The sequence below is a fragment of the Rhinatrema bivittatum genome, chromosome 8 (assembly GCF_901001135.1).
Source record: "Rhinatrema bivittatum chromosome 8, aRhiBiv1.1, whole genome shotgun sequence".
NCBI lineage: Eukaryota > Metazoa > Chordata > Amphibia > Gymnophiona > Rhinatrematidae > Rhinatrema > Rhinatrema bivittatum.
Window position 1 is genome coordinate 74,910,399 of NC_042622.1, and position 229,524 is coordinate 75,139,922.

The 229,524-nt window shown below is 43.6% G+C and overlaps 1 protein-coding gene and 1 long non-coding RNA gene across 4 annotated transcripts; one reads left to right on the forward strand and one right to left on the reverse strand.

Annotated features, from left to right (window-relative positions):
* Positions 1-8,483: 8,483 nt before the first annotated feature.
* Positions 8,484-25,861, reverse strand: LOC115096398. The gene is made up of 3 exons (XR_003858061.1): positions 25,791-25,861; positions 10,032-10,223; positions 8,484-9,578 (listed from the first exon to the last, which is right to left on the reverse strand). It is a non-coding gene; the product is annotated as an uncharacterized LOC115096398 (long non-coding RNA).
* A 108-nt stretch (positions 25,862-25,969) lies between these two features.
* TRPC4AP (transient receptor potential cation channel subfamily C member 4 associated protein) lies at positions 25,970-182,050 on the forward strand. Of its 3 annotated transcripts, none has more exons than XM_029610934.1 (19): positions 25,970-26,186; positions 55,556-55,684; positions 69,260-69,376; positions 78,271-78,328; positions 78,945-79,000; positions 79,231-79,359; positions 86,910-87,111; positions 87,807-87,995; positions 124,027-124,169; positions 137,609-137,740; positions 139,498-139,556; positions 143,150-143,251; positions 145,714-145,797; positions 153,719-153,809; positions 161,242-161,382; positions 162,887-162,998; positions 163,491-163,603; positions 165,878-165,935; positions 176,961-182,050. In XM_029610934.1, exons 1-19 carry the CDS (start codon positions 26,067-26,069, stop codon positions 177,044-177,046), a joined length of 2,121 nt encoding a protein of 706 aa, XP_029466794.1. In that variant the 5' UTR covers positions 25,970-26,066; the 3' UTR covers positions 177,047-182,050. The 3 variants fall into 3 exon arrangements, with proteins under 3 accessions (XP_029466794.1, XP_029466792.1, XP_029466793.1); XM_029610932.1 differs by having other exon boundaries at positions 25,971-26,186; positions 165,878-166,084; XM_029610933.1 differs by lacking the exon at positions 78,945-79,000 and having other exon boundaries at positions 25,971-26,186; positions 78,271-78,321; positions 165,878-166,084.
* The last annotated feature ends 47,474 nt before the right edge of the window (positions 182,051-229,524 follow it).

Consider the following 229,524-nt stretch of genomic DNA (forward strand, 5'->3'; position numbering starts at 1 on the left):
AGAATGGGTGTTCCAGGGCGGGGCCAAGACTTAACATGTGTAACTCCGAATTTTATAACCGAAAACCACAGCGCGCTTACGCTAGACATCCGTGTAACTTTACAGCTGCTTCTAATGAGGAGCAAGTCCGTAGATCTCAAGTTTTAGGATTTATAGAACAGGAGGGCTTGCAGGATGAAGAACCAGAGAGGGCTGAAAGATTCACTATTAACTGGACAAACTGGTAAACTAATTGCAAAACTGGGAATGTGCCTCACGTGAGCATGTTTTAAAATTCACTGACATATGCGTATAAAAGCCGACAAGGTTCATGGAAGCTACAGCACACTAGCTGTGTGTTATGATTTGTGGGTTGGTGGACCCTTGGCCCCTGGTATGAGATGTTGCAACCTGTGGGGAGGAGCCCCACAGGTCAACACCAATGGGAGGTGAGGTCAGGCACTGCAGGGAGCTCTGGGCAAGACTGAGGGGAAGGTCCTGAGGAGTTAGGAGGGATTCCCCAGTAGTCGAGCGAGCTGCTGATAGAACCTTGACTGAGAGCCCTGGAGGAGAAGGCGTCAGGCAGGCCGTAGAGTGGGAGGCTGAGACTGGCGTGCAGGAGGAGTAGCAGAGACACCCCCCAGAGGGGCGGAGCTGCAGAGCGAGGGAGATGCAGCCAACCTGTGGAGCAGGGAAGCCCAAATCAGGTCTCCGATGATGAAGGTAGAAACCAAGGAGCGGGAAGCACAGCCCCGAGGAGCGCGGAAGTGTTGGTAGTCTCGTAGCACGAGAGCGCAATCCCAAGGAGCGGGGTGGCGCGGACAGTCACAGTAAAGCACAAGGGCACTGTCCCAAGGAGTGGGACGGTGCTGAGAGTCTCTTGAGAGGTAGGGAGGCGCAACCCCGAGGAGCGGGGAAGCACGAGAGTAAGTTCCAAGTGGTAAGAGCGTTTCAAGGGGCAGCCCCGAGGAGCGGGGATCCTTACAGAGTAGGACTTCCGGAGGCACAGGGCCAGCCCAAGGAGCGGAGAAGGCCAGGAGACAAGGTCTCCACGAGAGCGCCACTGGCCCCCGAGGAGCGGGTACCAGACAGAGTCCAAGGTCCAACTAGTCTAACAGCATAGCCACAGGAATACAGAACAGGAGCTAGTAGAGACGTACAGAACTTGTTGCCAAGTCGGCTAGCTGAGGGCGAAGGTGGAGCTTAAGTACCTTGATCCGATGACATCATCAAGCAGGGACGCCCCTGAGGTTCCCGCCGAAGAGGCTTCAAAGGAGGGCCCAGTGACGCGCGCACGCCTAGGAAGGCCCAGAGAGAACTTAGCTGGCAGTGGCATCCTGGCTGCCATGAGGAGCCATGAGGAACGCAGCAGTAGAGATTGGCCTGTGCCACAAGCGGACCTGGAGAGGGCTGGAGAATGGTGCTGGATGTAAGTAAGCGCGGTCGCAGCCATCTGCGACCAACGGGCATAACACTGTGTTTGAGTAATCTCATAAAATTAGGAGCATACTTATGTGTGGTTGGTATATTTTACAACATGCGCGCATAAGTGAATGCACAATTAAAAATTCTAGCGTATTCTCACTCGTGCGCACACACACGCGTTTTAAAATCTAACTCATAGTGAGCAATATTTAAAATGATCCCATGCCTCATGTACACTTTGAACTCTTCTGTTGATCCCTTTAGTTTCTTTCTAACCAGTTTCCTCATTCTTTCATAATCTCCTGTTTTGAAATTCAGGCAAACCATTGCAGTTTTGTCCTAGACTTTTTTATCCAATATGTATATCAAATTTGATTACTTGTGGTCACTGTTCTTAGCAGTACAGAACATAAGATTTGCTATACTGAGTCAGACCAAAAGGTCTATCAAGCTAGTATCCCGTTATCAACATGAACCAATCCCAAAAGATTGATAGATTTCATGCTGTTCATCCCACGGATAAGCAGTGGATTTTCCCAAGACTTTAATAATGGTTTATGGACTTTTCTTCCAGGAACTTGTAAAAATCTTTTTTAAACCAAGCACATTAACAGCTTTTGCCATATTTTCTGGCAACACATTCCAGAGTTTAATTATGCTCCTGTTTCTCTAAAATGTATTACATAGTAATTTTCTAAAGCAAATACAAGTGCACTCATTCTGTTTTAAAATTGCTTGCTTGATATGATTGAATGTATGCATGGTACAAGGCATTTTTACACGTGAAATCCCTTTGAAAATGTATTCCTGTATGTACAACTTTGATTTTTTTCCATCAAAAAATATATTTTAAAATTTCCAATCTTATTAATATGTTTAATGTAATATTTTCTCTCTCTCCTGGCTGCAGTTTTCTTTCATATACAGCTTTAAATTTGAAATCTTTAACTGTCAGGCATATGAAACGGTCAGATAATTTCAGTCAATTCAAAATTTCACAGTTTTTTATTCCTTAAAGTAATAGGAATTATCATATGCTATGGGATTTATGACAGCACTTTTTCAAGAAAATTCTTTCAAAATTTCTCTGCTTTGCTTTATCAATAGTATTTCTTAACAATTTGAAATTCAATGTTTTCAGTCTCTCAGACACTAGTAAACTCTCACATACACACTTTTTTCATCTTGGTGTTCTTTTTTTGAAAACTCTTTTTGTTGGGTTTTTTCATAATAAACAATCAACAGTAGGGTGCCCTGTGCAGTATTTGTTGCTGAACAAATGAACAGCACATTACAATAAGATCTGGTAATGTACAACATTAACAACTTTAGCCATGAGTGAGCTGGCAATAATGATAAATAGAATCAACAAATACCTACATAGTCTACTGTTTATCCCTTCCTCTTCCCACACTTTCTCCCTCTCCCCTTCTCCGCTTGGGTGAGTATTTTGGACTTCAAGCGTGTGACAGTCTGTAACAGAGCTTCTAAGCCATCAGTATCTTAGGTTGGAGGTATGCTAGAAAGGGTTCCCAAATTTTTTCGCTATCCAGCTGTGTGGAGGACTGTTGATGGTGGTAAGCGTACATTTCATGGGTGCATAGCCTAAGGAGCATTTTAAACCAAAGATCCCAGGACAGGGCTGAGTCATCTAACCACTTTGTGAGAATCGGTTTCTTCCCCACTATAGCTGCTTTGCCCAGGAAAGCTCTCAGTGGCCTGCGTTGAGGACCCGAGATCACGTCCCGTCCCAAAACCCCAAACAACCAGAGTCTCAGTGTCAATGGGAGGGCGCATTGCCAGATACGCATGCAGAAGGAATTGATTTCTGACCATAGGGATTGAACAGCAGAGCACTCCCAGAAAACATGAGTAGGAGCCCGGGAGGACCCCATATTTTTTGCACATGGAGGAATCGCACAGTTTTGATTTAAAAGCTTGAATAGGTGTTACAAAACCTTGCCATAAAAATTTGTATTGGGTCTCTTGCAAATCTTCATTAATGGAGATGTCTGGGATTTTAGAAAAACAGCGTAAAAAACTGTCATAGGAGAGGGTGAAGTCACTCCAGCTGGACCATTTTTGGTGTAGGAGCCATAGATGACTTTCCCCAACAGTCGGGATCAGTTCTTTGTAAAAGGTGGAGATACTGGGGCGCTTATTCGTTCTGTTAGTGAGAAGGTTCTGCAGCGCTGCAGTAACTGAGATCTCTTGCCAATTAGCTACACAGGATTGCATAAAGTGTTTAATCTGCAAAAAGGCATAAAAGTCTTTATTTGGGATATGGAATTGCTGTTGAAGTTCCGTGAAACTGTGTAAGACCCCAGTTAACAGAGTTATCAATTGATACAAAAATTTAAGACCCTCTGCATGCCAGTGGCGAAATGGGGTATCCCCTACCCTGGGGAGAAAGTAAGCCTTATTATGTATAAGTGTCAGGAGTGTAATCCCTGGTGGTTGTTGAAACCTTTTACATAATTTTTCCCAAGTTATCCTACATGTGGAAACTAAGAGATATGTCTTTAGCTGTGGGGGAATGTCAACTGTTTTTGCGTGTAGCAGAAAATTTAAGGATGGCACTCCATACCACAGCTTTAATACTGTGCTTGGGAGATAATAGGAGGAATCAAAGATCCAATCTCTGACGAAATGCAGATTACATGCTAGATTGTGGGTTCGAATGTTCGGGCATCCCACTCCACCTTGCTGTGCCAGAAGATATAACATTTTTAAGGGGATGCAAGCACGTTTGCCCCCCCACAGGAAATGGTGTAGTGCCTGTTCAAGTGTGTGTATGTCTGGAGAGGAGAGACAAATCGGAAGCATCTGAAGAACATAAAGCCACTTTGGCAAAACTATCATTTGGTATAGACGCACTTGGCCCCGCAAAGATAGTGGCAATCCCTTCCATTTGTTTAAAGTATCGATCGTATATTGCAATTGTGGATGGACATTGAGGTGATAAATACCATCTAAGTTGTTAGGTATCATAACCCCTAAGTATTTGAGAGCGTCAGGTGCCCACTTTAACGGGAAGGTACCTATCCAGCCCGTTTGGAGGTTTTTCCCTACATCCATTGCTTCAGATTTGTCTCTGTTGATTTTAAGACCAGCGAATATACCGAATTGTTCCTGCACTCATAACAGGTGTCCTAGGGAGGTTTGTGGATGGGTCAGGAACACCAGGATGTCGTCCGCAAAGGCCGCCACTTTGAAAGTCTGGCTCATTTTCTCAAACCCATGGATATCTTTGTGGGCCATAATTTTACATAACAGGGGGTCTATAGTAAGAATGTATAGGAGAGGGGACAACGGGCAACCCTGACATATACCCCTCTTTGAATATCCACCGGGTCTGACCTTGATCCATTCACCATAATCCAGGATTGTGGACTATTATATAATAGGTGTAAGTAGCTCACAAAGTCTCCTATCACCCCATAATGCGATAGCATGGAAAACATATATTGCCATGACACCGTATCAAAGACTTTTTCGCTATCGAAGCCTATGGCCAGCGCAGGCGTGTTTTGCTGTTGGCAGAACCGTATCGCCGATAGTATTTTGACTATATAGCTGGTGGCAGAGCGACCTTTAACAAAGCCCACTTGTTGGTCTGCTATCAAGTGTGGGATGACCAATGCGAAACTATCAGCTAATACTTTCACCAGTATCTTTAAATCACTATTCAACAAGGATATGGGCCTGTAAGATTCTGGCTTTAGGGGATCTTTTCCCGGTTTTGGCAAGACAATTATATTTGCACTAATAAAATCCGATGGGAAACTGTGTTTAACAAGGCCATCTACATAGAAGTTAGTCAAGGGAGCCGATACTTAAAGTTTTTTAATTTTATAGAAGTCATAAGAAAATCCATCTGGCCCCGGTGACTTGCCGGAGGCCATGGTACTTATAATTTTAGTACTTCGTAGGATTGGATGGGCCGGTTGAGAAATTCTCTTTGAGAGGTAGATAGGCTAGGGAGGTGCAGATCAGAGAAAAATTCTTGCTCCTCAGCCCCTGAGTGGGCGGGATCGGCTTTGTAAAGAGTGGCGTAAAAATTGCGGAATACTTCCCCAATGGATTTAACATTGGAGACTCTTTGCCCTTGTAATGTTGTCATAGCATGTATTGTAGACCATGATTTTGCCACCCGCACCAGATTAGCCAAGGGCCTTCCAACTTTGTTGCTATATTGGAAAAAGTTATGTTAGGCCACTTGTAAGGTTTTGCTTGCGCGTATGTGTAGTACCATGTTAAGCCGATTAAGTAGACTAAAGTAAGCCTTTTGATGTTCATCTGATGGGTTGGAGACGAAGGTCTTCCTGGCTTGTTTAGTTAAGCTAAGTGGAGAATGTCCTTATTAAGGCGTTTGTAGCGGGCGCTGGTAAATCCAATTATTTCGCCTTGTAAGACAGCCTTACCCGCCTCCCAAAACAACTGGGGATCTGTAGCATGTTGTGCATTATTCTTTGTGTAGTCTAGCCACTTATCCGTTAGAAACTTCTGAAACTCTTTATCCCCTTGAAGAGTATGTGGGAATCGCCACCATTTGGAGCCCACTGGTTTAGGTCCTAAGGTTAGGGACATTGAAATGGGGGAATGGTCAGATATTACTGGGGTTTCAATATCCATCCGAATCACTTGTGCTAAGGCCTCATTTGCTATTAGTATGTGGTCTATTCGGGAAAAAGATTGGTGCGGGTTGGAGTGAAAAGTGTATTCCCATTCTGTTGGGTGCATTAATCGCCAGACATCAGGTACTCCCGTCTGTTTACAAAACCCGTCCACTCCTTCCCCACTTTTCCCAAGACAGACCCCTCCTTGTGAGGATCTATCTAGCATGTTATTCAACACACAATTGAGGTCTCCTGCAATGATTAAAAGGCCCTCTCTGTGTGATAACACTACTTCAGCAAATTTTTGTAAATACCTCTGTGGGTTATCCGTAGGTGTATAAACATTGCTAATAGTAATTAATTGACCTTTCCACCGCCCAATCACCAACACGTAACGCCCCTCAGGGTCAGTAATAGAACGCTCTAACACAAATTCTGTAGATTTACTGATTAATATAGCTACGCCTGCCTTGCGGGGACAAGCTGCTGCATAAAAGCAGTCTTTTACGCAGTCCCGTCTCAGTTTTTGGCTTTCTGCAGTGGTTAAATGTGTTTCCTGAAGGCAAGCGATGTCCCCATGCAACCGTTTTAGATGAGATAGAATTTTTTTACGTTTAATGGGGGACCCCAAACCATATACATTCCAGGATATCAACTTAAGCATAAGTATGCAGTAGCGAGGTCAACATTTCCTGTGAAAACCAAAAGTGTTTTAGGGTAGAGGGTCCCAGCTGCCCCCTCCCCCATACTAGTTGGTGTAGCTTCAAGGTCCACATTTGCTAATCGCTGAAGCCGTGTACCCTGAGACCATCCCACTCACACCGCACCCATGCATTCCCCATCCACACAGCACACAATCCCCCCAGCCATATGTAACACCCAAGTTTATCCCCACCCCAAGCTTTTGAACCCCATATCTCTCCCCCCCTTCCCCCTCCCCAATTCCCCCCTGCTCGACAAGAGAACTAACACCGATCGGATACGGGTCTGCTTAGGATGTCCAGGTGCCACGGACTTCTGTAGGTCTGAGCCAATCCCCTTATATTATCAGTGCATGAGAGATCCCTGCAGAGTTACCGGCTTATAACCATTGCACACCCAATCTCACACCGTCTCATGTTCGGGTCTGAGGTATCTGTAACAAAAAGAATCAGTCTGTCAGAGTTTTCTAGGAACAGGATCCTAGCTAAAGCCCACTCCAGCTGGGCTAGCTGTGCCAGTGTTTTGTATGGGATTTTGTGAGAGCTATATGATGGCCAATCAAGGAGCAGAATCCTGACCGGCCTTCAATGCCCTCAAAAATTTCTGTGCTTTATCCAGAAGTTTAAAGATATGTGCTTTACCCTCACTCCATACTTTTAGCGTTGCCGGGTAAAGAAGGGCAAATTTCATCAGTTTTTCATATAGCTGTGAGCATATTGTGGAGAATCTTTTCCGCTGTTGCAAGACTTGGGCGGAGTAGTCTTGTGTGATCCACACTCTGTCCCTTATATTTTGCCTCCGAGTTACGTCGGTAAGCCAGCCAGACATGCTGTTTTATAGCGGAGTTTAATATTTTTGCAATGGCAATATGCGGGTGCACATCTGAGTCCCGTCGGATCCCCAATCTATGCGCTCTTTCGACTTTAAGGACGCCTTGCAGGTCTGGGAGGCCCACTGCTGCCGGTAACCAGCCCTCTAGAAACTCTCCAAGCCCCTTGGTCATCCACCACCTCAGGCAGACCCAGAAATCTTAAGTTGTCCTGGCGCAGGCGATTTTCTAGGTCATCCACTTTCTGTAAGCATTCTTTGAGGGCACTAACCTTCTCGGCATTTTCTGTCAGTTCTTCCTCCAACCCGACTATTCTCCCCTCCAGGACGTCGAGCTGCGGGTTAAGTTCCGCTAAAGAGGATTTCACCTCTTCTAGCTGGTGGGTGATCCCAGCCAGTTTGGTGTCGAGCGTAGCATCCAGCGTAGCCTGTAATATTTCTACAGTAAGTGGTGTTGCCGCCGGAGCTCCCGTCTCTCCCGGTCCTGCCGCCATTTTAGGATCTGCAGCCTTTGTTTTGTCTTTATCGCGTTTTCCCCCCCTAGAGGCCATCGGATGTGGGGATTTGTTCATAAAGTGCACTTTCGACATGAGCTGTGCATAAAGTGAGTCTTCACGCACCTGCTCGCCGAATCGGGGGGGATGATGCCGGTAGATTTATGTCCATGGCACCCGGAGCTCAGGGAGAACGCGTCCTCCCTAGCAAATCATCCCATGTGACCCCCAGTCTTGGTGTTCTAAAAGATGAGCTTATATGTCACTCTTCTTATGTTATTATAGAAAAGACACTGAAAATGGTTGACAATTTTTATGATTTATTCAGCTATGGGGTACTTTCCATATAATGATCTTGGATATTGTACTCAAATCACAAACCTCTGTACAAATATTTTGTAAATAAATCTTTTATTTACATTTTTATTCACACCTATGTAAGAATAGGTTACATTTTCTTCACAATCCTATTCAAAAATGTACTTTTAAATATTCACCTGTTCAGTCTTATCTTTCCTCAGGGCGAGTCTTGGGCATTTCAGAGCATGGTTTAAATGTTTCAGCATTTCTGATAAACAATACAAAACTGGAAAAACATCCAATCCCCTAACTCAGTGTACTTTTGTTATTCCACTTATTTTGCTTTCAATATTAGATATTCCTAACTGTTTTTCAAAACTTAAAGCCCATGCTTAGAGCACCTTCATAATATTTTTAGGAGGGGGTTGTTGGTTTCATATAACTGTGATTGCCCCACGGCAATATTAGATCATATATCTTATAATCATTAACCTCCTACCTTGTGAATTATTTAAGGGCACAGTTTCAAGTGAATGTCAGTGAAAATCAACTAGAAACTTAAATCTTTACTACAACTCCTGGACGATTGTTACCAAAATGACTTACTGCCCCAACGTGGCTGCATTTCACACAAGAGTGTGAAAGATAAAAAAGCATGGCTGGTTACGTTGGACATCAATGCACTGTATACTAATATACCACAAGACAGTGCATTACAAATTGTATGGCACACTTTGCAAAAGCGCTCAGTACCACAGTGGATAACATCAGAGCTGTTAATAGTTATGACAGAGACAGTGCTCTTCAATAATTATTTCTTATTTGTCAACAATTTTACCATCAAGCACATGGGATCCCCATGGGTGGCAAACTTGTATGTCGCTGATTTTGAGGAGCAATTCATCTATTCTTCAGATGTCATTGGCATAAGGCTATGGCAAGGGATGATAGCTGCAGGAAGGTACTGGAGACAAGAGGCTCTTGAGATCTGGCATGAAGGCTTGGCAGCACTGGTATACTGTTCCTCTTCAGAGGGTATGAAAGATTGAATCAGGGGCGGATTGGCCTATTAAGGCTTCGGCCATGTTCCGGTGGGCTGGTCAGGTCAGTCACAGGTCTTGTGTTGGTTGCAGTGGCCTTGTGTTGGTTGCAGTGGCTCCAGCTATCTGGCCCGATCCTTCTTAAAGAACAGCCTGGCAAGGGATTATGGTCCAAGGGAGTTTCCCTTTACCTGGAGAAAAAAAGCCAAATCCCAGAGGGAATAAGGAGGCACCAGGGTGGACAGGGAAGCCAAAGTTAACACAAGCTACATCAGAGCGCTGTAAAGACTGCTGAAGTAAGCATCCCTTTTCTGATATTTTATTTAAATAATAAAAATTGTGTAAGGAACCAAATGAAGTCCAGCCTCTCTTTTCTCCTGCAGCCCACTTCCTAAGTCCTGTCCGCTCACGCTAAAGCACATCTTGATACTAATAATTATTATAATAAAAGGTTTAGTGTAGTATAGCCCTGGGGAAGGCGGCTAGTGATTTGTAATGTTCAGGCTCGAGAGGACACAGCATTTGCAAGGGCAGTACTAAGTGGGCCATGGGCAGCCTCCCACCCAGTTCGGGAGTAGCTTTTATACATCCCATTGGTCCTGAGTCCATCTGGCTACATGCTAGGAAATGGAGAAATTACTTACCTGATAATTTCGTTTTCCTTAGTGTAGACAGATGAACTCAGCATCCCACCCACGGCTGCCGTTACTCATGGAATTCTCGGGTGACATCCCCAAGAGTGAGTGATTCACGGGTAAGCCATGCTTTCCTCCAACTAGGACACCCATTCTACCGGGTGTCGATGTTTCTTGGTTGAGGGCACTGGCGGTCTCCAGCTATAATCAATTCAACCAGTTCAAATTAATCAAGTTAACCAAGTTATAAAGTTAATCAAGTTATCCAAGTTATTCAAATTATTCAGTCATGCATATATCCACAATTGCTTTTCGAGGAGAATACTGAAGAGCTGCACTTCCTGCAGGGGTATATGTACTAGGGCTGACGTCAGATTGAAATCTGATCCGTCTCCAACTGCTATCAGGAGTACACTATACCCATTGGTCCTGAGTCCATCTGTCTACACTAAGGAAAACAAAATTATCAGGTAAGTAATTTCTCCATTGTTTGTTGCATGTTAGTGAATATTTTACTTTATGTAAATGTTTTTATATATGTGTAGTGGTTACATACTGAGTGTATTGGATCATGTGGGGTATGTTTTAAATAATAATAAATTTACCTGCAGCAATACAGCAACCTGCAAGAGAAGACACATGTATACAAAGAATAAAAATATTGTGGATACTTATCAAGCAACAGACAGGCAATGCAGGATCCCACCGTGGTGATAACCTGGAACTACACCACTGGAAAACTGAGCCTCCTCCACAATACAGTCCTATGAAGAAAGTGCAATGGACAACTCCTTAATGCCAGATAAGAAGACCATATCGAGGTCAACTCCATTTGTAACCAAATACCTTGGGCACCAGCACTACCATTCTAGTTTGCCATTGCAGCACTTTTGAAGTTCTGGGTGATGCTTGACAGAGAGTCTAGGAGCACTTTGGGATCAGGTTCTTCTCCAGTGTCCTAGAATTTTCAGTGTCTGACACACTGTTCACTTGGGAGAAGATCTGCCAGATGATGTTGGTGGTTCAGATGGTTGTTGTACATTAATAATCCAGCTTGGGTGCTGACAGATCAGATACCACAGGTATCTGATCTGTCTAAAGGTAGCTTTAGACAAGATTTTCACCTAGGATCTGGGAGATTCATCGGTGGTCAAGCATGGATACAGGAGAGTCATCAGTGATTAATCAATGTTTCAGCACTCACTCATGGACTGGTGTTGCTGCTACATCCTGGATGTCTAACATGGGCAGGCCTAAAGGAAAATAAGAAGTCCGGGAGAGTCATCAGTGGTCAGGTCTAGTCCAGAAAGGGTCAGGTACAGGAGAATCATTGATAGTTCAGTGTGGTGGCTGCCTTCTGGTGAATATTGTTTCCATCTATGGCCCCCACCTCTGCCTCTGGCCCTCTGTGCAGTGCATAGGGTTCTGCTGTGTTCTGTGGTTTCAGAGTTTGAGGATGAGCTCGCCTCCTAGGGGAACATGAGCTCAATTGCACGACTGACAGCCCAGGTCAGATCCCATACAGATGATGCAAGGCCTCATAGGACACTGACTACATCTTTGGATGAAGCTCTAATCCTATCCGACAATACACTGACAGCAGTGGTTGTTATGGGTTCAGACTGTGCTCACTGATATTCTACCCAGGGGCTCTGATCCGGGGGGGGAGGGGGCATTAATCTCACTGATGTCTATGCTGGGGGCTACCTGAGGGGCTTATCCCATATAAACACAAACAAATACTGGGATTATACCTGGGGGCTTAACCCAGGAGCTTATTCCCTACACAAGGAGCCACATACAAACTTTGATTCAGTATATCACAGTTCCAGGTATTTAGGAAAGTGATTTATTTGTGCAATCGGAAGATAGAACAATTAAAATCAGATTACACAGAAGAAGTAATGGTAGATACTAACAATTGAAACATAGATATAAGAAGCTTACGTTTCCAAAGGATCAACCTGTACCATCACGCCCAGGACGCTCTCTCCTCTCTTTTTCTTGCTGTCTCTCCTTATACACTACAAAATGCTTATGGAAGCAGTGGCATTCCCTCCCTCTGAGTTCTTATCAAATTTCAGGCACAGCTGTGTGGCCTTCACTTTCTCTCTCAGGCTTTAGTATAAGTTAATTGCTAGCTTTCTCATCATAGACTTAGTGAAATAACTAAATAAACAGACTCTTCCATGTTTATAAACATTTCATAGTGCAAGACAGCAAATAGGAGTTCACTCAGAGGTTGGCCTGTGGCCTTCAAACTAGTCTGTATCTGGGTGAAAACTCTGAATCCATACGGCCTAACCTCTATATACATCCTCAGCAAAAGTAACAAAAAATGACTCCAACAATGGTGCACTCCCTCATGGACTGCCTGGCCTCACTATGATGTAACATTTATTCCTGGGGAATTCTGCGCAAAATAATTTAAAATCGTGCGCACAAAAACTTAAAATTCTACAAACTTTTGTTATGGTTATTGATGTTTGGGTGGATCCTTGGACACTGTGGCAGCTGACCACGCCCACGTGGGGGCAGTCCCGTGAGGGACCACAGTGTCAGGCTAGACTCTGGACACACAAACACAGATTTGAATCTTTTATTAAACAGTTTTGGAAACCACCAGAGGTGGCAGTAGTGAGTAGCAGATGTTGAGCCCGGCTGGGCAGGTCTCTCACAGGACGCTGGAACAGCGAATCCTCTGCTAGGCTGTGCTGTAGTGGAAAGAGACTGAGAGTTATGAGTACACGATAAGAAGCGTTCAGAGTCCCAGGTAGAATTAGGAGAAGCTCCGAGACAGGGAGAGCAGGCCCTCGAGGAGCGAGTACTTGATCCCTTAGGGCAGACAGACTCAGTTGTATTGTACTCACGTAGCAGTAACAGAGATTCCACTAGATGAGAGGTCTGGCACCGGAACAGAGGGCAGGCCCTCGAGGAGCAAGTACCTGGTTCCAGTGAAGCAGTACTGTGGAATAGAAGTTAGTTGTACTCACAGATGGAAACTGTTAGTGAAGTCTTCCAAGTAGAAGGGTTTGAAGATGCAGGCAGCGACTCAGGGAACATGGGCCCTCGAGGAGCGAGTACCAGATCCCTGGAGGTAGAGAGACTTGTTGGTAAAGTACTCACACAGCGGTTCCACGTAAGAGATGGCACTGGCGCTGGAACGGAGGCAGGCCCTCGAGGAGCGAGTACCTGGTTCCAGGGAGACAGCTGTGAGGAGTAGATGATAGTAGTACTCACTGATGGTGTCTGTAGCGAATTCTTCCAAGTAGAAGAGGAGATAGATGCAGGCAGCGGGTCAGGGAACATGGGCCCTCGAGGAGCGAGTACCGGTTACCTGATAGCAACCTGAAAGAAGCAAAGAGGCCCCTGAGGACCGGGTACCCCGTTAGCAGAAAGAGTCCAATGGAAGTTGGAAGGCAGAGTAGCTGGGTATGGAGAGCAAATCCCATCCGTAAGATCACCCTTGCTAACTTAACGGCTAACAATAAACAGTAGGCTTAAATATCCGGGCAGCGTGACGTCATCACAGGGGGACGCCCCTGAGGAACGCGCCAATAAAGAAATAAGAATGAGGGCTGCGCGGCGCGCGCGCACTAAGGTACCTGAAGAGCATGGCGGGAGGCAGCGCCCAAGTCGGTCCGGGGTCGCCGGAGAGGATGGCAGACGGACATCGAGGCAGCCAGGCATCCATGAAGAGCAGGAAGAGTTGCAGAAAAGGAAAGGTAGGCAGAGTGAAGCTATCGGGCAGCGACGGTCGCAACACGAGGAGCGAGTACTGGTTTCCTGATAGCACCTGAAAGAAGCAGAAGAGGCCTCAGAGGAGCGGGTACCCCGTTAGCAAACCCGAAGGGTGTAAGAGTTCCAGATAGCGCTGGAGTGGCAGAGCAGCTTCGGTACGGAGAGCAAATCCCATCCGTAAGATCACCCTTGCTAACTTAACGGCTAACAATAAACAGTAGGCTTAAATATCCGGGCAGCATGACGTCAAATCAGGGGGACGCCCCTGAGGTTCGCGCCAACGTGGAAATATAGATGAGGGCGGCGTGCGCACCCTAAGGTTCCTTGGAGGAACATGGCGGGAGACAGCACCAAAGCCGGTCCAGGGACGCCGGAGAGGACGGCAAACAGACGCCGCGGCAGCCAGTAGTTCGAGGTGAGCGGGAGGAGCCGCAAGTAGTGAGAGGTAGGCGGGGCGAAGCCGTCGAAGACCGACGGTTGCAACAACTTTATATTGATCAAAATAACACAATTTACATGACAGGTTTTAAGTAATTAACAAAAAACAATTATATTTGAGGATTAATGCTTAAAGGCATATGTTGTGATTTGTAACGCTTTAACAAACTATACCAGGGGAGGTATCAGATAGAAGTGCTCACAGTCTCACAGGCTCTTGCCCTATACAGGGCTACAACCCTTCTCATGTATCGGCACTGTTAAATCACGTCATCTACCATTACCCCTTGGTAAGCCTGTTTTATTTGTGTTCTTTATAATAAATCACCAAAAACTTTTCTTAAAAAATTTTTCTTTTTTACCCGTGAAAACTAATCACCATTATATTGTTATGTGATCTCTCTATTCAATAAAATTATTTAGTACTGTAACTTAATAAAATTACTTATCTTCGCTTATTGTGTGCTCATTTGTTTGTTATCGGCTGGCTTCCTGCCCGACATTGTCAATGTTTCGGCGCAACAAGTGCGCCTGCTTCAGGGGCTTACTGCTCAATATTCTACAAAAAACACATTTTTGTTATTATCTTCTTATAAATACATTTCTTAAAGACTAAACACTCAATGGTACTCACTATTCACGTTAGCACTTTTTCACCCGCTCTCTCACAGCATTCAAATATGGCGCCTAATCACCTTCTCTATCTCAATGCCGGAAATACCTATGCTCTTTATTTCCTGTCAAGCATTGTTACAACATCTATCAGCTGATTTGTCTAGAACACTGACCAATCGACCTCCTTATTAAGCCCGTCTGGGGCTATTGTTTGTAGTTTAAAAATCCACTTTTGCTCATGTTGTAATAAACGTAAGTTTAAATTGCCTCCTCTTTCGTCCTGCTCCATCACCTCTAACACCGTACTTTTTAAATTCCAAAAATCATGTGATTTATCTACACAATGTTGCACCAGCGGGGCCTCTAATCTATTACGTTTCAATGCACTCTTATGCTCTATTAGGCGAGTTTTCAACTGTCTTGTGGTTTTGCCAATGTAAAAAAGACCACAAGGGCACCATATAGTATATACTACAAAACTAGAATTACAAGTTGACTTTTTTATAGGCTTAAACCTTTGAAGTTTATCTGAGGGGATATTGATGTTAGAATGAGCTAATGGGCACATCACGCACGACCCACATGCAGAATGTCCTTCTCGATTTACTTCATACTGTAGGGAACTCTGAAAATGAGATCTCACTACTTGATCTTTTATATTTGTTCCTCTTTGAAAAGCTATTAATGGTCGAGATCCAAAAACTGAGTGTACTTGGAGGACATTCCAGTGGCGTCTAATGCTACATGCTACCTCATTCGCCCCCTGAGAATATGGCAAAACACATGTTAAACTTGATGGAATTTTTCTCTGTTGTGATTGTAGTAGATTTTCTCTGCAATTCCAACGTGCTCTCTTGCAAGCTTGTCTTACAATTTTTAGCGGGTAACCCCGGTCTAAAAATCTCTGGCTCATTTCTTGTGATCTAACTTTATATTCTCCTATTGTTGAGCACAATTTTCTGAGCCTTAGAAATTGGCCAAACGGGATACTATTTTTTAAAGGAAACGGATGACAACTTGAATATTCCAACAATGTATTGCGATCAGTTGGCTTTTGATAAATCGTGAAAAAGAACTTATGTTCTTTAATTGAGATGTTTATATCCAGAAAAGAGACCGAATTCTGATGAAAAATATAAGTAAATTGTAAAGCTTGTTCACGAGCATTTAACCATTGAATAAACTCTTTAAATAGAGCTTCAGTGCCTCTCCACACTATGAAGATATCATCGATAAATCGACGCCATACCAAAATATTCTGTTGAAATGGAGAAATTGATAGCCACTGTGATTCAAAGTGTCCTACATAAAGACTCGCGACACTAGGGGCCATTGTGGCTCCCATCGCGGTACCTCCCACCTGTTGATAGTACACTTTATCAAAAACAAAAAAATTTTTTTTCAAAGCCAATGCTGCTAGTTCAACTATGAAAGTAACTGGTGGATGAATCTTTAAAGATTGTGTTGTTAACTGGGAATGAATCACTTGCAAAGCCCCTTCTTGGGGCACATTCGTATAAAGGGACACAATGTCAATTGTGGCTAAAGAAACTTCTTCAAAAGGGATATCTAAAGTTTCTAAATACTGTATTAAATCTCCAGAATCTCGAACATACGAGGGCAAGGAGGGTACAAGAGGACGTAGAAATGTATCCACATATTGAGAAAGTGGTTCAAGCAATGAACCTCGTGACGAAATAATAGGACGTCCCGGAGGGTTCTCTAAATTCTTATGAACCTTTGGGAGATGATAAAAGGTTGGCACCCTGGGATGTTCAACCTTTAAGAAACGAAACTCTCTTACAGTGATCCAACCTTGCGCTAAGGCGTCCTCCAAAAGGATGTCTATATGTTCTTTCAACTGCGGTGTAGGATTAGCATCTAACTGTTTATAAAACTGTTGATCTGATAATTGTCGTAGTGCCTCCATCCTATACAGATCTCTATTCATTATAACCACCGCTCCTCCTTTGTCCGCACTTTTTACTACTAACGTTGGATCCTCTCTGATTTCTTGTAATGCCCTATTTTCTTGCACGCTTAAATTAAAAAATCTTGATCTGGAATCATTCTGAATCTTATCTATGTCATTTTGCACCAATCTTGCGAAAGTATGTATAACTGGATCAATATTACCTGGAGGAACCTAGGTAGATTTTGGAAATACCACCGATTTATCTCGATCCTCTGGTGGTTTTTTGTCAAAAAATAAACGTAACCTTAAAATCCTTAAAAATTTTTGAAAGAATTTACTGGTTTCAAAATGGTCATACCGCACCGTTGGTACATATGTTAACCCTTTTTCTAATACTTGTACTTGAGTACGTGTTAGGGAACGGGAGGACAAGTTAATCACTGTGGATTCTCTGGTCTGGGTCGATTCTCCGATTTGTTCTTCCCCTGTGATCGTGTCCATCTTTTTTGTTGTCTTTGTCCCGGTGGGGGATCTTGAGTATGCTGTTGAAATCTGACTTTGCGATCTTGTCTTACCTCGGGAAAAGGGGTTGTTGTTGAAGAACCACTAGTTGTTGAAGGACCGCTAGTGCTGGGGGTCTTCTGACCACGAGTGGGTTCATCACCCGATGATTCATCAGAACTCAATTCAAATGTTTTTCTCTGATTGTAAGTTCTCTTAAGCTGTGGATTCATCCAATAGTATATTGAACCCTTCTTGTAATCTTGTTCATCCCTAACAAATTTGTTAGTTTTACCTTGTTTAACCTCTTCGGTTTTTTGTAGAATATTGAGCAGTAAGCCCCTGAAGCAGGCGCACTTGTTGCGCCGAAACATTGACAATGTCGGGCAGGAAGCCAGCCGATAACAAACAAATGAGCACACAATAAGCGAAGATAAGTAATTTTATTAAGTTACAGTACTAAATAATTTTATTGAATAGAGAGATCACATAACAATATAATGGTGATTAGTTTTCACGGGTAAAAAAGAAAAATTTTTTAAGAAAAGTTTTTGGTGATTTATTATAAAGAACACAAATAAAACAGGCTTACCAAGGGGTAATGGTAGATGACGTGATTTAACAGTGCCGATACATGAGAAGGGTTGTAGCCCTGTATAGGGCAAGAGCCTGTGAGACTGTGAGCACTTCTATCTGATACCTCCCCTGGTATAGTTTGTTAAAGCGTTACAAATCACAACATATGCCTTTAAGCATTAATCCTCAAATATAATTGTTTTTTGTTAGTTGATAAATTTTGAGGCAGTGAGCCGTTTTGTGTAAGGTTTTAAGTAATTACATTTTTTATTAATACAGAAAAAATTATTACTTAAAGAATTTTAAATATTTTGAGCAGAATTTCCCTGGAAATTCACTGTAAGAGTGTACCTTCCACTCACTCTCCCTACTCCCCTGGCCACTTTGCCGTCTCAGGCCCCAACTCCTCCACCTGCCAGTATCTCTCCCCTCTACCTCTAGGCTCAACCTTCCACTCTATCACCACTCCCAGAGTTTGACCCTGTTCTCAGTACTGCCCCTCACACAGGCTCCATCTGGCCTTCCCTCTCTCTAGTGCACATACAGACATCCTCATACAGGCTCCCTCACTCTTTCGCACACACCCATCCCCTCATACAGGGGCCCTCTCTCTTGCATACACACCCACACAAGCGCCCTTTCTCTTTCACTCATATACCCTCACACAAGCTATCTATGTCTCTCTCTCTCACACATACATAATCCCTTCACACAGGCTAGCATCCTCGCATACACATGATCCCTTTTTCATACACACCAGCTCCCAATCTCTCACACACATACACACTCCTTCACAATCTCCTCATATAGGCTCCCTCTCTCTGGTGCCCACACTCAAGTACCCCCCCCCCCCCCCCGCTCTCTCTCTCACACATCCCTGCTTACCCTCCCTGGTCTCTCTCACATCCCCCCTGCTCTCTCACCCCCCTCACCCTCTTACCCCTCTCCCCACTATCTCTCACACCCCTCTCCTCTCTCACACGCTCCTGAACATCCCCCTGCTCTCTCACCCCTCCCCTCACACACACCTTTCTACACACATTCATTCTCACCGGGTTCTCCCTATTCGCCGCGAGCGGAGCGCATCCCGTGGCAGCCTTCCTCTTTGCCGTGAACGATGCGCGCTCCGTTCACGGTGCGGCATGGCCTTCGTCTTCACCGCAAATGGTGCGCCAGGACCTTCCTCTTGATTGCGAACGGCGCGTGCTCCGTTGACGGCATCCCGGGGTCTCCTCTGCCATTTTGTGCGCAGAATTTGGCAATTCTGCACAGGAGGGGAATTCTGTGCAAATTCTGCTCTCCGCAGTAGCACAGAATTCCCCCAGGACTAAACATTTCTGTTCTTATTTGTTTCATCTCTGCATTGATAGCCATCCATCCCGCCATCATAGTGGTATTGATGAGTTCCTGTCTTGCAATCAGTTCTGCTGCAATCTGGTCTCCCATTGTTTACGATGATGGTTAGTACTACTCTTGATTGGACGTTTTCATGCTCTATAACTCCGCTATCTGCACTGGTGCCTGGTGTAGCTGGTACATCCTGGATTTCCAGCATGAATGTGTCCATTCACGAGAGAGGGAATTGTCTTCTTGTTATGGTTAATGGTGTTTGAGTGGATCCTTGGACACTGTAGCAGCTGACCACGCCCACGGGGGGCAGTCCCATGAGGGACCACAGTGTCAGGCTAAACTCCAGACAGACAAACACAGATTTGAATCTTTTATTAAACAGTTTATGGAACCACCAGAGGTGGCAGTAGTGAGTAGTGGTTGTAGAGCCCAGCTTGGCATGTCTCTCACAGAACGCTGGAACAGTGGATCCTCTGTAGAGCAGTGTAGAAGTAGCAGAGATTCCACTAGATGAGAGGTCTGGCACCGGAGCAGAGAGCAGGCCCTCGAGGAACGAGTACCTGATTCCGGCGAAGCAGTACTGTAGAGAAAGATGTTATCTGTACTCACTGATGGTGACTGTAAGTTAGTTCTTCCAAGTAGAAGGGTAGAAGTAGCAGGCAGCGACACAGGGAACATGGGCCCTCGAAGATGACAACAATTTCCGCCTAGTTTAGCCACATAGCAGCGTTGCAGCACTGTTCTGAATTGCAGCTTCTTAACTAAATTGCCCGACTAGATATATTGAGACACCGTGCATTTTAAGTAGCTGGCCTGCAACTTTGGAATTCCATCCTGGACTTTTTTAGACACCTAAATAGCAGGACGAATTTAAAAAGAGCTTAAAAACCTCTCTCTTTTAAGTGCGCTTTTAACATTCATGAGGCCAATTAATCTTGCCTTTCCTATATTGCTTTTTTGAATTGTGTCGAACTCCACTGTCCTCATTCCTTCCCTCTTTCTAGAGCTTTAAATTTGTTGCTCATTTTATTTAAGAATATATTGTCTCTTTTTTTTTAGGTTTCTCAAAGTCTTTTACCTTGTATTAAATTTAACTTTGTGATTTTATGCATGTTATATTTATTTATTTAAGGTTTTTATATACCGGCATTCATGATATAATCACATCATGCTGGTTTACAGTTAAACAGGGGTGCATAAAAATACAAACAGGAACTATAGTGCGGAAGAAAGCAGTTACAAAAAACAAGGATGATTAAACTGGGAGAGGAGGGAAATAAAAGAAAAGGTTAACAGCAGTTAAAATATTTACAGCGAACTGAAAATTGAGCTGGCTGTGTTATGGATATTGAAGTTGTGGGACATTAGTTGGAGTCCGGGAAAGCTTGTTTAAACAGCCAAGTCTTAAGTCTCTTCCTGAAGGTTGTAATCAAAGTAGTTTATATTGTAAACTACTTTGATTACATATAGTATAAAAATGGCATATAAAATATTTTAAATAAATAAATAAACCAACAGGCAACCCTACCAAAATCCGATTACAATAATCTAACATCCCGACAACCAGGGCAAATATTAGAATGTTAATTGTTGAGTTGCCTAAAAAAGGCTTCAGTTGTCAAATGTGCATATGCTGTAAATATGCTTTCTGACCTGTATGATGCACAAAAGACTCCATAGAAAAAGCTGATTCAAGAGTTATTTTATGTATTTATTTAAAAGTATTTTGTTGCCTGTGCCCTCCAATGTTTGGAGCGAGTTACAAGATCATTCATAATTAAATAGACATAAAAGAAGTTTTTACATTAGATAACTTAAAAATCAACAAATTATGAAAACAGTCAATGATAAAGAGAAATAGAAAAATATGAGTGAGGATTAATAAGGTTGTATTTCACATAATTCTGGAAAGGCATGCTTAAAAAATGGTGTTTTAGTACTTTTTAAAAATCCTTATTATTGCTTAGAAGTCTGAGAGCGGGGGGGGGGGGGGGGGGGGGGCAATGCGTTCCGTAAGATTGGGCCTGTGATAGAAAAGGCACGTTCATGGGTCATAACTAATCTGGTGGAGTTTAGAGATGGAACCTGTAGGAGAGGAGTTGATTTTTTGGCCTAAGATTTTGGCAAGAAATATAAAAATGAAAAGTGGCGGATAACCATGAATTATTGTTATTTTGGTTAAGGTTATATATTATAGTCAGGGTTTTATATTGGATTCATCATTTAATTGGTAATTAATGTAGTTATTTATTTATTTGCAGATTTTATATACCGACATTTGTTTAGTAACCTCACATCGATTCACAATTAACAGAAACATTGCAGCTGTGCCAAATAGAACGAACATGTGCAACAGTGCTTTACAATAAACATTTACAATAAACAATAAACTTTACAATAAACTTGTTAACGAACATATGCAATAGTGCTTTACAATAAACTTGTTAACTGGGGGGGAGGGGAGAGAACAGTGGAACAATGAAAGGGAAAAATAATATAGTGGTACAAAGCAAATTGTTATCTCACTGAATTTATAAGTCTATAAATAAATAGAATGAATTTTATAAAAACACAATTGGAAAAGAGAAAAGCTGGGTATGAGAGAAAGAAATGGGATAGAAGTCTTATATACAATTGATATACAATCGATACGAACAATTAAATAATAATTAAATAATTAATAGTTAAAGAACTGGAGAAATATGATCGAGTAATCTTTGGTTGGATAGTAAATGGGCTGCTGCATTTTGTACTAGCTGGAGTGGACATAATACTGATTGAGGTAAACCTAGATAAAGAGAGTTATATGAGTCTAGTCCTGTAAGTATCAAGGTCGGAAGTACTGTACAAAAAGACTTAATATGTTTGAGCAGCTGAAGTTTGTAGAATAAAGCTTAATATGTTTGAGCAGCTGAAGTTTGTAGAATAAAGCTTTAACAATGGATTTGACATGAATTGACATATTCAATTTGGGGTCTAGTATAATACAGAGATTGCGAACCTGTTTAGAAATGTTGATAGATTTGTTGTCAAAAAGAATAGAGTTAGGAATGTTTACAAATTGGGGATGTCCTAAAATCATTATTTCAGTTTACTCAAAGACTCCTGACTTTCAATGAAATAGTCACTACATGTTCGCCTAACATTGGTTGAATTGAAAGTGCTTGTGGTTTTTCAAAAACCCTTCCTACTCTTAAAATCTCCATCTTTGACTTATTCAAAACCAGCTGACTGCATTTCAAGCAAATGGCAATCTTATCCAAATAAAAATTTAACCTGCATACTGTGTCATCCAAACCATTCTTCACTGGGACCAGAATCTGAATGTCATCAGCAAACATATACCCCCAAAACTCATAAAAGCTCTACCAAAAGATGCAAAAAATATTAAAGAATAAGGGAGACAAACAATAACCTTGTGTTCATCACACTGTCTGCCTACTGCTGAAAGGGCAAAATGTAAATTCTTATCTTTGACCACAGTATTTGTCAGCTCTGCCAAAGTGTTTGCTTAGGGCTTCTCAGGGGGCTCATTTGGAATTTTTGGATGGATGAAAATTTAAGCAAGGTGCATTTCTAATTGTGCCTTGACAGCAGTAGCCCCACAGGTTCGGAAGAGTTTACCAGTTATGGCAAGAAGTGAGCCAAATTTAGGCCTGGATTTTCTAAAATCGCAGGCCTTAGTGAATCGCACGGTATCAGGGGGCGAAGTGGGGGGCAGGCCTGTGAAAGCCGGCAGCGATCGCACCACTGCGGTGCGATCGCTGCCGGCTTTCACAAACCAAGAGCACCACCGTGAAAGGTGGTGCTATTGGGTGCATCACTGGCGGCGATAAGGGGCCTTACCTTTTCGCCGTCAGCGATGTCTTCGCCGCGTCCGCCCCGGTGCTGCCCCAACTCCTCCCCTTCCGGTGCTGACTCCGCCCCGATCTAGCTATTGCACGCAAAAAGTCCCTTTTCGTGTGCGAAAGCTATAGAAAATGACCCCCTTAGGAAACTATTTAAAGATGTTTTGTTTCCTTTTTTGAATTCGGGTGAGAGGGCTGGATAGTAGGCTGAGGGATAGGATAGTTCAGAGAGCAGATTATGATTTATTGTTATGGGCTTTTTGTTTTGGAGGGTGGCAGCTAGAAAGAATGTATTATTTGTAGAATCTTAGGTTTTATTTTGTAAATGCTTTTATAGTATTTTACTCATTATGCAGTATATACATTTTTTAAATAAATTAATAATGATCACCTGGGAAAAAAGCATATTCATGCCAAATATTGATAAATCCTAACTCCATACTATCCTCCCTCTCCCTATCAGAGACACATTCTATCCCATACTCACCAGTTTCTCCACTGGCATCAGCTGTAGATCACATTGTGGGTTTCCTCCCAGCTAACGCTTGGACTTCTCCAACTTTACCACTTTTCCTTGACAGCCATCCTGTTGTCCTGCTAGCAATACTTGAGCCGATTCACAGTTCTGGTTACCACAGACAGGCTGATGACATCCTTGGCGATGCCTCCCCAAATCTTCCTCTTGTGCGAGGATGTTTTCGCTCTGTAGAGTGCACTGTATTTTTCGCATAAGAAGATCCTTCTCTTTCTTGGTGGAACATCACTTTAGCACCACTTCTTCTTCTGCTGTTGGCTGCTGGTCCCTGCCTTCTAATCACTCCCATTGGTAGTGTGGGTCCTTAATTCCCTGAGCACTATTCCCGCTCCCACTGCTGACACCTCCACTCCCCTTCTTTATTTCCCCCTTTAACTGTGCCCTCTGCCTGCTCTTCTCTCTGCCACCTGCCAGTTCCCACTCCCCCTGCCCAGTCCTTGCTTCGTATCTGCTCTCCTCTCCTTCTGCTCGCACATGCTCCTTTTCTCCTGCCCCATCTCCTCTGCCTGGTTACACTCTACCAACTCGTGTCCCTCATTCCTCCTATCCTCTCTGACACCACTCACCCACCTAGCATGCTCACCTGCTGCCTCACTCACACCATCTCTGTCTTGCTCCATTCCCTCCACAACTACCCACTTCGCTCTTTCTGCAACCTAAAAACACAAACAGGGACAATACCAAGACAGACAATCGCTGTCACTGAACAGATTCATTCTAAAAATTCACTCGAAAACAAACAAAAAAGCAAAACGATGGAAAAAACAGCAAAGTAACAACAAACAGGCAAAGATACCAATCAGGAATCAAAACTACCAACCAACAACCACCATTCCTATAAGAAGAAAACCTATAATGCCTAATTCAGAGCTCATGTATGCAGCATTGACAAAATGGCTCTGTAAGAAGCTCCCTTTTATTTCCCCTGCAAGGAGGTGTGTCCAGGAAATCTGATGGAAAGCAATGTACCACCATTCACACCAAAAGGTCACTTTACATCACATTTCTCAACCAACCAGGACCACTGCAACACTTTCCAGCTTAATACAGCTTTTGACAATATTTTGTATCATGGTTTTCTGCATTTTAGTTTTATAGAACTTTTTTGATTTACAATAGATTTTTAATTCTAGGTCCATTTGCATTCCATTAGCTTACTGCATCCCCCACAGGGTTGCGTGTCTTTACCATGCACAGTAAGTAACATGTAAGCTAAAACCTTACTACTGTTTTAACAGAGGTTTTATTACATAAAAACATGATGGCAGAAAAAGACCATATGGCCCATCTAACCTGCGCATTGGTCCAATTTATCTAGCCTTACACTTCCTCGGAAATTGCCTTTATTTATCCCATGCTTTCTTGAATTCAGAATCTGTTTTTGCTTCCACCATCACCACTGGAAGGCTGTTCCATGCATCCACTACCCTTTTTATAAAGAAATAGTTCCTAAGATTTCTCCTATTACATCTGTCCCTCTCTATCTACAAGATAAAAACTCCCTGCTACACCAGCCTGCTATGGGATTTTAAAAGGAAATTTTTGTGACTTTCCCTTTCCAAATCAGCTTGCAGGTCAATCTGAAAATTGTCCTCCTCAAAGATAAATCAAGGCAAAATCTCCTAGAAACTCATTCAGAGTATCATGATTTGCATGTATCTCCTGTACAGAATTTACACAATTGAAAAGGTGGAATCTGGTCGAGTCAGCATTTTTTCAGTGTGTAAGCATTATTATTTATTAGATTTAATATACTGCGTGAAAAAAAATGTATCCAGGTGATTTACAGAAACCCCCCCCCCCCACATATAAAATCAATTCAAAGTACAGACAAAGGCGTGCAATATGGATCCCTCATATTTTGTGATATTACTTTTTAAGTACCATGTAAATTGCATGGTAAAAAAAGTGTTCCAGATTTGTTCACAGAAAATCTGGTAACTTTATTTTGGGGAGAGATGTTATATATTAAATTTGGATGCACTTAGCTAGGGGCCAAATTGAAAATAAGCCTTGTTTTACCAAAATGTCCTTGAAACCAGAAGGTTTATAGTAAAACCATTTGCGCGATATCATCAGCACCTTAAGCCAGAAATAAGACTTCGTGTTATAGATTGTATTTATGTCTGCTCCCGGATTTCCAAATCGTGAATATTGTTAAGAGTAATTTTGACAGAAAGGTGCCAAACCTGTATTTAGGAATAAACTTCCATTAATAGACCCCCCCATGCTCCTATTTCCCTAATCACCTTCGTCCTTATAACGAAGACAGAGGTTGGAAACTCCACCCTTCGCTATTCTCCAACTCGTCATCTTCCAGGCCACGCCCTCGCTATCAGACCCAGCCCCATCCAACCCTCCCCTGCGCCCTGACCCCGCCTTCAGGCCCCGCCCTAACTCCTTTCTCTTTCTTTGATTCCGGGTGCAATCTGACTTCTTCCTTTCCCTACTGAGTGGTTCCGGTTCTGGTCTTGTGTCCGTTTCCTCCTTTCTCGCTACTTCCTGTTTGTCGGATCAGAGCAGCTATGGCGGCACTGTCCGGATTCGGTCTTTTTGAAGGCGGCCAAGGCCGCCGTCCGCGGAATATCCTATGTCAGATCCGGCAGGGACAGGTCACAGGCTGTGGCCTGACCCGGGCATCTCAGGTACGGTGAAAGGCCGAGAGGGACTGTTATTACGGCACTGGTAGGGAACTGTTAAAGATGGAGCGGGTTCTGGGGTGGCGATGGATTTCGTTGGTACTTCTGAGGCTTTGGGCTGGGTTGGTCTGTCATTCTCTGCTCTGATGCCGAGTGCAGACAAATAGACTTAGAAGGATTGATAATGATGATTCTTGCAAAATCTATTTAACTGGGTTTTCAGCCAAGGACCCTTTCACAGTAACTTTGGTGAGGCAGAATTGACTGATCTTTGATCTTCCAGACGCAGCTGTGGGGGCAAACTCCCTGGCAAGTTGCGGGGTAGAAAGGAGCAGAATCGTGGGGCACGGGCAGAGGGTGGGAGAGCTAGGAGCGGGAACCTGGAATAGGGAGTGTTGTGTGCACTGGGTGGAGATAAGACAGAAGCAGGGATTTGCGTTAGGGCATAAGAACATAAGTACTATGCTGGATCAGACCAATGGTCCATCAAGCCCAGCATCCTGTCTCTGACAGTGGTCAGTCTAGGTCAGTACCACTGTGCCTGTCTAGCTAATAAATGTTAATAGTCCTGGCCTTCAGAAACTTATCCAAACCTTATTTTAAACCAAGCTATATTATTAATGTTGATCACATCCACCCTCAGGAAGTGGCATAGTTTAATTGTGCACTGACTAAACAAAACTTTTTCAGATTTGTTTTAAATCTGCCACTAGTTGGTTTAACGGAGTTTCCTCCTGTCCACTATTTGAAAGGGAAAATATTTTTCCCTACTTGTTTCAAACCACTCATGGTCTTATACAACTTTATTATATCCCCTCTGTCATCTCTTCTCCAAGCTGAAGAACCCAGACTGGTTTAACCTCCCTTCACAAGGGAGCTGTTCAACCCTTTATCATTTTTGTTGCCTTTCTCTATCGCTTTTCTAGTTTTGCTATTTTTTTTAGATGAGTGAACCAGAACTGCACACTCATGGTGCCATAGATGAATTATGATATCCTTGCTATTATTCTCCATTTTTTTCTGAATAGTTCATAATATTCTATTTACTTTTTAAAATTGCTGCCAACATACTGAACTGAGGGTTTCAACGTCTTGGCCACAATGGCTCCAAGATCATTTTCCTAGTTGATGAGTCTCCATATGGAACCCAGCATTGTGTGTATATGGTTAGGGTATGAGAAGTGGGGTGCAGGGTTAGGCAAGAGCAGGATCCTTAGGGAGGGAATGAGCCTAGCACAGGATCTGGGGCAGGGAGTGAGTTTCTCCCAGAGGGTGAGACAGGAGCATTCTTCTGGAGCAGAGTGAGATAAAGCGTCTAGTTTCAGATGTTGCTTTACTCTAGGTTGTTATCAATTGTTTTCATGAGCCCTGGACATCAAATAAGAGCAACTAAAATTTTCTGTTCCGAAAAGTGATTTTATTCATAGGACTTTTTTGGGCATATAAATATCAGAACAGCTGTCAAGTTTTATGTATTAAAGAGGGTTTTTTTGGGGGGGATTTAGGATTAAATAATTGTGCCCCTTCACTTTTTAAATCGGATATTATTTTATGTCCTTACTGTATAGATAAACACCATGGTACGTGGTGCCATCCTGTTTTCAGTGTCCAACCATTACTGTTTTTTCAGTTACTTCCTTTCTGCCCCTTTACATAATTGGTTGACCTGCCTTATGACTTAATAGAAGAGAACTGTCTGGGTCTGCTAATCTGCCTATATTGTTGCTCTTTATGACTCAAATAGGAGCCTTAACTAGTATAGTGGTTAAGTATATAGGAGTAGCTGAATAGTACATTTTAAGACTATGAACAACTTTGCTTTTTTGGTTCTGTATTCCTGCCAGCATGGTTTAATGGTGACATGAAAGAAGCAGTTAAAGCCAAAAGGGCATCATTCAAAAAATGGAAAGCAGATCCAAATGAAGAAAATAGACAAGAGCATAAGCTCTGGTAAGTTTAAATACAATCATCAAACAAAGATGGGAAAAGGTTCAAATTATTGAGAAATTGGTTCCACAAACCTGATATAAAACATTGTTTGTGCAAAACGAGCTTGATGCGTCTTGCCTCACAATGGGCTGCAAGCATCTTTAGCATGCACTCATTCATATCATATATCAGTTTGTATATATTAAAAACTCTTTACTTGCTTAGTTAATTTATATCTATATGTACTCTATAAACGGATACTTATCTACAATGTAGATCTATAAGTAGTTTTATGAGTGGAATCTTGAAGTTTCACTGGTTCTTGAAGCACTCATTGAAGATAAGTATCTGATTATGGAATGTATATATAGATATAAACCAAATTGGCAGTGGAGATTTTCTTACAATCATAAACTGATATGATATGAATGCGTGCACATTGAAGATTCTCGCAGCCCATTGCAAGGCAAGGAGCATTAAGATTGGTTCCACAAATCTGATATTACAATTTTTGCACCAAACAATCTATCAATTGTTTGCATCTCTTTTTCCTTTTGATTGATGAGTGTATTATAGAGGTGGCTGCTTGTATATATTTTGCAAGTTTTAGATATAAAACAATATTAAGACCTGCCAAGAGAGAATTTTAGAAGAAGCTTGCCATGGAGGTAAAAATCAATAAGTAAACATTTTCAAGTACATTCAAAGTAAAAAGCCTGTGAAGGAGTCAGTTGGGCTACACGATGTCTGAGTAAAACATATGCTCAGGGTTGACAAGGGAAAAGGATAAGGACAGGACAAAGGCAGTCCAAGAAGGGCCACCAAAATGGTGTGGGGTCTGATTTGAGAGGCTTGAAGGATCTAAATATGAATGCCCAGGAAGAGAGGAGGTACAGGGGTAATATGATACAGACCTTCAAATACCTGAAAGGTTTTAATGATCTTTGATCCTTTTGCATTGTAAAGGAAACTGTAGAACTAGGAGTTATGAAATGAAACTCCAGAGGGGATAAACTCAGAACCAGCATCAGGAAATACTTCTTCACAGAGAGGGTGGTGGATTCCTGGAAAGCCCTTCCAGAAGAGGTGGTGAGGACCAAAAATGTAAAATTCAAAAGGGCATGGGATGAGATGAGCACTGTGGGTTGCTAAAGACTAGAGGTTGGGAATGAAGAAAAGGGTGCATGGGGATATCCTTCATGGAGCGGCAGTTACTACCCTGAACCAGTTAGCCTGATGATTGTTATGCAACTGCAGCATCACTCTCTGTTTCGATGGCAGGGATAAAAAGAGGAATTAGATTCAGATCACAATCAATGCTAGTCCCTGACTTTTACAATCTGGAATACTGATATGCAGAGATTAGGGATACAACACAGGACTGCTTCCACGGCCAAGTCCAAAAAGCAAAGCATTTTCAAGCAGCATTGCCTAAATTAACATGAAGGCTGCTCACCCTGTAAAAACAATTTTATAATGGGTTTGACGGGTGCTTGATTTAGATTGTACATATTGCTCCCCTTAACATAAGACTTGTGAGTAACCTGCACAGAACGGCAGTTATTACCATTATAAACTTTCTGGGCAGAGTGGATAGTCCATCTGGTCTTTTTCTGTTGTCATTTTCTTTTATGTTACTATGGAAATGGTAGAAAAACTGAATGAATTCTTTGCTTCAGTCTTTACTGAGGAAGATTTTGGGAACATATCTAAAAAGATGCTTAATAGTGATGATTCTAAGCAGCTAAAACAAATGACTGTGCTAATGGAGGATGTAATAAATCAAGAGTAACACATCACCAATACCTGATGGCATCCATCCACCCCAGAGTTCTAAAAGAACTGAAATATGAAATTGCAAACCTGTTGCTAGTAATCTGTAACCTATCATTTAATAAAGCAACCACAGTACCTGAAGACTGGAGAGTGGCCAATGTGATCACAATTTTTTAAAACTTTTTAACAGATTTTTAGGCATACAGAATATGAATACACAACTTCTCAAATCAAGCAGATATTGATACTGACAATACAGAGTCAAACAGGAATCACAGATCTTTGACACGGGTAAGGACATATCGCACAGGGCATATATATTTCAATACTTCTTTAAGCAGACATAGGGATAGGTTGAAAATAATACTGATGATATAAATCCCAGACCACATTATACTTAAAGGACTGCCCTTTAAACCATAATGGAGCCTCTCCAGGTCAGCCACAGTACGCACTTGGGCTCTCCAATGATCCATGTTTGGGCTAAACTTCCAGAAAGTAGTAGTGGTGAATCTAGCGGCCAGTAGCATCTGGATCATCAGCTTACGATATTTTTGTGGTATTAATGAACCATTCCACTGATCCAACAGACTCAACAAAGGTTTAATGTGCACTAGAATGCCTAATATATCAGCTATCTCCTGTGCCACCTGCAACCAAAATTGGCTCACAAATGGGCAGAACCACCTCATACAAATATAAGAACCCCTGTTCCCACACTCTCGCCAGCACAAAGGACTAGCTCCAGGAAGAAAGTTAGCATAGTATCCCAGTGTGCGGTACAGTCTTGTGTAGTAGTTCAACTATAGGTTCTGTTCTCTTTGTATAGATTGATATATGGTTTTTGGCACACCATGTGTTTCTGGGCTTTAGCATTGTTGTATGCCTAAATCTTCATTCCGTTTCTCGATCGGAGTGCAGTGGTTACTCCAAATTTCCCTGTAAAAATACCCTTTCCTAGCATATAGCCAGATGGACTCAGGACCAATGGGTATTGTGCTCTATTGGGAGACTGAGTCAGATTTCAAAGCTGACGACGGCCTACATATATCCGTGCAGCATGCTTAGCTCTTCAGTATTGCTCCATCTCCCATAGCAGATGCAGACACTATCCAAAAGAGAACAGTGTAACATTTACAAGAAAGAAGAAAGAAAATTTACCTTTAAGAAGAGAGCCCCGCTTCTCCTGCGGTGAAACCTAACTGTCCCTCCCACAGTTAAGACTTTCCTGAGGTCAATTCGATATCCCTCAGAGGTGAGCCTTAGTCCGCCGGCCGATTCCCTACATGGACGTAGCCCCCAGGGTGACTGAAAGGCAGCAGGTGCAGATTCGAGCATGGCGGTGAAGCTATTTCCCTCTCCCCCCGCAGCTGGAGACTGCCCGGCATGTGACCGGTAAGTGCCGAAACCAGGTAAGGTAACCTTTTCTTCTAAGTCTCCCGTCTCCAAGGCTCGAACAACAGTACCGACCTTCCTTCGAGGTTTAAATTGGGTTGAGCAGCCTACATCTTGCTAGGCCTCGATCTGGTGCAAGTGTCCACACACGTGGAGACCCTCCGGGGGGGGGGGGGGGGGGGGGGTCGCTGGGTTCGTTGGCTCCCATCTTACCCTCTCTCCATCGGTACACGTGGAGCAGGCCAGAAGCCCAAGGCGCCTAACTTGAGCGCGTCCGTAGGGATACACGCTTAACTGCATGCACAACTGTGCCACGCGCACAAAGCCCGCCACCTGCACGCACAGCTTGTGCGCACATGCTGCATATAACGTCTGCGCTCTTGACGCACACAACTCTCGCACGGATGAGTTTTTTAAGCCCTACATGCGCACAAACAAGGGCACCTCCATCCAAGAAGGCCAAGGGACCCTTCCTTTGCCCAGCCTGCCACCAGAGAGCTGCACAGCCTGATTTAGAATCCCTCCTATGCCAGCAGTGCGAACAGAACCAGGGAGAACCAAATCAAGACCTCCCACAGCCAGGAGTGGGATCCGGAACCACTGATGATGGCACCCCTGACCTAACTATGTCCAACTCTGTGCCCCCACAAGGAAGTTCCTCTGGGGCTTCCACTACAATCCCTCCTGGTATCAACATGGACCCAGGAATCTTCTCCTGGGTGGAATTTTTCAAAGGGCTGCAAACCTTAGTCCCGGCACAATCCGCCCCGCTTGTCCACTTGCCTCAAATTCTGCTGGAAGCACAAGCCCTTCCCAGCACCTCCCGAGGCTCTCGAGATATGCCTCTCCTAACCAAGAGCATCCCGGATGGGGATCCAGACACCTCAGATGAGGAAACCAACTCCCTGGAAGAAGGGGAAATCACCCCAGGGATGGAGCCATACAGGACCATGCTCCGATTCTTCCACAAGGACGAATTGCCAGCCCTCGTGTCCCAAACCATGAAGACACTGGGTCTCCCAAGCACGGAACCCACATTGGAACCGAAAAAGAATCCCATGTTGGTGTACCTCTATAAAGCCTCATGCTATTTTCCTATGTTGGAGCCCATCAAGCAACTGATTGACCTGAAATGGAATGCTCCAGAGGCCAGTTTTAAAGGGGGATGGGCACTAGAAGCCCTATATCCACTGGAGCCCATGGCCAAGGAGCTTCTACACTTCCATAAAGTGGATGCTATGATCTGTGCTGTCTCAAAACGCACCACGATCCCTGTGAAGGGAGGAGCGGCACTGAAGGACACCCAAGACAGAAGGCTGGAAGCCATCCTTAAGCAGTCCTTTGATGTTTCAGCAGTGACGCTAGACATTGCCTCCTGCTGCGCCTTGGTGGCACGTTCCTGTTTGATCCTCTCCAGAGATGCTACCACGCCCAGAGAAGCGATGGAACCTGCAGTCTCCTTTCTCACTGATGCTACCACAGACCTCATGCGCACATCATCCAGGGGTGTCGCCGCCGAATTGGCGGCCAGAAGACAATTATGGCTTCGAAATTGGTCGACTGACACGACTTCCACAGCGAACCTCACAAAAATGCCTTTTAAAGGATCTCTCCTGTTCTGGAGTGAACTGGAGAAGTTAGCCAACAAATGGGGCGAATCCCCAGTACACCGATTACCTGAAGACAGGAACAAAAGAACATATCAGCTCTCCTCCCCTAGAAGAACCAAGGGTAGAGGATTGCAGCGTTTTACAACCTTAAAGAACACACAGTCCCAAGCACCTCGTTCTTCAGGAAGGTCTCAGTCCTTTCAGATCAAGCACATTAAGAGAGGAGCAAGCTGAGGGGCAGGCTCCAGCCATACCCCACAATGAGAATATGCAGACCCATCCACAGGAAGAAGACATAGGGGGCAGACTTACCCTCTTTTTACCAAAGATGGGTCGAGGTAACATCGGACAAGGGGGTCCTAACTATCATTCGAGAGGGGTATTCCCTGGAATTCCAAAGTATCCCCCCAGACAAATTTATGAGTTCACCGTATCACTCCCACTCCAAGAGACTGGCAGTGGAATCCACACTAGCAAGACTACTCAGCCTGAAGGCAATAGCTCTGGTGCCCACGTCTCAACAAAATACTGGCCACTATTCCATCTATTTTATCGTTCCCAAGAAAGAAGGAACATTCTGGCCCATCCTGAACCTCAAGGCCGTCAATCGTTACCTGAAGGTACCACACTTCCGCATGGAAACTCTACGCTCCGTTATAATGGTGGTACAACCGGGAGAATTCTTAATCTCCCTGGACCTATCCGAAGCCTACCTTCATATCCCGGTCCATCAGGACCACCAGCTCTTCCTGCGCTTTGCGATACTGGGCAATCATTACCAATTTCGAGCGCTACCCTTCGGACTAGCTATCTCTCCCAGAACCTTCACCAAAATTATGGTGGTAGTAGCGGCAGAACTGAGGAAAGGAGGAGTCTTGGTACATCCTTACTTAGATGATTGGCTGATCAGGGCAAAGTCTCCGGAGGTGAGTCACCATGCGACCACCAGAGTCAAGAACCTATTACAAGAGCTCGGGTGGGTTGTGAACACAGCCAAGAGCTGCCTACAGCCCTCCCAGTCACTAGAATGCCTGGGAGTCCAGTTCGATACCAAGCAGGACAAGGTCTGCCTTCCCCCTCCAAGGAGAAGGAAACTGATGGGTTAATTGCAAAACCTGTTGAACTCTGCTTGCCCCAAGGTATGGGACTACCTTCAAGTCCTCGGCCTCATGACCTCAACTCTGGAAGTTGTTCCGTGGGCAAGGGTCCATATGCAACCACTACAATGCTCCCTATTGTCATGATGGAATCCAGTGTCCCAGAACTACTCAATTCCCCTCCAGCTACCGACAGAGGTTCGGCATCAGCTTCAATGGTGGCTACAGGAAGAACACCTAAGCAGAGGCGTAAATCGATCCACACTGAAGTGGATCTTGCTCACCACGGATGTGAGTCTGCGAGGGTGGGGAACCCACTGTCAGGAACTAACAGCCCAGGGACAATAGAACAAAGAAGAGGTGGAATGGAACATAAACTGCCTGGAAGCTCGAGCGGTCAGACTAGCCTGCCTGCGATTCAGCCACAGACTCCGAGGCGAGTCTGTCGGTCATGTCGGACAACACAACAGGGAGGAACCAAGAGCCAGCAGGTGACTCTGGAAATAGACCCTCTCATGGAGTAGGCAGAAACAAACCTGCAAGGGATTTCGGCCTCCCACATCATGGGAAAAGACAACATCTCAGCGGATTATCTCAGCAGAGTGTTATGAATCAGCTCCTGAGGAAGGGAGGAGTTAGCAATCTGTAATGAATCTTCTCCTGTGGAAGGAGGAGTTAGCAATCTGATATGCTCAGCTCCTGTAGAGGGAGTAGTAAACAATCTGTTAGGGTTTAGACTGGGGAGTAGCAATCTGTTATGAATCTGTTGCTGAAGACTCCTGATGGAGAAGGAGTAGCAATCAGTTACCAGCGGAGTGCTTGGAGAGGGCACTCAGCTGTAGGGGAATGTAGATAGGTGGATCCTTGGGCCGATGGCAGATGACTGCACACCCAGGAGGATCCTGAGAGGGACCACCGGCTAGGCTTGGGTACGGAGACAGACACAGATAATTCTTTTATTAGATAGAGTAGTAGAACCACCAGAGGTGGCAGTAGTGAGCTGATATGCCCGGCAGGGCTGAAGTCCCTAAGGTACTGGAACAGCGATCCCAGGGTTGCTGAGCTGTAGAGAAACTATAGATAGTGAGTAGACAGGTATGCTTGTGTTCATAGCCAGAACTGGATGACAAAACTCACATAAGGTCTTTAGGAAGCTCAGCAGCTGGAAAGGGTTAGGCCCTCGAGGAGCGAGTACCTGGTTCCAGGGAAAGCTTTGAGAGAGCGATGGTAACTCACAAATGTCTGTATCTGCAATAGCTTCCAGGCAGTAGAGAATCTTCAGAGTGTTCAGGAACATGGGTCCTTGAGGAGCGAATACCGTTTCCTATCTGCAATCTGAAATAAAGAAAAGAGAGCGAGGGCCCCCGAGGAGCGGGTACCTCTGGTAACCCCTGAGACCTTTTATATTGGAAGCGGATGACGTCATCTCAGGGGACGCCCCCGAGGTTCGCGCCCTTGCTGGTACATCAGTTGGAGTGCGCGCGTGCCCTATGTCATCAGGAACATGGCGGATCCACAGTGTTGTGCCGGTCCGGGGACGCCGGAGAGAGACGGCAAGAAGACGCCGCGGCAGCTAACCATCCATCAGACCCAGAGGGAGTCGCCATAGAAGTAAAGAGGGCGGAGTGAGGGCGTCGAGCAGCGACAGATGCAACTCAGAGAGAGCCTAGGCAGATGGACTCAACATCGGCCCACGACTGCTCCAGAAATAGAAAACCTCGGATATCAAATCTCGAGACTGTACAGGTAAGCCACAGCCTACCTCTATTTTAAGACACCCGCGTTACTTAGGTGTCTGCGTTTGTTTCAGTGCACCGGCGGTCTCCAGTGACAAAAAGTTCTAATATATATAATCCAAGTATACTCAAGGATAATAAAGTATTAAGCAACATATATCCACACTGGCTTTTCGAAGAGAATACTGAAGAGCTAAGCATGCTGCATGGATATATGTAGGCTGATGTCAGCTTTGAAATCTGACTCCATCTCCTATCTGCTATCAGGAGAGCACAATACCCATTGGTCCTGAGTCCATCTGTCTACACTAAGGAAAACGAAATTATCAGGTAAGTAATTTCTCCATTATACACCATTGCAATCCCCTGGATTACTCGGATATTTCTTTACCCTGGTTAGATGATATAGGGGCCTTCTATATTAAAAATGTTTTACAAGAGCACTCCACATTTGAAAAAAGGAAGCTCGCAAAATGTTATCAAGCTTAAATTGACTTTTAAACTTGAAAAATCCCATTGAAAACATCATCCTCCCACAGCTGAGAAATGAAAACCAAACCCTTGTCCAGCCAATCCTTAAACATAGGTGAAAAAGTGCAACTCGCCAAAACAGGATTTTCATATAGCGGTACAATGGATGAAAGGGTTTCTCTATCCATTCCTAAAAATTCTACACTTGATTCCAAACCAGCAAAGTATGGCCAAGAATTGGGCTAGACCTACAAATTTTACATCTCAAAGGTGAGGCAGAAGCAAGAAATGGAAGCATGGCAAGATTGACTAATTCAGCCTGTCCCTCTCCAGAGACAAAAAGACAACAAGATGGAATCGGTAAAAATGGACTTTATTGAACCTTGCCCAAGGTCAAGGTTCAATAAAGTCCATTTTTACCGATTCCACCTTGTCTTTTTGCTGCTAGCCATATTGGATCGGTTACCGGTTTGTTTTCTTGGACCTCTCCAGAGACAGCCAAGATATATCCCCCCCATTTAACCAGTCATGCATACCCACTAATCTAGCTGCCCAATAGTATATGAGTAAATTAGGAAGAGCCATTCACCCCTGCAGTTTGGGAAGCTACAACTTACCCAGTGTTATCCTCCCTCTCTGTTGCCTCCAGATAAACTTAGCAATCAATCTATGCACTTTTACAAATACCCTAGCAGGCACAGTACAAGGAAGGTGTTGGAACAAATACAATAACTTGGGTCGAACACTCATTTTAAGCAAATTGATTCTTCCCACCCATGAAACAGATAAGTTCTTAATCAGTCAAATCTTGCCTAATTGTATTCAGGACAAGGCTGTAATTTTTAAAATATAAATCTTTGATATTGTTAATGACAGAAATTCCCAAATACTTAAAACCATTCTCCACCTTTCGGAAGACAGAAAAACTGTCTGGAAATGGCATTTTAGACCTAAAAGGATATAGTTCTGACTTATCAAAATTAGTTTGTTACCTTGAAAGACCCCAAAATTCTGTGGAAGTGCCAACAGTGAAGGACCCGACACCCTTGGCACTGTGAGATATACCAGCACATCATCAGCATATAAAGACACTTTATGAACCCTTCCCTGCCCCAAATGAACATCTTGAATATCTGGGTTCAGCCAAATCGCCCTGGCCAAGGGTTCGATGGCCAAATTTAAAAAGGAGACAACGGGCAACCCTTCCTGGTTCCCCGTCCAATCTTAAAAAAGGAAGAAAGGTTACCATCAGTCTCGCTCTAGGCGTTTTATACATAGCCAGGAACCACTCTACAAACCTGTCTGGAATACCCACATGTTTCTTAGCGTCCAGTCAGATGAATCCAGAACAAGTGGGTTATGCACCTCTACCAGCAGATGGAGACGGAACAAACTGATGTCACAGTATACATACCCTTGCATTGACATCAGCCTGCTAGTATTCTTCATTTCCTGCAGATGGATGTGCATCTCCCTATTGGGATTGCTTCATTTTGAAAAAGGAGAATTAAGGATATTACATTAACCCTGCTCTCCTGCAGTGATACCAAAAGGTCCCTCCCACAGTTGAGAATTCCAGAGATGGTTTGGTAGCTGGTTTTTCAGCCGGTGTAGACTTAGCTGCTTAAGCGGCTGAAAAGCAGTGGGTGCAGGAAACTGAGTGCAGCGGTGACTATATTTGCCCTCTCCCCCCACAGCTATAGACCGTCTTTTTTTTACTCAGCCAGGTAAGGCTGAACGCAGGTTTAAAAAAAAAAATAGTAACATTTATTTTCTTTATGAATTTTTGAACACTTTGTTTTCCTTGTTTGCCTTTTTTTTCACTTTAATATATAGTGAAAAACAGGCAAACAAGAAAAAGTGTTCAAAAATTCATAAAAAAAATAAATGTTACTATTGCAGAACACTAATGAAAAAATAAAGCATGTTTTATTAATACATATACAATAAAATGAAATCAATATACAAAAATATCAAATTATCAAAAAACTCAGTGACTCAATTCTTAGTACAAAAATGTTTAAATGTCATAATAAATGAAAATTTGACTAAAAAGTCCTTAGCCAAACTTTTTGTGCTAGCCGATGCTGAACATAGTTATCTTGTCTCTTGAAAACCAATCCTTAACAAGCTTGTCACTGCAGCCAAAGCTAGTGCTTGTAGCACGCATAAGATGTCTTCCCTCTACTAGAAACCCTGACAAAGGCCGAATGTTTCACCCCATAACACAAAAATAAAAAGATAATGGCATTAGGGCAACAAAAAATTTGATTTTTGCAATCATTCCACCAGCAAAAATTGCATTAGGTTAAAATGAAATACCAATATGGTATAGAGACTTAAACAGCTGTTGGCTTGATGCAACAATGAAAGTGTCAGTCTTGCAAATGAGAATGTAGTCTTCATTTATAGCAATAGAAAGCACTTCAACTAGGAGCAACACTATTTTAACAGTAAATTGCAGAGATTGACATCCAAGAACCGTAGAAAAAATATTGCCTTCCAAAACAACTCTAACCTTTCCTTTCACCAAGATTCAGATAATTCCAAGAATATGAATATTTTAGTCACCTGTAATCGGGCCATTGGTCCGTTCTGCACGTGGTGGTTATTCAGCCATTGCTGATCTGCCTGCACAGTTTTCATGGTTTCCGACTGGCCATTACAAAAAATGTGCAGCTTTGCAGGATAAATCATTTAGAACCACATGTTTATCTGTGAAATTGTGTAATTTTATTATAATTGCCTGTGGCTGCCCCACTTGAGTTGGCGGAGAGGCCAGGGCATGATGCACTCTGTCCAATTTCAGCAATCCATCTCTCCCACTGAGGCCTAATAAACTCGGAAGCCATTTAGAAAAAAAGATAACAGCGTTGTTTGTGTCTGCCTTCTCAGGGACACCCAGGACCCAAATATTTCAGTGCTTTGAGCGATTCTCGAGGTCGTCAAGTTTTTCTAGGATGGCTGTATAATTTCTGCCGAGTTTGTTAACTTTAGCCATGGTCGAGGCAGTAGTCATCTCTAAATCAGCAATACGGCCACCTTGCACATTCATGTGCTCGGACTGCTCCTACATGCTACTCATTAAACTAGCCACTTTCTCGAGCACAATATTCTGTCAGGAATCTAGCTTATTCAAGATTCGCTCAGCAAAACTCTCTATCATATCGCAAAATTGCATTGATCCTACCTGTAGATCCGGGGTCACTACCAACATCTGCTCGTCCAAGGCTGAGTCGCCATCCGCCACGTCATCGACCTACAGCCTGTCGGCAGAACAGGCCCATGCCTTTTCCTTATTTGTATTTTTTGCATCCTTACTGGCCCGTAATGATGGAAGGGATTACTTTCCCTTTTCTTTTACAGGCGCATCTTCTATCCAGAATGTCGGATGCAGCAGAAAAACAGGCAAAATGGAAGGATTGCAGCGGGAGCTAAGTCAGAGCATGTCTAGCTGCCTCAGCATACCTGGAAGGCCGTGATCACAATTTTAAAAAAAGGGCTTTAGGTATGATCTGGGGAAGCTATAGACCAGCGAGTCTCTCACACCAATGCCAGGCAAAACAATAGAGGCTATTCTTAAAAACAAAATCACTACTGTACATGAATTAAGGTGCAAAAAATCAACATGGTTTTGTCAAAGAGAAGTCTTGCCTTATCTAGCTTACATATTGTTTTTGATGTTGTAAATAAGCATGTAGATAAAGGTGAGCCGGTTGATTATAGTGCATTTGGATTTTCAGAAGACATTTGACAACGTCCTCATGAGAGATTGCTTTGGAAATAAATTCATGAGTTAGGAGGCAGTGTCTTAGTGCGTATTGGTAACTGGCTGAGATAGGAAACAGAATAGAACTAAATGGTCAGTTTTCCAAATGGGGAAAGGTTGTTAGTGGAATACCACAAGGATCAGTACTGAGACCTATGCTGTTTAACATATTCGTAAATGATCTGGAAAAGGGAACAAATGAAGTTATCACATTTGCAGATGACACCAAATCATTCAAAGTTAAAACAGCAGCTATTTGTGAGGAACTGCAGAAGGACCTTGTGAGACTAAGAAATGTGGTATTTTATGGCAATTGAAATTTAATGTGGAATAGTGCCAAGTAAGATATAATTCCAACTTTAGTGCACAATGTTGGGTTCTGAATTGGGAGTTACTACCCAGGAAAATGACCTTGGAGTCCTTGTGGACAATACATTGAAATCCTCAGCTTTGTGTGCAACAGTAGTCAAAAAAGCAAATCAAATGTTGTGAATGATCCAAAAGGAATGGAGAATAAAATGGAAAATATCATATTGCCTCTATCAATCCATGGAATTACCCCCATTTTGTGTATTGTATGCTTTTCTGGTTGCCCCATCTCAAAAAAGACATGGTGTAACTAGGAAAGGTGCAGAAGAGGAACAAAAATGTCTGGAATGTTTCCCTATGACGAGAGGCTATGCAACCTAGGGCTCTTCAGCTTGGAAAAGAGATGGCTGAGAAGGGACATAATAAAAGCTTATAAAATCATGAGTGGGGTGGAATGGGTGAATAAAGTACAGTTTTTTTTTTTCCCTTTCAAATAATACTAAAAGGGTACTCTCAACAGATTTAAAACAAATTATAGAAAGTACAATTTCACTTAGCACACTACCAAGCTGTGGAATCTGTTGCCAGATGATATGGCCAAATGCGACTAGAATAGTGGGATTTAAGAGGTTTGGACTAGTACCTGAAGGAAAAGTCCATGAAACCTTGTTAGCCAGGTAGACTAAATAAAACTATTGCTATTCCTGGCAGTGAGTAAAAAGAAATAGGTCTACTTGAGATGTGCTGAGTACTTGTGACTCAGACTGGCCAATGTCTGAGACAGGATGCTGTAATAAATGGACGAGCATGGCATCTGTAGTATGCAAGAGTCAAAGGATCCCCTGGATCCTTTGCCCAAGTCTAAAGCTGTGCTGAGGTGTTCCGGTGTGAGCACTTAGTTACTAATGTGTCGATTTATAAGAATCGATCACACATTCATCTACTCTCCCCCTTTTCCTCTCCTATTAATATATTTCTATATAAATAGCAGTAATATTTGGAAAGAGTAATGATATAGAAAGCTGATTATATTTTCTCTTGGCAATAATAATAAGACAGATTTATAAAAGAATTCAAGTAGAAAAAGCATATAAAAGCAAAGCTAAATATGCATATATGTACGGATCGGTGGCAGTGTACTTTCTTGAAAAGACTGTCCAGACAGGCGAAGAAGTCACTGCACAAGGGCAGCGCTGGGAAGGCGTTCATGTACAGGCCTGTGTTCAGTTTAGCGGCATACTAGCTCTTCAATTTTCTGGTCTTTGTTACTGTCTTTTATGCTTACTGGGTGTGTCACTCACTCCTTAATACTGCCACCTTCACGTCACAAAATTCTTCGTTTTCTGTCCCTTTCATTAGTGGTGACACACAATGACATGCCTGCCTTTTCCTGCCTCTGCTTCTGCCTCCCTGTCTGTCTTTGTTTCACTTCCTGGCTTCACCATTTTATTCTTTTAAGTACACTCATTATTTTACTATTTACTCTATTTCCAATAATGTTTACGATTATGAGATTGTACAAACTTAGTTTTATTCTCCTGCCTTTGCTTATAGTCAGGTCAATCCAGTAATGAGCGGTAGGAAGAGCTGCGTTAGTGTCCGGCGCACCCGCGGTTGCCGCACGCACAGTGCAGCTCACCTACCGCTTGATCCGGTATGTAAATAGCTTGCTAATATAAACTGCCTCTAAGAAGCGTCCGAGAAGCGGTAGGCCCGCGCAACCCGTTTTACTGTATAGAGCGCTATACAGCGCCTATACAATACCCTGGGTGCGCGGGCCTAACGCTCCACGGACACGCTGGTATCTGTCCTTTCAAATGTCATTTGAAATGACAGGTACCAGGAAGTGGACAGTTCTCCGACGCTCGGGATTGTCAGCCCTCTCTCCCCTCCTCCCGAAGCAACAAAAGCGAAAAAAAAAAGTTGCACGGGAGAGAGGACGGGCAATCCTATGCTCGGGACTGCCAATCCCCTCTCCCCTCCTCCTGAGGCAAGACTCGAAAAGCAGCCTTGCTCCGGGAGGAGGGGAGAGAGGACTGGCAGTGTAAAGTGACGAAGCGACTTACTTTTTTTGCAGCCCCCCTTCGGAGATGGACATCGGCGAGGACGACCGCGGCTCCCTGCCTCCAGCTGCCCGCGAAGATAGACACCTGCACGGGCGAAAGCGGCCCCTGTTCGTGCAATTGGGCCGCTCAAGGCATGACGTCACATGCCGTGATGCCATTACTTTTATGTGCCTTTATGTAAACCGTTGTGACGGTACCCACCTTAATGATGGTATAGAAAAGGCTTTAAATAAATAAATAAATAAACGTCGTGACGTCATGTCTTGAGCGGCCCAATTGCACGAACAGGGGCCACTTTTGCCCGTGCAGGTGTCTATCTTCGCGGGCAGCTGGAGGCAGGGAGCCGCGGTCGTCCTCGCCGATGTCCGTCTCCGGAGGGGGGCTGCAAAAAAAGTAAGTCGCTTCGTCACTTTACACTGCCAGTCCCCTCTCCCCTCCTCCCGGAGCAAGGCTGCTTTTCGCGCCCGTCCTCTCTCCCCTCTCTGTCTTGCAACTTTTTTTTTTCGATTTTTTTTTTTTTTTTTTTCGCTTTTGTTGCTTCGGGAGGAGGGGAGAGGACTGGGGCTGCCCCGGAGACCAGCACCCATGGACGCGGCCAGGGCAGGTGAGCGGGGGCTGGGGGAAAGTTTGCCGCCTACCCTTACCCCTGCCTCTAACGCGGGGTAAGGGTAGGCGGTAAGTTAGGTTAAACGCGTGGCAAAACGGCAGGGTAAAAAAGCGATAGTCGGGGCACGCGGTACTGGATGGTAGGGAATAGCTAATTCGATCGTTTACATGCAATATACATGCCGCGTGCGGAAGGGGTTGCCCGGGGATTTAAGGACGCGGTAAGAGTAGGTTAAAGGGGATTGGGGATCGCAGGAAGAGTTAACGCGGCCGGAAAGTGAGTTGAAAGCGGGTTAGGAACGGGGAAACCGCGGACGCACTTTACAGGATTGACATGAGAAAGCTGACTAAATGCAGCGTAATTGTCTGTATCGTTTAAGGATGCATTCCTTGCCATGCTGTTTCAGAGTTACCAAACAGGACATCAGCACTAATTACTGTAACAGCAGGGATCAAGCAGAAACAATTCACAGCTTTTTAATATAGAAAGGCTTTTTTTTTTTTCTTTCAGTACTTGTCTCATAGGCCGATACAGTACAGTGCGCTCTGGCGGAGTGCACTGTTAACCCACGTTTGGATGTGCGTTTTCGACGTGCTGGCTTTACCCCTTATTCAGTAAGGGGTAATAGCGCGTCAAAAACGCGTGGCCAACCCCCCCAAAACTAATAGCGCTCGCAACATGCAAATTTATTTAACGCTTTTTTTTTTTTTTATACCGGTATTAGTGGACACAACATACCGGTTTACATTAGAACTGCAGGTAGAAAATACATCAAACAGGTACTGGATATGGGATAACAGAGTGTAGAGAGATGAGAGGCTGAAAACTGGCATAAGTACGCAACATCAAATGTAAATAACAGGAGAACTGTAAGAAACTTTTATACAAAATTTCTGGTCAAGTACTGATGCAGCATAGGGTCAACAGTGCAGGTGGGTCTAGTCTGGGTAAGCCTGCTTGACGAGCCAAGTCTTTAGTTTATTTTTGAATTTAATGGTGCATGGCTCAAGTCGGAGGTATTTGGGTAGTGAGTTCCAGAGGGTGGGGCCAGCAACAGAGAGGGCTCGATCCCTAGTGGATGTGAGGTATACCTTCTTGAGGGAAGGCACTTGGAGGGTTCCTTTGTGGGTTGCTCTGGTGGGGCGGTTAGAGAGTATAAAGTGGAACGGTTCATCTAGCCAGTTGGAGTTGTGTCTGTAGATGGATTTCTGAATAATGGTAAGGGTTTTATAGCGGATGCGTGAGGGGATCGGGAGCCAATGGAGGTCTTTAAAGATCGGGGTAATGTGGTCTGATTTGCGGGCATTTGTGATGATCCTTGCTACAGCATTCTGGAGTATCTGAAGTGGTTTAATGGTGGAGTAGGGAAGACCAAGGAGAAGGGAGTTGCAGTAGTCCATTTTAGAGGAGAGGGTAGCCTGAATGCGGAAATCATGGGTGTGGAGTAAAGGTTTTAGTTTTTTTAGGACATTGAGCTTAAATGCATGTTGATGGCCCTATTTGTTATTCCCGCGCAATTCACGAAGTAAAATGTGCAGCAAAGACGCACATTTTACTTTCAGAAATTAGCGCCTACCCAAAGGTAGGCGTTTAATTTCTGCCGGCACCGGGAAAGTGTACAGAAAAGCAGTAAAAACTGCTTTTCTGTACACCCTCTGACTTAACATCATGGCGATATTAAGTCGGAGGTCCCAAAGTAAAAAAAAAAATAATGAAAAAAAAATTTTTAAATCGGCCTGCAGCTCGCGGGTTGAAAACCGAACGCTCAGTTTTGCTAGCGTCCGGTTTCCGAACCCGTGGCTGTCAGCGGGTTTGAGAACCGACGCCGGCAAAATTGAGCGTCTGCTGTTAAACTCGCTGACAGCCGCTGCTCCTGTCAAAAAGAAGGCGCTAGGGACGTGCTAGTGTCCCTAGCGCCTCTTTTTACCGTGGGCCCTCATTTAAATACTGAATCACGTGCACAGGCACTCGCCTGCTCTCCTGCGACTTTTACTGAATTGGTCTGTCAGTGATTGCAAAGATCCCACAGTTTCTAATGCAGATAAGCTTTTTCCCTGTCTTTTCATTAGCTGTATGGTTGTGTGTGTGTGTGTGTGTGTGTGTGTAGATATATATATATGTAGTTCCTCTGTGTCCTTTATGCACCCCATAGCATCTTCTTAAAGAGACTCATGTGGCTACCTTTGTGCTTTCCTACTGCACCTGCTCCAATTCAAGCTTAATGACTACTTTGAACATCCTACTCTATTGCTTCTCACGTCTTCTGCTTAGAGCCTTGGATGCATAGCTGCGTTTAAAAAAGGTCTGGACAATTTCCTGGAGGAAAATTCCATAAACTGTTATTAACCAGCTAGCCCTGGGGAAAGCCACTGCTTATCCCTAGGCATAAGCTGAATGGAATCTGTCTGCTATTGGGAATCCTGCCAGGTACATGTGACCTGGGTTGGCCACAGTTGGAAACAGGATATGGAGTTGTTGGATACTTGGTCTGACCCAGTCTGGCAATTTCTTATGTTCTTATCCTTTCTGCTCCCTTTTTTCATGGAGAGGGTCCAGTTATGCCAGCTTTCCATATCATCATTGCTGCTCTCCAACATTGTAACTCTGTTATTTATTACCTACTTGACCAGCGATCAAAATCAAACTGGGAGATACCAACTACTGTGCTATCACCATTATGGCACCTATATGTTAGAATCATTTGGTTAGTCCATGACCATATGCAGCAGGAGCACGTGGTTGTGGGCATGCTCAGAAGTGGCGGTTACTCAAGTAGAAGGGAAAACCCAGCCTGGACTATATTGGCACAAAGCCAGATTTTTCTGTTATAGGTCTCAGGGAAGGAATAAAGGCTGAAGGGTGGGACTGAAGTTGTTCCCAGGGCAAGAGATGAGGGATGGAGGGTGAAGTAGGATTAGAACACAAGAGTGTGGTATGTGGGAATTTAGGGGTAGGGAATGGAATAGGAGGACCCTTGGCCAGGGATTTAAGATTGCATGTGAAGAGTGGAGTTAGATCCTGAGTTGAGAATCCATAGGCCACTTCTTTAGTGCACAGAACAAGAGCTTGGAAAGCACAGGGTGAGGTTGAAAGATCTGCAAAAAGAGAATAAGGCATTGGAATGGAAGCAAAGGTCTTTGGGGCACATTGGGCTCGAGTTGAATAGAGTTGGAGTATCCTAGAGCAGATAGTGAGTGCTAGGGGGAGAGGATAACAGGGAAGGTGCAGGATCTGGGGGTAGAGAATGGGTCTGGTGGAGCTGGAGGGTCCCAGTGTAGGTATCATTTGCTAGTAATACAAGAATGCTTTTGCTTGCTGCTTTTTTTTTTTTTTTTTTTTTTTTTACCCAGGGTAAAATGGTCATAACAGTAACAAAGTGAAATTGTTCTCCTAAAGTAACATCTTTCTTGTTTAACAGAGTTTACTTATTTCTGGCCTTTTACAAAACTGTATTATCTTTTACATGTTGCCTATTGTACAAAGTTCTAGGGAGCAGTCCCCCAGTTATTTTAGGCCTCAATGTAATAAGGTGCACTAGGCTCTGTCCATAAACTAGTGTATGGTTGTATGCATATTTTTGTGAATACATCTTAACTCCAACGCAGCAAGGAGTTTAGTTCACAAATTATTGCTCCTCTATGCAAATCCCCTGTTAATCAGGGAGTTAGCTGCCATTCCCCAAATTTAAGAGACCTGTGTAAGCTTTATTCATAACGTTGGAAATTTTTACTTCTGGTCAGAGGTGGATAAAGTTTCTAGGACTAGTATTTGTCTGTGAGGCTGTAACGAGTTTGTGTGTGGGCATCCTATACTACAGCAGTTCTCAACATGTGTCACTGTCTGCTGCCGGGCCCAGAAGGATACTGCACTCATGCTCTACCGGGTCTTGGCAGGAGATGTCTACCTCCTTCTCCACAGTAGTGTTGCCACCCCATTTCCATATCCCCCTTTGTTCTATCCTCCATGACCATGCTAGGATTGATTATTTATTTATTTATGTGTTTTTATATACCAAAGTTTAGCTAGATGCCTTCACTCCGGTTTACAGGTAAAACAACGTATTACAAGAGGAGTAACAACTGTTATAACAATATAACTGGTGCTACAATATATATGTGCAGGTTATGACTACATAATTTCACGGACAGTGAAATGCTAAGAGAAATTAGGGAAGCTAACCAAATTGGTAGTGCGATAATAATGGGAGACTTCAATTACCCCAATATTGACTGGGTAAATGTATCATCGGGACACGCTAGAGAGATAACGTTCCTGGATGGAACAAATGATAGCTTTATGGAGCAATTGGTTCAGGAACTGACGAGAGAGGGAGCAATTTTAGATCTAATTCTCAGTGGAGCACAGGACTTGGTGAGAGAGGTAACGGTGGTAGGGCCGCTTGGCCATAGTGATCATAATATGGTCAAATTTGAATTAATGACTGGAAGAGGAACAGTATGCAAATCCACGGCTCTCGTGCTAAACTTTCAAAAGGGAAACTTTGATAAAATGAGAAAAATTGTTAGAAAAAAACTGAAAGGAGCAGCTACAAAAGTAAAAAAATGTGCAAGAGGCGTGGTCATTGTTAAAAAAAAAAAAAACCCAAAAAAACCCAAAACCATCTAGAAGCACAGTCCAGATGTATTCCACATATTAAGAAAGGTGGAAAGAAGGCAAAACGATTACCGGCATGGTTAAAAGGGGAGGTGAAAGAAGCTATTTTAGCCAAAAGATCTTTATTAAAAAATTGGAAGAAGGATCCAACAGAAGAAAATAGGATAATACATAAACGTTGGCAAGTTAAATGTAAGACATTGATGAGACAGGCTAAGAGAGAATTTGAAAAGAAGTTGGCCGTAGAGGCAAAAACTCACAGTAAAAACTTTTAAAAATATATCCGAAGCAGAAAGCCTGTGAGGGAGTCAGTTGGACCGTTAGATGATCGAGGGGTTAAAGGGGCACTTAGAGAAGATAAGGCCATCGCGGAAAGATTAAATGATTTCTTTGCTTCGGTGTTTACTGAAGAAGATGTTGGGGAGGTACCCGTACTGGAGAAAGTTTTCATGGGCAATGATTCAGATGGACTGAATCAAATCATGGTGAACCTAGAAGATGTGGTAGACCTGATTGACAAACTGAATAGTAGTAAATCACCTGGACCGGATGGTATACACCCCAGAGTTCTGAAGGAACTAAAAATTGAAATTTCAGACCTGTTAGTAAAAATTTGTAACCTATCATTAAAATCATCCATTGTACCTGAAAACTGGAGGATAGCTAATGTAACCCCAATATTTAAAAAGGGCTCCAGGGGCGATCCGGAAAACTACAGACCGGTTAGCCTGACTTCAGTGCCAGGAAAAATAGTGGAAAGTGTTCTAAATATCAAAATCATAGAACATATAGAAAGACATGGTTTAATGGAACAAAGTCAGCATGGCTTTACCCAAGGCAAGTCTTGCCTCACAAATCTGCTTCACTTTTTTGCAGGAGTTAATAAATATGTAGATAAAGGTGAACCAGTAGATGTAGTGTACTTGGATTTTCAGAAGGCGTTTGACAAAGTTCCTCATAAGAGGCTTCTAGGAAAAGCAAAAAGTCATGGGCTAGGTGGTGATGTCCTTTCGTGGATTGCAAACTGGCTAAAAGACAGGAAACAGAGAGTAGGATTAAATGGACAATTTTCTCAGTGGAAGGGAGTGGGCAGTGGAGTGCCTCAGGGATCTGTATTGGGACCCTTACTTTTTAATATATTTATAAATGATCTGGAAAGAAATACGAGTAAGATAATCAAATTTGCAGATGATACAAAATTGTTCAGAGTAGTTAAATCACAAACAGATTGTGATAAATTGCAGGAAGACCTTGTAAGACTGGAAAATTGGGCATCAAAATGGCAGCTGAAATTTAATGTGGATAAGAGCAAGGTGATGCATATTGTTGCGGTCTTGCCCGCGCTCCTCACGGGCAGGCTCCTTACCTCGTGCGGCCAGTCAGGCCACTGCCGCTGCGCTCTTCCCCGGCCGCCTTCTGCTCCGTGCAGCGGGGCCGACCCGCCATGAGCTCTCCCTCGCGGTCAGGACCCCTGCTGCTGCTTCTGGGTCTCCCCGACGCGTCTCTGCCTTCCCGGGGTCCTCAGCCAGCAGGGAGGGCGTCCCTGCTGGTGCCTGCAGCTCTGTACTCTGTCTGCAGCCTTACCTCTCTTCCTGGGGCTGTCCTCACGGCATGGAGCCATTCCTGCAGCCAGCCCTTCGTCTCTTCCTGCTTCAGTCTTCGTGGCTGGGAGCCGCTCCAGCGACCTGCCTTCGCCTAGCTTCAGTCCAGGGCTGCTCCGCTGCCTCCTTGGGCCTTCCACGTGTCGGAGGATGCCACCAGCTTCCAGCTCTTTTCTCTCCAGCTTCCTAGGGCGCGGGCACGCGCCTCTCTCCTCCTCTTCAAGGGCCAGCCAGGTGTGGCCCTCTGCTGACCCCTCCCTGGGCGTTGTCTTCTTCAGTCCTACAAAAGGACTCAGCGTCCATTCCAGCTTTGCCTTCGCAAGGAGTTGGTCACTTCTTGGATCCTGCTATCCTTCGCTCCAGGAGTCATCCGTGTTCCAGCAGTTCTGCAAGGTCCAGTGTTTCTTGTTCTTCGTTGGAGCTCCTCGTCTTGTCCAGATGTCCGCCTTCTGTCCCAGTCCCAAGGTCTGTCTCCTGATCCAGTATCCGTGCTCCTGTCCTGATGTTACCTGCTGTTCCAGATGTCCATGTTCCAGCCCTGAGGTTTGTCTCTTGTTCCAGTATCCGTAGTGTTTGTTCCTGACCCTGATGCTTTAACCTGCCTTCGGCTGCCAGGAGTGCAGCAACTTGCTTCGACTGCCAGGAGTGCAGTACATTTCCCTGAATTACTTTGTTGCATCATATTTCCTTCCTGCACTGGTCCCGCTCCCACGGATGTAGGACAGGGTGGTCTGCCCGTGTTGGTGGGCTGAGTAGGGCGCCCTGAGGGATCGTGCCACTGTCCTGGAACCCAAGCCTCGTCTGTGCATCCAGTACCTCGTTCCTTCCTGCGCTAGACCCGCTCCTGCGGATGTAGGACAGGGTGGTCCGCGACCAGCCCATGGGGTCCGCCCGTGTCAGTGGGCTGAGTAGGGTGCCCTGAGGGATCGCATCATTGTCCAAATACCCGAGTCCACGTCTGTGCATCCAGCACCTCGTTCCTGAGTCCACGTCTGTGCATCCAGCACCTCGTTCCCGAGTCTACGTCGTTCCTGAAGTCTCGTCAGTATCTCAATGTTCCAGTCTTTGCTGCCCCGGCCTCCATCCGGCCTGCCGCTTCTTGCTGTACCCTGCGGCAGGTCTGAAAGGGCTTGGAACGGTCGGAGGACTGTTCATAAGACCAACATTGCGTTGTTGGTCTTCCGAAGTGTGCAGGTCCGGAGGAGGGTCTGTCTTCCCAGTCATCATTCCAGCCTCGTTCCTGTCCAGCCCATGCTCGGGCATGCCACGCCTACTGCAGCACCTCCTCAGAGTTCCGCTGGGGTCGAGCCGTGGCCCCAAGGACACACAGCTCCTGGGAAGTGGGACCGCTCTCCTAGCGCTCCCCAACACATATAGGGAAAAATAACCCATGCTATAGTTACACAATGTTAGGTTCCATATTAGGTGCTACTACCCAAGAAAAGAGATGTAGGTGTCATAGTGGATAATACATTGAAATCGTCTGTTTAGTGTGCTGCGGCAGTCAAAAAAGCAAACAGAATGTTGGGAATTATTAGAAAGGGAATGGTGAATAAAACGGAAAATGTCATAATGCCTCTGTATCGCTCCATGGTGAGACCGCACCTTGAATACTGTGAGCAATTCTGGTCGCCGCATCTCAAAAAAGATATAATTGCGATGGAGAAGGTACAGAGAAGGGCTACCAAAATAAGGGGAATGGAACAGCTCCCCTATGAGGAAAGACTAAAGAGGTTAGGACTTTTCAGCTTGGAGAAGAGACGGCTGAGGGGGGATATGATAGAGATGTTTAAAATCATGAGAGGTCTAGAACGGGTAGATGTGAATTGGTTATTTACTCTTTCGGATAATAGACTAGGGGGCACTCCATGAAGTTAGCATGTGGCACTTTTAAAACTAATCAGAGAAAGTTCTTTTTTACTCAACGCACAATTAAACTCTGGAATTTGTTGCCAGAGGATGTGGTTAGTGTAGTTAGTATAGCTGTGCTTAAAAAAGGATTGGATAAGTTCTTGGAGGAGAAGTCCATTACCTGCTGTTAATTACGTTGACTTAGCAGTGGCTATTTTCTGTTACTAGCAACGGTAACGTGGAATAGACTTAGTTTTTGGGTACTTGCCAGGTTCTTATGGCCTGGATTGGCCACTGTTGGAAACAGGATGCTGGGCTTGATGGACCCTTGGTCTGACCCAGTATGGCATGTTCTTATGTTATGTTCTTATGGACATAGTCCATCTGAAAAAAATAAACGGCAACATCATAACATAATGCATTGCCATCAGTGAATGGTTAACATTTTAAAGTTCTATACAGTGGGTTATCGTCATCGGTAATATAACTATCCGTAGTTGAAATTCTCTGTGTGATTGTTTGATTTGACCTTTATTGTGTGTGTGTTTAGCAAATTCCATCTTTGAAGGCTTGTTTGAAAAGCTATGTTTTGAGTTATTTTTTAAATGTTTTGGTGTTGTTTTGGATCTTAGTTGTTTTGGCAGTGAGTTCCAGAGTTGAGGACCGGCTATGGAGATGGCTCTGTTTCTAACATTGGAATGTTTGGCAGTAGAGATTGATGGTATGTCTAGTTGCAATTTGCTAGTGGTTCTTGTATTGCGTTGGGATATGTGTTTCTTGATAATGTTGTTTAGGCATGTTCCTTTACTGTTGTATATTGTACTGTGTAAGATGGTTAGTGTTTTGTATTCAATTCTCTTTTCTACAGGTAGCCAGTGTAGACTGTTTAGCACAGGAGTGATGTGATCGGATTTTTTTTTGCCTGGTAAGGATTCTGGCTAAGGCGTTCTGCAGTAGCTGGAGTGGTCGGATAGAGGCTTTGGGTAGACCTAACAATAGAGAGTTGCAATAGTCGAATATAAGTGGTTGTAGAACGGTTCTGAAATCGGGGTGGTACAGTAGTGGTTTTAGTTGTTTGAAGATTTGTAATTTGTGGAAGCCTTCTTTGATTTTGGTTGAGATATTCTTTTTGAGGTTAAGTTCTGGGTCTAGCCATATTCTGAGATCTCTCACGTTGTCTTTTAATTTGATGCATGTGTTGTCAATTTTTATGGAATGATTTGTGTTCAATCCTGAGTTGTTTTTTTCTTTCTAGTAGAATACATTTGATTTTGTCCATGTTTAGACATAGCTTCATGTGGTTTAGCATGTTTCTTATGGTGTCTAGGTAGGATGCCGAGAGTTTCATTGTATCTTCGATGGTGGTTGTTATTGGGATGATTAATTGTATATCGTCGGCGTACATGTAGTATGTGACGCCGAGACTTGTGAGGAGTTGGCAGAGTGGTAGGAGGTATATATTAAAAAGTGTGGCAGAGAGAGCAGAGCCTTGTGGCACTCCGATTTCAAGAGGTATGGCATCTGAGGAGTGGTTGTTTATATTAACTTTGAAATATCTGTTTTTAAGGAAGGATGTGAACCACTTGAGAGTTTTGCCTGGAAGACCGATGTCAGTAAGTCTGTTTATAAGGCTTTTATGGTCTACCGTGTCAAATGCTGCTGAGAGGTTGAGTAGTATGAGGATGTATCTTAGATTGTTGTCGAAGCCTCTTATTGAGTTTGATAAGTTGAGTAGCAAGGTTTCTGTGCTGTGATTTTTTTTCTGAAACTGTGTTGGGCTGGGTATAAGATGTTGTTGGTTTCGAGATGCTCATTGAGTTGTTTCAGAGCAGCTTTCTGTCATTTTAGCTAGGAGTGGTAAGTTTGATATTGGGCAGTAGTTATTCAGGTCATTTGGATTGAGGTTCTTTTTTTTTATTGGTTTAATAGTTGCGATTTTTAATATCTGGTAGTTCACCTTCTTCGAGAGATTTATTTATGATAGCCGTGATGGATGGAGCAATGCTTTGTGCAATTTCTTTTAGGGCACAAGGTGGTATTGTGTCCAGATCGTGGCAGGCTGGGTTAAGTTTTCTTAATAGTTTCTCAGTTTCAGTGGTCGATATGGGGTCGAAATTGGAACAGGGTATTAGATTTTTTAAGGTAATCTGGTCATTTAGGATAGTGGATTTGTTTATGTTTCCTGTTTTATTCTGCTGATTTTGTTTTTGAAGAACAGAGCTAGTTCTTGGCTTAAGTTTTTGGTTTGTGATGTGGGGTTGTTGTTTTCTGATATTAGGTTGTTCACTATGTTGTAGAGGGATTTGGAGTTGTTAGTGGAGTTTTTGATTTTATTGCTATAGTAATCTCGCTTAGTGTTAATCATTTTTTTTTTATATGTGGCACGATGTGTGCGATACCTTTCCAATTATCATCAAGCTTCTCAACTGCTCATAAGGGAGGCTATCAAACTGTATATTGCGCTGGCTGGCTTACAGATTATGGATTCTGTTAAGGCTCATCAAATGAGACTAATGGTGACTTCACTGGCTCATCTGAGGGCCACTTCTTTTGATGATATATGCAAACTTGCTACTTTGAGGTCTGTTCACATCTGAATGCTGTGTCCTGAAGAGGTAGTACCTTTGGGCAAACTATTTTGTGCAGCCTGTTCACCCAGTAGTTCGAATCTCCACTGACCTGGTTTGAGTTGTCTGTTTAAGTATTATTTATTTATTTATTTATTGGCTTTTGTATACAGTCACTCAGGGACCATCGTAACGGTATATACAATAAATATACTTTTACAAGGTGACTTTCAATTATGGCTAATTTTAATCCTGATTGTTGACAGTGAAAACAAAGTAAACAGGGTTCTCCATAAATATCAGGATACATCAGTAATACTTTTATTACTCAACCTTCTCTCTGTAGAGTAGACTACTCCAGCTAAAGTTTAAGCTCTGGAAGAGACTGAGGGGCTCAATAGGCAATGAACCTGTGCGTGCAGGAACTCCCATGCATTATCTGGGTTTGTGATTAGTGCCATTGGTTATGGCTAATTTAACCTGCTGTCTACCAAGAACCCTGGTTATAGGTAAACAACTTTGCTTTACATTCAGTAATAACACATAACCACTGAGTCTGTTCCAAAAATAAACTTACCTAGGTACTTGTGGAATGGGACATGGACATCTTCTGGTAATATCCATAGTAGAATAAAAATAGAAACTGTCACGAAAATACTGTTCACAAGTTTCCTGGGACTTCCTCTAACTCACAACTCCTACATGGATCTCTTTAAGAAGCTCCCATCTTTGCCACTTCCTCTCTTTGGTACTTGAATCAAGCTCATGATTTCTCTTGCTCCTTTGCAATGTTTTTGAATATGAAGGGTAGATCCCCTATACCAGAATGAGATCCTTCTCATTCCAGTGATGCTCCATGGAGAATTCTTCTTGCACTTCACTCTAAGAGAAGTCTCTGCTTCCACTCTTCCTTGGTGCAGAGCTGCCTCAACTGCAAAACCCACACTCCCTGGAGTTGGGAATACTCCAGAGTTTATTTTCCACTTCTCTGCCAATTCACAAATCTGGGTGACTCCCAAAAGCACAATGATAGGAAAAATATATTTTTTCATAGAAAGTGTGCTGGATGTCTGGAGCACTTTCCCAGAATAGGTCATGGAGGGTAGAACAGTAATGGACTTCTGGAAGGCATGGGGGTAAGCACAGAGAATCTTCAGTCAAACATTTTGAAGAGATAATGGAAGAACTATGTCTGGCAGAGGTTGCAAGTACAGCATTAGCTAGAATTAGAAGTCCTAGTGGAAACGCTGCCTCTTACTTTGACAGATCTCTATCTGGCAGGTTGCAATGAAAGAATTAATTAGCATTACAGTTCAGTTTGCCTGGCAGGCTTCTTTACAGTAAAAACTAGGATTCCTACCAGAAGCACAAGTGTGCCTATTGATGGGGCTTTCAGGCTCCTCATGATCAGATGGGTGCACTGGGTTCATGGTGGTGGGGAGGGGGGGGTGCCTTCTGGAGTGACTGTTCATCTTCTTAAACAGGTACAGTTAATAGAAGAAGCTAACAAAACCTTTTGGATAAGGAGTGATATTCTACAGGTGGTCATGCTCTACAGCTGGCATCTGGAATATATCCTTTGCATTGAGCAGACTAGATGGATCATTTGGTCTTTTTCTGCAGTTATCTACCATATTACTATGTTATAAATATCACTGAGAAGGATTGGACAGGTTCCAACTGGCTTGGAAGCTCAGGTATGAAGACAGACAAGCAAATTTCCCTTCCCGCCTCCCAAAAGAAAAAGCAAGCAGAGTATAGGACAGAGCAGAGCATCATTCTGTGATCCAAAAGATAGATAGATAGATAGATATATATATATATAATTTATTTTTTTTTTTTTGCCTAGAGACATTGGAGCTTCATATTTCTTGGTGTGTAGCAATAGTACATGGGTTTGTGTAGCAAAAGAAAACTACTTTTGAGTAGATGGGTAACAGTTTATTAAAGCTCCCGCCTCTTTGCTTTCCTTCACAGGTGACAGAAACCCTGCTAAGAGAGAGAGATAAACAAGCAAAATGGAATGGCATTCCCCAGTTACTGCTGAAACTTTTTGAGAGCAGCCACCCTAACAGTGACTTCTCACAGTGCCAGAGCATACTGAAGGTAATGCAGCACGAACGACGAGGGAAGTACTCTGTAGTGTCACATATCTTTGCATTCTGCTGTTAGAGCATTATTGCTTAAATGCAACACTTTTTAGTCTACAGGTAATACAATCAAAGATAGTAATGTAGTGAAATCAGTAGGTGTATCTGGGTTTACAAACGTTCTTAGAGAAAGTCTACATACCTTTATTAGCCATGAAAACTTGGGACAGCCACTGCTTACACTGGTTATGAGTAAGGTCCTTCATTTTCAATTTAAACCGATCTTCACCCATAAATGCCAAGATTTTTCCAAAAATGGCACATTAAACTGATTTTCATCTTAATTTTAGGCTGATTAAAGAGCAGCTCCAGAGCTGCAGATGCAATATCTCAAGGCTTCCAGCAACTGCTAGAAGCCAGCATGGAGCAAAGCACCTGCAGCATTTCAAGTCCTTCTCCTCACCAGTGCCGCTTATAATGGCGTTCCAAGTCCCACTTCCCTCTCTCAGCCAAGGTGCCTGCTGCTTGGTGCTGCCACTGCACCACCAGAAGCACTTCCTGGCACAAAAGCAGAAGATTCTTTGATGTGCTTGTTTGTTATGTATAAATAATTTCCAATGATCATATAAGGCAAAGTTCAGACCTGAATGTTTCATCTCTTTTTACTGTTAAAATTGTTGAAACTTGTTTCACTGTATCGCTTTATGGCGAAATTGAAGTTATATGTAAACCGGTATGATTTGTATCTCTACAAGAATATCGGTATAGAAAAAATAAAAATAAATAAATAAAATAAAGTGGGAGTACTGCAGAGCACAGAAACCTCAGTAAGCTTGCCACTGAAGGAGAGAAGTCTGGAACCAACACTAGCAAGGATGAATGCTGTTACAAATGGGGGGGGGGGGGAGGAGAAGAGGGAGATTCTCGGGTGTGGAGAGAGATATAGGGACTTGGTAGGCAGAGCATGGGGGTAGAGAGAGGGTGAGTGGGCAAATCTCAATATATTTTATTTTTTCTGGCTTTTTGTCCACCAAAATAGACTGGTGAGCTTGACGTCCATGCTGGGAAAAATAGTGGAAACTATTCTAAAGAAAAAAAAATCACAGAACGTACAGAAAGATGTGGTTTATTGGAACAATGCCAGCATGGATTTACCCAAGGGAAATCCACACACATCTGCTACATTTTTTTTTTTTTTTGAAGGGGTGAATAAACATGTGTATAAAGATGAACCAGTAGATGTGATAGCCATGTTTGAATGTCGGTATAAAAAAAACAAATATATAAATGTGGTGTCTTTGGATTTTCAGAAGGCGATGTCCTTTCTGTGGATTGCAAACTGATTAAAAGACAGGGAACAGAGTAGGATTAAATGGTCAGTTTTCCCAGTGGAGTGCCTCAGGGATCTGTACTTGGACTTGTGCTTTTCAATATATTTATAAATTATATGAAAAGGGATATGATGAGTGAAGTGTTCAACTTGCAGATGTTACTGAATTATACAGAGTGGCTAAATTGCATGCGGATTGTGATGAATTCCAGGAGGACATTGTGAGACTGGAAGATTGGGCATACAATTGGCAGATGAAATTTAATGTGGACAAGTGCAAGGTGATGCATATAGGGCAAAAATAACCAATGCTGTAGCTACATATTAGGAGTTACCAGCCTAGAAAAAGATCTGGGCACATAAGAACATAAGAATTGACATACTGGGACAGACCAAGGATCCATCAAGTCCAGTATCCTGTTTCTAACAGTGGCCAATCCAAGTGACAAGTACCTGGCTAGTACCCAAACATTAAATAAATCTCAAGCTATTGCTTATTAATTAATAGTTTATGGATTTTTCCTCTAGAAACTTATCCAAACCTTTTTTAAACCCAGTTACACTAACTGTTGTATCCACATCCTCTGGCAACGAATTCCAAAGCTTAACTATGCACTGAGTGAAAGATTGTTCTTCAAGTTGTTTTAATTGAGCTACTTGCTAACTTCATAGAGTGCCCCCTAGTCCTTCTATTATCTGAGAGAGTAAATAACCGTTTTACATTAACTTTCAAGTCCTTTCATGATTTTGTAGACCTGTATCATATCCCCTCTGTTGTCTCTTCTCCATACTGAACAGCACTAACTTCCTTAGCCTTACCTTATAAGGTCATAGTAAATAATACATTGAAATCATCAGCTCAGTGTGCTGTAGTGGTCAAAAAAGTAAACAGAATGTGAGGAATTATTAGGAAGGGAATGGTGGATAAATCAATGTCATAATGCCTCTATATCGCTCCATAGTCAGACCATACCTAGAGTACTGTGTGCAGTTCTAGTCGCTGCATCTCAAAAAAGATATAGTTGCACTCGAGAAGGTACAGAGAAGGGCAACCAAAGTGATAAAGGGAATGGAACAACTCCCCTATGAGGAAAGGCTGGGGTGGTTGGGGCTGTTCGGCTTGGAGAAGATGACTGAGAGAGGATATGATAAGAGGTTTATAAAATCATGAGAGATAAATGTGAAATGGTTGTTTACTCTTTCAGATAATAGGACTAGGGGGCACTCCATGAAGTTAGTAAATAGCACATTTAAAACAAATCTGAGAAACTTTTTTTGCACTCAACACACAAATAAGCTCTGGAATTCATTGCCAGAGGATGTTAGCTTAGCTTGGTTTAAAAAAGGTTTGGACAAGTTCCTGAAGGCGAAGTCCATAAATTGCTATTGGTCAAGTTGACTTAGGGAATAGTCACTGCTTATTATCAGCATTAGTAGTATGGGATCTATTTATTGTTTGGGTACTTGCAAGGTACTTGTATCCTGGATTGGCCATTGTTAGAAACAGGATGCTGGACTTGATGGACACTCAGTCTGACCCAGTATGGCACCTTCTTATGTTCATATGTAACAGTTCTTTGATTCGATTATGAAATTACATTTCATTCTTTGCTGCTTTTCTCTTTAGTGCCTCAGTCAGGTTCACAATATTTAAGTTTTCATTTTTTTTTTTTTTTTTTTACATCCTGTAGAACAATTGGCAAAATATGCTCTCTTTTTTTTTCTTTTTGCCTGTGGTCCTGCATCCCAGCTGGCCTGTATGGTGTGTGTTTTGGTTTTTTTTCTTTTAAGTATGCTCTTCTTCACCTCAATTTATTCTTTTGATTTTGCTGTATTGATTTTCTGACTGTTGTCAAAAATCAAGCCAATGGTGCCCATAGTTCTTGAAGATGTCATTTGCAGTTCATCATGTTGATTACTAGAAGTCTGATCCTGCCAGGTACTTGTGCCCTGGTTTGGCCATTATTGGAAACGGAATACTGGGCTTGATGAGCCTTTGGGCTGACCCCGTATGGTAATTCATATATGGGGTCCTTAACGTCTCTCACTTTGAGAACATCTGAAATAGGTCATGCAGGAGTGGATCTGAGTATGCCTGTCCAGTATGAGTAAATCCAGCTTGAAGGAGGCCTTTGATTCCAAGGTAACGGTCCAGACAGTTGACGATAGTCGTGTTGGTGTCCAGGTGGCATTAAAGAGGTCCCCTCAGGTTTCTTAGTGCCTAAAGTCTCCCCCCCCACCCCCATCCCTCCCCAATTAAAGTCACCACAAGGGCTTGAGGGACTTGATTTATGATACAAAGCTTTTGAAGCTGTCTCATGTAAGAGGCTCCTAAACAGAGTGTCATGGGAGTGGGGTAGGTGAGCCCTAATGTGGCAGAATGGATTGGAAATTAGTGGAGGGATAAATAGAGTTGGTGGTATATAGAGGTCATGCTGGAGAATGGAAGGTGATGAGTGGAATTCTTTGGGTACTATTCCTGTTACCTATTTTCATAAGTGATATTGTGGAGGGATTATGAAGAAAAGCTTGTCTTTTTGCGGATGATGCTAAGATTTGTAACATAGTATACATGCATTAGGGAGTAGATGAAAGAAGTTATTCAAGAATGCTTGACAGCTAAGTTTCAACCGAAAATAATGCAGTGTTATGCATATTGGGCTCAGAAATCCAAAGGTGTGGTATATAAGGGGAGAGAGACTGATTTATTTATTTATAGGGTTTTTTTTATATACCAAAGTATTGGTGGAGGCCTTCACTCCGGTTTACATGTTAAACAACGAGATACAAAAACAATCAGATGTTAACTTTAACTTATAATCTTGAACGAGGTGTATCTACAGGTAGCATATGCGGGAGTAGATAGACGAGTATAGTCATTTTGATATGAAGAGGGCTGAGATGGAGGATACAGTGTTATCGGAGGGTCAGCGGGGTGTTGGGGTGGGCTGGAGGGAAACAGGAGGAGGGAGTGAAGGATATACAGGGAGTGGCAGGGGGCAAGGTGTGGTAATGGAGGAGAGGGAAGGGGGGTGGAGGAGGTAGGGGAAGTGCTGTGGTTTATCCAATCCCGTCTTTGTATGCTCGTTTGAAGAGCCATGTTTTGAGTAATTTTTTGAACATGGATGTGTTGTTTTGTGTCCGGATGTTGGATGGGAGGGAGTTCCAGAGGTGGGGTCCGGCAATAGAGAATGCTCTATTCCTGGTGGTGGTTAATTTGGCTGCGCTGACTGGTGGGATTTCGAGTTGAGATTTGTTGGTTGATCTAGTGCAACGTTGGGATTGGTGAGTTTGGATTAGGGGTTCGAAGCAGTGAGAACTGTTGTGGTGGATAGCGTTGTGAATGATTGTCAGGGTTTTGTACTCTATCCTTTTTTTGATGGGGAGCCAATGTAGGTCCTTCAGTACAGGTGTGATATGATCTGATCTTTTGAGGCCTGTGAGAATTCGTGCAGTGGAGTTTTGTAGAATTTGTAGTGGGTGAATGGCTGATTTTGGTAGCCCTAACAAGAGGGAGTTGCAGTAGTCTATGCCAGAAAATATCAGGTTTGGAGAATGGTTCTGAAGTCGGAGTGGTTGAGTAATGGTTTGAGGTGTTTGAGGATGGAAAGTTTATAGAAGCCTTCATTTGTTTTAGTGGTGATGTGTTTTTTTGAGGTTGAGTTGGGGGTCGATCCAGAATCCTAGGTCTTTGACAAATTCTTTTAGTTTGATGGGGGTGTTATTGATGAAGATGGGGTGGGTCAGGTGATCACCGGAGATGTTTCTTTCGATCAGCATACATTCAGTTTTGTCGGTGTTGATGCAGAGCTTAAGTTGGTTTAGTAGGCGTTTGATTCGATTGATGGTTGAGGCGGCGATTTTTAGCATGTTTTCAAGGGAGGCTGAGACAGGGATGATTAGCTGGATGTCGTCAGCATATAGGAAGTGGGTGATGGAGAGACTTGATAGAAGTTGGCAGAGAGGTAGTCAGTAGATGTTGAAAAGGATGGTGGATAGTGAGGATCCTTGGGGTACACCAGTATCAAGAGGGATGGGGTCAGAGATGTGGTTGTTTAGGTTGACCTTGTAGGTTCTGTTGTGGAGGATGTCATCAAAGCAAGAAAGATTTAGGGGTGGTTGAATCCCATGATCTCAAAATTGTGAAACAGTGCGACAAGACAGTGTTAAGAGCCATAAGGATTTTGAGATTCCTGGGAGAAGGTTTAGCTAGCAGAACAAAGGTAGTGAAACATCACCTGGAGAAGGACTACCAGAATGAGGTTGAATCTGCACTAGAAGCCCTTTGAGACCTGGGGAGATCTGTGTACTCTAGAGGAGAGATGGGGCAATTTGATGAAGACATTCAAGTACTTGAAATGTGTTAATGCAGAAGGAACAAACCTGTTTTAAGGGAAAGGAAGTTCAAAGAAAGGGTTTATGATGTGAGGCTTTGAGGAACAACATCAGGAAAATTGCTTTCATGGAAAGGGTGCTGGATATGTGGATCGCCCTCCCGGGATGAGTAGTGGAGGATAAAACAGCAACAGCATTTAAGAGAGCATGGGATAAAAGTGAAGAGACCAGAAAGCCCTAGTGGCATGTGTTCAGATGTTTAAATCAGCCAAGTATGGGTCAGTCATGAGTTTCGGGGCTGCCAGCATGAATTGTAAAGTGGTTAATATCAAATATTAGCTGTGGTGGAAACGCAGGCGAATGCATGACCGGGTTTGTCTGGCATGCTATGTTAACAGAATTGACTTGCAGCTGAGTCAGTGCTTGCTTGCAGCGTGCCAGACAATGATAACTGAAAGGTACTAGTGGAAACAAAGGGGCACATGTCTGGCAGGCTAAGCAGGAGACCTAAAAAAAAAACTTGAAGCACATATCAAGAAAACAGTAATAAACAGAAATAAAATTAATAAATTCTACAGGAAAAACTCACTAAAAACAGAAACTATAATAAAACATAAGATTCTTTTGAACCAACTACCCCACTTGAGATTGAATCCTTACTTAAGAAGCTGAAACCTTCCAACCACCCATCAGATCACATTCCAACTAAACTTCTGCTTCTCATCCCGACGACTATCTCCAGACCTTTGACCAATATCATAAACTGCTCACTCTCCCAAGGAATATACCCCGACAGACTGAAAACAGCCTCCCTCAAACCCCTACTAAAGAAACCTAACCTGGACACGAGAGATCCCGCCAATTTCCGCCCCATATCTAACCTTCCTTTTCTGGCCAAAATCACGGAGAAACTGGTAAATACGCAACTCTCAGATTATCTGGAAGAACACAATATCCTCTATCCATCCCAATATGGTTTTCGTAAATCATTAAGTACAGAATCCCTCCTTATCTCACTCTCGGACCACATCATCATGGGCCTTGACAAAGGTCTGTCATTCATCCTGATCCTTCTAGATATCTCTGCACCATCCTACTAAATCGGCTTTCAGAAATCGGATTATCAGGATCCGCACACAAATGGTTCTTCTCCTTCCTCAGCAACAGGAGTTTTAAGGTAAACATTAATAATAAAGAATCTTCAGACGTCAAATCAACTTTAGGCGCACTGCAAGGATCCTCCCTGTCCCCCACCCTCTTCAATATCTATCTCCTCCCCCTCTGCCAGCTGCTTACAAAACTAAAATTAATCCACTACCTCTATGCAGACGACGTACAGATTCTGATCCCCATAACAGAATCACTCTCTAAAACGCTCTCATACTGGGAAAGCTGCTTTCAAGCTATTAACTGCCTACTCTCCAGTCTTAACCTAGTCCTCAATGCATCTAAGGCAGAACTACTTCTCATTTCCCCCGACCACTCAGCCCTAACCCATCAGACATCATCCAACACCCAGATTTCACAAGTAAGGGACCTAGGAGTCATCCTCGATAACCACCTGAATCTAAAGAAATTCATCAACAACACCGCCAAGGATTGTTTCTATAGACTCCAAGTTATGAAAAGGCTCAAACCTCTCCTCCATTTCCAGGACTTTAGGACCGTCCTCCAAACCATGCTCTTTTCCAAAACAGATTACTGCAACACTCTCCTTCTCGGACTCCCTTTCTCCTCCATCAAACCATTACAGATGCTCCAGAATTCGGCAGCCAGAATCCTAACCAACACCAACAGAGGTTCGCACATCACTCCCATACTACGGAACCTTCACTGGCTGCCAATAAAATATAGAATAATGCACAAGACCCTCACCACAATTCATAAAACCATATACAATCAGCAACAACTAGACCTCCAGATTCCTCTCAAATTATATTCATCCTCAAGACCTATAAGAGAAGCGTACAAAGGTACCCTGCAAGTTCCCCCAACAAAAGCCACGTGACTATCATACACCAAAGAACGAGCATTCTCTACGGCAGGTCCAACTATCTGGAACAATATACCCACTGACCTCAGACTAGAACCTTGCCTTCGAACTTTCCGCAAAAAACTTAAGACCTGGCTCTTCCTCCAGGCCTTCCCCTAACTTTCTAAGCCATTAATTGTCAACCGGACAGGACTCTGCTTTACCGGCTAACGCCCCGCTATGTTTAGACATTATAATTAAGCCGCCGTTTCTTTTGTTTCATTGCCTTTTCTAGTTCTGTTCAGTTACACTGTCTTATACCTCTGACTAGCCTAGCCTCCAAGTTAACTACCCTTGTTATATGTAACTTCCGCTTCTAGTGAATTGTTCTTGTTTAAGTTATACCCTTTGTTACATGTAAACCGATCTGATATGAAATTTTTTCATGAAGGCCGGTATAGAAAAGTGTTAAATAAAATAAATAAGGTCAAAGCATAATAAGTTAAGAGTAAAAACAGTAAGAAGTAATAAAAATCAAGCCAAAAAGAGCATATAAATATAAAGCATAAGAAAAGTGCTAAAAATCTGAAAGTCAATGCTTAAAAGCCTGTTCAGACACTTGGAAATAAAGCTGGGTGGTTTGTTTGTTTTCTGTTGAGGTCTGAATATTTTCTTTCATTCCTGATCTGGCTTGCTTAGGATGTCACCTAAGGGATGTTTTTACTTTTTGTTTCTTTGACCTCCCTCTTGTGGATTTGCTATTTGAATATGATGAGAATTGATTTAGATTATTGTAGGATCATAGTGTGACTGACTCAAGCATAACAGTTCAGTAGAACAAATTACCTTTATGTTGTGCCATCTCTTGAGGGTTTGTACTTGGAGCACTTGTTCTTGTTACAATTGTTTTCAATCCAATAAAGTACATGTATTCTTATTGATTAGATAAAACCTGAATTAAAAAGCCTGTTAAATCATTTTAAAATATCAAGCATTAATACTCAAAGTCATGAAGGTACTTAAAAGCTAGTTTGAATGTATACATGTTAAAATATCAAATATTAAGAACAACACTAAAAATCACAAAAGGTGAATTCTTAAAAGCCATGTTTTCACCTTTCTGCAAAAGAAAAGGAAGTTATGTAGATGTAGCTCCTTTGGAACTGTATTTCAGGGATATAGAGCAGTGCGGGGGCAAAGCCCTCAGTCTAGTCCCAGACAATCACATCTCGGTTGAAGATGATGTTGGCAGTAAAGTTTTACCTGCTGATTGACATGAATATAGGGTAACATAAACATTTTAGTTTAAATAAGGACTTGAGCTTCCCAGTACCTTAAATGTTAGATGAGTATTTTAAAACTACCACAATCATTCAGAAGCCAGTGAAGCTCTTTTAAAAACGAGTGATGTAATCACAATAATTTGTACCAGTGAGCAGAGACAGCCAAGCATGCTGAAGTAGTGTCAGTCTATTAAAAGATTTGTGTAGCAAGCCCTAGGAAAAGGAGTGAAAATATCTCGCCTCTGGTGCTATAAATGCTTGAATTACAGTGATGAAATCACATCTTTCAAGGAATAAACATAAGTCAGTGTAACAGTCATAGTTGAAAGAAGGTAGACTTTTATAAATTTCAGAGATTTCTGCTTCCATTGAGAGAGTCAAATTAATAGTGAGCCCCTAAATTACGATCTCACGTGCTGACCAAAAAGTGGTTCACCATCTAAAGTCCAGGTTTGGAATATTAGACTTAACCATTTGTAATACCTCTGCCTTCTTGGGGTTAATATGTCATTTATTACATCTGAACCAGAGAACCACATTAAGCAAGTGGCTTTGAGAAATTTGACCTCCATTGTGGTGTAGATCTAAACCTCCTCAGCATTACAATGGAAGGAAAACCCTGAATTATATTTCAGTTCATCCAGAGGTATTGTACATATATTAAAGTATTGATCCTGGGCAATCCCACAAGTAAATGTCAGACCAGCAAACAAGTAATAACATTTGACAAAATCACATATACAAAGAGTTACGTTAGCAATTGCATATGGATCAAAACCCGATGCAAGAATGTCAAAGGAGAGGTGAACTTAAACCTCATGATGAGATGGATAATGTACTGCAGGTAAGATGTTCCACAGCCATCATAGAGAAAACAGCAGAACAAATGAAGATACTGTAAAATAGAAATGGTATGCATCTCAAGGCTAGGCGTGACATGCTGATGTCAGAAGATCTAAAAAAAATGGCACCGCTTATTTACTGAAAATTGTGTAAACATTATAACATCACTATTCCAGAAAAATACTAAGATTATAACTCTGAGAAAATTAGAGGACAGAAGTTGTGATCACTTTGGGGTAGATTTTCAAAGGGTTACGCACGTACTCCCCGAAAACCTACCCCTGCGCGCGCCGAGCCTATTTTGCATAGGCTCAGCGGCGCGAGCAAGCCCCGGGACGTGCGTATGTCCCGGGGCTTCGAAAAATGGGTGGGGCGGTGGCCCGGGGGCAAATTCAGGGGTGTGGCCTGTGTGCCGGCGCGCACAAGTTATGCCTGCCAGAGGCAGGCGTAACTCTACGAAACAAGGTAGGGGGGGATTTAGGTAGGGCTGGGATGTGGGTTAGATAGGGGAAGGGAGAGAAAGGTGGGGGGGGGGGGCCAAAAAAAAAGTTCCCTCCAAGGCCGCTCCGATTTCGGAGCGGCCTTGGAGGGAACGGGGAAAGCCATTGGGCCTCCCCCAGGGCTCGGTGCGCGCAAGTTGCACAAGTGTGCACCCCCTTGCACGCGCTGACCCCGGATTTTATAACATGCGCGCGGCATTGCGCGCCGGGTAGCGAGCACAAATGTACCCCATGCGTGCAAAATTTAAAATCTGCCCCTTTGGGTATTCCCATTCCAACTGATTAAAAAGCTTGAAACAGAAAAACTGGACATTGTGGTAAAAGAGAACAAAAAATGGTGTTGCTAATAGAAGAGTCAGTACCAGGCAACTATCTGTATTGTCAATAGAGAGCAAGAGAAGACCTAAAGTACCAAAGGATGCAATCGGAGATCAAGAAAATGTGGTAGAAAGATACAGAAATAGTTGTTGGGTGCCATTGGATTGATTAAAAAAAAATTCCAAGTGTAACTTGACATGTTGCCTGTATATTTTACATCTATGAACCCCAGAAGGAAGCTCTCTTTGGCAGAAAGCCAATATTAAGATGAGCATTAGCAGTAAATTTGAGAGATTGAGACCATATTAAACATATGATTGAGGTTGATTCTTGTCATGGTATGTGCAAAACTAAAAACACAACTCCTCCCTGGATAATTTATTCAAATTAACAGAGACTACTAATACTGCATATTCTTCAATTTATTGACCATCATAAACATGTAACTCTCACACTTAAATAGCAATTTTTAATCATCGGTCCAAAGAGTCCACTTTTTTAAACTAATTTTTTCAGTTGCTTATGCACTTAAAAATCTCTCTTTGCTTATCTTTCATATCTCATCTTAAGGTTGCAGCAATACTTTCAAACTGTCAACCAGAACAGACGGCCAAAATAACTTATTTTAAGCATCTTCCTTGAAGAGGCTGTGATTATAGAGTGGAGCCAAACATATTTTGTGAAGATATTGATTTTTTTTTTTTTTTAACAAATAAGTTAAGTGTAGCTTTCCTTAATAAATGTTCATTAGATGACATGCTTTGGATTGAGCATTCCAAACAAATTACAGGAATTTTGTCTCAGAGCTGATAAATTGCAAAATAAATCTAGAGCAGAAGCATCCTTTGATTACAAACTATTGATGGAGTTTAAATCCTCCTTGGAAACATTTCATTCTTCAATTAAGAGATGTAAAGTTGCCAGATTGATGGCGATAAAGGAGGTTATAAATGTGGAAGCATCTATGCATGGATGACTTGAAGGCATCATGAGGCGCTGTGCATGCCAGAATTCCCACACATGCTCTGTGATAAAAATTTTACTGAACTAGAGGTGGGTCCAGTCAGCACCATCAGATGATGTCACTCATGTGTCATGGCTAATTCATCCTGCTGTCTGGATAATTCAGTTTAACAATAAGCAAATTTGCTGTCAGCATCAAGCACTGCAATATTTTATTCTTAAGCAAATCTTAAGTGTGCACCCTGTGACTGGTTAGTTGTATCTGCGTATTAGTGATTCAACTCCAAAAAGCAGTCTTCATGCAAATATATAGTTTTATATTTACATGAAAGTTCTTCTGTATTCACATCTTTTATTAACTTGCTTCATTAAAGATCTACTATACCTCAAGCCTCCATAAAGCCACCTGCTTGTTTTGTAGTATCTCAGTGTAATCCTTGGTGACCTGATGAAAATACCTTTTGAGCACATGAATATCTGTCAACTCAGATGTTTAATATGAAAAGTGTTTTGGTTTTCTGTGGGTTTTTTTGTTTGCTTGTTAGTATGTAGCTCTCACTTCTGCCAGAAAAGTTAATGAAATTCAAGCACTGGCAAATTATTCACCTTTAAATAAAATTCTACCATAAGAATCATTTTGTATACATATCCAATTTTTTTTTCCCTAATTTAGTTTCTGGTTTCCCCATCAACCAATCCATTACATTGCCTACCTTTTTAGCTAGGCCTCACATTGATAGAAATTGAATCAGCTGTACTTACCTTGGACTGTGAAAAAGTACTCTTTTTACAGATGTAGCCAGACATCAGAAAATCTACCCAGATGTTTCTTTTAATCCTAACAGACTTGAGATTGTCACAAAGTAAACAATTGCAAACTGGATTTTATACTGTATTTCCTTTTGCTACTCCAATGCAGGCCTCTGTCTAAGAGTCTAGATGCACATAATGTAAGAGTAATGGCATCTTCTAGAGCTTAGCTTGGCTCAACTTCTATTGAGGAAATATCTAAAACTGCAACATGCTGTCTAGGCACTGCTGTCTAGATAATGGAGTCCTGCCATGATAGTATTTCTGGTTAGTCAGTACCAAGAAACCTTTTCAAGTATTAGTATAAAATGTATGTAAATGTGTGTATATGTATATACTATGTATGTTTATCTAACTAGATACATATTTTGAAGATTTGGTAGGAAGGAAATATATATGTTTTCTTAAGGAGAGTGTGGTTAGAGGACTTCAAAATATTCCATTATTTGGGAGTCCTTACATAAATGACTGACTTTATCCTATTTGTCCTTGGAGAAAACTAGCCCCTGGATTCATCATTCCACTATAAATATAAATATAGTGGAATGATGAGCCGTGGGCAGAAAAGGGATGGGGGGGGGGGGGGTGTTGATACTGCATCGTGGTGGTGCGTCGTGGGCCGCCATGGATGTGGCCGGGCTGCATACTATCACTCCCGTCGCACCAATGACATAGCTGTAGCTATTTCCCATGCTACTACTGCAGGTGATAATGGGCGAAACATTATCACCCGCACCGCTACAGCCCCCTTCTTTGCCTAAACCCTGCCCAAACTCCTCCCCTTTCCCTTATTTGAATTTTGAAATCGCGATAATAGCCCATCGTGATTTGATGAATGGACCCTGTCACAAGTCGGTGTTCCTTGTGAACAACAGCATAAGTAAGTCGCTCATACCCTCCTACCTTCCATGGGTGTTCAAAAATGTCCAGATGGCTCTGATAAATGACTGCTGGGTGGTATCTGTTGTGCATGAGCAGAAAGAACTTCGTTGTGATGTTAAGTAAAGCAGTACTCGCTGAAGTGCGCAGATGCATGAAATGTTCTCTGGGCCTCAAACTAACCACAGAGACGCTGGGTCTCCTGACTTGCTCATGCTTTTTGTTTGTTTATATGGAATAAAGGAAGTTTTTCTAGACACTCTAAGGAAGGTTTTGCCTTGAATTCTCCTCCAATAAGTATGCTTTGGGCTACTTCCATTGCTTTTCATGCTCATACTCTGTGTTCTGTGTGGTGCAGGAGATCTCTCCACTTCTCTCCATGGAGGCGATGGCTATTGTAACTGAAGAGAAGAAAGCTGTTCAGGATTTCACGTTTCCCAACACGTACACCTTCGATTTGTTTGGAGGAGTAGATGTAAGTTGTGTGTGTGTTTCATGAGTTGTAACCCCCTCCCCAACTCTAATATTCTCTCCCCTTGGTCCTGTAGGCTTTGATACTATTCTGCCTGGGCTCAGAACTTAGACATATCTTGTTTGTTGATTAGAGCCCTCTCATCTCACAAGAAATAAATAAGCTTCCCTAAGGAAAAAAAACTCCACAGACTTCTTAAGACCCATTTTAGAAAATAAATGTGTTTAAGAACGGATGCATCAAACCCTAGCAGAGGTATTGGAAAAAGGAGCAGGGAAGACTGTGTTAATCCAGAACTTTGGCAGTTACTCCGGGGGGAATTCACAAACACAAAAACTTAAAATTCCCTGTACATATCCGGATCAGTCCAGACCGTGGGTTGAGCCTCCTTTCCAGCAGGTGGAGATAGACTAAAACTGAAAGGGTGTCCTAGATGAGGACAGAGCTATCCTGTAACCCTTCAGAATTTGTCTGTCTCCAGCAGGTGCAGCAGCTCACCCTTCGGTCTCCTGATCTCGGCTAGTTAGCCGGCTACCTTTCTTGGATCAAGCAAGTACTTTTTTAGGAGTTTTTAATTGGCTATCTCTTCTTAAAAAAAAAACCAAAAAAAAAAACCTTTTAAATCTAAGAGAGTCTTTTTTTTTTTTTCCTCTGCAGGAGACGGCACAGTCTCCTGGCTCTTGCCAGACTCAGGGGGGCTTCACCCCTTGTGCGGAGCATAGCCTGAGTCTGTGTGTGCTTCCAGGTGTGGGGACAGAGTCTGGTGGTCCAGTTCTCGTCTCCCCCTCCTCTGGCTGCCGAGGGGGCTTAGAGCCCCAGTGCTGTGCTCAGTTTGTACAAAAAAAAAAAAAAAGTATTAAAGTTCTTTTTTAACTTTTTTGCAGCACTTACAGAATTTTTTATTCTTGGTTCTTCGGAGGCTTGAACCGGCAGGAGTCAGCAGGTCTCCCCCCTGCTTCACTCCTGCCAGCGGGCTGCCAGTCATCGTTAGTTTTCAGCTTTTTTTTTCTCTCAGAGCGGCTTCACTGATGCCGCGGCCGGCAGCCTGCCTTGCCTGTGGGCTGCCCTCGTCACGTTTTTCGCGAGAGGGACTTTGCTCTGCCTGCCTGCCGGGTGGGGAAGGCCCCCTCCTCGGCAGGGCAGGCAAATCTAGCCCGGAGATCACTTCCCCCAACGCATGGCCAGGAGGCCGTTCCCAGTTCGGCAAAGCCCGGAAACGGCGGCCATCTTGGATTTTTCGGCAGCTCCCATTTCGGAGCTGCCTGGGGCAGGGGAGCCGAATTTTTTTGAGCGACCCACGCCCACCTCCCTCCCCCATGGAATTTTAGAGCACGTTTTACACCGGATTTTGTCCTCCTCCTGCACAAATCTTATTTGGCTAGCTTGCAGGAGGAGGGGGAAGCCGCCTGCCTGGCTGCGGAGCCTCCAGGGCCCATTCGGGTGCAGGTGGTCCCAGGTGTGCCTGCCCCCCCCGGTGGATCCGATACTTCCGGATCTGGACCCTTTTTCGGATTCAGCTACCCTTCCCCCTCTGGAGGCGGACGATCCCAGGGTTCTCCGGATGTTCCAGAGGGAGGAGTTGGAACCCCTCATCCCATTTGTACTCCAGGAATTAGGGTTGGAGGGGCCCCCCTCGGATACCCTTTTGGCCTCCCTGCCAACAAATATGGACCCAGTCCTGGCGGGACTCAGGGCTCAGGCAAGCGCTTTTCTTTTTCATCCTATGCACAAGCTATTGCTCCTGCGGGAATGGGAGGCTCCCGAAGCGGGGCTCCAGGTGGGGCGCACCATGGATAAGCTCTATCCCCTCCCGGAGGAATGTTTAGAAATATTGAAAAGTCCCTCCGTGGATTCCTGCGTCTCCGTGGTCACCAAGCACACCACTATCCCTGTGGAGGGGTCGATGGCCCTGCAGGACGGACAGGACCGGAAGCTCGAGGCCCATATGAAATGCATTTTTGATGTTCTGGCTCGGGGGGTCCGCGCGACTGCCTGGAGCAGTCTCATGCTGCGCGCAGGTCTTAGGTGGACCCAACAGTTATTTGATGCACAGGACCTCCCATTGGCAGAAGTGGAGCAGGCCGAACGTTTGGAAGCCGTCATCGCCTATGGGGCTCATGCACTCTACGACCTCCTCCGCGTGCAGGCGAAGGCAATGGCCTCTGTGGTGTCCACTAGGCAACTCCTCTGGCTGCGTAATTGGTCAGCTGACCCGTCCTCCAAAGCACAGCTGGGCTTACTGCCCTTCAAAGGTAAGTTGCTGTTTGGAGAGGACCTTGAGAAGCTTATGGATTCTTTGGGGGAAAATAAGGTCCATAAGCTCCCAGAGGATCATCTGAAGCAGTCACGCTCCTTTACACCCTCCCGTCCTCGGGGACAGAGACGGTATATCCGGGGTGGCTCCGTGAGGGGCTATTCTTCCTGGTCTCAGTCTTGGTCGCAGCCCTTTCGTGGGCGTCGGCCCTTTCGCGAGGGCCAGCCTGTGTGCTCCACCCCCAAGCCAGCCACTCAATGAAGGTCAGTCGGCCCATTCCTCGGTTCCCTTCCTGGGCGGCCGCCGCTCCCTTTTTTTCGAGGAATGGGTCAAGATCACGTCGGACCAGTGGGTCCTCGACATTGTACGAGACGGGTACGCCTTCGAACTTGTCCGCGACCTCCCAGATCTTTTTCTATTCTCCCCTTGCGGGTGTTCCAAACAGGAAGCGGTAGAGCAAACTCTCACCAGACTCCTCAGTCTGGGCGCAGTTGTCCCGGAGAAGGAGCTTGGCGCAGGCCAGTATTCCATTTACTTCATTGTGCCTAAGAAGGACGGGGCTTTTCGGCCAATCCTGGACCTCAAACGGGTCAACCATGCTCTCAAGATCCCACGTTTTCACATGGAAACCTTGTGTGCGGTCATCGCGGTGGTTCGTCCCGGAGAGTTCCTCGCCTCGCTCGATTTGACAGAGGGCCTTCTTCCATATCCCGTTTCACCGCGATTACCAGAAGTATCTTCGTTTCCACATTCTCAACCGGGATTTCCAGTTTTGGGCCCTACCTTTTGGCTTTGCGACGGTGCCTTGCACCTTCACCAAGATCATGGTGGTGGTGGCAGCAGCCCTTCGGGAAGGCATTCTAGTTCACCCCTACCTGGATGACTGGCTTGTGCAGGCCAAGTCGGAGGTTCTCTGCAATCAGGCGGTGAATCGGGTGTTAGACCTCCTCGCGTCTCTCGGGTGGATAGTGAATTTTTCCAAGAGCAACCTCAGCCCTCCCAGGAGTTAGAGTTCCTGGGAGCCCACTTCGACACTCGAGTGGGCAAGGTCTTCTTGCCTCGTGTGCGGGCCCACAAGCTGATCGGTCAGATTCAGAATCTGCTCTCGTTGCCAACGGTCTGGGACTATCTGCAGGTCCTCGGCTCTATGGCTTCCACCATCGATCTGGTTCCCTGGGCTTTTGCTCATATGCGTCCGTTACAGAAAGATTTACTATCCTGTTGGCAGCCGGGGTCGGAACAGTTTCACATAGTCCTCCCCCTTTCGGCCTCTACCGTCGCCGACTTGCAGTGGTGGCTTTCGCTCCCCCATCTTCTCCGGGGAATGCCCCATCGGTCTCCACAGTGGATGATAGTAACCACGGACGCCAGTCTCTCGGGCTGGGGTGCGGTCTGCCTGTCCAGGTCCACTCAGGGATTCTGGTCGCCCATTCAGACTTGCTGGCATATCAATCGGTTGGAGGCCCGGGCAGTGTGTCTGGCACTGCAGGAGTTCCTCCCTCTCATACGCGGCATAGCGGTGGGGATGCTGTCCGACAACTCCACCACCGTGTCTTACATCAATCGTCAGGGGGGCAGTCGCCTGGTGGCCCTGGAAGCCAGCCATCTCTTCACCTGGGCAGAACGGCACCCGGATTGCCTGGCGGCCTCCCACATTGCGGCAAGGAGAATGTTAAGGCCGATATTTTGTCAGTCGCCAATCACTCGATCCGGGAGAGTGGGAACTCTCAGACGTAGCCATGGATCTGATCGTCGGCAGGTGGGGCCCTCCCCACCTGGACTTAATGGCGACCATGCGCAATGCCAAGGCCAATCGGTTCTTCAGCCGCTGGAGGGAGCACGGCTCGGAGGGAGTGGATGCTCTAGCTCTTCCTTGGCCCGCGGACGTCCTTCTGTATGTGTTCCTCCCCCCCCCCCCCCCCCCCCCCCCCCCCCCGTGGCCACTAGTGGGAAAGGTCCTCAGAAGAATAGAACTCCACAGGGGGCCGGTGATTCTGGTAGCGCCCGAGTGGCCTCGCAGGCCATGGTTCGCAGATCTTGTCAACCTGGCGACGGACGGACCTTTGTGGCTGTGCCATCTTCCTTGTCTACTGCGGCAGGGGCCCATATTTTTCGACCAGGCCGATCACTTTTGTCTAGCGGCCTGGCTTTTGAATGGCGGCGGCTACAAGGAAAGAGGTCATTTCGACCTTGCTTCGAGCCCAGAAGCAGTCGACTTCTCTAGCCTACGTGCGCGTTTGGAAAGTCTTTGAGACTGTTTGTAAAGAGTCAGGTGTCTCAGCTCGCTCCACCCTGGTCTCATTAGTTCTTTCTTTTCTACAGAAGGGTCTCTCCAAGGGCCTCTCCTTCAGTTCTCTCCACGTGTAAGTTTCCGCTCTTGGCTCTCTTCTCGGACGGGTCGAGGGTCATCCTCTAGCGGCTCACCCGGATGTCGTTCGGTTCTTGAGGGGAGTCAAACACCTGCGTCCTCCCGCTCACAATACTTGTCCTTCGTGGAGTCTCAATCTGGTCCTCCGGCCCTCTGCTTGGCTCCGTTCGAACCTCTCCGTCGGGCTACAGTGAAGGACCTTACGCTCAAAACAGTTTTCCTTGTTTCGATCGCCTCTGCTCGGAGGGTCTCTGAGATTCAAGCATTGTCCTGTAGGGAGCCTTTTCTGCGATTTTCCGACTCCGGTGTCTCTCTCAAAACGGTGCCCTCTTTTCTTCCTAAGGTGGTGTCTGCTTTTCATGTCAACCAGTTAATAGAGCTTCCAGCGTTTTCTCCGGTCGAAATTACGGGTACCGCTGGAGGCGACCTTCGTAAACTGGATGTCAAACGCGTTCTCCTCCGGTATCTGCAGGTTACCAATGACTTTCGGGTCTCGGACCATCTTTTTGTCCTCTGGAGTGGTCCCAATCGGGGCAAGTCGGCTTCTAAGACCACTATTGCTCGATGGTTGAAGGAAGCCATTTCCTCGGCTTATCTCTGCCAAGGATGGACAATTCCGGAGGGCTTAAAGGCTCATTCGCTACATTCTCGGGCTACTTCCTGGGCAGAGAGCCAATTGGTCTCTCCGCAAGAGATTTGCAGGGCCACTACCTGGATGTCCTTGCATACTTTTGCTCGACACTACCGTCTAGATGTGCAAGCGCCGGTTTTTGGTTCTTTTGGGTGGCAAGTGCTTCAAGCGGGACTGTCTCGGTCTCACCCGGGATAGGGAAGCTTTGGTACATCCCACAGTCTGGACTGATCCGGGTACATAAAGGGAAAGGAAAATTAGTTCTTACCTGTTAATTTTCGTTCCTGTAGTACCATGGATCAGTCCAGACGCCCTTCCCTGTTTGTCATTTCTTTCTGTCCTCTCGAAGCTTGTTCTTGCAGATTTACAGAGTTTGATACTTCATTCTTTGCAAGAATACTGAGCAATTACACCGGAAGCCTTGGTTGTTCAAGTACCAAGTATATGCAAGAGCGTATCGGGGTCCAGGCTCTGAGGCCCGACTTCACCCTTTCTCCCCCCCCCCCCCCCCCCCCCCCTCTGAACGCACTCAAGGACCGGAGGAGGCCGCGACCAGCCGCAACCGGAAGAGCGAGGCCCCAGCCACATGAAAGCCTGACTCACCTGATTTCTTCAGAGATCCGTGCATCGGAGGCCCGATCCCACCCCCGACGCACCCGACTTCGAGGGAGAACGCAGCAAGTCATCCCGCGACTGGATCAGCCAAGGCCCCAGCCCCTGAGGCCCACCAGCGCGCCCTGCTTGATGATTTTAAGTCTCTGGAGTGGGGGAAGAGGATGCTGGGAGACTGGTCATTCCACTGGCAGGACATTTGGCAGGTGTGGGATGTTGGGAGGGAAACTGCTCCCCCTGGTAGGACACATGACAGGTGCGGTAGGGATGATGGCTGCCAATGTTGTTTGTTGACCTACCTCTGTTGTAACCTACTTTAAATGTATTGTAATCCACATTGAGGCCATTCATGGTAAAAAGCAGACTATCAAATGCCAATAAATAAGGTGAGGCTGGTGGCTCTCTGCCCAGATTTAGACGTTATGGCAGTACCTAGATTTAGCTGGCCAAGTTAGGCAGCAAGCATTGAACGTTGGAACTAGCCATCTAACTTTTTTTTCCTGTACTTAACCCTGCCTCTGGGCCTATCTAATATCAGGCATCTAGTGAAAATAGGTGCCTAAAACTTAAATGCTCAACACAGGTAGATTTTTAAAGATGTCAATTTAGCCATCTAATCCTTTTTGAAAAGTAGCCTTTATTTTTTCAGTCAATGCACTATTGAGCTGTAGAATTTGTTACCAGAAAATGTGGTCAGCTTAATATAGCTTAATTTAAAAAAAGTTTGAATAAGTATCTGGCAGACGGGTCCATTAATAATTTTTAGCCAGGTAGACCTGGGGATCACCACCTCCATAATTTTGAGAGTGAACAACAGGGAATGGATCTGCCAGATACTTCCAAATTACCTGGATTAGCCACTGTGGAGAAAACAGAATGGTGGGCTAAATGGACCATTGGTTGGAGCCAGCATGATGGTATTCATATTTTTAAGGTGAAATGGGTCAAAAGTTATATAAGAATGCACCTACACAAATTCAGGAGAATACATTGCAAAGAACATATGGTAACACTTTGGTAAGGGAACATTTTTCAGGACTAAATTACTCCATTACTGACCATGTGATCAGGATGCTGAAAGGGAGCTTTAGAACTATCTAAGCATGTAAGACCTTTCAAATTAAAATGATTAAGCACGTAAAAACAAACATGGAAGGATTTGATAGGGGCATGGGTATTCTCATGTCACCAGGTATTCTTACCACTCTGATACATCACCCCCTGCTCCTCCCTTCCCTTCACCATTGCAGTGCAACCTGTGATTTACTTATACGGTATATTTGGTCATCATCATGATTTGCTCTAATTGACTTATTTCACTAATGAGGGTAGTATAACTTCTGAAAACAAGTCTGAAATGTATTAACTTGGTCCAATAAAAAGGCACCATCTACTACTGTTTTGTTCATCTGTGTTTGTGTATTCAAGGGAAATTTAAGGGAAAAGACTTAAGACTTGGCTGTTTAAGCAAGCATTCCCGGACCCTAATTAATCTCTCACTTTGTCAACATCTCTCTCATTCATACTAGTTTCAGGAATTTGTAATTAACCCCTTACTTTGTCAACATAGTTCTCTCAGCCAGTCTAGATGCTGAAATTCTGTAATTATCTTACTGACGTTATCCTTTCCTGCTATTTCTCTCTTCGCCCAGTTCAATCACCCTTGTTATTTGTAACTGCTTTTCTCCACACCTTAGATACAGTTAAAAGTTATTTATTTATAGTAATCTTGAATTGTGTATCTGTAACCAATTCTGAAATATAGTGAAGAAAATGTATTCCCAGCCCAAAATATGGGTGGTGGTCCACAATATTGTCACTGTTCAAGGAAAAAATCTTTCTCTGAAATCTGTGAAATGTTTTCCCATAGCCTGAATGCAGAGTTCTAGTAGCGCTAGACAAAAGTTGATGATGTACATGGATCTCTGTGGATGGCTTACAGGGAGGCTCTTTCTCAAAGGAAACTTCCCTTCTCAACTTCATCAACCAGCACAAAGTACCTGCAGGGCTAGGAGGAGGAGAAGGGGACAGAAAAGGTATTAAAGGCAAAATAAGTAACATTGCCGTAGGAGTAGCTTTAGCAAAATCAAGACAAGCTGTATCCATCTTACTTCCAGCATGCACAGGCCCTTGAAGCAAGAGCAAAGCTGGGCTCTCAGGACCACCAGCTAAGGCCATGCTTCCTTGCTAATGCTGTTTACACACACACACTCTTTCACATCTGTATTAATCTAGCCTTACTCCCAGATTGTGTGTCAAATAGTTTACTGGATGGGACCATTCAGTCGTCTTCTGGTGACTACTAATATTTTACTGTTTCTATTTTCTAGTTCTGTACCCGCTTTCCCCTCAAAGGAGACCAAAAAGATTAGCATTGTTAGTCATAAAACAATATATCATTTACATCAGTCGTCATAAAACATTACAATATGTAAATATAAAATAAATTCAATAACTCAAAATCCCTGATAGTGACCTACTATAAGGTCTTATGTACATATGTGCTAGCTCTGTGGGTGCAGTGGATGGAGGACCTCGATATTGAGTAAATTCTTACACTGTATCGTTTTGAAAAGTTGGCTTCTATGTTTCTTTTTTATGCAACATACTGATCCTAACCTGAGAAAAGGGCAGTTCTCCTTTATACTACACACAATGCTGTTAGTCAGGGATCACTGCATATATACATACATCTAATCCAGATTTAGAGGTTCTGCTAATAATTATTACAGAAGTGAAATTGCTTCATTTGTTGGGGTCAATTATTCACGGACCAACACAAAACTTATTCTTAAGATCTCCTCCTAGTATGAACAAAAGTGAGAGTGTACAGCTGGCGCTCCTGTAGAGGAGCCGAGCTGATGCTCCCAACCAGTTGGAGGGTCTGTGTAGTGTTAACACCCAAGCTAACCCTTTGTCTCTTCAGTCAATCTGGAAATGTTATATTATGCTTATATATTGCCTTCTTTGAAAACAGGTTTGACCCAAAATAACTGCTCTTATACAGTATTAAGATATTTTTGTTTTCACAGCTTCTAGTGGAAATACTTATGAGACCAACACTTTTTACACAGAAAAAGAAGGTAAAAAGTAAGTGTGCACATCCTTTCCTTTATTTTTTTTATTTATTTTTACAGTTCTCTTTTTCTTGTTTGTGGTGTTAGGATTGTGTGGGACTTTGGTGCTGCTGGTTTCCCTTGGACCTAATGTCCCTCTCACCAACCCTTCTTTAATTTCCCTTTTGATACTGAAAGTTTTCAGGATTATCGGGATAAGACTGGCCAAAGTTTGCAAGGGAAATCTTCTTGGAGGCTGTGAATCCACAGGGTAGCTGAAGCAATGCTGCAAGCCAGCTTGCTGTGGGAAGGTCGTGGCCTCCTGCTTGTGACTTGCCTTTTGGGGGGGGGGGGGGAAGTGGGCGGGATCTGGCATGCACAGTTTGGGAGGCTTACTGTCAGAGTTTGGGGTCTCATGCTTGTGACTCACTGTTGGGAAGCTAGGGCCCAGCACTTGTAGCTTTTGGAATATCTCGCCTGTAGCACAGAACAAGGGGTCATCCTTGTTTTGTGTCCTTTGGTTCACCCCACATCACTGCTAGCCTTTCCTGCACAGCAACTTATTTCTTTTCTGTGATAGTTTCATAGAATTTGATTGCTGTTTCTGACACATTGCTTTGATTTAATTACATTTTTTTAATGTGTTTCAGTAAGTGATGACTTGATCAAGGACTGCTTAAGTATATTGTACAACACATGTATATGTGTAAGTATACCCCTGCAAAGAGCTTCTGTGTCCCTTCTTCTCTGTTGCTATGTTGGGAAAAGACTCTGGACTGAAAGTTTTTGTCTATTTCAATGTTGTTGCCAGTGCCCAAGTCTCTGCCCTTTCCTATGCCATTGTGCACCACACATCGAGCTGTGCCTGTTCTATGCTATGACCCTTCTGTCCTGGTATGCGGTTAAGATTTATTTTTTTTGTACTTGTTCATGCAGACGGAAGGGGTTACAAAGCGCTTGGCTGAAAGAAATGACTTTGTGATGTTCCTGTTTACACTGATGACAAATAAAAAGACGTTTCTGCAGACAGCAACGCTCATTGAAGATATCCTGGGTGTTAAAAAGGTTTGTTTATAGTGCCAGTGTAAAGTAGACTGAGAAGGTGATATTTTCAAATGTGCAGCATTGGAGCCGCTCACTGCTGTCTCCTGGTAATGATTCGTTTTCTTGAGGTCTTTACAAAGGAGGTCATAGAGGGTGGTCTGTTTGTGCTGAACTTCCCTGACTAAATAAAAGAAATGCTCTGAATATGAGTAAGCACCAGATTTCCTGGCATATATACTTGAGCCATGATATTTATGGGTGTGAATTATTTGGAGATATGTGACACTGAGACTGCAAGGGCTGCTAGTGCTGTAGTACTATTAGTAAAGCAGTACTGCAGCAGTGCCCAGAGGCGAATGTTAACTCTGCACATAAGTAACATGATGATGATAGAAAGATGACCATGAAGAAGACAGTGTTTACTGCATGTTAATCCTACATGCATTACACTCCTAACACGGTTTCACTTTCTCGTTCATGGTTGTATTAGACACATGGAAGCACAGATTAGAGGTCTAATTGGCAGAAGTTTGAAACCTGTGGCCTTTATAACAATCAACAAAATTTCATTTCTTATCTTTTGTTCCTATGTTCTTATCATTCAATCACAGGAATTAAGGCAGTGAAAAAGCTTTGAGGTAGGAAGGGCTGAGAGTCAGTGGGAGGTCTTTGTTGTAAAGTAGAGTATTTGACAGTAGGATTTGTGTTGCATTCTATCTGTAGAGAAAGGGGGCATGGAAGAGCAGCCGGATTAATGCAATATCATGCGCTCAGACTAGTGCACAGGTTAACCCGCGGTTGGACGCAAGTCCATAACCCCTGATGCATTAAGGGAAACAGCGTATCCAAAATGCACGTCTAAACCAGCGCATAGCTAATAGAGCTCATCACAAGTAAATGCCATGTTAATGAGGCTATTAGCTAGTACTCCTGATTTAAAAAAATCACCGTGTGTTCAGTGCACACGTTTTAACCCTAAAATTGCCAGCCCCGGAGCTGGCATTAAGTTTGAGGCACCCCAAGCCCTGAACAGAAAAGCAGAAAATACTGCTTTTCTGTGGTTCATCCGACTTAATATCATTGCAATTCTAAGTAGGAGGAACCACAGAAAGCAGCAACATGGATTGGGGGGGGGGGGAACCAAAAAGTCTTGACAGCAGTTAGGTTAGGAAAATGGACTCTCAATTTACGAGCGTGCATTTTCCTAACCCGTGGCTGTGCATGTCCCGGATGCCATGGACACGCTAGGGACGCACAATTTATCCCTTGCACATACTTTTTAGCATGGCAGCTCATTTTCCTATTGCATCGGGTGCCCAAGGGAGGTGAATGTGCATGCAGTAAAAAAAAAAAAGGGCGCCCAGTTTGGACGCACGTCTTTTATGCGCTCTTTATTGATTCAGCCTGTATGTGTGGTGGAGGGTGCTGAAGCTGCATTGGGTTCATTTATTCTGGGTGTGTTAGGTGGAAATGGGAGTCTAGAGAAGAATACAGAGTTTCTGCATTGTAGATGAGAGAGAATTTGCTGTCAACAAGCAAGGCTGAATGAGCCCTGACTCGTGGATGATCTCTTATGATGGCACTGAACAGGCAAATCTCTTATAGCTCAATAAACCTTTTCTGAGCATGTGCAGTGATTCTCGCCCATATATTGCCATGAGACCCTTAATCTTTGTATGAGCTACCCCAAATGTACACCTTCTCTCTTTCATTTTAAAGATTTTTCAATATGGTTTTTTACCTTGTAGTTACTGACATTTTTTCCTACTGTCTTTGCAGCCCCTTAGCAGTACTTGAGTGCTCTCTATATAATCTATATCTATATATATCTAAGGTAAACACAAAATAGCAGTTGTTTCACAGAAAGCTGGATGTGTTCCTCTATAGTGAAAATACACACACAAAGTAGCAGAATACCCTCCACACCTCAAAAAAGGGTGATAAAGCCAGTTCATATTATCACACCATTTCTCTGAAGTGAGTTAACTCAACTGGCTGCAAAAACACTCACAGATGCTGCTTTTTTGTTTTCCAAAGTGTTAAACATTAAGTTAAATTTGAAATTCAATCACATATATGCACACAATACCTACAAAGGCCCTTGTTTTGTCATCAGGCTTCCTCATGGGATTACAATTGCATATTAATTTAATATTGAACTTATTTTTGTGACAGGCATGGAAAGAGTTCAAATGTGCATTTAAACTGGCTGTGAATGCATAGCATCACAAATGACTTGTGATCTGAAATAAGACAGAACATTGCACACTATTAATCCCAAGAAAAAACTATTCCTTACTCCATTCACCCCTATTTACCTAGATTTTAAAATATATTGGACAGAACATAGCTCTCGCTGCCACTTAACTATCTTCAGCAGAAAGCAGTTAAATTGTGCTCAAATCCAGAAGCTACTTGTTTATTGCCAAAACCCTGCCCACCTCAGAAAAGTGCTGAAGGGTAAGCACTGACATGAGCTCTGATATCAGAAGAATGATACTTCAGGTTCACGACATGTGGAGCCAGGACTGGGCTCCTCACTCTCATTTTGGAGAGAACTTCCTCTACCTCCCCCCCCCCCCCCCCATGGCACTGGCTGCTGGATCTTCCTCATTCTCTGTGGACACGTGCAGATGATGTCATTTAATGGTGCTGCCCCGGAGCAGCTCTCTCAGATCTGAGAAAGAAAACCCTTTCTAAGCATGCGGGGAAATAGCTGCACATCAGCTCTGTGCCTTCCCAAATCTCCTCAATCTCTCATTCTCAGCTCATGAGTTTTCTTTGTTTGTTTTTTTGTTTATTTTTAGTACTTTGGGCTTTTTTTTTTTTTCTTTCTAAGTTATTGCTTTATTGGTTTATTTTTCATTGAGTCTCTTCAAAAAAAAGAGAGGAAGAATATATACTTTATTTTCTGCCATAAAGATGTCCAGGAAACAACCATTTTAAAAAAATTGTGGTCATAAGATGGCTTCGGTAATTATCCACAAGTTATGCCTCAGATGTTTGGCACATAACCATGCACTTTAAATTGTAAAACCTATGCAGAGGTGTTGCCCAGAGCCTTTAAGATACAGGCAACTTAAACTTTTTTCTGATGCCGTCTTCTGTGTTGACATAGAAATTTATGTTGCATGGCTCAGTACCATAATACTCATGGAAGATGGCACTAATGTGATTTTTCACCCCAGTGGATCCTTCCGCTCCAAAGGGGACTATCTCTTATTTTTAGGTGGTTGAGAGGAAGTAGTAGACTCTTTACTTTCATGTTTAGAAGACTCTGGCCTTTTCTTTTTGTGAGATTATGGTCTTCTCTGTTCTAAGGCTGCCCTCTCCTCCGGACATAAGCCTTCAGGGCAGACAGCACTAAAGGATACTTTCCCATAACACAAGTCCTAGATAGCCATCTCATACAGGCTGAGCACCAACCTAATTAGGGATCCTCCAAAACCACTAAATCCTTCTGCTATAATTTTTATCATTCTTTTACAATGTGCCTCTGGACCTCAAGATCCACCGACATCTGGAATCCCAGTGATATAGGGGAGAGGAAATCATTGCCTTCTCAGACTATAGAGGAACATCAACTACCTATCAACTCCATCATGGTTACCACCTGCTCACTTGCAAAAGGTCCCCCCTTATATTTATTGCATGGACACACAGGGCTGATAAATCCCTGATGAGTCATGATATTGTAAAGAAATAAAAAACTTAAACATCTTAGGCATATCTGAGACATGGCTGAAGGAATCTCACTGAATGAACTATGTCTAAAAGGCTTCTCCATCATATACCAGAATCAGATCAGAAAGAGGTGGAGGAGGAGTGACAGTCCTATTCCATAACTCAGTCAAATTGTGTAAAATCCCTCTTACTCAGCTATGGGAATCAGAATGTTTACTAGCCCAGATTTGGAGAAGAGAAACCAATATGGCTCCTACCAAGCCCCTTGACATAATGCATCATCCATACAAGAGCTACTAGATCATAGATGTGAGATTGAAATTCCCCAGCCTAGAAATTATGGGTGACTTTTTAACTTACTTCAGCATCACACATGGCTGAAATCCTCACCACCATGAAGACACTTGGTCTCACTCAGGCTGTCAAAACTCATGAGAAGGAACATAGAGTGGACCTGGACTTATGCAAGGGGTGAACAATCAAGAACCATCATAAAAACAGCATTAGGATAATACTGCTCTCATGGACCGATCGGTCACTAATTAAGTTCTTTCTGTATATTAACTTTAAACAAACTGGCACAACAAGGTCCTGGAAAGTAATATGGAGCACGACCCGTGAAAGCCTGCTAAAGGCTCTAGATTACTCCTAAACAGACCAAAAGAATATAAGAAATGTCATACTGGGTCAGGCCAAAGATCTTCAAGCTCAGGATCCTCTCCGAAATTGGCCAATTCAGGTCACCAGCACCAGAATAGATTGAATCCTTTTTGCTCATAACTAGGGGTATGCCATTTTGAAACACAGGAGCCTAAGGGCACAATGAAGCATTGTTTTTTAATGAGTTCACTAATGTTATGAAGTTCCCTTATATGCTATTAGATGCCCCTGAAGAAGAAATGAAACATGTTGCGTGTCTGGCATTGAATCCAATGTCTCTTTAACAGGGACTTCCATTATTTCATTAGACAGATACTCAATCTACAGTTGAAAGAAGATAAGTATCTGGTTCTTTTTTATAGATATTATTTTGTATGCAATATTTCAAAAAAATCTTTAAAAAAAAAAAAGACAACTTTTGCAAATAGGCATACAGAACTTTGAGATCCATGATTAAAATTGCTTGAGCAGCAATTGTTAAGCTTTAGCATTTTAATATTAAACATCTGTGGAACACTACTTAGCACATATCCACTGCTCATTTATGAAGGTTTTCTTAATAAGCCTATTGTCATTTATTATGATGTAGTGGTTTCATTTTGTTCTGTGTTTCATAATTAAAGATAAGCATTGGCTTTCCCAAGTCTATATAGCTAATAATGGTTTATGGATTATTTTCTCCAGGAAGTTGTCTAAACATGTTTTAGAACCCAATTACACTAGTTTCATTAATATCCTCTGGCAACAAATTAACTGTGCACAGAGTGAAAAAAATACTTTCTCTGATTTGTTTTAAATGTGCTTCCTATTAGCTTCATGGAGCATCCCCTATTTCTAGTACTATTGGAAAGGGCAAATCATTCCCTATTTACCCATTCCACCCCACTCATAAATCTGCAATTTCATTTTTGAGTTGTTTCAGAACTCTGGATGTGTATATCATTTGATGTTCTGGTGATTTTGTTATTCTTTAATGTATTAGTTTGATTACATCTTCTGGTTCACTGTGATTTCCTCAGATGTTTTCGGCATAGGTATCTCTTCAATACCCTCCTGAGTAAACACTGAAGCAAAGAATTAATTTAGTTTTCTGCTATGGTCTCCTCCATCTGCTACATCTTAAGTTGATTGCTTGCCACTGTGATTGTTCCCTCTTCCTTTAAACATGCTGTGATCACACAGCTTATGAAGAAATCTTCACTGAACTGTACCTGCCCTGCTAACTACCATCCCATTTCCCTCTTCACTTTTGCATCTAAACTGCTCAAATGCTATCTTGATTTTCTTTCATTTTAAACTATTCTAGATCTGCTGCAATCAGGCCGTTGTGCTTTACATGCCACGGGAACTGCTCTTGCCAAAAGTCTCCAGTGACGTTCATGGCCCAAGGGCAAAGACCTTTACTCAGTCCTCATCTTGAGATAACACTGATCATAGTCTACTCCTTGACCACTATACTCTCTTCTGGTTTTCTTCTTATTTCTTTTATCGGATTTGTACTGCATCCTTTAAAGGTTCTTCTTCCACCGCTGTTCTCCTGTCAGTGTGCTCAAGACTCTGTCTTGGACCACCTTCTTTTTTTTCTATACTTCTTCCCTTAGTGCTCTGTTCTTCCATGGCTTTCACTACCACTTTTATGCTGATGACTCACAGATCTACCTGTCCACCAGTACCTAATTTCATCCTGATTGTCTGAAATCACCAGCTGGATGACCCATCACAACCTTACACTTAACATGGTTAAGATGGAACGCTTTCTTTTCCCCAAACCTGATTCCTCACTATCTTCTTTTTCAGTCTCTCTGGATGGCGCTGTCATCTTCCTATTTCTTTCAGCATGTAACAGATTGGTAATCTTTGCATTCTGTGGGGTTTTTTTTCTGCATACATCCAAAGCACTGCTAAAGCTGGTCATTCTTCCTTGATAACATTGCTAAAATCCATTCCTTCCTCTCTGAGCATGCTACCAAAATGTCCATATACTATTTTACCATCTCCCGCTTAAACTTGTACTTTGTGGGCCTCCAACTGAACCATCTTTCTCTACTTTAGGCTATTCAGTATTTGGCTACATGACTTATCTTCCTTCAATATCACTATAAGCTTGTCGCCTCTCTTCTCAAGTCACTACATTAGCTACCCAAACATTTCTTCATACAGTTAAAGTTCTTCTTATTCGCCTACAGATGCATTCCCTCTGCAGCTCCATATTATATTTGCATCACAAGAAGTGACAAGTGCATCCCCAAAAATATGGCTTGCCACCCAATTTCTAGTGCTGGTTAATGGTGAGCAAGCAGGGCTACTGCCTTGAGTTCCCAAACCACAAGGGGCCATATGGCCTGCCCAAAGTAGGCTGAAGGAAGTAGGGATATGCATTTGTTAATTTTTGGACGTCCATTCGTTTTATTCATACGCACAAAATGAATGGTATGTGTGTCTGTCTAAAGTGTGTCCATTAGGTGCACACCATTCGTTATGCGAACATTTGTTCTTTCATTAGATATGCAATAGGTGTCCAAACGAATGGACGCATTAATGCGCATCCCTAGAAGGGAGCAGGGTCCAGACACTGGTCTTTAGGCTGGTGCTGCATTAGACTTGAGAGAAAATCATTATGAGGCCTGTGTCGCATACTTGTAAGCCATACAGAGGTCCTGCACTGTCCCTCAGATTGGTTTCTTAGTTAACAAAGAAGCCTGTGGGGGAAGAAGGAGCAGGACCACCATAGGAGTTATGAGGCTTCACCTCAAGCAGGGTAAAAGCTCAGGGCAATTAAAATAATAATAATAATAATAATAATAAAACAAAAGAAAAACAGATGTTGAGAACAGGTTGAAATGAATAAAGTTTAAGGAGCAAAGATGAAGAATTTATTTTCAATTCAGAAATTGGAATATGCAATTTTTGAAAATAACATAGTTCATGCATAATTTTATTTTTGTTTCATAATTGACAAATAGAGCTAGCAAGAGTAAAGCATTGCTATCTTCTGCACTTTGTTTTTATAACTTAAATATGCTATTTTCAAGTAGTTTAAAAGGCACAAGGATTAGTGCTATAATTTCCTCCTAAAATATTTTTCTGATGTCAGTACTGCCAACATGGGATGTCTGGAGGGAGTGCGAAGAATGAAACAAGATGTAAAGTTTTGAATATAGTTTCTTAGCACCTCGATAATTAAGGGTTAGGCATGACTCTTTGACTTCTTTGGCTGTTCTTCACAGGAAATGATCCAGTTAGAGGACATCACCAACCTAGGGAGTCTGGTTTCCAACTTTGACCAGCAGCAGCTGGCTAATTTCTGCAGAATCCTCTCTGTCACTATCTCAGAACTGGATACGGGAAGTGATGATAAACACACACTTCTGGCAAAAAACGCCCAGCAGAAGAAGAACTTGGGTCCCTCGCGGGCTGAAGTAAACCAAGGTAATCATATAAGTCTGCAGAAGTTAGTGGAGTAAAGGATGGGCCTTTATGTCAAGTAGTTTGCTAAAGAAAATTTAATCTAAAGCAATGGTTCCCAACCCATTCATAGACCCTCCCCTTGCTGGTCTGGTTTTTAGGATTTCCACAGTGAATATGCATAAGATATATTTTGCATGTATTGCAGACTTGGTGCATGGAAACACATATCAATCATTTTCATTCTGAATGTCCTGAAGAAAGACCTGGTTGAGCTTCTAGGACTAAGCTGGGAACCACTGGTCTAAAGCAGAGCTAGAACACCAACTGTCTATCTCTGTTTAAAAATTGGATCTTCAATGTTATAGTCCCAAGGATGGAACTGAAGGCTATTTAACTGTGCTCTGTGATTAGAGGTGTTGGTTAAATAATTGCCTACTGGCAGTAAGTTGTAACTGAGTGAGTGCTAATAACAAAACAAGATCTAGAGGAAGAGAGCAGGAGGGAGAGAAACCAGGGACACCGCTTGGGACTTGTGCTGTGTATTGATCTCTGAGACAATAGCAGTAAAAATTAATGGATGTGTGAGGTGTCCTTGCTTTATTATATTCTGTTGCACAGTAAGACAGATAGCTCCTCTCCATATGTTGGCTATGAAGAGCCCAGAGTGATTCATGATTTTTAAACATTTTTTTTAATCTTTTGGTTCTTGGTTATAGCCACACTGCTTAATATTCCTGGCTTCATTGAACGCTTATGCAAGCTGGCCACACGAAAGGTATCGGAGAGCACAGGAACATCCAGCTTCCTGCAGGAATTGGAGGAGTGGTATACATGGCTGGACAACGCTCTGGTACTGGATGCACTCATGCGCGTAGCCAGTGAGGAAGCAGAACAGAGCAGCACAGGTACATGCTGTCATATTGAGGCTTCATCCATCCTATTTTAGCAAGTATATGCAGCCCAATGTCCCCTTTATTGCAAGTACACTGTTTTAACCTCAGGGACCCAATTTTGATTCTTATCAATGAAGGTATGCTCTAGTTTTAGGGTCCCAATCCTGTCTCCTCTCTCTGCAGGTACTTGTTCTGATGTTGGGATTTGATCAGGCTGGATTTGTCAATAGACACACTAGGCCTATGCCTAGGGCAGCAGGCTGGTTGAAGACTTATTGTATTCTAGTTGTGCTTAATTTCACTCGGCAGACAGCAGCCCTCTGCTTCTTGATCCATTTCCTCCTCTCCCTGGCAACCTTTGGGAACAGGAAGGGAGAGGGGCGAGTCTAGAGCAGGCATAACAGAATAAAGAACTGCTCTGCTTCCTGCATCCCTGTCCTTCTGTCATTCATGGACATTCAGGGAGGGGAAGGCGTGAGCATGGAACAGACAAAGGGAATCATTTTGGGGAGGTTAGGAGGGGCTGAGTGGGAGATCATTGGAGGGGTGAGGATAGATTCTGGTGCATGAGAGGGTATCAGATGGAGATGTGTTTGTGTAAGAGAGGGGAGCAAGCAGATAGAGCAGTATGTGGGTGATAGAGGAAGGAATTTCTGCAGGTGTATATGTATGCCAGGTTAGATGGAAAATTAGAGAGGGGATGGAAGGGGGAGCAGAACCAGAACACAGTAGGAACACATGCCACCTCCTTCTCCTCACTGTAATTCATATCCTCCTCTTAATATTTGATTCTGTCTCTAAGATCCTATAACCTTTCTTGCTTCCTACCTCTCTTTCACAGATCGTAGAACCCCTTCCCCCCCCAAAAAAAAACCCCTCCCTCCTCATTACAGCCCTGCCTCAATCTCCGAACAGTCCCTCCCCATTTTTCTCCTTTTCACTATCATTCCCCCCTTCCCTGGTCCTCTCACCCTTGCCATGTTCTCTTCCCATTCCTGAATCTCCTCCCTTTACTGATATTTTTGTTACCTAATAAAAAGAAAATAAATTAGACACAAGCAAGTTTGGAAAACTACTCTATTTGTATAATGTATAATAAAAAATGAAATGTTTATCCGTGTGCTTCAGAATTCTCAATTTTCCCACAGAACCTACCCCTGAGCTGCTGCAGCAGATTGTGGGGCTTTGCCTTAGACCACCTACTCCCTATTGTTGAACCTTACATGGGTGGCAAGATCCTAAATCTATTACTAGGTCTGATCCTTTAAACTTTGCAGCAAGATTTAAAGATCATCTCAGGAACATTTTTATTCTGTTTTGCATGATTTCTTTTCATCTGCATTTTCATTGCCTCTTCTCAGAAAGCCATTATGCCTTTCTTCCCTTTCTGTTGGGTCTCTTAAAGTAGCTTGCATGACAGCCATTTTTCCTACTCTTTCTTCTAGCTCTCCTCCTGGAGCCATCGTGAGTTTGCTTCTGTCTGTCCTTATTTGATATCACAAATAGGATACGAAGAGGTCACATGAGGATCCAAGTGTTGAATTTCAAAAATAAGGACTTTGTCAAAATAGGGTCATACCCGGAGGAAGAATTAGAAGATTGGGAGAAAATGGAGGAAGTAGAACAACAGTGAGCCAAATTTAAAAGTGAGCTATTTGAGGGAACAATTCTATATGATACGAAAGTAAACAAAAGGAAAAATAAACTGATCTGGTTCTCAAAAGAAGTGGTTGAAAAAATAAAGGCAAAAAGAACAGCATTCAAGAAGTGCAAAGATTCCAAGTTGAAGAACACAAGGAAGAATATCTGAGGGAGACTAAAAGTAATCAGGAAAGAAAAAGGCCAAGCGGAAGAAAGCGCTGCCAAAGACGTAAAGAGAGGTGACAAAACATTTTTCAGATATATTAGCGAAAGGAGGAAGGCTTGAGGTGGGATAGTACAATTGAAAGATGACAAGAAGCAATGTGTGGAGAAAGATGAAGAAGTAGCAGAAATATTTAACAAATACTTCAGTTTAATGTTCACTAAAGGACTGTTGCTGATAGACAAGACCATGGATGTTAATGACTTAGAGGCAACCCAGTTTACAGAAGAGAAGGTAGGGGAAGAGCTAAGAAACCTGAAAGTGGACAAGGCCATGGGGGCAGATAAGGGAGTTCACAGATGTGCTGGCAGATCCACTGAAAGATCTGTTCAATAACTCCCTGAAAATGGAAGTGGTGCTACATGATTAGAGAAGAGCGGTTGTAGTCCCGCACCACAAGAGTGGTAGCAGAAAGGATGCTAGAAACTACAGGCTGGTTAGCCTCATTTCAGTGGCGGGAAAATTAATGGTGACATTGCTAAAGGATAGGGTAGTGAACTATTTACAATGCGGTGGGTTGCTGAACTTGAGGCAGCATAGATTCACCAGGGGAAGGTCCTGCCAAACAAATCCAGTTGACTTTTTTGTTTGGGTGATTAGAGAACTGGATCAAAGAAGAGAGTGTTCAATGTGATTTACTTGAATTTCAGCAAAGCTTTCGATAAGGTCCAGCATAGGAGACTCATGAATAAAATGAGAAGCTTGGGTGTTGACTCTGAAGTGGTGGAGTGGATTAGTAACTGGTTGACTGAAACAATGTATAATGATAAATGGTACCCACTCTGAGAGAACAGTGTTAAGGATTGGTTTTGGGACCGGTTCAGTTCATTCTCAAAGGACAAGCAGGTTGGTAGTCCTCACATATGGGTGACATCACAGGATGGAGCCCAATCACAGAACACTTTTGTCAAAGTTTCTAGAACTTTGACTGGCACCTACTGGGCATGGCACTAAACCTACAGCTAGCAGGGGTTCCCCTTCAGTCTTCTTTTTGCCATGCGGGTTAAGGAGCTCCACAGAGATTCCTGACAGGAATTTTCCTCACGGGAATTACTGCAAACTTTCATACCCCACAGGGGTCCCCCTTTCAAATTTTTGCTTCCACGTGACTCCGGTATGTTTTTGTGTTTTTTTTTACCCGATTCAGGTCGATTCCCGTCAAGTTTGGCCTTCGCGGCCTACTGGCCATTGACCGCACCACGGCTCAATTTTTCAAAGGCCATGGCATCAGGGTTCCGTCGGTGCCCTGACTGCGCTCGCACCATGTCCATAACAGACCCCCATAAAGTCTGTGTAATGTGCCTCGGGTGTGAGCATGATGTCCTGTCTTGCACCAAATGTGCCTTAACACCAAAAGGTCGCAAAGCCAGAATGGAGAAAATGGAACTTCTCTTCCGTTCTCAAACTCCGATGCCATCTATTGCTTCGATGTCATCTGAATCGGCGCCGTCCACTTTGCGCCAGCATCGGGCACCAGCCGGTGTCCATCCGGCATCAATGACCTCCCGGCCATCAACTACCTCTACTCCCCCTCAGGACCGAGGGGATCGTAGAGAGAAGCATCGGCATCGACACCGAAAGCCTCGGACCATCAATGAAGGAAAATAATCGACCTCGCCATCGTCCGAGCTGCCATTGAAGAAACCCCGTCCAGAAAAGGCATCGACCCTTTCTGAGACCGGGTCTCCGAGGCAACCCTCACTCAGACAGGTATTGGGAGCCGCGACTCCACCTTTAATGGTGGTCCATCTGGCTACGCCTCTGCCTCCTTCTTCCCTTCCCTTCCGGAGCTGGGGCTGGTTGCTCCAGGTCTCCGTGATGAGCTGGACCCGGATGGTTCAGGAGGCCATCAACAAGGCGATGCAAAGGTTCCAGGTTCCTCCGATGCCGACCCCCGGCACCAATTGCGGAACCGATCACCGATCCCATTCCGGCAGCACTAGCACCGCTACCCTCAAGAATGGAAGCGCTTATAGCCGCTTTTCCACTGATGGACCCTGGGTCACCGATGGCTCTGGTGCCTTCTCCACTTGCCCTGTCATCAGGAGGAGAAATACCGTTCCGTCTTCCTCCCTCGGGAGTCCTGCCGATTCCTCAACCATCGGTGCGGCCATCGGCAACACTAATCCGTCCATCGATGCCCTCGATGCCTTATCGGTGCCCTCGATACCTTCATCGGTGCCTCCAGTAGCTCCCTTGATGCCTTCAGAGCCTAGACTGGGACCTTCTGGAATACCTTCATCCCATCCCTCTCAGGTTCCTAGAGGGACAGGTGCTGATCCCTATGACACTTGGACTGACTATTCGTCTCCAAACACCGATGATTTACCATCACCACCGTCTCCTACTGAAAGCAGAAAGCGTTCTCCTCCAGAGGACTTATCCTTCATCAATTTTGTGAAGGAAATGTCTGAGTTGGTTCCCTTCCAATTACATGCGGAGCAAGACGATAGACATCAAATGATGGAACTTTTACAATTTCTGGAAGCTCCCAAAGAAATCACCTCGATCCCTGTCCATCAAGTACTTTTGGATCTTCTCAAGAAGAATTGGGAACACCCTGGTTCGGTAGCACCAGTCAACCGGAAAGCAGATACCACATACTTGGTCCAGTCAGCTCCAGGGTTCCAAAAACCTCAACTGGATCACCAATCTATGGTGGTGAAATCTGCCCAAAAGAGAGCATGACGCTCAAAGCCCCATTCTTCCTTCCCTCCAGGCAAGGAGCAGAAATTCCTGGATGCCATTGGTCGGCATGTCTTCCAGGGATCAATGGTTATCTCTCGGAACGCATCTTACCAGCTTTATATGACCCAGTACAACAGGGTTCTATTCAAGCAAATATATGACTTTGCGGAGTCTCTCCCTCAGCAATTCCAGGAACAACTGCAAGCCCTAGTTCACAAAGGTTTTGAAGCGAGGAAACATGAAATAAGGTCCTCTTATGACATCTTCGACACCGCTTCCAGGGTTTCTGCAGCTGCTATTTCTGCAAGAAGATGGGCCTGGCTTAAGTCTCGGACTTGCGCCCTGAAGTCCAGGACAGATTGTCCGATCTGCCTTGCATTGGAGACTCTCTTTTTGGCACAACTCAAGGAGCATCATGAGACCCTTCGCCAACTCTCTCTCTCTGATGCCTTCTGAATATTCGACCAAACAACCATTTAGGAAGGACTCCAAAAAGTCGTTCTATCGTCCAAAGAAGTCCTATCCACCACCATCTAGAGCTCACTCTACGAGGCCTTTCTAAAAGGTCCAGTCCAGACAACCTCGTAAGCAAAAACCACAAGCAGCTCCTCAGCCGGGCCCTGCTTCCGGTTTTTGACTCGTGCATAGAGAGCAGCAGCCAGCTTCCACTACTGCATGTACTAGTGGGAGGTTTCACCATAGTCGCTGGCACCGGAGGAGGCCTGCAGTCAGGGGGGCTAAGAATGATATCCCCAGGCAGCAAGGTAGCTCCTTCTCTATTTGCTACAGCGGGGCATTCGCACCCCTTTTCCACCAACATCGAGGTAGCGAAGCAATCGATCCTCTTGTCCGGAAGGTAATTCGGGTGCAGGGGGGTAAACCCGAAGCTTTCTTTTACGTTTAGCCAGCATCTCGTAGAGGAAATAAAAATCAATGAGGAGCGATTTCGCAGTGCGTCCTCTCACACCGCCATCTTGGCTAGGATTCCTCGGCCAGGGTTGCCTCTTTCTCCAGTTTTGTTCCTCTTATCTTTAGAATCTTTCCTGAGGGCTCCAAAGCAGTGCAAGGATATCCAGGGTCTCCAGATGGGTACTTTGGCTTTTTTTTTTAATTTACGTTTTTTTGAGGTTTTAAGCAAAAACTTGCACAACTGTAAACAGACTTTGTAAACATATGAAAATACAAAGAAACAGTCGGCACAACATAGTGAACAGATCCCTTCCCCAACCCTCCTTCAGGGTAGGGAAATACCAGAACAGATTCAGTGATATCAATATAGTCCACAATGTCTCAAAATATAAGCCAGTAGAACACAGCAATGCTGCTTTTCATGTCCATAGTTCTCCCATAGTTGAACGTAGATGCACAAGCCTAAACAGATACCACTCACATTTCCCCCGTTATATTAGATCACAAAAGTGCAACATAATCGATGAAAGGTTTCCAGATCTTCGTAAAGGAGGTCATTCTATTGTATTTGGTTGCCGTTAAGGAGGCCAACTTATGGTACTGATGTAGTGTGTCAATAATGTCCTGAAGTCTCGGGATGTGATGCAACTTCCACCGAAGAGCTATTTGACTGCGTGCTGCAATAAACATTTGAATATAAACGGTTGTTGTGTTTTATTAACAATATCAGGGAATATTTGCAATAATGCTATGTCAGATGGTACCAATAAAATTCCCAAGAGGGTACTCAACCAAGTAAACACTTCATCTCACAGGTTCTTAATCAAGGGGCACTCCCACCATAAATGCATAAACGTACCCTGTTCTCCACATACCCGCCAACAGGAATCCGGTATTGAAGGGTAAAATCGGTGAAGCTTAACCGGAGTAAGATACCATCTATATATTATCTTGTAGCAATTTTTCTGCATACATGCGGAGATAGAACACCGCTTAGCATTGCTAAAAACCTCACCCCAGGTCTTCATCCCCAATTGTCTGCCCAAATCAGATTCCCACTGGGAGATGAACTTACATTGTTCTGGCGAGATAGGAAATAACAATTGATACAACTTAGATATTGAGCCTTGGAGCCTATCACTATATAAACAATAAGTCTCCAACAGCAACCATCCCATACGTAGGGAGCCATCCCTCTGCAATCCCTGCACATAGTGGGACACTTGTGCATACCCCAGAAAGTCATGATGGTCGAGTTGAAATTGGGCGAAGAACCTGTCCCTAGGGATAATAGAACCTCGGGATAAGAGGTGTCCAATTGTGGTGATCCCTGATTCCCGCCAGTGTTGTAGGCGTTGAGTTTGATAACCAGCAGGTAGGCAAACGTTATGTAGTAAGGATGTTTGGTAAAAAAAATTTATGATCCCCAACTAAGGGCGTCTGTTATTAGCCCAAACGCGTTTGGTAAAGGCTAACATCCAGGGAATGGCTTGTACACATCTCCAGGTAGCACGAGGCTGCCATGGGATTGCTGACAGCGCCAAGGGTCCCACTACCTGCTGTTCTACAAGTGCCCACTGCTTTGGGGCTACTCGGCGATGTATATCCAAGATGGCTCGCAGTTGCGAAGCGGCATAGTATCCTAATAGATTAGGGACACCCAAACCCCCTTGTGTTTTTGGCAAATATAATACCTGGTGTGCTAATAGAGGTGGGCGACGCCTCCAAATAAAATAAAAAAAAATGTTTGTGCCAACTGCGCAAAATCGGGGAAGGGATATACACTGGTAGAGATGAGAAAAGATAAAGCAATTTTGGTAGAATAGTCATTTTGGCAATGGAAATCTGACCTAGCCAAGAAAAGCTTCTCTTATTCCAACTGCTCATATCCAGAGTGAGTTTATCAATAAGGGGGAGACAGTTTAAAGAGTAGAGGTCCGGCAGCTTAGCGGATAATTGTACTCCCAAGTATTTGATATGAGATTTGGCCCACTTGAATGGGTAGCGCTCCTTTAAAGTCTGAACTAAGGTGGGATTCAGGTTGATATTAAGTAACTCCGATTTTTCAAAGTTCACTTTGAGACCTGCGACCTTGCTGAACTGATTCAGTTCCCGCATTACTCCCTGTAGGGATGGTACGGGGTCTGTTAATGTTAGTAGCACGTCATCTGCGAATAATGACAGTTTGTACTGGTTCCCTCCTAAGTTGACCCCCCTGAATATCGGGCGAAGATCTGATCTTGGTAGTCAGGGGTTCAAGATAAAGAGCAAAATGCAAGTGTGACAAGGGGCACCCGTGCCTGGTGCCTCGTCCAATGTCAAACGCAGAGCCATATCTCTTGTTTACCTTAACCCTCGCTTTGGGATGATCATATAGTTTTTGTATCCAGTTAATGAAGTAAGGCCCAAATGCTAACTTTTGCAAGGTGAGAAACAAGAACGGCCAGTGAACTAAATCAAACGCTTTTTCAGTGTCGATGGAGTAGCACCGTCTGTTCCCGTTCTCTAAGGGCCCACCATATTAGATTGAGCACCTTGCGGATATTATCTGCCGCCATGCGCTGTGGCACAAAACCTGCTTGGTCGGAGTGCACCAGGCAGGGTAGATATCGATTAAGTCGTAATACTAAAAGCCTAGCCAAGATCTTAAGATCAACGTTAATGAGGGAGATTGGTCTAAAGGAGCTACAGAGTGTAGGATCCCTCCCAGGCTTTGCAAGGACTATAATACCGGCCACATTTGCCTGCGATCCAATATTCCCATCCTCCCAAAGGCTATTATAATATTGAGCAAGCGGTTCCGCCACCGTATTAGCACATTTTTTGTAGTAGGCCCCAGAGAACCCATCAAGTCCTGGTGCTTTACCTAGCTTAAGAGATTTAATAACAGATACTACCTCCTCTGCTGTAATAGGGGCCTCCAAAGGCAAGACAATATCTCGCAGGTAGTCCGCTATATCAGACTGCTGGATGTTCGTCTGAGCGCTATATAGTGTGCGGTAGAAATCCGAAAAGATCTCTCCACCGCAAGACCGGGAAACAGCTCCAGATGGGCCGTGACTCCTCGAACTCCAGACGGGCAGCAGCCTCTGAGCCCCAGGCAGACCGCACCATCAACCGGGACCCACACCAGAGGTGAGCCTCCTGCGACCGCGGCCCTAGCCCGCACACACGACCAAGGCCACCTCCTTCCACTGCCCCAACGAGACCCCGCCCACCTACACTCCCCAGGCGGCAACATGGGACCTGATTGGGGCATTTTTTTAAATCCCCTAATGCGCGTGACAAAGGGGCCTGCCCCTTGTCGTGCCCCTTCAACCACATCACCGACGAAAACCCATGAATCCTGATGAACTCGACCCGGCCCTACATCTACTGACGAACGGAAGACGAGACCAAACACTCCACCGTCCATTGAACCACCATCTCCAACCCCAAATCTATCGACCCCCACCTCTTTGACCAAATCCAAAGAACCACCAACCTCCAGATCAATTCGCCGCTCCAACCAACAGAAAGCACCCAACCACACAGGACAGCATGCAAACCAACTCTCCTCCTAACCAACCTCCCACAACCCTTCTTTCCCTACAATTACCCCACTGCCCCAAGAGAACTGCACACACACAGTCCAGCTCCCACCTCCGACCCCATACCCCAAGAACCACATACCCCAACAAATCATCCACCCCTCACTTCCAACAACCTAAAATGTACTCCACTCCCTCAAATACACCAAACCATAGGCAACGAAGTCTGATAAACATCCCATTCACCGAATCCATAAAAAGCCTACTCTACCTAACCTTCCTCCTCATAAACGCACAAGCCCTCACTAAGAAATTCATACTTATCTCAGACATCCTCCACGGCCAAAACCCAGACTTCATCGCAGTAACCGAAACATGGTTCAAAAATACCGACCAAGTAATAACGAACCAATTAACTAACAACTCATATGACCTATTCTCAATCCCAAGGAAATCCAGACGAGGAGGTGGACTATTATTAATCATCAAAAAACACTTCAACATGAAACTAATTCCCCACTCTCTACCCCAGCAATTCGAATTGGCTCTCTTCGATTCAGACAACCTCCAGATCTGCCTAGTCTACTGTCCCCCCAAACTTCTCGACAAAGACATATCACCTCTCATTGAATTCTTCATATCCAATATCAACAACAAAAAACCTACAATCATCCTCGGAGACTTTAACCTCCACACCGACGTCACCCCTCTCTCACAATCATGCCAAACACTACTGGACATACTAACAACCCTCCAATTTACCCAAATTGTCAACAACCCAACACACAAAGCAGGGCACACTCTGGACCTGATCTTCACAAATGACAACTTCTTTTCAAACTCAACCATAACTTACAATCAAGTCCCATGGTCAGACCACTTTCCACTAAAGTGCAAGACACATGCCAACTCTATCAACAAGACTGAAACCAATAAAACACGCTCCTTCAAATACAGACCACCCTTCTCACCAGATCTTCTCCAACACGAACTAGGAAAACAGCTGTCAAACATAGATCTCTCCAACATAACCAACGCCACCCAATCTTGGCAACAAATAACAACTGCAAACACCATAAACCCGGAGAAAACAAAAATAATCAAATCAAACAAACAAAACAACAACCACTGGTTCAATCCACAACTAAAGGAGACCAAAACTACATTAAGACGAAGAGAAAAAGAATGGAGGAAAAACAAATGTCAACACTCGAAAGATACCGCACACACCTCGCCTACTATAAAAGTCTAATAAAACAAGGCAAAAAAAGAATATTACAGTAAAAAAAATCCCAAATTCCACAAATAATCCAAAATCCCTCTTCAACATATTTATTTATTTATTTAAATCTTTTCTATACCGTCGTTAAGAAGAATCCGTCACAACGGTTTACAATAGGGCACATAACATAAGGATGCTGAGATATATTAATTTACACAAGTGCTGTAATGATTCGGTACATAGTTTTCTAGATGCTATAATTGGTTTGTGATACATTACTGTCCAGGAATAATCAGTTTAAAAATAATTCTAACTTTATAAGTGTCAATTTCTCTTCTGGTGAAGAACGAGAAGGTAAAGTAAAAACAGATAGAAATACAGCTACACACCTTATTTGTTCATACCTCTCACTTCGCCTGCCTCACTGTTTCCCCTTCTCTATTTGGTAGGCTTGCTTGAATAGCCAAGTTTTTAAGCTTTTTCTGAAGGTTTTGTTGCCTTTTTGCAACCTTAACTCTAGTGGCAAGGTGTTCCACAGTACAATAGGATAAAGCATAAGCGTTGGCAAGTTAAATGTAAGACATTGATAAGACAGGCTAAGAGAGAATTTGAAAAGAAGTTCGCTGTAGAGGCAAAAGCTCACAGTAAAAACATTTTAAAATATATCCGAAGCAGAAAGCTTGTGAGGGAGTCAGTTGGACCGTTAGATGATCGAGGGATTAAAGGGGCATTTAGAGAAGATAAGGCCATTGCGGAAAGATTAAACGATTTCTTTGCTTCGGTGTTTACTGAAGAGGACGTTGGGGAGATACTCATTTCGGAGAAGGTTTTCATGGGTAATGATTCAGATGGACTGAATCAAATCACGGTAACCTAGAAGATGTGGTAGGCCTGATTGACAAACTGAAGAGTAGTAAATCACCTGGACCAGATTGTTTACACCCCAGGGTTCTGAGGGAACTTAAAAATGAAATTTCAGATCTATTAGTAAAATTTTGTAACCTATCATTATACCTGAAGACTGGAGGGTGGCTAATGTAACCCAAATATTTAAATAGGGCTCCAGAGTCGATCTGGGAAATTACAGACCAGTTAGCCTGGGTTTAAAAAAGGATTGGATAAGAGAAGTCCATTACCTGCTATTAATTAAGTTGACTTAGAAAATAGCCACGGCTATTACTAGCATCAGTAGCATGGGATAGACTTAGTTTTTGGGTACTTGCCAGGTTCTTGTGGCCTGGATTGGCCACTGTTGGAAACAGGATGCTGGGCTTGTTGGACCCTTGGTCTGACCCAGTATGGCATGTTCTTATGTTCCCATAAGATATGTGAATTCTCATGATTAAAGTACCCCTGTCCCTTCGTTTTAACAGACCTACCAACAACTTGCCCACTTTAGCAACTGCTTCCATGTTTTTGTGGAGGAGTCCCTCTTGTGAAGCTCTTCCAAGCTAGCAATTTCTTTTTCCAGCAACTGTTCCCTCATCTCACGGACCCTTTTAAGATGACTTGTGTAACTTATTATTCTACCACAGAAAACCTATGGGATGATAATTCTCGACGGTGTGAATCTCCCTAAAAGCATTAATCTTCTCCATAATCATGGTCTGGAAATCTGCCCATCCCAAAACGGAAACATTTACTGCCATGCACGCTCAGTTGATAAGGTTTGTGAAAGATAAATTCCCAGCTCTGGGGGGAGTGAGAGAGGTGGTCAGTGGAAGCTGAGAGGCACCCGTTTGAACTGCCTGGAGGCAGTAAAGAGACATTCCATCTTGCTCTGCGACTCGGTGAGAGAGAGCCCGGACCGAGTGGGAGGTCCCGACTGGTGACGTCATCTGCGGGCGCCACCGGGAGACTACAAAATCGAGGGCACAGCGGCGACTGACCGGGGAGTGAGAGAGGTGGTCAGTGGAAGCTGAGAGGCACCCGTTTGAACTGCCTGGAGGTAGTAAAGAGACATTCCATCTTGCTCTGCGACGCGGTGAGAGAGAGCCCGGACCGAGTGGGAGGTCCCGACTGGTGACGTCATCTGCGGGTGCCACCGGGAGACTACAAAATCGAGGGCACAGCGGCGCGCAGCCGAAGCCGCGCGCCAAAGGGGCGCGCCCCTGGTAAAAAATTTTTCTCTTTTGCTTCTCCTTCTTAAATGTCTTGTTTGTTTCCTTTGGTATAATGGGGAGGAAGCGGAAAGCTAAGAATTATACATCCTCACCAATAACATCAGTGCCGAGAAAGTCGGGACCCATGTAATACGTTTGGGTGAGTCCATTGGTGAGGACGTTCTAGAAGGGAACTCACAACTGGGAGTTTCCTTAAGTCCTAGGTCCCCACAACCTCCTATTCAGCCAAAAAGGGAAGCTGCACTTGAAGGTAGTATAGGTACGGACCTTATGGGTAGCAGTACCCCTGATAATCTAGGGGATATTGAACCAGGAAGGAATGTACAATCAGCAAGTTTAAATATGAGGGAGGAGGGAGTAGTTGCTAATACTAAAGTTCAATGTCCACAGATAATATTTGATCCAAAGAATGAGGTATTAGACAATGAAGCAGAACCAGAAAATGTATCATTATTAGATTTATGGAGGTTAACAACTAAAATTGATAAGAAATTATCTAGCTCTATCACTAAGATTCATACTTTCTCATTGGAAACGAGGGGAAAGTTTATGGACCTAGATGATAGGACTAATAAAATAGAAGAGATACTTGGGAACCTGAACCCCTCTGTGAGCACTTTGCAAGCCACAAGTGCAACTTCTATAAAGGACAGCCTTGTATTGCATAATAGAATTGAAATGCTTGAAAAGATTTGCGGTCATGTAACTTACGTTTGTTAAATTTTCCTATATCCAGATTCATGTCTGCTTTTGAATTATATAAAAAATATGCAGTAGAGATTTTGTCCTTTGATCCCATGCAAATCCCTATACTCTCTAAGATGTATTATATACCAAAAGGAAGTACACTAAAGGCACCAGAAGGAGGAATTGATATAATGGAAAGTCCAGGGGTCTCTACCTTTTTAGAGGACTCCATGGACAATATAAATACCAGGGCAACTTTGTTAATTTCTTTCTCTTTAAGACAAGAAAAAGACCTGTTCTTCTCAAAGTATTTTCAGCATAAAGATCAAAACTTTTGTGGACAGAAGTTACAGGTCTTTCCTGACGTCTCTCGTGCTACTCAAGCACGACGGAAGCAGTTCTTGTCTTTTAAACAATCACTTATAGAGATTGGGGCCAGTTTTTACTTAAAATTCCCCTGTAAGTGCCAGATAATGTACCAGAATAATAAATTTGTATTTACTGATCCAATACACTTTGAGCGGTTTTTAAGGGATAAAACTTCAATTAATGTATGATGGTAAATAGTAAAGGTTGTAATATAGTAATGTTTCAGCTTAACAGACCCGTAACACACTCCCCCTTGATGTGGGCTAGATAACCTTTAATTTATGGTATGAAATTGTATGGAAATGTTAAGTTCTTTGGAATTCCTGATTATATCATTTGGTTGTAAATGTTATATTCAATAAAAAATAAATTAAAAAAAAAAAAAATTCCCAGCTCTGTGGGGCTATGGTCTGACAAATAGGATAATACATCTGCCTCCACGACTCTGCCCATCAAGTTTTCAGAGCACAAGAAATAATCTAAATGACTGTAAGTGTTGTGAACAGTTGAGTAGCTGTGCAGTCTCTGCTGCTAGGGAACTTGCTCCTCCAGACATCTACCAAATCTACCCCTTGCACAAGGGAGCTAAGCCCCCTTATTGGGGTCAGATCCTCCTTAGCAGGATCTATCCAAAGCCAGCTACGGCATTCTAGTCTCCCACCTCAGGGATGGGATGCATGGAGAACTTGGCCACCATTATTTTCAGCTGTTCATAAAAGATCTTCTGATTTTCATTTGACCTATAGACATTCAACACCATTACCACCAACTGCTCATATAGAGTCCCTTCAATAAAAATGCACCTGCCCTCTGGATATTTTTGTAACTTGTGAACCTTCAAGGGCAACATACCTCTCTGCTCTCTTAGAGTTGTTTGATGCATAATACACCATTCTCTTAAAAGCTCTTCATGCTCTTTGTGAGGTGAGTCTCTTGTAGCAACACTATTTGTATCAATCGCTTTCTCAGATTATGGAATGTTTTCTTTTAATGGGAGAGGAGACACCCCGGACATTCTAAGACACCAAACTATTTTTAAAACTAGCCATAATCACGTAGCAGATAAATCAATTACCAGCGCAGACCAGTGGTCCTGCAGCTCACAGTTATGTGACTTCGAGACACAGACATGGAAAAGACATATCTGCCCATTTTTTTCAACCACACTTGGTGTGGCCAATGAGGAGCTATGAGGATCATGGTTCCCTTGTCCTGATGTAACTTCACGAGAGTCTTCGAGAGAAGTGGAAGTGGAGGGAATGCATATAGGAGACCGGTGGCCCACGAGAGGGAGAATGCGTCTCTTGGTTGTGAGAGTTGGCTGCAAGTAAGAGAGCAAATGTTCTCTACTTTGCGGTTGTGAGGTGACGCAAAGAGGTCTACGTGAGGATAACCCCCAACGTTGGAGTATTGAGTTTGCTACTGTGGGGTTGAGAGACCACTCATGCGGCTGAAAGGTGCGACTCAGCTTGTCTGCCAACACATTGTCCACTCCCGGCAAGTAGGTGGCCCTGACAGGCGATCCCGAAACACCCTGAGAGCATATCAGATTGCTCATAGCTCCAGGAAATTTATTTGGTGTTTGGCTTCCTCTGGAGACGAAGCTCCTCGGGTTTGCAAAGTGGCAACATGCACTCCCCAACCGAGGTTGGAAGCATCGGTGGTAAGAGTTATTTGAGGATTTGGGGCCTGGAAGGGCAGGCCTTGGAGGAGATTGATCTGATTTTTCCACCAAGCTAGAGACTGACAAAGTGGGTCGGTAATATGGACAGTAGTTGATAGAGGTTGGACGGACTGAGTCCATTGTGACCTTAGAATCCACTGCATAACTCATGGCCAAGCAGGCCATAGGGGTAACATTTACCGAGGACGCCATGTGTCCTAGCAGAATGAGGAAATGGCGTGCAGTTGAGTGATGTTGAGACTGTAGCTGGTGTGCAAGAGAAATGAGAACGAGAGCTCGTTGTCGAGGCAGAAATGCCTTTGCTTGCAAGGTGTCCAAGTCTGCCCCTATGAAAGATAAAGTTTGAGATGGGGTAGACGTGGACATCTTGAGTCCTGAGGAATGCTGTTACTACTATGAGGCACTTGGTGAAGACTCGTGGAGCAGATGCCAGGCCGAATGGAAGCACTCTGTATTGATAGTGCTCTGGGCCTGCCAGGAATTGCAGAAATTTGCGATGAGATGGGAGTTATTGCGATATGTGTGTAAGTGTCCTGGAGGTCTAGAGAGCAGAGCCAGTCTTCTCTTTGCAGAAGAGGAAGGAGGGAACCTAAGGTTACCATCTTGAACTTTTCTCGTTGGAGGTACTTGTTGACGGCACGTAGGTCCAGAATTGGACAAACGCTGCCCGACTTTTTGGGGATTAGAAAGTACCGGGAATAGAACCAGAGGCCCTGTTGGGAGTAGGGCACTGGTTTGATTGCTCTGGATTGAAGGAGGTGGGAGACTTCCTGATCCAGGAGTAACGAATCATCTGATGTTCCCCACATCAGCCGAGGTGGGGAAATCCGGTGGGACAGAGAGAAAATTCAGGTGATACCCTTGAGAGATTATGGCTAGGACCCACAGGTCCGAGGTGATTGTGAGCCATATGTTGTTGAAATGACACAATCAAACCTCCCAAAGCGACACAGGGAGATGATCTCATCACCCAGAAGGGAGGGGGATGCCGAGGGAGTGAGTTTGTGCCGGTAGAACAGCTTTCTTCCAGCCCAGCTGAAACATCGGGGCTTGAAAGACCGGAGGGATCATTTACATCTATGTCCCCAGTTTTTCGAGTGGAGGAAGGAAAAAAGGCTACAAGATATCCAAACGCATGAGCCCGGAGAAACTCAGATTGCACTGGCAAGGGGTGAGTTATTCATACCACCCCCTAAACCAGAAGTAATCACCCTGGATACCTTATGGGACTTGATGGTTGCAATTGGGAAACTAGTAAATGTATGTGAGATAAAGTATATTAGCCTGGACACTGAAATGCTGACTACTAAGAAAAACCAGGCCGGACAAATAAATGAGATGGGAGAAAAGCTAATTGAGATGGACTGTAAAGTTACACAAGTTCAAACGGTAAATGTGAACCTCATTAAAGATGTTGGATTATAGTCTAAAAGATTGGAATACCTTGAGAACTACTCTAAACATCTGAATTTGAGGTTTACTAACTTTCCTAGAGCTTTGGGGGAGAATACCCAAAGCACTTTGAAAAAGTATTTCAATGAATGTTTAAAGTTTGACGATGTTCAAATACCAATTGTTAATAAGGCTTTTTTTCTAACTAGATCCCTTAGAAAAGCTGGAGAAAATCACTTGGAAGTTTTGGAAAACTTGACCCAATTTATTGAAAGTTCCGATATTGAGGTTTTAGATAGAGGTACTTTATTAGTCTCCTTCATTTCTGAAGGGGATGTTAGTAAAGTAATGCATAGTTATTTCCTAAATATGGGTCTAGAATTTCATGGCCAGGCAGTAAAGATCTTCCCAGACTTGTCAAAACTGACCCAGGTTAGAAGAAGGGAATTTCTGAATCTTAGACCTCAGGTTTTGGCTTTAGGATATACATTTGTTTTAAAATATCCATGTCGTTGCTTAATAGGTCGTCAAGATGAGAAATTAGTGTTTACGGCTGTAGAACAACTTAAGTCCTTTTTGTATGCCAGAAGTGTGACTAGTTCCATCGCAATAGGCCAATAAGTCTGTCTGTTAAGAATATTGACAAAACACTAGGTCAATTTTTCCTGTAGGATTAGTATAATTTTGAACTCCTTTGTATTCCAGGCTAGGAGTCCCATACTTAGTTCTCTTCAAATTTAAGTACATGTACAATTAAATTGATTGTTTAAGCCATTTTTTTCTTGTTATATTTGATTGTAATGTAACATGAATAATACTTTGTAAAAAAAAAAAAAAAAAAAAAAAAGCAATAAAATATGAATTGGGGGGAAAAAAAAAAAAAAGGCAACCCTGGCGTGTCCCTCTATAAATGAAGAAATCTTAAGACATTTCTCCATTAACTACCACCGCTGCTAAGGGGTTAGCGTATAACAAATATATCCCATTCTTGGTTCGTGGTCAGATATAGCTATATTCCCAATTCCAGCCTCTTCTACTTGTGTAAAGCTAAATTCATAAATTAAAAATAATCTATCCTAGAGTATGTAGCATGTGCTCAAGATAAATGGGTGAAGTCTTTCTCCGCGGAATGTAACATTTGCGAAACATCTAAAAGTTGAAGCTCTGAAAGCAAGAAAGAAATGCCTTTCCATGGTCCCATTCTCGTGTCCTTTTGAATATAGCACCTATCCAGGAGAGGGTTGGCAGAAAGGTTGAAATCTCCCCCCATTATTACTATACCGTCCATTATGGGCAATATTTTCTGAATGATATGGCATAAAAAAAAGTGTGGTCATATTGATTGGGAGCATACAAATTGCATAGCGTTAGTTTGGAGCCTGCTATAGTGTCTGGTGTACTTGGGTGACCTGTAAGGAAATATTTTTGTGTGTTAATATTGCCACTCCCACTGACTTAGTAGAAGTCGATGCAAAATGTCATTGTCCCACCCAATCCCTGTGAAGCTTTGTGTTCTCTATCATTCAATTGCATCTCTTGTAGAAACACAATCTCAGTAGTCTGCTTTTTTAGTGAATCTCTAACTTTCTTACGCTTTATTAGGGTGTGAATACCACAACTATTCCAGGAGATTAATTTTTAGTGTGTGTTTACCCAATATTAAACTTTAAATATATTAAACGAAGACAATTTAGTGACCAGTCTTCGGGTGATCACCCCCCCCCCCCACCCCCGTTAGAGTGATCGCCCAATCTCCCTGTAGGCAAACAGAACCTTATCCACCTGTGACTAACCCTTAACAACTCTTTCCAAATTAGGCTAATATTAGTATCCATCCTCTCCTCCCTCCCCAAATCCATCCCCTTGCCACATTTTAGAACCACCCAACTAGAGATCACCATCTACACCCTAAGCTTATCCCAGGACAAGCAGGATGTAGTCCTCACATATGGGTGACGTCAGTAATGGAGCCCTAGTGCAGGAAAAACTTCTGTCGAAGTTTCTAGAAACTTTTGACTGGCAGCCTGAGGCTACTGAGCATGCCATGATATTCCCTGCCACAGGGGTCTCACTTCAGTCTTCGTTTTTCCGCGCTGCCATCGACATCGCGGACATAGGAGCCCTGTGAGTTCTCTCACAACTTTGACTAAAAAAGTCACTGATACTCTCAAAATCTTTTCCCCATTTGGGGTCTCACTTTGATTGCCACCGAACGGTGACAGAAAAAGTCTTTTTTGATTTTACATTTTCATATTTTTCTCTCAACTTTCCATCGATGGCCGTCGATGCAAACATGGCATCAGGCTTCAAAAAATGCCCAGCCTGTAACCGCACAATGTCCATAACGGATCCCCATTTGGAATGTGTTCGGTGCCTCGGAGAACAACATGAAATCTCTTCTTGTCAAAAATGCCAAGAGATGACTCCGAAAGGCAGAAAACTCAGGCAAGAAAAAATGGCACAACTTTTTCAAATTCAATCCGTGCCTTCTCCCTCGACGTCCACAAAATCATCACCAGTGGGAGTCACAAAGAAAATTCTTATCAAAAAACGACGCTCGGAGGGTTCCGGCGATGCCTCTTCACCAGCACCCTCCACATCATCGACAAGGTCAGGAACTGAGTCGAGACCCAAGCATAAGCATCGACGGCACCATTCCACGGTGTCCCCGTCGCTTCCTCCGCCAGAGGAACCGCTAGCTAAACGACAAAAATTGACCTCTGTTCCATCAACTTCCGTCTCCTCGGTTCCATCATCGGCGACATCGATACCGGATTTGACTACACTTATTAGACAAATTGTCACCGAGGCCTTAAAGGAACAAGTTCCAGCGCAATCGTCGATGCCGGCCACAACGCCGATGATGGAGGTTTCATCGATACTGGCTTCACAGCCGATGCCGACGGTTACGTCGATGCCGGCGGTATCACCGATGCCATCGATTCCGCTGATGTCCACATCGATATCGGTGACCACATCGATGACTGAGCCTTCTCAGGCATTAATCTCATCAGAACCATCGGTGCCTACGCCTCTCTCGTTGCTCCCGATTCCATCGGGACCAATATCATCGATACCATCCATTGTTGCATCGACAATTCCTATCTCAGTGTTTTTTCTTTTCTTACATCGACCATGCCATCTACTACACAGTCGATGTCTCTTTACACAATGGCACCATCCATACCTCCTCTCCAAAAACCATCCACATTGATGCACAAGTCATCGGGAAAGTTTAAGCATTCAATGCCAAAACCTTCAACTGCAGTCCCTGAAACTGCTAGTTTAGAAGCAGCACTGCATAGCCTCGTCACTAAGAGATACCAGGAGCTGTTGGCTTCCTTACCTACCAATCCAGTGCAGGAGGAGGATGGACAGGAAATTTCACCTGACCCACTGCAGGGACCTTCTGGTGTACCCCCACCTCAGAAAGACTACACCTGCTCCATACCAAACTCTAACTGATGATACTTGGTCTGATACTGCATCTGAGCCCTCATCAGAGGACTTTATGTCCGATCCTTCATCACCTCAGTCCAGAAAGCAGTCACCTCCAGAAGACCTCTCTTTTTCAACATTTATACAGGAAATGGCAGAGTCTATACCATTCCAATTACAAGCTGAAAAGGATGAGACACAACAGACCCTGGAAATACTACACTTTATAGATCCCCCTTAGCACAATATGGCTATTCCCATCCATGAAGTGCTTCTGCAGCTCCAATAGCGTATCTGGGAGCATCCCTGCACAACTCCTGCAGTAAACAAAAGGGTAGATTCTACGTATCTTGTACAACCTGCACTAGGATATCAGAAGACTCAACTACCTCACCATTCAGTTGTAGTTAAATCTGCACAAAAGAGGTCTCTGAGGACAAGGACCCATGCATCAATTCCTCCAGGAAAGGATAATAGGTTCTTAGATCAGATGGGTCGAAAAATATATCAAGGAGCAATGCTGAACTCTAAAATTTCAGCATACCATCTTTACATGACCCAACGCCAGAGAAATCTCTGGAAACAGGTTGAGGAATTTGTACTATCCCTGCCTGCACAACATCAAGAGGCAGCACAAAATATTATTCAGAAAGGTTTAGAAGCAGGGAAGCACGAGGTCAGAGTCGCCTACGATGCCTTTGAAACATCTTCAAGAATAGCTGCATCGGGCATTAGTGCCAGGTGGTGGGCCTGGCTCAAGGCCTTTGATTTAAGGCCAGAGATCCAGGACAAACATGTTGACCTTCCCTGCCAGGGAGATAATTTGTTTGGTACCAAAGTGCAGGACGCTGTTGCTCAGTTACGAGAGCACTCAGAAACCCTGAAGCAACTATCAACTCTCCCTCATGATTCTGCAACACATACAAGCCGCAGACCCCCACGTAGGGAGACAAAACGTCCATTCTACAGGCCAAGGAGATACTATCCTCCCACATCTAGACCAAGGCCTCCTAGGTCTCAACAAAGACCTCAAAAGAGACAGCAAAGGTCAGCTAGGCCCCAACCAGCTCCTCAGACAGGACCTGCCTCTGGTTTTTGAAATTCAATCCAGGGAACAGGGCCTATACTCCAATCCCCAATCCACCTTACCAGTAGGCGGAAGAATATCCAATTTTTACAACGATTGGACGTCAATAACATCCGATCAATGGGTCCTCTCAATAATAGATCAAGGATATCGCCTCAATTTCACATCACTCCCTCAGGATTTTCCACCGAGGTACTCTCATCTCACCGAAAATCACATACTCCATTTACAAACAGAATTATCCGCTCTTCTGAAAGCCAGGGCTGTGGAGCTGGTGCCACAGAGTCAGAAGGGCAGAGGATTCTATTCCCAGTATTTCCTCATTCCAAAGAAAACAGGAGGTCTACGCCCCATCCTAGATCTCAGAAATCTCAACAAATTCTTAAAAAAAGAAAAGTTCAGGATGGTTTCTCTAGGAACCATGCTTCCACTTCTGCAAAAAGGAGATTGACTTTGTTCTCTGGATCTTCAAGATGCTTATACACACATTCCAATATTTCCTCCTCATCGCAAGTACCTGCGCTTCACAGTAGGCCATCAGCATTTCCAATACAGAGTGCTGCCATTTGGCCTCGCTTCCGCTCCCAGAGTATTCCCAGAGTATTCACCAAATGTCTGGCAGTAATAGCAGGACACTTACACAAGCAAGGTGTTCATGTCTTCCCTTATCTAGACGATTGGCTCATCAGAAGTCAATCTCAGCAAGGAGTTGTAACTTCTCTAAATCACACAATTGCTGTACTTCACAAAATGGGGTTTCTGATCAATTATCAAAAATCCCACACTACTCCTTCTCATCTACTCCAATTCATAGGAGCAGAATTGAACACCATCACTACAAAGGCCTTTCTACCCGAAGATCGAGCAGAAACACTGTCCCTGTTGGCAAACTCAATTTACTCACGAAAACAAGCAACAGCGCATCAGTTTCTCACCTTACTAGGCCACATGGCCTCCACAGTTCGTCACTCCTAGGCAAGGCTCGCCATGCGAGTAACCCAATGGACTCTAAGATCACAATGGATCCAAGCCATTCAACCATTACATTATCCAATTCAAGTAACTCACCAACTACGTTCATCCCTACGATGGTGGGCGAACAAGGACAATTTACGAAAGGGCCTACCCTTCCAAAAACCAGTTCCACAGATAACCTTAACTACAGATGCATCCACCTTTGGTTGGGGAGCTCACATAGACACTCTCCAAACCCAAGGTACTTGGACAAAACTCGAAGCAACATTTCAAATCAATTTTCTGGAACTTCGAGCTATACATTATGCACTGCATGCGTTCAAGGACTGCCTTTCACACAAGACTGTTCTCATCCAAACGGAGAACACAGTAGCCATGTGGTACATCAACAAGCAGGGAGGTACAGGCTCATATTTCCTTTGTCAAGAAGCCGCACAAATTTGGGCCTGGGCCCTGACACACTCAATGTTCCTCCAGGCCACTTATCTGGCAGGCATTCACAACATAGTGGCAGACCGACTCAGTCGTCAGTTCCAACCACACGAATGGGCCCTGGATCCCTCAGTAGCGACCAGGATATTCCAACGTTGGGGACAACCAACAATAGACCTCTTTGCGTCACATCTGAATCACAAACATTCCTACACAAACAGAAAAACCAGCCAGCCAAGGACGCCTTTGCTCGCCCTTGGAACTCAGGCCTTTTATACACTTATCCTCCGATACCGCTCATAACCAAAACCCTAGTGAAGCTACAACAGGACAAGGGAACCATGATACTCATAGCCCCATATTGGCCTCGACAAGTATGGTTTCCCACACTTCTAGACCTCTCGGTCAGGGATCCCATTCGCCTGGGAATAGCTCCCACTCTCTTAACTCAAAATCAGGGTCGGTTGCGCCATCCCAACCTTCAATCCCTATCCCTGACAGCTTGGATGTTGAAAGCTTAATCTTACAACCACTCAGTCTTTCAACCCATATATCTCAAGTGCTTATAGCTTCACGAAAACCTTCCACTAGAAAGAATTATTCCTCCAAATGGAAGAGATTTACTTTGTGGTGCAGCCAGAAATCTATTGATCTTTTCACTTGTCCCACTACGTCTCTACTAGATTACCTATACCATCTTTCAGACTCTGGTCTTCAGACTTCATCCATAAGAGTTCATTTGAGTGCAATCTCAGCTTACCATGACAAGATGGGAGATGCACCTATATCCACACAACCTCTTGTCAGTAGGTTTATGAGAGGTTTAACTCACCTTAAACTACCAATTAGGCCTCCAGTCACAGAATGGGACCTGAATCTGGTTTTAACAGGACTAATGCATTCTCCTTTCGAACCCATAGATTCCTGTGACCTTAAATTTCTCACATGGAAGACTATCTTCCTCATAGCCATTACATCAGCTAGGAGAGTGAGTGAGTTACAAGCACTTGTCACATACGAACCTTATACAAAGTTCCTACATGACAGTGGTACTCCGTACACATCCAAAATTCCTCCCCAAGGTAGTTACGGAATTCCACTTGAATCAATCCAAAGTTTTACCCACATTCTTTCCAAGGCCTCATTCTCACCAAGGAGAAAGGGCCTTACACACCTTGGACTGTAAACGTGCATTGTCCTTTTATTTAAACCGCACTTCAGCCCACACGAAATCCAATCAACTCTTTGTTTCCTATGATCCAAACAAACCGGGTAAAGCAGTGGGAAAACATACTCTATCCAACTGGCTAGCAGACTGCATACAGTTTTGCTATGAAAAAGCAGGCCTTCCTCTCCAAGGGCGAATAAAGGCACATTCAGCAAGAGCAATGTCAGCTAACGTTCAGTGCCAATCCTTGACATACGTAAAGCAGCAACATGGAGTTCTCTTCACACCTTTGCAGCTCATTACTGTCTGGACAAACAAGGATGACAAGATTCAGCCTATGGACAATCTGTCTTAAAGAACTTGTTTCCAGTTTAATCCCAACTCCTTCTACAACCAATCTGCTGTGATCTTTGGCTGACTCATTTCCACAACACATCACTGTTGCCTTCATAAAAAATGACTCAGCCTCTAGCTTGCTAATCACCCATATGTGAGGACTAGCATCCTGCTTGTCCTGGGATAAAGCAAAATTGCTTACCTTGTAATAGGTGTTATCCCAGGACAGCAGGATGTAGTCCTCACGAAACCCACCCGCCGCCCCGCGGAGTTGGTCCTCATACCTTTTATTATTATCTTATTTTTGCTAAAGCTTATTGCTACACATGAGACTGAAGTGAGACCCCTGTGGCAGGGAATATCATGGCATGCCGGGCATGCTCAGTAGCCTCAGGCTGCCAGTCAAAAGTTTCTAGAAACTTTGACAGAAGTTTTTCCCGCACTAGGGCTCTGTTACTGATGTTACCCATATGTGAGGACTACATCCTGCTGTCCTGGGATAACACCTATTACAAGGTAAGCAATTTTGCTTTCCCACCCCTTTGCATCCGCCCCCCCAATAAGTTCCTTTTACTAAGCAACCAATTGTAAGTGATGGTGCAGTCTATTTATCCCTCTAGGCTTGTATCTGAAGCGTAGGAAATCCTGTGTTCCCGGTGCAGGATCCAAATTGTCCAAGGCTATCTTGCACTATATGCTCTAAACAGCCTGTTTCGAGTCCCTTTGTAAACAAAAATATAAAGAGTTTAAAAGAAAACATAGTATCTGTGGCAGCCACATATATATCATCACCCTGTGTTCTAGGTAGTCCTTTAGTCTCGTATCGCCTCTTATAAATTTAGCAGTACCCCTTTCTCTATATTATTTCTTAGTGGTAACATCTCTTTCCAGTTTACTCCAGAAATAAACTTTATGCACTACTCAGTCGAAACAAAAATTAACACAGAACTCCTTGTGTCCCCAATATAGATGCTGCAAAGTCCTCGAGCTCTCTCGCATAAGACAAACTAATTTTATCTCTCCATCGGGTTGCTGATCAACGAGCCCAGGAGAAAGGAGGCCTTCATCTTCAAATGCAAAGAGAAAGAGGTTGAGAATCATAAAAGAGCTAAGTGCTGACTGGAGGGCCTAGTTTTTCAGTTTGCAAACGAGAGATTAATGTTGTTGCTTCAGTTACCGATTGACACCAATGTACTCCGTCTGGCAATTGTAAACAGAATCTCGCTGGATAAATCAGGTTGAATTTCAAGCCGAGTTTATACATCCTATTGCAGTATAGTGAGAATTCCCTCCAGAGCATTGAGAGTTTGGTGTAGTAATCTTGAAACACTAAAGCTGTCTTATTGTCATATGTGAGTTTTCTTCCTGTGCGGACGGCACACAAGACCTCAGTTTTTTGTACTAAATCTAGAAATTTAGCTATAATTATCCACGGTCTGTCTGTCCCTTCTCTGCGCGGTCCCAAGCGATGGGCTCATTCCAGTTGTAGTGGGCCTCTCATCTCTTCTAAATTTAGAGTTCTTACCAGCCATGATTCTAGGAATGATGCGAGACTCATTTTCGGTAATGATTCGGGTAGTCAGACAAAACATAGATTATACCTTCTTGAGCAGTTTTCTAGCTCTTAGATTTCTTTTTCCTCTTGTTTACTAATGTTCACTTTGAGGTTTGCTACTGTTGTTTCTAAGGCCGCCGCTGTATCATGATTTGCTGCCACTCTTTTGAGTGCCTCAAAGCGATTGTCAAAGGCAACCATCCTCTCATTTACCTCTGAAAGCTTTTCAATAATTTTTTGAAATTCCGGTTCTAGGGCCCCCACCACTGCTGCCTTCAGTTCTGCTATCACCACCCCTGATGGTGCTGTGGCCTCCTGCATTTGAATCACGGCCGCCATCTTGTCTCCTCCAGGCCCAGACGTGTCTTTCTTTTTCTTTGTTGCGTCGAGTAACCCAAGCCGACATGCCAGGCACAGCCTTTGCAGAAATGAAAACATCCGCTTTGAAATGTGAAGAGAGATTGCTGGGAACAGAACAGTGAGCATGAGACCCGCCCCTTTTTGACGTCATCCCGCCCAGCGTCGAGCCAGTAAAACGGCACCATTCCACCTGGCACTCCCTTTGTGCACCCCTTTGTGCAACCCTTTGTGCCACCTTTTTTTTTTTGTTGTTTTTAAACTTCTATGTTTCTTGTTTTGTTTACCTTTCTCTTTTTCTTAGTTATCCCTTGTTAACAATTTTCCTTGTTAACAATTTTCCTTGTTAACAATTTTCCTTGTTAACAATTTTCCTTGTTAACAATTTTCCTTGTTATTAATGTTTCAATGTATTTGACAAAGGTAACATTTTTCCTGCATCTTCTGTTTTAATGTAAACCGGTATGATTTGTATTTTATACAAGAATGTCGGTATATAAAAATTAAAAATAAATAAATAAATAATAGGCATCTTAAAAAGGACACTGGAGGGTGAATATTATGCCTGGGACGGGTGATGGAGGTAGATGTAGGCTGTGGGAAAGAAGGAGCAAGCAAGATCACATCCTGCTCCGTTCAAGGCATCACATGATCTCCCAATGAACATTTTAAAGGTATGGAGGGGATCGTGGGGGCAAGGGGGGCGCTAGCCCACCAGGGTAATTTTTGAGGGTTGAGGGGGAAATCCTACTTCGGATATCATTAATGGAAAGGAGTGTCTCTTTGCTTTGCCTGAGGGGGTATTTGATTTAATGGGGATGGGTTTTTGGAAGGGGCAAGGTGTTGCCACACAATTACTATTCTGTGTTTTTTGTGCTTGTCTACTTCGAAAGGCAGTCCCGAGGTGGGTAGGGAGTCTTGCAAGACCTCTGGTGGCTTGCTTTTTTTTTTTTTTTAATACTTTTGAGGGGTTTGTGTCAGATTGCATGGCCTTTTAAAGCAATGGCAGCCCATGCATAGGGGGCTGCCATTACGCGTTTAGGAGATCCCAGCTGTGTTCTTCTGCAATGCAGATTTTTCCATAATACTTTTTGTCTTGGGCAGTCCTGCAGTATTTTGACCCTTCTGCAATTAAAAAAAACCAAAACACAGCTTAGTAAATCTAGGCCTTAGATTGTAAGCCCTCTGAGGATAGGGAAGTACCTACAATATCTAATTGTAAAATCCACTTTGAAGTGTCACAAAAGAAGGAATATAAATACAAATTGTTCCAGTGATTATTCATCAGCTGAATTCTAAGCAAGGAACAACAAATGAAGTGATCCAACTTTTCAAAAGGCCATATGTATGTTCTATGACTGTCCTGGTTCTTATGTGCCCTCATTATAGCAGATTTTTGCCACCATATGTGGAGCTGATAGGGGCATGAGCAGCTATGCCTTGAAGCCATAACCAACATCCCCTGCAAAAAATTAGAAATAGAACAATCCATTAACTTGCTGCATCAAGACACCAAAATAAATCGTGCTATTGACCTGTTTATACCCACTCCACAGGTCAGCCAACAGTTTCAGTACCCACCCCAGAAGAGCATACATGTATTCATTCCAGACAAATAATATTTGATCGTATAGCAGAATAGTACATGCTTTTAGCACCATGCATCAAAGCGTGCACTATTCCACTTTCGGTACCCACTCCAGAGAGTTTATATTTGATGTTCATGTGCATACAAGTTGTATATTCAGGAAGTGGAAATGCTTCCTGTTATGGTATGCCATTTCTCTGGGGAGTGAGAGCAACATGGATACAATCAATTGCACCCATTACATTCAGCATGCCAGTTATAGCAAAGAGAGTGTGATTCATCTCCTGCTACTCTGCAAACTGCTGTGGGTATTTGATGTCTGTCCTTGACCCGTTTCATCATGGTCCTCAGTACTTGACTGAAATAACTTGAAAACTTTGACTGGTTTATACCAGCCACTACAGCCACTGTATTCTGAAATGAGCCAGTAGCAAGAAAATGCAGGGTACCAAGAAGATTGACCAAGCCTGAAATGGCATGTCCATAATCAGTTAGAGGATCAATATCTAGATTTCTTCACAGAGAGAATTGCGCTTGAGCTCAGTTTATATGTCCGTACCACATCTGTCTGCGGCAACCCAGCAGTGTTGTCCTTAGGTGAAATATCTGCTGCCTGTGTTTTCTTCTGTGAACAGCTTGAACCAGGACAACCTGCTCCCCTCAGACTCTCCTTTCCTTTCTTCTTCAGCAATAAGTCTTTCTTTCTCTGTCTTCCCTCTCTCTTCTTTGCTTTAAAGCTTATCGCACTCTAATTCTTTGGCTCACCCATAAAATGTACCAAAGCATTAAAAAAAAAAAAAAGTAAGCTGTTTTGCCACAGAAAAGTTCAGAGAAGCACCTACACACAACACCACAATGACCACCAGAAATGTGAGTTAACTTTTACTCCTGCTCTGATCCAGGCGTTACATTTTCCACATTAAAATACGAGCGCTAAATTGTCTCCCTGCTAATATGGCTTTGTTTACATACAATTTGCATGCACCTGTTCTAAGCATACTATGGACTTTATAGTGAAGGATTTTTTAGCACTAAAACCCATATTACATGCCCAAGTAAAGTTAGTGCCAAAAAACCATGTAAAAACCCACAGTAAACTCGTATTTTATTACATTGACTCCTAAGTTTTCTAACCTTGACCAAATCTAACCTCTGCAGGCTACCACTTTTAGAGTCGCTAAATCTAGAAACATAGAACATGACAGAAGATAAAGACCATGCGGTCCATCTAATCTGCTTCCACATCTTCTCAGCTTTATAATCCCTTTTTCTTTCAGAAATGTTTTCTTGAATTCGGATACTGTCTATCTCCACAATCTCCATGGGGAGGTTGTTCATGTATCAACCACCCTTTTGATAAAGAAATATTTCCTTAGGTTACCCCTACTGGGGTAACTATGAAGTTCCAAGGGATTCAGGAACAGTGTAAGGAAATATGTTTTTCACAGAGAGGGTGGTGGATACTTAAAGCAACACAGATAACATGATGAAAACAAAGACAGTAACAAACTGAAAGCATGGGATAAACACAGAGGTCCACATTCAGCTGCTGTGTATCTCTGCTAGTTAGCTGTGTCAATATACCCGGATATCCTAAAGTTAGCCAGATAAGTTTTAAATGGCAAACTTTAGGACAGATGCATGGGCTGACCAGAGAGAACTGGATAAGTTATCTGGCTGACTCTGAATATCAGAATTAATCGAATAGCTTATCTAGCTAGCTCAGCTCCTCCCCAAAACTTCTCTGGACCATTCCTAGTACACCCCTGACTCATCCGGCCAAATTTTAGCCAGATAAATAGTTATCTGGCTAGAATTTAGCAGGATAAGTGGCCAAACTTTCATTTAGCTGGATAACTTCTTAGTTGGCTAAAAGCGTTTGAATATGAACCTCACAATATCCCTAGGTGCAAAAGAATGATAATGAAGCATTGGGGCAACCTGCATGGAGCAGCAGTTTTTGCTCAAAACAGCAGAGATCTGACAATTGTGTTTCTGAGTGTTGGCTTCCAAGTATAAATTTGTCTACTAGGAGTAGATGTGCATACAATCGCTACTGGACATACTGGATGAACCATTTAGGTCTTTATCTACCATCATTTACTATGTTACTGTATTGCCCACTTTCATCCTCATCCCATGACCCCTCTTTCTAGAGCCTCCTTTCCTTCAAAAGGCCTATCTCCTGTGCATGTATTCCTTTATTTAAAAATCTTATGTTCCACAACCCAAGCCACACAGCCATTCTGGCAGAGTACATAGTATACATTCATAATCGCCCCCCCCCCCCCCCCCCCCCCAACACACACATACACACACACAAAACATTAAATATCTAAAACCAATATACAAACATAACAGCATAAATAAAAATGCATTCAATAAAACAGTTTAAAGTCTTCATTAAAATATAAAGCTTTATGTTTTCTAAAACACTTGGATGTATTTAAAGGTTTCTGTTATATCTCCTCTTTATCATATCCTCTCTGATATCTCTCCTTCATGCTAAAGAGCTCAAACCTGTTTAACCTTTGTTTGTAATTGGGCCATTCCAACCCCACAAACATTTTTGTTGCCCTTCTTTGAACGTTCTTGTTTTGCTATATATATATATATTATAGGTGCAGTAACTCAGGGTGTTACCTCTCTATAAATTGATGCAGAGGCTTTATTACAGTCCCAAGTTTTGTTTTCTATTCTTTTCTGAATAATTCCTAACATCGGGCCTAATTTTCTAAGGCTTTTCTTCCATTCTGTGTCTGTGAAGAAAATGCTTAGTAAATGAGGCCCATTATTTGCTCTTTTGTCCACAACTGCACACTGAGCTAAAGATTTAAATGTGTTGTCCACAGCGATCCCAAAGTCTTTCCTAAGTGGTAACGCCTAATATAGAACCCAACATTCAGGCTGATACAGTAAAAAATGCAGGAGAGCTGGCGCTCTGTGTTAAGTGCCCGCTCTCCCGACACGCGCCCAGGCACCATTCCTGGGTGTGCAATTCTCTATTTAAATGAGGTGTCGCACTAATAAGGAGGTGCTAGGGACAATAGTGCGTCCCTAGTACCTCCTTATTAATGAAGAGGTGGCTGTCAGCGGGTCCCGACAACCGATGATCTATTTTACCGGCGTCTGTTTCTGAACCCGCTGACAGCCACGGGTTAGGAAAACGGATGCCGGTAAAATTGAACATCCTTTTTTCTAACCCGCTGACCAGTGGACAGATTTTTTAACATTTAAAAAAAAAATTTTTTTAATTTTTTTTTTTTTTTTAATTTTTGGTTCCTCCTGCTTAATATTGTTAGGATATTAAGTCGGAGGGTGTACAGAAAAGCAGTATTTTCTGGGTTGCTCATAATTTAACGCCTGCCCTTGGGCAGGCATTAATTTCTGAGAGTAAAATATGCGGCTTGGCCATCTTCACATTTGATCACCTTGCTCATTGCTCCTTTTTATAGATCATTAATAAATGTTATTCACTGGTTCCAATACAGATCCCTGGGATATTCCACTATTTTCCCCCCCCCCCCCTATTTATTAACCAGTTATCAGTGCATAATAGGACATTGCTTCCTAGCACATGACACTAATTTTCTGAGGGGTGTTTCATGTGGGACTATATCAAATGCATTTTGAAAATCCAGATACACTATATCCACGTATTTTATTTAAACCTTCAAATAATTCTAATTAATTGGAAAACCATGACTTCCCTTTTCTATAATCATGTTGGCTTTTTCCCTTTGGCCATACTTATTCATATGCCCAATAATTCTGTTCTTAACTATAGTTGCTACTAATTTGCCTAAGGCTGATATCAGGCTTACTGGTCTACAGTCTTGTGGATCACCCCTGGAGTACTTTTTGAAATTCGTGTTATATTGGCTGTCCTGCAGTCTTTAGGTACAATGGCAAATTTTAATGATAGGTTACAGATTAACAGAAGAAGATCTACAGTCTCATGTTTGGGTTCTTTTTTAGAGCTCTGGGATGAATACCATTATGTCCTGGTGATTTGTTGCCATTTAACATGTCAGTTTGCTCTAATCTTCCAGTTTACCAGTGATTTGCTCCAGTTCTCTGTATCTCATCACCTCCAAGTAATAGTTTGTGTGGGTTTCACCATGACACACTCTTCAGTAAAGACTGAAGCAAATAATTCATTTAACTTTTCTATAATGGCTTTGTCTTCTCTGAGCACCTCTTTTACCCCCTAGTCATTTAGTAGTTCCTCTCTCTCAGGCTTCTTATTTTTGATGTACTTGAAAAAATTTTTATTTGTGTTTTGCCTCTGTGGCAAGCTCAAATTATTTTTTGGACTGCTGTATTATGTTTTATATCTACTTTTCCAGTGCCTATGCTTTTCCCTATTTCTCATTTGTACTTACTTTCCACTGCAATCATCTCAGATGACCAAGAGGTTGCCAAGTGATCAAGTGGCAGGAAAAGTTTAAGGAAGAGGTTATCATGAACAGAAAAAAGAAAATAACGTGCTTGTGTAGGCATTAGTGAGACTCCACCTCAAGTATTTTGTTCAGCTCTGAACACCATGCCCTTATAAAGACATTGATAGAATGTCAGGGAGAGGTTATCAAATGTTGCAGAGCCTGTAAACAGAGTTTAAAAACTTACCCTGTCTGCATAGGGCAAAATAATGTGGATGCTATCTTTTAGTATGTTTTGTATTTGTGCTATATTTTATGTGATTATGTTATGGAATTGAGTGTAAACTGCTTTGATTATTGTACTGAAAAGCTGTATATTACCTAAATCCACTATCAAGTACAGAAAACCATGCGCCATGGACATCCTCAGCTCCAGCCTCTCTAAGGAACTAACTGAACTCGATCTTTCCAACGCTGACTCTGCCATTACCTCTTGGCTAAACATCACTCGCTCCGTGGCTGACAAAATTTGCCCCATAGCATCTAAAGAGATAAACCCATCCAGGCACAACAAAAAACCCTGGTTCTCTCTAGAATTGAAAAAGCTCAAACAAGACCTACAACATAAAGAACAACGCTGGCGTAAGGACCCCTCCCCTACTTCCCAGGCCATCTATAAAACTGCCATGAACCTTTACAGGATCACCATTCTTCACTCTAAGAGGGAGTTTTACGCCAAAAAAATCCATAGCTTTATGTACGACCCGAAAACGCTATTCTCATATGTCGCAAGCCTCACCACCCCAGTTCCTTCAATCATCCCAGAAGAAGAAGCCCAAATCAAATCTACGGAACTGGCCTTATTCTTTGATAACAAGATCAAAAACTTACTCGCAAATATGACCTGCTACCATGATCACATCAAACATCCAGCCTCCAACTAATCTAAACACGGCCCCATCCTCATACAAATCGACTCTGGAATCATTCGAACTCACAACTTCACTAGAGATCGAATCTCTAATTAAGAAAATGAAACCTTCGTCACATCCAACAGACAAGTTACCCACTAAATTCCTACTTACTATTCCAAACACCATAGCCAAACCTCTGGCTGACATTATAAATTGCTCCCTTACCCAAGGATCTGTCCCGGACGCATTAAAAACAGCTTCTCTAAAACCACTAATAAAAAAACCTAACTTGGACCCAGCCATCCCGGTAAACTTCCGCCCCATTGCCAACTTACCATTTACTGCCAAACTAATGGAAAAACTGGTCAATAACAGACTCATAGATTACCTTGAATCCCATAACATTCTTTACCCTTCATAATTCAGTTTCCGGAAACGACTAAACACGGAATCACTCTTACTCTCGTTAACAGACAAAATCCTGATGGGGCTTGACAAAGGCCAATCGTACCTTCTGGCTCTCCTCGACTTATCAGCAGCGTTCAATACCGTAAATCATTCAACCCTCATCAAACGGCTAACTGAAATCTGTATCACAGGATCTGCACTCTTATGGCTCAAATCCTTCCTCAACAACCGGCACTACAAAGTCAGAATAAATGATAAAGAATCCCACCCCGTCCAATCCAATCATGGAGTACCGCAGGATTCCTCTTTATCCCCCACACTATTTAATATCTACCTGCTACCTCTATGCCAACTACTAGAAAGCCTCAACCTTACACACTTCATCTACGCCGACGACGTACAGATCTTAATCCCCATCACAGAACCCCTCTCCAGCACCCTAAACTTCTGGAACAGCTGCCTTCACTCCATCAACCACCTACTATCTAGTATCAACCTGGTACTTAACACTTCCAAAACCAAACTCCTCATCATCACTCCTAATGAAAACAACCCCCTCGTCGGCAACCCAATCTTACCATCAACATCTCAAGTAAGAGACCTCGGGGCGATTCTGGACACTAGAATGAACTTCAAAAAATTCATTCACAACACCACTAAGGAATGCTTCTATAAGCTGCATGTTCTAAAGCAACTAAGACCTCTCCTACACTTTCAAGATTATCGTTCTGTCCTCCAAGCCATACTATTTTCAAAATTGCACTACTGCAACACGCTACTGCTCGGCCTCCCCGCCTCCACAACTAAACCTCTACAGATGCTGCAAAATGCAGCAGCCAGGATCCTCACAAATTCCCGACGCAAAGACCACATCACACCAATACTAAAAAACCTACATTGGCTCCCCATCCATTATAGAATTCAGTACAAGTCACTGACCATCATCCATAAATCCATCTATCATAATACCTCACTCCAACTAACAATCCCACTCGAACCCCATTCTTCTAACAGGCCGATTAGAGCTGCACACAAAGGAACTCTCCAGGCACCCCCGCATAAATCAGTCATGCACAAGTCTATACAAAAACGAGCAATGTCCTCCGCGGGACCACAACTATGGAACACACTTCCCGCAGATCTTCGACAGGAACAAGGCTTGCTCTCCTTTAGAAGGAAACTGAAAACCTGGCTATTCTCCCAAGCCTACCCCTGATTGAAAAGAACTGTTTATGCTTGAACCACTTAGTTAACCATCTATGCTAATCAATGGTGTATTATCTCGTTATACTCTTAGGAGAACTCTGTTTAACCTAATTCTTCCTCTTTCAATTGTCCTGTTTTGTAATCCCTGTTTATTGTAACTTTCTCTCTTCTGGTTATTGGTTTCCCTTGGTTATAATGTAAACCGGTACGATAAGACATTGTCTTGAGCATCGGTATAGTAAAAGAATCTAAATAAATAAATAATAAATAAATAAAACAATTTAAAGTAAACTAAACTTCCAAGATGATAGTTTTAAATGATCTCCTTGCCGCATGTAGATTTGTAAATCTTGCAACTGTTTCTTTAGCTTTTTTTCCTAACTTTATCATTTTTTTCAAAGTCTCCCTTTTTGAAGTTGAATGTTTCAGTAGTTTTTCTTAATATTTTCCCTTTGGTCATTATATCAGATTTGATTGTGTTAAGATCAGTATTGCCAAGCAGCCCCACCACAACACTTACTCGAGGTGCTGCAGTTCACGGAGAAATAAGTCAGAAGTACTTCCCTCCTCCCTCCCCCATCGGTGTGCGCTCTAATTTTTGCTTTTTGTATTAAAAAAGTAAAGGACAGGGAGCTCCCCCTCTTGTACAGGGGAGAATCGGTTCTTAACTGCTGTTTCGGAATCTCTCCTCACAGTGAGAGTTATGGGGGCAGCATCATATTCTGGTGAAGGATCTGAACATTCCATGGGCAATTTTGGATGCGACTTTGTATGTTTTTTAGCTGATGTATTTGGGATTCTCACATCTACCTGGTCTGGTTGGTATTGTCTAGCATGTTGTTTCTCAACAGATGGTCTATAGAGCATCCTTCAGAAAGCCCTCTCCCACCTTATCACAGAACAAAGCAATAGTGGTTGGCACAGAGATCATCCGCAGTGATTCATGTCAGTTCCTCTCTATGTTCCTAGCCAAGAGTGGCAAGCTTGCAGGAGTGAAGGCTTCTGCAGGTCAGGAAAAGAACTCTTGAGCAGATAGTAACTTGTGCGGGCTGAGCGATAGATCAGGTGAAGGAAGATGAGAGAGACTGGGGTGACTAGGACTGGCTACCTGGAGGGGGGGGGGGGTGATAGAAGGAAGGAGGTAGATAACTAGCTTGTGGGGAGGCTTATTAGGTGGGGGTAGGGGTTTTTTTTGTTTAAGAGCATCATTAATATTTTATATACCATTCAATGTAAATAAAAAGTAAACCTTTTCAATATCACGAGCACACACACACTTTTCAATCTCTGAGATCCCCCCTTTCTCCCAGTCGGGTCAGGAAGGAAGCCAGCTGATCTCTGGAATCCAAAAGGTTAAAAAATGCTAGTCTAGTACATCTACCTGGTGGTTTGGGGTTTCTCATATTTATTTATATGATTGTGTCTTAGATGCCTGCTTGATGCATTTGACATTTTCATTTGCTACACTTTTTAATTGCTAACATTTAAAATTGCAAAATTTATTATCCAAGTGTGTGTGGGGTTGGTTGGGTTTTTTTTTTTTTTTTTTTGTTTTGTTTTTTTTTTTACATTTGTTTGTTTGCTACACTATTGATTCTGGACTGTTTGTCTTGAACACTTTATAGTCTCACATGCCACCTGCCTTTCAAGTTCAGTTGGTAATCCAGGGTGACATGGTGTTCCTAATTTGATCTGTCTTGTAGCTGACTTGCCTGCTTTGCTTCTTTAGAGTCTTCAGATGAGAGTGGACTAGCGAACACCTCGAGCCGGACCCAGCTGCCTCAGTCCATGAAGATCATGCATGAGATCATGTACAAAGTGGAGGTTCTGTATGTGCTCTGTGTGCTGCTGATGGGGAGACAGAGGAACCAGGTGAGAAAAGACTACAGTCTAGAGAGTAGCTAATCACAGTTCGAGGTTCCCACAGCGTGAGGCTCTATTAGACAATAGTGTAGTCCATTTCTCTATGCCTTCCTGTTTTTGTTAATGTAAACAAAATAATTGTTAAGCATAGTATATATATAAAGAAGGATTTAACCCTTGTTAAATGTAACTGTACCTTCGGACACCACAGTTCTAGTTTTTGTATATAATGCACTCCTGTTCGATGTAAACCAGCAAGATATGTTTTTCATGATTGCCGGTATATAAAAACTCTAAATAAATAAATAAATAAAAAATAAATAAATTTGTTATCCCAAAATGTTTCGGTACATATCTGGCTCTTTCTCAAGGTTTCCAAACATTAATCTAGTGCCCAGTATTTATACATAAACTGACTTACAATATTAGGCCAACACCATGCTGATATCCTCACTAATGGATGTAACTTCTGTATTAGACTATGATTCAAATGCATTTTTAGGCATTGCATCACCTATTGCCAACTCTTTGATGATAACACACAAGGTGAATACAGAACATTCTCTACAACATAACTAGGCATGCGGTTAACATCTGCAACCTGGCCTGTTCCCTTCTCCATCAAGATCAAAAAGACCTGCAACGAACTGTCCCCAAATTAAATGCAACAACCAAACAAGGCACAGTATCTATCTAATTGATATAGGCGATCAAGAGAAAATCAATAAGAATGATTTTAATTATAAGGTAGGGTGTCAGCAAGCTGGGAGTGAGTGTAATACGTCCCTTGGTTATGGAGGTTACCTGAACTATTCGATCATCCACCCATGGCCCATGTAAGGTGACATACATATCAAAGTCTCAATATTTTTTTTTAAGCATAGGTTTTTAAAAATATAGTTAAAGCCTAAAGGCGCAAATAAGAGAAGAACACAATGACATAAGAGAACGAAACCCAGACGTCAACTGGCGTTTTAGAACTCCTGCATCAGGGAGACTTATCTTAGAGAGGAAGTCATCTGGAACGATCGCTCCAAGTGGATCAGCTATCTCCATTAATTTGAAAAGGCATATTGACACAGCCACAGACGTTCTTTTACAAGGATCCATCCAAGGAAGTGACATCATCTGGCAGTCCTAAACAAAGCAACTTTATTAGCACGTAGCATTCTGGCAGAAACACACAAAGGCTTCAAAATTAAGCAATCATATCCTATTACAAAAACACAGAAAAGTCCAAATCCTTGTTCAAGCCAAGTTGTGTAACAGTTTGTAAACGATAAATTCATCGTTGTTCCATCTGTAAAAGGCAATTAGAGAAATCTCCCCCACGTCTGTTTAGATATGGCACATCTGTTACACAGAACTGCAGGTTGTCAAAAGCATGCCCATATTTTAAGCAGTGTGGCACAGCCATTCTTCAAACAGCTCCGATGTTCTGTCATACATGAACAAACAGCATGATTAGTCTTCCCAATTTATTTATTTATTTATTTATTTTGCACTTTTATACCGATTTTCCAATAACAGAGCTACTGATCAATTCGGTTTACGTTCTGAACAGAACAATGACAAGTTAATGTCTTACAATGAACAGGTAAAAGTAACTTGGATACAGCTATATCGGGTAATAACATAACATAACGTAAATGCTACAGAGCCTAATGTAGGCTAAAACAAAGAAGCAAGGTATCAATCTGGGAATGGATTTAAGTCTGTTAAGGATTCAAAGAAGGCCTGAGAGTTCTGGATATGATCTATATAGTTCTCTGGGGGGTTACTAAAGAAGGGTCCTTGGCATGAATAGTTCGGCAGGCTGTTGCTTATGAGAACGCTTGATTGAATAACCAAGTCTTAAGTCTTTTTTTAAATATAGTGGGGCATTGCACTAATCTGAGGTCTGACGGGAGAGTGTTCCAGAGTTTGGGGCCGGCTGTAGAGAAGGCTCTTTTACTTAATGATGATCTTATCGGTGGAATCTGAAGGTTGTTTTTGTAGGCTTGTCTCACTGGCCTGGTAGAGGTGTGTAGTTTGAGAGGGATTTTGAGCTCGAGTGGGGCAAAGTTATGTAGTGCCTTGTGGATTGATGAAAGCACTTTGAAGTGTATTCTGAATTTAACGGGAAGCCAGTGTAGGTCTTTTAAGATAGGAGAGATGTGTTCTCTTTTGTTAGTCTTGGTTAGGATCCTTGCAGCCGCATTTTGCAACATCTGAAGTGGTTTTATGGCGTTAGCAGGGAGGCCCAATAGAAGTGCATTGCAGTAATCTATTTTTGTGAGAATGATGGCTTGTAGAACTAATCGGAAGTCTTGAAAGTGGAGGAGTGGTCTCAGTCTTTTTAAGACTTGTAATTTGAAGAATCCATCCTTTACGATGTTCTTGATGAGAGATCTGTAATTCATTTGGTTATCTAGTATTACTCCTAGATTTCTGACTTGTGGTGAGAGAGTTGGTTGTGAGGACAGGTTGTTAATTGATTGTGTGTAGGTTCCGTCTTGGGAGATGAGGAGGTATTCTGTTTTGTTCTGATTAAGGATCAAATTGAGGCTAGAGAGCAAGTTGTTGATGGCATGTTGGCATGAGTTCCAGAAGTCCAGGGTTTTTTTGGAGAGATTCGGTAATTGGAATCAGAATCTGAACATCGTCTGCGTATAAATAGTATATGAGATTTAGATTGAGGAGGAGCTGGCAGAGTGGGAGGAGGTATATATTGAATAAGATTGGAGAGAGTGAGGATCCTTGTGGGACTCCCAAGTTGCAGTTGACTGGTTGAGATTCATCCTTGTTGACTTTGACCTTATACTGTCTGTTCTGTAAAAATGATATAAACCAGTTTAGTGCCACATCTCTAATTCCAATGTCTGACAGACGATCTATTAAAGTGTTATGGTTTACCGTGTCAAACGCTGCGGTTAGGTCTAGGAGGATGAGAAGACAGGGCTGTCTTTTTTCCAGAGTCAGTAAGATGGAGTCCGTTAATGAGATTAGGAGGGTTTCCGTGCTTCGAGATTTGCGGAAGCCGTACTGCGACGGGGAGAGGATGTTGTTATCGTTTAGGTATTCTGTTAATTGTTTATTTACAACTCGTTCCAAAATTTTTGCGATGAAGGGTAGATTAGCTATTGGGCGAAAATTGGCCAGGTTATCTGGAGTCAGATTAGGTTTTTTTAGGAGTGGTTTTATGATTGCCATTTTGAGAGGGTCAGGTACTAACCCTTGAGCTAATGTGCAGTTGATGATTTGTGCAATGGGTTTGGAGATGATTTTAGCACAAGTGATGAGTAGATTGGTTGGGATGGTATCCTGAGGATGTGAAGAAGGTTTGAGCTTTTTTATGATGTTTTCGATCTCTAGAGATGAAGTCGGTTCGAATTCCCCAAATCTTGCCTTTTGTGAAGGAGAGGCAACTGGTGGTGTAACTGTCGTAGGGTTTTTGTTATTCTTTGATTGAGTTAGTAGATTTGGGATCTTGTTTTTGAAATAGGTTGCAAGTTCTTCTGCTTTGCTTGCCGCTTTCTCATCTGGTATGGATGTCAATGGGGGTTTAGTGAGGGATGAAACCAAAGAAAAAAGCGCTCTGGGGTCGAAGATGAAGTGGTGCATTTTTTGTGAGTAAAAGTCTCTTTTTGTTTGGAGGATGGATATTCTGTAAAGGTGCATCGTGGACTTAAATGCTGTGAGGTTAGTAGCTGTTGGGTTTTTACGCCAATGTTGTTCTTTTTTTCTGAGATCCTGTTTAATGGTTTTTAGTTTTGGGGTGTACCATGGTTTCCTATTGTCTTTGTTTGCTTGGGAGGCTTTGGTGATAGACGGGCATGTAGTGTCAGCCACTTTTTTGGTGATGTTGTTCCAGGAAGATATGGCTGAGTCAGCGTTTGTGAGGTCCAGTTGGTTGAGCTCTCCAGATAGGCTATTGCTAAGAGTTTCCTGGCTGCAGAGTTTCTTGAGTTGAATTGTGTTGAATTGTAAAAAATTTAGAATTTTTTACAGGGACATCTGATGAGGTAAATGATCCCTTTGGTTTGATAGGTGGCGCCATGTCGAAGCGTAGTTGAAAATCTATAGGTCTAATACCAAGGTTAGTATTCTCCATCAAACCATTTCAGCACAAAAATATATGGATGTATAATCACAGCATACATGAGCATTTCAAACTAATATATGTACTTGTTTCAGTTTGGAATAAAATGTAGCTTAACCACATTTAACTTTCGAGGAGTAGTCCCTGTCCTTCCCCACCTCACCCCAGGTACACAGTATCACCAAATAATTTTTCTTTATGCCTTATCTAAAAGAAAAGAACACAGTGCTCCATTTTAGGGGGTTAATGGTAAATGCAAACACCCTCTCTCGCCTCCTCTTCCGATATTCTAAGAAAGATCAACACTCCAAGCTTGCCTCCACCCTTGCTGTATGCAATTGTTTTTATTGCAGAGTCCTCTCTGGCTGCTGATCATAGTATTTCTTTAGTGAAGCCCCATCTTGATCCGTAGACTTGACTCTCTAAAGAGGATTTTCTTTTGGCTGTGAATTTGCTCTCTGCCTTGATGATTGGCCATGTTGATCTTTGCCAATTTTGTTTATCTTGGCCTGTGTGTTTTTTGTTTTTGTTATGTATTGTACAGCTCTATCTTCTGAGGTATTTTATGCCCTTCTTGCATTTTTATTCTTTGTTTGGCTGCTATTTTTTGTATGGGATTGTGTTTAATTAGATTTTCCTAGCGTGTAGCAGATGGACTCAAAACAAGTGGGTATAGTGTGCTCGTGCTAGCAGTTGGAGACGGATCTGACGTCAGCATGGGGTACATATACCCCCACAGGAAGTGCAGCAACTCAGTAATTTCCGTCTCCAAAGCAGTTTGGAGCTACCTTACGCTCGCTGAGCGTTTTTCCAAATTATAACGACTAAATTTTTAGCAGAAATCCTACCTGAAGACGAGCCCTGCACTCCTGCGGTGATACCCTCGGGTCCCTCCCCCAGTTGAGTTTCCCGAGGTGATTTCTGTGGTCCCTCGGAGGTAAGCGCCTTGGTCCGGTGGCCGGATCGCGGCAGGGACCTAGCCCCCGAGTGAGAAGGGCTCGGGTGCGGCATAGAGGCAGCCTCGGTCCCGGTGAGGACTTAGCCCCCGAGCGAGACGAGTTCGGGCGCGGCTTAGAGGCAGCGGGTGCACTTCCTCGAGCGCGGCAGTGACGGTACTTACCCTCTCCCCCCGCAGCCGGAGACCGCCCAGGTCGCAGCCGGGAAGCGCCGAAGATCAGGTAAGGCGCTTCCCGGCGCCTTACCTGATCTTTACTTTACTGGTCTACGAAGAGCGAGGACTAGCAGGGTCTGCCTACGTGGCAGCCCGCTAAGGAGGTCGCCATTTTGCCTGCCTGCTCGCCGTCACCATCTGCCCTGGTTCGCCGCCTCGATGTAAGCGGGGCGACGGGCGCGTATGTTAGGTGCCCGAGAATACTTGGGCGCCCATTGCTTGATAAAGGTGCACATTGCTAAGCGCATTGTTAGGCGCACGTTACTAAGCGCACGCTGATAGGCGCACGTTTATAGGCGCACGTTCATAGTATAGGCGCACGTTCATAGGCGCACATTGATAGGCGCTCATTGATAGGAGATCAGACGCGATGGAGTGTATGAGAGCCCATGCGTCCACAGAGCCGGCACCTCCAGAATCAGGCATAAGAGCTCTAGGCCTCTGCTCAGCATGCCACCTCAGAGCCACACAGAGCGAGGAAGCAGACTCCCTATGTGCCCAATGTGAGGAGGCCCTGGGAGTTCCAGGCCAGGGCCGGTCTCGGCCCAGTTTGACTGCCAGTTCCTCAGGGAACACCCCGAACCTAGCAGGCCGCGGTGAGCAGCCAGGGATCCCCACAGACCTGGTGCCCCTATGGCTAGAACCTGCTTCGCTCTCCTGGGTGGAATTATTCAAGGGGATTCATGCCTTCGTCAAGATGCAGTCTGATCCCCGACCGGACCCATACGTACCGGATGACCCTGCCCCGGGACCCTCAAGACCTATGCATGGCCACCCGGAAGCCCCACTTATAGGGACTCTGATTACTCCGAGGAAGATGGCGTACCCCCCGGGGAGGGAGAACTCCCCTCGGGGTTAGAACCGTATTGAACCATGAGACGCTTCTTTCCTAAGGAGGATCTTCCAGACCTGGTCTCTCAATGCCTGTCGGAGCTGGCTATCCCGGGCCAGGCCACCCCAGGGGAACCTAGGATGAACCCCCTGCTAGAGGGCCTGTGTCAAACGGTCCCCCATTTTCCCCTTCTACAAGCAGCACAGCAGTTAATCGATCTGGAGTGGAATGCGCCGGAGGCTTCATTCAAAGGGGGGGTCGGGCTTTGTCTAGCATGTACCCCTTAGACCCGGCAACCAAGGAGCTGCTGGCATGCCCGATGGTAGACGCCATAGTTAGCGCAATTGTGAAGCGCACCACCATTCCGGTGGAGGGAGGGGCGGCCCTCAAGGATGCACATGACCGGCGCATGGATGCCATTCTGAAACAAGCCTTTGAGGTGGCAGCCATGTCCCTACGAATCGCGACCTGCTGCACCGTGGTGACGCGCTCCTGCTTATCACAAGCCAGGAACAACACCCCGGGAGAAGAAATGGAATCAGCCCTCTCGTTCCTCACTGACGCTGCCTCCAACTTAGTTCGTACGGCAGCCAAGGGAGTGTCATCCTCAGTGGCAGCCAGAAGACACCTCTGGCTACGAAATTGGTTGGCCAACTCCTCCTCTAAGACTCGCCTTACCAGAATGCCCTTTAAGGGATCCCTCCTGTTCGGCAGCGACCTCAAGAAACTGGCTAATAAATGGGGCGCATCTCTATTACCCCGTCTACTAGAAGACAGGTCAAGGGGAGGACCCAGCGCCCTTTTCCTAGACCATCCAGAGGTAGAAGCTCTCAACGCTTCAATCCTTACAGGGCTCGCTACCAAGCACCTCGTTCTCAGACCAGGAACCAGTCCTTTCGGACCAGGCACAACAAGAGGGGAGTCGGCTCGGGGTCGGGTCCCGGCCGCACCCCACAATGAGAATCAGCCGACCCATCTGGGGGAAGAAGCCATAGGGGGCAGGCTAGCCCTGTTTTACCGCAGGTGGGTCGAGATTACTTCGGACCAGTGGGTCCTCGCCATCGTCCGGGAAGGGTATTACCTGGACTTCCTTCATCTCCCTCCGGACAAGTTTGTGGAATCGCCTTGTTCACCCCTCAAGAGGGCGGCGCTGGCAGCTACCTTGGAGAGACTCCTGTCCCTAAAAGCCATAATCCCAGTGCCTGCATGGGACATAAATTCTGGGCATTACTCCATTTATTTCATTGTCCCCAAGAAGGGGGGCACCTTCAGACCCATCCTGGACCTCAAGTCAGTCAACCGGCACTTACGGGTCCCAGGATTTCGCATGGAAACTCTGCGGTCAGTCTGAAGTGCAATACAGCCAGGGGAGTATCTCACAACCCTGGATCTCTCAGAGGCCTATTGCATATCCCAATTCATCGGGATCACCAGCGTTACTTTCGCTTCAAAGTCCTGGATCAGCACTTTCAGTTCCGGGCTCTACCATTCGGGTTAGCCACCGCGCCACAGACCTTTACCAAAGTAATAGTAGTGGTGGCGGCGTCTCTCAGGAAGGAAGGCATTCTCGTCCATCCCTACCTAGACGATTGGCTGATCAGGGCAAAGTCACCGGAGGAGAGCCACCAGGCAACCAACAGAGTTATATCTCTTCTGGAAAGCCTAGGATGGGTAGTCAACATACACAAGAGTTCCCTACAGCCTTCGCAGTCGCTGGAATACCTAGGTCTCCGATTCGACACCCAGGAAGACAAGATCAGCCTGACCTCCAAGAGGAAATTGAAACTCCGGGATCGCTTGCAGAATCTGCTAAGCACCACTCGGCCCACAGCTTGGGATTACTTTCAGGTCCTCGGCCTCATGGCCTCCACTCTGGAAGTGATACCATGGGCACAGGCTCCTATGAGACCGTTACAGCGCGCCCTCCTATCTCGGTGGCGCCCACGATTACAGAACTACACCGTGCATCTACCTCTACCGGCCAGAGTACGGAATCAGTTACGGTGGTGGCTGCAGCCCGGCCACATGAGCCGGGGGTCAAGGATGTCCTCCCCAACCTGGACCCTGCTCACTACAGATGCCAGCCTGAGCATCTGGGGAGCACACTGCGAAGAGCTAACCGCCCAGGGGTGGTGGAACAGAGAAGAGTCGGGGTGGAACATCAACAGACTAGAGGCACGGGCAGTCAGGTTAGCCTGCCTGCGATTTGCCCACAGACTTCGAAACAGAGCAGTCAGAGTGATGTCGGACAACGCCACCACGGTGGCATACATCAACCGACAGGGCGGAACCAGAAGCCGACAGGTATCCTTAGAAATAGCCCCCCTGATGGCTTGGGCGGAGGCGAATCTTCAGGACATCTCTGCCGTCTACATCGCTGGGAAGGACACCACCACGGCAGACTTCCTCAGCAGAGAAAGCCTAAACCTGGGGGAATGGCAGCTGTCGCCCACAGCTTTCCAGATGATTGTGGATCAGTGGGGGCTCCGGGCATGGACCTACTAGCGGACAGGTCCAATGCTCAAGTACCCAGATACTTCAGTCGCAGACGAGATCCTCTCTCCCACAGGATCGACGCTCTAGAACAGCCATGGCCTCAGTGGATCCTGCTATATGCTTTTCCTCCATTGCCCCTGCTGGGCGCCATTATACGCAAGATTCAGCGGCACAGAGGCCTAGTTTTTCTAGTGGCCCCGGACTGGCCATGAAGACCCTGGTACGCAGACATGAGAAGACTGCTGGCAGGGAATCCACTACCCCTACCTCTACACAGGGACCTGCTGCGGCAAGGTCCTATCTTCCACGAGGATCCAGCTCAATTCTCTCTTACGGTCTGGCCATTGAGAGGGCTAGACTGAAGAAAAGGGGATACTCGGGGCCGGTAATAGATACACTCCTCCGAGCACGCAAATTCTCCACATCACTAACATATATAAGGATCTGGAGGGTATTTGAAGCCTGGTGCGACACTCACAGCACCAATCCACATGCCGCTAAAATCCCTATCATTTTGGATTTCCTGCAAGATGGACTTCAGAAGGGTCTGTCTCTCAATTCCATCAAGGTTCAGGTGGCAGCGCTATCCTGCTACGGTCCCAGGAGTGAAGGCATCAGCATTGCCACACACCCAGACGTTTCACGTTTCCTGAAAGGAGTCAAACACATTCGCCCGCCACTGAAGTGGCCAGTGCCCCTGTGGAACCTCAACCTAGTTTTGGAATTTCTAGCGGGACCCACCTTCAGACCCCTTCGAGGCCTGTCCCTCCATTTGTTAACCTTGAAGATGGTGTTCCTGCTGGCCGTATGCTCAGCACGCCGCATCTCAGAGCTACAAGCGCTGTCCTGCCATGATCCGTTTCTCAGAATCACTCCAGAGGCTATCCATCTTCGCACGGTTCCTTCCTTCTTACCCAAAGTAAGGTTCCACCTTAACCAAACCATATCCTTGCCAACCATGGAAGGTTTGAAGAAGTCGGAAGAAGGTCGAATACTGCGCCATCTCGACATCGGCAGGCTGCTGTCCAGATACCTGGAAATGTCGGAAGCAGTACGAAAGACGGACCACCTGTTCATCCTTCACAGCGGGAAGAAGCAAGGGGAAGCGGCCTCACGGGCAACCATTGCCCGCTGGATCATAGAAGTTATCAAGGCGGCCTACATAGAAGCGGGAAAACCACCACCTCTACGGGTCAAGGCTCACTCTACCAGAGCGCAGGCGGCCTCCTGGGCAGAAACTAGGATGCTGTCGCCGGCAGAGATATGTAAAGTGGAAACGTGGTCCTCCCTTCATACCTTCTCCAGATTCTACCGTCTGGATGTCCAGGCCAGGGAGGACACAGCATTTGCGAGGGCAATCCTAAACGGACCTCGGGCAGCCTCCCGCCCAGTCCGGGAGTAGCTTTTGTACATCCCACTTGTTTTGAGTCCATCTGCTACACGCTAGGAAATGTAGAGATTACTTACCTGATAATCTCATTTTCCTTAGTGTATGCAGATGGACTCAGCATCCCGCCCGGCTGCTGGTATACATGGGGATGCACCGTCTCACGGTAAGCCATGCTTTCTTATATAGGGCATCCACCCTGCCAGGTGTCGACACCTTCCGGTTGAGAACACTGGCGGTCTCCAGCTACTATCAATCGGTCAGGGTTATCCTGTTCATTTAATTGATCGGTCAGTCACACATATATCCATAAAGCTTTTGCAAGGAAGATTACTGAGTTGCTGCACTTCCTGTGGGGGTATATGTACCCCGTGCTGAAGTCGGATCCATCTCCAACTGCTAGCACGAGCACACTATACCCACTTGTTTTGAGTCCATCTGCACACACTAAGGAAAACGAGATTTTCAGGTAAGTAATCTCTACATTATATTTATTTTGTTGTGTACCTCGTTTTATACATAGATTTCAATAAAGCAGTAACAAAAGTTAAAAATAAAGGAGTATTCTGAGATCATGTGAGATGGCTCATCCTACTACTTAACACTTCTGTAGCAGTGCTGTACAAAAAACACATAATAGTCACTGCTCAGCAATCAAGACAAACATATAGGGCAAAAGAAACTGGGAATTTAATTTGTAAGACATGGTTAAAGATGAATGAGTCTGGGGTTAAGATTTTAATAGCAGCCTCAAAAAGGTGGCTTTTTAGACAGGATTTAAATAAAACAAGAAGTGAGCATGACGCACTGGCTCAGGAAGTCTGTTCTAAGCATATTGTGCAGCCAGGTGGGAAAGCATTGAGTCAGGAATAGGCAGTAGAGGAGAAGAAATAGATAAGAGTGACTTACCTGGTGAGGAAGGATGTAGAAAAAGATGAGGAGAAATAGTGAGGAGCTGCAAAGTGAAGGCTCTTGTAGGTGAGTAAGAGGAGCTTAAAATTCTACTGGCTTTAGTAATCTGTCCCGTTAACAAATTGCAGTTTCTCTCCCCCTCCACCCTCACTGAAGTTTTCATCTTGGACACCTAAAGAAGCATTTTGTCGATGAAGTGTTCCTTTTCAAGTAATCTTCTGTGTCTCGCCATCCTCTCTCTGTTCTACCAACTGTTTCATATGCAAGTCAACTTCCAAGCATCTTTTTGTAAATCTCGCATAATGACATAACAGAGAAAAAGCTCCATTCTTGTATAGATAAAATATGTACTAGCAATCAAGTTTTATATTTGAATATAACAATCAAACTACAATCACTGCCTAGACATCCACACCCCCCATGCTTTTGGTGCCTATGTGCACACACACACACCAGATCTTTAAAATGTCTGCTCATGAAAACTCATTTTCCTTGCCAGTTGACTTCTGTTGACAAACCATACACAATTTTTTTTTTAAACTTCTGATGAATGCAGTCAATATATATGCCCCATACTTCTATAAAATATTTAACACGCTAGGATCTATTGACCCAAATGTCTTAAACTCAATTTCCATCAGCCTCAACATCAAAGATGTACATAGTCAAGTGTATTTCTATCCAGCCACTGAATCATGGCAGCCTTTCTTCTTGCCAATAAACTTATCCTAACAAATATTCTTTTTGCTTTTCTCATTGTATTCTTTACGTTTGCTCGCTCCCACCACCCAAGTACAAATATAATCTTGTGGAATTGAATCTTGAAATTCCCCATCAGATCCACAGTGTTTATTATCTGTTGCTAAAAATAAGCATTTTTTTCACACACTAAAATATTGTGCAGAGCAACGCTAGGATGTTTACCACATCTGACAAATGGCAAAGCTAGCAATCCCAATTTAAAACCTCTTTGTTAAATTACATTTCTTGCATCACACTGTCAATACTGAAAGTACATATCTGTTTATGGAATTAACAGAGAAAGAAAGATACATATGACAATCAATTTGTTTCAATGAGATAATCTCATCAAAATCTGTTTTGTTTACAATCCATGATCTGTTTATGCTGTGTACTGAGCTTATTCCTCCTTTTTTATCTTAAAATTTATTTTTTAGGGTTAAGGACGAGAACACTGCTTTTGTCTTGTAGTATATCTGTGATTATGTAATATCTAATTTGTAAAAACATGAAAAAATGCTTATTGGCAACATCTAATTTCCCTTGGAGTTGCTGAAAAGAAATGACTCCTGTTTTACTTAGCAGCAAAAGATCCTGTGCTGCTGTAATACCTAAGTTTAGCCAATTCATGGCTTTTTTTTTTTTTGATTGGGAAATGAATCCCATCTATAGTCAATTAAAACACATTCAGATTAATTATATTTGAACACAGTATCATGCACAATATTTTGTATTCCTGTAAAATATGTCATAAACCACTGCATGCATAATCCCAGAATAAAATTGTCAAGTTTTTTTTTTTGTTTTGGTTTTTTTTTATTTATTTTTCCCAGCACACACACACATGCAAACACTAAAAACATTCAGACTTTCAGGACTTTTTCCTTTTTTGATCTTCTTGAATTGATGTATCTTTTCCATTGAACATCTCTGATGCAACTGCATTTACAGAACAGAAAAGCAGAGCGTGTAGAATTTAAACGTCAGCTATCAAAGTATGGTTCCTGTGTACAAATGTCTTATCCTTTGACATGCTGGCAACAAAATTGTTGATTTTTGTTATTGTGGACAGCATTTTATTAACATTATTTTCTGTATTTTCAAACATGCAGGATACAGTACCGTAAATTTCATACTCTTTTTCTATAAAGCTGAGCAATATGGGGCTAATTTCTTTCTCTGTGCCACGACCCTTGCAGAGAAGTCCTGGAACAGGAGTGTGTTTTTTTCAAATAAAAAATCCTCCTTTTTCAAAATAAGGTGTCTGCACTTGAATCAAAAGTCCCCCCCAAAAAAGGCTGTTTGTAATTGAGCCCCCGTAAGAATGTTTTGGGTATTTAAACTTGTATATTCAACTACATGGATTGGTAGAGAAACAAAGAAGAATACGAAAGCTGATTTGAATAAGAAGCAGTGTCCTACAAGTGGTCAAGCTTCCATGGCTGGCAGCTGGACTATACTTTGCATTAACTATACAGTAGGATGCTGAATTGATGGCCACTGCTGTTATAACATGCTGGTATTTGGGGGAATACTTGCTGATTTGGGGAGCCAGATTCTGTTGCTGTTATATGCCGCTGATGAGGAGGGGGGGCCTGCAGTCATCTTAGCATGTTGTAAAGATGGAAGCCATTGGAGGCCAGGTCACTGCCAGTGTTGGTTGATTGGTGGTGGTAAACTTACATGGATTTCAGCAGTCAGATTCCAAACCACCCCATCTTTTTAATAGGCAGTATATATGAAGTTGATATTGTTGGTTTACTATCGCTAACTAGTTGGTAGCAGAATATAAGCTGTGTGTTTCTAATTTCTTTTTTTTTATATACAGGTTCATAAAATGTTGGCAGAGTTCAAACTGATTCCAGGCCTTAACAATCTGTTTGAGAAACTGATCTGGAGGAAGCATTCGGCATCATCCCTTGTCCTTCATGGACATAACCAGAATTGTGACTGTAGCCCAGTGAGTAACTTTTTACATGCTGCATGAGCCCTTTTACCACACACTGGCCAAGCTCTGACAGTATTCTAGATTGGAACTGTTAGAATTCTGCATTAGCTCTGGAATAAAATGGTGAATATGCAGAAAAAACTCTTGACAGTGTCTAAGGGCTAATGCATAAAACTAAAAGTCAACAAACCAGTTGTAGGTGATAGATTTTTATCAGACTAACTTAATACATTTCTGACTGTCTTTGAAGAGTTCTGCTCCCTTTTGTACTGACTTGATGAGAGGAGTATCATTTTTGAAAGTTAGTCACAAATGTATTGTTAGTCCTATAAAAATATATTACCTACAACCTGTTAGACTTTTAGCTCTGTGCATTAGCCCTAGTAACAGTCAGAGCTCTGACTGTAACCCTTTGTTTAATCCTCTGAATTTTGCTTCTGTATACTGTTCCTTGTTTGTATTTTTTTCTAATATATTCATTTTTTTTATTTTTTTTTTTTTAAAGTAGTTGCCAAAAAAATGAGCTCCATATTCCAAATTTGGTCTGAAGAAAGTTTTTTTTAGTGGCAGAATGGCTTAGAACTTATGCTGATTCTACTTTGTATCCCCTCATCAATAAACATGCAACCATCTCTTGTTTTATAATGGTTTTTTGTATTTTACCTGAGACTAAGCAGCCTATAGGCAGAGCCCTTAGTTTCCTGTGGCAGACTTCTCAAGATTCTGTGGCAAAAGGTAGCAAATATTGTGGCGGATTTTACAAACTTCTGTGGTATTTGTGGCAAATTTGCATAAAGACTCGCACCTCTTGACTTTGGGTTTCAATAAAATGACTTTTTGGCATTCACATAGTTTTTAAACTATTTTTAAACTATATATAAATTCAGTCACCATAGTATCTGCACCAAAAGCCTTATGGGATGAAAATTGAAGACCTAGGTATATATTGCTGAGAAGAGAAGGATGGTATATGATTGACATTTAAATACTTGAAAGGTATAAATAATGTAGATACAAATGGGCAGACTAGGTGGACCAGGTGATCCTTTCTATTTTCTATGTTAATGGACAAGAAGCAAACCTTTTTCAATAAATAGGATGTTCTAGAACAAAAGGTCATGATATGAGACTTCAAGAAACACTCGAATAACAGCAGAAAAGTATTACTTCACAGAGAGGGTGGTGGATACATGGATCAGCCTCGTGAAAGGAGTGGTAATAGTAGAGGCAATAACAGTAGCAGAATTTTACAGAAGGATCGGATAAGCATGGAAGTTCTCTACCCATTAAAAAGTAAAGAAAAGGCAGAGATCAACTGGAGTCCACAGCATGCAACAGGAAGTAATTTAGGCAGACTAGATGGGCCCCATGCTATCATATTCTCTTATGTATTTGTTGCTTAATATAATAAAGTTACATTGAAAGAAAATCAGTAGGAGGAGAGTTAAATTTTTTTGAATTATTTTTTAATAGTTTCATTAGTAGTTGCTAAGATCAGCAGCCATTTGCTGGGCATCAGTTGTTGCTATGTTTGCTGTGATCAATTAGAAGGTGGGAGTCCCATATCAGCATCTGTCCCCTAGGATTCATGATCAATTTTTTGGAGGTTTGGTACTTTTTAATCATTTGACATTTGCAGTCTGGGAAATATGGACATCTTAGTTCTGTCTGGAGATTTGCAGTTCATTTGTACTATTGTCTCTTCACTTATTTGGCCCAGCCATTAAATAATATATCCTGATGTCTTTTTTTTTTTCCTTTCTTTGTAGGATATTTCTTTAAAGATTCAATTTTTGAGGCTACTTCAAAGCTTTAGTGATCATCACGAGTAAGTATGTATAAAAAATAAAATTGGCATTTAGCTGGGGATCTAGGATAGGTTGAGGGGAGAGTATTGCCTAATGTTTCTTATGCAGAGGGTAGAAAGTTTGCCAAAGGGGGCATTCAGCTGAGCAGTTTGCCAGGCATCTAGCCTTGGGAAGTAAAAGGTTTTGCTTCTTGTAAATTGCATAAATTAAATGTAAATCTTGTTTGTATCTGGATCTTTTTTCCTTGGGTACTGACTAAATTTGAATTTTTGTTCTTTTCTGATTGTTTTGACTGTTAGATTGTATGAGTTGAGCATTGTGCTCTTTCTAGGAGCAGCTCCAGAGGAGGGGAGGGGAGGTGAGGGCCCTCCCAGCAGTTCCCTCTTTCCCTGTATATACCCAGATCAGTCCAGACTCCTGGGTTTTGCCTTCCTTCCAACAGCTGGAGACAGAGAGAATTTTGTAGGCACCGCCTCTTAATCCAGTGTGCCACCTGCATCTCCTCAGTATTTCTCTGTCTCCAGCAGCAGCAATTCTGTACCTGAATTAAAAAAACAAACAAACAAGCAACCAACCAACCTAGGATATTTTGGAACTTTTTCAGACTTCCTCCCAGGAGGTTGGCAGGTCCCAGTGGGACCATCCTTCTGGTGGTAGGATAGAACGAGCAGGGGTTAGGGACCCTGAATTGCTCTTTCAGTCATGCCGGGGCTGAAAGCTGGTGATCCAGTTCCCTCCCCTTCAGCAAAGATTATGGGAAGCTTCTGCCACCCTTCTTTCAGCAAAGTAAACTTTTTCTGTTTGGCGAGTAAAGTTTAAAAAAAAAAAAAAAAAGTGGTGATTCTTTTTCTGGTGTTCTCCCCATCACCAGGGGCAGATGGATGCAGGTCGTTCAGGCGAATCATTCTCGCAGCTCCTGATTCCGTCTCTGTTTTCAACGTGCACCATGCGATCTGGGTCGCCTCAGGCCAAGCCGCACGTGAGCCGCTGCTCCATGTGTGGGGAGCACTGCTCACGGCTCTCCAAGGCCCGGCCGAGGCTCTCTGGTGGGGAGGGTTCCTCACCGGAGAGTGCGGCAGCATTGTTTAAGCAGCGCGGGCCTGGGAGGTCGCCGGTTGCTTTAGAAGAAACGGCTGACTCATTCCCACTAAGCGCAAGAGTGGCGGCCATTTTGAAGACTCGCGGCTTTAGAGGAGAGAGCAGCAGGGGGAGGGCATCTCCTGCCTGCACTGTTACCAGCCAATTGAAGCCCCTCTGAGGCCCGGGGGGCCCTAGAGGGGCAGTCAGTGGGGAATCCTGATCTCCTGGAGGGGGATTTTTATGGTCCCTCTCCTTTTTCTCCAGACTTTATCCTCTTAATGCTCAAAGCATATCCGGCCAGCAAGCACAAGAGGAGCTGGTCCCCTAGGCGCAAGCCTTCTGAGGGCCCACCCAGAAAGGTGCCCAGGTGGTTGGAGGCTCCGGGGGCTACAGGTCAGAGGTCCAGCTGGGCAGGGTGCCACATAGGACCTTTCCTCCGAGGAGTTCTCACGATGTTCCTCCGCCCAACAGCGGTCAGGATCAGGAGGAGGAACCTGGAAAGATTCCAACCATGGAAGGAGATGATCCTTTATTTTATTTTTATTTATTTATTTTAAAGATTCTTATATACCACATTGGTGGATCTAGGCAGTTTACAATTAACACACACAAAATCAGTTAAAAATAGATAAGGATAACACAAAGGAAATATAACAAAGAATACAAGTAACTTAACAGTCTTCTAAGAGAAATTAACTCTGGGAATTTTGCTAAGGCCTTAGAGAATAGGTATGTTTTTATTGCTTTTTTTTTTTTAAGTCATGCTTGGTAGTAAGTTGATGGATGAGCTTTGGTAAGGAGTTCCATAATTTAGGACCAGCAACAGAAAAGGCACGGTTTCTAGTAAGATCTAAAGGAGCTGTTTTAACAGTGTGTACTTCGAGGTAATTTTTTCGGATGAGCGGAGGTGGCGTGGAGGTTGATATAGACGGCGAGTGGAGCATAACCATATGGGGGAAGTATTATGAAGTAGAGAGTGAATTATTGTCAAAATTTTATGTTGTATTTGTTGTCGAATCGGTAGCCAGTGAAGTTCTTTAAGTACAGGAGTGATCTGGGCGTTTCGAGAAGTATTGGTAAGGAGTCTAGCAGCACAGTTCTGAATTAATTGAAGGGGTTGAATTGAATATTCTGGGAGACAAATATATAGTGAGTTACAACAATCAATGCATGCTGGAATTAGTGATTACTGAGCTATGTATAGCAATGGGCTATAAGCTTCTGCATGATATCCTAGTGTGGACCATCCCAAAGAAGCTGACTGGCAATTCATGGCCGTGTCGGGGGACTTAAATGCTTAAAGGGAGACTTTAAGGTTTAAGAATTCTATGATTGATACAGTAATAATATCAGCATGAAACTAATGTTACTTTGAACTTGACATTTGGAAATCTCGTGATTGCACTGGATCATCAAAAAAATATTCCTTTTGGATTTAAATTATTACTTCATATTGCTTTGTTTACATAGCTTGACTACTGTAATGCCCTATATCAGGGTTTACTATAAAACTTTAGAAATGGCTGCCAAATTAATCTTTGGGGCAAAGAGTTATGATTTGGTTATCCCTCTCTTGATTAAGTTGCATTGGTTGCCTTTTGCTGTAAGAAGTACTTCTCGATGCTAGTTTGTAAGTCCAGGATCAGAGGTTCTCCTCTGTATTTAGCTGGTCATTTAATATTGTATAGAACAATACAGTCTCTTTGCTCTTCTCAGTTTGAGTTGCTTGTGGTTCCTCCTCCCATCAGGATAAATCTTGAACAAAACTTATGAAACTGCATTCAGCTACCTTGCTCCATATGGAATCATCTTCCACAATGTATTAAAAGTGAGATATGCTATCTTAAATTTCATAAGAGTTTGAAAGCCTGGCTGTTGACTCCAGTTTTTTTAATTTGATTAGAATTGTGAGATTGATACTGGCTTATTTCCTTTTTCTTTTGTATAGTGTCTTTTGTTTTATTTGTGGTAGGTATGTTGATATTAGCATTTTTAATTTGAATTTTGTTAACTATAACGAGGTTGTTCATATTGGGCCTGATTTTAAAAAGCATTTACTCGAGTAAAAACCAGGTTTACTGGAGTAAATTCACTTTACTTGAGTAAGTGGGTTTTTGAAAATTGCTACAATATATGCCATTGACTTGTCTATAGGATTTACTCACATAAGTGCACTTTACTTGAGTAAATGGCTTTTGAAAATTGCTACAATAGTAGCTACATTTACGCATGTAACTCCTTTTGAAAATTACCCCCATTGAATTTAACTGTTTTGATGATATTAATGGAATTGCGGTATCAACAACATTTTTGTTCTTATTGTGTGTTGTATAGATCTATGTGATGATGCATGTTTTTATTTTCCACCAAGAATGCAGAATAGTGCAGATTAGAAATTTAAAAAAAATATCCTTGTGCCAATTCCCTGAGCCATGCAGTCCCAGAGATGGAGGCCCTTATATTCCCAGTTCCCGGATCATGTGCACTTATTATTATTTATTTCTCTTTCTCACATTAACAAATTCTATTTTAGGAACAAATATCTGCTGCTAAATAGCCATGAACTAAACGAGCTGAGTGCAATCTCCCTTAAAGCTAGCATTCCTGAGGTTGAAGCTGTAATCAACACAGACAGGTAAGAGATTCCAGATGCACAAGAGCAGCTGCTCCATAATTTGCTTTTCAAACAATAAAATGCCTGCTTAGAGTGCCCATTAGCTGATAATGTGAGTAAAAGAACATAGCTTTTCAATCTAGTTTTATTATATATGAACTGTATAAGAAAAGAACAGTATAAGATAACCAGACTGGTTAGTTGGATTCTAACAATAATGGAAATATTCTCTAAATATCCTTCTGGATATAGTATTTGTAGAAACTTCCTCAAACAGTACTAAATGCTAATGAATTCCCTGTCCAAAAAGAGCTCTTATTTAAAACTAGCGGTACCCCGCCACACGTTGAAGTGGCAGAGTCAGGTTCTTTTCCCTCCCTCCCCCTTCCCCTTGCTCATTTACCTCAGTCACTCATCCTCCTCCCCCTTGGTCCCTCACCCTCCCTTCCCTCCCCCGACACTCACCTCCCCCCTCATTCTCCCTCCCCTCACTGTCACCTCCCCCCGCCTACTGCCTACCCTGCAGATCAGAAAACTTTTGTCTTTCTATTTCTGTGGGAACCCCCCCACCCCAAAAAAAACCCGCAATCCCAACCCTTTAAATCAAATAATAACCCCCCCCCTCCCCAAGACCTGGGAAATTAAAATTGTTGGTGCTACATGTGGTCTGTCCTTGGGCGTCTGAGCGCATTATGTAGCCAAATAGGAGAGTGCCTAACCAAATTTGCACTCCCAAATTTGTTTTGTGGTCTGGGGAGGGCTATTTTGGTGCGTTCTCGAGATCGTGCAAGTTTAGTGTATGTATTTGTGTGTGAACCTCCCCCTTCCCCCAAAAAACAACCCTATGAGAAACATTCTCTTAAACTAACCACCCCACACTCTCCTGCCCCCCCCCCCCCGAGTTGCCGAATGAATGAAACCTGCCCCCCCTCGTGACCCCTCCCCAAGATGTTCGCAATAAATTCATTACCACCCCCCACCCTCCAGACCCCCCGAGACCTGATAAAAATGTCAGTCAGTGGAGCGGGCGTTCAGGAGCGGTCCAGGAGCGATGTATTGGCGTTGGTCTGTCGGCTGCGAGCACTGAAAAGGGTTCCGACAGCCCTTTGCCCTTACTATGTCAGTGGGGTGGAGCAATGGCAGCGGTAGGTCCTCTGACATAGTAAGGGCAAAGGGCCGCCGGCTGCAAGTCCTGAAAATGACGCCAAGGGGCCCTCACCCTTACTATGTCACATGGGCTACTGCCGCCATTGATGTCCCCGAGTGGCCTAGTAAGGGAAAGGTCCGCCGGCGCCATTTTGATTGCTGGCAGGCGACGTCCGTAGTGCATGCGATGTGTCCCGGACCAGTCCTGGCCCCCCGCTGGAGCAGCCTGGACTTTTGTCTGGGTTTGTGTGTGCTCAGAGGGTGTGGGAAGTAAGTAAAAATGGCATGTGCGTGGGGGGTGTGAGAAGGGTGTTTTTGTGTGTGATGGGAGGCTGTGGGAAGTAAATCAATTTGGCATGTGTGTGGGGGGTGTGAGGAGGGTGGTGGGTGTATTTTATCTGTAAAGGAAATAGTTATCTTCCGGCGAAAAAAGTGCGCGAATGTGTTAAAATGGAAGTGAAACGTGGACCTGGACTGGCGAAATGATTAGTGTAGCGTGTTAGTGTAAGGTGTAACAGATGGCGCTTACGTCCAGCAGATGCTGCTATTTTCTGGAAAAAATCTTTAAACCTATTTTACCTGTCACAGCTGTGACATATCTGTAATGTAAGAACAGAAGAACCTTCCTGTATGCGAAATGAATGTTGTGTCCAAATTTGAAAGCAATCTGTTCAGTGGTTTCTGAGATTAGCGATTTTGTCCAAACTATTTAACATTTTTATTTATATAGAATAAGCAGGTATTTGGAGATGATGATAAAGTAGCATGAGATAATGCTAAGGTTCACAGTTTATACATTAGAGCAAATTAAGAAAAAAGCTATTGGAAAAGACTGTCTGGATAATTTTGAAGGAACTATTCCTGTGAAATTGTCCTGAAGGTTAGTTGGATATGGGAGTATTTTATTATACTCTGTGTATCTGAAAAATCAATAAAAAGCTTTAAAGTAGAAAAGAACATGTCTAGATTTGCACCTCAAGTTCACAGCTGTGATTCTTTGACCCTTCCTTGTAAGACTGTCTGGCTTCCATCAATGCCAAGAATTTGTGCCATTCTGGGTGCATACGTATCCAATAATTCACTGAGAACTGCTGTGAATCCCTCACTCTGGCTGAGCTCAGGTAAATGTTGTCAATACAAGTATGTAGGAGGTTTCCTTGCAGCTCCATGAACCAGTCAGGAATAGAACCTAAATCGGCTGCATGAAAGCACGAAGCAGCAATTGAAGAGCTGCGGTTCTGTCACTCATTGGACATGATGTCTCTTATTTGTTGATTTTAAAGTTTTCTGTGTTAAGAATTCAATAACACGTACTTTGGTTCCTCTTTTCGGTTCAGAAGTCTGGTCTGTGATGGGAAGAAGGGTTTGCTTACCAGGCTACTCCAAGTCATGAAGAAGGAGCCAGCAGAGTCATCCTTCAGGTCTGTTATGCCTTGCATGTTAAACCACAGAAATGTGACTGAATTGAAATAAATCCCATTCTTATATCAACAGAGTGTTGATGAACAGTGAGAGGCTTGCCCCTCTAAAGCTTAACTGCTCAAATTTGATGAAGATAGCATCAGGGCTGCATCTTGTTACTTTATTGTGATTTCTGAAGTCTCAAGGAGGCATTGCTGCTCTCTGTTGATAAATAGGACATTCCCTGTATGTACCAGGATCAGTCCAGACAGTGGGTTATGTCCCTTATCCAGCAGGTGGAGACAGACCAGAATTGTGTGGATGTCCCTTTAAGGGGAGAACCTGTACACTAACCCCTTCAGTATTCGTCTGTCTCCCAGCAGGTGCAACAGCTCCCCTTCGGCTCTCTGTCTCTGGCTTGTCAGCCTTTTCTATTCCATCTTAGATTCAAGCAAGTACTTCAGAAAAGTTATATTTCTGGGGTTTTTTGATCCCTAGTGTCTTTTTCTTTTTTCTTGGGAGACGATTTCGTCTCCTCGCTCTTGCCGGACTCACGGGGCTATTTGCCCCTTTTGCGCTGCATAGTCTGAGTCCGGGTTACCTTCCAGGTGTGGGACAGTCTCCCTCTGGGACTCGCTCCCCTTTTCTGGCTGCCGAGAGGGTTTTAGACCCGCTGCTGCGCTCAGTCACTACTGATTTAAAAGAATCAGTTTAAAAGGTACCAAAGTTCCGAAGTCGCAGGTATTCAAATACCTCTGACTTCTGCAGCAGTTGACCAGAATTTTTCTTACTTTTTTTTTACCTTTTTTGGCCCTTTTCTGGTCCTCAGGCTTTAATCCAGCAGTTAGACAGGCAGGAGTCTCCTTGGTGCTGAGGCTGTCACTTTAAGAGTTTTTTGTTTTTTTTTTTTTAGATCTCAGCACAGCTTGGGCTATGCCCAGACAAGCAGTTTGTCTTGCATATGTGGGCTTTTTTACTCCAGTTTTTCACGGCAGGGTCTTTGCCCTGCTTGCCTGCCAGGTGGGGAAGGTCCCTCCTCTGCTGAGAGGACAAATTTAGCCCAGGGATCGACTCCCCCAGGCTTGGCCAGGCTGTTTTTAAGCCGGCAGAATTCTTCAGCGGTGGCTATTTTGGATTTTTCAACGGCTCCGATTTCGGAGCTTCCTAGTGTTGGGGTGCCAGAGTTTTGTGATTTACCCCCCCGATTTGAGCCCTGTGGACCCCCAGGAGGTGAGTACGGCCCCCCCCTCGACCCCCCCCCCCCCCCCGTCCTGTTTTTCCAGGGTCCCGTTTTCAGCTGAATTTGTTCTCCTCATGCATAAATCTTATTTAGCTAGCTTGCATGAGGAGCAGGAACCCCCCTCCCCGACCCTCCCCCTGCAAAAATGCCCCGTTCCTCGCCGTTGACTACTAGCCCGGCTGCGGAACGCCAGGGGCCGGTTAGGGTCCGGGTGGTCCCCGGGGTGGCTCCTCTACCAGATCCTCTTACGGTTCCGGTCTCTCCGGACCCAGATCCCTCCCCAGATCCTATGGATACCTCCCCGCTGGAGGGAGATGACTCCAGATTTCTTTGTTTGTTCCGCAGGGAGGAGCTGGAGCCTCTTATCCCCTTCGTCCTACAGGAATTAGGTCTGGAGGGTCCCTCGGTAGATAATCTACTGGACTTCCTGCCCAAGAATATGGATCCGGTCCTAGGGGGGCTTAGTGCCCCAGCCACGGCGTTTCCCTTTCACCCTATGCTAAAGCTTTTAATTTTACGGGAGTGGGAGGCTCCTGAGGGGGCTCTCAGGGTGGGACGCGCCATGGATAAACTATATCCCCTTCCTGAGGAAGATTTGGATCTGTTACGGTACCCCGCGGTTGATTCTTATGTCTCCGCGGTCACTAAACACACTACGATCCCGGTCGAAGGGTCTACGGCCCTCAAGGATCCGCAGGACCGTAAGTTGGAGTCACATCTTAAGCGCATCCATGAATCCTTAGCTTTGGGGGTCCGGGCTACTTGCTGCAGTAGTCTCATGCTGCGTGCAGGCCTCCGGTGTGGGTTCAACAGCTCCTTGGTGCACAGGCTCTTCCGTCGGCAGAGGCAGAACAGGCGGAGCGTTTGGAGGCTGTCATAGCGTACACGGCTGACGCGTTTTATGACCTGGTCCGGGTTCAATCCAAGGCGATGGCCTCGGCGGTATCGGCCCGGAGACTCCTCTGGCTTCGCAACTGGTCGGCTGATCAGTCTTCTAAAGCTTGACTGGGTACCCTGCCTTTTAAAGGTAAAATGTTGTTTGGGGAGGATCTTGAGAAGCTTATGGAATCCTTAGGGAAAGATAAGGTCCATGGGCTCCCGGAGGACCGCCCCAAGCCTTCGCGCCCCTCCGCGCCAATGCGTTCTCGCTTCCGGGGCCAACGTCATTTTACTTCTCGGGGGCGGGGTGGTTCTTCACGAGGCTCCTCCCGGGCTCAGTCCTGGTTGCAGTCCTTTCGCGGGCGCCGACCTTTTTGGGAGGGACAGCCTGTGCGTACCGCTCCCAAATCCTCCGCCCAATGAAGGTCAGTTGACTCATTCCTCTGTTCCTTACCTCTGCGGCCGCCTGTCCTTATTTCTCGAGGAATGGGTCAAAATCACGTCAGACCAGTGGGTCCTCGACATTATCAGGGATGGCTACGCCCCCGAGATCATTTCCCCCCAGCGCCATCCTCCTGTGGGCTGAGTTTAAAAAAAAAAAAAGAAAACGAAGGCAGAGAAATCATAACACGGAAAGACAGGAGATTCTTTATTTTAACTTTTTCTTTCCTACCTCAGCAGCGCCTGCCGTTAATCTCCCGGGCCTCCGGAGATGGTGGACCTTCCACCCAGCTGTCAAAACATGCCTAGGGGGACGGCTTGTCATTGAGGGTTACTACAGCCATGGAAAAATTATATCCTCTTCCTCTCGAGTCACTTGATCTCCTTAAAATCCCTAAGGTGGACTCGGCGGTCACGGTCATAGCCAAGCATACTACTATTCCGGTGACTGGTGACACTGCTCTTAAGGACCTCCAAGATAGGAAACTGGAGGTCTTGCTCAAGCGCATTTTTGAGGTATCCGCCTTAGGCATTCGGGCGGCAGTATGCGGTAGCATGATGCAGCGGGCCTTGCTGCGTTGGGTGCAACAGATGTTGACAGCCTAGGACCTTCCTTCTGGGGAGGTGGAACAGGCGGCCCGTATGGAATCAGCTGTCGCCTATACGGCGGATGCACTATATGACCTTTTACGTACTTCAGCACGCACTATGTCCTCAGCGGTGTCCGCAAGGCATCTGTTGTGGCTCCGGAACTGGTCTGCGGACGCCTCTTCGAAGTCTCAACTGGGTTCCTTCCCTTTTCGGGGTAAGTTGTTGTTTGGAGACGAGCTGGAGCAGCTCATAAAGGCTTTGGGTGACAACAAGGTTTATAAGTTACCAGAGGAGAAGCCTAGGACGGCCCACTCACAGGGTAGCTATTGGGGGGCCGTTTTCGGGGATAGCTCCGTTTTAGGCCTGGTCGGGGCGTGTCGAGCTATACTCCTAGACATCCAGCTTCTAGAGCACAGGCCTGGTCTTATTCCTTTTGCGGCAGGCGGCCTCAACGTGCCGGAACCCATGCATTTGCTCCCAGTGGCAAACCATCTCAATGAAGGGACGCCGGCCCATTCCTCCCTACCAAAAATCGGGGGTCGGCTGTCCCTGTTTTTAGAGGAATGGGTCAAGATTACCTCGGACCAGTGGGTGCTAGACATTATAAGTCACGGTTACGTTTTGGATTTTGCTTGTCCCCTCCGGATCTTTTTCTGGTGTCCCCTTGCGAACCACCCCAGAAGCAGCAGGTGGTTCTGCAGACTCTAGCACATTTGAGGGCGTTGGGAGCAGTCGTGCCAGTTCCTATGTCAGACCGGTCGTTACTCTATATATTTTGTGGTGCCCAAGAAGGATGGTTCCTTCCGGCCAATTTTGGATCTCAAGCAAGTCAACAAGGCACTTATGGGTACCTCGTTTTCGTATGGAAACGTTAAGATCGGTCATTGCGGCGGTCCACAAAGGAGAGTTTTTGGCTTCTTTGGATCTGACGGAAGCTTATCTTCACATCCACCAGCGGTTTCTGAGGTTCATGGTTATGGGCCAACATTACCAGTTTTGTGCTCTACCGTTCGGACTGGCGACTGCTCCCCGCGTGTTCACCAAGGTACTGGTGGTGGTCGCTGCGAGTTTAAGATGAGAGGGGATAGTAGTTCATCCCTACTTGGACGACTGGCTCATCCAGGTGAAGTCGGAAGAACTCTGCAAGGCGGCGGTTTGCACGGTTGTGTCTCGCCTTCATTCCTTGGGTTGGGTGGTCAATTATGCCAAGAGTCAATTGATCCCCTCCCAGTGATAGAGTTTTTTGGGGCTCGGTTCGATACCTTGTTAGGCAAAGTTTCGCTACCAATCTCCCGCATGGACCGGTTGACGTCTCGAGTGCGGCGGCTGCTGTCTCTTCCCTCCCCGTTGGTGTGGGATTATTTGCAGGTTCTTGGATATATGGCATCCACCCTGGAACTAGTGCCTTGGGCCTTCGCACATCTAAGACCTTTACAGAGAGCGTTGCTGTCCCGTTGGGATCCCAAGTCAGAAGAGTACCAGATTCCCTTGCCGCTGCTCGAGCCTGCCAGATCCAGTTTGGACTGGTGGCTCAATCCAGTTCACTTGCTGCAGGGAGTGAATCTCAAGAGTCCCCAGTGGGTAGTTGTCACGACTGATGCCAGTCTCTCCGGCTGGGGGGCGGTGTGCCGGTCAAGGTTGGCTCAAGGTATTTGGACACCGTTGCAAGCCAGGTGGTCTATCAACAGATTGGAGACCAGGGCAGTTCGCCTGGCTCTGCAGTGCTTCTTACCAATGTTACGCGGCACAGCGGTGCGGATTCTGTCCGACAATGCGACCACGGTGGCATACATAAACAGACAAGGAGGTACCCGAAATTGTCTCGTGTCCGACAAGGCCGACAAGCTGATGCTCTGGGCAGAGCGCCACCTGGACAGGATTGCAGCGTCTCACATAGCTGGGGTCGACAACGTTCAAGCGGACTTCCTCAGTCATCAGCAATTGGATCCCGGGGAATGGGAACTGTCAGAGGAAGCAATGCGAATGATTGCGAGACATTGGGGAGTCCCCCGCTTGGACCTGATGGGGAGTCCCCCGCTTGGACCTGATGGCGACTCGTCTGAACACAAAGGCAGTTCATTTCTTCAGTCACCGGCGAGAACACGGATCCGAAGGGGTGGACGCTCTGGTTCTACCTTGGTCTCCGCACATTCTTCTTTGTGTTTCCTCCATGGCCACTTGTCGGGAAGATACTACGACGCATAGAGTCTCACCCGGGACCGGTGATCCTAGTGGCTCCTGAGTGGCCACGAAGACCGTGGTTCGCCGATCTGGTCAACCTAGTGGTGGATGGCCCGCTACGCTTCAGTCATCTATCCCACCTGCTTCGACAGGGTCCAGTATTTTTAGAGCAGGCCGGTCGATTCTGTCTAGCAGCCTGGCTTATGAAAGGCGACGGTTAAGAAGAAAGGGGTACTCGGAGGCAGTTATTTCTACCCTTCTGCATGCCCAAAAGACTTCTACTTCTCTTACCTACGTTCGGGTATGGAAGGCTTTTGATTCTTGGTGTAGCAAGGTAAACTTGTCACTGCGCAGGGCTACTATTGTTCACATACTATCATTTTTGCAGGACAGTCTACGAAAGGGCCTGTCTTACAGTTCGCTCAGGGTTCAGGTTTCGGCCTTGGGCAGCTTTCGTGGTAAGGTTGATGGTATTTCCATCGCAGCGCACCCAGATGTGGTCCGATTTTTGAAAGGGGCCAAACACTTGAAACCGGTGCGCGCTGTCTGTCCATCCTGGAGTTTGAATTTAGTGCTTCGTTGTCTTTGCGGGCCCCCTTTTGAGCCTTTGAAGCAAGCGACAATTAAGGACTTGACGCTCAAGGCTGTTTTTCTCGTGGCTATCTGTTAAGCCAGGCAGGTTTCGGAACTACAAGCCTTGTCATGTCGAGAGCCTTTTTTGCATGTATCTGATTCGGGTATTTTGCTTCGCACAGTTCCCTCCTTTCTGCCCAAGGTAGTCTCAGCTTTTCATGTCAACCAGTCTGTCGAGTTGCCGGCCTTTTCGGTTGAGGATAAGGATCTGAAGAGGTTGGATGTCCGTAGAGTACTCTTGTGATACTTGGAGGTTACTAATCCGTTTTGTTTGTCCAACCACCTCTTCGTTTTGTGGAGCAGTCCTAGGAAAGGGGCTAAAGCTTCTAAAACTACTATCGCCCGATGGTTAAAGGACACTATTGCTTCCGCATACATTTGTCACGGTCGCCCAGTGCCGGACGGCCTTAAGGCGCATTCTCTTAGATCTCAGGCGGCTTCATGGACGGAAAGCCAGTGTGTCTCCCCGCAAGAGATTTGTTGGGCGGCCACGTGGAAGTCCTTGCACACGTTTGCTAAACACTACCGGTTGGACGTACGGGATCCGAAGGTGGATTCGTTTGGCAGTAGTGTGCTTCGTGCGGGACTCTCCAGGTCCCACCCCATTTAGGGCAGCTTGGGTACATCCCAGCAGTCTGGACTGATCCTGGTACGTACAGGGAAAGGAAAATTAGGTCTTACCTTCGATAATTTTCGTTCCTGTAGTACCAAGGATCAGTCCAGACGCCCGCCCGTATACAGGAGAGTCCAGTCAACTGTTTTTATATTCTCTTGACAGGTTTTGACGCCAGTCAGTGTCTTTTTGCAGAGCTTTCTTAAGTACAATTGTTCCTCTTACACGTTCTTGCACGTTTTACCTGGTTATCAGGTTCAGTTTTAACTTGGTCTAGTCATTGTTTGACACAGCGTGTGTTTGCGCATAGTTCAATACATGGAAATTGTAATAAGGACCGTTCATTCTGCTTTGATATCAATGATACTGAGGGATCGCAGGTGGCACCCCGGGTTATGTGGGAGGTGCTTTTCAGTTTCTCTCTGACTCCATCTGCTGGAAGGGAGGCATAACCCAGCAGTCTGGACTGATCGTTGGTACTACAGGAACGAAAATTATCGAAGGTAAGACATAATTTTCCTTTCTTTATCAGTAAAGTAAAACAGACACAGACATGATGTTGGGGCTGGGAAAATGGGAGCTGCTAATACTCTCTCTGCAGCAACATAAATATGCGGATTAACACTGGATCATAGCGCTTCCAAAACTAGGACGGCATGGGGCAATTGTGTTTCTTTTATTTGCGTTTCATTACTGCTGCACCACAAATAGTTTTCCTCAGAGCATGTTCCAAAGCTTAATTTACACAGAAATGTAATTTAATTTATATTTCAAAGATTTAATACTGGCTACATATCTGCTACTTGTATTTTGGGTTTTCTCTGTGCTGCAGCAGCAAAGATGCAAATTGAAGCAACAGAATTAGTTTTTTTATTTTTTTTATTTTTTTTTTTTATTTAACATTTTTCTATACCGACCTTCAAGGTTGAATACCATATCAGGTCGGTTTACATCGAACAGGGGTAGATCAGTGTAACATAACGTAACTTAAGGAACAACTTTTTATAATTAGTGGAGACAAAGCAGAGAAGTAAAAAAGTTACATAATAACAAGGACCATGAACTAGGAAGCTGAATTCAGCTGGAAAAAGAGAAGCCTTAAGAGGGTATTAAATTAAATACATAGTGAAATGACCGAGCTTGGTCTAGAACTAGTTAGCTTATTAGGGTAGAAAATTAGTAAATGAGGAGAATATTGAAGGGGCGAAGGGGCGAGCTGCACTAGTAACTGTAAAGTAACTCATTTCTTTGAAGTGCAGCACATAAAGGACCAGACCCTTTCAAATTTGAATTGAGAATACTTAGGAAACAGCAAAACATTAAAAAATGGCAATTACCACAACCTGTTATTTATTCCCCTTAGGTTCTGGCAAGCACGGGCAGTTGAAAGTTTTTTACGAGGTGCTACTTCTTACGCCGATCAGATGTTCCTGCTGAAGCGGGGTCTGTTGGAGGTAACGATCAGAAGTTGGGGTTTCTTAAGAGGTGATGGCCCAGGTATTGGTCGTCTCTTGAGAGGAATAGCCAGGGACTAGAGGGGGAGTCCTAATAATTGCAAGGAATTGCCTAAGAGTGTGTGGGTGTGTGTGTGGAATCTCTTCCAGAGCAGGAGGGGACAGGTGTTCTGGAGCCTGAATTTATCCTTTTCTAGCACGTACTCAGGACCAGTGAGTTTATGCTCTCCTGCCAGCAGATGGAGACAGAGAAAACTGACTTCACAGTATATATTAGTCCTGCAGTGACCCCAGTATTCTCCATCTCCAGCAGATGCAGCTCTCTATAGAGACTGCTTCAAGCTTTTTGGAAGGAGAAATTTGAAATTCTAAATTAAGGAAAAGAAAACCCTGCTCTCCTGCAGTGATACCTAAAAGTGCCTCCCCCAGTGTGCCTTGGTCAGGTAGCTGGGTTTCCTGGCATGGACCTAATTGCTAGTTCAGCTGAAAGGCAGCAGGTGCAGGAGGCCGAGCGTGGCAGTGACGGCAGATGTCCTCTCCCCCTGCAGCTGGAGACGGTCTCTGTACTGAGCCCTTAAGCGCTTAGCACAGGTAAGGTTTAAAAAAAAAAGTTTTAATTTTGAATCAGAGACATTTAGAGAGACTTCAGGATCCTGCTCTTATTGGGATTGGGGAACTGGGCAGCCTGGCTGGTTGAGCGGCCTCCTGGTGGGCTAGGCCCTGCACCTAGACTGTTTTCTTGCATGCCACATGGTAGGCCACAGCGGTGTTTTTTTGAGCACTCCTGTGTACTCTGCTGCCCTCTACAGGCCGTTGATATATGCAGTGCGTCGGCTCTGCGCACACGTGCGCTTAGTTTTAGGGAGCACTTTTTATGTGCACAAAATTTACATTGTTCATACGCTTAACTTGCGCATAAGTTGCGTGTGCACCTTGCCGTATTTTCTTCTTGGTGCTTATTTTTTGTGCGCATTCCCCTTTGAGTGCGAGCCTTCCAGAAGCAAGTTTACCACCACGATGGCGCCGGTAAGCAAGAAGCCTAAGCGTCTTCCTATTTTGTGTTGCCTGTCATATTAAGGCTTTTCAGCCTGACCTGGCTTCTAACCTATGTCAGTGCTGCTCAGATGCTCAGGGAGAGTTGTCGTCATCAGATTTTTCTAAGCCTGGCTCTTCTCATTCTGATGATGGGTTGGTCACGGCCTTGACTGAGGGGATGCCAGATTTTGGTTCTCCCTTGACTGGCTCCTCCACAGGTGAGGGCAGTTCTGTGGGACCAGCTGCAGTTCCTTCTAGGCTTGGTCTGGACCTGGCTTCTTTTTCTTGGGTGGAATTTTTTCAAGGCTTTCAAGCTCTTCTTCAGGCGCAGTTCTCTGCTTCTCCCATCCCTGTCCGGTCAGACCCTCAGCCGGTGGCGCCTCCGCCTCCAGTCTTATGCTTAGGCACTGGAGCTCACCTCGGCTCCCTATGGGTGTTCCCAACAGGAATCCGGATAGCACTGATGATGAGGTTGATCCTGATTCCCTGGAAGATGGGAAAATTCCTCCAGGGCTGGAAACGATGATAAAAACCTATTCTAAAAAAAAAATACCAGCAGTTCTGACAGTTGGGAAAATTATAGACCAATATCCAACCTGCCCTTTCTCTCAAAAATTCTCAAAAGCAGTTTTATCACAACTAGAAGACGTATCTAGATGACCATTGCATCCTACATTCAAACCAATTCGGGTTCAGGAAGAATCACTCAACTGAGACTTTACTCATATCCTTAATAAACCCCATACTACGGGGATTTAACTACGACAAATCCTACTTTCTGGTTCTTCTAATGGCAGCCTTTGACACTGTTAACCATGCCCAACTATGCCAGCAGATGAAAAAAAATTGGAATTGACGGCTATGTAATCCTTCTTATCAAAAAGAACTTTCCAAGTCAAATTGGGCAACCATCTGACACCCTCCCGATTGATTCAGGTGTCCCTGTGTAAATTACTATCTGACTTGGGTATCGCCTTCTACCTATACGCCGATGGCATTCAGTTTTTTATATCCCAGGCAACAAATCTGTTGATAATGCAAGGCTGACTCTCGCGTCGCGCATGAAGACTATACAACATGAACTGTCTAAACTCAAGCTAACTCTAAACACTAAAAAAAACTGAAGTCATTCTGTTAAGAAGAAATCTACCTATAGTGAGTCCTCAAACACTTGATCTGGGTAACTTCGATATTATACCCTCAGACCAAGTACGAGATTTAGGTATACAGATTGACGAGTTCCTAACAATGGATAAGCACATAAATAAATTAATCAAATCTGGCTATGCCAAATGGGCTTACTACATAGCCTGAAACCTTTACTGACTCATGCAGACTTCCGCATGGACCTGCAGACTCTCATCTTCTCAAACTTAGACTACTGTAACTCTCTGCTACTCTGAGTACCCAATTATCTTCTAAAAAAAAAAACCCCTACAATTATTACAAAATGCCACTGCTAGACTCCTAACAGGATCGAGGAAATTTGATCACTTCTCACTCTGATAGCTCTTCACTGGCTACCTGCTCAATCCTGTATCAACTACAAAGTCCTAACATTAATACACTCCACCATCCACTCTAACAACTCTGGCTTGGTAGGTGTATCTATACAATCATACAAGCCGCAGAGATCATTAAGATCTCAAAACAAAGGATTACTAGCTGTGACATTATAGAACACTCACCTAACTAAAATAAGAGACCGTTTTTTCTCAATAGCAGGCCCAAAATTATGGAACTCTCTGCCTGACTCTCTGCGATTGACTCCAGACACACAGAAATTCAAACATGACCTAAAAACATGGTTATTTCAAAATGCCCTTAACCTAACTTAAAATCATCTGAACTCAGAGCATGCACCCTCAAAGACAAAGTCATTTAAAATGTTTCTGACCTTTTCCAGTCAATGTACATGTTAATCTATAATATGTACGTCATGTTGTAAACTGAACTTTTATTTGGAACGAAGGTATATAAAATGGCAAAATAAATAAACGTATCGAACCATGTTGTGGATCTTTCATAGAGATGAACTGCCGGCCCTGATTTCCCATGCCTTGAAACAGCTGGGTGTCCCTGGTTTGGATGCCATATCGGTGCAGAGGAAGCATTCCATTTTGGTTTCCTTAATTAAAGCCTCTTGTTATTTTTTTCCCTGTGATGGATGCCATTCTGGAATTGATTGATCTGGAATGGGAACCCCAGAGGCAAATTTTAAAGGGGGTCGGACATTGGAAGGCCTGTATCCCCTGGAACCGGCTGTGAGAGACTGTTTGCATTTTCCCAAAGTGGATGTACTGGTATGTGCCATCTCTAAGTGGATGATTATCCCCATAGAGGGAGGTGAGACCTTGAGGAATGTACATGATAGGAGGATTGAGGCTATTAAGCAAGCCTTTGAGGTGATGGCAATGACTTTATAGATTGCTTTCTGTTGCACCCTAGTGGCGTGATCTTCTCTGTTTCACTCTCAGGAAATTGATGAGTCTGGAGGGAATTCCAGATTGGTTATGGAGCCTGCTGTCACCTTTTTAGCAGATGCAGGCTGTAATTTGGTCTGGTCCTCAACCAGAGGAGTGGCTTAGTGATAGCGGCCAGGTGTCAACTCAGGTTGCGAAATTGGTCAGCTGACACAGCCTCCAAAGCTAATCTTACCAAGATGCCCTTTAAAGGCTCGCTCTTGTTTGGGAGCGAGTTGGAGACACTGGCTGGTAAGTGAAGCGAGTCTCCGGTTCCACAGTTGCCGGAGGATAAGAAGCAGTTAGAGTGCTCGTTTGGTATGAGGGATTATCTCTGGGGTTCCAGGCGGTTTCGTTGCTACAGAGGGTCTACCTTTCAATGGATTCAGCCTTTCGGTAGGTCTCAGTCCTTTCGTTCCTGATAGAGAGGAGCAGGCTTGGGTGGTGGACCTTCCCGAGCTCCCCAATGAAGGTTTGCCAATCCACCTTGCAGATCAAGAGATAGGGGGACCTCCCTCTATCGGAGGTGGGTCGAGATTACGTCGGACCAGTGGGTCCTGGAGGTGAAATGAGAAGGGGGATGCACTGGAATTTCACAGTATTTCTCTGGATGTGTTCATGGTGTCTCCTTGCCACTCCCCACAGAAGAAGCAGGCAGTGAAGTTCACACTTCAGAGGCTCCTTAGGCTGAGGGCTGTGGTTTCGGTGCCCAAGTCTCAAGAAAGTATGGGGCGATATTCCATTTATTTTGTTGTGCCCAAGAAAGAGGGCTCTTTTCATCCCATCCTGGATCTCAAGAGGGTTAACTTTCATTTGAAAGTGGCTCATTTTCACATGCAAAAACCTTACGCTCTGTGATAATCAGAGGCTTACCTTCATAATCCCATCTGATTAGAACACCAACGCTTTCTATGCTTTGTGGTGTTGGGGCGCCATCATCAGTTTCGGGCATTGCTCTTTGGTCTAGCTACCACTCCCAGAACATTTTCCAAGGTTATGGTGTAGTAGCAGCAGCAGCCTTGCAAAAAGAAGAGATCCTGGTGCCTCCATATTTGAACAAGTGGCTGATTCGAGCAAGTCTCAGGAAGAGAGCCGCCTGACACTCAAGGTGATCTTATTGCAATAGCTCAATTGTGTGGTGAACCTGACCAAGAGCAATCTTCAGCCACCCCAGTCGTCTGAGTATCTGGGGGTCCGGTTTGACGTGGGGCAGAACAGAGTTTTCCTACCGGAAATTCAGATCCAGAAATTGATGTCTCAAGTGCATCAGTTGCTGAACACCATACACCCGATGGTGTGGTCCTACCTACAGGTGCTCGGCTTGATGGCGACTACCCTGGAAATGGTGCCTTGAGCAAGGACACATATGTGTCCTCTTCAGTTGGAACCCACAGTCTCAGGATTATGCGGTTTTGGTTCCACTTGCCGATGAAAATCTGCTCCAGCCTCCAGTGGTGATTGCAGGAGGATCATCTGAGAAAGGGAGTTCCCTTGTCCTCTCCGACCTGGTTAGTACTCACAACAGATGCAAGTCTCCATGGTTGGGGGGGGAGGGGTCACTGTTTGGAGTTAATGACCCAAGGGCATTGTAATGCTGAAGAGTCCTTTTGGAACATCAATCGCCTGGAAGCCTGGGTTGCTTGCAGTTCAGCCACAGGCTACAGGATCAAGCGGTTCGTGTGATGTTGGTTAACGCAATGACTGTGGTCTATATCAATCGCCAGGGAGGAACCAAGAGCCAGCAAGTGTCATAAGAAATAGACCAGCTTTATGGAATGGGTGGAAGGTCATCTGCAGATGATCTCGGCCTCTCACATTATAGGAAAAGACAGCGTAAGAGTGGACTTTCTCAGTAGGGAGAATCTGGACACAGAGTGGGTGTTGTCAGCTGAGGCGTTTCAGCTGATTGTGGATTGCTGGGACCTTCCATTCCTAGAACTGCTGGCGACTTCTCGCAATGCGAAGGTTCCTTAATTCTACAGTCGCAGGAGAGATCTGTGGTCTCTGGGAATAGATGCTCTCGTACAGGTCTGGCCAGAAGACAGATTGTTTTATGCCTTTTCTCTGTGGCCCTTGGGAAGGATAATTCACAAGATAGAAGACCAGAGGGGGCCAGTACATCTGGTGGCACCAAACTGACCCAGGCGTCCATGGTATGCAGATTTGCAAAGATTCCTCTTCCTGCCGCACATGGATCTGTTACAGCAGGGACCAGTTCTTCATGAGGATCCAACTCTGTTCTGTCTTACAGTTTGGCCTTTGAGAGGGCTCGACTGTTTAAGCATGATTATTCCTCTGCTGTGATTGCCACCTTACTCCATGCTCACAAGTTCTCCATTTCCTTGGTTTATATGCAGGTTTGGATAGTTTTTGAGGCCTGGTGTGAGGAGTTGGGTGTTCTTTTTCAATTAAGATCCCACTCATTCTGGATTTTTTTTTTTTTTTTGCAGGATGGGTTGAATAAAGGATTGGCCCTTGAAGGTGCAGGTTTTGGCTCTTGCCTGTTTCAGAGGTTACCTGTTTTTAATCAAGGTTTTTGCTAGTCTGTCCACGGTTGCTTTTGAAGAGAATACTGGCAGGCTGGGGTCACTGCAGGGCTGTATATACTGTGAGGTCAGCTTTCTCTGTCTCCATCTGCTGGCAGGGGAGCTTAAACCCACTGATCCTGAGTCCATCTGTCTACACTAAGGAAAACGAAATTATCAGGTAAGTAATTTCTCCAATATATTTCAACTCTGCTAAATAGGAAAAATTGTCAGTATAAAAATGAAAAAACATTCTGTACAATTCTGAAAGTATATGACAGTCACAGAATTGCAGCTACAATTCTGCGGTGATTATGAAGCTTGTCCTCTAATGTTTCTGCATAACTTGCCAGTATCTCTCTGGAGAAGTCTGCAGCCTTGCTGGGACTGTTTAAAAGAAAAAGAAATATACCATAAATCATGAAATATCATCATAGTAAAGTGCAAAAGAAAGCAGAAGTTGCCCAGACTCAAAGGAACGAGATGGGAAACTCGTTTATTTAAAAACCCCATATACCCTACAGTCTCCTCTGTAACAGGCATAGCTGCTTGTGATAGAAGTTTTCTGTTTTGAAATGCTAAGCAATAGATATGATCCCTGATGTACTACTTGTATTTCTCAATGTTTTAATGATTTGATCTTAAAGAAACAAATAGGACGTCTTCTTTTTCCAGTCTGCTAAGATGAGGGAAGTTTATTTAATTGTACACACTTTAAAGGTGGTATAGATGGTTTAGCTGTTGTATTTGCTTGGTTTTGAAAAGAAGCAAGTAAACCCAGTATCCCCTTTTGAACCTTTTTATGATGTACTTCTATTAGTTTTTTATTTTAAGACATATAGAAATCATCAACAAATAAGATATAGATGATATATTTTATTGGACTTTCATAATATATTTGTCTCTAGTTTTCAAGGGCTGTGCTCCCTTTGGGTCAATACAAAAATGAGTTAAGCATGAAATTGCTCAAACATGCAAGCAAATTACAGGTGGCCTTACAGAGATGGTGTGGTATTAATGGATTTCAAAGCTGTAAAAAGTTATAAGGGAACTAACTTTTGAGAGCTATCATATACAAATGTTGATTTATTTCTACATATCCAAGTGGGCTAGCCACACTGTTTTAAGATACAAGTGTACATCAGTATGATTGGGTGAGAAGTTCGAATTGAACTGCAAGTTCTTTAACCAGAACTTAGTTGTGCTTAAAATTATTATTAGGAATTTAGAGGGTACAGCTGGGAGCACCTGTAGGTCTTTCAGGAAATTTGCTGTTGTTGATGCCTTAGATATATTAGATTTTCACAAGGTTGAGTTTCTGGAGGCTTGGAGGGTAAGTGCTCCCTCTGTCCCTCTGTACACAGAACTGCTGTCTCTTAAGAAGTGTCTGCTTTACTCTTCTGGTGACAGCACATCCTGTACTGCATCATAGACAGTGAGTGCAAATCCCGAGACGTGCTTCAGAGTTATTTTGACCTCCTTGGAGAGCTGATGAAATTCAATATTGATGCTTTCAAGAAATTCAACAAGTATGTCAACTCTGAGGACAAGGTAAGAGACTTGTGCTTTTGACTGATTTATAAACGGAAAAGATTCATATGTTCCCTGAAATATAAGACCTATGAGCATGGTTCTGTGACTTATGGATTCTGGAAGTAGTGCCTGGAGTCTGCAGGGCATGCTGTTCCTTGGTGCATAGTGGATAGTAATATTTTTCCAAATTCTGTATAATATGAATGATGCAATTTACTATTCCATCAACATTCTACTATTTATGTTTGTGTCCCCTTGTTAGAACAGTTCTTTACTATTATAGTGGTTAAGTGCATAATGCAGATATTAAGTGACCTTAGTCTTCCACAAAGGGCCCACTGGGGGAGAGTTTCTTCCAGGTAATTGAATTTATTAGAGCTTATTCATTAGCAATAGGAAAGCAGGAAGCAGACTGAAGAGAAGAATAATAGAGATGGGTTAAGGCAATGCCAATAGCATGGAGGCTCTTATTTTTTAAAGGTACATACTGCAAAATACACACAATTGCCTACTACTGCATTACTATATCCATAAATACTGGTAAACACGCCAGATTACCTAATGTCTTTGATTATCAATCATCATACTATAAATGCTTACTTATAAATGTAACAACTAACCATCCTATACTTTTAGCCAGCATACAAACAGCTGAGGTGATCAGCAGAAACCATCTATGTACTCTTTCCTCCCTTCCACTGTTGTTGGATTGCTGAAAGCACCAGCGGGTCTTGTGACTGTCTGGCTTGAACTTTTCTTCCCCACACCACCCTATCTCATATATACATTCTCCTTCCATCCCTTCTTGGCTACTGTTTCTACAGTCTCTTAGTTATGCACAGCTTGATCATCTGATTTAGCTAAGAATTTATATACGTGTTGGTAAAATTGGCTGGCATGATGCTGAGCTTTTCAAGCCTGAACATACATCTGTGCTATACAGCACTGAAATCCTGTCAATCTCTGACCCCAGAAACAAGGAGCCTTGCATACTACCCAGTCACCAACCAGGCACCAATGCAAGCAAAAAAGGGCATGTTGGTATTTCTTTCAGAAAACCCCCACAATGCCAGGTTACTTAGTGTAATATAGAAGCTGTGGCTGTTCCTCAACCCCCAAGAAGTTCAAACATAATGCATAGCTATTGAAAGAATGTGAACATAGAAACACTTGGAAATTAATAGCTTTCTTTGACAGGCTTGCTGTGTAAAATCTTATGTACTTTAGTGGAATAAAAGACTGTATAAATAATCTCCAATACAAATTGTTCAAAGCAGATCACAAAATTTACATTCATAATTGATAAAACAATACAATATGCATGAAATATATAAAGCTTTTACTCCTTCCAATAAATCTTTTGAAGGAATGTTGCTTTTCTGCTTTTCCTTCTTGGCAGAGGTGGGGACTGTAAGCAGCCTGAGCTGAGCTGCTACTAAACCATTTAACCAATTTCATAAATATTTCTGCAGATTTTTTTTTTTACCATAACCTTTTATTAACCCTGCTGCTTTTTCTTTAGTTTCAGATTTTTTTGAATCAGATCAATAGTTCCCTGGTTGACTCAAACATGCTGGTGCGCTGCATCGCGCTGTCACTAGACAGATTTGAGAACCAATCTGATGATATTAAAGGTGAGAAGGAAACTCCGTGAATGTTCGTGTGATTAGCATTGCACAGATAGATCATGGCTGTAGAGTGATATTAAGGAAAGCTTTTGCAGCAGAGTACATTGAATATATTAACATATCCCGTGTCTCCAGGGGTTTGCCCATGAGCTATTGCAGTTCTCTTGCTAGTGCTGTGATCCACAGAACGCTCCCTGTCATATGTTCATGGCCTGCTGCCCCTGCTCCCTCTTCCTGCCTTGTGCATGTGGGCTGTCATGTCCTATCCTTGTTTCCTGTTGGTGCTACCATCTCCACCCCTATTTCCATGTGTTGGCAGCCCACCATCCTTTTCCTGCTTCTTGTCTGAGCTAGTACCACGCCACCCCCATTGCTTTTCCCCATGTACACTTTTGATCATAGAAACAGATCCCTAAATTTACCTTACTGACACTCGCAAGGGAGTAACGTTTTTTTTGACTATTTGAAGTGTATAAGCAGTTGCTCTTTTTTCTATAGTTGCAGAAGTAATGTCAGAGTGCCGCCTCTTATCCTACATGACACATGAGTCCATACGAATGTCCTTCCTGTTCCGGCTCATTAACATTATTCACGTACAAACACTAACACAGGTAAGAGAGTTTTTATTATGCAAAGTATTTTGCCTGAGTGCTGTTCTGTGCATGAGTTAAAATAGGAAACAGGAAGAAGGCTACTTCTAACTTTGTTTGCCTCTCCATTTGTATATGTATATTTGTTAGTGGCTCTGAATGTACTGATCATTGAAAGTTAAAGTAAACTCTTTTATTTATTTATTTAAAAATTCTTCTATACCGTCGTTAAGTTAGGTAACCATCACAACGGTTTACAGTAAGGCACGATAATAAAAGGAATGGTATAGATTACAACTTAATCATGTGCCATCTTAGTACGCTAACATTTTAATACAATAAACTATGTGTGTAAGTTAAGCTTGTATATTGGGACCAAATTTGGCAGTTTATATTTAACCTTAATATGCATTTGTATGTTACAAGTAACAACTTCAATATTGGTGCGTCCTTGTTAATCAACTGGTTTTCTCCTTCTCTTTATCTTTTTTTTATAAAAAAAACTTGTTTAAAGAGCCAGGTTTTCAGATTTGTTTTGAATATTTTTAAATTTCTCTGCAGCCTAATTTCGAGTGGCATGGTGTTCCACAGCACGGGGCCAGCCAGTGACAGTGCTCTTTCCCTTAATTGCGTGAGGCGTGCTGTTTTAACCGAGGGAACAGTTGTTAGAGCCTTATTAGCCGATCTCAGGTTTCTTTGCGGGACATGTACGTGTAGTGCAGTGTTAAGCCAGTCAGCTTTTTCCTCGTGGATTAGTTTATGAATAATACATAAAGCCTTGTATTGTATTCTTTGTTTGATTGGAAGCCAGTGTAATTCAGCGAGTGTTCCTGTAATATGGTCATTCTTTTTTTTGCCAGTCAAAATTCTAGCAGCTGAGTTTTGTAAAATTTGCAGTGGCCACATTGTAGATTGTGGTAGTCCTAATAGTAGGGAGTTACAGTAATCTGTGCTAGTGAATATCAATGCTTGCAGGACTGTGCGAAAATTGTTTAGTGTTAGTAGAGGTTTTAGTCTCCTCAGGATCATTAGTTTTGCATATCCTTCTTTTATTTTCAATGATATGTGTTGTTTCATGTTTAGCTCAGGGTCAATTATTACTCCTAGATTCCATACTTTTGTTGCTAGCCCGGTAGCTTGAGTATTTTTGAGTGTGGGTGTTGGATGTATGTGATGTATGTTTTTACGTTCTAGGTGTAGGAATTCTGTTTTGTCTATGTTTGTTTATTACTAGTTCCATCTGATTTAGGAGCTGTTTGATTATTTCAAGATACATATTGGCAAGTTTCATTGTTTCTTCAATGGTATTTACAATGGGTAGCAGTAACTGTATATCATCTGCGTATATGTAATGTATTATTCCAAGTCCCACTAGTAGGTGACACATCGGGAGGAGATAAATGTTAAAAAGTGTTGCCGATGGTGCTGATCCCTGTGGTACACCGGTTAGCAGTGTGACTTTGTCTGAGAGTGTATTTTTGATTTGAACTTGAAAACATCTATTGTTTAAGTAATCCTCAAACCATTTTAATGTTTTATTAGTGAGCCCTATTTTTTTAAGTCTGAGTAGTATTTTATGGTTTACTGTGTCAAATGCTGCAGAGAGATCTAATAGAACCAGAATGTAGTGTGTTCCTGTATCAAACCCTCTTAATATATTATCTGATAAGGCCAGTAGCAGAGGTTTGGTACTGTAGTGTTTGCGAAACCCATGTTGTGTGGGGTATAATTATGTTACTTTCAGTGTGGTTTGATAATTGTTTTTGTACTGTTTTTTCAATTAGCTTGGCTAATAGGGGTAAGTTTGAGACTGGTCTATAGTTATTGAGATTTAGGGGGTCGAGGTTCTTTTTCTTAATTATTGGTTTGATTATAGTTCCTTTCAGCTAAGGGAGCTCCCTCTCCCCTTAGTATTAGACCACTGCAACATAAGTCTTAAGAGTAGTACTGCAAACAGGGCATATGCTAGATATCTTCGATCTTTAATTCCAGTTTGTCAGCTCTCCTACTATGATGATATTTATATAGTGCTGTACAGTTTGCAGCTGTTTACAGATGCAGTGTGAGATTTATCTTGCACAGCTCTCTGTACTAGCCAATGTTTATAGTACTGTACAGTTGCTTTTTATTAGTGCTGCTCATTCATTGCAGCTCTTAAAGCAAATGCAGTGTTGTGGATCCATAGTGCTGTGGAATTGATGTTGTCCCAGAAAATCGCACTCCTTTTACCTGAAGAATAAAGATCTATAACCTTACCAATTTTATTACTTATATCTTAATCTATTTTTATTGCAGGAAAATGTCAGCTGCCTAAATACGAGTTTAGTGCTCTTGATGCTGGCCCGAAGAAAAGGCAAGTTACCATTCTACTTACACACGCTGCGAAAGATGGAATATACTGAGAAATACCCTGGCTTTATTCTCAACAACTTCCACAGCCTGCTGCGCTTCTGGCAACTGCACTATCTCAACAAGGACAAGGACAGCACCTGCTTAGAAAATGTACGTGCCTTTGTCCTGCCTTCTCTTACAGTGAAGAGATGAGGAAGGATGCAGAGTCAGAGCAGGCATCTCCTAACATTGGTTCAGCCAGTCAGTCTTTGGACTCGATGGTTTAGCTAAGCGGGTTCTGAGGATCCATTCCCTGTTCATGCTTTCTTTCATGCTGCGATTGATGCACTCAGCTGTTTAGGAAAGTTGAACCATTACAGCAGTGCTCAGGGACTGGTCAAAGCAAAGCACTGGGAGTTAGCTTATAGGCCAAGCAAAGAGAGGTAAATTGCTACATGGGATCTCTCACTGTCAGAAAATGTAGAGGTAAACTATATAGCTTTCCCTGCTTCCAGAGAATCTTATTAGCTGTTTCTGCTTTAGGGGTGTCTTCCAGGTCATGGATATTTAAAGAAACACTGTACAATGGCCCTGCTTCAGGGGTTGGAGTTTCTCAGAGATAGTGAAAAAGCACATCCCCTGTATGTACCTGGATCAGTCCAGACTCCTGGGTTTTGCCTCCCCTCCAGCAGATGGAGACAGAGAAATTTTGATGGACTCTGCCATAAATACCAGGATGCCACCTACAGTCCGTCAGTATTACTCAGTGACATAGTGAGGGCCCTTTGCCCTCACTATGTCACTGAGACCGACCAATAGCAGCGGTCGGTCCCAGTGACATAGTGAGGGCAAAGGGCCGTCGGCGCCATTTTGATTACTGGCAAGCCAACGGCCCACGCCCAGGAGATCATTCCCGGACCGCTCCTGGACCCCCGCTGGACCACCTGCCAAACGTCCCTGGACCACCAGGGACGTTTGGCAGGTCTTGGGGGGGGGGGGGGTCAGGAGGGTGGGGGGTTGCAGTAAATTAAGTCGGCAGGTCTTGGGGGAGTCAGGAGGGTGGGGGGTTGTAGTAAATTAAGTCGGCAGGTCTTGGGGGGGGGGGTCAGGGGGGGGGGGGGGTTGTTAATTTAAAGGGTTGGGATGGGGGGGGGGGTTTGGGGGGGGAGGGGTTCCCAGAGAAAGAAACGTTTTCTGATCTGGGGAGTGGACCGAAATGGCCCTCCCCAGACCCGAAAACAAAATGGGGAGAAAAAAAAAAGCTATGCACTCCCCTAATTTGCTCCATAAGACGCCCAGACGCAGAGCCGGTTTAGCACAATTTTTTTTTTTTTTCCCCCTCTGAAGCCTAGGTGCGTCTTATGGTCAGGTGCGTCTTATGGAGCGAAAAATACGGTAAATCATAGTTGTTATATCCCCGTATTTCTCCTCTTCTCTTAGGTATATGCATATAGATCCTTAAGTCTCATCTCACAGGGCTTTGTGTGTAAACCTTACACCATTATGGTATCCTTTTTCTGGACCACCTTTACCCTTTCTGGACCCATTCAGATGTATAGGCTCTAGAATTAGACACAGTATTCTATTTATTTAGGAGTTTTATATACCATTGTTCCAAAAGAAGATCATAACAGTTTACAGTATTAGCATTCATAATCATGATCAACAGGCATGTGCTTTGTGTTAATGTTCACTCTTACATAAAAACATAGAAGTGACGGCAGAAGAAGACCAAACAGCCCATCCAGTCTGCCCAGCAAGCTTTCACACCTATTTGTTTTCATACTTATCTGTTACTCTGACCGCTGAGGTCAGGGCCCTTATTGGTAACTTTTTGGTTCCAGTTCCCTTCCACCCCCACCATCAATGCAGACAGCAGTGCTGAAGCTGCATCTAAGTGAAGTATCTAGCTAATTGGTTTGGGGTAGTAACCGCCGTAATAAGCAAGCTACTCCCACGCTTGTTTACCCTGCCTGTGCAATTCAGTCCTTGTTGGTTGTCTGAATATAAATCCTCTTTACTTCATTCCCCCCTGTCGTTGAAGCAGTGAGCTGCGCTGGATATGTATTCCAAGTGAAGTATCAGGCTTAATTGATTCAGGGTAGTAACAGCCGTAATAAGCAAGCTACACCCAAGCTTATTTGTTTACACAGACTATGTAATTCATTCCTTGTTGGTTGTTGTCTGAATATAAATCATCTTTTCTTCATTCTCCCTGCCGTTGAAGCAGAGAGCTATGCTGGATATGCATTGAAAGTGAAGTATCAGGCTTACAACACCATAGAGAATACATATTCTAGTTCATTATACATCTTCAAAGATATCATAGTAGTTCCTATCTAATTTAGTTCATATTAATTCATTCTAGGTTTACATAATAGTGGAAATAGATTGTAATCACACTAGTAATAACTTTATATCATTCATTATATATTGATTGTTTGACTAGCATTATCTCTCGTAGTGTTAATGCAGTTATCAGCATTATAGTTGTTTACGTTAAATGGTAATTCTTTCTAAAGAGCCATGTTTTCAGTTCATTCTTGACGTTCTTTTTTTTTTTTCTGTTATCTGATATAATGGCTCAGGAAGTGAGTTCCACAGTTTGGGGCCTGCTATGGAAAACATTCGGTCTCTTATGTGCATTAAGTGTGTGTTCCGAGTGGAGGGTACCATTAGGAGACCTTTGTTTTGTAATCTTAGGTCTCTCTGTGGTGTATAGAGTTGTAGTGTCACTCCTAATAGACATGGATCGATATTGTTGATGATGCTGAATATTAATAACACTTTATGATGAATTCTAGATTGTACAGAAAGCCAGTGCAGGGCTATCAGGGAGTGGGTGATGTGTTTGAATTTCCTTGTCCCTAAAAGGAGTCTTGTTGATGCGTTTTGATGTAACTGTAGTGGTTTTAGTAGACTTGAGGGGGAGGCCTGGTAAAAGGGAGTTGCAGTAGTCTAAGTTTGAAAATGTAAGTGTTTGTAAGACAGTGCAGAAGTCTTGTGTTGTTAACAGAGGGTTAGTCTATGTAGAATTCTTAGCTTTTGAAGTATCCTGATTTGATTAATCTGCTTATATGCTTTTTCATAGTGAAGTTCTCGTCTATTTGAATTCCAAGGTCTCCAACCTCATTTCTAGATTTACGGTCGAGTTTAGAGTTGTCTCTCCTTAACCATATAATTTCCCTTTTTTTTGTGTTAAGAGTTAGTTTCAGTTGGGAGAGTTTTTGTTGTATGGCCTTCATGTATGTTGAAAGGGTTGCTGCAGTTTTAGTGATTGTTTTGTCGAAAGGGATATAGAATTGTATGTCATCTGCATATAGGAAGAAGTTAAATTCCCAGATTTGCTAGTGGAGTGCATATAGACAGGAGATAGATGTTGAACTGAGTGGCTGAGAGTACTGAACCTTGGGGGATGCCAGTATCGATCGGAAAGGTGTCTGAGATTTGATTACCTAGTTTGACTTGGAATGTCCTATTTTTTAAGAAGGAAGAGAACCATTTGATGACATTCCACCTATTCCAGTTTCATTCAGCTGGTTGCATAGCAGGGTGTGGTCAACTGTGTCGAATGCTGCTTTTAAGGCTATTAGTACCAGAATATATGATTTATTGTTGTTTAAAGCCTTGTAGAACAGGATCAGTTAGAGATGAGTAGAGTTTCTGTTGAGTGATTTTTTTCGGAATCCAAACTGGTTTCACTATAGTATCTTGTTGTCTTAAAGGTGGTTTTCTAATTATGATAAAGCTGCTTTTTCTAAGACTTTCGCAATGAAAGGCAGATTTGATATTAGTCGGTGATGGTCCCAGTCATCAATTCTGCCATGTTTTATGTTTTACAATTGGTTAATCACAGCTTGTTTTGCCTTGTTAGGGACCAGTCCTTCTGCTAATGAATGGTTAGTCATGGTTGTGACTATTGTGGTTATTACACTGTTTATGTTTTTCAGGGTACTTGCTGGGATAGCGTCCAGTGGGTGGGTCACGGGTTTCATATTGGAGATATTTAATTTACTTCGTTTCGATACTGTATCAAATGAGTTCCATTTCGCTTGGGTAGGTTGTTTTTCTGGTTCTTTTGATGGTCAGTCAGGGGAGAATTGTGATTTTAGTGTATTGATTTTGTTTACCAGTGAATTAGCATATTCATTGCATGATGCCTTTGTGAAGTCGTAGTAGTTTGAGATGGAAGAGGAAGGATAAGAACATGCCATACTGGGTTAGACCAAGGGTCCATCAAGCCCAGCATCCTTTTTCCAACAGTGGCCAATCCACTGTTGGAAATCCAATCCAATCCACCCAAAAACTAAGTCTTTCATGTTACCGTTGCTAGTAATAGCAGTGGCTATTTTCTAAGTCAACTTAACAGCAGGTAATGGACTTCTCCTCCTTGATTAGATTTTTCTGGTTTCAAATAGAAATTTTGAATTAAATATTACATCATGAATTTGTTTTGCATAGTATAGCTTTTTAGTTTTATTGATTTGTTCAAGGTATTTAGTTAAGCAATTTGTATTTTTCTAGATCTTCCCTCAAGTGGTTGTTTTTTTTTCTCCATTGCTTTTCAAGGTTTGTTTAGCATGTCTTAGCTCTTTGCTATACCAAGGTTTCTTTTTTTTAGTTGTGTAGCTACCATTTTGGAACATTTTTTCCTGGATTGGGCATAGAGTATCAGCTATGTCATTGATGATTTTGTCCCAGGAGTCAAAAGATAAGGAAGCGTTATGATTGAACTCAGATTTTACTTTTAATGGTTTCTTCAAGTGTTTCAGGTTCTATGTGTTTTCGATACTTAAAAGATTGATTTTTTTCTGTATTTGTTTGTTTTGTGGTGAGAAGAGATACTTTTGCCTGTATTAGCTGGTGATCAGACCATGGTAATATTTTTTGGGAAAGATTGATTTTGCAGTTATTGATTGGCGAGTATTAGGTCAAGGATGCGTGCATCCTGCTTTGTGGGTGGGGTTGGTCACAAATTGTGTCCACTCCATGGCTTCCATAGTATCTAGGAAGGTTTCATGCGAAGTAGATTTTGGCAAGCTGTCTACATGGAGGTTAAAGTCATCTACTATTAGGGTTGGTTCAAGTGCTGAGAACACTGTAGTGAAGGTTTGAATTAAAGGTGAAACAGGCTTTTTGGAGTGTTCGGGTGGGCTATAGATCACCCCAATATTTAGTATTGGAGATTTAAGTATTGCAACTTCATTGGGTGGGTTTATCTTCACTTTGTATGATTTATGTTTAAGATTTTTTTTTTTTTTTGCAGATTATTAAGAGGCCTCCACCTTTTCGTTTGGGTCTGGTGAAGTGAAAGATACCATAGTTAGGGTGATCAGTTTGGTTTAAGAGGACATTATCACAGTCTTTCAGCCATGTTTCAGTGAGGCAGAAAATAGTGGGGTTTAGTTCCTCTAGGTGTAATTTCTCCAATGAACTTGTATAGAGGCATTATATCTCTATGCAGCCCAGCATCCCACTGTCCATGGCCACCCCCTTATCAGCCTTGAGGTTATTAGACATGGTCACTCCACGTTCTCTCTCCTGGTTAATGCTTTTCAGTATGCCATCTCCATCATATACTGCTCCCTCCCATTTGTGCCCCAAATGCTTATTTTTTTTGCTTTGAATCTTAACTTTCAAGCACACAATCACATCTTAAGTTTCCTTAATACACCACTTTACGTCTAGTCTCTCAGGTCTCGCTTGCCATGTTGGAAACTCTAAACACCACTTTGCTACCTAGTCAGATCTAGGGATAAGTTTTTGACCAAATCCAGAGACTATGGCCAATATTCCTGTTCTGTAGAGACTTGCAGTAGGAGGGAGGCTTAGGTTCTATGTGAACCTTTAACATATTGTAACCGATACTTGGGTCCTTCAGGGATGTAGATTACATCAATTGACTTTACCTCCAAATTGGTCATCAATGAGAGGTTTAATTCCAGGCAATCTTCAGGAACTGCTGAGGTTAGAGATGTTCATCCTCTTGGAGGCCAGAGCATCAAACTTGTTCCACCACAGGAGAGAGGGTGGTTCCCAAAAACACAGGAGAATTCCACCTCATCCTAGACCTAAAGGCTGTGAACCTCATGATAGAGATGTTCAAGATTCTTTCACTGGGAGCTTTAATACCCCTTCTAAACAAAGGAGACTAGCTATGTTCTCTGGATTTAAAGAGAGCCTGTATACACATAAAGATGCAACCCATTTACAGGAAGTATTTCAGATTTGTAGTTGGGAACACCACTTATAATATCACGTCCTGCCTTTTAGCTGGGGATCAGCCCTGTTACTGTTCACAAAATTTCTTGGCATTTTTATATAGACTTTGGGGGTTCATGTGTTTTGAACGATTGGGTGATACAAGGCATCTCTAAAGCAGAGGCAGAAAGATCCATTCTAAGCACAGAGTGCAGAACATGACTAGGGGGTCAGCATAAATTAACCCAAAATTAAATTGAGTTTGACATCCCAACTGGAATTCATAGGCTATACATAGTCCAAAGCATTCCTCCCTGCCAGCAGACATCTCAGACTGTCTCTGCAGTGGGGGAAGTAAGATAGTTGGACAACATGGAATATGTTAGCAGTGTTTGGCCTTATTGCCTCAACAGTTCATGTACTGCCCATGGCATGTTTTCATGTTAAAGATTAAACAAAAAGAGCTAAGTAAACCCAAAAGGGCAATCAGCAACAAAAAAAGGGGGGCTAGATTAATCTATAGATATTTCACTCGCTATTTTTAATTTATAATTTTTTATTTTTTGTTTAATTTTTAGTGTTTATAGTATTTTGTGTATAATTATTTGAATGTATTTATTAATTCTTGGTTGAAGACGACTTACAACAAATATCCATTGCTGAGCGGGACACAACTCAGGTGGAAGTAAAACTGCATCAGCAAGCCTGACGGCGTCTCTCTGAAATGTGAAAAGAGCGCCCGGTCTTCTCAATCATTTGCAGTTTCACTCAATAGTTACACAGCTTTGACAGCTTTCTATTAGCTTTGACAGCTTTTTATTAGGGAGCAAAAAACTCTTATGAGTAAGTGTCTTTTGAACCGGCTTGCTGTAATCCTAAAGATGCAGTAACTTCATTACAGACGGAGACGGAGTGACAAACTTAAAGCACGGCTCTACTGCGGCCGAAGTTTCGCTGAAAATAGCTTCATCAGGAGCCTAAAATATCACAAAGTTTGTATGAAGAACTTCTCACAAGTCCGTCGTCTCAGTGCAATGCAAATACAATTAAACTTTTCTATTTGCTGTTAAAATCTTCTATATCGCGTCTTTAGTCATTTTGTATCACTATTTAAACAAAGAGATCAATAAACAATTTTTAAAAAAAGTTTCATGTGCTTATCTTTCAGCGGAGCAAAAGAGAATTATCCTTACTTTGGGACCTCTTGGTCTCTCACGTAGATACACAAAGACAGACAGCACTCAATAAATTCAGCACTAGGTTTTAACAGACCAAACAGATGCTGGCGCATCCATTGGGGATTAGGTAACGTGATGACGTGTTTGATTTAAAAATCAGTCAGAGGAACACCTGTAGATCTAAATCTGCATTCAGTCCTTGCGGCTGAAGAGTCTGTAGGCGGTGTATCCACCGCTGCTCTGATTGAAGAAGTAGGCGATCAAAATCTCCTCCTCTCCATGATGGAGTAATTTGTTCCAAAACACAAACCCGTACCTCATCAAATGTATGCGACAAATCCTGACAATGAGGCACCAAGGGGGCAGTGACTCGACCATGTGTTAAACAAGAGCGATGCTCTATGAGGCGGGTTTTTAAAGAACGTTTTGTTTTGCCCACATATATTTTCAAATAGGGACACTGTATCATGTAGATTACGCCCACAGAAAATATCAATAACCACTTGTTTGTCTGTGGGCGTAATCTACATGATACAATGTCCGTATTTGAAAATATATGTGGGCAAAACGAAACGTTCTTTAAAAACCCGCCTCATAGAGCATTGCTCCCTAATAAAAAGCTGTCAAAGTTAATAGAAAGCTGTCAAAGCTGTGTAACTATTGAGTGAAACTGCAAATGATTGAGAAGACCGGGCGCTCTTTTCACATTTCAGAGAGACGCCGTCAGGCTTGCTGATGCAGTTTTACTTCCACCTGAGTTGTGTCCCGCTCAGCAATGGATATTTGTTGTAAGTCGTCTTCAACCAAGAATTAATAAATACATTCAAATAATTATACACAAAATACTATAAACACTAAAAATTAAAAATTAAAAAAACAAAAAATTATAAATTAAAAATAGCGAGTGAAATATCTATAGATTAATATAGCCCCCCTTTTTTTGTTGATGTTTTCATGTTAGACATGCCTAGTAGACCTTAATCAGTCCATTGAAGGGCTTCAAGAATGTAAGAGTGTATCAGAAAAGCTCAGGGTCTCCTTGTCCTTGTGGCTTTCCCATTCAAAACTGACCAGACACATGCCTTTCTAAATGTATCCTCCAGTTGTTTTAACCACAGATGCTGGGCTGGGAATGTGTTTGGATGGGTTTCACATTCAAGGCCTGTGGTCCCTTCAGGAAAAAGAACTACACATCAACAAAGTGCAATGCATTATGTTCTAAATGTTTTTGGTAACCAGGTGTCCAATCTGTTTCCTAGTTCAGACAGACAACCAGGTGCCAATATTGTACCTAAACAATCAGAGAGAAACAGGTTTTCTCCTATGTCGGGAATTTGCCAAGTTTATGGTTCTTGGCCATCTCAGTAGGGACTTTCCTAAAAGCCACATAGTTGGCAGGAAAGTAGAATGTTCTGGCAGAGAAGCTGAGTTGCCAATAAATCCCCCCACAAGTGGTCTCTGGGATAGTGTGTGTCATGAACATCCTTTTCTTTCAGTGGGGAACTCCCAAGATGGTTCTGTTTGCAACAGCCCAGAACAGAACAGTACCAACTTTTTGCTCCAAAAATAGAACAGAAAGTAGTCTGGCATTGGATCATTAATCAAAGAGATTTCTTATACATGTCTCCACCATACCTCTACTTATAAAAGCAAAAAAAAATAAATTCAGAAGTGACCCAAGGTACTCTGATTCTCATGGTTTCCTCTTAGCCAAGAGATTTGGTTTCAGTTTTTTGTTTTTTTGGGGTTTTTTATAGGACTTATCTGTCAGAAAAAAAATGAAGTTAGATATTTTGCCAGCATTAATAGTTTCTTCATTCCAACCTTCATTCTCTCACTTTCCAGTTTGGTTGTTGAGTAAAATAGTTCAAGCCTACTGTCTTTCTGATTCAGTGTCTCAAATTATTCTGGCTTTTTAGAAAGGACTTCACTAATAACTTCATGGTTACAAATGGAGACTTTTTACAAATTGGTTTGAGATCATGGCCCATATAAAAACCACTTGAATACTTTCTTCATATATTTGAACACAAAACCAAGTCAGGGTTCAACCTAGTACAAAATTTTTATCACAATGTCCAAAAAGGCCCAAAGCTTCAAGTTTTACCAGAACTGCAGGCAGAAAATGTCCTTCGTTGATAATCGTGAGACCTGCTATAAGTATCTGGGAGAGGATCACATGTCCCACTGTAACATCTGCACAAATAGATCATCAAGGGCTGTCAATATCCCCAAATTGAGATTACTCTTATTCTGAAGACATGAAGAAAATGTCTGGATCCACCAAACCAGCGTAAAAGGCATCGAACAGTAAGCACCATGAGCCACACTGAATGCTGGAGACACAGAAGTGCCAGAAGTATCATCTTCTCCTTCAGCACCTAAACATTGGCCTAAAGAACAAGACAGATCTTGCACTGAGTATTGTGTTTTCAGCACAGTGTCAAGGGGAAACTATGCTGAAATACCAGTTCTGATTCTTCCCCCCCACACACACACACACATAGCTGCAAGAGCAAGGACATTATGGAGGCTTTCAGACCCCAAAGTGACCGTGCCTGAAGAGAAACCGCACCTTCCAAACAGAATTCTTTCTATGATAATTTTGGAGGTCCATCTTCAGGCTTTCAGTACTCCTTGAGAAATCCTGAAGATGGTCATGTGTTTATCTAGAGAGTCTGAGCAATTATGGGCATCCCCTGTGGAGCTTGGTTTCTAAGTAGAATAGTCTCTTGATCTACTATCAGACATCTCACCTCTGACTCCTGAGGATTCTCATTGATCTGAAAGTCAAAAGAACTCTGGTTCTTACAGGACAAGCAGGATGGTTGTCCTCACAAATGGGTGACATCGAGGATGGAGCCCAACCACGGAAAACTTCTGTCAAAGTTTCAGGAACTTTGACTGGCCCCTACTGGGCATGCCCAGCATGGCACTAACCCTGCAGCCTGCAGGGGTCTCCCTTCAGTCTTCTTTTTTCCGCGTAGCAGTTGCCACGCGGTTAAGGAGCTCTTACCACATTCCTGACAGGAATTCTTTAACTAATTTCTTGAAGAAAAATTTGCCCCTCAGGGGTCTCCCTTCTTCAAATTTTCCTCCGCGGGACTTCGGTAAGTTTTTGCCATCGTTTTGGTCGGCTACCGTCGAGTTCGGCCCTCGAGGCCTGTTGGCCTTTCCTTTACATGATCTTAAGCATCCCTCCTCTTATTCTTAATTGAAGACTTTTCAGTTTGTACATATATCAGGAAGCTTACATAGGTTATATGCTAAAAAGAGCTGCACAGATTTGAATGCATGCTTAGCATTGCAGGGGATAAGACACAGCTTATATCATGCAATAGTTTGTCATCAAATGCCTTAGATTCTGCCTCCTAATGTGAGGAAATAGTTATTGTAGGATGGAGCTACTGGGACTTTTAACAGGAGGGTATTTCCATTACAGCCCTGACTATCCAGGGAACGGCTGGTGGTATAACATCTTGCAGCTGCAGGAATATGTACAAAAGTGCTGCTTAAAGATGTTAGCAAAGAGAATCTTAATTTAATCTTGTATTATTTTTACTCACTTCACTGGGAAGAAATGTTGAGAGTTGTGCTGGAAAGCATGTGGCCCTCCCCAACTGTCCTGAGTCCTGTAATGAGTGTTTCTATCTTTTCCTTTTTCTCAGAGTTCCTGTATTCGTTTCAGTTACTGGAAAGAGACTGTTTGTATACTGCTGAGCTCGGACCGAACATCACCTTGTGCCATAGTTAGCTACATCGACGAGGCCTATGTGGACATTGGGAAAGAGTTTTCTGAGGACTGAATCTCTGCTATGAAGATTGTCTCAAGAGTAATGGATATTCAGGGAATATACTGTTTAGCATATGTGTATTTGGACTCGGAACCATGAAGTTTACCTGCATCATTTGCGGACTTTGTCTCCTCCTGTGACATTGTTCACCAGGTGAGATTTTGCAAACGGTGATCTCCCTGGCTAACAGATTCAGTGACATAGATATTGTGTTTTGTTTTGGTTACAGATTTACTTGCAGAAATAGTTGATTGCATTTCCAATTTTCATTTTGGTCCTGCCCCCCCTCTTGGTGGTTAATCATTCGGATGATCTACAAGACCCAGTAATGGCAAGGATCTGATATTGCCCTTGTCGTCTGTGACTTTTTTTCCTGGATGCCTCCAATGGACATTTCTAAAAGCACAAGAGAGGCCCCAAACCCTGGGACCAGATGTTGAAACGTGTCCCCACAGCCAGGATGCAGGCTACCTATCTAATCACAGCTGGACAAGCAATGTTGAGTATTGCTTTACTGAGTTGCAGTTTGGAGGATTTAGAATTGGGTTGAGATTATATATCTGTTTTTGATTCTCAAGAATTGCAGCTTTTTGAAGCTCCAGAGGTGTAGCCATGTTAGTCTGAGTACCCAAAATGGCATGGGCTGGTGGTAGCACCTTATAGACAGATTTATTGAAGAATAAACTTTTCAAGGACACATCTGACAAAGTGGATTTTTGCCCTCGAAAGTTATGCCTTAATCTGCTAGAGGGCAATAGTCAGAAAAGTGGTTATCGGAAACAACTTATGAGGCTAAAATTAGCCAGATAAGTTGTCAGGAATATTCAGCAGGATAAATGTCCCCTGAATATACTCACCTAAAGTTATCGGAGTAATGTTACCCAGATAATTTTCAAATCTAACCAGCTATATCTGAATATACGTAGTTTTAAAGTTATTTGAATATTTGTAAAGGGATATATTAGAACATATCTGGTTAAGTGGAAGAGAAAAGGGAAATAAAATCCCTTGCAGACGTGCTGGCACGATCCCCCACAAAGTAACAAATTGAAACTAATGTTGGTCAAAGTATCCAAACATCTGCCCCCCCCCCCCCCCACACACACACACCCATCAAAAATAATTGTTTAAATATTGCAGGCCTATTGGCCAGAGGCGTCTTCCTGCTCTCCTCTCCCATCCCCAAATTCAGCAAATGGTGTCCGTCCCCCCCAGAGTCCTTCCTCAAGCCCTCCCTCCCACCTGCAACCCCCTTAAAATCTCCTTTCAGTTTTGCCCGCTGCTCTCTTAACTTCCCTGAGATTTTCCCATCTATCTAATGACTCATTGAAGTACCCCCTCATTTTAATGAATTTAGTTTTCCTGAAGTCTAGGATCTTCGCCCAAGAATGAATAATCACCACCTGTGCTCTAATAATAAACCACACCATCCAGTAAACATTGGATCCCAAGTAATTAAACATCATGACATCAGAAACACTGCCCCCATTGCTAAGCACCAGTCCAGTGTTGCTCTGTTACCAGTTGGCAGGACTGTTCTACCTACTTATAGTCAGGATGTCCCAATAAATATCCAGCAGATTGAAATTACTTAGCAATTGCACTTCCCCTTAAATAGCAATTTTGTGAATATCTTCCATTAAATCTATTTCTTCTTCCTAAAAAGTTGATCTGTCTTTCATATCAGTATAGATGGTTGTTCCATTTTTTCTTTCCAGATTAACCACCTTACTTTGTAAGCCCCCTTCTGTTGCTCTATTTTTTATATATAATACCATTCCCCCTCCCTTTCTTCCTGAATAAGTTGTAACCCAGAATGACTATATTCCAGACATGGTTTTCCGTGAGTGCCAGTACATGTGAGTCAGCCTCTTCCATTACTACTTCTAGATGTAGGACTTTCTTCCCATGCTATGAACATTAGTATATATAGCTTTCGCGATTTTGCTCTTTTTTTCCCATTTCTTTACAAGGGTTTTATTTAACTGAGCCACTCTTTTACCCATCTCAGATGATCCTAGTTTAAAACTTCCCTCAGTAGGTTTGCCAGACACTTCCACTCTTCTTCACTAGGTGCATGTCACTGCTCAGCAGTCCTCAGAGTGCCATCTCATGGTTCAAGAAACTGAAACACTCTCTTGTCAGCACCATCTATGCAACCATTCGTTCTGTTCAGCCTTGATCCTGAACTGGGAAAATGTAGGTGAAAACCACCTGTGCACCTGTCTGTTTTACTCTCTCTCCCAGAGCCATAAAGTCACTAGGATAATATGTGTGGTCAGCAGATGGATGCTTCTGTGACCCACCACCACTATCTTTTGCTTCAAGACATAGCTTCCTCAGTTTCAGGGCACATGAGCTTAGTTTTCCTTCATATCCTGGGATGGCTTCTCCATTTCCAGGGCTGCAGACTGGTTCTTTAGCTCAAGTGAAACTGAATTGGGGTGAAGGCTCTACTGGCTTTAGTAATATATGTCCAACTGACATTTTGCACTCCAGTTTCTCCTTCCCCCTCCACTGAAGTTTTCACTTTAGATGTCTCAAGAAGCATTTCATCGAGCTCTTAGCACCTTGATATATATTAAAAAAAAAAAAAAAAAAGAGAGAGAGAGAATGAATCTTACCAAAGTCCCCTACCTTTTCTTCAGCTGACCAGCAAGTATAATTAGCTGGCTTCCTTTCTGTGAAATCTAGCACCTACACACTGATTCTCTTTATGTAGTCCTGTTTGTTTGCTCTGTGTAATTGCAGTGTATCCTGTCTTTTAGTTTATAAAATGTTTTTTTGTATCCATCTAGTCTAAAGTCTATAACAGACGTTCCCAGACCTGTCCTGGGAGGCTCCTAGCCAGTCAGGCTTTCAGGATATCCACAATGAATATGCATGATATAAATTTGCATACTGTGGAGGCATTGCATGCATATTCATTGCGGATATTCTGAAAGCCCTACGGGCTGGGGGTCATCCAGGACAGGTTTGGGAACCACTGGTCTATAAAGAATCCTATTTCCTTGCTACAAAAGATCAGACCAACTAAAGGTAATTACCTGAAGGAACTACTAAGAGATTGCTAATTAAGCCCTCCCCCCACCCACAAACTTTATTTAAATGTTCTGCTTTGGCAAATGACTAACAGTTACTCTAAGTTACTTCCTTATATTTTTCTGCGAATCAATGTCAAATTTATTCTGGTTAATCCAACCCCCTAATTAGTGAATTAATCTGTAATAAGATTGAGAGAGAGAGTACTAAAGGATAGGAAAAAAATCAAACCTCAAAGCAGCTCTTTCCCTTCTAAAATTCCTGTCTATAAATTAAACAGTTGTTGTGGATGCAGTAAGTGATTAATAGGGAGTTATCTTTAAACAGTTGGCCCTCTGTATCATTTTTATAAATTAAACAGTAACAGTAAACCAGCAAACAAAAGCAATGTAAAAAAGTTTCCCGTTTTCAAAAATAAAAACTGAAAAGCAAAGAGAAAAAAAAACCTTTTTTCAAATAAGGTCACAGCTCTTGAATCAAAAGCCATAAAAAATACCTCTGTTTGTAGTTGATCCTTTCTAAGAATGACCCATGATGCTTTGAAAATATTTTGTGGGGACTTGAGGGGGAGAAGAGTTGAGCGCTTGAGTTTTGTTTGAGGATTGAGGATCACCCATTAGGATTTATTTTTCTGCCACTTAATTAGGTATATTTTGAATATAGCCTGTTAAATTATCTGGATACATATACTGACGTAACTTTAATCCTGTTCTGAGGCACATCTCGACTTAGCCGAATAACTTATTTGGTAAACTCTGACTTTTGGAGTTAGCCAGGTAAGTTATCCAGCTAAGCTAATTCCACCCTAGAATGCCTCCAATTTATCAGGATAAATGTTATCTGGTTAATGATTTAGCCAGATAAAATGTATCTGGTTAAAGAGGCCAGATGTTTAAATCTTGGGGTTTGTCCACCTAATTCAAGTTATCTGGACAAACCCCTTTGAATGTGGACCAGTTAGTCTATCGGGTGCCACCAGCCTCTGAGTAGCTTTTTGAAGTTTTAATCCTTTAGATTTTTGATTTGTTTAGAACTGATTTTATTTTATGTTACAAGGAGCAGACTCTGCTGTCTTTCCTGTGCCTCATTTTTTTTGAGGTTCCCTTATGTTGCTGGAAGACTAGCCATTTTAGCAGAATTATTTTGTGCCTACAATTATCTGGGCAAGGAATCATTTATAATATTTTGACCCATTCCAGTGTTTACGATACGCTTCATTTTAGTATTCTTGGGTTTATGTACAAAGGAACAGCAAGGGGTTTGTTACCTATTCAGATGAGGCTATTTAAGCTGCTTGTAATAACTGGAATGGCTCAAACTGTTATGCAGTTGAATTAATTTTTTGTATCTGGTGATTAAACTATAACTCCTCATACTCTGCAGTGTGGCTGTGCTTCAGAGTGACTCTGTTTGGAATTCTTTAAACTGTTTTCCTGGGATCAGCCATATTGGCACATGTTGGTGACATCTTTGCTAGTCTGGACCAGTCAGATTTAGTGCATATGATGTCTTTGTGAAATCTCTGCCAGTATTGCTGCACCCTGGGATGCAAGGAAAGCAGATGTCAAGATTAAAGAATTCTGAAGTCAGTGGCATGCAGGTGAGCAAGCTCTTTTTTTAAACCATTAGATCATTATTAATTTTTAATTTATATAGTCCCTTTCGTCGTCTTTTCTTAGCTGGCTTTACACTTGACTGGAGAACGTTGTTCCTGGCTGATATAATGGGCTAGTCTGTTGCCAGCTGCAGATTCCTAGAAATTATTTTGTATACTTTACAGGCTCTAATAGGCCATCATTTCACACAAAGTTATGGTTGTTTTCCTGGAGCTGTTTTTCTGGCACTTCTGGTCCAAAAATCTAAATAGATTTTTTTGTAATCTAAATAAAGCTGAATATAAATATATATTTTTGTTAAAATAAGTTTATATGTAATCTGGGTTTTTCTTGAATGTTTAAGGTGGTCATATATAGCTAGTCTCATTAAATCATTAATGGATTTATTAAATTTACCAGTTGCTTTATGTGGTAAGTCAGGTCTTGCCTTTGACCACCTGTTTTTAGTATAATATGGAGAAGGTCTTTGTAAGGATAGTCCAAGTATTTTGGCACTTTAAAGTGTTTGCTGGTGTTGGGAAGAGGAGAGAGAGCCACCAGTTTTTAGCCCGTATCCCTCTGTAGTGTGTTGGACAGATGGCTCTTAACCCAAACCTCAATATGACGGAGTTAAGTTATAATACTACTTTAATTTTCTTACACGCTTTAATATATCACTCCAAGCATGCTAGAACACATACATAACTACAAATAGCACACACAAATACATGTGGAATAAAATATGTTCATACATAATAAAGATTTGGCAATTTTGGGAAACATGGAAACTTTCCTTGAGAAAATCTGTGCTGTGTAAGGACATTCACAGTGTGTGCTTATCAGTTTATTTTGTAGGTGCCCAAATGCTTTTATTCATGGCACGCTAGGTCTCACTAGTCTAGAGAGACCTGCACCCTGGCTTCTTGCACTGTCACCAGATCATTGGATGTGGCCCATCTTCATCGGTCCAATGTCTGCAACCCAGCTTCGTTTACCATGATCTCCTTGTCATTGCACATATTTCATTTTCAAAAATACAGCAGTATTGTATTCTGAGTTATTTAATACTCCTTACTTTTACAAGTATGTTCTTATGTTGTAAAGGGTCTTTGTTTCCTTAGGGCAGGTTTTACTGACCTGATGGAAAGTGCATCTGAAGAGTAATTCTGAACCTTCTGTGTTTTATGTTCACCTCGCTTACCTGTATATATTCTCCCTGATCACCTTTGTGCTTTGTGACCTATTCACATCAAATTGTCAGGGCATATCAGGGGATCACAAAGGATTCTGACTAAGGTATTGGGATATGTGCATATATATGGATATGCAAGCATTACAGAAAGTAGGCTTCATTAGCTCTGTGTGGAACTTCTGGTTTGTCCTTTAATTGAAGAAATTAAATGTCAAATAGCATATCATAAAACTTTTCATTGTGCAACCATCTAAGCATTGAGTCTGATACTAGTTGACTGAGCAAAAACACAGCAAAAATGACAAAGGAAACTACAAAAAGCTTGCATTGAACCCCTTTGCACTGCTCTGATAATCTGTTAAACAAGTGCAAAAGGAAGCAGAGTATTTATTTTTGGTTTGGATCTCATTCAGCCATGATAAGAAAGTATTAAGTGCTGCCTAGGCCCAGCAAAAAGCACTGAATTATTTTGTCTCTGAAATGTGAGGTGCTATAAACTCCAACGCGAAGAAATTAATTTTTTCTTTATCCTCAAAAAAGAAAACTTGAATGACACTTCACACATCCCTTTATAGTGAAATAACTGGCTGATTTTATATTATTCTACTTCTACATTACAGCACTATGGGACCGATGTAATAAGACCCACAGTGAAATTGGCGCTACTTTTTCAGCACATATTTTTTTAGCGCATGTGGCCAAAGCAGGCACCTTCGAGGGATGTAATAAAGGGATGGCATGCAATTGAGATATGGGCAGAAAGTCCACGCAAAACTAATTTCCACGCAGATATGCATGTCACAACGCGCGCTGGAGGCCATATGCAATAAACCATGCTTAAATCTGCATTAATGTGACTCGTGAATGATTCTCAGTTGAAAGCCTTCCCTTTTCATAAGACAGTAGTGAGTGGTCCGGGAGGGGGACTGAAGGTGGGTAGAACAATGTCTAACCCCATCATGAATGGTCCCAAAAACAAACCAGAAGCCGATCCAATTTAGCTGTGTAACGACCAAGAAGAATGAGATCGGTGTATTGTCAAAAGACTTTATTCTCACAGTATATGTGCCCAACTCTGGCCGAGTTTTGCTCTATAAGTAGAGTAGCCTCAGGGGCTACTATAATTAAAACATACATACAATGTAAGCATAAAAACATTTTAAAAACACAGATGTCAAGACATCATAAAATAACATAAATAATAAATGTTTGTTTTAATTATAGTAACCCCTGGGGCAGCTCTACCTATAGAGCGAAACTCAGCCAGATTCGGGCACATATACTGTGAGAATAAAGTATTTTGACAATACACTAACCCATCATGATCCATCACTGACTGTGTGGGAGCTATAATGGCAGATGCTGGTGAGCGGGGAAAATGCAGCAGAGATTTGAAAGGGGTTACAAAAGCATTCAGCATTTCTGACGTGCCTTTCCAATCGCTCTTTGGGTTTCTGCAGCTTCAGTGTTTCAACCTCCAGACAGGTGCTTAAACTTAACTCTTGCCCTGACACACGCACTAAAACGGTTTTTAAAAACTCACACTAATGCCAGCATGGCTCTCTGCATAGCACATGAATAGTTAATTGCCTCCTTTGAATGGTAATAGCATAGAATTGTGCTAAACCAGCCGGGCCTTTTTGAGCAGGTTTGTGCGCACTTTTTTTCTGCACTAACCATGTTATTACTTACAAACGTAAGATTAGCGCTGTAAAACGCGCATAATACCAAGCGCAAAAATCTGCAGCAGGTCTACTGCAGTTTATTACATCTGCCCCCTATGTCAGTGGAGTTGACTAGCTGTTTGAAACATGTGCCTGTATGTGTACAGTACGGTATTGTGTTGCTATACATCTGTAATAGGTAACTGTAAATAGACTTTTTCTCCTAGGACAAGTAAGATGGTAGTCCTCACACATGGGTGACGACATTGGATGGAGCCCGGCACAGAAAACGTATGTCAAAGTTTCTGGAACTTTGACTGAGCATGCCTTAACCCACGCGTCCATGCGGGGTCCCTCTTCAGTCTTTTTTTTCCGCAGAGCTTTCACCTCATGGTAGAGTGAGTTCGTGGCTTTCTTTTGAAATAGCCTTTTTCACCGTCCTGTTTAAATTTTTGCGTGAGTTCATCGAACGCAGGTCCCTCTCTATTCCCTCCAGTTTACCCAGACAGGTTTTTCGGAGGTTTGGTAAGTCTTATTTTGTTTCTGTCCCCCCCCCCCCCTCCCCCCATGGTGGCGTGCCCACTGGCATTGACCGCCCACCATCACTATCTCTCGTTTTTTTTCCTTTTCTTTTGTTCGTCATGGCCTTGTCCGGTTTCCGTAGGTGCCCCCAGTGCTGAGGACCATGTCCATCATGGATCCCCATGAGGTGTGTGGATCCATGATGGACATGGGCATCACATGACATCCGGTGTTGTTGCTTGTGCACCCAGATAACCCCCAAAGGACTTCGCGCTCGGTATGAAAAGATGGATAATCTCTTCGGGTCTAAGAAGTCTGAGATATTGGCATTAGCGACTTGCACTGATGGATCTGGGAGCTGCACCAGGGAGCTGTACCAGGGAGCTGCACCAGGGTATCGGCGAGGCCGTCTGTTCCGTTGACACTGTCGGCGGATAGGGGAACCAGGCAGCAGCCCCTGTCAGTCTCTTCCAAGTCAAAGATGTTGGGTTCATCTTCATCGACCTCGACCCTGGGGAAAGACCAGGCCGAGCACCGAGGGAAGCCAAGGAAGCATCAGCACCGATCGCCCTCAATGCACGGTGCCAGAGTTGGGAAGGCACCGGCTCATGCCATGATATACGTGAAGCGACCCTGTGGTGAGGAGTGCCCATCCTCCATCGATGCTGGAGGTCCACAACTACCTCCATCAGTCCTGGTACCAGTTGCTGATCCATCTTGGGGATCCAAGGAAGATTTGGCCATCCCTCCTGCCTCCCAGACGGTTTTGGCATTGGCAGCTTTCGAGGAGAAACTGGACCACAGGGTCCAGGTGGATGTGCAGTAGGGAATCAAACTGGCAGCACCCACTGTGCCAATGCCAGCACTAACCCTGCTGGAATGACTCAATGTACTTAGTGTGTTAGCGCCAGTTCCCCGGAGGCTATCGATGCCTGGTGGGGCACCAAAGCTTTCCTCGACTGATAGGGTGCTCGTTGCTGGTTCCTTCGAGGAGGAACTTGCATCGAGGCCGGCAGAGACACCAAGGCCTGCAGTCTCCCATCCAGCTTTGCTGGGGCCGGCACCAATGCTATCAAAGCCCATGCCTCTGGATGAAGGCTGAGCACCCAAGCACCCATTCCGTGTAGACTACAGTGAGGATGAGGCCCCATATGACCTCTGGGGGGATGACACTGTGGAATCCTCTGAGGGCTTGTAGGGTCTCATTTCAGAACCATCTCCAGATGAGCGAAGGAGGTCTCCTCCAGAGGATCTGACCTTCGCAGGTTATATAAGGGCGATGGCAGAGGCCATCCCTTTTCAGTTAATGACTGAGGAGGATGCCAGGTATAAGATGCTGGAAATCTTCCAGTTCATAGAGGCCCCTAAAGAGATCATAGCGGTCCCAGTGCACGAGATCTTTAGGGAGTTGCTACTGAGGATCTGGGAGCACCCCCTCACTGTACCTCCCATAAACAGGAAGGTGGATGAGATTTACTTCATCCAATAGGCTACCAGATTTGAGAAGCGTCAGCTGTCACACCAGTCTGTAGTGGTGGAATCTGCTCTCAAGAAGGCCAAGGGCTCTCGGACCCACACCTAGACGCCCCCTGGCAAGGATTATAGAGCAATGTATGCTCTTGGGAGGAAAGTGTTCCAAGGGGCCATGCTCATTGCCCTCATTGCCTCTTACCAGATCTACATGAGTCAATACTCTCGCAACCTCTGGAAGCAGGTGCAAGAGGCAGAAAGACCCCTTCTTATTGCTGGTGTGTCAGGGCCTGGAGTGTGGAAAACACGAGGTTTGTTCAACCTATGCCTTTTTCGAGATGGCAACAAGAGTCTCTGCAGTTGGAATCGGCACCCACCAAATAGCATGCCTGTGGGCCTTGGATCTCTGACCGGAGATATAGGAAAGACTTGCTGACCTGCCATGCACAGGAGAGAATCTCTTTGGAGATAAGGTGAGGGATGCGGGACCCCAATTGCAGGATCATCATGAGACCCTCCAACAGCTCTGCAGTAGTGCTTCAGACCTGGCCTCCTAAGTCAGGAGGTCCACGAGACAGGGTCAAAGGAAGTCTTTCTACCACCAGAAGAAATACTATCCTTTGACTCCTCGCTCCCGTTCACAGAGGGTGAGCTCTCGGGTTCATCCCAAGCCCCAGCCACCTCCCCAGCCAAATCCTGGGATGGGGTTTTGACTGGATCAAAGGGGGAATATAAGCCAGCTACCTGTACCCGAGACCCTGGAACCCCTTGTCGGGGGCAGGTTACGGATCAGTGACCCAGTATAACCTCAGACCAGTGGTTCTTGTTCATCGTCCATCAAGGGTACCAATTAAACCTATTGGGTGTCCTGCCAGATTGCCCCCATGCTCGTTTTGGGGGCCAATAGTTTATCAGCAAGTAGCTCTCTGCCCTCTTAATGGCCAGAGTGGTAGAGCCTGTCCCACCAGGGCAAAGAGGGCAGAGATTCTATTCCTAGTACTTCCTGATTCCAGAGAGAACAGGGGGGACTCTGTCCTATCCTAAACCTAAGGGCCTTGAACAGATTTCTCAAAAAAGAAAAGTTCAAGATGGTTTTTCTGGGCACCCTGATTCCCCTTCTGCAAAAAGGGGACTAGCTATGCTTCTTCAATTTAAAGGACACATACACTCACATTGAAATCTTCCCGGGTCACAGAAATTTATTTCAGATTTGTGATGGTAAAACAGCACTTCCATTACAGAGTGTTGCCATTCAGGCTAGCATTGGCCCCACGCCTTCACAAAATGTCTAGCAGTGGTGGGGGCACACCTCTGCAGACTGGGAGTGCATGTTTTCCCATATTTGGATAATTAGCTGGTCAAGAGCACCTTTCAGATAGGGGCCGATCAGTCCTTGGAGTCACTAGGGTTCATCACCAACTACCTAAAGTGCCATCTCAGCCCATTACCTCAATTGGATTTAATAGGAGCCCTGCTAGACACAGCTCAGGCAAAAGCCTTCCTGGCACAGTCCAGGGTAGTCACCTTGGCGTCCATAACAGCGGTGATTCAACAGATCCAGAAAGTTTCAGCTCAGCACATATTGAGGCTGGAACTATCCATGTCACTCCTTTGGCATACTTACACGTGTGCAGAGCCCAATGGACCCTGAGGACACAGTGGCGCCAGGCCACGCAGAACGTCTGGGCTCACATCTGAATCACTCTGCCTCTCTGGGACTCTTTGTCCTGCTGGCAGGCTGTCTTGATTTTGGAATGGGGATTATTTTTCCAAAATCCTCCTACCCAAATTTTCCTAACCACAGATGCATCCACCTTGGGGTGGGGAGCTCATGTAGAGGGGTTCCGCACCCAGGGCTTATGGTCCTTCCAGAAACACAGTGTCAAATCAGCTTCCTGGAGCTCTGGGCAATCAGGTACGCGCTATGGGCTTTCAGAGATTGGCTAACCAGAAAACTGTCCTGATAGAAACAGACAACCAAGTTGCTATGTGGTATGTCAACAAGCAGGGAGGCACAGAATTGCACCTCCTATGCCAAGAAGTGGTCCAGATCTGGTCCTGGGCCCTATCCCATGGCTAGTACTCAGGGCCATGTATCTGACCAGAATAGAGAATGTGATAGAGAGACTGAGTCGTGCCTTCAGATCCCACGAGTGGTCTCTGGACCAGGGAGTAGCGAACCGGATCTTCTGCCTCTGGGGAAGTCCGGATGTAGACTTGTTCATGTCCCCCTGCAACAGGAAGATGACTCTTTTCTGCTCCCTGTACAGGTTGGACAGCAAACCAGCCTCAGACACCTTTGCCCGACATTGGGGCAGGGGTCTTCTGTATGCATATCCACAGAGTCCTCTAGTCACGAAGACTCTCTTGAAGTTTCGCGAGGACCGAGGGACTATGATCCTCATAGCCCCTCATTGGCTGAGACAGATTTGGTTTACACTCCTTCAGGAGTTGTCCATCTGAAAACTGATCAGTTTGAGGACTTCCCCAGATCTCATCCTGCAAGATCAGGGCAGGCTGCAGCATCCCAACCTCCAGGCCCTGTTGCTCACAGTCTGGATGTTGAGAGGCTAATCCTGCAGCCGCTCGATCTTTCTGAAGATGTGTCTCGGGTCCTGGCAGCTTCCAGTAAGCCTTTCACAAGGTTGTCCTATGGAATGAAGTGGAGGAGGTTTTCTGTGTGGTGTGAGCAGAAAGTTCTAGATCCATTCTCCTGCCCCACGCAAAAACTGCTTGACTACCTTCTATACCTATCAGAGGCTAGCTTGAAAACCATCTCAGTTAGAGTTCATCTCAGTGCAATTGGCACATACCACCAAGGTGTAGATGCCCATCTCTGTACAGCCAATAGTTGTATGCTTTATGTGGGACCTGCTTCAATTGAAGCCTTTCCTAAGGCCTCCCACTGCTTTTTGGGACCTCAACATGGTGTTAGCTCAGCTAATGAAAGCTCTTTTTGAGCTGTTGCACTCCTGTAACCTAAAGTACTTGAACTGGAAAGGAGGTCATATTTTTGGTGGTGGTCCCTTCAGTGGCCAAGGTCAGCGAACTCCAGGCCTTAGTGACTTATCCACCTTATATTAAGTTTTATCATGATAGAGTGGTCTTGCATTCACACCCTAAGCTCCTGCCTAAGGTAGTGATGGATTTCCACTTAACCAGTCAATCGTCCTGCCAACATTTTTTCCCAGGCCCCATTTGCACCAAGGTGAATGAGCCCTGCACAGTTTGGATTGCAAGAGAGCCTTAGCCTTCTGTGTGGAGTGGACAGAAACCCATACAGTCTACCCCAACTTTTTATTTCTTTTGATAGGAATAGGTTGGGAGTTGCAGTTGCCAAACACACTTTCCAATTGACTAGCAGATTGCATCTCCTATTATGCCCAGGCGGAACTGCATCTTGGGGGTCATGTCAAGGCTCATTCTGTCAGAGCCATGGCAACATCGGTGGCTCACTTGCGAGTAATTCCCGTGGAGGAGATCTGCAAGGCTGCATTGTAGAGTTCTCTCCACACATTTGTATCACATTACTGTCTGGATAGGCTTGGCTGATGTGACAGGTTTGGCCAGTCTGTCCTTCGGAATCTCTTTGAGGTGTAGAACCCAACTCTCCCTGCCTAGGGCCTATTCTTTGGGTTCAGGATGTCTCCCCCTCTGTTACGAACAGCACTGTGGTTGTTGTGCCTGTTGGCACCTGGTTGATGCTTGTTGGTCCCCATTTGTGTTGGAGAGCAGCCTGTAGCTTAGAGATTCACCCATTTGTGAGGATTACCATCCTGCTTGTACTAGGAGAAAGCAGAGTTGCTTACCTGTAACAGGTGTTCTCCTAGAACAGCAGGATGTTGGTCCTCATGTATCCCGCCCACCACCCCGCAGAGTTGGGTTTCTCATATGTTTGTTATTTTATATTTTCGTAAATTCTATATTATGAGACTGAAGAGGGGACCCCATGTGAACGCGTGGATTAGGACATGCTGGGCATGCTCAGTCAAAATTCAGAAACTTTGACATAAGTTTTCTGTGCCAGGCTCCATTCGATGATGCCACCCATGTGTGAGGACTAACTTTCTGCTATCCTAGGAGAACACCTGTTACAAGTAAACAACTCTGCTTTTTCTTAACATGTTTCAATTCAGCTGATTTTCCAGCTGGTTCTGCTGAAGTGTTACAACAATTTTCAGAAAGCCCCAATATGCAATTGGTTTTTTAAAACTCACCATCTTCCAACCCCCATGGCAGTATTTTTTTTTGCCTTGTGGGAGTAGCATCTACTGTAAGTCTCTAATTGCAGTCATTCCTTATACGAGTTTGTATAAGTAACTATAGCATGTGCATCTCCTCTTTAAGGATCCCACAAGAAAAAGGATCTCTGGCCAAGGACTTTGCTTTTTGCTTCTCAGCAGATTCTCTTATTCATTTTATTTACTGGTTTCCATTTTTTCCTGGTAGATTAAGTTGTTCATTTGCATCTTTATTAACTGTAATGGATGTACATTGAAAACAAAAAGAAGCTAGTAAGTTTCCACATTTTTGTAAATCCGTTTGATACCTGTGGTAATTCTTTGCTTCCAGGGGTTGCTGAATCATGGCCCTAGAAAACTGCATTTTAAGATATATTAAATCTTTTCCTACACTGTAAGAAAAGATAGAGTACTTTAAATAGTTAATTGTTGCACTTTATTTTGTGCATCACATCTGTTTGTCTCTCTGATTATGAATTATCAAGGCATCATACTACAGGATATTTCAATTCCAAACCAAAAACCCTGATTTTAAAAAACTGTAATATGATGATAATACAATTGTTTTGCTTTGCTTTTGAGAGCATAGTCCTTTTTCTGAAAATGGTACAGATGGATATATATTTTTTTTTGGTGCTCAAATTCTGTTTGGTCAGTACATTTGGACTGTTTATAAAGTAAATCATTTTTCTTTCTCCTACCTTGGTTTCCTCTCATTTCTACTGCATGTTATCGAAATCAGTTATATATTTTTAGAATTTTGGATCAGCTTCATTCCATGTTTATTTTTGTATGAAATTGGTTTCCTGTCTCGAACTTCCGTACTTCAGAAGCAGTTGTTTCTCCATCGACAGGATAAAATCAACCTCACAACAGGTGGTACAGAGATGAAGCAGCTCTGCAGAACTCGGAAACTACCAGAAAATGTTTGAGCATGCAATGGGAATTCCAACAAAGACACCTCCGTGCAAGCTATTTTAGTTAGTTTTTTGTTTGCAATAGCATTTGGATGTTTAGTGAATGAAATCTGTGGGTTGTTTTTTTTTTTCATGCTTTTTCTAGTGAGTAGAAAGGAGGAGTATTTATTTTTCTTCAGCATATACTCATTTTTCTTGTCCCATATCTTTGCGGGGCAAAACAAAAAAAGTTCAACTTTCTATTCATGCAGGAAGAAAATGTTTAATATAGACTTGCATGAAACCTGCTTTTGTTGCGACCGTCGCTGCCCGACGTCTCCACTACGCCCACCTTACCTCTTTGGCGACTCCCTCTTTGCCTGTTGGAAGTTTGGCTGCCGTGGCGTCATCGTGCCTCCTCCGGCGTCCCCGGACCGGCATGACGCTGCACTCCGCCATGTTTCCCAGCAGCCTAAGGGCACGCGCGTGGCCCCGACTCAAGTACCATCAGTGGCGCAAACCTCAGGGGCGTCCCCCTGAGGTGATGTCATTTCCACTGGATATTTAAGGTCTCTGAAATCTCCAGATATCGCTGCGGATGGGATTTGCTCTCCGCATACCTTGCTACTCTGCCTCCTCGGACTTTACCAGGGGTACCCGCTCCTCGGGGGCCTCGCTTTCTCTTAGCTTTTCAGATCTCAGTTTGGAATCTGTACTTGCTCCTCGAGGGCCCACGTTCCCGGACTTGCTACTGAATACCACTTCTGCCAGGAAGTCATCACTGCCTACAACACCAGTGAGTTACCATCTCTCTCTGAGCGTTCCCTGGAACCAGGTACTCGCTCATCGAGGGCCTACTTCCTTCCAGCTCCTGGGCTGCTTCTAAGAGACTATTGTGTGAGTGTTACCATCAAGGTTCTGCTCCTGAACTCTGCATACCCTGCCTACTCACTATATTCAGTTTTTCTACAGCTCAGTTACCCAGGATCGCTGTTCCAGTATCTGAGGGACTACAGTCCAGCCGGGCACTTCCAGCTCACTACTGCCACCTCTGGTGGTTCCATATACTATTTAATAAAAGAACTAGTGTGTGTCTGTCTCCATACTCTGAGCCTGACAGGAGGTCCTTCTTGGGATCTTTCCCCCCGGGGGCGTGGTCATCTGCCACCGGCCCAAGGATCCACCCACAACTACCATGAACACTAACAGCTTTGACTACCTGGTATCATCACAAGATGCATCTATTTGTTCGTCATGTGTTCGGATGTCACCAAGGGCAAGGAGAAGAAGTAGAAGGCATGAGGTGAGAGACCTTTTGTTTCACCCTTCAAATCAGCTACCTTCTTCACTGATCCAAGTCAGGAAGAAGGCTTTGGAGGCAAGCAGATGCTCAAGTTCAAGTAAATCAGCACCATCCACTTCCAAGCACCCAGACAGTCCCTCTCTCGTGCAGTTGCTGCACAAGTCAAGTTGTAGAGAAGAAGAAATTCTAGTCCAAGTCATGAAGGGTCCACCCTCTGCTATGCCAAAAGTTGTGTGCTGAGAGAGGGGGCCTTCTTAAAGATTACACCATCAAGAGCAAAATATCTGAAGGCAACCAGGTGCTCAGCACAAATGAAAACCATGCTCAGCCACAAGGCACCAAAAATGATTCTGGCCAGCATCAGCAATGACATAGTTTAGATCATTAAGACCCAGCAAGAGGCAAAAAAGCTGCGAGGACCAAAGCTGACCTACACCACAGATTCTAGCACAAGAAATGAAAATGCCACTAATTCTAGTCCCCAGAAGCAAGACTACTCTTTGTCTCCATTTTCAAAGGGGATTGTGAAAGCATTTAAATAGGAGAAAGGCAAAATGCGGAATAATTCATCCACTGGAAATTGTGTAAACACTATAACATCACAGTACCAGAAAAGCACTGGGATCACAATCTTGCAAGTATTGTAGAAAAAGAAGTTGTAATTAGCTGGGACATTTCTATTGCAACTGCTTAAAAAACAAACCAAAAAAAAAACGTGATGCAAGAAATCTGGATATTATAGTAAAGAAAAAAGCACAAGAATGTCATTGCACATAGTTGTTGGTATCAAGCAACTATTTTGTGGAATGGATGGAGAGAGAAAAGATCCTTGGGTACTAAAATATGGCTAAGAAGAGACAACAAAAATCTCAAACAACCCATCCTCAACCTTGGAATAGCCAACATTACACCCTCAGATGAAGTCTATGACCTTGGAATACAGATTGATGAAAACATCAACATGAAAAAACATATAAGTAAAATAATGAAGTCTGGGTATTCTAAACTCAGAATCTTACACCATCTAAAACCATTACTTACCTTCCAAGATTTCCACACAGTCCTACAAATAATAATATTTTCGAACCTGGACTATTGCAACTTGCTTCTGATGGGCCTTCCCGCAAGCACAATTAAACCACTATAACTTCTCCAAAATGCTTCAGCAAGACTCCTTATAGGAGCTAGAAAATCTGATCATATTATCCATTCTCTAATCAACCTTCACTGGCTTCCAATAAAGTTCTGAATCCATTACAAATTATTATCCCTCATTTTTAATATTATAAAAAGCGATGATACATCTCCTCCAGGAATAACAATAAAAAGCTACAGCCCACAACGAGATCTCAGATCTCAAAACAAAAATCTTCTTACAGTTCCTACAAATCTGAACACTCATCTAACCGAAATAAGAGAACAAATGTTCACAATAGCAGGACCCAAACTATGGAACGAACTACCCGAATCAATAAGACTGTTAACAGAAAAAAAGAAATTTAAACAAGAACTTAAAACCTGGCTCTTCAGAAAAGCCTATGAACTAATGTAAAGAAATATCAAACAAGCCACTTAATGAACATTATTTTTCTAGAAATATTACTTCTTCTGAGCACAGCAAATCATATTTGACTAAAATCTATCTAAAACTGAAACAGTAAATATCAATATTAGATTGTTAACTTTGAATATTTTGATTATTTAATAGTATTAAAATACAATTACTTTAAATAAGAACCTGATAATACAATATTATACAATGTAACTGAATGCAATTTATATGAACTCTTGTGATCTATTTGAATGACTGGTGCCTCAGGCCTGTTTAAAAAGAACTTCCAAGTGCACCTTGATGTTGCCTGTTAACTATTATGAATTCAGAAAGAGACCTTCTCTTTAGCAGAATGAAAATATTAATAAGGGTATTAACGGTAAATTTGAGAGAGAGAGATCATATTCAACATGCTCTGGAGTATGAGTGAGGTTCATTTCTGTCAAGATATGTGCAAAAACTAACCCATTATGCCTGTAAGAGAGAATATGATCTAAACATTCCAAGAATTAAAAAAGAACTACTTCAAGGATATGCCAAAGCCAAAGGAAAGCATGGAACCAATTTTAGAGGTTCTTTAGCCACCTCCTGTTAATATTCATCAACCAGAAAAGAACATTCATCTCATGTACTTTCTATCCATTCTTCCAACCATTCTGTTTCTGCCAGTCAAGTATCAAAATCTAACAGGTTCCAGAAGAGCAAGCTGAACTGCACTATCACTTTGGAAAGAGTTGAAAAGTAATGATTCTTTATCAAACGACTCTGTTTCTGAAGAACTGTCTTCATGCTTTTGGTTGGGCCCATCCTGTGCTCCAGTGAGGAGCACCTCTCTTCCAGAAGGTATGTCATACCCCAGGTTTATCCAGATGATGGCAGAATCTGTTTCATTAAAAATACAAGAGGCAGAGCCAAGGACAAATGTATTTGTTCTATTAAAATAGAAATAAGAACATAATAAATTGCCATGCTGGGTCAGACCAAGGGTCCATCAAGCATCCTGTTTCCAACAGAGGTCCATCAAGCATCCTGTTTCCAACAGAGGCCAAACCAGGCCACAAGAACCTGGCAATTACCCAAACACCAAGAAGATCCCATGCCACTGATGCAATTAATAGCAGTGGCTATTCCCTAAGTAAACTTGATTAATAGCAGTTAATGGACTTCTCCAAGAACTTATCCAAACCTTTTTTGAACCTATCTATACTAATTGCACTAACCACATCCTCTGGCAACAAATTCTAGGGCTTAATTGTGCTTTCAGTGAAAAAACATTTTCTCCAATTAGTCTTAAATGTGCTACTTGCTAACTTCATGGAATGCCCCCTAGTCCTTCTATTATCCGAAAGTGTAAATAACCGATTCACATGTACTCGTTCAAGACCTCTCATGATTTTAAAGACCTCTAGCATATCCCCCCTCAGCCATCTCTTCTCCAAATTGAACAGCCCTAACCTCTTCAGCCTTTCCTCATATGGGGAGCTGTTCCATCCCTTTTATAATTTTGGTTGCCCTTCTCTGTACCTTCTCCATCGCAACGATATCTTTTTTGAGATGCGGTGACCAAAATTGTACATAGTATTCAAGGTGCGGTCTCACCATGGAGCGATACAGAGGCATTATGACACTTTCCGTTTTATTAACCATTCCCTTCCTAATAATTTCTAACATGCTGTTGATTCCAATACTCAGACTTCTGTTAGAGCAAAGAGAGAGAATATGGCAGATGCCAATTTCTACACTTCCAGTATCCAAGAAGTTTAAAATGCAGATGATATCGAGGTATAACCGTTATCCCATCAATCAGGTGTAGTGCAGGGGCGGCACAAACAGGCCTGGTTTTCAGGATATGCTCAATCAATATGCATGAGATAATGCAAATCTATATCATATATATTCATTGTACATATCCTGAAAACTAGATCTGTTTGTGGCTCTTGAGAACTGGAGCTGGCCACTCCTATATGTAGTAGATAAAATGGGCAAACTAAATAGAGTAACAAATCCCCGGGACTGGATATTATCCACACCAGAATCCTGAAAGAACCCAAACATGAACTTGCTAACCTGATACTAGTGTTTTTATTTATTTAAAAAATGCATACGCCATGTTTAAATCCACAGCTTAAAGCTGCATACAAGTATAAAAAATACATAAAAATAAACATACAAAAATTACAATTATGATCTTCCTAAAGCAAAGGCTTGCTGGGACAAGTGTGTCTCAATTAGCTTATGAAACATTTTGTACTAGTAATAAGAGGAAGTTGCTCAGCTAGAGAGTTCCACAAGACTTGTCCCACAACTGCAATGCTATGTCATGAATCTCAGCAAGATGAGCCTAATGTGGAGGAGAGCAATTTAATAAGCCTCTCTGATAACCTAAGAGTACGCATGGGATTATAAACCTTTAACATTGCATTTATCCATGGAAAGGCAGTTTTGCTGAACATTTTGTGTATCATCATGGCCACCTTATACGTAATTTGCTGTTCAGCTGGGAACCACTGTAATTCGCACAGTATCGACATATGTACTCGCAAGTCCTGACCAGAACAAATCCAGGCTGCTGAGTCATGTAAGATTTACAGTGCCCAAGAAAACAAACCGGTAACCGATCCAAGATGGCTAGCAGCAAACAAACAACAAGGTGGAATCGGTATAAAATGGACTTTATTGAATCTTGCCCGACTCTGGCCGAGTTTCGCTCAACGAGCTGCCTCAGGGGCTTTAGAGCCACTTGAATTGGCTCAGATTAGCACGGACTTCACATATATCATAATTGAAGAAGCATTAATCAGTGAACTATCGGACCTGTTTTGAAACAGATACTTTCAACAGCAGACCACTGTGAGGGCAATGATATCACAATTCTACTTGCCGCTCAACATTGAGCGGCAAGTGATGATTTTAGAAAGAAAAGTCAAGGAAGAGCTGGAAGGATAGTTTTAACACATCTGAGTCAAGGCTAGGTTTGTGTTTATTTTTGTATTTTTAAACCATGTCCTTGACCGATGCATGCTTTAAAATTGGTAGCAGTTGCCCTGCAGCTAGGGACAGATTCACAGTTATTGCAATGCATAGGCAAATAGCACGCTTTAAAGCTTTTAATAGTCCAGTTGTGCAAGGATTTTAAAAGGAAGACATGCAATTCATTGCTGTAATAATCTGAGACATCTCAATCCATGAAACTGCAGAAAATTGGTCCCATTTTACCTCAATGTGATCCAGCAAATTCAGAGACCAGTGGGGACCAGCAGGAAAACCAGCACATATCTTGGTGATCTTATTCATGAAAAATAACAAGAAATTCTCATAGCAGGTTGCTGTGGAGACAAGATCAACATTTTATCATAGGTTGCTGTGGAAACGAGATCAACATTCATAGAGTCTAATCCTGTCCAAGCCTAGAAAGATCACAGGTACGATTCCCCACTTTCTGAAATCACAGGGAATAGTATGATTTCTTAAGTGTCTTCAACCTATATTTATTCATCTTATAAGTTCCATGAAAATCTGATGTATGCAGATGATGCCATCTGTAATCTATTGTGTAAATGTCAGGCATGTTTTGTTACCTTTTAATAAACGGTTTTAAATATAAAATAGTCACAATACCTGAAGACTGGAGGGTGGTCAGTGGTAGAAGCTGTTCTTAAAAACAATATTACTGCCCATATTGATAGATTTGGCTTAATGCGGAAGGGTCAACATGGTTTTAGCAAAGGGAAGTCTTGCCTTGCAAACCTGTACATAAAAGTGAGCCATTGACATAGTGTATTTGGATTTTCAGAAAGCATTTGACAAATTACCCTATGAGAGAGTCCTCAGGAGAGTAAAAAGTCATAGGAGAGAAAGCAGTATCCTATTCTGGATTGGTAATGATTAAAAGACAGGAAATAGAGGATTGCTCTGCATAGTCAGTTTTCCAAATGGAGAAAGGTCAGTAGGTGGTGTACCAGTGTGACCCCTTCACCAGTGGGCCCTGTACTTAACATATTCATAAATGATCTGGAAAAGGGAACAATGAGGGAGGTGATCAAATTTGCAGATGGCACAGACTTTTTTAAAGTTGTTAAAACAGCAGCAGATTGTGAGGAACTACAGAAGAACCGTGTGAGATTAAGAGCTGGCTATCTAAATGGCAGATTAAATTTACTGTGCAAAGTGATGCACATAGGGAAAGATTCCAGCTACAGGTACACAATTTAGAAGTCACCACCCAGAAAACTGACCTTTGAGACCCTGTGGATGTTATATTGAAATCCCCTGCTCAGTGGTCATTAAAACAGAATGTTACAAAAGATCTGTAAAGGAGTGGAAAATAAAAATAAAATATAGCTTCTGTATCAATTGTAGTGTGACCATTCCTTGAATCTTATATGCAGTTTGGTCACTTCATTTCAAAAAAAGACATAGCTGAACTAGTAAAAGTGCAGAAGAGGACAACAAAATGATGAGTTGCTATGGCTCCATTATGAAGAAAAGCTAAACAGGTTATTTCTCTGCAACTTGGAAAAGGCAGCTGAGAGGGGATATGATAGAAGTTCATAAAGTTGAGTGAGGTGGAACAAGTAAAAAGACAGTTACCCTTTCCAACAATACTAGAACGAGACATTCCATGAAACTAACAACAAATCATAGAAAGTACTTTTTTCACGCAACTCACAGTCAAGCTGTAGAATCTTTTGCCAGAAGGTGTGGTCAAGGCAATGAGCATAACAGGTTTTAAAAGAGGCTTGGAAAAAGTCTATAAAACATTATTAGCCAGGTAGACTAGAGAAAGGTATTAATATCCCTGGGAGTGAGTAGCAAGAAATATTTTTTTAGAATCAGTCGGGTACATTGCCTTAGGTACAAACATAGGTCCTCATTTACTAAAATGCAATAATTTACTGCAGGAGGGGAGAAATATTGCAGGCAGTGTTCCTGTGATATTTGTCCCCTTTCCAGTAAAATATTGCAGTGATATTTCTCTGCCTTGCATTTGCAGTGAATAGTTCAGGATATCTTAATTGCCTCCAGCAAGGAATCCGTGAGGCCTTATGGCTTCAAATCAAAGAGATTTTTGATATGGAGCTTGCAGAAGAATCAAGATCCTTTGACGTGCTCTCCACTTCTCTTCTAAAATATATTTTACAAGTATCAGAGAAGGGTTTGAAAGTAACATCAGTGAGACTGCACCTAAGTTCTTTTGCAGCATATCATGATAACCATAGTGGTTTGCTTATTTCTTATCCTCTTGTTTTGAGATTGATGAGAGAGTACTGCATAAGCCTTGGGATTTAAATGTGGTACTTTAACAATAGATGTATTCCTGTAATACTTTTTCTGGAAGGCCCTGTTCCTTGTAGCTGTAACATTCACTTGCAGAATAAGTGAATTACAAGCACTAATATCCTTGCCATACATTGAATTCTTCCACAAGAAGTAGTTTTAAAAATGCCCCCTCAATTTCTGCCTAAAGTAGTGATCTCATTTCATTTGAATCAGTCTATTGTCCTGCCAACATTTTTTCCAGGACTGCTCATGAGGTAAACACGCTGTCTATACATTAGAGTGCAAAAAAGTATTAGCATATTACGTGAAAAAAACCTAGCCTCATCAAAAATTGACTTTGCTTTCTTTTTTTCTTTTGATTTATACAAGCTGGGAATAGCAGTAAAGCAAGCCACTCTCCAACTGGATAACTGACTGCATTCAGTTCTGTTGTATACAGGCTGCTCTGAATTTATAAGAGAAAGTCAAGGTACATCAAGCCAGAGCCATGGCAACAGCAGCTTCTCTGGTCAACATTTTTGGAAAAAATATGTAAGGCTGCAACCTAGTCTTCCATTATCTTCACTTCATATTACTGTGTGGACAATGCTTCTCAAAGACTGTGTTTGGCCCGGCAGTTCTACAACTCAGCCCACCATAGCATGTGTTTTGGTCAAGTTGCTCAGTGAAGATCATCAGCATGTGAAGAAGATTATAGATAGTATGTCATGACATGCTTTTCTTCACAACCCTCAGCTTAGGAATCCCCATTTGTGTGGCTGATTTCAGGCTGCTTGTTGACTGAGAAAGAGAAGGGTATACCTTCTCTTTATACGGAAGTGTATACCTTCTCTTTATACGGAATACCTGGAGAACAATCAACTCCTTGCCCCCTCACAATACAGTTTCCAGAAATTCCATAGTACGGAGACCCTCCTCCTTTCCCTCTCTGACCAACTTATCAAAGGCCTCGACAAAGGACAATCCTATATCCTAGCCTTACTAGACATCTCATCAGCATTTGACACTATCAGACATAGTATCCTCCAACAACGTCTAATCGAAATTGATATCTCTGGTGTTGCCCTCAACTGGTTTAAGTCCTATCTCAGTAACCGAAACTTCAAAATCAAACTAGGTAACCACGAGTCCAAAGCTATTCCCCTTGCTCAGGGAGTCCCACAAGGCTCTTCCCTATCCTCCACCCTTTTCAACATCTACATCTTACCCCTCTGTCATCTTTTATCCAACCTCAAGCTTCCCCACTATATCTATGCTGACGACGTGCAGATACTTGTTCCCATATCTGACACACTCCTGATTGCCATGAACATCTGGAATTCCACACTCCTCTTGATTAACAAACTCCTAACTTCTATCCACCTCGCCCTGAACACTGCCAAAACCAAACTCATGCTTATCTCACCTCAAGATCATCCCAATACCATCCCCCTTCTTCTCCCGCAATCCCCTCTAATCCCATTCTCCCAGCAGGTACGAGACCTAGGGGTCATCCTGGATAATCACATCAACCTTAAGAAATTTATAAGCAATACACTAAAAGACTGCTTCTTTAAATTACACACACTAAAAAAACTCAGACCCTTACTTCACCCCCCAGATTTCCGTACAGTCCTCCAGACGACTATATTCTCCAAACTCGATTACTGTAACTCTCTCCTCCTAGGCTTACCTAAAAACTCTATCCACCCTTTACAAATACTACAAAACACAGCCGCCCGAATCCTCACCAACACACAGAAACGAACACAATAACACCAGTACTAAAAGAACTACATTGGCTCCCAATTCCCTCCCGCATTCAATACAAGACTCTCTCTCTAATACACAAAGCACTGTACAATCCAGAGATGAATTGGCTCAACGATTCTCTTAGCCTCCACCAGGCTACTAAACCTACCAGACACCAATACCTAGCTACCATTCAAACCCCCTCTACCAAAATCACCAACCTGGCCTCCACTAGAGCACGTGCGCTCTCGGTTGCCGGTCCTACCCTTTGGAATACAATGCCAGTTGAGCTGCAACAGGAGGATTGCCAAAAAACATTCAAACAAAAATTTAAAATGTGACTGTTCACAAAAGCCTTTACCTAACACCAATCAGCCTACACTCCTGTCCATTTCACCCCTACTTTCCCCAAAACCTCTCCACTAGATTATTTCATCCCTTCCCCAGCCTTCTCAGCAGGACCCTTCCTTAAAGCTAGCAGCCGTCACTCTACCCCACTTGGCCGTCGTCCCTACCTTCTGGTCCCTTACCATACCTTAGATACAAAGGGTTTGATTTTAAAAAGCATTTACTCGAGCAAAACTGGTTTTTGCTCGAGTAAATACACTTTACTCAAGTAAGTGGGCTTTTCAAAATTGCTACAATATATGCCATTGAATTGTCCATAGGATTTACTCAAGTAAGTGCACTTTACTCGAGTAAATAGCTTTTGAAAATTGCTACGATAGTATGTCACATTTACATGCGTAACTCTTTTGAAAATTACCCCCAAATGCATTTGTTTTGAATACACATAAAACACAGAAACTGTTGTTGGTATAATAAGGCCGCAGCTTTTATTTAACCTATCAAGAAAAACTTCCCTGGATACCCGAGCCGGTGTGATGTCTCCACCGCTGCCCGCCGTAGGGACCAAGCAAGGCAGCCTTACTCCATGGGGCCCCCGCCTTGTCCACCAGCAAGGGAGCCCCGGCCATTGGCGCATTCCACGCCCCCACCTTCTAGCGCCGCCCCAGGCGCTGATCGGCTACCATGCCGTCCTGTGATGTCACCAGCACCACTTGCAATATGCCCAACTGGCCCGGGTAACTGCCAAGACACGAGGTAGGAAGGACCCTTGCCTCGTGTCCCCCCATTTAATAATAAGCTGCGGCCTGTGTCTTATTTGTCATATTATGCCCCCTTGGCATCCTGTAGAGCATTATTAAATGTCTTAACTGTAAATGAGCACATGTCCTTGGCCCTCCAGATAGGTGCTTTGCCCTCCAAATGTATTATCATTACATCCATAGCAGCCCTCGAATCCTCCGGCGTAGTCGTAGGGTCCATAACTGTTCACGATGCAATCCTGGCTATTTCTGCTATGCGACGACGACCCTGTCCTAATTGTGGCCCTAGGATCGTCTGCTCTCTTGTCGTCCCTCCGTACATAGGAGTGCCCAATGATGCAAGCTAAATGCTGTACAGGTATATAATTACGTCTGACTGCCATCGTCCCCTCCTCCTCATCAAGGCTACTGACGTGTTTACTTGCAAACTCTGATCCACTGTATATTCGACTCCCTTAGATGTAATTACCATCGCTGGCGTCACTATCTGAGCTGTTATCTCGATTGCCACCTACTTCCTGCAGCCTTCTGAACCAATCAAGAAAGGCTGCAAAATGGGTGGGTGTGACCATCGAGCCTTTTGTTGCGCCTTTCACTGAGCACACCCTCTGGCCGAGAGAAGTTGACCGTCAAGCCTTGGTCTACCGCCCCCCCTATGACCATGCAATCCGGAGTAAGTAATTACTTAATCTAGATTGACTGTATATGGGGGTCCCCTCTCATGGGGGCCAGTCAGTAGGCTTCGCCCTTGCAGTCTTGGTACCTCTGCCAATATGTCCAGGCTTCGCCCTTGCGGTCTTGTTACTGCTGCCAATATGTCCATAGCACAAATAGCCATGACTGCTCCTCGCTCTTCCTTCCACCCGGACTACTACTGCTGCTTAGGTCCTATTGCATCATGATAGATTAAGAAGGCGTCTAGTCTAGTTCGATCAGTATGTATAGGCCCAACTATTACTTCTAACCCCCAATGATAGTTATCATCCTTAGTATGCCTCTCCGTCTTGGCTGAGCAGCTATTTGAAGCTGGACTGCCGCCTCAATGTTATTACTCCCCAGCTTTCATACTAACCACTTCTGCTCTATTAATTACTAGCCTATTGCGCTTGTTTTCCTCTGATATGGACTTGCTGCTTAAATTATCTTGTACCCAACCCTCTCTCCTGTTACACGTATGTTTAGTGTGAAGATGATGGCGCCTGATGACGCTCTTTCCATTTTCTTGCCGTGCCCCAGAATATGGGTCAGGCGCTCTGTGTCTTATTAACCAATTCTGTGTTGCATGTGCTTGCCCTTGCCGCCTTGGTTTGGGGGTTTTTTTTATGTTTTGTCGTGCAAAATTCTTACTGCCTACCATGTGTTGCCCCTCTGGCAGGGGCAGCTTCTTAACTCTTGCTGCCTGACCGCTTTCTGTTCCGCTAGTCTGTATGTCCCTCTGCCCGCAGCGTGAATACTGGTGGAGGGACCATCGTTCTAGTTTCGTTCTCCATGGGCTATGTCATGTTTATCATATCCTGGAAACTCTTGGCCCTCGACCAACACAGACCCAACTGCCTCAAGACTGAAAAGAGCCAGACTAGTGTTTTAAAGTGGTGCGGGTCGGCAAGATGTGTCCTCTCTGGATGTACCCTATCGCGCCCTGACCTTCAATCGAATTACACTCGCTCTGCCCTCCCAGTTTTCTCATCCACTGTTTCTCTGAAATTCTTGTTCCTGTACCAGGGCGAAACTATGCTCCTTAACCAGAGTGGCTGTCTCGCCGCGTCGGATCTGCTCAAGTTCATTACCCACCCCTGTGGCTGCCTTTTGCCCCGGCCTATCGAATTTCAACACTGGAGCTGGCACTGTGTCAGTCATTTTGACTGGCAGTACGAGCAATGAGGGTGTGTTCTTTTTTTTTTTTTGGATATTTGTCTCCTCCTTCTTCATGTCCTTTCCCATTATCATTGGACAGCCCTGCTACTAAAAAGAAAAACCCTATTGCTCTCGTTGCTAATAGTAAAGACTAAGAACATAAGATCATAAGAACATAGGAACATGCCATACTAGGTCAGACCAAGGATCCATCAAGCCCAGCCCCTCGCCTCCAACCGCGGCCAACCCAGGCCATAAGAACCTGGCAAACACCACAAAAGGTAAGTCCATTCCATGTCACTGTTGCTGGCAATAGAAGGGCTGGCAACTGAATTAATAGCAGGCAATGGACCTCTCCTCGAAGAACCCATCTAATCTCTCTTTTTTTTTTTTTTGTTAAACTCAGCTATACTAAATGCACTAACCACATCCTGTGGCAACAACCCCCGAGTTAAACTGTGCGTTGAGTGAAAAATAACTTTTTCCAATTAGTTCCCAAGGTGCCACCTGCTAACTTCATGGAGTGCCTGATTAGTTTTAAAAGTGCCACCTGCTAACCCTATGGAGTGCCCCCCAGTTCCTCCACCCTCCGCAAGAGCAAACAACTGCTTCACATCCACCCATTCTAGACCTCTCACAAGGTTGGGGTTTTTTTTGTTTTGTTTTTTTTAAACACCTCTATCTTATCCCCCCTCAGCCACCACTTCTCCAAGCTGACAAATCCCAACCTCTGTAGTCTTGCCTCACCGGGGAGCTGCTCCACTCCCCCCACCACTTTGGTCACCCTTCTCTGCATTCCACCTTTAAGAAGGAACTCTTAAATTCAGCACCTTAGACCACTCAAATTTTTTTTTTTTTTTTTTTTAGATGGTCCGCTGGTCCGCCCTGAAGGAGATCCTGTAAAGACCCCCGCCCTCCTATCTCATGCTACCCACATCCAACTCCTAGGTGCAGGCGGGTAGACTTCCTGGGTGACATGTCCATGTTCCATACAGTTAACATGAGAAGAACAGTCCATTGTTCCATATGCCCCATTTTGTCTTGAGCCTCACTTGCCCTATGTCGGCATGCGAATCCTTTTTTTTTTTTATCACAAGGCTGACTTCCCGAGTTCCTCAGCTGAAGCAAAATACCTGCCCTCTGAGTCATTCCCCAATTTCCTGGCTTTTTTTTTTTTGCCTGCTTCTAGTATTTTCCGTGGCCAGCTCCTAATGTGCCCGCACTGGGATGGGTCGATATCACACCGTAATGCTGTTATCTGACCCACTATGCCCTTGGGAATCCTCCTCTCCTTTTTTCCACCCATTCCACCATATGAAGTGCTATCCATTGAACATCCCCCTTTTTGCTCCATCCTGGTAAAAGTTTGACTAGTATCTACTTTTACCTTCCCACTCTATTCCCCAGCCCAGTTTAGAACTCACAACCCTTAGCACTCGAAGCATAATCCCTCCAGCTCCAATCCACCATCACACAAATAATGGGCTGGGAACCGCCATCTCAACGATGTGCTACTGCTGCTCTGACTCTGTAGCCTATTCTGCCATTTTCTCTCTGTTGAGCATACACACCCTCGCCCCCTCAATGTAACTGGAGCGGTATTCGTCCTCCTTATACTGATCACCCCTTTTACCAGTCGCCATAATGGAAATTGAACCTTTTTTTTTTTTTTTGTAAGAGCATAAGGATATGCCATATTGGGTAAGACCCAGGGTCCATCAAGCCCGGCATCGTACCCCAAGTTGTCACTTCCTGCCACAAATACCTGGGCCCGCACCCAAAAGCCAAGTCTGTTCCTCAGCACTGATGCAAGCAATAGCCGTGGCTATTAAGTAAGCCAACTCAATCGATAGCAGATAATGGACTTATCCTCCAGGAACCTATGCAATCCCTTCTCAAATGCAACCCCACCAGCTGCACCGACCACATACTCTGGCAACAAAACTCCCGAGTCCCCTTGCGCATTGAGTGAAAAGAACTCTCTCCGATTAGTTCCAAATGTGACACCTGCCAACCTTGTGTTGTGCCCCCTAATCCCTCCAGTATCTGAAAGAGTAAACAATCGATTCTTATCCACAGTTCCATACTTCTCCTGATCTCACTATTGTAAACACCTCCATCATATTCCCCCTCCGCCAAAACTACTACTTTCTACTCCTCCTGAACAGTAGCATCCTCTGTCATGGAGTCACTGAACTGATGAGTTACGCACCCGCTGCCTCGATGTTCTAAACCGGTTCCGTTTTCTGCCGGATCTGTGTGGCGCCATGTTGCTTATTAGCTTGTGAGAGGAATGACTCGCCTGCTAGCGATGGAAACGTAAACAAAGATTAAGTGCACAGCAATGCAGTAACAGAGCAGATAATGAAAATTAAACAGGAAGTGAAAACAATTTTTTTTAAATTAAACTCCCACTCAGAAGACCAAGCCCTTATGGACACGGCCACCAGTACGCAGGAAAAAATAAATATATATATATATATATATATTTTTTTTTTTTTTTTTTTTTTTTTAATCTAATACAAAGGTAACTACAAAAGTAGTTCTTGTATTTATGTCATCCGATTCAAGCTTCATCAGGTATGTTGCTGGACAATTCCAGTATTTCTTTGAATACCTCTCATTGTTCTCAAGATTTCGCTACTTTGGAGACTCAAGGGGACTTGAGGTTTAGGACTGATTCCAGTAATTTACTGACTGAGAACACTGAAAATCTGGTTAATTCAACTGCTGAATCTGCAAAGTCTTTGACCACAGCTAACCAACCTATTCCTGAGCCAGTTCAATTAAATTTGCTGAAGGATGGGTTAGCTTTAAGTTCTCATGAGGAAGCAGCAGAAATATCTCTTAGAGAGATATGAAGAGTGATTTCCAGGATTGATAATTCTTTAACAAATTCTGGAAATCAACTTTGTTTCTATACCGAAGAAGCATCTTTGAAGTTTTCAGATTTGGAAAGATGATCATCTAAATTGGAATTGGAAATAAAATTGCAGTCTGGATCCATAACCAATTTACAATCAACCTCAATTACAGGCATTAAGGACAACTTAATTATCCACCAGAAGTGTGAGACTTTGGAGAACAGATTACATTTAAAAATGTATATTATTGAATTTTCCTACAACTCTCCTTTCAGAGGTAGATTTATTTAAGAAATATGTAAATGAGGTTCTTCAATTTCTTGTTGAGATTTTTTTTATCTAATTCTTACTATTTGCCTGTTAAAAAGAGGGAGGGGTCTTTTGATGTTTTAACACCAATAATTAGCCCTAATGTTTCAACATTTCTTGAATCTGATGACATAAATACAAGAACTACTTTTGTAGTTACCTTTGTATTAGATTCAGATAAAGATATATTTTTCCTCAGTATTTTAAGTTTAAGGAGAGTTGTTATTGTGGCCAAAAGATTCATATTTTCCCAGATGTTTCTAGGGAAACTCAGTAAAGAAGGAAGTAATTTCTGCAACTGAAAACTCTGGTTTTAGCCTTAGGAGCATCTTTTTATTTAAAATTCCCCTGTAAGTGTGTCATTTGCCTTCAAGATGGTAATTTTATATTTTTTGGATCCTATAGATCTGGAGAGGTTTCTAGCTGATAAGACTTAATTCTAATTGAAGGAAGGGGTATGGGATGTCTCGGTGGTATGTATTACCTTTCATATTTCTTTTTCTTTTTTTTGTCCCCCTGAATAATGTTGGCTTATACATTAATATTGCTTTAATATCTCTTAAAACATTGTTATGCAGATGAAGATATTTTTCTTGTTTTGTATCATTTCATGTTATGTTATGAAACTTAATAAAGTGTAAATAAAAAAAACAATGTGCTGGTGAGCCTGCCGAAGGACCTGTTCAATAGATCCTTGGAACTGGGAGTGGCGCCACGGGATTGGAGAAGAGCAGTGGTGGTTCCGCTTCACAAGAGTGGTAGCAGACAGGAGGCTGGAAACTAAAGGCCGGTTAGCCTCACCTCTGTGGTGGGAAAATTAATGGCAACGCTGCTAAGGGAAAGGATAGTTAACTATTTACAATCTTGTGAGTTGTTGGACCCAAGGCAGCATTGATTTAACAGGGAAAGGTCCTGTCAGACAAATCTGATTATTTTGACTGGGTGACTAGAGAATTGGATCGAGGAAGAGCACGCGATGTCATCTACTTGGATTTCAGCTAAGTTTTTGATATGGTTCCACATAGCATGCCTGTGAATATAATGAGAAGCTTGGGAGTGAGCTCCAAGGTGGTGGCATGGATTACAAACTGGTTAACTGAAAGGAGACGGAGTTCTAACGAGAGAACCATGTTAAGTGGAGTGCCACAGGGATCAGAGTTGGAACTGGTTCTGTTCAATATCTTTGTGAGTGACGCTGCGGAAGGGCTAGAAGGTAAGGTTTGTCTATTTCCGAATGATACTAAGATCTGCAACAGTGGATACGCCTAAAGGAGAAGAGTATGAAAAGTGATTTAAGCTTGAAGAGTGGTCGAATGTTTGGCAGGTGGGATTAAAACGTGCATAGTCATGCATTTGTGGTGCGGTAATACAAATGAATTGTATGTGATGGGGGGGGGGGGGGGTGAAAAACTGATGTGCATGGACCAAGAGAGGGATCTTGGTGTAACAGTAGCTGGAGATCTGAAGATGGCAAAGGAATGTGACAAGATGATAGCTAAAGCCAAAAAAAAGTTTGGCTGCATAGAGAGAGGAATAAGCAGTAATAAAAAGGTGATAATGGCCTTGTACAGGACATTGGTGAGTACTCACTTGGAGTGCTGTTTTCAATTCTGGAATCTGTATCTGGAAAAGGATAGAAACAGAGAAGGGTGACCAAAATGGTATGGGGTCTGTATCGGAAGACCCAAGCGGAGAGGCTGAAAGATCTATGTGTACCCTGGAAGAGAGGAGGTGCAGGGATGATATGATACAGCCCTTCAGATACCTGAAAGGTTTTAATGATACATGGATTTCAAAACTTTCTGTTGAAAAGCAAACAATAGAACTAGGGGTCACAAAATAAAATTTGAGGGAGGATGACTCAGATCCAACATCAGGAAATATTTCTTCATGGAGAGAGGGTGGTGGATGCCTGGAATTCCCTTCTGGAGGAGGTGGTGAAAAGAAAAACAGTCCAAGAATTCAGAGGGGCATGGGATAAACATTTTGGATCTCTAAGGCTAGAGGATGGAAATGAGAAAAATGTGCAGGGGGTAATTAACCGGTGCGGCAGTTACTACCCTTAACCAATATGTCTTGATGATTCTGATGCAACTGTAACATTGCTCCCCTCTTCAACAGTAGAGGAAAAGGGGAATAAGATATAGACAACAACCAAGAGGTCCCGACTTCTATGGTCTGGGTACTGATATGCAGATCTAAGGACTGCTTCTACAGCCAAGTCCATAAACAAAACACATCAAGCAACATTGTCTGAATTTTCAAGAAATCTAATCACCCAGTAAAAAAAAAAAAACGTTTGCTAGTGGCAATTTTTATGGGTATCATAAGGCTTGGGGATAACTGCACAGAGTGACAGTTACTATCCTTAAGAGAACCAGGTGAGTAACTTGCACAGATTGGCAGTTACTACCTTAAGTTTGTTGGGCAGACTGGATCAACCATTTGGTCCTTTTCTGCTGTCATTTCTCTGTTTATATGATCCCATGTCTTCCCAGTTTCCTGAGGTGTGTCTCCATGAGGGACTTTGTCAAATGTCTTCTAAAAATCTAAATGCACTATATCAATCAGTTCACCTTTATGTGTATGTTTATTTACACCTTTAGGAAAGCAAATGTTGCTTACCTGTAACAGGTGTTCTCACAGGACAGCAGGATGTTAGTCCTCACATATGGGTGACATCACAGGATGGAGCCCTGTACGGAAAACCTTTCTGTCAAAGTTTCTACAAAGTTTTGACTGACACTGGCGCACTGAGTGCACTGAGCATGCTCAGCCTGCAATTATCCCTGTGAGCCACAGGTGTCTCCCTCAGTCTCGTCTTAAAGCTAAAAGCGCAAGCGAAACTAAAATAAAAGTAAAAACGCATAGAGACCCAACTGCGTGGGATGGCCGGGTGGGTTTCGTGAGGACTAACATCCTGCTGTCCTGTGAGAACACCTGTTACAGGTAAGCAACATTTGCTTTCTCAGAGGACAAGCAGGATGGTAGTCCTCACATATGGGTGAGTACCGAGCTGAGGATGCCTGAGAGTACACCAAATGCACCCGAGATGCATGGAAAGCGCAATGACGGGGGTGGAATTTGGAACGGAGTGCATCCTGAAAACTGTAACGGGATCGTGGAAGGATGTTGGGTAGTTAAATCGAAAGAATAAGAGCAGACGGACTGGCCAAACATGGAGCATGCCGGCCAGTCGTATTTAAGTAGTAAAGGGCTGTGAAGGTATGGAGAGAGCTCCATGTTGCAGCCTAATAAAAATGGACAAGCAGCAGCGGCCGAGGGGAAACTATTGAGGCTGGGACGGACGCAACAGTGTGGTTACACACCGTGTTGTAGCGAAATGTCTGCTTGTTGGTAGAAAAGAGATACAGACCGTCAATTAGGAGGATTAGGTCTGTTTGCCCACTGGAACTCACACCTTGACTCTTGCCAGGGAAGGAAAGAGTCAGGTGGAATTCCTATGGAATGTAGTGCGATCTAGATAGAATGCAAGCGCACTATTTCTGTCCAAGAAGTGGAAAAAACCCTCTCGCTCTGGTGAGAGAGGTGTTGGGGAAAAATGGGCAGAGTATATCCTGAGTAAGGTGAGATGCAACGTCTACCTTAAGAAAGATAGGAAGTTGAATGTGTAAAAACCACTCGGTGACGGAGGAATGCAGGGTCAGATGAGTATGTAAAAGTGTGTAACTCAGTGACGCTGCTGGCAGAAATGACATTTATGAGGGAAAGTTTTCCCAAGTCAAACTGTGAAAAGACAGGAATGGAAAGGCTCGAACGGAGAATGTATGAGACTTATAAGGATAAGGTATAGGTTCCATTCCGTGACTAGTGAAAATAGAGGCGGCTTAATCAGTGGATAATCCATGGTAAGCTGACTCAGAAGTGTTTATCGTTAATCGGGTATCCCACTCCCAAACGATATACCAATTGGAACAGAGGTGTATGTACGTGGAGGATGTCTAGGGAGCAGAATCCGAAGGAGCAAGAGAAAAGAGTGGTGTAGAAAAGAAAAAGAGAATATCCTTTTGCAGGCGTCATGTGGTAAATCATGCCATTGTGAATGGCAGGATTTATGAGTGAAAGGTATTGTGACGCTACCAGTACCGGAGAACATCAGTGAGTCTACGATTTCAGACTGACTTGTGAGAAGGTGAATTGGTTACTGGTGTGATAGATTGAGAAGTATGGGAAGCATACTGGTCTCGGTCAGGACGAGGGTCTGAGGAACAGTGAACCGTGTCCCGGTTCAACAGTAGAAGAGTGCTGGCTATGAAAGGCAGGAGAAGAGACACATTTGAGAGGCCCTTGATGGAAGAAAGGCGTCTATGGGGAACGCATTGGAAACATGTGTAGGGAGTAGAATCTGTGCACCATATGGTTCAATTCGGACGCAGAGGGCAAGTTCGGTTGACCTCAGTGTTAAAAGATTTTTCCCGCTACACATGTAGTCAGAGACCATTCGAGAGGATAGAAACCTACATGGAGAAGGTCTGCTAGAGCGTTCAGTAAATCTCTTAGATAAGTGGCCCGAGGATGCATGAAGTGAGCAAGGGCCAAGGGTAGAGCTGCGCAGCTTCCTTGCAGAGCAGCGAAGAGGTTGTGCGTGCTTGTGTGTTGGAAAGCACATTGTCCCTATGCTGTCTGTATGCACAAGGATTTGTTGCAGAGGCAGTATTGAAAGGCATTAGAGTAGAACTCATGGCTACAAGCTCCAGGAAGTTCAAGTGAAACTGCGCCAGGAGTGGAATAGACGCATATTGGGTTGAGAAGATTTTAGGCCAAACTTTACAACCCTGAGTAAATGCAAGCATGAGCAGAATCAGACTAGGTTTTGATTCTAGATCTGGAATATGGATGAGGGACGAAAGTGGTTGAACAGCTTAGACCCACTGATAATGGAATTGCACTGAATCCAACTCAAAGCAATTTTCTTTAATGAAAGTGCATAGTGAAAAAACCCCATGGCCCAACAATGAAGAATTGAGGGGCTGAGGATATGGAAAAAGCACGCCAAGACATGTAATAATTTATTAGAATGTCTGCGCATATGTTGGACAGGAAGGTCATGATGACTGTAGTGTCCAGAAGTGTTGTATAAGGGATTTATGGCAGTGACTAATCCCAGTTAGGAAATGTATAGTGAGTCATGAAGAAGTTAGAGCTCCTTGCATGGACTGACTGTGGTTATGCAGTTGTCCATGCAAGGAAAAGCGTGAATGATGTTGCACTCCGCAGAGAAACAGCATTCACCAATAGTGATTCAATGAAATACTCCAGTTGCCGAAGCTGGTGCAAGCAGTAAAGGTTGGGATTGTAATATTGTTGACTCACCATAAAGCACATAGAAAGAGTAAAGTAATGTACTTACTGCGATATGGAAGCATGGTAATGAGAGATACCATTTTACCTGTACCTTCAGAAGAAAGTTGGTATTTCTGAGGTCCAGGATGTGTGGAGAGTAACTACTTTCTGTTGAAAGAAAGAATAGTGTAATTAAAACTCCCCAACCCCCCTCCCTTCCCCCCTCTGCGCTTTGTAGCGGCTGAGGGAGTGTACCGGAAACTTTGGTACAAGGTGGGGTGGCTGCTCTGATATCCGGCTAGATGGGAGACCGGGAGGTGTCCCATTGGAGGGGCTGATGTAATTTGGATATCATATAAGCTCCCATGGGAGTGTGAGCGGTAAAGTCTGACCCGCATTTCTGTGTGCTGTACAAGGAGACACTGAGTCCTGTCGTTAGGCTTCAAGGTGGACTTGTACTTCAGGCAATATTTGCTTAATCTCATGTTTAGCAGATCAGCGAATGCACCTGGAACTTTGGTTTTGAGGCAGGAACCAGAAGTCAGAGCATTAATTAGTACAGAGCCTCGTTGCTGAAAAAGGGAGGAAGCCCTGATGCAATCCCAAAGAAATGATAGTGGGGTTCTCCTGGTATTGTGGCTGACATAGCTGGCATAGCGATATGTGACACTAATACGGTTCTTGGAAGGTACATGACCCAGAACATTTCGAGCCATGTGGCCCGAATTAGAGAACACATCTCAAAGGGAATGCCGCGGAAGCGGGTACTTACCATCCAACATGGATCGCCGTAGGACGAGCCGGTGAAGATTGCTGGCTCCGTCGATATCCAGAGTCCTCTAGGGGTAACCTGTGGTCGTAAACGTCTGTCTCAACTCTGATGCCTGGTATGGTGGCGCAGGTATAGAGGAGACAGGCTGGGCGTGAATGGCGCTTACACCGGGATTAGCGGAGGGTCACAATCCCGCACCGATGACGGTGGGGCACGCTGGGAACAGAGGAGCTGATTAACGAGCTCATGATCCCGACCCTCATCGCAGTGGCTCGATGTCTCGTGACGCCATTGCAGAATTCTTCGGACCTCGATCCGGTGTTTCTGGAGCACCAAGGACTGCCAAAACTGTGCGGAACAGTGCTGATGGCAGTGGTGATGTTGCTCGGCCCGAGCATTGTCCAGCATCGAGAAGGATAGCACCAATGTGTGCTGGATGGCGTCGGCAGCGGACGATCACTGGGTCGGCGATGATGCATGCCACGGTGCTCGGCCCGGTCTTTCCTCAGTGCCGAGATGGAAGCCCTCACTGTCCTGGATGGCGATCGATGATGGACTGTCAGCATGCCTGCTGTGCTCCTGGCACTATGTAGTGTCATAAGCTAATACGGGGCTTTAAAAAGAATCCAAATCATGGAGCACTGTGATTAGGTGAGGGCAGTATGTGGCAGTGCTATGTCTGTATTGACATATCGATGGTGGCCGAAGCGGCCTCGAGGGTGTCGTGAAAAACGTCGATGACTCGGCCAAGGTAATGATAACAGTGATGGAGCACTCACGGCATCAGCATAGATATCTATGGGAACGATGTGGTATCGAATGGTCGAAAAAACATTGTTATCGGAAAGAGATACCGGCATCGATGGAGTCTATAACCGCATTGATAGGAATGTTGAAGACACCAATGGAGTCGACGTGGGTGTCGAGGGCATTGATGTATGGAGGCGGGCACCGGCATCGGTGGCATGGCCATGGGCATCGACAGTATGGCCACGGACATGAACGGTATTGATAGGATCGATTCGGGTAGCAATAGCGTGCATGGCATCTGTGCCATGGGCATGAGTGTCGATGGCAGTGACATGGGCACCGATGGAATCTATGTTGGTATGGATCCCATCGATGGAACTGACATTGGCATCGATGGAATCCACTTTGGCACCGATGCCACCCCTGGAATTGGGATTTGCATCTATGGCATGCATGGAATCGACCTGGCATGCATGCCCATCGATGGAAGTGTCCTGGGCAACGGTGGCATCGACCCGAGTATGGATGGCAGTGATGGGACAAAGGTGTGCGTCAATGGCATCCACCCGGGCAGTGACGGCACCGAAGGAGCCCAAGGAAAAAACAATGCCATGGAAGAAAACTATGGCAACACTGATAAAAAAAGATGCAGGGAGGATGGCATCAGGGTACCGCGGGGAGACGGGTACCGAAGGCATATAAGAATCCAGGGCGGTCTGAAGGGGGTAGCGATGGGACATCGACTGCGCGAGGTACCAGGGAAAACAAAGGACCTGAATCTACAGAGGCCCTAGCAGCAACGGAAACCGTGAAAGTCCCTGTCCCACTAGCACTAATAATCAAGCAGTGTCAGAGGGACACTCGCAGGCTAATTGTAGATAACTGAAAAAATAGGGAGAGGGAAGGCCTCAGTCGGTTAACAGGCCAGAAAGGTGACAGGAACCAACCGAAAAAATAAGACATAGTACTCACCGAGCGACGAATAAGTGTACGCGGAGGGAGACCCGTGCAGGGAAAAGTGTTTTTGAAGTAAAAAGTTGTGTTTCCGTGAGGAGAATATGTTAAAATTTCTCACATAGCTCCTAACCGCTATGCAAGCTGCAGAGCAGAAAAAAGAAGACTGAGGGAGACACTTGTGGCTCACAGAGATAATTACAGGCTGAGCATGCTCAGTGCACTCAGTGTGCCAGTGTCAGTCAAAGCTTTATAGAAACTTTGACAGAAAAGTTTTCCGTACAGGGCTCCATCCTGTGATGTCACCGATATGTGAGGACTACCATCTTGCTTGTCCAGTGAGAATCTAGTAAATTGATAAAGCAAAACTTCCCTTCGGGAAAAAAAATGTTGACTCTCTCCCATTCAACTATGTCATCAGTAATTTTGTTTTTAAGAATAGCTTCTAGAAGAGGTCATGTGGGTAATCAGCTGAGCTAGCTGTGTGATAGTTCTGCTCCTGGTGCCACCCCCAGCAAAATCTTGTCACCTGCCTATTTGACTCCTTCAGGCACTTTGTGATTCCTGCACCATACGGAGGGAATCTGCCATAACTTTCCTGGAGTGCTGGACTGAAAGATGTCTACTCGATTTAGCAAACAAGATAAGGAGAGATAGCGCACAGGTGCTTCTAAAATGGCAGAAGCAGGTGCTCATGGCATACTGGAGGCTGATAAGAATATCATGATCCTTTTCATTGGTGGTCACTGCTTTGAAAAATGATTTTGGTAAAATCCACAAGCAGTTGCATACCTTAAATTGATACCATTGGTGAGGTGGGAAAGTCAACGCAATCAAACACTGGGTCTTAGCCAGAGAGGCTCTCAAAATGAAAGTGCAGTTGCAGAAATGGATACACAATTCTACCCCAGTATAATAAAAAATACAGAGTTGGAGAACCAGGCTGGGACTGTGGATAGGTAGAAGAAAAAGAACTTTAGACAGTTGATGTGGTAGTAGTAACCTCTATCTTTTGTCTTTTTTCATATTTTTATTCTGGGGCAAAACACCCCAGTGCTACCAAAAAACAGACGAGATGTGAGAACCAGGCTGAGATCATTTTAGAGGGGTTAGAAGAAAACCATTATACAATCCTTGGAGGGAGATGAGAATTATTTTCTTTTGTATTTATTTTTTCTTATGGAAAAATAAACAAGTACAACAAAGAAACAAACAACAAACGGAGAGGCACAAAAACTCACATGATCTCACATAATAGCCATGGCAGGCAGGCAGACCAGTAACAGTCAGGCTCCATTGGTGGTATATGGGGCTTTGTAGGCAGGCACCAATCAGGCCCCTGTACGTCCTCTCTTATTTTACCACGACTATCGTGCTGTATTACAAGCATTGATTTTGTCGGGATTGGATTACTGTAACGGTCTATACTTGGGATTGCCTGATTCAACTATCAAACCTTTGCAATTGATATTGAATTCGGCAGCCAGACTTCTCACCGGCACCTCACTAAAACACATTTCACCAATTCTGTATAAACTACATTGGCTCCCTATTAAATATAGAATTCGTTACAAAATCATCATGCTAATTCATTCCCTCCTGAACAACAGTGATTCCACCTGGATGTGTTCTATATTACACATCTATAAACCGCAGAGAGAACTAAGATCCACAGGTAAAAATTTACTGGAGATCCCCTCAGTAAAGAATGCAGCATTAAGTTTGACTTAATGCTGAGTGCATTGACTTGAAAAACAAAAAAAAAACACACAAAAAAAAACCCCACAAAAAAGTAGCCAGAAGCTAGAAATAAGCTAGGAGCAGTATATACCAAAGTAAAAAAGTTGAATAGTTCAGCTCAGTTACTCACCTTGGAAAGGTGTTGAGGTAGTGTGATTAGGTTTGAATAGGGAACAACATTTGTTAATCAAGGGAGCTGTGAGTCACTCAGGCTGACTAACTAAAGTTAGACTGTTTGTAATTCCCAGCCCACCCACCCCAAGCTCATCCCTTAATTTATAGGCAGGTGCCACTTGCACAAAAAAAAACAAAAAAAAAACCCCCCATCAACAAAAACTTTATTGAGAATTCGATCAGACCCCAGTAGGCCACTACCAGACATATAGTGAATTCACTAATACATTTAAAGGAACTTAGACACATTCCTACTCCCATAGCAACCTAAAACTTAACTAGGAACTGATCAAAATTGAGATGAAGGCAGCAGTCCAGCAGCAAGAGGGGGGCTTCCCAGTCTTTTGCATCGAGTGTCACATGTATGATTTTTTACCCACCGGTGAGAAGTTGTACATGTGCATGCGATGCAAAGAGCTCCTGGCTCTCAGAGAACGAGTCCGATCTCTGGAGGCTAGAGTGGCAGACCTGGAGGAGCTGAGGGAGACAGAGAGGTGAATATAGATGAGACCTTCAGGGACATAGTAGTCCAGTCCCAACTTCAGACTGGCAGCCCTGGTGCTGCCTTGGAGGAAGAAGGTCTCATAATGGGAGAGCACCAACCAGATGTAGCAGGAAAGGATCCTGTAGCAAGGACCTGCTCTCTAGGTGATGCATTGTCCTTTCGCACTGAGGATATCTCCCCAAGGCCTACTGCCCAGGAGGGAAGGGTTAGGTTGGCCGTCATAGTTGGTGATTCGATTATTAGGAATGTAGATAGCTGGTTGGCGGGTGGGCGTGAGGATCGCCTGGTAACATGCCTACCTGGTGCGAAGGTGGCGGACCTCACGCGTCACCTAGATAGGATTTTAGACAGTGCTGGGGAGGAGCCGGCTGTTGTGGTACACGTGGGCACCAACGACATAGGAAAATGTGGGAGGGAGGTTCTGGAAGCCAAATTTAGGCTCTTAGGTAGAAAGATTAAATCCAGAACCTCCAGGGTAGCATTCTCTGAAATGCTCCCTGTTCCACACGCAGGTCACCAGAGGCAGGCAGAGCTCCGGAGTCTCAATGCGTGGATGAGACGATGGTGCAAGGAAGAGGGATTCAGTTTTGTTAGGAACTGGGGAACCTTTTGGGGAAGGGGGAGTCTCTTCCGAAGGGATGGGCTCCACCTTAACCAGGGTGGAACCAGACTGCTGGCGCTAACCTTTAAAAAGGAGATAGAGCAGCTTTTAAACTAGAACAAAGGGGAAAGCCGACAGTCGCTCAGCAGCGCATGGTTCGGAGAGATGTATCTTTAAAGGATACTAATAATGCATTAGAATTAGGGCATCCCGACAGTGAGGTTCCAATAATTAGAAAAGTAGTCCAAGTGCCTGTAACTAAAAACTCACCTGAGCTAAAAAATTCTAACTTATCCCTATCAATTAAAAAGCAGAATAAAAATACAATCAAAAAACAAACTTTGAAATGTTTGTATGCTAATGCCAGAAGTCTAAGAAGTAAGTTGGGAGAATTAGAATGTATAGCAGTAAATGATGACATAGACTTAATTGGCATCTCAGAGACATGGTGGAAAGAGGATAACCAATGGGACAGTGCTATACCGTGGTACAAATTATATCGCAATGACAGAGAGGAGCAGTCGGGAGGAGGTGTGGCGCTTTATGTCCGGGATGGCATAGAGTCCAACAGGATAAACATCCTGCATGAGACTAAATACAAAATTGAATCTTTATGGGTAGAAATCCCTTGTGTATCAGGGAAGACTACAGTGATAGGGGTATACTACCGTCCACCTGGTCAAGATGGTGAGATGGACAGTGAAATGCTAAGAGAAATTAGGGAAGCTAACCAAATTGGTAGTGCAGTAATAATGGGAGACTTCAATTACCCCAATATAGACTGGGTAAATGCATCATCGGGTCACGTAGAGAGATAACGTTCCTGGATGGAATAAATGATAGCTTTATGGAGCAATTGGTTCAGGAACCGACGAGAGAGGGGAGCAATTTTAGATCTAATTCTCAGTGGAGCACAGGACTTGGTGAGAGAGGTAACGGTGGTGGGGCCACTTGGCAATAGTGATCATAATATGATCAAATTTGATTTAATGACTGGAAAAGGAACAGTGTGCAAATCCAAGGCTCTCGTGCTAAACTTTCAAAAGGGAAACTTTGATAAAATGAGAAAAATTGTTAGAAAAAAACTGAAAGGAGCAGCTACAAAAGTAAAAAATGTCCAAGAGGTGTGGTCATTGTTAAAAAATACCATTCTAGAAGCACAGTCCAGATGTATTCCACACATTAAGAAAGGTGGAAAGAAGGCAAAACGATTACCGGCATGGTTAAAAGGGGAGGTGAAAGAAGCTATTTTAGCCAAAAGATCTTCATTCAAAAATTGGAAGAAGGATCCAACAGAAGAAAATAGGATAAAGCATAAACATTGGCAAGTTAAATGTAAGACATTGATAAGACAGGCTAAGAGAGAATTTGAAAAGAAGTTGGCTGTAGAGGCAAAAACTCACAGTAAAAAAACTTTTTAAATTTATCCGAAGCAGAAAGCCTGTGAGGGAGTCAGTTGGACCGTTAGATGATCGAGGGGTTAAAGGGGCACTTAGAGAAGATAAGGCCATCGCGGAAAGATTAAATGATTTCTTTGCTTCGGTGTTTACTGAAGAGGATGTTGGGGAGGTACCCGTAATGGAGAAGGTTTTCATGGGTAATGATTCAGATGGACTGAATCAAATCACGGTGAACCTAGAAGATGTGGTAGGCCTGATTGACAATCTGAAGAGTAGTAAATCACCTGGACCGGATGGTATACACCCCAGAGTTCTGAAGGAACTAAAAAATGAAATTTCAGACCTATTAGTAAAAATTTGTAACTTATCATTAAAATCATCCATTGTACCTGAAGACTGGAGGATAGCAAATGTAACCCCAATATTTAAAAAGGGCTCCAGGGGCGATCCGGGAAACTACAGACCGGTTAGCCTTGACTTCAGTGCCAGGAAAAATAGTGGAAAGTGTTCTAAACATCAAAATCACAGAACATATAGAAAGACATGGTTTAATGGAACAAAGTCAGCATGGCTTTACCCAGGGCAAGTCTTGCCTCACAAATCTGCTTCACTTTTTTGAAGGAGTTAATAAACATGTGGATAAAGGTGAACCTGGTAGATATAGTATACTTGGATTTTCAGAAGGCGTTTGACAAAGTTCCTCATGAGAGGCTTCTAGGAAAAGTAAAAAGTCATGGGATAGGTGGCGATGTCCTTTCGTGGATTGCAAACTGGCTAAAAGACAGGAAACAGAGAGTAGGATTAAATGGGCAATTTTCTCAGTGGAAGGGAGTGGACAGTGGAGTGCCTCAGGGATCTGTATTGGGACCCTTACTGTTCAATATATTTATAAATGATCTGGAAAGAAATACGACGAGTGAGATAATCAAATTTGCAGATGACACAAAATTGTGCAGAGTAGTTAAATCACAAGCAGATTGTGATAAATTGCAGGAAGACCTTGTGAGACTGGAAAATTGGGCATCCAAATGGCAGATGAAATTTAATGTGGATAAGTGCAAGGTGATGCATATAGGGAAAAATAACCCATGCTATAATTACACGATGTTGGGTTCCATATTAGGTGCTACAACCCAAGAAAGAGATCTAGGTGTCATAGTGGATAACACATTGAAATCGTCGGTTCAGTGTGCTGCGGCAGTCAAAAAAGCAAACAGAATGTTGGGAATTATTAGAAAAGGAATGATGAATAAAACGGAAAATGTCATAATGCCTCTGTATCGCTCCATCGTGAGACCGCACCTGGAATACTGTGTACAATTCTGGTCGCCGCATCTCAAAAAAGATATAATTGCGATGGAGAAGGTACAGAGAAGGGCTACCAAAATGATAAGGGGAATGGAACAACTCCCCTATGAGGAAAGACTAAAGAGGTTAGGACTTTTCAGCTTGGAGAAGAGACGACTGAGGGGGGATATGATAGAGGTGTTTAAAATCATGAGAGGTCTAGAACGGGTAGATGTGAATCGGTTATTTACTCTTTCGGATAGTAGAAGGACTAGGGGACACTCCATGAAGTTAGCATGGGGCACATTTAAAACTAATCGGAGAAAGTTCTTTTTTACTCAACGCACAATAAAACTCTGGAATTTGTTGCCAGAGAATGTGGTTCGTGCAGTTAGTATAGCTGTGTTTAAAAAAGGATTGGATAAGTTCTTGGAGGAGAAGTCCATTACCTGCTATTAAGTTCACTTAGAGAATAGCCACTGCCATTAGCAATGGTTACATGGAATAGACTTAGTTTTTGGGTACTTGCCAGGTTCTTACGGCCTGGATTGGCCACTGTTGGAAACAGGATGCTGGGCTTGATGGACCCTTGGTCTGACCCAGTATGGCATTTTCTTATGTTCTTATGTTCTTAAGGAGCAGAGCTTTTTCAGTTGCCGGCCCAATATTGTGGAATGCTCTGCCAGACTCGTTTAGATTAATAAGTTGTCAAAGAGAGTTCAAAAAGGCTCTAAAACTTATCTCTTTCATGAAGCCTTTAAAGATATGGAAGTATCCTAGTCACACAATGACTAAAGATAATAAATATTACTATATAATTTAATTTCTTATCTATAAGTTTTTAACGTAATTGGCCATTTCTTATCTTTTGTCATTATTATTTTTATTGATCATTATATATTGTACTTTTATTCATACTTTTTATTTTTATTTGTTTTTATGCATTTTATTTTACCCTATATTAGCAATTATTTGACCGAATAAGGTCATTTGACTCTGTAAACCGCTTTGGTCAGTAAGTCTTTACTGGAAAACGGTATATAAACCTGTTTAGATAAATAAATAAATAGAGGCATGGCAGGCTGGCAGAGCAGTAACAGTGGAAGAGTAGCACAGTGGTTAAAACTCTGGGCTATGAACCAGGCAAACAAAGTTTTAAATTTCCCTTCTGCTCCTTATGACCTTGGGCAAGTTCACTTTAACCACTGTTGCCTTAGGTACAAACTTAGATTATGAGCCCTCTGTGGATAGGGAAATACCTACAGTAATCCACTTTAAAGTGTTGAAAAAGCAGAATATAAAAAAAAAACAAGCCCTTGTGGTATCAGGGGCATAGCAGCTGTCACTGATGACGGTCAGGCCCCTGTGATGGTATATGGGGCATGGCAAGAAGGAAGAGTAGTAACAGTAAGGATCCTGTGGTGATAACAGGGGCATGACAAGCTGGCAGAGAGAAATAAGCCTCTGTGGTGGTATTAGAGGCATGGCAGGCAGGGAGAATGGCTTCAAGGTGCTTTCAGTCCTCTTGCCACTCACATGGAAAAATGGAAACCCAAGCAAAAGTAGACTGCATTTCAGAAAGACTAGTTTTTCCATCGTGTTGCGCCAGCCATGAATGATGAGGGCTCATGAATTTTCTTGTCATTGAAAACACATGCTCACTGGGCATGCTGGTTGGTGGGTATGAAAGATACTGCTGTGCCACTGTGGTTAGTTCTGGTTAGATGGTGGACTTACGCACCAATATGCCAGCACATTTGTGTCCATTTCTTCAATGGGCTCATTGAGATAGCATGCCACAGACTTGTATGCTGAGTTCTCCTTTGCATAAGTTGAACCAAGAGTGCTGCTCTCACTCTAGCCTGTGCCAGGAAAGATGATTCTTTGTGGGCAATGTAGTTTTGACATATTGTGGTGGGTGAAAAAGTGCTCCAAATACCTTTCTCCCTGTGCCTGAAGGGGGTGGTTCACTTAGTGCTGCAGATACATTGCACCCTGTGCCTGAAAGATCCATTCCTTTGAGTTTAGATTTAGATTCTGAACCAGACACTGCTTACCTTTACAAGTTCTAACTCCACACCAGATTATATTCCATTGCTGGCTCCAGATCTGATTCCCATTAATGTGGGCTTGAGTCTGGAGAACAAGTCTGCGATATTAAGAAATGTTTTCTTATATACAATCTTAACTAACCCTTCTGTTATTGTTTCAGAAGTAACTGATCAAGAACCTATTCTTGTACTGACAGGTCCTAGAGGTATGGATCCCCAAAATCCTCTATTCTTAAGTGTGTATTTGCACCCAGAACTAATGCATCCGTTTCCATTGCAGGACTGCTTGTGATATCTCCTGGAAAACCCATCACCAAAGGGGATAGGGTGGCTGCCTGATCCTGATGAAATTTGGGGGTGCCCAGAGGCCCCCCCCCTTGGGGAGAGGGGGGCTTCTATCAGGGAAAAAGGCGTGTTGCTGGATCGGGGACTGGTGTGTTGTGCATGGAGCTAAGGGATGGCTCAGAGAAAGCCAATTTCAACCTAAAGATAGCCTGCTATATGTCACTGTCCCGGAAGATCCAAATTGGTCCTCAGGGGACTTAAAAGGAATGCTGGAATACCTCTCAGTTGTTCCTAGCATTTAGATAGCATGGAGGCCAAAGATAAATGTGGCATACCAGAAGAGACCCATGTGTAATGTCATACTGTACTGTAAAGTTTGGAAATAATTTCTATTGTGTGTGAGCTGTTATTGGAAAGAATCTACAGGACTGATACTTGGACTGGAAGTAAGACTTATCCCATTTGGAAATTACCTTCATTGTGAATTAAGCTTTTAAGTTTACCGGCAGTGCCTAAATGAGGAAGTGTTCTGTTTTTTGCAATCCTAATAAAACCTCTATTGCAACGTAAATCCTGTGTGTGTTTACTGAAGAGGTCTTCAGCCTGACATTAAGGGCATAGGATCAGCTTGTGGCACACACCTCCCCTTTACAACCCCTTTCCTCTGACTGGAAGAAAGTTTGCCCTAGCTACTTCTGCCACCCTCCCCACAGGACACTTCTCGTGGCTGTTGCTTCTGTCCTTGGCACAGTAAATACACTAACTAAAATGTGTGTTCTCCCTGACTTTGAAGTGCCTCCAAATCATGGATTTCTTTTGTGATCCCTTTCCTACATCCTTAGGGATGGATGCTGGCACTGGAGTTGAGGTAGAAGGTGGACCTTGACTAACAATGCACTGCCTGCTCTTTCTCACCATCATCACACTCTGTACCTGCACTGCTGGCTCCTCACCATCATCACACTCTGTACCTGCACTGCTGGCTCCTCACCATCAGTCACACTCTGTACCTGCACTGCTGGCTCCTCACCATCATCACACTCTGTACCTGCACTGCTGGCTCCTCACCATCATCACACTCTGTACCTGCACTGCCTGCTCTTTCTCACCATCATCACACTCTGTACCTGCACTGCTGGCTCCTCACCATCATCACACTCTGTACCTGCACTGCTGGCTCCTCACCATCATCACACTCTGTACCTGCACCGCCTGCTCTTCCTCACCATCATCACACTCTGTACCTGCACTGCTGGCTCCTCACCATCATCACACTCTGTACCTGCACTGCCTGCTCTTCCTCACCATCAGTCACACTCTGTACCTGCACTGCTGGCTCCTCACCATCAGTCACACTCTGTACCTGCACTGCTGGCTCCTCACCATCATCACACTCTGTACCTGCACTGCTGGCTCCTCACCATCATCACACTCTGTACCTGCACTGCCTGCTCTTCCTCACCATCATCACACTCTGTACCTGCACTGCTGGCTCCTCACCATCATCACACTCTGTACCTGCACCGCCTGCTCTTCCTCACCATCATCACACTCTGTACCTGCACTGCTGGCTCCTCACCATCATCACACTCTGTACCTGCACCGCCTGCTCTTCCTCACCATCATCACACTCTGTACCTGCACTGCTGGCTCCTCACCATCATCACACTCTGTACCTGCACTGCTGGCTCCTCACCATCATCACACTCTGTACCTGCACTGCTGGCTCCTCACCATCATCACACTCTGTACCTGCACTGCTGGCTCCTCACCATCATCACACTCTGTACCTGCACTGCTGGCTCCTCACCATCATCACACTCTGTACCTGCACCGCCTGCTCTTCCTCACCATCATCACACTCTGTACCTGCACTGCCTGCTCTTTCTCACCATCATCACACTCTGTACCTGCACTGCCTGCTCTTTCTCACCATCATCACACTCTGTACCTGCACTGCTGGCTCCTCACCATCATCACACTCTGTACCTGCACTGCTGGCTCCTCACCATCATCACACTCTGTACCTGCACCGCCTGCTCTTCCTCACCATCATCACACTCTGTACCTGCACTGCCTGCTCTTCCTCACCATCATCACACTCTGTACCTGCACTGCCTGCTCTTCCTCACCATCATCACACTCTGTACCTGCACTGCCTGCTCTTTCTCACCATCATCACACTCTGTACCTGCACCGCCTGCTCTTCCTCACCATCATCACACTCTGTACCTGCACTGCTGGCTCCTCACCATCATCACACTCTGTACCTGCACTGCTGGCTCCTCACCATCATCACACTCTGTACCTGCACTGCTGGCTCCTCACCATCATCACACTCTGTACCTGCACTGCTGGCTCCTCACCATCATCACACTCTGTACCTGCACCGCCTGCTCTTCCTCACCATCATCACACTCTGTACCTGCACTGCCTGCTCTTTCTCACCATCATCACACTCTGTACCTGCACTGCCTGCTCTTTCTCACCATCATCACACTCTGTACCTGCACTGCTGGCTCCTCACCATCATCACACTCTGTACCTGCACTGCCTGCTCTTCCTCACCATCATCACACTCTGTACCTGCACTGCCTGCTCTTCCTCACCATCATCACACTCTGTACCTGCACTGCCTGCTCTTTCTCACCATCATCACACTCTGTACCTGCACCGCCTGCTCTTCCTCACCATCATCACACTCTGTACCTGCACTGCCTGCTCTTCCTCACCATCATCACACTCTGTACCTGCACTGCCTGCTCTTCCTCACCATCATCACACTCTGTACCTGCACTGCCTGCTCTTCCTCACCATCATCACACTCTGTACCTGCACTGCCTGCTCTTTCTCACCATCATCACACTCTGTACCTGCACTGCCTGCTCTTCCTCACCATCATCACACTCTGTACCTGCACTGCTGGCTCCTCACCATCATCACACTCTGTACCTGCACTGCTGGCTCCTCACCATCATCACACTCTGTACCTGCACTGCCTGCTCTTCCTCACCATCATCACACTCTGTACCTGCACCGCCTGCTCTTCCTCACCATCATCACTAGTTTCTTCGGTCCCCTCCAGTGCTAAAGGGGAGATTAAGAAGCTATCAACTAATTCTCCAAAACTTTCTTGAGACAATAGCTCTGTAACTTCTTCAGAAGCACGTACTGTCTGTGCTACCTTGACAGCCGTAGCAAAGGAAGAGCACTTTCTTGGATTCGGGTTTTGCATGTCTGTTACATGTACTGCCCACCTGCAATGCTGCTGTCACCTTTACCCTTAACATTCAAAACAACAGGGTGAGAAACAGGTGTTGCTTTATCATCTCTAAATTTCAATCTCTTCTGGCTGGAGCTGCCTGCCTTGCCTTCATGTTGGGATTTGAACAAGTCCCTTCTCAACTTACTCGAGGGATGCCTTGTCTTAGTGCCTCCTCTGTAACATTGTTTCCTCTACCTTTCCCTGACTTCATTCCTATTTTGGATTTGGATAATAAATGACAGCTGTTCAGTAAGTGACAAAGTGATAATGCAAGTGTGCATAGCTGCAATTGCTGTTGTGGTCTGTTCAAACTGCTGCTCCCCTCTCTGGATTGAACTGATGCAGTAGTGCCCAGTATCCGCCTGTTGGACTCAGAGGCACCCACGCCCAGAGAATAAAACAAGCACTCGATACTGGCTCTACTGCCACTCTTCTCCCCCCCCCCCCCCCCCCCCCCCCCCCCCCACCACACACACACTGACTCCACTGCACCCTTACCCAGAGGAGAGAAAAACAGCAGTAAAGTGCCTGCCTGCTAGCCTAGCACTACTTTCCAGTTGGCGATACTAGTACAGCACTACTGAAGAAGTGACCTATGCGAGCAGAGGACCCTATACAATTTCCTCTCAGAACAAAGTCTTAGAAGAAATGGTGCAGCACTGCCCACCCTACACATGCCCAGATTGCAGGATCAGTATCACTGGATCCAGAGAGCAGCAGACAGGCAAACATTGAAAAAAGCTTTAGTCTAATATGTTGTCTCTGAGGTCTCCTTGCCAATGAGTCTGGCCCAGTGCCCACCAGTCCATCACAAGACTGTGACATCACATATGACTCACAGGGAGTGGTTGGTTGCCATGCCAACAACAATGGGCTGGCTGCTGCTTACTGTAACACTTTTTTTTTTTTTTTTTAACTGTCAGTGCAGTGAAGAAGTGCACCTGTTATCATCCCATTCCTTCCTATGAACCAATAAACCCTTAGGAATAAATGGGGACCAAAATAAATGCAATTAATGGGATATGTTTCCTCTGTGGGATATCCTCATTCATTTTGTGAAACCTATGAATAAAATAAATGAGACCCATTCATTTTGGGTGTGCATTCATTTTAAAATGAATGCACACCCCTAACACTGCATGATTACTTCCTTTATTTCATACCTTACATTAATACTGGATGATAAGTCCCACTGTCTTCCCTAAGGCTCTTTCCTTCCTCCCTCTGATGTGCTTGCTCCTGCTATTCTTGCCAATGTGATGTGTACTCTTCCTCCCCCCCTCCTTGCATTTCGTTCCCTGTGACTTCTTTACACTCATCATTACACTAGGCTCATGGCTGTTTTAGCTTTCAGTGATCCAGGCCCCCCACAGTCTCAGCTTTCAGTGATTTAGTTCCACTAAGCTCATGACCAGTCATTCACTGTTACCCAGCCTGGGTAAGTCACCTTCTCTCAGCCAGAAGGCCAAGTCCCAGACAGGACCATGGGAAGAGAATGTGTGCACACCTTTCCATCCTACCTGGCTTTTGCTTTCTCTATTGTCTGACCCTGTATGGGTTACCTTCTCTCAGCCAAAAGGTCAAGTCCCAGACAGGACCACGGGAAGAGAATGGGGTAGATTTTCAAAGGGTTGCGCGTGTGAGATTCGCGCGCAACCCCCGAAAACCTACCCCTGCCTCCCCTGCGCACGCCAAGCCTATGGATGTATTATGTGATGGGCTGTATTACTGCAGACTCGCAAATTCCTTTCCAGAACTGCAAGTCCCAGCAGCCTCTCCTGCAGAACATGGGAGAAGTTTCACGAAAGTTCCAGGGTGTCTAGGGAGGGGGTCAGTAGCCCCTTCAGCCGGAATATGCTTGCTCAGCAATGCTTAGAACGCATGTGTAAAAGATAAGAACTGTAAAGTGCATAAGAGTCTGCTCCTGAAGGGGAGGGGCATGCAGTTGTACTGAGCCTTTGTCTTAGCTGCATCTTGCTGGCAATAAAAGTCTATCTTTACGGATCAGTTGTCTGGACCTCCTTACTGACTAAAAAGAGACGGTTACAAGTGCACACCCTTCCATCCTGCCTGGCTTTTGCTTTCTCTGTTGTCTGACCCTGTATGGGTTACCTTCTCTCAGCCCAAGACTGAGGCAGGACCATGGAAAGAGAATGAGTGCACACCCTTCCATCCTGCCTGGCTCTTTCCTGGTGCCTGGGAACCAGGTACTCAAGTGTCTAAATACCCATGTTAGGGTGAGAATCTGCTTCCTAGAACTTTTTTCCAGTGCATTTTGTTCATAAAGCCCTTTCCCAGTCACAGTTCAGTAATTTAGGAGTTTGAATCCTTTGATTTTTAGTGAATATTTCTCTGCAAAATTACCAGCAGCCTATGACATGCAAATCCCCTACCTGAATCTCTGACTAATCTATTCAATGATCATTTAAGTACCTTTATGGTATGGGGTCTGGCAATCTTTTCAATTTCCTGGGCTGGTGGCTCAAGTTACATAGCGGCATTGTCTTCTCCTTTTTTTTCTGTTACAGTTCACTTAAATGGTAGCATGCTGGGCTTGATGGACCCTTGGTCTGACCCAGTATGGCATGTTCTTATGTTTCTTATGCTCAAACCCGCCATCTCTTGTGAGGGGGAGTTTCATCATAAACCAGGATTACAAAATGGCTCCAACTCTAAAAATTGCAGTCTTCAGTGTGTAGGATGTTTTAGGTCTGATTTCATTTGAC

Bases quoted from the DNA above. Each gene is read 5' to 3' on its own strand.
- TRPC4AP (XM_029610932.1), top strand. From the start codon at position 26,067: ATGGCGGCACTGTCCGGATTCGGTCTTTTTGAAGGCGGCCAAGGCCGC. The intron at 124,170-137,608 runs GTGAGAAAAGAC...TTTTATATACAG, and splicing joins TGGGGAGACAGAGGAACCAG to GTTCATAAAATGTTGGCAGA. The intron at 166,085-176,960 runs GTACGTGCCTTT...CCTTTTTCTCAG, and splicing joins ACAGCACCTGCTTAGAAAAT to AGTTCCTGTATTCGTTTCAG.